This window comes from Polypterus senegalus, chromosome 9, assembly GCF_016835505.1.
Source record: "Polypterus senegalus isolate Bchr_013 chromosome 9, ASM1683550v1, whole genome shotgun sequence".
Lineage (NCBI taxonomy): Eukaryota > Metazoa > Chordata > Cladistia > Polypteriformes > Polypteridae > Polypterus > Polypterus senegalus.
In genome coordinates, this window is record NC_053162.1 from 156196161 (window position 1) to 156484518 (window position 288358).

A 288358-nucleotide genomic window follows, 5' to 3' on the forward strand; every position below is an offset into this window, starting at 1 on the left:
CGGCACTCTCTAAGGTGTGCAGACCGGGGACTGGCCAGATCTCTGTAGGTGGATACACCTTTTATTGGTCTGGTTGGTCTGATGGCTGTCATACTCAGGGAGTAGCTGTTGCTGTTACAAATTGGCTTCTTCCAATGGTGTTTGATGTCACTCCTCTTAACGAGCATATTATGGGACTCAGATTACGGCACTCCCTGGGTGCCTTGTCTGTTGTCTCAGTGTATGCTCTGACCGCGGTGAGTGATGTCTTGGTAAGAGAGACATTTTATTCGCAGCTTCGCTCGGTGGTTGATGGGTGCCCACAAGGTGGCACTCCTCTGGTCATGGGCAACTTTAGTGCTGCCACTGGCATGGCACTGATAGGGCTGTCTATGAGGATTGTCTCAGTCCCCATGGGTCTGGTGACCATGGTGAAAGTGGCTCCATGTTCCTTGACTTTACAAAAGGTCAGGGGCTGCGAATTGCTGGATCCTGGTTCCAGTGCCCTGAACCGCATCGTTGGACTTGGTACTCTAATACTGGTGGTGCAATCACACCCAGACGCTGAGGGCTCTTGCAAAACTGTAGGGTCTACAGAAGTGTCCAGTTTGTGAATTCTGACCATAGACTTGTTGTTGCTACTTTTAGGATCCAGCTTAGGTCCAGAAGGTTACCACCTGCTAGGAAAATGAGCCTGGACTTTGCCAGACTCCAAGACCAGGCTGTTTCTAATCAGTTTGCACGCAGTTTTTGTGAGGAACTTTCAGATTTGGGTACGACTGCCGATCCTAATGTGATGTGAGAGACCTTCCATGACAAGACCCTGAAGATTGCTGAGGGTTGCGTTGGTGTTACCAGTGTTCCCAGAAGGAGGTGTTTCATCTCACAGGGCACCCTGGATATCATCGAGAGGAGTCGCAGCGCACGGCTCAATGGCAACTCTGGTCTGTACTGGAAACTGAGAAGGACAGCTGCAAGGGCTCTGGAGGGCAGATAAAGAGGTATTTTTAGAGGAATCTGTGAGCAAGTGACACACCATCTGAGGTCTAGTGACCCACATCCTGCTTACAGAGGAATCAAAGCATTATGCACATCTGAATCTGTTCCTTGGAGAGTCAAAGTCAGGGCAGCTGATGTCCTTATGGATGACACTGGAGTTGTGACCCACTGGGCTGGCTACTTTGAGCAGTTATTCAAAGCTGATCCTCCGGCTACGACATTGGATATCTCTGGGTCCACGGTTCTTGAGGCTGAACCACCCAATCTCACTGAGATTGCACAGGTGGTGAACCAGCTGAGGGTGGGAAAGGCTGCAGGGATCTGTGGTATCTGGTAACTTCTTCCGGCTGGTGGTAAAGCTGTCCTTCTGGCATTGCAAGCAATCTTTGCTTCCATTTGGGGGACTGGCATCATCCCAACTGACTGGAAAACGGGACTTGTCGTACCTATCTGGAAAGGGAAGGGTAATTGCCTGGATTGCAGCAACTACAGGGGGATAACACTGCTCTTGGTGCCGGGTAAGGTCCTTGCTAGGATCATCCTCATTTGAATCCATGATCACTTGCTCACCTACCAGCGACCTGAACAGTCTGGTTTTATGCCTAAGAAGTCTACCATCAAAAGCATGCTTGCACCGAGGGTTCTCATAGAGCACAAATGCAAATATCAACAGAGTTTCTTTGCAGCCTTTGTCGATTTTTGCAGAGCATTTGATCGAGCTGCCCTGTGGGATATCCTGAGGGTTCACGGGATCCCCTCGAGGTTGCTGGATATCATGGCTGGCCTGTACACTGGTACTGTGAGTGCTGTGCAGAGTGGAGGCAGGACCTCTGCATTTTTCCCAGTTGATTCTGGGGTTCATCAGGGGTGTGTTCTTGCCCCTACTCTGTTCAATGCTTGTATGGACTGGGTGTTGGGCAAGGTCGTGGGGTCCAGCGGCATGCTGTGATCTTCGCGGAGTCAATGGAGGCTCTGATCGGGGAGCTCAAGAGACTGAGCGAGAAGTCTGAATGGCTGGGCTTGCGAGTGTCCTGGATAAAAACCAAAATCCAGGCCTTTAATGACCTCTTGGGCACAGCCATCAGCAGTGTGTCTGTTTGCAGACAGTGTGTTGACCTTGTTGAAAGGTTTACTTATCTTGGTAGTGACATTCATATCTCTGGTGACTCTTCCTGTGAAGTCAGTAGGTGGATTGGGAGAGCATGGGGGGTCATGAGGTCGCTGGAAAGGGGTGTGTGGCGCACCTGATATCTATGCAAAAGGACAAAGTACTAAGTCTTTAGAGTCCTGGTGCTTCCTATCTTACTATTGTTGTGAGACATGGACGCTATCCATTGACCTGAGACGAAGACTGGACTCCTTTGGTACTGTGTCTCTCTGGAAAATCCTTGGGTACCATTGGTTTGACTTTGTGTCGAATGAGTGGTTGCTCATGGAGTCCCAAATGAGTCACATTACCGGCGTTGTGAGGGAGTGTCAGTTACGGTACTATGGCCATGTGGTGCATTTCCCCTAGGGAAATCTGGCTCATAAGATCCTCATTTTTGGGGACTCAAGTGGCTGGACCAGGCCAAGGGGTCGCCCATGTAACACCTGTCTCCAGCAGATAGAGGGTCATTTCCGGAGGGTAGGACTGGACTGTGTGTCTGCCTGGGGGGTTGCCAACCGGGATTCCGAGCTGTTTTGACGTGTAGTGGGTGCGGCAATGCACTGTACCGGTGCTTACTCCCCAACTTGACTTGAATTGACTTTTTCTATAATTTGCTTGAACATTCCGTTGATTTTGCGACTTTCTCATTGCATAGTTCGCTTGCAGTACCAATTTATTAGCGCAATTCCAAGAGAGACTCATCGGGCTGCGGGGCCCTCCTCACTCATGCATCTGCCTCGGGGCATAACCTTAACTCTGCTTAGCTAGAAATCGAGAGAACTAAATAATGGATTTAATTCTTTTTTTTTCTTTAATTTTCTTGAACATTCTGGCTGATTTTGCGACTTCTGTCATTGCGCTAAGAATCATAGATTACTTGCAGGACCAATATATTTGTGCTAATCTGAGAAAGAGGCTGTGGGCCGAAAGGAGGGGGAAGAGTGATGTCAGGAGTAGAGAGCTGGGCGGGGCCATCCTCACTGTCCTGTTTCACTATTATGCGAGCGAAGCCGCGGGGGATGGCTAGTAGATTTATATGGTTAAAGTGTTTTCTCAGCTTTAATATTTAGTTGAAGACTCTCTACATTTACTAATTTTTGAGTCTAGCATGTCCAGATACAGTGGCACAGTTTTAGCTCTGCTGCCTCACAGTATGGAGACCCACATTTGCGTCCTGGGTCCTCCTTGCATGGAGTTTGTATTTTCTCCCTGTGTCTGTGTGGATTTTCTCTGGGTGCTCCTCTTTTCTCCCACTGTCCAAAAATCATGCAGGTTAGGTGAATTGATGACAATGAATTGTCTCTAGTGTGTGTGTTTGATGGATGGATGGGTGTGTGTGTGTGTTTGTTCACCCTGCGATGGTCTGGTGCCTGGTTGAGGGTTTGTTTCCATCCTGAAACCCAGTGCTGGGTGGGACTGTCTCCAGCCCCCTCCTGCGATCCTTGTCTGGATTAAGCATGTCAGAAAATGACATGACATACCTGGATTAGAGCTGCTGATTAGCTATACAATATTGCATCTCTGTTTGGTAGTCATTTGTATAAAATATAAGTAATACAATAACTATGAACCCCTACTAGCCCTCCTCTGTACTGTTACTCTTGTACACTTGGTTCCACCACTCTACTTTCAAGCTGTTTTCCTGTCCATAGAAAAAATACCTGAGGTACTGGAACAATCGAAAGATTAGTGAATGGGAAGATTCTGTCATCAAAGTAGATTTCCCAGTACAGGCTAACACTGTAGAAGGTCCAGAAGTGGTTGGCTAGCTAGTTGTCCAAGGTCTCCAGGTCTGTGACAGCATCTGACTTGTCTGTTATAACTCTAGAATGACTAAGAGGAGCTGAGCAGTTAGTTGGTGCAGGCCTTCAGAACTGTGACCGTGTTTATAACTGACCATGGACACACTCTAAGAACTTAGCTTTGTCCGTTTTAGATGCTGGAGATTTTGCATTCCTTAACCCCATTGTCAACTAGTCATGATTCAGCAAATTATTTAATGGATGAATACTTTTAGATCCCATTTATGTTAATCAGCTTGGAACTGTGTCTTTATGTGCACTTAGTAATTTACAAAATTTGTGTTTGCATTTTACTTTGTCACGGTGCTTTGTATCTGCACTCTGTGAAAAGCACCATACTAAACTAAAAAACGAATTGTACTAAAACAAACTGAATTGACTTATGTGTGGGCATGGTATAAATATTTCATAAATGTTTTATGAAAAGCATACAAAACAATATTATTACAGCACATGCTTACCTCCATCCACATACTGTATATATTTTTACCGTCTGCCTGAGTGACTGAGGCAGGAAGTAAACCTGGATGGGACACCACAGAGACACCCATATTCACTCAAATAACTTAAAAAATGACAGCTAACACAAAGGTAGTATTTTGACTTTTGAAGAAATGAAAAAATAAACCCAAGTGAACATATGAAGAACATGGAGGCTCCACACCAAAGGTAAATAGAAGCACAGGTCACTCTAACATATAGCAGTACATAAAATCAATAAAGCATCCTAATGTTGTGCTGTGCAATGTTTGTCAGTACCAACCCGATGGATTTGGTAGCTTGTTATTCTTAAAAGGACCTGAGTGGTCACATTAGTCACCTTAGTTACACTCAAAGAAATACTTTGACTAAGTCAGGTTTGATGCTTTAATAGGCATCCCTGTGGCGGACATTGAAGGCTGATCAATTGAATGATGGAATGCCAGCTCATACTGATGGTGACTCAACACTGCTGCCATCCCTTGCTGATAAGAGCCTGCAGTGTGATGTGAAAATGGTTGATAAAAGTATTTTTATCACGGTATTCACCTCAAATAGTACTATCAGAGTCTGTAATTAATCTTGGCCTATTTTGACCCTGATTTGCAAAATACTCTAATGACCCAAAGCCCATCAGATTTTGACATTAAATTTTAAAAGCTCTTCATGTTCTGAGCAACTTTTTTTATTTTTTATAAATTTTCATTTGATGATTTGTTTTTCTGCTTTTGTCTGTCACCTCATGATTTTTGGAATGTTCAGTCCGGGTCAAATTAAAGGAGACATCTGATTAAATGAGATATACTGTACAGTAACTTCTGTTGAAAGCATATGTTTCTACACAGAAGTGGTCATTAAATTCATCAAGCAATTAAAATCCTACCCTTCTTTAGGTCATGTATAAAAATGCTGGTAGCCCTTTTTTGCTCATTAAGCTGATTACCATAGCTTAAAGAAAAGATCTCACTAAAACTGACAGAGGCTGATTGTTGAGACTGGAGCTTCAGTGGCAAAGACTGCTCAACTTGCTGATGTTCCATAGAAATAAGTGTGTAAGGTGAAGTTAGCAAAGAAGATGGATTGAATGACATCATGGACCAGAAACACCTGAAGACAAAAGAACCAACTCCTTAACCTTGAATGTCTAGGCATTGCTTCAAGTTGTTTAGGAAAACAGTCAAGCAGCTCTGGACAATGGACTGCCTGTGTCAACAGGAGATGGCTGCTTCTCAGTCCACAGTTCAATGAGAACCTCAATAACACTGGGTTGCATAAACCTTTTTTCACCTATAAATAAACCATTGAGGGTGTGATGGATGTCCTTTTGAAGAGCAGACTGGGGGAGTAGACATATTACCAGCAGAACCTGCCCTGGGACACGAGAAGGCAGCCTTCCTGAATTACATCGGGGTGACGGAACTGGAGCTTAGAAGCTCAACCTGGCAGGGGTCCGTGGCCACCACCAGGGGGTGCCAGGACAGCTCCAGAGCCTGGGCATGCAGCACTTCCGTCACACCAGGAAGTGCTACCAGAAGACGAGCTGAGTTCATATGCAGCACTTCTGGGTGCAGTATAAAGGAGATCGCCTCACTCCACTCAGGGAGCCGGAGTCGGGTGGAAGAAGATGGAGCTTACGGAAAAGAGAAGAGAAGGGGTTGAGAGCATAATTGGTGGAGATGTGTGCACTGTGTTCATTGTATTGTGCAGAGAAGAAATTAAACGTGTGTGTTTTGGGACATTTCGCATCCGTGTCTGTCTGTGTCCAGGGTTCAAGTTCACAAGGGTGAAATGGTGTCATAAATGCAAAGTGGAATCTAGAAAGTAGCGGAATTAAAATGGGTTTGTCATCATTTAGTCGTTGTTAGTGATGAGCCCAACAAGCAAGATATGATTTGCATACAATTTTTGCAGATCTAATACTACAATTCCAATTGTAGTACAATTTACAATTTTGCAGATGATTTCGCAATTTGCAAAAGACGAAACTCACTAAAGAGTTTTTTTGGGGGGTTTTGAAGGTTTTTATTTAGTGGAAAATAAGGAATATTGCTTCCTAAAGCCTCACTCACACTTCTGTGTTTACCTGTGGTTTTTTCACCTAAGTAGACCACGTAATCCTTATCACACCAGTAAATTCAACTCTATTTATGTCTCTGGTTCACATCACTATGTAGGAGTGCAATGCATTTTTTTAAATATGATTTGCTGCATATTTATAACACAAATACATTTGGGCACATTACTGGATTTTCTTTACAGCAAAATTCAGCACACAGAAAGTTGCCACTGATAAACCTGTTACTTTGCTGAGGATATCTGCATTTATGATGTTTTTTTTTTATTTAAATACTAAATAACAAGCAGATGCATGTGGAATTAATACATGAAAACATATTCATTCTAGTGTGAATGCCACAAATTTCACTGGAAGCAAAAACGCAATTCATTTTATTGCAAAGTGTAACACTGAGTTTCAATGCAAATTCAATTTTGTGCAGATCATTTGGCACATCGCTAGTTGTCAATCAGTACATGTGTTATGGTGAGGAGTGCATTCCTCAGATTCAGCTTTCACTAACTGTTTTAGAGGGTAAGTGTCAATATATTCCAAGAAACACTGAGTAAATATAATAAAAATTCATCTTTTTATCATGGGGTCAAGAAAATTAAATTCCTTGATGAAGAATTTCTTTTGTAAAGACAGTGGCATCTTTCAGGGTGATGTTGCTCCCAACTACAGGGCCTGCAAGGTGAATGAAGGAACAACATTATCAGCTATTTATCATAGCTATCCTAGTCATCAGATGGCAACCAAATTGACGTCAATGATTGAATTTCCCTTCATTATATTCCAAATGATTGAATGGAATATCATATGCTACGGTGGCCTGGCACCCTGCCCGGAGTTTGTTTCCTGCCTTGCGCCCTGTGTTGGCTGGGATTGGCACCAGCAGACCCCCGTGACCCTGTAGTTAGGATGTAGCGGGTTGGATAATGGATGGATGGAATATCCATCCATCCATCCATTTTCCAACCCGCTGAATCCGATCCTGGGCAGGGTGCCAACTCACCGCAGGACAAACACACCCACAGCACACACTAGAGTCAATTTAGATTCGCCAGTCCACCTAACCTGCATGTCTTTGGACTACGGGAGGAAACCGGAGCGCCCGGAGGAAACCCGGATGGAATATCATACGGATGAATTGTGCTACATCCTTCGAGTACAGTTAGATGCACTTTCTGCATCTACTCCAATGTTTTGGAGCTGTGGTGGCAGTATGCATTGGCTCATGTCTCTTTATTACTTCTTTAGTACCATTTTTGTAGAACATTATTACAACGTAGACAAGAACAGGCCATTCAGCCCAACAAATATTCTCAGTCTTATCCACTAATCTTATTCTTCCAATATAGCATTGAGTTTTGAAAATCCCTAAAGTTCTACTGTCTACCACACTACTTGGTAGCTTATTCCAAGTGTCTATCATTCTTTGTGTAAAGAAAAACATCCTAATGTTTGAGCGAATTTTACCTTTAACAAGTTTCCAACTGTGTCCTTGTGTTCTTAATGAACACATTTTAAAGTAACAGTCTCAATCCACTGTAATAATTACCTTCAGAATTTTAAACACTTCAATCATGCATTCTCTTGTCTTCTTTTGCTTAAACTGAAAAGGCTCAACTATTTTCTTTCCTCATAATTCGTCTCCTGTAGCCCTGGAATCAGCCTAGTCACTCTTCTCTGGACTTTTTCTAGTGTTGCTGTGTCCTTTGTGTAGTCAGGAGACCAAAACTGAACACAGTACTCCAGATAAACTCTAACCAGTGCGCTATAAAGCTTGACCATAACCTTCTTTACTGTTCAAGTAACTGTTAATGACAGCTTGTGTTACTGATATTCTCTATTTTGCCTTTTATTTTTAAAGGTGTACAATCAATCCATTGAGAAAACTACACATATTCATCTATTTATATTTTTTGGGTTTTTTCTATTCAAGATGTTGCTTCCTCTCAAATTCAGTCTCATGAGTTTGAACATCACACTGTCTCTGAATTTCTGGGTGCATAGTGAGTTAATTGCTGATTCTAAATTGGCCCCATGTCAGAGTGGGTATCTGAGTAAGTGTGCACTGTGATGGACTGGTAACCCATTCCTGCTATGGTATTACGTTAGCCACTCACCTGAACCGTGAATTGAATTAAGCAGTGTAGGAATATTACAATATCTTAAGTTAAGTCAATTCAAGGATGTGGGGAGAGGAAATATCTTGGTAACATCAGGGACAATATACTGTGGGAAGCAATTCTGCACACTTACACAAACTTAAACTTTAAACCACGTAGATTTACAATCTGTAAACAAATGCAGCGGACTCAGAAAGTATACAGACCATTTCAATTTCTGCATACTTTGTGTTGTAGATTTAATTTTAAATGAATAAATGTGTCATTTTTGCTCATCAGTCTAACTCAATTAGCCTCAATGACAAGGTGAAAACACGTTTTCAGAAAGGTTTACAGATTAATAAAAATCAAAAACCGAAATCTGTCATTTAAGTAAGTTTTCAGACCCTAATTCACTACTTTGTAGAAGCACTATTGGTAGCAATTACACCTTTGGATTTTCTTGAGTAAACCTCTATAGGCATTGTACACCTGGATTTGGGCAGTTTATCTTATTTATTGATTAAGATCCTCACCACCTCATTGAGATTGGATGGGTAGTGTCACTGCCATCACTTGAGATTGGATGGGTAGTCTGTACTTATCAATAGCACCTGATGACCCTGATTCTATTGATTCACTAACACAATGTCTGACTAGTATCTCAGAATGGATGAATAGTAATTTTCTCAAGTTAAATAAAGAAAACTGAAATTTTAGTGATCAGCAATAATGGATACAATGAGGCTATTAGAGCATTTTTTCACTTAAGAAACATAAGTAAAGTTAGTCTGGTTACCTGTGTCATTCAGAATTGACTTTAAAATTCTGCTTATGGTTTATAAAGCCTTAAATAATCTCGCCCCATCTTATATATCGGAATGTCTGACACCTTATATTCCAAATCGTAACCTCAGATCCTCAAATGAGTGTCTCCTTAGAATTCCAAGAACAAAACTTAAAAGAAGTGGTGAGGCGGCCTTCTGCTGTTATGCACCTAAAATCTGGAATAGCCTGCCAATAGGAATTGTAAACTGCCATCTTAAGGACTCTGCAAATATTTTATGAAGTTTAAGTCTGAGCTTTGGCTGGGCTGCTCAAGGACAGTCAGAGACTTGTCCTGAAGACTCCAGTGTTTTCTCGGTAGTATATTTTAAGTAAACTGCCTTGTTAAAAGGTGAACTGTTCCCCTATTCTGAGATTGCATGTACTCTAGAGTAGGTTTTCTTCAAAATGCTTATTGTGTTTGGCTGCATTCATCCTTCTCTCAATTTTCAGCAGTCTTCCTAACTCTAGCAATGAGAAGCACTCCATAGCATGATGTTGCCACAAACTGGCTTCACCTTAGGGATGTCATTAGGCAGGTGCTCAGCAATGCCTGGGCTTTGTCAGACATAGTGCTTGGAGTTCTGTGCAAACAGTTCAACTTTTGTCTAATAAAAACAGAGAACGTTTGTCCTCAAAGTCCTTTAAACTGTCACATGCCTTTGACTCAAGAGTGGTCATCTAGCCACTCTACCATAAAACACCTGACTTACGGAGTGCTGATGAGATGGTCATATGCCTGACAGGTTCTACTTTCGCTGACTTCTAAAGCTCTCTTAGAGTGACCATTGGATTTTTGGTCACCTCCCTGAACAAGGCCCTTCTGCTCGATTACTCAGTTTGGCCAGATGGCCAACTCTAGAAAGAGTCCTGGAGTCACCAAACATCTTTCATTTCACAATTTTTGAGAATGCTGTGTGGGAACACAAAAACATTTATAGATGGTTTTACAATCTTGTCCTGATCTATGAATAAACCACAATTTGATCACGGGGATCTACAGACAATTCTGTGGACTTCATGACTTAATTTTTGTCCTGACATGTAGCATGAATGGTGAGACCTCACAATTATATGCCTTTCTAAATGTCCAAATAACTCAGTGTGCCACAGGTGGAATCCAGCCAAGATCTAGACACATCTCAAGGACAACTAAAGCAAACAGGATGCACCTGACCAAAATTTGGAGTGCCACAGCAAAGGATCTGAATACTTTTATAAATAACATGGCAGCATTTATGGACGCTGTTGCCTCTTTGACTCTCACATACATAGCTAATGTTTGTGTTAATGTCCATCCTGGCATTTCCAGGAATGTTTTGTCCTTTTAATTTTTCATTTACATTTATTTGCTTAGCAGACACTTTTATCTAAAGCGACTTACAAAAGAGGTAAACAACTGAATAACATTAGGCTCAGGTAGGTGTGGGCAAAGTAGTTTCTGAAGGGCCTCTGTGGTTGCAGGGCATCTGGGCCTTAATGGATTATAAAATCTCACCACAGGCCAACAGCACTGATACTTATCTCTCTAACATGCTCAATAACTTCTAAGCACATTTCATGGCTCAAATCAACACACGGGAATATAAGTCCACACCCTCCTCTGAGGAACAGGCACTCCTGTGTGGACCCTGCCAATGTAAGGAGGACACTTTCCAGATGAAAATCCACAGAAAGCTGCAGGACCAGACAACATTTCAGAGCACGTACTTAGAGACTGTGCTGACCAATTGGCTGATGTCCTTACAGACATCTTTTACATCTCTCTGAGCCAGGCTATGGTCGACACAAGCTTCAAAAAGACCACTACTATTCCAGTACAGAAGAAGTCAACGGTGATGTGTCTAAATGACTACTGCCCTGTAGCGCTGGATCCTATCGTGATAAGGTGCTTCTAGCAGTTGGTCAAAAGGGTTCATCAAATCCATCCTCCCTACCTCTCTGGACTCACTCCAGTTTTCTTACTGTACAAACCGCTACACTGATGACGCCACCTCCTATACTTTGAACGCTGTACTGTTTCATCTGAACACCAGAGATACGTATGTTGCAGTGCTGTTTGTTGATTTCAGCTCAACATTCAACACGATTATTCTCCAGCAGTTAGTAAGGAAACTCTCTCTGCTGGGCTCTGACACTCCTCTGTGTAATTAGATTCTACAGTTTTTGATAGAGAGGCCACAGTCAGGGTGGCGCAGTGGTAGCGCTGCTGCCTCGCAGTTAGGAGACCCAGGTTCGCTTGGTCCTAGTGTGTGCTTGGTGTGTGGGTGTGTTTGTGTGTGTCCTGTGGTGGGTTGGTACCCTGCCCGGGATTGGTTCCTGCCTTGTGCCCTGTGTTGGCTGGGATTGGCTCCAGCAGACCCCCGTGACCCTGTGTTCAGATTCAGCGGGTTGGAAAATGGATGGATGGATGGATGGCCACAGTCAGTGTGCATTGGCAGAAAAACATTAAATACTGCGTATGGAAGCCTCGTGCTGAGCCCACTGTTGTTCACGCTGCTCACCCATGACTGCACCGCCAAGTCTGAGTCCAATGTCATCGTTAAGTTTGTGGATGATACAACCATAGTGGGTCTCATCATCAACGATGATGACACATCCTACAGCAGGTTGAATGTCTGATGAGGTGGTGTAGTGAAAATAATCTGTCTCAAAATGAGATGTTTGTCAATTTCAGGAGAACATCAGCTGAATATTCCCCACTCCCTCTCCTCGATCTAGGACATATTTCAGACATGCTGTCTGTGTAGAGCCTCTGCCATTGTGAAAGATGTCTCTTACCTGTCACACATACTGTTTGACCTCCTGCCGTCAGGCAGAAGATATCACATCATTAGGACCAGCACAGCCAGATCCTATAACAGCCTCTTTCCCCAAGCTATCAGCTTTCTGAACTCCTACATGCAACTCAGTACCATATACCTATAACATTCCCCCAGTTATGTACTGCTGCTTTACACCCTACACTTTACTATAGATATTGAGCATTGTTCAAACTGTACTGTCCTGTGTGTTTTGTTTTGCTACATAGTATTGTTGCACTAGTTTTGTTAACTAGAGGGGAATGTTATTATTTTAACCAGAGGGGACTGGGAAGTCTAATAGTCTGGAATCCCTACAGATTTTATTTTTTTCTCCAGCCGTCTGGAGTTTTTTTTTGTTTTTTCTGTCCACCCTGGCCATTGGACCTTACTTTTATTCTATGTTAATTAATGTTGACTTATTTTATTTTCTTACTGTGTCTTTTTTTTTCTATTGTTCATTATGTAAAGCACTTTGAGCTACTTTTTGTATGAAAATGTGCTATATAAATAAATGTTGTTGTTGTTGTTGTTAATGTTATAGTGTATGTTAAAAGTATGTTGTTTTGCCTATGTACGGGGGACTGTAAGAAATGAAATCTTGTTCATACATACAGTATACTATGTACCTCTTTGTATTTGCCACGTGTATGTACATTTTTGTTACAGGAGAGGAAATGCAGTGAATGCAAGTTGACGTATCCCAGCCATCACTTATGCTTAGATTCCTAGAAGTGAACGAAACTGTGGCTTAGTGCTACCCCACCGTAAAAGTGACATAAAAAATATGCAGAATCAATTTGAAATATTACCTGGTGTCTTTAATTATGCAATTATCCATAAATAAGATCCTAATAAAGATTAAACAATGTGGACATTCTTCTAATGAGTTACAGGTACTTTATTAACTATGCAATCAACTGCATCCTTATTATTAACTAATGCTTTAGTAATGAATGGTAATGCAGCCCTCGTCAAGAAATGACTCTAGAAAATAAAGCTTGTTCATTCATTGGGGAATAATGGTCTTGAAATGCATGCAGTATAGCAATAAGGACACTCGCTTGGATGGGTGCGAGGGGGGTGAGTAGGATATAAGTAGTGCCTTAGGGGTCTTTACATCTTACAGTTAAAATAAATGAAATTGTGCACTCTCTGACAGACTGAGGCTTGGGTGAGTCTCCTTATTTCTGAGATGTACAGGAAATCATGAGCGTATATAAAGTCTTTGGAGGTTTCTTGTAGATTTAAAGCACCTTTGGAACTCTTGGTTCACTTGATTCATTGCTTTATATGTTAAGTTAAGCACATACACAGAGGCAGTGGGAAAGGCAGAAGAAAAAATCAATACGTAAATCGCTAGGACTATTAACTTAATGAGATGCAGCAGAAGAAGTGCATGGGCTAGGTTAAACACACACATACACAGAAAATGTAGAAATTTGATTACTATTTCCTCTGCTCACCTCCTGCTCTGTAGCAAGAATTGTTCTGTGAAGTGCTTTGTGATAGTGCCCATTACAACTACCAATATATTTAATCCATCTGGGCTTTTAAAAACTTTTAGGGTATTCACTTTCACAACCTGACTCTTTTGGTTCCTGATTCACACAACCATTTGTGTGAAATTGCATATCCTGGTCTTGTTCTTAAATGCACATCCATTTAATTTTCATGGATATGCTTGATTTTGTCTCAGAGGATTCTGATAATTAAATGTATGGATTTTTTGATTCTGTAACACCTAGAATAGGTCTTTCCTTGCCCTTCTCTCATCAAGATGGAAAAGGTTCAGCTCGCTTAGTCTGTCAGATTAGAAAATGCCCTGTACTCTTTGGGTGCACTCAGTTCCTCTTCTCTCTATAGATGCTACATCTTGTGTGCAATACTCCAAATGTGATTTTGCTGACATATTTTTGAGTGTGAGCTGAAAACTTTTTGATTTGTAACATAACATTCTCAGACTCTCTTAATTCAGTTCAAGGAGGCATGAGAAAATAACAGCACAAGCAGGAAACAACCCCAAGCAGACCTCCAGTCAATCACAAGACCTGTTTATGTGCTCACCTCACATTAAGCCAATTTGGAATTTCCAGTTAACCCCAGCATCATATAATTCTTGTCACCAGGAAACCTAGATGGACATCTGGGGCCAGAAAAAAAGGACTGTATACATATAAATAAGTATAACTATTTTTATTTGAACACAGAAAAATAAAAATTCTAGCTATTTGCTGGAATGATACAGACCACAATACTAGGGACCTCATGTGCAGTATCAATGGTGTGTACACACAAAATTGTTGCATACGCCCATTTCCACGATCACTTCGAGATGCCTAAAAACTAAACTTGGTGTAAATCCATGCACATTTTTGCAACCTCACGCAATGCGTATGCACTTTTCTGCTCGGCTTTGCAAACGGGAGGCACCCAACGTTAAAGCAGTGCTAATCGTTCTGTGTGGTTTCAATGACGCAGGATTTATCAAATACACTGAAATGAATTGCATAGCATTTGCAAATTTAATTCACTTGACTGCAATCATTCTGTAACAATATAATGGTGCACAGAATGTCCAAACTATTCCTACTACTTTACCATAGCTACTTTAGTATTGTTAGAAGACATTGCAAATGGAAGAATTAGAAGAAAACGCATATTTATTGATGATGATGATGATGACTGGCTTCAAAGTCGATTTCAATTTCCAAGAGCTATACTCTTGGAGCTGTGTATTGAACTGGCACCAGCTTTAAAAAGGCAGACTTTGAGGAATTGTGCTCTACCTGCTCCTTTGCATGTTCAGCATGTGAACTTGCTGATCAATTGCATATTTCACAAACATTACTGACTTGCGCCATGCCAGATGTATATGATGGTATTATCTGCTTGTCATCCAGATATATAAGATTTTCTTATGTTGTGGCTGAACTGGGAAACATCGAAGCGCAATTTGCAGCATAGTCTAGTTTTCCATATGCAATCAGAGTGGTCAACTGCACGCACATTGCTATTGCAATGGTGCCAGAGAAGTTACATCAGCCAAGGATGAATTACCAAATCAATCAGCTGGCATTGTGTCATCTATAGCAACAGAGTCGATAAAAATGACAAATCCGTATACTGACGGGTTGTTTTTTCAACTAGTGCAGCAAAATGCAAGCAGTCCCATTAAGGATAGCGAGTCACCTCAAAGAGCCATGTAAAAAGCAGTGAATCTATCTGTTGTGGCACTCTGTGCCGACACTACACTATAAAGGTGCCTTCAGAGATTTCATTTACTTATGTAAATAGAAAGCATTTCCACTCTATTAATGTGCTGCTCTATACTCCAATGTGGCATTGAGCAAGCATGTAGTGTGCTGCATAATGTGGCACATAATAGTGGCTTGCGCGTACCTGAAAAGATGCGTTATGATGAACATGACCCTGAGCCTCCAAATGAAGTTTGAATGTAATTAGCAGAATGTAAAAACAGGTAATCAGATGTAGCATTTATTTTTTAACCAATTCATTTGATTTGTGGTCAATAGTCTGTCTGATAGTATAGCCCTTATATTCCTTAGTTCATTGGCCACATTGCATTTTGTGACTCCAGAACAGTCCGTCAGCACACAGTCAGATGGTAACCCAGTGGTTTTCGAAGCAGAGGTGTGTGTGCAGCCAGCTGTCCTGGGTACAGCAGCACCTGAAGTCATGTCCTCGGCACAGGGGTCACTTTTGTAATATTGTCTGAAACAGAATAAACAGACGGTGGGCTGTGACTCACCTTTTTATGGTGACTTTGATATCTGACAACTTCTTTTTTATTTCGGGCACTGTGTGACTTTCTGAACTTGAACTTTCAAGTATTTTTGCCATGCTGTATAATTTTGTTGCTTATACCACTGCTTAAGTTAACAAATAATATGTTTTTTCCTTGCTTCCACTTCGCGTTCACTGAAATTCTTCTTTTATCCATACACTTTTGCCATTGTCTTTTAACAAAGTACTGAAAGGAAAGGGCTATTTATATTGATTTGCATATTCAAATATGAAAAATTCTAGGCGGAGTCAGGGTGGGGCTGTAGGCGTGTACATGTGTGTTAAAATTCACGTTCATCTGGATTTATAAAGGGGAAATGTGTGGAACTTGGTGTACACACAGATTACTGCATCTGGATTTTTTTGTGCATATCCACATTTCCACGATTTGTCTGTATGCCATGTTTTAGTGTGAATTCTACGCACGCCATTATACATGAGGCCCTGGTATGTTGTCAGGCTTGAGAGAAATGTTAAGTGTCTTATGTGGACTGATTTAAAGACACACTGGAGGATGAATGGGACGACTGCATCAATTTTGATTCAATTTCCATTTCTCCCCTGACAGTAGAAGAGGGCAACCAAGAAGAATGTCAGAAAAGTCACTACTGCCCCAACTTTTGTTTCACTCCTTCTAGCCTTCAATAGAGAGCAATGGCATTTTCACTGTCCATTTGTGTCTTGTTACTTAATTTTCTTTTTCTATAAAAGATTTCTTTTCTGTCTAAATTTTTAAATGTAGATTGAATATTCCCTGTTTTAGCATAGCATACCCTGATTATAACATTAGCAGTTCTCATTGCATCTCAGCTTGTCGGTCATTTGTATGAAAATATAAGTATTACAATAATTATGAGCTTTACTGGCATTTCTCTGTTCTGCTTCTCTTCTCAGTACTATGTTGTGGCACTTGGTGCCATTGGTCTATCCCCAAGGTGTTTTCCTACTCATGGGAAAGACACCAGAGAAACTGGAAATGTTTGAAATCCAAGGAGTTAACGGGTTTGTTGTCTTTTTTGACTAATTTATATAATACTCTAAAATGACCTAGAAGACATCATCCATGTTTTTTAACATCCATTCTGCTATATCCTAACTACAGGGTCACGGGGTCTGCTGGAGCCAATCCCAGCTTCCACAGGGCGCAAGGCAGGAAACAAAACCCGGGCAGGGCGCCAGCCCACCGCAGGGCACACACACATACCCACATACCGCACACACACTAGGGACAATTTAGAATCACCAATGGACCTAACTTGCATGTCTTTGGACTGTGGGAGGAAACTGGAGCACCCGGAGGAAACCCACACAGGACCCAGGAAACGAACCCAGGTCTCCTTACTGCGAGGCAGCAGCGCTACCCACTGCACCATATTGCCGCCCAATTTTTAACATTACATGATAAAAAGAACACTAATTACAAATATAAATTAGATTCTTCCTTAGTTTTTTGCCTTCTAATCTACATTAATGGGCCTGAACTGACAATGTGCAGAAACACTTGAAATTGTAAATAAAAGGTTGGGTTATTTTGTAAAAACAGTGAACTGTAAATCAAGGGTTGTTTATCTCAGACAGTGTAACATTCTGTTGAGACAGCATCCAGAGTATTGTGTGCTATTCTGGTCAACATGCTACAAACAGACATAACAGCACTAGAGGTCTTCAAGAGGAGATCAACCAAATGCATTCTGGGACTGAAAAACTAGTCCTATTCTCAGAGGCTAAGGTAATTTAACCTATATGAAGACGTAAACCAGTTGTGTATAAACACATCGACAAAATAGATCCATCTGGAATCTTTCAATGAATTTGAGAATAACATATTCATGGCCACTCGTGTAAAATTAAGCACTATAGAAAAAAAGTGAGCGCGCTTCACCTCACAAATATCAGTGGAAACCAGCAAAAGACTTCAGTCCAAAAGCTGAAGTGGAAACCTTGACATCTTTAAAAATCTGGATGCAATATTGAGACAAATTAACTATTAACTAACTAAATAAGCTTTATGGATTGAATGCTCTCACACTTGTCAAATGTCTTATGTTTTTAATTCTTTAATTATTTTTTTTCCCTCTTTTGTCCCTGATGTTTCTAAAAGGTCTTACAAAATCTTTAAAACACTGCTTCACTCAGATCCAGGTTACTCAGAAAAGCATTTCTGTCTTTTATCTACATTCATATTTTCTCTAAATAACAAAAATCAGTTTTTTGTAAATTTAAATTACTTCCATAACATGAATAAAGAAGATAAACAGTTTAAGCTGAAAAATTTTCTTCATTCTGTAGAGAACACAGAGGTTGAAATGAATTAATAGCTGGACTTGGCCACAGAATATTTTAAATGTGTGTAGATTTGAATACCTTTTATTGGAATTTTTGAATTCATTCATGCTGCTGAAAGAAAAAATCATCCATTTTAAAGCTGCTCTTTTGCAAAAACATAAATAAAGGTCCTAGCTTTTTATATTAAAAAAAGCTATAGTACAGATTTCTTGATTGTCAGTGGCAGAGGAAAATGGTTTTAATTTTGATCCCCTTTCATTTAGCAAAAATAAAAGAAACTATACATACAGTATATGTCGTATATATAAATAATGAAAATTAAGTAAGAAGCCTTGGCAGTTGGCAATTTGAAAAGCGCACATTTCTTTGAATTTCTCTTTGGTGCAGCAATAGCAGCTGTTTCTAAAGAGAAGTGCTTATGGCTTAGAAAGTAGGCTAATTGTGCATGTCTTTGTGTTTTAGCGAGGATTCTGGCTGGCCCCCTCTTAGCCCTATTCAAGTTGACACCACTGATTACAGCTGACATCACCAGAGATGAGCATTCAGACACTTCTTTAGCCTGCCGTCTTTCCTCTTATCTATTTTATCTTTTGAATGTACAAGACCAAGACCATATTAATTAATCACTCTTAATATTACATATCACCATATATAATGTACACTGCTATAAAATTATTTATAAGTACTAACAGACCATTCTTGACTTTTATTGCCAGACAACACTAGGGTCTAATAATTTGGGAGCTGTACTTTAAACGTGTGGCCTACAGATTCAAGTACCTTGTCTTATACCTTAAGGTTATCTCAAGAAATGTATGCAATCTGTCAATTCAAGTTGTAAGAATATGACAATGTATAGTATATTATACTGTAGTAAACATTAACAGTCAAAAGATTTTAAATGAGGTTTACTTTGAAAGAAGCTTAAAGGATTCAACATGCTGGGTCCAAATCCCATTCTAGCTCATTGTCTATGGTGAGCTTTCTTGTCCTTCCTGAGTCGGATTTTGGTGTTCTGTCCAGTGACTGTTGCCATGAACCTCTTATATGGGATACCAAGCATCTTGCAGTCTGCCACACTCACAGTTTTCCTTTATATACTGTAGAAAAATTTCCTGAGAAAAGTATTCACTTTTTTTACACAAGTGAATGTTACATCCTTGGATTTTGATCAGTTTCACTGGGTGATTTTATAATTTTTTTATAAATCAAACACTCTCACAGGGAATGATAAACCATTAAAAATGGAATTCCAAAAACAGAAATGTCAGTAATATGTAAGTACCAACCCCCCAGTTAAATACATGAAGTGCCTCTCACAGTTGTTGCAGCAAGAAGTCCTCTTAGATAAATGTCTCTTGATATTGCATAATGTAATGGATGAAGTTTTGTCCATTCCTTTTTGCAAAATTGCTCAAGCTGTTCCAGGGGAGTTGGGGAGCAGTGATGTACAGCAATATTTACATTTCACTACAGAGTTTTTGAAAGGCTAAAGGTCAGGACTCGTCTGCGCCACCAAAGGATATTATATTTCTTCATTTTAAGTCACTCCATTAGTGTGCTCAGGATCATTACTCTGTTCCAGGGGTCGCCAAGTCCAGTTTTGGAGGACCACCGTGGCTGCAGATTTTCATTCTAACCAATTTTTAATGAGTGCCCTGTTTGTGCTGTTAATTAACCTCTTATGAATTAATTTTAATTGAATTGCTTTTTCTATGATTTGTTCCTCTGAGTTTCTTCATCGTTCCTCTGAATTGCTTCATTTCTTTCCTTAAATGGCACCCAAACAGAAATGAAATGTGAAGTGAGCAAGCCAATAGAATATCAAATAAGTCAGGGCCTTAAACTCCAACCAATTTCACTCCGTGCAGTTGCTTAATCAGGCACTGATTTTTGTCGTTAATTAAACCAATTCTTTAATTTCATGGCTTGTTACTGTTCTCGTGGTGCATTAACAGGCATGTCCGACATTGTGGATTGTCTCTTTCTAAGAGCACTGATCAAATGTTTTGAGAGCCTGAGTAGATCGACATTCCTGAGACCTTCACCTTTCTTTATTTTCAGATACTGTATGATGGACACCAGTTGTTTTGACTCGTTTTGTATCTCATTATTGTTTGACTGGCTAATTATGGAAAAAGAAACAATTAAGGGGTCTGATTGAGCAAGTCAATTAAAATTAGTTCAAAATAAGTTAATTAGGAGAAAAACAGGTCACTCATTAAGAATAGGGATAGAATGAAAACCTGCAGCCATGGTGGTCCTTGAGGACTGGAGTTGGCGACCCCTGCTGTGTTCAACAAAGACAAAGTTTCTCTCCAGTATAAGTTTTTTGGGACAAAGAAGGTTTTCCTCAAGAATTTTTCTGCATTGTGCATAATTCTTCTTCCCATCAGTCCTGACCAGATTGTCAATCCCTGCTTCTGAGAAGTATCCCTAAATGATGCTGTCACCACATTCAATACAGTGGATGGTCTTACCTGGTTGATGTGCAGTGTTAGAGTTATGCCATTTGAACTCTTAGTGTTTAAATCAAAAAGTTCCATTTTAGTCTAATCAAACCAGAAGACTTTCTGTCACATCTTTAATCAGGTAACATCTTGCAATATTCTATATGGGTAAGAACATGATTTGTTTTTGTCAGCCAGGGCTTCTTTCTTGCCCCTTTTCCATAAAGGCCTTTTATAATTGCAATGCCTGGGCAGTTGTTGGGCCGTGAACATTTCATGTAGCTGAGACAACTGCCATTACAAACGCCTCTATGACATGTTCCATTCTTGTTCAGTGATTACTCAGTGTGGCTGTAGTTTCATATTTTTTCCATTTCTGTAAGATAGACTGCAATGTGCTCTGTGGTATGTTCAGTGCCTTTGAGATGCTCTTGTACCTTTTTCAAAGATCAGTGCATCCCCATAATTATATTCCTGACTTGTTCTGAATGCTGTTTCATCTTCATTTTAGTTTTCTTTTTGGAAAATGTCACCATACTGTTGGATCTCAGATAGGGGGGTATTTGCCAGAAATGGCAAAACTGACCTTTAAAGTTCAAGATCTATATATATATAATTCACTAAGGCAAGAAAACCATGGAAAGCATGCCAGAAGGGGCATGGATTCACTAAGCCGCAGACAAGTAAGACACCTATGGCGCACACAGGAAGGAGCCACGCTGGAGGTGAATCGCCATATGCAGCGTGCAAAACGGTTTGCGAGGGGTATTCTTAAAACAATCCTTTACAACTGAGGTTAAAACACAATGAAGTAAGCAGTCTTTAAAACCGAGTTTTCGGTTACGATGCACGACCGCGTACACCTGTAAAACAAACTGTTTTACACGGTACATACAGCAATTCGCATCCACGACAAACGTACATCTTCTTAGATGCTCCTGCAGGAACACAGAAAGTCTTCGTGAGTCACAGGTGAATCTGGACTGTGCAAAGACGACAACAACTCAAGTGACAAGTTAGAGGTGGGCACATGAGCGATGGCGGTCCGCCAGTTTTCAGTCACGGACGATTGTGTGTTGGTTTGTTCCGTGCATTGTTACAATGTTGCTTTTCTTGCTGATTTATTACATTACCGATTTTTCAAATGTTAATTTTCTCCCTGTGCTTAAAAATCATTAAAAGACCGGCCTGATTATGCGGGGTATGGTACGACACGGGTTGGCTAGTATATTTTAAAGTCCCAGAATATCACAAGTGTCTCACAAGAAGGAGACCACAAGAAAAAAAACTGGCTGGTAGAGAAAAAAATGAAGCACAAAAGCAAAAAAAGTCTAAAAAGGCAATCCAATGTAATCAATTCAAAAACACAATCCAATAAGCAGAATCCAAAGACAGGAGCAAATAAATTCAGAAACCAGGATAATCGAAACCAAAAGACAAAACTTACTATAAACTCCAATCCTAACTCAATGCCCCTCTACTGGGTTCTCTTTCTTGCTGACATCTAAAGACAAAGGGAGGACCCAGCAACTGTGATGTCACAGTGGCCCCGCCTCTTGAGGTTCCACCCAGAAAATATCCAGACTATTCCACCCATTTAAAAACAAAGTACATAATTAAAGTACAGTAAACAGAATTAACACTAAAACATAAGAAATAATCAATCAAAACAACAAAAATGAAAATGAAACAAAAATAAATAAACCCAGGCTGTAACATAGCAGAGACCCTCAACAAACTGGGTGAGTTGGAAAGGTAAGAGACAGCATGTGAGAAAAGTTAGCCTGAAATTTATGAAGAGGATGAATACTTTTCCCAAGATTTGTTCAATTTTTTTCCCCTACAAGTGTTTTTTTTTTTGGGGGTCTTTTCTTCTGTAGGAGTCAAGGCTGGGGGGCTGTCAAAATACAAGGTATGTTAAAGCTAACTGAGACATTCCTCATGTGATCTGGGGCTACACAAGAAATAAATTGTTGTTGTAATGCTTTTTAAATCTTACAGTTTTTCTTTATTAGCATTTTCAATTTGTTTCATTTGATTTGACATGAAGTACAATGGTTTGCAGATCAGCTATAAAAATTCTTAATTTAATTAACTTTACGTTTAGAATCTGAGATAATACAATGTGAAGATAGGGCTGAATACTTTTTCAAGAGCCTATATATAGAGACACTGAGACTGAGATCAATATACATTACTTGTAGTATTAAGGTAATAAAAGTATAAAAAACATACTTTCATTTCTCTCACAAAAATTGCAGTGGTGCAGTGGTAGTAGGCCAGGGTTTATGTCCCATTTGCTCCCTGTGTGGAGTTTGCATGCTCTCCTTGTGTCATCAGGGGTTTTCTCTGGGCACTGCAGCTTCCTGCTACAGTCCAAAGATATGCAGGTTAGGGGGATTAGCTATGCTAAACCGGCCCTTGTGTGTGGCTGTTTAGTCACTCTACAATAGAGTGGAACCTTATACCAGGAATTGCTCCTGTTTTATGCCCTATGCTTGCTGAGACAGGCTCCAGCTTCTCCGTGATCACGCTCAGGATAAAGCAGGTTGAGAAAATGAATAGAATATAACTATTTTTAAGGTGGGTACACAGTAACAAATCATGAAATGTATATGCAGTAATTCAAAAGGTAAAGTAACACATAGAGAAGAAATAATTGCAATCCGAAAAATGAGCCAATGTACATGACAAAATTAATGCAGCAATTTATGTAGGATTCTACAGTGTGGCATCTTTGAGAGCTGGTCTTTGTTAGACTTACACTACAAAGAGGTCCAGATGTTTTCCTCATATTTTTCCATGGTATGATTTCTTCTTGTTCGTTTATTTTCAGTTTTGTCTGCAAAGTCTGAAGCTTTTGTTTTTCCATTATCAAACCTGCTTAATGCTGTTTTGTTTTAAGGTCATAAGGTTCAGTGCTTATCCTGGAAGCAGGCATTAGACAGAAACAAAACGTGGATAGGGTGCCAGTCTATCACATGGCACATTTACATATACTTATAAAGACCAGGTCAGTTTAAAATCAGCATTTAGCTCTCAAATGAAATCTTTAGCAGATATTGGAAGAATGTACAAACTTTAAGATTAATAAGCTGGATATAATTTCTTAAAGTTATAGTTCTAAAATATTGACTTCTTCATATATATCAATAACCTGAATAAAGTTAAAAATTAACAAAAATATGTTTATTCATTTGTGGTGAGTGGCTGGGGCTGCTACCCAGCTTGGGACACCCAGGAAGACTGGAGGAGGGCTTGCGCCTCCTCCAGACCACGAGGGGGCGACGGCCTGGTACTTCCGGCACACTGTGGAGTGCCAGTGGAAAATTGCTGGGAGGCACCTGGAGCACATCCGGGTGTGTCTAAAAGGGGCCGCCTCCCTCCATTCGATGGCTGGAGTTGGGAGAGGAGAAGGACAGAGCTCGAGAGGAGAGGCAAAGAGACGCCCTGAAGAAAGAGAGAGGCAGTGTGAGGCCTGGACTTTGGGGGGGTTTGTGGGTTGTGTGGCACTTGTAAATATATAGTGTAAATAAATGTGTAGTGGTGCTTTTCAACATGTCTACCTGTCTGTATCCGGGGCTCGTTCCACACATTATTAGTAATAATAATAATAATAGTAAGCAAAAATTTCAGAAATATATGTGCTGATAAGAAACATCTGAGCACGGTGATCTGTAAATAATATGATCTTGTTAAACACAAAAACACAACAGTATAAGATCAAAGGCTTTTGTCCACTAACAGATATTGGAACAACAGGCAAAGAAAAAGCAACAAAAATAGCAAATTATATATATATATATACTAGCCATCTATACTAGCTTCATCCGCATATTAGTAAAACAGGACAGTGAGGAGGGCCCCACCCAGCTCTCTACTCTTAACGCGTTACTCTTCCCCGTCCCCTTGGCTCACCACCTCTGTCTCAGATTAGCATAAATATATCGCTCCTGCAAGCAAACTATGATTCTTAGTGCAATGAGAGAAGTCGCAAAATCAACCGGAATGTTCAAGCAAATTACAGAAAAAAAAGAGCTAAATCCATTAAGTAGTTCTATTGTTCGCTAACTAAGCGGAGTTAAGATTTCGCCCCGAGGCAGATGCGTGAGTCAGGAGGGCCTCGCCCCCCTCCCCGCAACCCAATGAGTCTCTCTTAGATTCGCATTAATAAATTGGTACTGCAAGTGAACTATGATACTTAGCATGATAAGAAAGTCGCAAAATCAATGGAATGCTCAAGCAAATTATAGAAAAAAACCCGATCTAAATCCGTTAAGTGAAAGGCGGACAGACATACAAATGGGTCTAAAAAACTATAATAAATTTCATGCTTGGACCATGAAATTTTTAAAATCATTTCTTAGCAAGCACCTATGAGCCAAGGGTAACCTACATTCCAAATTTCAAGTCCCAAGTCTTCATGGTTCAAAAGATTTCGTGATAAGTGAGTCAGTGGCATTTGGCTTTTATATATATAGATAAAAGTAAATAAAATTTAAAGTGAGAAGCAATTGTACAAAGCACAAGAATGTAATATAATGTAAATAGTCAATGTGTGACAGTACAGACTCCACAAAGACAGTGACTAGGGCAGGATTTGGACTCTAGTAGTCCTGAGCTAAGACACTGCAACATTTGTCTGAACCAGCCACACAATTTTATTTTTTTTTCGCTATAATGAGGCTTTATGTTTGTATTCTTTATTTCTGAAAATCTAAATGTGGGGTTTTCATAAAGCCCTGTGAAATCTGGTCAGTTTTTTTTTTCTGGCATTTAATAAGGCATAGCCCAAAAATGTTGCAAAAGTCCTTTGTCTGAAAGTCAAGAATCCACTAAGCCAAACACTCCTGCCAGGTTCTTCACTGCGATGCCAAAAGACTCAGCTACATGAAGGAGCCACGCTGGAGGTGAATCGCCATATGCAGCGTGCAAAACGGTTTGCGAGGGGTATTCTTAAAACAATCCTTTACAACTGAGGTTAAAACACAATGAAGTAAGCAGTCTTTAAAACCGAGTTTTGTTACGATGCGACAGCATACACCTGTAAAACAAACTGTTTTACACGGTACATACAGCAATTGCATCCACGACAAACGTACATCTTCTTAGATGCTCCTGCAGGAACACAGAAAGTCTTCGTGAGTCACAGGTGAATCTGGACTGTGCAAAGACGACAACAACTCAAGTGACAAGTTAGAGGTGGGCACATGAGCGATGGCGGTCCGCCAGTTTTCAGTCACGGACGATTGTGTGTTGGTTTGTTCCGTGCATTGTTACAATGTTGCTTTTCTTGCTGATTTATTACATTACCGATTTTTCAAATGTTAATTTTCTCCTGTGCTTAAAAATCATTAAAAGACCGGCCTGATTATGCGGGTATGGTACGACACGGGTTGGCTAGTATATTTTAAAGTCCCAGAATATCACAAGTGTCTCACAAGAAGGAGACCACAAGAAAAAAAACTGGCTGGTAGAGAAAAAAATGAAGCACAAAAGCAAAAAAAGTCTAAAAAGGCAATCCAATGTAATCAATTCAAAAACACAATCCAATAAGCAGAATCCAAAGACAGGAGCAAATAAATTCAGAAACCAGGATAATCGAAACCAAAAGACAAAACTTACTATAAACTCCAATCCTAACTCAATGCCCCTCTACTGGGTTCTCTTTCTTGCTGACATCTAAAGACAAAGGGAGGACCCAGCAACTGTGATGTCACAGTGGCCCCGCCTCTTGAGGTTCCACCCAGAAAATATCCAGACTATTCCACCCATTTAAAAACAAAGTACATAATTAAAGTACAGTAAACAGAATTAACACTAAAACATAAGAAATAATCAATCAAAACAACAAAAATGAAAATGAAACAAAAATAAATAAACCCAGGCTGTAACATAGCAGAGACCCTCAACAAACTGGGTGAGTTGGAAAGGTAAGAGACAGCATGTGAGAAAAGTTAGCCTGAAATTTATGAAGAGGATGAATACTTTTCCCAAGATTTGTTCAATTTTTTTCCCCTACAAGTGTTTTTTTTTTTTTTTGGGGGGGGGGTCTTTTCTTCTGTAGGAGTCAAGGCTGGGGGGCTGTCAAAATACAAGGTATGTTAAAGCTAACTGAGACATTCCTCATGTGATCTGGGGCTACACAAGAAATAAATTGTTGTTGTAATGCTTTTTAAATCTTACAGTTTTTCTTTATTAGCATTTTCAATTTGTTTCATTTGATTTGACATGAAGTACAATGGTTTGCAGATCAGCTATAAAAATTCTTAATTTAATTAACTTTACGTTTAGAATCTGAGATAATACAATGTGAAGATAGGGCTGAATACTTTTTCAAGAGCCTATATATAGAGACACTGAGACTGAGATCAATATACATTACTTGTAGTATTAAGGTAATAAAAGTATAAAAAACATACTTTCATTTCTCTCACAAAAATTGCAGTGGTGCAGTGGTAGTAGGCCAGGGTTTATGTCCCATTTGCTCCCTGTGTGGAGTTTGCATGCTCTCCTTGTGTCATCAGGGGTTTTCTCTGGGCACTGCAGCTTCCTGCTACAGTCCAAAGATATGCAGGTTAGGGGGATTAGCTATGCTAAACCGGCCCTTGTGTGTGGCTGTTTAGTCACTCTACAATAGAGTGGAACCTTATACCAGGAATTGCTCCTGTTTTATGCCCTATGCTTGCTGAGACAGGCTCCAGCTTCTCCGTGATCACGCTCAGGATAAAGCAGGTTGAGAAAATGAATAGAATATAACTATTTTTAAGGTGGGTACACAGTAACAAATCATGAAATGTATATGCAGTAATTCAAAAGGTAAAGTAACACATAGAGAAGAAATAATTGCAATCCGAAAAATGAGCCAATGTACATGACAAAATTAATGCAGCAATTTATGTAGGATTCTACAGTGTGGCATCTTTGAGAGCTGGTCTTTGTTAGACTTACACTACAAAGAGGTCCAGATGTTTTCCTCATATTTTTCCATGGTATGATTTCTTCTTGTTCGTTTATTTTCAGTTTTGTCTGCAAAGTCTGAAGCTTTTGTTTTTCCATTATCAAACCTGCTTAATGCTGTTTTGTTTTAAGGTCATAAGGTTCAGTGCTTATCCTGGAAGCAGGCATTAGACAGAAACAAAACGTGGATAGGGTGCCAGTCTATCACATGGCACATTTACATATACTTATAAAGACCAGGTCAGTTTAAAATCAGCATTTAGCTCTCAAATGAAATCTTTAGCAGATATTGGAAGAATGTACAAACTTTAAGATTAATAAGCTGGATATAATTTCTTAAAGTTATAGTTCTAAAATATTGACTTCTTCATATATATCAATAACCTGAATAAAGTTAAAAATTAACAAAAATATGTTTATTCATTTGTGGTGAGTGGCTGGGGCTGCTACCCAGCCGGGACACCCAGGAAGACTGGAGGAGGGCTTGCGCCTCCTCCAGACCACGAGGGGGCGACCGGCCTGGTACTTCCGGCACACTGTGGAGTGCCAGTGGAAAATTGCTGGGAGGCACCTGGAGCACATCCGGGTGTGTCTAAAAGGGGCCGCCTCCCTCCATTCGATGGCTGGAGTTGGGAGAGGAGAAGGACAGAGCTCGAGAGGAGAGGCAAAGAGACGCCCTGAAGAAAGAGAGAGGCAGTGTGAGGCCTGGACTTTGGGGGGGTTTGTGGGTTGTGTGGCACTTGTAAATATATAGTGTAAATAAATGTGTAGTGGTGCTTTTCAACATGTCTACCTGTCTGTATCCGGGGCTCGTTCCACACATTATTAGTAATAATAATAATAATAGTAAAAAATTTCAGAAATATATGTGCTGATAAGAAACATCTGAGCACGGTGATCTGTAAATAATATGATCTTGTTAAACACAAAAACACAACAGTATAAGATCAAAGGCTTTTGTCCACTAACAGATATTGGAACAACAGGCAAAGAAAAAGCAACAAAAATAGCAAATTATATATATATATATACTAGCCATCTATACTAGCTTCATCCGCATATTAGTAAAACAGGACAGTGAGGAGGGCCCCACCCAGCTCTCTACTCTTAACGTTACTCTTCCCCGTCCCCTTGGCTCACCACCTCTGTCTCAGATTAGCATAAATATATCGCTCCTGCAAGCAAACTATGATTCTTAGTGCAATGAGAGAAGTCGCAAAATCAACCGGAATGTTCAAGCAAATTACAGAAAAAAAAGAGCTAAATCCATTAAGTAGTTCTATTGTTCGCTAACTAAGCGGAGTTAAGATTTCGCCCCGAGGCAGATGCGTGAGTCAGGAGGGCCTCGCCCCCCTCCCCGCAACCCAATGAGTCTCTCTTAGATTCGCATTAATAAATTGGTACTGCAAGTGAACTATGATACTTAGCATGATAAGAAAGTCGCAAAATCAATGGAATGCTCAAGCAAATTATAGAAAAAAACCCGATCTAAATCCGTTAAGTGAAAGGCGGACAGACATACAAATGGGTCTAAAAAACTATAATAAATTTCATGCTTGGACCATGAAATTTTTAAAATCATTTCTTAGCAAGCACCTATGAGCCAAGGGTAACCTACATTCCAAATTTCAAGTCCCAAGTCTTCATGGTTCAAAAGATTTCGTGATAAGTGAGTCAGTGGCATTTGGCTTTTATATATATAGATAAAAGTAAATAAAATTTAAAGTGAGAAGCAATTGTACAAAGCACAAGAATGTAATATAATGTAAATAGTCAATGTGTGACAGTACAGACTCCACAAAGACAGTGACTAGGGCAGGATTTGGACTCTAGTAGTCCTGAGCTAAGACACTGCAACATTTGTCTGAACCAGCCACACAATTTTATTTTTTTTTCGCTATAATGAGGCTTTATGTTTGTATTCTTTATTTCTGAAAATCTAAATGTGGGGTTTTCATAAAGCCCTGTGAAATCTGGTCAGTTTTTTTTTTCTGGCATTTAATAAGGCATAGCCCAAAAATGTTGCAAAAGTCCTTTGTCTGAAAGTCAAGAATCCACTAAGCCAAACACTCCTGCCAGGTTCTTCACTGCGATGCCAAAAGACTCAGCTACATGAAAATCCAGAAAGAACTTTTATTTATTGACAGGCTCCATACAGTAAGTAACCATGAATAGATGGTAACACATTTGTGACATACTAATGGGTCATGATTTTAAAAGAACTCTCCAAGTCCAAGTCCAGTTTTTTTTTATTCTAGAAGGAATTTTCTAGGCAGTCTACCATAGAAGGTTTTAGTTCTTTTCTCCATATTAGGAAATTTTTCAAGGTGTAAAGAACCAACATTATGCTAAGAACCCACCCAGAATGACATGGCACATTGTCAAACAATACTTCTATGTGGAACCACACAACTCAGTAATAACCTTAAAGTGCCATTAAAGAACCAAGATTTTTAAGGCTGTGTGATGAACAATAAGTAGCTCAATAACTGTTAATTCCCCCAATATTACATACTAGCAAAATACTCGCGCTTCGAAGTGGAGAAGTAGTGTGTTAAAGAAGTTATGAAAAAGAAAAAGAAACATTTTAAAAATAATGTATGCATCGAAGGTTCTCAGTTGTGCTTGTGCTATCTCGTGCGATCTTGCGATGTCCACGGCTTTATTTAATGTTAGCTCAGACCCGGCACTTAAAAGTTTATTTCGCACTTTTGCTGAGTTTTTGTCAAACACTATTCTGTCCCTGACCATCTCATCTTCGTTTGCATAAGCACAGTCCTTCATCAGCAATTTTAACTCTGTTACAGCAATTTTAACTCCGTTAGAAAGTAATTAAAAGTTTTGTTTTTACCCTGCGACAGCGTGTCTATGAACTTAATTTTAAACTTAAGCTATACACCGTGCCTTCCTATTGATATGTCCTCAAAGGCTTGTTCAGCTTCAGAGGGTTGTTCCTCTCTTACTGCATCAATAAACAGCTAGTCTTCATCTTTATCTGAGACATCACACACTGCATGCATGGGTTTACCTTTCCCAGTCCTGCAAACTATAGCGAATTGGTTCAATTTACCACATTTTTTACACTGTCTTCCTTTAGCTGGACATTGACTTTTTCCACGGTGTGCTTTGTTTCCCAGTTGCTGCACTTATGAATATGCTTGTATGCTTCTCTCGCTTCATATTCTTTTGCTGCCTTCTCAATTGTGTAATGCGTTATTTGTTCAGTGCTCTTTGGAGCTCTTGCTTGTTCTCTGCGTATTGCATTCACAATCAGTTCACGTGAGCCGCTCGTAGTACATGCATCGAAGGTTCTCAGCTGTGCTTGTGCGTTCTTGCGATGTCCACGGCTTTATTTAATGTTAGCTAAGACCCGGCACTTAAAAGTTTCTCTCGCACTTTCGCGAGTTTGTGCCAAACACTAGTCTATCCCTGACCATCTCATCTTCGTTTGCATAAGCACAGTCCTTCACCCGCGAATATTTAGCAGCAGCATGTCTATTGGATTGCTGCTGATGGACGGCCTTATATGGGCAGGCACTCAATCACGTGGGAGGCGTGATGATGAGGGACGCAACTCCGCCTCACACAGCGACTGAGCTGCAGGCTATTTCAAAGGCCAAATTTCAGCTTTCTACCTACACGGGAAGTTGGAGAATTACTGATGAGTGAGTGAGTGAGTGAGTGAGTGAGTGAGTGAGTGAGTCAGTCAGTCAGTCAGTCAGTCAGTCAGTCAGTCAGTGAGGGCTTTGCCTTTTATTAGTATAGATTCCCTTCATTGTACTTTTGGGATGAGCATAATGTACTGTATATGAATTGCGTTTTTAACATCCTTAGAATAAATAAACCTTTTCCATAATTTTTGCATTTTTTTCTTTATTTGTTGTTTCAACAAAGATTTTATACAGGAAACCTGTGTGGAGAACAAGCTGTAAATTATTCTAGCTCCCTGCTTACTTGATTTCTGAAGTGGTACTCTGATGCCACTGATCATTTTATTGATGGGCTACACTAACCTCAAAAAAGTATCTGCTGTTTCTTTCAGTTATTCATTATGTTTGTTTTATTGTTGAGACTCCAGTCTTCTGCTGCTTTTGTATTCATTTCATTTGTGTGAGCTTTCTACAAACCTTCCAGCAGCAGAGGCCCGAGTTAAATGGAGCATTGTGTTAGACGTTTGTATAGTCTATTGACTGAATGATATAACATGATTCATACCGCATATAAAAAAAAGGGATTTAGTGCTTTTTTGTTACTGCATTTTTAAATTGTTGCTACTTTAATAATGTGGTTATGTGTATTTTTGAAATATAAATTATTAGGTTTTGAGAAAATAGTTGTGGGAAATGTAACAATTATCCCCATTCTTGATGTTGTCAGAGATTCTTATAATCAAACAAAAGAAAAGAACATAAATTTTAATTGAACAGAATAATTGCTGGTTAAGAAAATGTAAAGAACCAAGGAAAATGTACTTATGGAGAGTTAATACTATTTAAGTTTAATTACAAGTAATAGAAAGAATAATGAATCATATAATGTATAAAATTGCATTCCACCTTTTGAGAATTCTTGTAATTTTTTCAGTGGGGACTTGGACAGACAAGCTACTGAATGGATTAAAAGTTGTATCTTCAGTGTGAGAAATCAAGGAGTCCAGTTAGTGCTCCACTGATACTGAATTTTATTTCAGTACTATCAAATCTGCAATTACTTAGCTAGGCGGAATCCAAGAATTTTGGATTTGCATATTGTAAGTAGACAAATTGCAGGATACTTCTAATCAGCAGCACACAAAGCACACATTGTTCTTATAATGCCCAGTCACTGACCAGCACTGTAGTTCTAGTTAGTTAAGAGGTTGGGCGACAAAACTATAGCATTTTGTGGTTAAAATAAAAAAGGAACACCAAATTAACTCTTATTTGAATTTGAGCACATTGTAGCAAGCACTGAGGTGGAAGGACTCAGAAACTAAATGAATAACAGTTCAGCCCAATTACAGGCTTGTTCATTGAACAAAAATAAACTGCAGCACCATTTTCTAAGAACTTGATGAGACAGATTCTTTTACTTTTTGTTTCAGGCCATGATAAGCATCTCAAAAGTACATATATGACCTGGGAACTGTTTCATGACAGTATGGTGTGGTATAGCGGGTCCGTGGCTTCTGAAAAAAGTCAGGTTTTTTAAATCCGTATAGCCGTGTCGTTCTCCGTGGGTGCGATTGCACAACCGCGGGGAGTTAATGGGGTGATTGGAGCGAGTTGCACCTGCACGTGAGGGTGCGGTTGTTTGCCTCATTAGCTTCCTGCGGTGTGTAATTAAGACGCTGTGCCCACGGAGGCAGAGAGGTGTATATGTGTATATATAAGTGAAGGTACACCAGAGGGGGGGTTAAATCGTAGAAAAAGAGAGGATAAATCGGAAAGAAATCATGGAGGAAAAGAATTTTTGATGAAGAGAGAAAAGCTGATGCAGTAAAAAGTCGGAAAACAGCAGTCAGGGGGTGACGATCCGGCCACCTGGTAGGTGGAAACGCCATGAGCTGGGGTCCTGAGAAGGAGCGTTATTCTGTTGCGCTCAAGGGGCTAGTTTGCCCCACTGAATGTACCAGTGAGTGGGGTGAGCAGGAGAGGTGCCCTCCCGAAGGATCGAGGGAGGAGAGTTGACCTCGGCAGTCTGGCAGTGACTTCCTGATGGAGGCCAAGACGGAGGTTAACTGAAGGTGCTCGTGGTTGTTGGTCTCCGCTGGCCGCGAGTAATGGTGAACCGGGGAGAAAGAGACGGAGGTGGGCTGGAGAGTAAACAGAGAGAAAGAGACTGCGTTTTAATTGCTGCTTATATTAACCTTGCATTTTAAAGGATTTATTTATTGTTGGTTTTAACTCCACTGGACACTTGATTTTATGGAATTATTTATTGAACTTTGACATTGCACTTTTTGGTTTTTGATTGTTTTGAATAAAAGCACTTTATGGAATATCCCCTGGCCTTGAGAGATCTGTCCCTATGTGTCAGCTCATCTCGGTAACATTATCGACGGTGTTGGGTTCAAGGGCTCCTGAACAGCGATAGGAGCATGGAGTCGAACCCGCATTGTCACATATGGATGAACAGAAGATGGAAAAGACAAAAATCAAGGCCAAAAACAGCTTGCTGTTATCAAGAAGCTAATCAGAAAACGAAAACTACCACGACCCATACATAAACATATTTTGACGTCAAAATAACACTAAAGAATCTGTTGTCCTGAAATTCTTTTTAATTTTTCTAATTCTTAAAACAACTAAAAATAGATTTATAAAAAAGGAGGTGTGTGTTGCTACCCTAAAATGCATTTTGGGTGATGCATTCACAATATGCATTTGGTAAGGCCAAAATGGTGGCTAATACCAAAATAAAAAAACAAAATGGTGGCAATTGTGACAAGCAAAATGGCACTCAAAATTTAAATCAAAAGTAAAAACACAAAGAAAATAACAGACAATTCAAAACATACAAAATTAGGAAAATTTCAGCAATCTCCTATTTTGCCACAACATTGAAATGGCAGAGAGAGAATTTACTATAAGATGGTGCAGATGATGAAAGACAGCCCAAGGCCAAAGGCAAAATTCAAGATGGAGGTGTCAAAAAACAAAAAAAGGAAATGTTTGTGCCAAATCACAAATGAAAAACCAAAGTTGAAGATCAAGCAAACAGTCATTACTCCTCTAGTAGGTGTTTTACTAGTTAGCCAAAAGATTTTTTACACAATGCAAAAGTTTTATGGTCTCAATAGCATTCTACCAACTTCAATAGCAGCAGCTTAGTAGCTGCATTGCTACAGGATGGAAACTGGCAGGTAAAACTGAGCAAAATCATCAGGAAAACAAGGTATACACAATACCAGGAAGAGTTTGTGATCATATACCAAAGACAAAACGAAAAGTGAAGCCCAAAGTTAAAACTGGCTAGCCTAAAAAATAGAAACTGTGAAATATGTATACAGTAGTGCACTAAAAATATTTTACAACATGGAAAACTCAGTGTTTGGACATAGGACGATGTGTGATGCTAGTTAAAGTAGTGTAACCAACAAATAAAGGGAGTGCATTAACTAGCAACTGGTCACCACTTAATAACAACTGATGTTCAAAATGGTGACTCCTACGAACAAAAACATAAAATGGCAAGTCAATCAAAATTACAGCAGAAACCAAACATCCAGAAAACTGGAAACACACACTTTTTCTCCCAACTTTACATATCATACTTATTCTATAGTTGCTTAAGTAGCATGCTTTTTGCAATCATTTTCTAATTTGTTTAATCAAAAATACAGAGAAAATAAATTTTCCTTGCACAAAACAATTATATATATATATATAATTTATTGCAAAATTAGCTTTCTGCATTTTTCTCTCCTTCAAGATATCATACATTTATTTTTATATTTTGTTGAATCTATTTTGAACACTTACTTAGTTAGAAATGATTTCCCAACACCAATACTCTTCTTTTATAATTGGTAAAACAGTCTATTATATTACTAGACTATTCTTGTCATAGATGTGATTAAATTTGTAATACCTGTAATTAGTCATATAAATGGGATATAAAAAAGTTTAATATGACCGATGATTTTCAAACTTACAAATATTTGATTTTTAAAAAAATAAGTAATAAAAACATGAGGCAGGTATTTATATCTAAATTGGAAGTTTAACTGTAAAGAAAAAAATGGCAACATTAGATGACAGTGTCTAGGAGATAAAGAAAAAAGGAAAACAAAAGATATGGAAGGAATATGTTTGGGAAGGGTTTTCTATTTATCTGGATTGTTTGATGACATTGCTTCATGATCCTTCACAGGCTTGTCAGATTAAACATGTCACTAACGTTAGATTATAAGATCATCTCAATGCTGTAAAAAATCGCTGTTAATTTTACAGTGTAAAACTGTTAAATAGTGAAGGTAAACAACTGTAAAATGTAAAATGGTAAAGCATGTTTTAGTAACACTGAAGCACTGAAATTAAACATATAGACCAATGTAATATTTTTAAAATGATTAACTCATAAATAATATCTCATTCTGTAAAAAAAATAGTAAACAAGTAAATTCCATCAGAAGGGAATTTGATTTATACGTTCAGTTTTATCGCACCAAACTGTTTAAAGAAAAGTTTCTGTTTGTTCCTCTTGTGACGTGCGGGTCCCTGCACCCTAAAACACGAGGCTGAGTCTAAGTAACTTTAGCAAAACCAGCTTTATTCAGCTTGAAACAGGAACAGCAAGGTTATTTATTGTACCACTCTCTTATACACAGACACAACAATCAGCCAGGGTCGTGGCCAGGTAGTCCTGTTCCCTGCATTTCTAATGTTCCTTGCATCACCCATTGACGGCAAGCGCTTATAGCGCAAATGCCAATTAACTCAGATCTGCTTTAGCTGCAAGCCACTTTCTCAATGGGAGCCCACAGTTGCCCTGGCAGCTGATAAACTGTCTTCCACAGACTCAGCGATCGCGCTTCGGGACGCTCTCTGGTGTGTTGTCCCACTGGGGGTAGTCCCAAACGAGTTTAGAAACTTTACATTCTAATACACTGTCACATGGTGTGATTGCCATATCCTTCTATATAAAACCGTTCGGGATTGTCCTTCCGTCCCGTGAGTGCTACGCAGGCGCGGAGTTTCACATACGCCCCGTCCATTTTGCAATGCACGATGGGATTTGTAGTTTCGTTTTTCCAGGTAAAAGATGATTTTCTACTCCAGACTGTGCGATATCTTCTTCTTCTTTCTTACTATATAAAAGCGGTCGGGATTGTCCTTCCGTCCCATGAGTGGAAAGCGTAGTGGTATTCCGCTTATCACAGACTTACTAGTTGCAGCTTGCGGTACGAAGCGACATGATGTGAGCAGAGTTCTGGTGCTCCCATCATTCCCTTGCTTTTGTGCGCGATGCACTGGAAAAATAGACAAAATTATGTCTCGGGAAATAATTAATGTTGATGGAGTACAAATGCCACACCGCGTAGTAAATATCAGGGGGGTTCAAAAGGGCGACGTCAATATAGAAAAAAAGTTAAAATTTCATCACAAAAATAACAGAAACTACGAGTATTATAGTAATACGGCTCAAATGCAATATAACCAAATTAGTGAGTTTGTATAAAATATCAAATTGATCTACATATTGAATTGCCTTAAGAAGTGGTCAACTTAAAAGTCGGTCGCCTTGAAAGGCGGGTCAGCCTAGTAGAGTATAATGCAGTTAGTCAGAACTTTGACTTTTTTTTCTTGGCACCAATTTTTAAATGTGCATACAGTTATAATATTTGCACAAGGAAATACCATATTGCTATATTAAATACCATATTATTCCTGGTGATAAAATACTTAAACTGGTGAAAAATACTTAAACAGAGTTAGTAAACATATTTTTCCACAAGTCTTGAAGGTTTTTTCATTACGGAAGATGATTTATGCAGGGTTCTTTTTGATAAACCTGTAGCACACCTTACACCAGACAACACAGCATAATTGCATTAAACTGTAAATTCTTTTCAACATGTTTGTAGTTGATTGCTGTAATTTTATTGATGCTGTATACTGAAACTGTATAATGGTCTGTGCTTTTGACAGAGATTTTGATGGTTTAACAATTGGCACATTTTTTAACCACATTTCAGCTTACTGGTAAAACCTTCAATTTTATTGTAATGTTCCGTGTACAAACAAATTCTTTACTGTATAATTCTTTATTCATCTTCAAAAAATTATACCATAGACCTCAAAATATTGTCATTGTATTTTTTATGGTCACTTTTTTTTACAGCACTGGTCTGGATAATTCATTCTGCTATTTCACACCATAAAGCACTATTGAAAATATTGGGAATAATCATTTGATTGAAGATTTACCTAATGCAGACATCACAGACTACCTAAACAATTATGATCTGCATTGTGAGGTGAACAAGTTGTTTGTGGAACACATTAGAAGTACTGTACATTAAAGAGTGCATTGAACCTGAACAAGTTTAAGTATTCCTGTAAGTACACATGAATAGAATTATAAAAAGGACAGTATATTATTAGTGGTCCAGTTGGTTAAGTTATAGAACATGATCCATATAGAAGGCCATATTAGAGATATCAGGATGCCATTTACGGAGGTTCCTCCCATATAACAGAAGGACAGGTCACTGGTCACTCTCGTTTGTCAAACTTCTTATTTATGTTCTATGTTATTGTACTTGTACTGTAAAACCTTTCATTGAGTGATTTCGTTTCACTTAAGTGCAATTTACATGGAGGATAATTTATGAAACATTCCATACTATCTTTTTTATTTTTTTTGCCACAGACTCCTGGTACTGTGCTAGGAAATGTTGCTTGCCCTTCAAACCCTGTGATTCTCTGCTACATTTTGTTCTTGTCATTTGTTAAATTCAGCCACGCTGTTTTTAAATATTTTTATATATGTAATTATCTCTTCTGGTGGGCAGTAATTAAGATATAGTGGGTTGGATGATGGATGGATGGATGGATGATTATCTCTTTATGTTACTTTGCCGGTTACTGCTTATTTTTTGCTGTACAGTCCTGTGCCACGCAGGACTCCTGAATGGCTGTTCTTTTGATATCACCTCTGTGATGGTCACTTTTGTGCATCTGTCACTTAACAAGTGCATGGCATGTATGAGTTAACTTTATGTCAAAGTAACTGCATTTTTGATAAAAATCGGTCCAAAAGTGAAGGAAACTGTTGATTTCTCTGGTTTGTATTGAAAAACTTGATACTGACAATTTTGTCTTATTGTAACTATATGCTTTTTTCAGTTTTTGTACATTTTAGATCAAGCACTGATTAACCTTTCATTTTAATAAATATATGTCTCTTATGTTTCTTTTGGCGGAAGTAGAGAAGCCAGAATTGTTAAAACCTATTTTGTAACAAAGAGTTATTTATTTATTTATTTAAATATAAACTTGTTAATATGGGTTCCTCTGGGCACACTGGAATACTTATAGAGATAAAAGATATGACTTCCGGAGCTAGAGATGTTCTCTTATTGTAATTACGTGTATGCAGCATCACATGAAAGGCTGTCTGCTATCTCAGGTTTGCTGCTGAGACTGTGGATTGGAAATTAGCTAGTTTTAAAGTTCGTGGATGGAACAGTAGTTTAGAAATGGTTCAGGAGATGTCAGTAAAAAAAAAAAGTAAATAAAAAGTTAACAATAAATTTATCTCATATTTTAGATATCTTTATTTGAAGAGCTAGTATTTTTTGTGTTTTTTGAGGAGAATGAGGAATGTGAAAGTTGAATAGGAGAAGAGTGGGTGAAACAGCTGAATAACGTCTACAGTGAAAGTCGCTTTACTGAAAGTGACAAGAACGAAATGTTATCTGGTGCATTTCTGACTCCCAATGACAATACATTTGGAGCAATAGACCTATTCTGTTGCAAAGGCCACAGTTGGCTTCAATAAGCTGAAAATCTGTGCCAGAAAACTAAAAAACAGATAAACACTTAAAAAGGGCAAGCAGACTGAAGGAAAAATCATTTAATTCACTTGCTGCTTTTTGATTGGCAGACAAACTCCTAAATGATGCTGGTGATACAGTTCTGTGCTCATCATTAAAAAATGACTCATTCATAAACCTGAAAAAAGAAAAATAAATGCACCCATTTTACTGCATCTACAAATAATAATCTTTGTTGAGCATTATTGGACCAATGTCAAAGTGCTGCCTCTGAAATTAATACAATTAAAGTATTATATTTAAAATGACTTTTAACTCTTAAGTGCAGGAAGCTTTCTCATATTTGCTCTTTAATGAGCTTGTATTGGTAAGTTAGATTTTATTTTTCTTGTATGATTTGTGCATATGGAGCTCGAGTGAATTCTGTGCATTGCTACCTTTCACTCCTTTTCTGAAATGTTGAATGAGAGATCCTTTTCCCACTGTACCCTGGGATCTTTGAAAGGCAGGGACTTTAAAATGTTTTTATATATTACAGAAATGCTATCTGAGTCGTCAAGACTGAGCAATATTTTTTTCTGGCATAGAGGTAGGTGAGAGGTGAGGAAAATTGGGCAGGTTTTGTTTAACAAAGTTTCTAATTTGGAGGTGGTGAAAGAAATGTGTTGCTGGAAAGTTAAATTTGGAATGTAATTGTTCATAGGATGCAAAGATGTTGTCTATGTACAAATTTCTGAGTGATTTAATCCCGAATGTTTTCCAGACATTAAATACTGTGCACGTTTGAGAGGGTGGAAAAAGGTGGTTATTGTGCAGAGGTGCCACAAATAAAAGCTTCTCTATCTTAAAATGCTTCCTATATTGGTTTGTGAATAAAGCACTATTGGGTTGTTAGTATATTGGCGATGAATTGTATTTACTGGGGTACAAAGTAAAAGAGGTACTGCAGGATTTTATTTCTATTGCGGACCAAGCCTGTGTATGTTCATCTATTTGTGTCCATGTCCAGGTATTTATAGCTTGCATATTTGCCACCCAGTAATACAAATGAAAGTTAGGTAGAGACATGCCACCTTCTGTCTTAGGTCTTTTTTTAAGACATCTAAATAGACAAAGAAGTGTCTTGTAAATGAGCTATCACTCAAAGAAACACACATTCATTTCCCAAAACATCTCTTTACATTACAGTTTCAGTGAATAAAACTAAAAAATGAAATAAAGATCAGCACCTTCTGCAACATAAAAGTCTAGCTATTGTCTAGATCTCAATGACAAACCAGGCTGCATTTAATACCACATAAATGAATTAAACTGTGCAGTTTGACCTGTTTGATACCACAAATAAATTGAAATCTCCAGACATTATAGACTTCAGATTTGAGTAGTGTAGTTTGTATTATGCTATTTTCGTAAAATAAAACAGTTAAATATTTTTTATATGAACATCTTCTCACATAATGATGATTCATGGAATGTTTCAATTTCTATTTCTTTTTTCTGTCTTTTCAGAAGAAGTCTTTTTGTTAGATTTAGCTTGCACCTAAAGTAATAGGTTTGTAACTGTTAATGATAAATTCTATAGCATCGTTTGCTGTCAGTGGTAAATTTACAAAAAAAAAATATATATACATACAGTATACTTTATATGCAGTATATACTTTATATCCATGCACATGTATCAAACACACACACACATGCTATGTAATGTTTTGCTTTGTTTTCCAGTTATTTTTGTATTGGCAGTTACTTTACTTGCTGTCACTTGTCATCCATTCTTTTATTCAATTTTTTTATAGAAATGAATATATAAAAAAGAACTAAAAATGTTGTGCAGCACTGTCAAAAACCATATGCAGGCACTGACACTTTCTAAAGACGTACTTCATTTATCTGTCAGAATTGTTTATTCTGAGCTCACCATTTAATTAATTGAAGATGACATAATAGGGACAAGTTTACAAGTTGGAAAAAAATAAGGAGTAGGAAAAATCAAATCAAAATATAGAATGTTTGGTATACATCATAGGAGACTGACGGCTGTTACTACAACATAAAATCAAGCAACAAAATATTCCTGACAAGTCAGCGTATGTCTGATTCAATGTAAAAATCAAAGAGAGTTTGGAAGGCATTGATTATCTATGTGACTGTGGTTTACTCCAACACCTGAGGACATGAGTATTATGTTCAACACTGATTATAAGATGGCACTGAGGAAGAGCATGGTGGTACGGGTGGGTAAATGTGCCATACAATAGATCGGCAATCTCTCCAATGTTGTTTTCAGCATGACACATTGCTATCTGGATAGGTTGCTGGGTTCCTTTACCTCCAAAAATGAAAAAAGCAGGGTCATAAGAAGGAATGGGTTATGAATATGTTGGGTGTTTATTTTAATTTTGACTTTGGTTTTAAAAAATCCCTTGTGTCATCCATATACCTTTTGTCTATATCTCTTCTAGAACAATCACACATTTCATTTCAGTAAACTGCAAAAAATGTTGTAGATGATAGAGAACACTCTTGAGCTGTACCCGAAACAAGGATCACTGACGGGCAGGACAAAAGCATACACTAAAGGGTGACTTAATTATTAAAAAAGAACATAAGAAAACAAAAGAACCAAACCGTTCAAAAAACAAATAAATACATTCAATTTCATTTCTCCCTTTTTTCTTCACGTGAGGGCAATACCCTCTCAATCTAGTGGGGTATCCTCTTAGAAATAAAGGTGCCAAATTGGTTCTTCATGGTGATCCCTTATTTTAGCTCCCAAAAGGGCCATCTGCTTGAAGATTCCAGGAAGAACCTTAATTAGATCCTTAATAGATTCCATAAATAGCTTTGAACAGATGAAAATGTATTTGTGAAATATCAGTGAGTTCATGATTTTAAAAGAACTCTTACTGCATACTATCACACTGGCTAAGTTCAGGTTTTCTTGATCTGTTGTAATCTGCTAGTTAGCCTACTACATGTGAAAGATTTCTGTTTTGTCCACATATTAAGAACCTTTTGAAAACCCTAAGATCCCATTTCATATGTAAGAAACTCATCCCTGAATGAAATGTTTCTTTGCCAAGCAGTAGGTCTGTGGAGAACCACACACCCTATTTTAGAATCAGTATTTTTATGAGTGTAGTTAAACCTTTCTCCATGGTGTTCACCTCTCAACATTAAGTTCACTGGTACATTAATCGGGAGACAAGATCAGGAGCACAAGACAAGGATTACTTCTGGATGAAATCTTGCCCAGCCCTGCCAAGCTTCTTCCTGGATGAGGAATGCTTGCAGGAATTCTCAGGGCTGGTGTAACAGAGTCCCCTCTCCTAGTCCCAGGTGGCCTCGCAATCCTGAATTAATTAAAAGCCCTAGTATGAGACCAGGTATCATTCCACCAATTCTAAGTCATTAAGCCAAGAACCCAAATATCTTTTTGTTATCTCTCTCTACCTCAAACCAAATACATCTGAGACCCTAATTGTAAATATATTATTTACTACCCTTGGTGGAATTTGTTCAGTTTTATTAGCCTGCCTATATGTGTTTCTCTTATGATGATTTATGTTATTTTTGTTGTTGGGCCCTGATAAGGCCATGTTCTAGCCTTGTAGTACCTTGGCAGCAACTGGTTTGACCTGCCACCTCCTTGCAATGTAATAAGAGTAAGTAATATTTAAGAAAAAAATATTAAACATTAGAGCTTTATAAGGACAGAAATAATTAAATAAATAAAAACACTGCAAATGGAATGATATAAAGGTTTTGAATATTTATAACTATGGTGGTACAACTGTTACCTCACAAATCCAGCATCCTGAGGTCCAACCCCGTACTTGGGATCTGTATCCAAATGGGGTTTCCCCCTAAAATCTCAAACATATGTTGGTTAGGTTGATTGGCCCTAAAGTGGACTTGTGCCCAAGGTGTAAGATCCTGCACCCCTATGACTCTGAAATAAATGAAGTGGGATTTGAGAAGGCTATTTAATTTAAAGTTTTCTATGAGTCTTGTTATGCCTTTTTGCTTGAAGCAACTCTTGTGTTCAGGGAGTAATTCATGAGACACCTACATTTGCATTATTTCCACTAGAATTTGTATTTTTTGTTTTGTAAAATTTTAATATGAACTGAAATATTTAAATTGTACAATTGCAAAATCTCTTGCTTACTTCTTCTACCGGTTTATATACCTGAACAGATCAAATGCTAAATCCTATTTATTCATCTCATGAGTTTTGTGTTTAGGTAAAAAAGAAAATCAGAAAGTCAATGAATAATGATAATGATTATATGAGGTTTTTATATTATTTGCTCAATGTATTAACTTTGTTTGTAATAACCTAAGGTCTTATTGAAGTAACTTGTTGCAATATTGTTAAATTGAAGTTCAGAGCTGGAAGTGGTGACATTCAATATCAAGTAGAGAATATTTCATTTTTTATTTGTTTGATTGTTTACTCTGTTGGGTAGTTACGCACTTCCTGCAAAATTCATTTAACTTTGACAGGCATATGCCATAAATAACACGGTCATCTCGGGAGAGGTTTTCAGATTAATAAGAAAGATGACTACACCTAATAAATGCCTTCAAGATCTTTTTATACTTTCATTTAATTTTTCATGATACGAGTTTTGGATTCTTCACATAGCTGCAAATATGGTTTTCTTAGGGAGTGTACAGTGGTTAGCTATGCTGTTTCACAACTCCACAGCATTGGGTTCAAAGCTCAGTCTAAACACTTCCCGTGCGAAATATGCATCTTCTCTGTGTTTCTGCCTAATTGTCTGTCCTCAGAGATGAATGGCTGCTCTAATGCAGTATGAGCATCACTTTCAAGGGTGGCTCCTGTCTAAATTGTGTTTAAATATGCTGAGATGGGATCTAGCACCCCAAAATCCTGCAAAGAAATAGATGGATTAAAAATAATGGTGGATGTAAGGTTTTCATAGCAAAGCTGTGTTTTTTTTTTTTATTATTTAAAGTATCAGGTATAAGTTAGAATAGATGCATTAGGCATGCGGCTGCATACGGTATTCGTAATATTGCAAATAATGTGTAATGTATCATAACTTTTAAGTATATGTAATTCAATTCTTAAAGTTTTAGGTAATGTATGAAAGTTTTCATTTATTTGTACTGTGTTATTTTTTCAGCTTTAGAGGAGACAAGATTTAAACAGAAAGGGTGTATATACTCGCAGATAAGTTCTCTCGCGGATAAATCAGGACTTTAATTTCTGGTATTTTATAATACCGGTTATAGAAGTCGATTGCCTAAAACTCAGGTTATTGGTCCAAAAGATTATGACATGCTAATGCCCACCTGAGAGAGTAGCCACGGACCACACTGCATTTTTTTTCTATGTGGTGCAGCAATGCGCTGTATCAGCGCGTGCTCTTAACCTCTTCCTCTGTCTTTCTCTATTGTGCCTACGTGACCACACAGTAATACCCAAACTATTCCAAAGTAACATTTGCACTGATTTGTGTTTTTTGTATCTCACACCCTCATACACCTTTATCATAAGAGCATCCTTTATCTACGATGCAGCTTTCGATCATAAGAAAATATGAAGCTGGTTTTAAATTAAACGTTTTTGAAGTAGTGAAAGAAATTGGTAACTGTGCTGCTGCAAAAAAATTTGATGGGACTGAGAAACTGGTGTGAAATTGGAGGAAGCAATTAAGTGCCACATTTTTGAATGCACATGGTCTGATTTTATGATTGAATTTTTGGGTGTCAAGACCCGAGTTATACATGAGTATGAACAGTATATATATATATATATATATATATATATATATATATATATATATATACATACATACAGAGAGAGAGAGAGAGCACCATGCAAAAATCTTTGGCACTTTAGATAATTAACACAAATGTTTTTCTTAGACAGCTATGTCTTAGGTCTTATGGATTAGTGAGTCAATTAAAAAGCATAGATGTTACAAACACTCGTTTTGCAAAAAGTGAACCAAAACAGCATTATATATGAATTCTTTAAATGTGCAAACTAAAATAGTAATAGATTGCTTTCCAGTTACAAAATGTGAGATCTCTGTAGGCATACATCCCAATGTTTTTCGTTAAGGTGCTAAAGATCAATGGCAACATGTGCAGGAGGAACAAAGCAATGAACTGAAGGAGTAACAAATGTGGAGAAGGAATACAACTGGGCAGGGGACAACTCGGCTAAAAAGAGGAGGTTATGATACAGTAGATGTAACTGTTTAAGCTGCAAACCTTACATCATAGAAAAAGTGAGCATAGCACCAAGACACAAGGTGGTCATTTTGCATCATCAAGGTCTCTCCCAAGCAGAATTTCATGGCAGAGGGCTGTTTCCAGTTATTCTGTTCAAGCTCTTATTCAGAGGCCCGGAAATGCAATGGTCAGAAACTGTGCAGCGAATGAAAAAATATTACTTAATTTCAAAATCAGAAGATATCCAACAATGCTATGAGTGCAGAACTAACAGAAACCACTGGGTCTCTGGTACACCCATCTGCAGTCCAGAGAAGTCTTGTTAAAAGTGGCCTTAATGGAAGAATTGCAAATTTCACCAACTTATGGAAACACTCTCTCAATCTATACACATATTGAAGACAGAGTTAGACAAATGGTAATTGTTTTGTCTGTGTCACCCTGGGAGGCTAATAATTTAATACCACACACTACCTTTCTGGGCATCCCTGGAGTTCATCTAGAGCATTTGCTGCTAATAAGACTTCTACAAACTTAAGCTGCTGTCACATTACATGATTTCTAGTTGGATCAGTCAGACTTGCCAACCATAGTTGCTGATCTCATGGCTGGACCACGTCAATGTAAACAACTGAAAGTCACTTGGCATGAAACATTCTTTCCCCTTTTTGTGACTTCCAATAATATGTTGCCTTACAGAGCTGGTGTTGTATGAATGGTTAACAGGTACGGAGAGTTCAGCGACCCTTTTTTTTCTTTATACAATTCTGTTGTTGTATGTACAACAAGGGACTACAGACAGATGAGCTTCTTTTCTATTTGTGAGGCTCAGAACACCCACATGCCTTGTTTGTTGTCACTGCATCACATACATTGTACCTCCAGGTGAGTATTCGTTGGTTGTCAGGTGTCATGCCCGCAGAGCCCACCCCCAAGACTAAACACAAAATCAACTTGTTAGATTTTTTGGGAGCGAGTCACAGACAAGATGGAGTGAGTTCACTGAGCACATTGGACTACATGACTGTGCTTTACAGGATTGTGCTGCAAACTGTCTCCAACTAGCTAAAATACTATGACTGAAAATCGCTGGAAACGTCACGTAATGGAATATGGCCTTTAGGTTGGCACTTGCTGTGATCACATGGGAAAGAAGCCAGGAGAAAACTCAGTTAACAGGTAATGTTTGTAAATAAAAGTGGTTAGCACCAGAAATGATGAATCCCTGACTTCTCACAAGAATGCTTTCTTCCCTGTTGTTGTCTTGGAAACTGCTTTATTTTGGAATTTAAACAGTTGTGCAGGAAGCCAACCCCTTGGAGAACCCTGTACCTAACATAAAAGATGGCCTGACTGACTACTAATGAGGGAGCACTTCCTTTCTATAAAGTACCACTTATGAGTTCTGCTGTCCTACTGTGTGACACCTCCTTTGAGATTTCCATTTCCTTTCCTGACTTTCTGTGAAGTCTGAACTATGCTTTAGGGTCCAGTTTAAACCGTCACTATATATATATATATATATATATATATATACATATATATATAAACTGCTCAAAAAATTAAAGGAACACTTTGAAAACACATCAGATCTCAATGGGAAAAGAAATCCTCCTGGATATCTATACTGATATAGACTGGGTAATGTGTTAGGAACGAAAGGATGCCACATCGTTTGATGGAAATGAAAATGATCAACCTACAGAGCCCTGAATTCAAAGATGCCCCAAAAATCAGAGTGAAAAAATTATGTGTCAGGTTAGTCCATTTTGCTAAAATTTAATTGCAGCAACTCAAAATTGTACGCAGCACTTTGTATGGCCCCTGTGTTCTTGTATACATGCCTGACAACATCGGTGCATGCTTCTAATGAGATGACAGATGGTGTTGTGGGGGATCTCCTCCCAGATCTGGACCGGGGCATCACTGAGCTCCTGGACAGTCTGAGGTGCAACCTGGTGGCATTGGATGGACCAAAACATAATGTCCCAGAGGTGTTCTATTGGATTTAGGTCAGGAAAGTGTGGTGGCCAGTCAATGGTATCAATTCCTTCATCCTCCAGGAACTGCCTGCATACTCTCACCACATGAGGCCAGGAATTGTCGTGCACCAGGAGCCACTGTACCAGAATAGGGTCTGACAATGGGTCCAAGGATTTCATCCTGATACCTAATGGCAGCCAAGGTGCCTTTGTCAAGACTGTAGCGGTCTGTGTGACCCTCCATGGATATGCCTCCCCAGACAATCATTAACCCACCACCAAACTGCTCATGCTGAATGATGTTACAGGCAGCATAATGTTCTCCATGGCTTCTCCAGACCCTTTCACTTCTGTCACGTGCTCAGGGTGAACCTGCTCTCATCTGTAAAAAGCAGAGGGCACCAGTGGTGCATCTGCCAATTCTGGTATTCTATGGCGAATGCCTATCGAGCTGCATGCTGCTGGGCAGTGAGCTCAGGGCCCATTAGAGGACATGGGGCCCTTGGGTCACCCTCATGAAGTCTTTCTGGTTGTTTGGTCAGAGACATTCACACCAGTGGCCTGCTGGAGGTCATTTTGTAGGGCTCTGGCAGTGCTCATTCTGTTCCTCCTTGCCCAAAGGAGCAGATACTGGTCCTGCTGATGAGTTATGGACCTTCTATGGCCCTCTCCAGCTCTCCTAGAGTTACTGCTTGTCTCCTAGAATCTCCTCCATGCCCTTGAGACTGTGCAGGGAGACACAGCAAACCTTCTGGCAATGACACATATTGATGTGCCATCCTGGAGAGGTTGGACTACCTGTGCAACCTCTGTAGGGTCCAGGTATCGCCTCATGCTACCAGTAGTGACACTGACTGTAGCCAAATGCAAAACTAGTGAAGAAACAGTCAGAAAAGATGAGGAGGGAAAAATGTCAATGGCCTCCACCTGTTAAACCATTCCTGTTTTGGGGGTCATCTCATCGTTGCCCCTCTAGTGCATCTGTTGTTAATTTCATTAACACCACAGCAGCTGAAACTGATTAACAACCCCCTCTGCTACTTAACTGACCAGATTAATATCCCATAAATTTCATTGACTTTATGCTATACTCTGATTAAAAAGTGTTCCTTTAATTCTTTTGAGCAGTATATATATAGAGTCACACATGTGCAAGTAGGAGGCAGCTAAACGGCTTGAATAATTCTAATTCTACACCAGCCCAGGAGGTGGTGATTTGCGCTGACTGTCTCTCTCAGTTCCTTGCAGACCTTTCTCAGGAAATCCCACTGGGTTCTGGCGCCTCTGAAGATGTCACTTCCGGTCCCAGTGCTTGTGATGATGTCACTTCCTCCACCTGTCTTTAAAGTCACCATCGTACCTCCTCATAGTGAGTTTTGTCTTGGACTCAAACCAGTGAACATCTCTGTTCAATTTACAACTGCAGACGTGGAATAATATACAGGTAGCTGATCTTTATTATGCCTGTGTCTCATCATTATCACTATATATATATACTGTGTATATATATATATATATATATATATATATATATATACATACACACAATGAAGTATATGCATATGTGTATATAAAAATGCAAACACATACATGTACACTCACAAATATATGTTATAAAAAAAATGACAAAACTAAATCTGTTATGTATTTCTTCTCAAATATACAATGTATTTTTATTGATTTATTTTTTATTCCAGTTGCTCAGCAGTAACCCACACTATCATTAAAATATTGCCCATATTCTCAGAGATCCACTGGGAATACATCCCAAAAGGATAAGAAATGTGTTAAAAATGCATGTTTACTGGATTAAATGTATTTTGCTTTTGAATTTAATGACGTGGGTGTCAAATATTTGATGTTTCGGGTAATTGATTTTTGTTCCCCTCCTTTCAGCAGTCTTATCTACATTGCAATTCTCTGACTCATTTCGCATCTAACCCTTGATATTCCAATATGCATTATATTTTTAGTCTGGAGAACAAAATGCTTAACTGTCACAAAGAGGTAAAAGAAACTGTAACATGAAAAAGAAACCATGAGAAAATAATAGTTCTCACACGTACAAACAACATTTTGTTCCATTTTCAAATGTACATTGTGGTATAGTTTTAAAATATGGTGTAGTAACGAGGACTGAGCGCAGCCAAAGAAAGCTATTAAATAGGGAGGATCGGAATGCTACCCTCATACTCGCAGCTCCACCACAAATAATTGATTTTCTTGGGTGAGCTAAAGAAGACTCCTAAAGCCTGCAGGGGATTGCCTTTATTGCAGCAAAACCATCTTGCATGTAGTACACAATTTCAGGATGCAGTCCATAAAGAGAGACGTTTACAAATCAAGCCATGGCGACCTCTACCTCCGTAGACCTCCACTGTTACAGACGGCCAATGATGCTAAAAGATAAACAGACCCTTTTACTGTACCTTATGGTCTAAAGTCACACACAACTCAACATAGATACCTGAACATAAACAGCACTTAGCTTTTACTAGCTTAATTTGAAACACATAAGCAGCTGTAGATGTAAGAAGCATATAATTACAATTATCATCAGAACCGGAGTCTCTGGGCCAACAGAAATGTGGACATGTTTTCTTGTTGATCACTTGAGTTTTTTTGACTTTTCAGTTCGGTTTAGGGAAAAGGCTGGGTGACTCAATAATTTTCTAAGAAGACAACACTTGTGTTAAACCATGAAGACAAATAAACAATAGTAGCAAGGTGTAGTAGGTTCCTCTTTTTATCATCTTATTCAGTTTTTTATAAAATTGCCTAATAAACAATACAACTGTTAACATTTTCTTTCTTTCCACAATTTCCCTCTATAATCACAATTTCTGACAAGTTCTCAGCCTTCAGTCCCATTATTTTCTTGTAGTTTCTTTCTCTAGATGTTTACAGTTCAAAAGGGCCTTGTTTGGCAGCTCATATAGTATCTCTTATTCCTAGTACACGATAAGATGACTATATTTTGGTGAATGTATTCAAACATAAATTGTCTAAATATAGCATTTGATTATAACAAAAACAATCACACATATGTCCACATAATCAATTAAAGGATAGTGACACACAAATTCTTCATTATATTTGCTGCACACTATAGATATCTTAAACCCAATCCAGGTTCATTAACCAAGTTGCTGAAACTGAAAATAAATTTAAACTAAATTCACAATTAAAATGTAGAGATGATCAACAAGATGGCAAATTCAACTCTAAACTTACCAGAGAGAAATATACCAAAATACTGTGGCCTATGGCTCATTCAGACATGTGTAAAGACGGTAGGCTTTGATTATGGGTTTGGACAAACATGTGCACAGTACTATAGATATTTATCTTTCAATAAAATAAAAATATTGTTACTTAGCTGACACCTTTATCTGAGGCAATTAACAACATTTGAGATCCAACTGGTAACATGACTTGATCATGGTCACACAATGTTGATAGCAGGATTTGAACTCACCACCTCAGGGTTTGAAGTCCCAGGTCAAAAGCCTTAATCACTATCTGACACTGCTTGCACATCATAGTACACGGTAGTAGTAGTATTATTGATTATTCTGATGATTTATTACATGGTTCATTAAAATTTAAACTTGCCATCCAACCAACCTCCTCCTACTAATTAGTTTTAGTAAATGCTACAATGAAGTTTGTGATTAAATCAGTGGATATGTTGTATGTCACTAATGAGTAAATGTACAAAAAGTGAAAGCCTATGCAGATATTACTAAAGACATGATTTTAATGGGACACAACCTGAAAAGGGATGTGCCAAGGAAGAATCTGTGCAGGCAGTTAATGAAATAGTAATTAGGGAAATGTAAAAACTCTAGTAATATAGTGTCTTTTTTCCTGATGACACCACCCTCATAAGTCAGATCACCAACCATGATGAGATAGCTTACAGAGAAGAGTTTTGCCCACTGACACAGTTGTGCCAGAACAACAGTCTCACCTTTAATATAAGCAAAACCAAAGGTCTGATCAGAAAGCAAACCACGTTGACATCTGCAATAGACAGGATGATGTTGAGAGGGTGAACAACTTTAAATTTTTTGGAGCATCAATCACAGATGAACTTAGTGGACAAAACACATTTTGGGTATTGTCAATTGAATAACATATCTTTACTTTCTCAGATGCCGGAGGAAATTTTTAATTTCTTATCTGTTCTTACTAGGTCCTAATGGTACACAGTGGAATCCATCATCATTTGATTCATGATATCCTGGTATGGCACCTATTTGCCTCAAGATCAAAAAGTGCTGCAGAGAGTGGTGACAAATGCAAGGAGTATTACTGGCACTCTGCTGACTTCTGTTCTCAGAAAGGGAAACTGTATTATTAAAGACCTTAGCCATCCTGCACGGTTGTTTTTCTCTGGGTAATAGCAAAGGCACATTGGCACTCATATCGGTTGATTCAAGGACACTTTCTAGTTACAGGTGATAAGGTTACTGAACAACCAGTCATAATAACAATTTATTTATGTTTTCTTTTGTGTGTATTTATTTTGCTACTTTTAGTATCATCATTATATATTTTGGCAAAGTCTTTATGCAAAGTACATTTTATTCCAGAATCGAAAAACAGACTTGAAAGTGTAAAAGAAAACAGTCATTTTCCCTCCATGTCTTTCTCATCTTATTCTAAACGATTCAAAGACATCTTCAGAGCTGCTTTCATGCACAGTGGGCGGGGATCGGAAAGGCAGAGGCATCCCAGCCCGGGAAAGACTTTGCATTAGAAAAACAAACACTTATAAATACTTTTATTATCATGAGACTTGCATGTTAAGGCACTTGATATTCAGCTGCTCCAGCATCTTTTCAACTTATGTTTGTAAGAAAGTGTTTCCTTTGTAACTAAATCATCTCTTATATAGATATATAGACACAGTGGAATATATATATATATATATATATATATATATATATATATATATATATATATATATATATATATATATATATATATATAGTGGCTGATGGCTGTGTAAGGGAACCGGCAGGGATGCTTTCATAATGGAAAGAACACAGGAGAGAGGGCATGCACAGGGCATTATCTCCCTCTGATCGCTTCATTGCAGGCCTACTGGGTTGCAGCGGTGCCTCATATTCCCACAGGACATTATGGGACTTGGTGTTTCCTGACTCAGCTCTGTTCATTTTGGTGGGTGCCACCTGGGGGTGCTGTAGGGACTGCACAGCCCTAATTTGATGGACTTCTGGACAATGCTAACGGAAGTACTCCTGGGTGTAACATTAAAGAACCCCGCTGTTTCTGTTCAGGGATCCAAAGTCAGGAAGAAGGAGATGAATCTTGCCAGGAGGAGCAGAGGAGACAGAGAATAAGAGAGAAAGAACAAGACAAGAATATTCCTGTGTGCTGCTTGTACTTTTATGTGTAGCTTGATTGGTGCAGTGGGAAACGCTTATAAAGGAGAGTTTCCCACAATAAAAACTCTTTGTTCAGAGCCTGTTTGTGTTTGGAGCTGTGTGTCTTTTTCCACTATTTTATCACAGTCTGTATTCTGAGCAGAGATACAAATGTGAATTTCATCATACTATGAAAAAATGACAATATCTGGAGTAACAGACATTAAGACGGGAAAAAAAAAAGTATTGTGCTAATGTAAGAAATCAGGAGATGAAGGAACAATTAGAATACAAAATGGCCCACTAGATAAAAAGCCAAGTTGGTTGGTTAATTAATCCCCATAATCAGAAATCACCATGTGATGCTCAGCAGGTAATTTACTTTACCTGTCCTTGCTTTGTAGAAACAACAGTAATGTGCAAGTTTATAACAAACGTGTTGTAACCTAGGCAAAAGAAAAGAATTATATGTGATATACATTTATACCATCTACTGATGACACTTAATCCTGAGCAGGGTCATTGAGAGCTAGAGCCTATCCTAGAAACCATAGGGCACAAGGCTGCGACAATCCCCTGGACAGGGCGCCAGTCCATCTTGGGTTAATTCACCCACCACACACAAGGGCCAACTGAGTGTCACCAATCCAGCTAACCTGCATGTCTTTGGATTGTGTGAGGAAACTGGAGAACAAGGAGGAAATTCACACAGACCCAGGAAAAACAGGCAAGTTGCATAAAGGGAGGAAATGAGACGTGAACCCTGTTCTCCTTACTGTGAGGCAGCATCATGATCATTGTGCCACCGTATTTATGTATAAATATGTATCTGTGTGTTTTGTGCATATATTTATGTATAAACTAGCTGTGTGTGGTCTTCAGGACAAAAACCAACCCAGCACTGGTGATACCATATCTTAGCTTGCACATGAGTCCTGTTAATTTCTGTCTCAAGAAAATACCTCCAGATAGAGAATGTTTACAGTGAAAATTTCAAGCCTTGCCCTCTATTGCTGAGGTTTTTCACTTACACATGGTTGAACTGCAGCGATTGCTTCGTTTCAACGTTGTGTCTCTTCATCTGTGTCACTTACACAATGGCAGCGTTTGCTACATGCAGGTTTTTCATAGTGAGAAATGAGGTGCATGTATGCGCCATCTAGTGGCTGTGGTTGAGTGTGAGCAGAGTAGACTGCACCACATACATACACACATACACTACAGGTATTTCATTTATATATGCCTAATAATCTGACCATTTAGGTTAAAGAAAAAAGTTCAGTGCCCTCCATAATTTTTGAGGCAAACACACATTTTTCCTTGATTTACCCCTATGTTTAAAATTAGAAATCAAACAATTGGATAAAATTAAAGTGCATTTTGCAGAATTGAAGTTAAGGGTAACTGCATATATTTTAGTCACACCATGAAAACATGTAAATATTCCACCACTGTTTCTACATGCCCCCCCGCCTTTCAGGGCACCATGTTTAGGACATAGTAGTGGCAGGTCAGCAGTGTGATGGACGGCCGGCAGCTTATCCCGGCTGACACATCAAAGATGCTAAATGGGTCCTCCCTGCAACCGGATTCCCGCAGGTCACCATGGAGGGATTTCTATTTTCCTGGTTGCCCGGAAGTACTCCTCAGTCATGAGGACAGAGAAACAGAAGTACTTCCAGGCTGAAGAAAAACACGTCTTCGTCTGACCCGGAAGTGCTATGGAATCACATGGACAGAAGAACAGGAACACTTCCTGGTCAAGTACTATTTAAAGGACTGGTTGAAACCCATCAAGGAGCCGGAGTTGGGAGGGAGTGTGACAGAGCTGCTGGGAGGAGAGGAGGATTTAGTATTTGTGATTATTGATTTGTTAATTGTGGTGAGTGTGGTGCTTGGTGCACTGTATTTAAGAAAATAATTAAAAATCAACTTCTGGGTGATTTTACCCTGAGTCCTGCGTACTGTCTGTTGGGGGAAAAAAAAGGTGGGCAATAGCGCCACCAAGCGTCCACGTATTTACAGCTTCATATTTAGTACTTTGTTGCATATCCTTTGCATGTACTGACTACTTGATGTCTGTGATTCATAGACATCACCAAGTGCTGGAGATCTTCTCTAGTGGTATTTTTAAATTTATGGAGCAGAGGGATAAATCAAGGAAAAATGTGTCTTTGGTAAAACATTATGGAGAACACTGTACCTCAGAAATATTTTAAGAGGAAAAGACAGTGGGGGAAGTACCAAGAGCAGAATACAAAGAGGGTAAGCAAAAACAAAAATCATTTGGGAATATAAAATGAAGGGACCTAGCAGAATTGCCACAGGCATCTCTAGAATCTCTTTTTTTACACATTAAATTGCATAATTTTCCAAATCAATACAGAAGATCAGGATCCAGTACAATTGTTTATGTGTCCTTTCTTTTTTTAATTTAGAGTCCAGGAAACCTAACTGAGTCACTTAGGATTACACAGGGAATCAGAGGTGAGAAATGAACCAAACTTCTTATAGTCTGTGGTCCAAAGCCCCAACCACGACACCACTCAGTAACAGAGATGCTTACAGTCCTAGTTAGAGTACCTACTCAGTAAATATTGGGCAAACAGGCAAATTTTTTTAGTCTGCATGCTTGCTTACTTATTCTTTTATTGACCGTCCAACTGTGTAAGATGGAAAAAAAAAATCCTTCATTTGAAATTTCTGTTGACTGGCTCCAGTGTGTTCTAGGTCCTGGGATAACTCTTAAATTAGTTTACCAGGGGAACCATGCACACCAGCAGTTTTCTGATTTTTATTGTATGTCAAAGAAGCAGACCTCATTAGATTCACTGCTACACCACTGTGACAAGAGGAGTCAGCTGTGATTTGCTTACATAAAATCAATCCATCACTGAAAGAAATGGAAAAAACAATGCCTTGGATTTGAAATTGCACAGACAGTTGTACAGTATAGAATCTTTTCCAGTATAGTAGTGTCGGTGCTACAGTGACAAAAAAACCCCACTCCAGTGCATATATTACAGGTGCCACACGTGCTCTCTCTGATGCAAAAATCAATCATTCATTTTCCAAAACCACTTTATCTTGGTGTGTCTATTCCATTACATTTTATTCTATACAGCACAAACCATTTCCCAGAGCAATTTTCCTAATAGTATGAGCTAAAATAATGAAGTGAATATTCTTATTAGCAGACAGATAGCAAAATTAACAAGACAGTATATGAAGATGATAAACATAATGCAGAGAGAGAAAATTAAGTGTCACAACATAATCAGTCAATCTTTATTTGATATAGTGACAACACTGGCATAATTTATTCTCAAAGGAAATTTGTTGGCCAGGTTTGTTGACAGCATGCAAGAGTTTGTTGGGATGAATAATGCATTTCTGAAAATTTTAACTATACTTTTACTTTTATCTACTTTGCTCAAAGATTCATTATTATTAATTAATGGTTCAGCAGTACAGTGGTTAATGATGGTGCCTCACATCTTTAGAGACTTGGGTTTAAACCCCATATAGGTCATTGTTTGTGTGGTATTTCATGTGCTACAGCAGGTCCGCAACTCAGCAATGGCTAATTTTAAATTAATAATCACACCCCAAGATGGTGATGGCGCAGTAACAGGGTGTGGGTGTGCATGAGTGTGTTTTGCTCCATGGTTAATGGAGGTACTGGCTGGCTGCGTCACATACAGGCAGATCAGTCAGATGTCTCGATGCTGCGGAGGGAGCGGCTCCTTGCACCTGCACCCAGTTAATCACACATGATAAAAGAAGCCTGCACGGCACAGAAAAGGAAGAAAACGAACATGACAGAGAAATGGAGAGGAAAGAGAGACAGCCTCTTTTACAAAAGAATTATGTTATTTCAGAATTATCCATCCATCCATTATCCAATCCGCTATATCCTAACTACAGGGTCACAGGGGTCTGCTGGAGTCAATCCCAGCCAACACAAGGCGCAAGGCAGGAAACAAACCCCGGGCACAGCACCAACCCAACGCAGGGCACGCGCACACACACACACACACGCACACACACCAAGCACACACTAGGGACGATTTAGGATCGCCAATGCACCTAACTTGCATGTCTTTGGACTGTGGGAGGAAACCGGAGCACCTGGAGGAAACCCGCACAGACACAGGGAGAACATAAAAACTCCACGCAGAGAGGACCCGGGAAGCGAACCCGGGTCTCCTAACTGCGAGGCAGCAGCGCTACCCACTGTGCCAAGGTGCTGCCCTATTTCAGAATTATGATGGTATTATTTCACAAAAATGATTGCATACGCATGAGCATTTTTGGCTTAATAATTAGTAGAAACAGATTCAGCACATGTATAGCATGCAGTCAGCGAGCAGGAATTGAACTGACGCTACTTTGGTTTTAATCATATTCTTTGTAATCATGTACAAATGTTCTTAAAATGGTGTGGTAGTGCAGGAATGCCTTTCCAATTACAGCTCCAGGGTCTTAGTTTTTTTTTTTTTTCTGTTAGCCTGCCAAGGGCCTTCATGGAGTTTACAAATTTGATTGATTCGTATCATTCAGTCCACAATGATTATGTCCAAGTGTGCCAAGTGATGGACTGGCTTGCCATTTAGAGATGGGCTCTGCTTCACCATACAACCCTACAGTACATTGAAAATGATTAAAACAAGCTGGAGAGAGATTCATAATGCAATATATATATATATTATTTTTCAGTCTGAATAACAATCTGATTATTACATGGTTACCTAACCAGTAACACTTTTGGTTGGTTGGCCAGTCGGCAAACATCCACCACATCCTCTCAGTTGCAAGAAGCAGATCATAGATATGTGATACAGTATGTGCCAAAAAGCTGAAGAAACCTGTTTATCAATTTCAGCCACCATTTATCAAATAAGGGTCACAGACTGCCAGAGCCGGAGTTGAAAGATTATGAATTGATTTTGCAGACTTGCTTACAATAATTACAGGTTTGCAAGGATGTTACACCCAACCCAGCAGTCTGAGCACAAGACTGAAGTCAAGGCACACACCCAAATTGGCTCTCGCTTAAATTTAGACTCAACAATCAAGCTGAGCTCTCTGTCTTTGAAATGTATGTGTGTGGAAACATATAAAAACCCAGCAAAGCATGGGGACAAAGTGCATGTTTAAAGCAATTCATGATCAGGCTAGGAATTCTGAGTCAGCATGACTAACTACTGCACTAATGAAATTGTAATCATTGATCAGTTAATGGTCTTTATATCCTTGTAGCTATATTTGCAGAAATATGACAATAAACCTGAACACTGATAATGTACTGTACTAAACATGTATTTGGGGCATACACTGTGAATTGTGAATTACTGAATTCCACTCCTTGCCTTTGATATTGCTCTGCCGAAGGTGGTCTTATGGTCCGCCCTGTGAAAAAGTGCTTGATAAAGTCTAGATACGACAATATTCTTTTAGTTAAAATATTTTCGAGTCGAATTTGTCTAGCTTCCCTAATCCATTTTAGAAAATTCCTAACTCATAAATAGACAAATAAGTGCATTGAGCTAATTTCATAGTTACATCTGAGCAAGGTGCAAACCTATTATCAATATAATTTTCTGTGAAGATTGTGATTTCCAGTATCTTCCTAGACTTAAATGCTAGTTAAGGGAGAACTTGAATGCTGGGTTATCTGGTAATGGAGCAGCAGACAGCCGAGTCTTTTTCTTAAAGTGTTTTCTACCTTGGTTCTGTGTTTTGAGCAAGGGAAGCATACTAGAACAATTCCGTACAGTGTATTTTCCCATAGAGCCTAAGTTATTACTGCATCTTTTCAAGCATGCTTTCTGAAAATATTTAGAAAATATGTGGTGCTTCTATCTGTAGCATATGTCTTGATCAAGGAATCATTCCTGGAAGTTGCCCTTCTATATTTCACTGGACACATTTACACACACTCACATATAGAAATCAACTCACGCTTTTACTTGTGAGACAGTGACACAGCTAGGAATTCAATCATTAAGCTTTGAGGAGGTAGCCAGTCACTACTCCACCATGTATTCAATATTCAGATAATATTTCTAAATATTAGAATTTATTTTATTCATAAATATCATGTGCAGAATTACACAGAACATCCTTGCTGAATCTCTGTTCTACTTAGCTGTGTGATTGTGCCCTATGATGCTCCTCCATAAAGGGAGCTTTCTGTCTGTGTTGCTGGGATAATCACTGGCTCTTTCTTTGAAGATGGATGTAATTTACTCTTAATCTAATGTAGAAATATGCCTGTTTTGGTAACTTATAGTGACTGATGGCAGTAAATATGAGTTAACCAGTAACGGCGTACTGCACGATAACATGCAGTGAATACACGACTTGAGCATTCCTAGTTTTCATACACTTTCTCTGTACGTTTAGCATTCGTTTGCTCAGAGGTTGATGCGCTTGCTGATTCCTGAGCGGCTCTTCTTTTCTCCACCCTAGCGGCCCGCTGCTTCTCTTCTTTCATCAGCATCTTTTCACGTTAAAACTGATTAAGTTAGCTTTTGTGTTGCAATTACTTAGCACATTTTCTTTAATTTTTCACTTAAGCTGGCACTTAAGGCTTCAATCTGCCTCAAGAATGATTAGCGAAGGTGGTAGGGAATGAGAACAGCGCCCATACGCATTCGCTGCACGGCCACCTGCTGCACGCTGCCAAGAGTTGATTCTACAATAAAATTAAATTAAAATAAAAAGAGTAATAAAAATCATCACCATGAAATCAGATAGTAGACGCCATGTAATATATGTGTACCAAATTTCAAGTGAATAGGTGAAACGGTTTGCAAGCTACAGGTGATCTAAAATCCTGGACAAACGAACAGCCACGGTAGCGTATTATATAAGAACATGAGTTGGACATTCCAAATGAACGCTCCATGAATGTTGAGCTACAAGTCGGACAATTTAAAGAAAACAAAGCTACCTGATGTCTCTAAGTTATGACATAATGCTGACCTTTCATCTTAGTTAACTGTATAAAATAAAAAAAATACAACTTGGTCAGCCAGAAATGCCACTTTTGGGGTTGAATTGCGTTAGGAAAGAAGTATTACACATTTAGTTTGCTCTTTATGTTCATGGAAAATACACAGTTTATCTTTAATCGCTTTTTTGAGGACAAAGTAACAAATCAGCAGCTACTTAGAGTTTCTCTAAACAGTCCAACTGGAAATTCACATGAACGTACTGAAGTGAGAAGGTGAACCATTGGAAATATGCAACTGCTGCGTTAGCTGATGATGGAGAATTGTTGAAGATAAAGTTGAAGAAGGGTAAATCCATTGAGTGAAGCTCAGTAACCAGAAAACTATTACATGGAGGCAAAAATTAAGTTAAAATTTATCAGTGCTACCAAAAGATATTCAACACATCCTCCCATTTTTTTGAATTAAAAAAATTAAAAATGAAGGTAAGCAGCCACCAACCATTTTTCGTCAGTCATTATAAATACACTTTTGTAAAATTTCAGGTGAATGCCTTCAGCTATACAAGTCAACGTACCGTATATTGGAATCCCTTAGATTATAATGATGTTTCAGCTTCTCTTCTGAGTCATATATTTCTCATTATCTTCCCTAACCAAAAATGAAGAAAAGTGTATGTCTGCTGAAACCTTATTATTTTACATACCCCTCACAAAAAAAAAAACATAAAAGTTACTTAAAGTTGGTGTCTGCTTTGCTGTGGCTTACTTTGCAAAACTAGTTAAATAATAATAATAATAATAATAATTAAAGGAAAAATCAAACATACCAATTTCAGTTACTTCCAAGTAGGATTGTATTGATTGAGAATAAAAGAAATAGTTACAGAAAACAGGGAAGATGCTGGCAAGCAACCAAAGTTTGTGGTTATGCATTATTCTTTTGTTCATACATACTGGTTTAGGTTTTAATTCTCTCAAAGTCTGCCCACCCAGAGCTGAAACTTATTCAAACTGACCTTTTTGGAATAGGATTTTGAGAGAGAACTTTAAGTATGTAAGTGTGAAAAAACAATATTAAGAAGGTGCACATCATTAATCTGAAAAGGGGGTCAACTTTCATTTGTAACTGAATAAAAATACTTAAAAGATCTGTCTAACTCTTTTATGTCTTGCCTTTCTTATGCAAGTCTGTGGTTCGCCTTCCAGGCTCAGCTGAGGTATGTAGTGCCATCATGAAGCGAGAGGGGGCACTATCACTAACCTTTTGACCTGTTTCTACCTCCACAGCTATGAGAGGCCACCAAGTGAGGACAACTGACTCCTCCCTCCCGGCCATGTTCTATAAAGCCAAGTATCCTCGGAAGGCAGTGTCTCACTTTGAGTCGAGCTAACTTAGAGGACGGAGCTCCATGAGAAACAAGGACCTGCATTGTTTAAAAGAAGGCTACTGCAATTTCTGTAATGCAGCACCAGGATGTGTTTATTTTGCTTTCTGTTAAAAGAATTAAGGGGAACAACTCGGTTGGTTTGCTCACCATTTTATCTTTGACACTGAGTTTTACTACCGATTGATTTTGAGTAAGAATCCAAATGTGTACATCTCATAAGAGATAGCTTTTCTGGAGTTGCTGGATGTATGATAGAGACAACTTCAGAGCCATGGGTGTAATGGTACTGCTGGCAGTAAAAGCCAGAATGCTGAAATGTAAAATAAACAGGACTAGGTAATGGACTATTTGAAAAGCCTAAACTGTTCTGATGTAGATGTTCCTAAATTTTAATGAGACCTATACATTTTTGTTTCAGTGTATTTTTATCATTTTTTTTTTTACTTCACTGATTCTTCTGGTGTATTTATTCCGTATTTTATGTCTGAATTACTATAATAGTTTATTACTGTTATTTTTTAGGTTACAGTAATTGCAAGTTGTTTTCTTTGTGGATGCACCATTTAATGATCCCATTACTACAACATGAGTCGCAGTTTTTAGGGCCATGGTGATGAAGAGTTGTGCTGCGTGATGTCCCCAGTGTAAGCTGGTGACTCATGTTCTTCAATATCTGATATCATAAAGACAAAAATGGTTTTTTCATTAATTTTGCTAAGATTAACAATTTTTGAAACTTTGGTTCCATTGACACATCTCTTGTCAATTTTGAGCCTCGTTGCATTTTTCTGAAGAAGATTCATGTCCTGGTCCATCAGTTGCTTTAGCTGCTCAGTTAATTCTTACTGAAAGTACACAAACAGGCAAAATGTGGTTAAAGACAAGCAAAAGTTCTAAAGTACCAGAAGGAATACGAATTATCTAAATTTGAAAAAACATTCAAAATCAGTCAAGAAACAAAGCCAGAAGTTCAAATCCAAAACATAACAATCTTTACAAAATCACTAAGCAGTTTTATTTTGGAATCTGAATTACAAAACTAGGACACCAGGATATGCAGGCTGCCAACTTTTATAGAAGCATGCATGATGACGTCACTGGTCATGTATCACATGACTACCATTCATGTTTCAAAATGATGGTGCCGAAAAAAAGAGAAGTTCCAATAAAAGGGTGATAGGCTGACATTACTGTTATAATATTTAAAAATATTAACAACAGGAATCAGCAAACAAGATTTATCATTTTTTAAAATCACAATAATAGTCAAATTATCCATCCACTTTAATTTAGTAAGGTAGTTATTTTAGCTTAAACCTGCCCGATGACCCTTATTTTCTGAAAACATATGGCAAGAAATTTTATTGTACTGGGATTTAATGACAACAGGTTTACGTGTTTATTCCTATGTATAAAAACTGTGTAGGATGTGTTCTTTCACAATACACATTTATTTATTTTTCTTATTGAAATTCTCTGACAGTATGGTACCCAGCCAAAACTGAGACATATCCTTAAATGGCATATGAAATTAGAAATTCTTATAGCTGGGTGAGGAAAATGTATTACTGTTTACTTCAGTTTTTCAGATGGGAGCATTACCACCAGGTCTCTATTTTGCTCCTGAGGAGAAATGTGTCTTATAAAATTGTACTATAATAAATTCAGTAAAAACCAATTAGCCCAAACAATAGGAATATTCATCTTTTTGGGATTTTACTGTATGTGTAATAACATGACACACCATTCAGTTTTGCACAGTTGTCATTTAATCAAGCAGTTCCCCATACAGTATTGTAATTATTGGTTTCAGACATACCTGTCAGATTTTTTTGTATTAAAAAGACTGAGCTTTCTAAAAATGGGTTATTTAAAACAAAGACACACCCAGTTATTGATAAACTTGGAAACCTCACAGAAATATTCACAAGAATACTGAGAATTGTGTTTTTAAAACTTGTCATGCCAATGGAAGACACATGAAATGGCGCAAACGTTTTATAGCTGGGATGCCCACCACATGTTCTTTCTCACACCGTCTGCCTACTGGCACTGTTGTGTTAGACAGCACTGCTCTGATGTTAAAAACAGTTAACCAGGATATATCTTTCAGGATTTAAACAAAACATTTCTTTTTGAAAACTAGTGATGTAATAGTAATATTAAGAAATGGTAAAACTTTTCTAAGCATCAAAATGTGTTTCTCTGAACCTCAACTGTTGTCAGCAAAGAATTTCAGGACGTCATTCACTAAAATATCATTGTAGCCAGAGCCAAAACTGCAACACAAAGGCTGAGCCAAACAAAAGAGTTGGAGTCAATACTAGAACACCAAAAATGAGACTTTCCTTGAGCACTTCCTTACTGGTTGAATCCATACAAAGCAGCTCATGCTGCTGCACGGCAGTTTATCAGCTCAAATCAGGAGGGCAGACCCTAGCAAATAAGTAAGACCCTAAAGCAACTATTATTTACCAAAACAGCTTTTCAAAATGATAATGCAAAATTTATATGCTTACATTTTCCTTTCAATGTTTTTTAGTAGATTGTTTTATTCAATTATTTATGTTATTGTTATTTATTTATATTATTTGTCTAATTATGTATTTTCTGCAAATGTAATTTCCAGGTGTTCCTTGTACTTCGAAGGGTAGATTTCCCAAGAGTTGGTGCCACTCTTCCATCACTGCCAAGCAACTTCCACCAGCCAATAAAAGCAGGCCCTGAAGCATCTTCATGGTTCATTTCAATTTTTGAATTTTGCTGGGTCTAAATTATTTGCAGTGATTTTCAGTTTATTGTGCTCTGTTTATGACTATTCTGGAGGATTTCATTTGGGGGCTTATTTTCTTTAGACTGCCTTTTAGGCAAGTCCTTTTTGCTCTTGTTAACTATTTTTAGTGTTTCTCTCTTCAAGTAAACTTTCCTTTTAGAAAAGTTTTTGTTGCCTTACTCTGTATAAGCCAGGGGTTGATGTAATCCTCTCCCCTAATGGAGTATTTTGACTGCATTTTGAGAAATAGTGGAGTATATTTTTGAACTTTGAGAGTTAAGCATATTTTCACCCCAAGTAAGCCTAGTTCTTAAGCCAAGCTGCCTTTTGGTCATCCTCCTCTGAGCTGGCTATTGGAAGTCATGTCTGTTTTGCTGGCTTCTTTCAAAAGCCTCACGCCACTTATGTTATTATGTGTTAGTAATCATAATAGTAATACAGTTAAAATTTAAACCAAAAAAAAAACTAAAACCTTCTTGAACAAAACAAACATGTATGGGAAATTAAAACTCCAAAATTAATCTTTTAAAATATGAGCTAAAAAATTATTCAATGTACAAAAATGTTCCAAGCAGATAAAACAGGTTTCCCAATTTTCAACAAAACTAGCCCTTTGAATATTGTAAATTGAAGCCTAAATAAAAGCCTGTCTCAAAGAGACCAGTAAGCTTAATCATAATTTGACTACTCCAGTGGCACCTTCCAATATATATTAATCAAGTTTAGTATTACGATTTTCTACAATGGACTGTTCATTTTTCAGAAGATTATTTTGGGTATACATACAATTTATATGCTAGTGTTATGCCTTGCAGAAGGAAAGGCTGATTGAGAAATGGGAATTACCTGGAGAAAAAACATTAACAAAAACCAAAGTACAAACCAGAGAATCTGCCCTATTGATTGTCACTACTAAAATACCAATCAAAGTACTGTTGTAGGAAACAAAAGCAAAGAGCCAGGAACTGGGAATATTAAAGCACTTGGAATGCACACATGTGCAAAAGGTTTGGTTTTTGGAAATATCTATAAAACCTTAGATAATGACATGTCTAATGCACCACTTGTTATTTCATTGAATCAATGACGTTAGTTACACTATTCCGGAAGCTCTGCAGCAACCAGTAACGCATCATAATGATAGCGACTAAAAACTAGACAAAAAATGGCCTTGTTATTTTTATTAATAACAGAAAACAATTATAATGAAACATAAGTGCAAAATTTGATAAAACACTTTCACAAAACAAAAATGGAAGAACTGTGAACAAAAAGATGTTGAAACAAGCACACAAGAATGTTTTAAAGTCCACAGAATCACAACAGCTACTGAATAGTCTGAAGATAGCACAAATGTCTATACTGCTATTTGGTTTTATAAACATGACTACAGGGCTACACCACAGCGCCATACTCTAATAACATCCACTTGAAGACTGATTTGATTATCTAACAATTTATTGTCATATTGTATGTATTTCAGAAATGAAGTAGGACATTAATAGGGTTATACGGTTAGTATTGTCACATGTACAGCGTACAGTAAAATTCTTACCTGCATATGTTAATCAGCATACAACACTTCCTCACTAGTTGCTGCCATAATCAATGAATAGAATTAACATACCTCAAAACCTACCTGAACAATTTCAGAACAATATGTTCTTGCATACCGGATTGAAACATCTCTTCTTGCATTGTAAAATTAGTATTTGCTCTTTATCTGTCCTGATAACATAAGATTTGTTTTCTTCTAGCTGATCAGTGAAATTGTTCAGAATCATTTCCAGTTTCTTTTTTCGCCAGCAACTTTACTATACTTAGCTGCTTATGTCATTCTTTTAGAATATTCCCATTTTTAATTTGTATCAAGATTTTCACTCTTTTTTTGCAGCAAGATGCTGAAAGGGATCCTTCTGTATATTCCCATTAAAAGCATGTTGTGCCATTTGTGAAGGCGTCACTTTTCTCCTTCTTGACTGGCAATTAGTCAGTGTCTTGTCTTGAATTTATCAACTTACTGTCCAATACTGGGCAAGATCGAAGAGTCAGCTTCTAAAAGCTTTTGGTGAATTTGCCTCAGTATTTAACAGAAGTCTGCACACTATTATTAAAAATGACCTTTTTGGTGCAAAAGTTGAAATCCGCATAAAAGGATCTGAGGGCTCTGAATGCCTAACGCCTATTCTGTTCTCTTTTCAGTAGAGTCCAACTGTAATGAATACTGCAAGGCAAGGAGTGAAAACAATTGAATGGTTTAAAAGCTAAAGTAATGACCAGCAAGTACAGGGTGGTCCAGATCTAATTATGCAGATCCAGATCGTCTGGATGACTTTGATTTATGCTGGGACGATTCAAGTTCAGCGCAAAGACGATTCTTCATGTTGTCAGTTCGCACACTTCTCGATGGTCTGGGTTTTTTCAGGTGATTTTCTATGTAATAAACTTAATAAGTTATAGTGTAATGAAAATTGCATAATTAGATCTGGACCACCATATAGAGTTAAACAGACTGGCAAAAAATTGCAGTCAGAAATGCTGTATCTAAAGTTCATTGGCAGAAAAAGGCAAGCAAAAGCCAATCATCTCAGCCAATACACAAAAAATAAAAGTTATTCAATTCAGTTTATTTTTGTACAGCACTCTTCATTGGGTGCAGGCACTGACTGCTGGGACAAATTATCAGGTAAAAGGTAAATATAAATTTTACAAATTACAAAATACAGACTTAGTACACATAAAAACACAGATTTGTTTAAACACACAGGAAAAAAAAAGTTTATCTTCTGTTTTATGGTTATTTTTATTGTTTTTAAATAATTATTTTTAAAAAGTTTTTGTTATTGTATAAACTTTATTAATATTATATTTATTTATTTATTATAAATGTATTATATATTACCTTGTATATTCCTTGTGTTTTGTGGGTGGTACCCCAAGAGGCAGCAGCCATCCTGGTGTCAATTCCTGCTGCGATCATCCTCTGCCTTTATATTCAGACAGAAGAGACAATCCAAGCAGAATTTTATTGATTGTGTAGGAATTTTGACATTTGTACATCACTTGATTTTCTGGTTATAGTGGATTCGGATTACTATATAACAAAATTGGCTGTTTTACTTTCGGTTTCCTTTTCAGGCAAACATTTTTGTTCCCCTTTTATTTATAAAAGTAAATTTATAATTTAAAAGTCTTTTTTTTTTTAGTATTTTAACATTTAAAGCTAGTTCCCCATTTTGGCCTGAAAGCCTTCATATTGAATTTGAGGTCTGGCTATCTGGGGTGAGGCTTATTTTGGAAGGCAAATTTAATGAGGTTTTGCTTTGGCTTTAAAACTCTTTTCACCATCTTTAAGTCAGCTATTCACAATAATAGTCAAGAAGCACAGCAAAAGATCCTTACTCTGACTAGATGTCTTTCCCCTAACTATCTTGAAAGTACTTTGTTTCTTTTAGAATGTATCTAATAAGAACTTTATTTGCACCACAATGTTAAATAGGTGAAGAATAATGATTCTTATTTTACAGCTGGGTTTTGTTACATGGCTTATTTTTATTTTCTTAGTCTTAGATTTTTAACTCATTTAGAATGTAACTAGATTGTGACTATGTGTTTTGTTCCATTTATTATTATTTGTTTGGACTTCTTGTGTTTGAGGACGGTGCTGTGTAATTTTTTTTTTTTTAAATTATATGATTTTGTTATTGTGTAACATTTTTTATATAGGTATATTCTTAATTTAGTATTTCTGTATTGTATACTGTATATAGACTATTTTCTCAAGATCCTTGTGTTTTGTTGGTGAATCTCCAAGAGATGACCCTACCCAAATGTCAATGCTACTGGGACCACACAGTAGTCAGATAAAGGAAAAGGCCCCCCTAGATGTACATTAATATTATTTGGTGTGATCATCTTGAAAGCATTGCCTTGGTTTTGGTGGTTTCTGATTATTTTTAGTTCTTGTTCTACAGATTTTGACTGTTTTGTCTTGCTTTGCAATTTTAGGTATATATTTTTTGCTTAGTTTTTCCCTTTTCTTTAATGTTTTCACACATTCTTGATTATTCTTGACTAAATTATTTATTTATAAAGATTGTTGTTTGCCTTTATGTATCAAGCTACAGGTTTAACATCATCCTCTTCTTTGAAGGGCACTTTATTGTATTTTTGCTTTATTTCCAGACAATTAGGAATATATATATTTGTATTTTTTTTTTATCTTTTGTAAAGCAGTGTTCCATTTTAGGCTTATGTGTACCAAAGCTTGCCTGTGGTGGTTGGGGGCTGGCTGCCTGGGTTAAGGATATATCTGGGCAGACTAGTGAAGGTCCTGGCCTGTTTTTGTAGATCTTTTTAGAGGCCTAAATCCCCTTGTTGCCATGTTTGTGACTTTGTTATACAACACGACATCTGTAGAACAGGGAATGTGAACAACGTGGCCACAACAAGGCTGTAATCACAATTTGAAAAACACTCCAAAACATTTCAAAATGAAACAGATATACTCTTTGGGTGCCAAAGTTATAATCGGTAACACAAACGAGAGAGCTGGAAGCATCCTTTAGGTTCCTTCCCTGTCATGATATTACAAGTAAAGACAATCCAAGGAAAAGGGTAGTTTGCTCTAGGAGTCTCAGAGGGAGATCCATTGGCTTTATCTAGTTATATCCTGTCTAAGAACTTAAATAATCGTGCTTGACTAAAATAAACACATTTTGCCTTTTGTAAAGCTATACTAATGCCATTTATATTACAAACACACAATGAATGCCTAAATTAGAGTGGTTGCTTTACCAAATATTATTATAATGAATGATATAAAGAATGGTGAAAAAAAATCACTGCGTCACTACTCACTGCCCTTGTGGCACTGGCACACTGGATCCATGGCATCAAACATTTTGGAATTCCTATTTATGAAATGCTTCTCAAACAGAAATGAATCACAGGCCTTCCAGTCTGTCTTTGAAAATCAAAAGTAACATCTGGAAACAGTGGCATAAGGGGATTAAATTACAAAACTGATACATTTTACTTAGCATTGCTCTTCCCATCCTCCAGAGGGACATTTCTATTTCTCTTCACAAATCAATCATTCCATTTTGCTTTCCTAACTTAGCTGTAGCAGCTGAATTAGTTACGGAAGTTGAAAAGGCACCAAAATGAGTACAAAGCCATGTTGCATCTATAATCAAGGGTGGGATGTGAGCTTGTGATTATATACTCTGTACCTCACCCTGAAGGGCTAAAGAAGAATATTAAAGTTTTATCCATAGTGTTCATCTATCAAGATTCCTGAAGACAGGTGAGCCAATTTACCTTGAAGCATTTTTCTAGTTTAATCTTGGTTTTAAAAATCAAGTGAAATGCTAGGGAGTACTCAGCTGACTCCATGAAAAGAATCAGAATGAAGGAGAGGTTATTTATTAGAAAGCAATTGAAACACATTTTGAGGTTATCCTTAGGTTCATGGCTTTTCAAATATACTTTTTATCAGCAATAATTCAAACTAGATGGTATACCTGTTACTTGCCAGGCAACCAAACCAATGTTGTGTCCAGTGCAGAATGGATAAAACAGTACAAAGGGCACAACAAGGGGCATTGCTGTTTTTGTCTGCCGGCCACATGGCAGAAACTAATTAAAAAGAGGGACTGGAGAAGTGCAATTATAAACTGTTTCTAATTACTATATATTCACTTTTTACCTGAGGCCACGGGTATGGAATAATTTTTCCAAATAGCTAAGACTGCAAGATACTTTTAATTAGTTAATTAGAAAAAAAATCCTATTTTTAAGTTATAAGACAGCATTTAAGAAATATATTTTACATCTTTTAAATCTGAGTGACACTCCTCTGTTTTTATGCATTATTTTTGCCATCTTTGTACTCTAATGTCATGAAAATGTCATGTGTGCTTGTAAATTATGCATATATTTAATTTTTAATTTCTATGTTTGCATCCAGGATAATTGCACATATGGTGCCCATCGTAAAGAGAGCAATTTGCTCAATGGTAATTTCACCATGTTCATTTTAATGAATAAAATTACTCCTGAGGAGGAATATCAATACCTTCCATTAGCAAAAGTTAATGAAGACAGAAAGAAAAATGAGCAGATATGCCTTGTCAACAGCCATTTTCTCTAAACAGACCCTTAAGAAGAAAATCAAAGTATTTTTTGATAATGCTCACTGTTAATTGTTATCATATATAGTAGGAGGTTGCTTACCTCTTAGAAAGTTTCCAGGAGTTTTGTATGGCATCATGATGGCATGGTGTTGAGGTAGGGGGGCACCAACAAAGGCATGGTGTTGAGGTAGGTGGAGACCAACAGAGGCCAATCTCAAAGAAAGCCATCCTAGAACATCTCTTCATATATCCTAGTGTGTACAGGGAGTGGCAAGGGCAGTAATCCCATCTGCTATAGGGGCATGTCCCAGAAGAGACTCCTCCAAGGTCCTTCCTGAGAAAGGAAGGCTGACTACCATCACCTTTTCTTTATTTTTCATTGTTTAATTTGCTTTCATTGTTTTACTGTTGTGTTCTCTAATAAACTTGGTAGGATAGTAGGCTCTGTAGAAGGTGCTTTACAAATTAGTTGACAGTAAACATGACAGATCTTTATCAAAAACGATTGATATATAGAAAGAAAAGAGTACTAAATTGTGTCTAGAGATGATGTAACATGTTAAAGCAAACCCTTATTATCAATTGTTTGATATTTGGAAGTATTTTCAAAAATAAGTAGAAAAATAATTTTGGAATGAGTCCATTGACAGTAGCAGGGTCGTTGCACTACTGCCTTACACTTCCAAGGTCCATAGTCTGGTTACTGTCTGTGCAGATGTATTTCAAGAGATTTTCCTCCACGTAGTCCCAGAAACAGTAATTTGTGCCTTTAAATTGGCTATATTTGGGTATTTTGTCGTGTTATCAAATCAGTAATCACATGCCTGTAAACCTAAAAGGTTCTCTTTGGTTATTTTCTAAATGTGAGATAGAAAGAAATGTCAAAATCAGCAATACACCTGTTACTTGTCTCACTGTTTTCACTGAAACCAGTGTATTTAATCCAAAGGAACCCTATGGCAAGCTGTCATCATTCCTTTACTTCAACCAAGTTTGGAGACACGCTAGCAGTTAGATAGAGACCCATATTTAAGCTTTTATTTAAAAATTTATTCACATCAAAAACAATAGCAGCAATTATAAAGTGAAGGATTATACAATCTGTCTAGATGTCATGAAGTCCCAAAACATATGACGACCTCCCAAATGGTCCAGTTCCTTAGTTATAAGTTATATATCTGTCCATTGTCTCAACCCGCATATCCAGGGCAGGGATGCTGGCAAGCTAGGAGGCTATTCCAACATGAATTGGGTGCATGGCTGGAACAATCCCTGGACTGGATGCCAGTAAGTCACAGCAAAATATATATATTTAGTAAAACAATAAAAGATTTCCTGTTATTTCTTTGGACAGTACCCAGAAGTTAAGCTGCAGCAGATCCAAAGTTCTGTAAAAGTGCCCGCTTCAGTTTTTATGAAGCACCAGCTAAGAACTGAACTGGCTCCCTCCTCCCTTCTTGTCCAAAAATGAGCAAAGACATGAAACACCTAGCTGACTGTTTTCCATCTCCATTAACGGGGCATGTTGACATTTAGCATTTTTTTAAAAACACACAGATAATGTTTCAGACATCATTATCAAAAGCTCAAGGTGTGATGTAGCACCTTAGCACTGCACCAAACTAAAAGCAGTTAGAGAAAAGCACAACTATTTATAGCCAGCGTTTTCTCACGTAAATAGTTAAGACGGTGCACATACCTTTTGGTTTTCTTCTTCCTTCATTATAACAGGTGAGTGGGTCCACAAGAGACACTAAGAGAATTGCCAGTATCAGTGGGCGGCAGTACAAGCGACACCAAGCACCGGTCCTGGAGAAAAAAAATGTTCCAAGGTGGCTTTAACGTGAGATGCTAGGTAAGCAATTGCCATCTTGACGAAGTAGCCGCCACGAATTCAAGACACTCATAAAAAGAATGGCTTACACACAGGAAAGAGTGGGGGCCTCCTGGAAGAAAAAGTCGCTGTGCTACGAGCGCAGGGATAGTGCTACAGATATCATGGGAGCACACACATAAATATAGCTAAGCTATATAGGAGTTTTTGAGAGGCCAATGATACATAGACATGGCTAGCACCTCCATGTAAACTAGGATAGGGTGATACCCTCGAGTGTCACCCAAGAGAACATTCGGCCATATAAAAGGGTTGGAGTGGACGTTAGAGTCTGTCTCTCTTCAGGCAAAATCTGGGTTGTATAGTCAGTAGGTGGCAAAATAGAGCGAGAACCCTCCAAATGAATACAGAGTGGAAGTTGTCAGCGAAGAAAGAGTGAACAGCTGGGAGTTCATTCTTGCTAAGTTTGCTTGAAATTTTCTAAATATGTTTTTTGCTTTTTGATTTAAACCTGTGGAAGAAGGTTTTCTTATATTGGGAGTAAGGAAGAAATTTTTTCTGTTTTTTTTTCCACCTGCACAAATTAACACTAGAATCCCTGAAGACTACAAAAAACCTGTAATCCCGGGCACCTTAAATTCCTTCACACCTGTCCATTAGCATCTTTTGTTTTGCAAATGTGTCAGTCAGCACAAGCTGCAATCAGCCTGCTATCTCCTCCCCCACCGATGGAGCTGAAGTTAGTCGCAATGTTCTCAGAGCTCAAGTGTGTATATATGGGTGTGAGGTGCCTGGAGTTGTATAGGGTAAATAATATATCGTTATTTGGAACACATACATTTCACATGTGCTCCGTGTCTACAACGATCTGTGCAAGTGTAGGATGACAGGAAATGTGAGGCAAGAAATGCTGAACACATAACTAAAGTAGAAACTTTTTCCATATTATAATAATAATGACGTGAAGTGTACTGTATAATGTGTGAAGACTTTAGTCCAAATATCAAATAAACACTTGTGCTTTTATTCAAGAATATAACCTCAAAAAAAAATTCAATTTACATGTTGCTGTCAATGAGTTAAAAACCCAAACTCAAATGTAAATTGACAGAAAGTTGATGTCTTTTTGGATGGTGCAGAGGTAAGAGTCTGGGCACTCCATGTTTTGAGTAGTGAGCTGCTATTCTTATTATTACTATAATATAATTAAACCATACATTTGATTTGGGTTTGTAACACTTGGTGTAAATTTTGGCTACATGTAAAAGTTAGTGCTTTTTTTATTATTCAGTTTTATTCTGTCAGCAACATTCACGTGGTACAACGAACTTGCCCCTCCGAGTTGATGACATTTATCTCCATTCTTTTCACAAGAGCACCGATGACCACAGTTGGTCCTGTGGTTGATGCCAGCTCAGAACTATTTGTTGTACAGTAATCCCTCCCTATATCGCGCTTCGACGTTCGCGGCTTCACTCCATCGCGGATTTTAAATGTAAGCATATCTAAATATATATCACAGATTTTTCGCTGGTTCGCGGATTTCTGCGGACAGTGGGTTTTTAATTTATGGTACATGCTTCCTCAGTTTGTTTGCCCAGTTTATTTCATACAAGGGGTGCTATTAGCGGATGGCTTAGAAGCTACCCAATCAGAGCATGTATTACATCTTAACTAAAACTCCTCAATGATATGCTTCCCGCGCGGTGCTTGATTGTTTGCTTTTCTCTCTCTCTCTCTCTCACCCTCTCTGACATTCTCTGCACCTGACGGAGGGGGTGTGAGCACAGGGGCTGTTTGCCTAGAGGATACGGACGCTCCTCTACAAAATGCTGCTTTATCGTGGTGCTTTGGCATACTTAAAAGCACGCATTGATTTTTTGATTGTTTGCTTTTCTTAGCGAGCGCTCTCTCTCTGACATTCTCTGCTCCTGACGGCGCTCCTTTGAAGAGAAGATATGTTTGCATTCTTTTAATTGTGAGAAAGAACTGCCATCTCTGTCTTGTCATGGAGCACAGTTTAAACTTTTGACTAAAGGGTGTTATTTCATGTCTAGAGGGCTCTAATAATGTTAACAGTGTGGGAGAGTTTATAAGGGCTTAACATATATAAAAATAACCATACAAACATATGGTTTCTACTTCGCGGATTTTCACCTATCGGGGGTTTGGAACGCAACCCCCGCAATCGAGGAGGGATTACTATACTGGCAATCAAAGATACAATGTCTCATTACTGCTATCAGACTGTCATGTAGCATTTGCACTTTGAAAACAAAGACACCTGTTCAGAACGTGTGAAAAACAACAGATGTGCTGCGATTTCGGACATCTGGCAACGTTTTGTTGAGAACTGTGTTTTGAGTTACAAAGTCAGGGCAAAGTCTTTCCGATTCTGTGGTGATAAAGCTTATGGAGTTGATTCTAGACAAAGGCAGAACCATAACAACAGACAGCTTTTTCACAGCGCTATTAGACTGCTGCACCGCAAAACAACTGTGCTTGGCACCATAAGTAAAATGGGACTTCCATCTCCAGCTATAGTCATTTCAGCATGTGAGTAATTTACCACATTAGTGTTTAGATCTAGCAGTGCCATGCTGATGGTGTATGCACCCATTTGTTAAATTAGGTTCAAAAGTAAATTATTAACAATGCATGAAAAACAAATAAACACAGAAAACACATAAAGCCACCTTAATAAATCCTACTGCTAACTAACTGACTATACAAAGATGAATAGAAATGTGTGTATTGTGAAGCCTTGTGCTTCTTGAACCACTGCATGGACTAAACCCTAGGCATCTAATAGTTCATGAACCAACCATAAACCAGGAGTAAGTGAGACACACAGACGCATTTGAGGTGCTAAAAACAAAAGTTTTCTTTTATGGCAGCAAGTGTTTTAAAAAAAAGTTAGTCAAAATAAGTATCATGCAATTATAGCAACACGGTAATTGCAGCAATGACACACAAAAAGAAATGAAAAGAGGAAAAACAAAGACAAATGTTTACTACACTGCACCTTCAGGAGCTCCGGAGTGATAAAAGAAATCAGAAAAAGTTTCTTCTTTCAAAAAGAATGTCAAAGTCCAGGAAATTCTTCAAAAGTAAAAAAAAAAAAAAGGAATTAAAAAGAATTCGATAAGCTCCCAGCTCACCAGCTTTCCTCCCCAAGGATCACCTCCACTCCTACAAATAAATTGTAGGTCAGTTCGAAGTACCCTTTTTGCTATCTTCTCTGCTACTTGAAAGATCAGCAGATTAGCTTAATCAAACGTTGCCCTCTAGTGCTAGTGTTTTATAACACTGGTAAATTTCACTATCTAATGCCTGTCGCTGCTGTTGGGAGTATACAAATCCCAGTGTATGTCGTGACTCATCCTATGCAGTGTATCCTAAACCTATAGGAAACAGCTATATCTATTTGAATATCCTTGTGAAAGAACTTTGCAAGGCCCTTCTCCTAACTTAACCTTCTCTATGTATCGGCAACCATTCACACTCCTGCTCCATTAAAGCAAACTACCCTAGATGATGGTATTGTGTTGTACAGATGGACGTGTGTGCTTGTAGGCTTTCATGTTTTTGAAGCCAACTTTTGACCCTACCATCGAAAGTCACAGCAGAAATCGAGACTCATTAGACAGGCAATATTTTTCCAATCTTCCATCCATCCATCCATTTTCTAGCCCGCTGAATCCGAATACAGGGTCACGGGGGTCTGCTGGAGCCAATCCCAGCCAACACAGGGCACAAGGCAGGAACCAATCCTGGGCAGGGTGCCAACCCACCGCAGGACACACACAAACACACAATAGGGCCAATTTAGAATCGCCAATCCACCTAACCTGCATGTCTTTGGATTGTGGGAGGAAACCAGAGCACCTGGAGGAAACCCACGCAGACACGGGGAGAACATGCAAACTCCACGCAGGAAGGACCTGGGAAGCGAACCCGGATCTCCTAACTGCGAGGCAGCAGCGCTACCACTGCGCCACCGTGCCGCCCTTTTTCCAATCTTTTATTGTTCAATTTTGGTGAGCCCTTGTGACTTCAAGCCTCTGTTGCCTGTTATTGGCTGACAGGAGTGGCACCTGGTTTTGGCACGGTGTGAGTATTGAGAGGGATATTTTGGTAAATAGTTATTATATATATATTTAAATTATATATATTTTAAATGAATTATTTACCAAAACATCCCTCTCAATAGTTCACAGGACAAATGTAATGAACGAAAAACCAGTCCTGAACAGAGTCATGTGAATAGTCTTCTGAAAGAGATGTAAAGTTTGTCCTACCACAATGTGGAATATCTGATGTTTATCTGCAGTGGAAGGAGTGCACTCACTGAATGAAGACACCAAAACCAGACAAAACCACACAAATGAGCGAGGTGCAAGACACAGGATACAAATCCAGGAATAGCTATAATTTTTCAGGATAATGGTAATTGTAATCCTGTGAACGTGTTTGCTGCAGCTGTGAAAGCAATATCATAACAATACAAAAGACGATCACCTCTCTTTGGCCTCTTATAGCCTCTGTTCAAATCCAGTGCTTCATCTTCCTTCTCCAACCAGTTTCTGTGTGAACAGTATAAGCAGTCTAGTGGCACAGTGATTCTAAGGATGCTGAGAACTGAATTCCTTTCACGTATGCTACAACAGATTCCCCTTCTCTGTGCCCCTGAAATGGTTTCAGCAGATTCGCTAATGGATGGACAGATGGACCAAGCCCTTAAATTTAGGAGTTCTGTTTTTACACTTTTCTTGTGAAGTAAGTTACAATATGCAGTGCTGATGTTTCTTATGAGCACATGAGCCTGAAGAACCTTCAATGGAATTGTGAAGTGAAATAGAACATTAAGGAAATGCTCACAGAAACCTTTCCATTTTTTTTCAGTGTTTGTTAGGGTTGTGTATAAATATCAAACATTCTGATTCAAAGGCAGGTAGTTAATCAAATTAGTAAGGTAAGGTTTGAAGGCCGTTAATAGGGCCTCCAGCAGGTCATCGTACAGAAATCAGACGGGATAGCTCACTTTATAAATGCTTGCAAATGACACAGCAATGGGCATCCACCTAATAGGAAACGTGCTAAAATATTCACAGACTGTACAATTTACATATTGTGTCATGTTACAAATGTCAAAGAAAGGTAGATGAGAAGAGGCCACATAGAAAAAAAGTAATGAATTCAGTTTAAATGCATAGTAAAATAGGCAGTCAAAATTTCAAATTATAAAATATGACGGCCAAACGACTAACTAGCAGTGAACTTCCAACCCCGAGAGAAATTTCCAGCCATGATTGATTAATCTGAAGTAACTGACAATAAATTTACCGTTGGCTTTTTTAGTTGCTCTTTACGAAGCACTTCCCAGGAGGTGCCGGGCTCGATCAATACTGGAGTAGTTAACAAAAAAGAGCCTTTCACACTCTTGATGGAAGGTAAATGTATTAAGCAGCAAAGTGACAGTCTGCAAACAGCCAAGGGACCACCTGAGATAAAAAAGAAGATCCTAACCTAACCTTATTGTAGATAACTATCTTATTATAGACTGCCATCTGAGCACCTGGATAAAGTCTAACACTTTTAGCTCTCCAAAGGCAAATCTGTTCTTTTTGTTTTCCTTATGTTTATATCCTTTGTGTAAGGTGACATTTTTATTAGCTTTTGGCAAATCTAGGTGGATCCAACATCCATTCATTATAAATTATCTTTATCCACTTTATCCAATTAGGAGTTTTTGGGAATCTGAGATCTATCCTGGCAACATCTGTATGAAGGCAGGAACGAACAATGGGCACACATACCATCTTAGAGTCACCATTTGACCTAACATTCAAGGAAAACCTGGAGTAATCTGTAAAAATGCCATATTGGAAGTAGGAATAAAGTACAAACTTCACACAGAGAGTGGCTGTGTCTGGATTGGAGCTAATTCTGTGATGCATAACAAATAAAGGGTGACCAAACTATCTGAGTTTTCTGAGGTGCTGATTTTATAAGTGGCCAAATAGCTGCTAAGTACTAAAATATGTGTTTTTTGTAATGTATCAAAATGAAGGCGAATGAACATTGCTAAATTAAGTCTGTCATACATACAATCAATACATTTCTAACTTTAGAGAACAACACAGCTTAAGACATTCATTCTCATTCAAAATGTACCAGGGAAAGTCTTAATAAGCCACAGTCAAGAGATGGGTTACAGAATTCTGTCACGGCCGGATATCTGTTTTGTCAACAGTGGAAAATATTGCCACCAGGAGCAAATTGTGAAGTCAAATCAAACAGTGACAACACATGAGATAGAAGACACTGTAGGGATTAATTCAATCCATTCTTTATGAAGCAATTAAACATGAACAGTATTCCAAGTGTTGTGATTCTCAGCATAAATTGGCAAAACAGGGTGAACAAGCCTCACAATAGGCAAAAACATTGCAAATACTTCTCTGGTCTTCCTAGAAACAGGCCTCACCCATGGAAGCCCTGCCCTCAAGCTCAAAAGGCAGGCCGTAAGGCATGCACCTACCTAAAATGGAGACCAGGCTTTTAAAGTTCAAAACTATTCAAAATACCTAAAGATATCCTTCAGGGAAGGGTAAACCTCTGGTTTATTGGGACAAAATCAAAACAACACACTTAAATTTTAAAGAATTTAAAAAATAACAAGTAACTTTTGGTATCATTCCGTATTCCTGTCTGGTTTCGCTGCTCTATAATTAATTTTTAAATAAATATAGAAAGTTTGTTTTTTTTTTGTGACCCAGGGGTTTCTACATATATTTTCTCTCAGCCTTTGAAGATATTTTAGATTTTTTAAAGCTTTTGCCACACTATTTGGCCTGTGCAGTCTGTAACTTGCATTTTTTTGGGATGGGCTGATTTGGAGTCGTGAGGCCCACACATTGGATTCAGACCTTTATGGGAGTGAAGGCTTTCATTGTTTGAGGTCTTTGTGTTTTGGAAGAGGCAAAACTAATACCATTAGGAAAGGGGAAAAAACTCTAGACTTGTACTTAGCTTGCTTTTATTTTACAACTGATTGCTTACTGTCTCCATTAAGATCAGCCAAAAAAAGATGTGAAATCAAGGTCTTCAAGTCTCTGTTTTCTTTAGCTGATTTAACTGAGGGGCAGATGGTGTAAGCTTCAATCAGTAATGAGTGGACTTGCTGAAAAAATAGTTCTCACTTTTGTTTTTAGTCGATTAGATTACTGTAACGCACTCCTCTCAAGACTACCCAAAATTACATTAATCGGTTGCAACTAGTGCAGAATACAGCTCCCAGAATCTTAAATAGAAAAAGAAAATCCGAGCACATCTCTCCAGTTTTGATGTCACTACACTGGTTACCTGTGCCATTGACTTTAAAATACTGCTTATGGTTTACATAGCCTTAAATAATCTTGCTCCATTGTATATTTTGGAATGCCTTTCACCTTACACTCCAAATCGTAACCTTAGATCTTCAAATGAGTGTCTGCTTATAATTCCAAGAGCAAAACTTAAAAGAAGTGGTGAGGCAGCCTTCTGTTATTATACACCTAAAATCTGGAATAGCTTACCAATAGAAATTTGCCAGGCTAATGCGGTGGAGCACTGTAAACAACTGCTAAAAACCCATTGTTTTAACATGGCTTTCTAATAGCTACATTTTACTGTAACCCTGATATACTGCATATGCATGGAATTATCATCTTTATTATGGCCAGACTACTTTCCCTTCTGTTCTTTTTCCAGTTTTCTGGGGTGGTGATCTGCGCCACCATGCAGTCCCTACATTGATGGATTGAAGGCCAGATGTCTACATGACCATTATAGTCTAATTCTTCCACATGAAGCCTGAGAACCATGAGGACTAAATTAGATCATTTATGATAGGTAGAATACCCAGTGGGGCTGGGCGGTCTTGTGGCCTCAAAACCCCTGCAGATTTTTTTTTTTTTTCCAGCTTTCTGGAGTTTTTTTTTTGTTTTGTTTTCTCTTTCCTCCTGGCCATTGGAGATTACTTTATTCTTTATTTAGTATGGCCTAATCTTATTTTTATATTTTTAATTTTTTATAAACTTTTCTTTCTTCATCTTGTAAAAGCACTCTAAGCTACATCATTTGTATGAAAACGTGCCATAGAAATAAATGTTGTTGTTGATGACTAAGGTGAAAGTCTCCTTCATGAAAGTTGTAGTTTCCAGCTTGCTGCTTCGTGACCAGCAGCCAGTTTTTCAGTATTTCATTCTCTGTTTTTTTTTTTTATCAAAATCAGCCAATACATTAAATGTACTTGCAAAAAAAGATTAATACTATTCTAGACTAATTACATACAGTGTTGCCATTGGTAAATGTATCCAGTTTTCATTTACTTTTTAATTAAACTGCTCTCACTTAAGCCCACCTTTACATTTACAACCTCAAGCTGTTTTCTACAAACTCCAGCAGTCTCAGTTTCATTTCTTCCCATTCTCAGTGGTGCTACAGTCTATGGGGAGCCTTGGCCGCTTTAAGGATCCCATCCCATTGCTCTCCACCTTTTGCTTTTTTCTCCATCCTCTCACTTGATGTTTCCTCAGATCAGTCTTCACTTCCTCCATCTACAACTTTCGTGGATGTCAAACACTTCTGCTGCCTTGTTAATAGTTAATACTGTTTATTAATATCTTGGGGATTCTACCACCATTTAACCTTTCCATGTGTCACAGCTATTGCTGTGTTCTAAGTTTCGCTTCCATCCCTAGGGTAATATAGCACCATGATTTCAGCATTCTCCATGTGCCATCTTCCTTCATGGGCCCAAGTGTGTTCCTCAAGACCTGATTTTCGCAACATTTTTTTTCACTTTTCATTTATATCCAACCCCATACAAAAATATTGGTTTCATCAAGACTTTATAAATCTACCCCAGCCTCAGTTTGCCTTGTTTAAATACATTGTATTCCAAAAGTTCCAATGGTGCTTACCTATAGCATTTGTGAAAATCAAGCTTTCAGTTATTTATAATTGAATTTATTAATAAACAAAGTCTTTTTGAATAAGTACTTATGCATATACGTCGCAGGGATGTATAAATTATTAGCTATGGCAATCCCTTCCTTACTTTATCTACTTGAAAAATTAAATGACACTTACTGTCATTTCCTGTATCTCTGCTATCCCCCCAGAATAAGAATCCATATGCCAGAGAGGCTCTGCATGCAGACCTAGTAATTATATACTGTTAAAGATGCTGTTGCCAGCTCTGACAGAGGTCTGTGGGGAAAGAGATGGTGCATTATGTGGCAGGAAAAAGACATACAAGTAATCTTTGATGAGTCCTGGGTGGCTGTTTTGCAGTAAGAACCATGGCAAATCCACAATTGAGAGTTGAGATAAAATCAAGTCAAGTTGTGTATTATGCAGATTTTGTGCCACGTCAAATATCAACCACACGTTGAAAGGTCATGCAGTATTCACATTCAAATGTCACACTATATGATTGGAGGACACTATTCAAAGGCAAATGCCTTAATGTACTATATGAGGACCCTGATTGCATGCAAAAGTCTGTCTGCATTACTGTAGAACTCTGCTTCTTGCTAATGTGAAAATCTACTACATAATTAAACACTAAGAACTGTGTGTGTGTGTCCTGTCCCTCCAAGCAGTATAACTGGTCAGTTTGACTTTGGTGTGATTGGAAAGTTTGGCTTTGATGATACAACAGCTAGTGTGAGACACATAGGGAGGAATAAAGGCATAGGAGACTCATGGAGAGTAACCTTGAAAGAAAAGAAATATAAACACGGAGTGTAGATGAGCAAGGCACCTATAAAAAAATGAGCATCTAAGAAGCAGGGTTTATCGGAACACACTCGACAAAGGGAGCGGCGGTACATGCAGATAGTGAGGAAAGGTGCTGAAGGTACATATAGGGCAATAGAGACATAAAATATTTTTACATTTATTATAGTACATACCTGTCTTTGACAGGTAACATTGCTAGAATACATTAAGAGGAAACTGCTCTCGTGAAAATGTTGTTACTTTACACTCATGCAGCTATTGAGCTACCTAATTGGAGGAGCATTTAGGAATTTATTAAAGCAGCACTGTGAAAATTCAGGCAGATTGAAGAAAGAGTTGAGCAGTAAAGCCACATACAGTGCAAGTATTCAGACCCCTTCACTTTTTATACATTTTTTATGTTGCGCATAAATTATTTTTTTCCCTCATCAAACAACACTTAATACCCCAGAAAGATAAAGTAAAATAGGATTTTAGAAATTTAGCAAATGTATTACAAGTTAAAAAGTGCATTATCACATTCACACAAGCATTCAGACCCTTTGCTATGACACTTGAAATATGGCTCAAATGCATCCCATTCTATTGATCATCGTTGAGATGTTTCTACTCTTTGTTTGGAGTACACCAGCGGTCAGTTCAATTGATTGGACATGACTAGAAAAGGCACATGCACATCTATAGAAGGCCCCACAGTTGACAAAGTATATCACAGCAAAAACCAAGCCATGAGTTCAAAGGTAGTTTTGTGTTGAGGCATACATCTGAGGAAGGCTATCATTTTTTTAAGTATTGAATGTTCCCAACAGCACAGCGGCCTCTGTCATTCTTAAATGGAGCAACTATGACTCTTGCTAGAGTTGGCTACCCAACCAAACTATGTAATAGGGGGAGAAAGGCCTTAGTAAGAAAGGTGGCCAAAAAGCCGATTGTTACTTTAACTGAGCCCTAGAGATCCTGTGTGGAGATGGCAGAAACCTCCAGGTGGACAAGTTTGCAAAAAGGCACAAAACAGACTCTCAGAGTATGGGAAATGAAACTTTCTGGTCCAATTAAACTATTTGGTATGAACTTTGGAAAAAACCAGGTATCACTCATTACCTGCGCAATACTGTTTCAACGCTGAAGCATGATGGTGGCAGCATAATGCTGTGCTGTTTTATTTTTTTTGTTGGCAGGGAATGGGAGACTAGATTGGGTTGAGAGAAAACTGAACAGAGCAACATATAGAGTTAACCTTAATGAAATGTTGCTCCACAGTGCTATGGGACTCAGCCTGAGGTGACGTTTCACCATGATAAAGAACAGTGATCCTTAAGGTCAACTCTGTGAATAGTTTTAAAAGGCCCAACTAGATCCTGGCGTTGAACCTAATAGAACAACTGTGGGGATCCCTAAAATTAGTCGTTTCCCCCACAGTGTCCAAAACACCTGATATAGCTGCATAGGAGAATGGCAGAAAATCTCTTTAAGTCCAAGGGTGTGAAGTGTGTTACATCATACTCAAAAAGACTCCTGGATGCAGTCGCTGCCAAAGGTGCTTTGACGAAGTATTGAGTAAAGATTCTGAATACTTGTGTCAATGTGATAATTGGGAAAGGCACTATATACATAAAGTGTATTATATCATAATTATTGTTATAATTCACTATTTACATTTTTATAATACCAAAACATTTGCAGAATTTTTTGCAGGACGCTGACAGACAACCTGACTACAGATCAACATTGTATGGAAAAAGTCATTAGTAACTTCAAAGGACTTTGTTGGACAGTTATCTTATCCAAAGATCTTGACCATACATTGTTCTTCTCTCTTGTTAAATGAACCTTAGCCTCAAGGAGTCTATTAATTTTTTACATTTAATATTTCTCACTTAAAGATTTACCAATTCTGTTTCTTGTCCTAGTGTGTATATAAACACAGGGAACTCCAGTTTCTGTATTACATCTCGCCTGAAGAAGGGGCCCAAGTTGCCTTGAAAGCTTGCATATTGTAATCTTTTTGTTAGCCAATAAAAGGTGTCATTATGCTTGACTTTTCGTTACATTCATAATGGCTAACACGGTACAACACCCTAGTACTATAAACTTGCAATAAAGAGAAGATTTAAAAAATTAACATTCTTGGGTATTAAATGTAGGACTTTATAGTGTACGCAATAATGTGTTAATAGAATATACTCATTAAATTTCTTGGTTTGCAGTACTTTTACAATCTGAATATAATTCTTGGCACAGAAAATGAACAAGAAGGTTACTCTAAATATCAGCTAAAATGGTCAACATTGAACATTATTAATAGCTGCTTCCATTAATAATACTGTAACAAACACTAACCTGAGAGGCACACAAACAAGGTTAATCACTTTAGCCCCAAAGTGAACAGACAAATTTATTACTTCACTGAAAACAGGCATCCTCTGTGCATCTGAATAAACTTCCTAACTCTTAGGGCTATGGGAGATGTCTTTAAAAATAACAAACATACACAAGACAAGTTATGGTTCTTCTCATATTACAGGTTTTCCTTTTTTCACTCCTGTCTGCATTCTGACTCCTACTGTATGTACTCATTATCTCTTTTTATTTTTCAACTCATCTGCCCAGTGTGCCCATTTTTTAATCACGCATGGTAATACTGCAGTGTTGTCCATTCCTAAGTTAAAATCATTCTAGAAAACTGTGTGAAAACCCTAGATTCTTTTGGAAAGATCCATCTAACTTTAAGAAGCTGACTTCTCCCATTTTATAAAGGGCCAGTCTGCAGGACTCTACAGTAATTTAAAAGATCCATCACAGTGCACTGCTTTTATTGCCAACATTGTTTACATGTATTTGTTGAGCATTTATGAACAAAACGAAAACAGTTTTGCATGTGTTGTGTACCAGGAACCAGGATTTATGTGTATTTTCTGTTTTATTGTTTCATTTTGATTTGTTATTTTTCATGTTGTTATGATATTACAGCTAGTTTATTTAATATTTGTTAAAAACACTTTGTCCCTCAACATGTACAGCCATTCCATCCATTTTGGGGGTGGAGCCCATGGAGTGACATCACTCCTGCTGGGCTATCCCTTTACTTGATATGCAACCCAGAGGAAATGATTCATTGCATTTGGTTAGGGTTTGTTTTGTATTTTAATTTCTATTTTGGATGCCTTGGTTTCTGTGATTTACTTTTGAGCATTATTTCTTCTTTTTCTTATTTAGCTAAATAAATCTTCAATTTATAAAAAATCATTCTTTGGTTTGTGTTTACAAGCTGTAGTTTTTCCCAGCTTCTTCTTTTTGTGACGCATTTTTAGTCACTATAGTATTTTTAGAAGTTTAAAAGGCAGTCTCCTCATTTTAGGCTTAGCTTAGACAAAAACCTCAGGTAGTAGCTGGAGAGTGGCTGGGTAGGGGTGAGCCTTTTCGGGACTGGTGAATAAAGTTCCTGATCTGCTTTTTGTTTCACTTTTGGAAGCCTCACACCCGTTGTGCAATGTTTGTAACTTCTGAACACAACAATGTACCTTGAATAACAAACACAAATAATGAAACATTAACAAACATGTGCTTAATAAGTACACCAACTCTGCCACGTCACCATCACTTATTATATAGGTTTTTATGCTTCGAGGTAAATGACTGCTAGGTTATTTAAATCTCTGGATACAAGCTGAGGAGCAGGATGGCACATTGGCTAGTGAAGTGTCATAGATCTTTGTCCTGATTTCAGATCCTATACATAGTTGTTACCTGTGTATTTTCTGTATGGCTTTTCCTCCAGTCTTCCTGTCACATCTACAAAGATGTACATGTTAGGTTAGTTGGTGTTTTCAAATTGGAACTGTGTTAGTGTTTGTTGGAGGAAGGAGAAGAACTTTTTTGTAATGCTTTAAAAGTGTGACTTTTACAAAGTCCTTTTATTCTCTTCCATGTTAAACCAATTTAACAATATCCAATATATTAATAACTAGCAAAATACCCGCGCTTCGCAGTGGAGAAGTAGTGTGTTAAAGAAGTTATGAAAAAGAAAAGGAAACATTTTAAAAATAACGTAACATGATTGTCAATGTAATCAATGTAATTGTTTTGTCACTGTTGTCTATATCTATCTATCTATCTATCTATTTATATATATATATATATATATCTCCTTTTGGGTGCGAGCAGCTGTTGCTGGGGGTGCCAGAATCCATCGAGGAAGAAAAATGAAAAACGTTATTTGTACAAAATCTTAATTTATCAATCCATTCCTAAATAATTAAATGGGCAGGCTATTTTGTATCAGTGCAACATGCTGCTTGTTAAAACGGGTGACTCTTGCTCTTACGTGCACTTAGTGCTGCGTGGGTATCATGAACTATCGTATCTGTTCAAGTTCTATTTAAAATTTTAAATATAAGTAATTTTTATTTAGTTGACAGAAATATGTTTGGTAGGAATGTAAGTTAAATTTATTCATTTATAGTCATCATTGCGTAATTTTTTCTTCACCATAGAAATGTAAAGACTAAATCCAACTTATATTCTTACCAAAGATATTTATGTCGACTAAATAGAACCTACTTATTTCCAAATTCGAGCTATTGAGCTGTCGCCTGCCTGGATAAGTCACCCTCGCTTCGCTCTTACTTTTTTACTGTTCATTTAATCATGGCTAGTCATGAAAAAATTAGAACATGGAAGGAGGATTACACTGAGTATGGCTTTACCAAAACAATTATTGATGGAATAAGTATCCATTATTCATAAAGCTTCAATTGGTGATCTGTTTTTCTGCGTTAACCTCATATTTTTTCATAGTTCTTCTCAAACCAAGCGGGTGCGAGGGTAAAATGAATCGGGAAGCGCTGATATATATATATATTGAATATATTGAAATAGTTTTACTGTCAAATAATGCAAACGGTACGCGGCACGTGTTTCGCCCTAATTCTGGGCTCATCAGGCATACACACGCACTGCACCCCCTCTCGGGAATCGAACCTCGAAAGTCAGCGCTAGAGGCGAAGCCTCTCGTGTTGCGCCACGGTGTGTGGTTTGTTTATTTGACAGTATGTAGATCAGGGTGTGTAAATATATATATATATATATATATATCTATACTAATAAAAGGCAAAGCCCTCACTCACTCACTCACTCACTCACTCATCACTAATTCTCCAACTTCCCGTGGGTGGAAGGCTGAAATTTGGCAGGTTCATTCCTTACAGCTTCCTTACAAAAGTTGGGCAGGTTTTATATCGAAATTCTACGCGTAATGGTCATAACTGGAAGCTGTTTTTCTCCATTTACTGTAATGGAGATGAGCTTGAACGCCGTGGGGGCGGAGTTTCATGTGACATCATCACGCTACCCACGTAATCACGCAGTACATAGAAAACCAGGAAGACCTCCAAAAAGCGCTGAAGAAAACATGCATTATATAATTGAGAAGGCAGCGAAACAATAAGAAGCGAGCAAGTGACATATACAACCATATTCATGAGTTCTGCTACTTCGGAAACAAAGCACGATGTAAACCTACACTTTAAATTAAGTTCATAGACAGGCTGCGCTGGCGTTTGTAATTTAGTGCCTGCCCATATAAGGCCGTCCGTCAGCGGCAATCCAATAGCAAACTCCCACTAAATATTCACGGGTGAAGGACTGTGTTTATGGAGAGGAAGATGAGATGGTCAGGGTGGTGTTTGGCACAAACTCAGCGAAACTGCGAGAGAAAGTTTTAAGTGCCAGGACTAAGGTAACATTAAATACAGCCATGGACATAGCACGAGATGGCACCAGCACAGCTGGGAACCTTCGATGCATGTACACCGAGCGGCTCACGTGAACTGGCGAGTGCACAGATAAAAGCAACAGTTCCAAAGAGCGCTGAACAAAAACCGAATTACACAATTGAAAAGGCAGCAAAAAATATGAAGCGTCTGATAAGCATATTCATAAATCCAGCTACTGCGGAAACAAAGCACACGGTGGAAAAAGTCAATGTCCCGCTAAAGGAAGACAGTGTAAAAAAACCGTGCATGCAGTGTGTCAGGTCTCAGATAAAGAAGAAGACGAGCTGTTTATTGATGCAGTAAGAAACGAATCGATGAAAGAAACCTGTCATCTTTACAACGATTGACAAACACGGAATGTAACTTGAACACAACACATCCTACAAATACGAACCTGATTGAAAGAAATAATGATAATCAAATCCTTGATGACAGCAACACTCAGTAACACTCACAAAACAAATACTGTATATTGACAGTCATGTTACGTTATTTTTAAAATGTTCCCTTTTCTTTTTCTAGCTTTTTTAACACACTACTTCTCGCTGCGATCGCGGGTATATATATATATATATATATATATATATATATATATATATATATATATGTATATATATATCCCGATCTACATACTCGAATAATGGATACTTTATTCGCCATCAATGATTGTTTTGGTAAAGCCATACTCAGTGTATTCATTAGATGAACGGTAAAAAGTAAGAGCGAGGGGAGGATGACTTATTGAGGCATGCAGGCTGTAGTCGCGTCAACTCTATCTGAATTGCGCGATCACATTTAAAAAAGTATATCTTTTCAAGTTCTATTTAGTCCATATTTGTCAAACTCAAGGGCCACGGGCCACATCCGGCCCGCGTAATTATATCCGCCCGAGATCATTTTATATACTGTATTATTGTTATTAATGGCCGGGTATATGAAGCGCTGGTAACACAATAAACTACAGATCCCATAATGCAGCGCTTCAGCTGCCTTGCCGAACACTTACCGTTAATCAAGTCTAGCTTATGATGCTGCAAGTTATTGCGAAGCTAGCTCACATGATGCTGGAGAGAAAAGTTCATTCTGAAAATAGAGCCTTTAAAAACCGATGGGAGGCTGAGTATATGTTTACTGAACCCGTGTGTCTCATTTGTGGAGCTAATGTGGCTGTAATTACAGAATTTAATCTAAGACGGCACTATGACACAAAACATCAGGGTAACCTGAATGCAATGCAGAAGATACAGAAAGCAGAATAATTAAATAAGAATCTGACACTTCAGCGGACGTTTTACCGTGCACAATCACAAAGTGATTTCAAGTGAAGCTGCTTTTATGGGAGACACAAATGCACCAGTACACCTTGCCCCACTTTCCCTGTTGCCAAGTAATGTTAAACCAAGTCGTCACTACGGTGTTCCCAAATACGCACTTTGCTGATAAACTGAGCGCACTGAGTTTGCACGGCGCTTTGGTGACTTTGAAGAACAAAAAGTCCGTCTACATGCGGCTCGAACCTTGTGCATGTTTGGTAGCACATATCTGTGTGAGAAGCTCTTCTCAGTGATAAAGACTAACAAAACAGCACACAGGAGTCGCCTCACTGATGAGCACCTGCAATCCATCCTGAGAATCTCCACAACACAGAACCTCACAGCAAACAGAAACGAACTTGTGGCCAAAAAGATGCCAGGCGTCCAGCTCTAAAATGACATATGAGCAAAGACAACTGAATGATTTGATTTGTTATTGCTGAAAGGAACACATTTTATTTATATTTCCAGGTTTTGTTATGCAGCATGTTCATATTTGAATTTGTATAATTTTGACAGGATATATTTTTATGGAGAGCAAAATCTTTTGGGATATTTAAAATCTAAGTTTATTTTTATATAAAATTACATAAGAGTAAAGAAATTTGAATGTTTGTTCTTTTAATGTTTACTTTATTTCTAACTTGTATAATTTAGACAGGATATATTTTTATGGAGAGCAAAATATTATAAGTTGTTTAAGGTTTGAGTTGATTTATTCAGGAATAATATTCCTGTCTGTTTTTACCATTCCTACCAAAGATATTTCTGTCGACTAAATAAAAATTCCTTCTATTTAAAATTTAAATAGAACTTGAACAAATACGATAGTTCATAATATCCACGCAGACTTGCACGTAAGAAGGGAGTTATCCATTTTAACAAGCAGCGTATTGCACTGATACTGAAATAGCTGTGTGTGTATATATGTAGATATGTATGTATATGTATATATATGTTTATATATGTGTGTGTGTATGTATATATATATGTATTTGTGTGTATATATGTGTGTGTATGTATGTATGTATATGTGTATGTATATGTATGTGTATATATGTAGATATATATATGTATGTATATATGTGTATATGTATAGATATGTATATATATATGGTTATGTGTGTGTGTATATATATATATATATATATATATATATATATAACAACAACACTCATCACTCACAACAGTGACAAAACAATTACATTGACAATCCTGTTACGTTATTTTCAAAATGTTTCCTTTTCTTTTTCATTGCTTCTTTAACACACTACTTCTCGCTGTAAGAAGCTGGTATTTTGCTAGTATATATATATATATACACTCCTGTAGCCACAATAAATGCCTTTATTTTATAGACAAACCAGGGATGGACAAGTTCCTTTCTACCTGCAGCCACAGCCGCGACACACATAAAAAACATCAATAATAACTCATAAACTTGCAATATTATTTAGGAAAATCACAACATTTTACTCACCAAAAATTCGGATTATTTGTAAATTAAATCCATCGTCCTCTCTTTCCTCAAAAACAGTTCAATTACTCTGTCGTACGGATTATTTGTGCGCTTCAGTTCCATCAAAACCTCACTTTCTATCACCATCGAAGCTAATGCTGAAAGGCGAACCCGCCCCATGGTATTTCTGGCATAAGTTTCATTTCGCTTTATGGCTGAAAATGTCCGCTCGACAGAAGCAGTGTACACAGGAATGCTCACCGCCAAATATAGAAAGCCTCTCTGCCTGGCAACAAATGACGGCTGAAATGTGATTTCTTAAATATTTTAATACGAAACTCCGCCTCCCACGGCTATCGAGCTGCATTCTATTACAGTATATATGGACGAAAATATGTTCCAGTTATGACCATCACACGTAGAATTTCGAAATGAAACTTACCCAACGTTTGTAAGTAAGCTGTATTGAATGAGCCTGCCAAATTTCAGCCTACACGGGAAGTTGGAGAATTAGTGATGAGTGAGTCAGTGAGCCCTTTGCCTTTTATTAGTATAGATTAGTTTAAGCAGAAAGTGAAATAAGATCTGTGGTATTGTAAACTTAAAATATTGCTAGGCTAATAATGTTTCTGTTGTGTGACAGGTGTCACTGCTGGTTAGGTGCCTATAATGGTGGCAACCATTGCTCATGTGCAGTTCAGTAGTTCCCCTACTGTTTCTCCTCCTGCATGGCACCTCCAGCTGCACGCTCTTACGCTCTTGACTGTGAGCTGTCTCTCTGTTAAACAGTAAACCTAATGGCAAACGCAGCTGCCGTTCAGAAATTACTCTCTTAAACAGTATTTCAATGAGAAACAAATACACTCTTACCAATCTCCATTGCAGGTTTGTAGGCTTACCGCGTAACATGCTTCTTGAACGAGGTTTAGAACATTTAAAAAACTGAGCCCCAGCCAGCCTAACAGCTCACTCTCCCATCCTCTCTTCCTCAGACTATGTCTGCTCCAGTCTCTGTTTCCGAACCATTGAGCCTGCTTGATAAAGTGGACTTTGTGCTCTTTTAACCTGGAGAGGGGAGCAGGACTGTCATGTTTGACAGCTGCAATCTGTGTGCCCTTCTGCTGTTCACAAACTCCTTCTGTATAAGGTGTTGTGTTTGTATCTGCCAGTTCTGCAATAAAGATTTTGTACCTTGGAAACCTGATCCCTTTTCCTTTCTCCTATGCAACTCTGAGACCCAAGCTTGACAGTTGATAAGAGATAAGAACCTGCTTAGATCATAGGTATAATGTAAAACTGCTACCATAATGCATGTATTGTTTGTCTAACTTAGAAATAGCCAATGAAACATGCTGCAATTTTCCCTTGTAATTGTGATCTAAAACAGCTGATTTTGGTAACATCATTGCAGTTTTATGAACTTCAGATTATGGCAAAGAGCTTTATAAAATAGGAAAAGAGTTAATCAGGGAGAAGAAATAACACTGAAGACTTGATGAAACCAAGAACTTCCTGAGTTACTTCCAACACTTCAACAAAGATGTGACATCTAGCAGTACCAGGCTGTATGGTGTTCATTGCCACACTTTATTTTGCTTTGTTTCTGGCACTGTGTTAATGATGCTTAAATACTCAACTTTACAAATGTCTGTTTTCCTGCTGGCATGTTTGCTTTATTTTATCACCAAAGGTTGAGAACCAAATTCCTTTCTCAGCTTGGTCAATCAGGGGTAAGAAGAGATAGCATTGACGGAAAGATCACTGTGACAGTCATACCAAGATGAAGTCTGAAAGAACTACTGACAGTAAGGTACTGGACTGTAGTCATGGGTGTGTTATGTAATATAATTTATGTTAATATTGATATTTATATTTAGAACTTGTATATTTATGTGGGTTTTGACAGTTTTGATTATTATTTGGTTTCTTTGTTTGAGAGTATGTTCTCTCTTGGTCCTTGTGTCTTGTGGGTTTTTCCTCAAGAGATGAGTCCACCTTTTCATCACTGTTGATGGACCACTCCAGCCCTATAAAGGGTGATAAGAAATGCAGTCCCTTGCAGAACATTGTATGTGTTTGATGTTGGTATCTTCTCCTCTTTATGATTATTGTTTTGTTTGGTTTTCTGGCTATTCCGATTTTTGTGCTTTGTTTTGCTCTTGTGAGCTTTTGTACTTTATTTATTTATTAAGATTCTTTGTTGCCCATTGTGTGACTAAGCCAGACGTTTATAGTGATCCTCCTCCATGTTGGGCTTTTGCATTATGTTTGTGAAATTGAAACTAGCTGGTGGTATTTGGGGCCTGGCTGGACTAAATGAGTCTCTACTGGGTACCCCATTGAAGATCATGGCCTGCTTCTTGGCTTACTTTTGGAGGCTTCACTTATTTTGCTTTGAAGGAAACTCTAATCACAACAGGGTACCAGTGCGTTGTACCTGTGAACTGTATATCCCCAAAGGTTGGTAAGTGTAAGAATAACAAAAGTAATAGCAATGAGAGAGAACTAAGCATTATACCAGGGTTCCATGTTAAAAAGAATCAACTTTTGAAAAGGGGTTTATGTTTTAAGGACAAGTGTACCCAAAAGGCTATGCAGGAATGAACAGTGTTGTAAACGGCAGACCCTGTAATTAACCCTTTCCAGGATTGGTAAGGCTTTAGTCCCACCATAAATATGAATTAGATTACATTTTGGTAATATATTATTTATGTGATGCATTACACATTTACAATACAGTATCAAGGATGATGACTGGAGGTAAACCAGTATGACCAACATCTATTCACTAACTCTATTCTCTTCTGAATACACCTTTACAGCACAGGGCTGTTAAAAGTCAGGTTTAATTCCAGTAACAATGGGCATAAATCAAGATTCCGCCCTGGATGTGATTCCATTCCATTGTGAGGTATATTCATGCACACACTTATACCCTTTCTTACACTGGCAGAGTGCTGATTTGCAATTAAAATTAAATTTATGTTTCTCCACTTGGCAATCCATGAATCCAGAGAACATAAATTAATACAAGTTAACAGCATTAAAGCTATTAGTATTAAACTGATTTTGAGCACAAAATGACTGGCATGGTGAAACTCTGGGATGTTGTCCATGTGGAGTTTGCATGTTCTCCTTCTGTCTGTGTGGGATTTCCTGCTGGTACTCATGTTTTCCCCACACATCCACAAAGACGTGCAGGCTAGGGAAAACTGGCAATTCCAGATTGACCCCACTGTGAGTGTAAGGGTAGGGTGGGTGTTTGCATGAGTGGTACCTGTGATAGACTTGCCAGCTAAATAGGCTCTGGTTATCCATACCATAAGCTTGATTTAAGCAGGCTTGAAAATGCAATGGTATGGTACTGTATGCATACAAACTTGCCTGATACAGCTTCTGGTTTTAACTGAATTCTGGAAATATTCAGGGGATTAAAACAAAGAAAACAAAGTAATTAATTTCTTTAAATGTAAAATTTATAAAAAAGAAGCATACAACAAAAGGATGCCAACACCTTTCTAATTTTTTAACTGACATCCATTATTACAAAGATTCAGTGGTTAGCTGAACAGCACCAGTTTTAAAATGTGTCATTTAAATTTGCATTTTTCACGGCTTGTGACTCATTTCTTTTTTCTTTTTGTTCTCTTTCTTGATGCTGATAGAGAATAATAAAAATTAAGTAAACAAGCAAAACAATAATTGATTAATATCTCAAACTGAAATAAATAGGAAAAAGTAAATCACACTGCCTGAGCTTTCCGCATAATCAGCTTTGCCATATTAATCACAGAAATGCTCAGAATGATAAGGCACTGTTAAAAGAGTATTTCTCATTTCTCATCACAAAAAACAAAGAAACAAAAAACATTGAATTAGTCATTATGCAAACACAATGTGCATCACAGATGCTTCTTTTTTTTGGAGCAAATATCTTCATCTCTTTTGCAATGAGTGAATGCATAAATCAGTAATTTTACAAAATAAAGGAATACTACAGTAGGAGTTTTGCATTATGACAGGATTATTTCTGCAGTCTGTTTGTCACCATTCAGTTAATTATATACAGTAGTTCTAACTACATAGAATCAGTACACTTTTAAATTATGCTGTCATTACCTTTAAAGACATCACTTTTTTTTTTGTTTTTTCTGTCCCCCCTGGTCATTGGACCTTACTCTTATTCTATGTTAATTAATGTTGACTTATTTTATTTTCTTACTGTGTTTCTTATTTTTCTATTCTTCATTATGTAAAGCACTTTGAGCTACATTTTTTTGTATGAATATGTGCTATATAAATAAATGTTGTTGTTGTTATCACAGGTCTGACCAGCAGGGGCAGACTAATGATGGTGTTACCAATCAAGTGATATTTTTCTTTATGTTGTGGATTTTGCAGTAATCACCTTAATGAAGTGTTTTACATTACCGTATATACTTGCGTTTAAGTTCTTCTGCTGATATGTCGGGCCTTGATTTTAAAGTATAATTTCCTGTATTTCATAATGTATATCGTATAAGTCGAATGCGGAAAACCTCACGCTATTGGTCCAAGAGATTCTGATATGCTAACACCCACCTGAGAGAGTAACCACAAAGCACACTGCCTTTATTTTCTATGTGTTGTTCCTACGTGACTACACGGTAATACCCAAACTATTTCGAAACATCCTTTGCACTGTTTTGTGTCTTTTGCATCTCACACCCTCATACACCTTTATCATAAGAGCATCCCTTATCTACGATGGAGCGTTCAATCAGAAGAAAATATGAAGCTGGTTTTAAATTAAAGTAATTAAAGTGGCGAAATAAATTGGTAACTGCGCTGCTGCAACAAAATTCGATGTGTCTGAGAAACTGGTGCGAGATTGGAGGAGGCGAGAAGATGTAAAAAAAAAATAAATAATAATAAGTGTCATATTTTTGAACGGGCATATAAGTCAGGGTCTGATTTTATGATCCATTTTTCGGGTTTCAAGACACGACTTATATGCGAGTATATACGGTATTTAAAATTGTATTGTTGGATAGTGTGTTAACAACCAGTGTGATTTAAAAATAGATGAAGTAAAAAAGTAACAGTGGAAAAACAAGTTTGTTAATTGTCTAAGATAAAAAAAAGTAGTGTATATAAATGTATATCATTTAAGCATAATACATGTCAAATTCCATTAGAACAAACTCCATTTTTCAGTTGAAGTTTGCTGTGAGGTTTACATTTGGACTAAATGATTGATGAGAAAGAGACCAGGATGCTTCAGAAATTCTGTCCTTTTACAGTAGGAACTCTAGATTTTAGATTAGAATTATTATGGTCTCCTAATTAAAATACTTCAATTAATCTTATGCATTGTTGTCATATTAGGTAAGGTTACTGTGTTGTTAATAAACACCACTCACTTGTATCCTGGGATGAGTAATATGATGATCTGGGTACCAATCAATACATAAGAGTGCTATTATAAGATAGTTGGTGCTGTCCTGATACCTTATTTTTATTTTTTTCATTTTCTTTATTGATTTAATTTTTACAAGTGTTTACATTTGGTTTTATACTTGGCTTTGATAATGGTGGAAATTATATTGGTTAATACATGGAAAACCTATTCTTTATGACGACAATGTGCTAGTTCTATCATATGATATATTTTTAATTCTCCAAGTGTGAAGTGATGAGCCCGGGGAGCTGTTTTAACTGTTAGGTTACATTTGCTTTTAAAAAATTTTAGCCTGCTACCATAACAGCGGATGAGTGAGTTGCACTTGATCATGGACGAATGTCAGTATGTAGCTAATTACTAAGGTGTGGTGAGTATCTGACAAGTGTCAGCTGGAGTTTGCAATGGGATAAAACAAAAAGGATTGGGTCAGTGCTAGTAGAACGAAGAGGTTTTATGATAAGAGAAGTACAGCGTTGTGTTTTGACTGAAGTGATCACTTGTCAAATAGGTGTGAGAGAAAGAGAGAGACAGCATGTGATGCACAAGATCAGACTTGTTGGTTAATTTAAAGAGAGCAGGGCCGAGGGCTGTTGTGGATGTTGCCTGAGTGGCTGGAATCAATTCTGCTGAGCAGTGAAGCAGACGAGATGAGGAGAGACCATAGCAGCTTGCTGGAGGCAGGATGACCAAGGTGTGGTGACATCCGAGTGAAGGGCAAGGTGCTCTGAGGATCTGTGAAAACCAACCAGGGTGGAAGCTCCAGGAACTGCTGGTAGCAACTAAGGTGGCAATTTGGGCCTGCAAATCTGAGATTTCAGATGTTTCGATGTGGAATGAAAGAGAGAAATGGCAAAGAGTTTACCTCTTGAGTTTGGTGATTTTTAAATGTAAAATTTAATTTGCACCCAAATACACCATTTGATTTTAATTTAATGTTTATTTATTGAATTATGTATTGAATACATGTATGGGCTGTTTAATTCTCTGATCATCTTGTTCTTGACTGTCAATGTACCTGAAGTAAAGGTTGTGCCCATGGAACATCACACCAAACTGTACTGTGAAATGTGCAGCTTTATAGAGTACAGCTGGTTTTATTATACTGTATATAGGTCAGGTGATTGAACTTTAGGGTCATTTCAGTTGTAAGTTCATTCAGACACAAGAAGAACATGCTAACTCTATAAGGACAACATTAAAGAATGGAATTTGAAAATCAAGCTGCTGAAAACCTCACTGCTCTGCATTTATGATCCGTACTTCCAGATACGGACAGCTCAGTTTTCAAATTTGGAATATTTTTTCAAATGCATGCACAGCTAGTTGTATTTATAGTTGTAGTGGTACTTTTCTCACATGAACAGCGTACAGTGAAATTCCAATTTGCATGTCCAACCATCATGCTACACCGTTGTGCCTTGAATGTTATTTAACAGCCAGGGTTTGTTCCCTGTATTTTCCTTTTTATTGTTGTTTTTGAATTTTTTTTTCATGTGTTTGTTAGTTTTCTTTAATATTGCTTTATTTAAATAATACTTACTAATTTTGTATTGTGTACATTTGTCTCTTGGCTATGTTCCTTGTGTTTTTTCAGTGACAACTCAAGAGTCGGGTCCACCATTACATCACTTATGAGGGGCCACCCTCAGCCTTTATATTCTGGTGGAGGAAATGAATTCCCTTTGGAGCATCGTTAAGTATTGTTGAATGCAGATTTAAATTGTTTCTTATGGATTTGTTTTTTTTTTTTTTGGATTCTGATTTCTGGATTATGGATTGTATTAGTTTGCCTTGCCTTTTAAGGTATACCCTTTTTGCATAACTTTACCCCTTTTCACCAATTTTGTGTCTTCATTATAAAAATTCTTCTTTAAACTTCTCTCCCAAGCCAGAGGTTTTATGTTTTGCTCTCCCTTGACGGGACTTCTTTGGATATTTTTGTGTTTCAGAAACATTTAAAGGTTATTTTTTAACTAATTTGGAGTCATGTAGACTGAAGCCTACCTGTTAAGTTTGTGGTCTGCCTCAGGTGCCTTGGGTGAGGCCTATCTCTAAGGTTGGCCAGGGAAGACCCTGGCCTGGTTTGTGTGCCTTTTTGGAGACTTTTCACTCCCTCTCCCCATGTTTGTGTCTACATATTATAACAATGATTAGAGTGTATTAAAATAGATACCTCTGAAGACTATGCCTCAGTATTAGGTATCAGTATTTACACTCTATAATACTGTGGCTAGCATTTCAGCATTTAATATTTTTTGTGCTGATTAGAAGTGTTTCACCTTGTTCTTTTATTTTCTGTTGAAGTTATTATACTACAAGGATACCTTTAGGAATTAAGATGTATTTTTTCTGATCTGGCAGATTAACTTAAAAGAAGCTGATATAAGACATACACGGCTGGGTGTGACAGCCTCAGTAGCTGAGCCTTTTTGGAATAAAGTGCACTTTTATGTTGTGTTATTTTATGTTTTTGAGTGAATGGATACAAACCTATTAGAGCCTGAAGTAAATATTTAGTCTCCAACCTGCAATCAAATTCATGGCCATAATCTAGTTTTGTGTTTTAAATTCCTGCCATGCCATAATGCCATCTTCATACCAAACCACAAGATTTTTAACACTGCAAGTCTGCTAAACATACAGTTGGCTAATCAAGCAACAAGTGTATATTTTAAGTATAATTAAAATGTTGTTAATCAGATATGGTTAATAGAATTGAAAGCATTTTTAGCACTTAGAATTTGTGCTGAAAGTGCTAAAACTCATGTGCCATCTTACACAAATGGTAGTAGCTCTTTTTGTAAGTAACTCATTGCCTAACATTGTGGAGGATTTTCTTTCAGCTTTAAATACACAATAAACTAAAGCAATAACTGTTGCCATTTAATGTTTAAAGTTCAGACAAAGCTAAATATTTGTGCATCGTGACAGGCTTTTGGTAGACTTTTGGTTTGTTCTGTAGAAGCATAGAGTTACCACTGACGGTCATATTATTACCTTTTTGTGGAGTCTCATAGCTCTGTAAAGAATGTGCCATACGAAGATACAAGACAAACATTTCTGAAATGTTACAGGTCACTTTTTACTTGGCAAATGACACCAGACAACAGTACAAGTTTAACTTGTTGGTACCCCTTTTTTCTCTCTTATCACAAGCAGTGCTCTGTTTCTTGTTAGAAATGTAAGCTGAGCCTATACTAAAAGATATAGCTGTAAAATGTATGTAAAGTATTGAGCTTTTAAGTTAAGCAAGTCTACAGTTTTTTCATTATGAACATTACCCGGTGTTAGACACCCGCTTCACTGAATACAATGTATTCACAGAAGTATAAAAGTCTTAATGTATATCTGCTATTTTACATGCCAGTTGTACTGGATTGGTAAGTACAGTATGTGTGAAATCACAAATATCATTTATGGTCCCTAGGAGGTGCTAATGAGCCAAGCTTAGATTTTGCCTGTTATTTAAAAATATAAAAAGAATCTATTTCTTTATGTGAGAGTTTTACTGGATTGGTGAGTAAGTATATCCAGTACCCACATATTAACCAGATACTACTACTGTATATTCTACATGCTAACTTACTACTGCTTAGTGTGCGTTATTCATTCTGAATCTTGCATCATGCATCAACATATGTGTTCACGCAGAGCAAACTCTGTATGAGTGAATGCTTTATATGAGAGTGGGCACTGATGTGAATGTCAGCACGGAAACAATTAATTTTCATTAAATCAAGTTGGCTGCTGCTGGCAATGCGCACCACTCACAATAATCAGTCAGTAGTCACAAGTAATCAGATCACAACAATAAAATCTGGAAGAAGCAATAGTTTTTCCAAAATAGCACACCCACTACTTTGGGTCCTCATCCTCTGCCATTGGTAATTCTTTGGAATTAGGTGACACCACTGCAGTACACGATTCTTGAATTAGTACACTGACGCTGAGATCAGCAGATTCTATTGAACTGTTTAAGTGTTAACTTAAGATGCATTTTTTAGACAGCCATTTGGATAGCACTGCCATCTGTTGGTTTCTTTTATACTAGCCTTGTTTTGTATGTTGCTTTGATATTTCAGTTTATTCTGTTTTATTGTTCAGAGCTTTGTGACTTTTGTCTGTGAAAGGTGCTTTATAAATAAAATTTTACTTAATTAATTACTTATGTGTACTAGGGGAATAATGTATACTGTTTTATTTCAGAGTTGTAGTACTAAATTATGAGCTTCATCTTTAGGGGAAAAGGGTGAAATTTGGATCATGTTCAGGCCAAACAGAAAAGCAGAAATGCAATAGCAGCCCATGGGCATTTGGATGTCAGTCATCAGTTATGCTCAGTGGGTGAAATGCCTCCAAGTTGTTCTACGACTTGATGAGCAAGTTTCTTAGGATATTTCTGTCATCCTCCATCCACAGCATGTTAACAGAGGTGTCAAATACTGGTGCACTAGCCAGTTTAGTGATAAGAAAGATGCTCAGGTATTGTACTACCACAGTCAAGACTGAATTTGACAGACTGTTTATTGATGTGTACCAGGAGAGAAATGAACCGTAAACCTCAATCAGAATGCCAGAAAAACAAAATGTACAAAAGCATCTCTGCCTAATACACCAATAAGACACAAAACAGTTATCAAAGTTAAAAAAAAATATGAGACCTTTGGCAGACAATTTTGAAAACTAGCTACTGCCAGCAATTTGATACTCTGTCCCTAAACATTGGTACAAACTGTTGGGCAACAGTTCAAAGGTTGGTGTACCACCCAGGTGAAATGAAATTTAATACATTGACTGCAGGACTATTTATTATCAGCTCACTGCAGTGTAGGCCTATGCATAAATGATAAATAATGAACTCCATTAAGACTTGTAAAAATGTAAAGAAATCTGTTATAAAGTAACAGTTTTATTATCAGCAGTAACTCTGAAAATGCAGATAAAGCTAATAAAAATGTAAAGAAACTATTTTTATCAGCAACATGACTAAAAGGTCTGCATTAAAATAAGAAAAGTTGAAGCATGGCTCCTTGTCGAGTGCAAGCTTAGATGTACATGTGCCTCAAATCATGCATGTGCTTCTTTGCTCTGTCCATACTTGTTAAACACAACATATTTGGCATTTGGTGGCTTGCTTAGTGGGGGGAAGAATGTTCATCTAGTGCTGACAGTTGTGACAAGTTGGATGCCTTGTGATGAAGAAATGCCGTTGGGGCAGCTATCCACATCAGTACCAGAGCCTACAGGTTCCACTTTGTCCAGTTAATTTGTCGCTATCTTGATCACTGTCATTATTATCAAAATATTCATCTTCCGACAAATCTAGTTGTTTCAAAACATCAACAGCTTTATACCTTTTTTGCAATTAGTTAACTACAGACTGTATATTTATAACACTACTAGCTGTCCCCATGGCTCTGCCTACGTAGTAGGGAAACAGAACAAACTTTAAAAATCATTTAAAAAAATTTTTAATTCTGGCCATGCGGAAGGTAGGTACACTCCAACGTCAAACGTTGGCACTGCATCTGATTGTGTTCAGGTCTGACGGGAGAGTGTCCCCCACATGGGGAGAAAAGCATTTGGCTGTGATATCTCTTGGCAATCAGCAACTAACCTCTAAAACACACATAGCTCTGATCTCTCTCTCAAAAACATCAAACATTACTCCTTAATAATCTGTAGATATTCATTTCTGTTGAACAAACAGGCATCATTGTCTAAGCAGAGGCAAGGTACGCTCCAACATGTGGCGAGACATAGACTGGCTTGAACAGAGGCTGGCACGTGAAGTGAGGAGGGCCCCGTCCCCCTCCCCTTAGCCTGCAGCCTGTCTCTCGATTTGCACAAATAAATTGGTACCACAAGTGAACTATGATACTTAGCTCAATGAGAGAAGTCACAAAATCAACCGGAATGTTCAATCAAATTATGGGAAAAAAGCTGATCTAAATCCATTAAGTAATTCTATCATGAAAAGTGGACAGACAGACAGACGTTGGACTTTATCATATACAAATGTCTATGCATGGAAGTGTGTGTGTCTGTCTGTCTTTCTGGCCTGGAGGTGTGAGGCCACAGCAGTTAAGCTCAAAGAGCCGGCAAGGCGATCCCGAAGTTAACGAATTGGAGATAAACTCGCTTACCTGCTGATACACAAGGGGAGTGAGTACATCCGCAAAACGAAACCGCTGACTCTGCATTTCAATTTTTTATATGCTTTTTATAGCATGGGCTTACACAGCTAATATACTGTATATATATCTATGGTTCTACACTGCAGGTAACTGAAATGCGGAAGCACAGTTCATGAGCATGCTGGCCTTGTCTATAGTGGCTATATACTGAGGTACGTGTTATATCATACGTCGAGTCTTGGCAGGCTAAATGAGATACAAGTTATCTCGTATGTAAAGTTCAAACTGTTGCAAAAAATAATTCAACAAAAATACTGTCCACTTCCATGTTCTGAATAAAATTCTTTCTCACATGTGTGTCCATAAGATAAATAGTTCTGGTGAGAAGACCAAACATGTACTGCTCACTCCAGAAGGTGCGTGGCTTCTGGATCCCTTCGAGGGGTGTAGTCAGGCATCCTCTGCGGCCTGCTTTTTGGAGCTGCGGATGGAAAAAAAGAAATAATTGGAGATCAGCACATGTGTGTGATAACAGCTACTGCACCAACATCTTAAAATAGGAGAGTTGTGATGATATGATATATTGAGTGTTTAGCGGTCATGTGTTATCAACAAGACATCATTGCCAGGTACAACATACCTGTGGTAACATAAGAAAGCACAAAATGCAGCAGATATAAATGAAAAGAAAATACAAAATAGCACTATGACAATGTCACAAATATAGAGATAATAACAGTATAGATATATATGAAGTTAATATATTTTAAACATTCAATAATTTAGAAAAATATGAATAAAGGACAAAAAATACATTTAGCACGGATTAACTTGTTAAAAGCATGACAGATGTAGAGTTTGTAGCCTGCCTTAATATATATTACAATTGTGTAAGCTGCCAAACAGCTTTCAAGAAGTACTCTTACATAAACTCAAAAGAATTTAGTCAAACCTCGGACACTAGGGGTCTTAAGTCAGCCATCAACCTAAGTTCTGGAATCTTGGTATTCAGAAAGAGGGAACATTGCTGGCTGTGCTCAAGGTTTTGGAGAGAGAGTTGAAAAATGAAAATTAAGAACTGAAGGACAGACTTGAAAAGCTGCTCCTTTCTGCAGTAGAGGGGGATGTCAAGCTGATATAAGACATACAAGTATCAACGTTTTTGGACATTTTTAGTTTCAACAAATGTTCCCTTCTTATGAGTAAGTTTTACAGCATGTTCTCCTTATTTCATTGTGTGACAGATTTCTCAAATTTTTTTGTGGTTTGTGTTTTGATGTCAGCCATTGAGTTGTGCAGTGTGTGGTTTCGAGTTATTACATTCTGCACTTCCCATGAAACAGCAAAATATTTATTGCAAGAAAAATTAATTATCTGCATTCATTCATGCAAAATGCAAGGTATGCAAACACAGCAAGAGGTCAGGGGAATGAGCCATAAAATAAATAAACAGAATGGTCCAGGGATTGCAGGCTTGCTGTGTGGCACTCTTATTAAAGATCAATGTTACTCTTTTTCGGTCACTGCTGCTTGAGTCAAGGGCTCAGGTTCTGTGTGGAAGTGCTCTAATGTTTAGCCTCTGGCTGCTTTCAGCTTTACACAAATTTCAATAAGGATATCCTCTGCGCTAAACAAAGCAGACCCCAATTTCAAAAACATTGGGACAGTATGGACAATGGCAATAAAAAACAAAATGGAGCAATTTGCAAATTGTATTCATGCTGTACTATAAATCCACAGTGTGGCTCATGTCCAATCTGATGACAGCAACATATTCCAAAAACGTTGTGACAGTTGAGTGTTTAACCACTGTGTAACACCACCATTTATTTTAATAACACTTTTTACTTGTTTGGGCACTGAAGACAAAAACTTTTCCAAAAAATATTTGAAATTTTGATTCGTTGGACCATAAAACATGATTCTACTGTAATTTTTTCCATCTCACATGTGACTGAGCGCAGCAAAGTCAGTGCAGCTTCTGGACAGTGTTGATGTAAGCTTAGATGTTCAAATGGCGGTCTGCTTATAATTCCAAGAGCTAAATGTAAAAGAAGTGGTGAGGCAGCCTTCTGCAGTTATGCATCTAAAATCTTGAATAGCTTACCGGTAGAAATTTAGTAGAAGGCTCAGTGGGGGCTGGGTGGTCTCTTGGAGCCTTGGAACCCCCTGCAATTTTTTTTTCTTTTCTCCAGTCCTTCTGGAATTTTTTTTTATGTTTTTTTCTGTCCTCCCGGACAATTGGCTCTAGTTAATTCTTTGTTATTTAGTATTGCCTAATCTTATTTTTGTTTTTTATAAACTTTTCTTTCTTCATCTTGTAAAGCACTTTGAGCTACATCATTTGTATAAAAATGTGCTACATAAATAAATAAATGTTGTTGTTGTTGTATGGCTTCTGCTTTGCATAGTCTTAACTTTCATCTATGGATGCAGCTGCAAATGGCGTTTACTGAGCAAAGGTTTATTAAAGTTTTTATGAGCTCATAGCATGAGATCCATCACATAGTTTTTAATTCAGTGACATCTGAGGAATCGGAGATTCACATGCATTCAGAAGTGGCCTTGTCCTTTATGCACTGAGATTTGACCTAATTCCTTGAATTCCTTGTAATCTTTTGCACTGTAGAGGGTGAAATGTTCAACATTCTACTAATTTGTCTTTGGAAAACGTTGTTGTCAAGGTGCTGGATTGTTCAGTAACGCATCAGTTGGTAAACTGGCGAATCCCAAAGAATCCTTGCTCTTGAAGGACTAGGCCTTTTTTGGTGGTCCCTAATGTATAAGAACATGTTTGCCTCAACTGTTTAACCTCACATCACATTGTTATTTCACTTTTGTTGCATCATTATTAGTCCTACACTACCCAATGCCAACTTTTAAGGAATTTTTATGTGAACAGATAGATAGAACTGTATTTATTTCCAGGGGGAAATATGGCAAGTGTTGCAAGCATCAATTTCATAATAAATCTATCTTCTAAACGTGAAACACCTTGGGCCTCATGTATAAACGGTGCGTACGCACAGAAATGTTGCGTAAGAACTTTTCCAGGTTCAAATCGCGATGTATAAAACCTACACTTGGCGTAAAGCCACGCACTTTTCCACGGTACCTCATGTCTTGTCGTACGCAAGTTCTCCGCTCGGTTTTGCAAACTGGCGGCACCCAGCGTCAAAGCAGTGCTACTGTTCTTGTGTGATTACTCATTATTTTCATGACGCGGCTTTATAAATACACAGAAACTAACCGCATATTGTTTATTAGTGTAATGCATCTGATTGTAATTAACTCGTAACAATATAATGGTCCAGGGAACAGCCATAGTATTCCAAATACCATAACTGCTTTAGCGTTGTTACTCTCACTTCTTCTTCTTCTTCTTCTTTCAGCTCCTCCCGTTAGGAGTTGCCAGCGGATCATCTTTTTCCATATTTCTCTCACTGCACCACTCGGAGTATTTATATCACTGTATCTGAGTGTGAATCACAGCAGCAGCTGATCGGAAAGAGAATTTTCGGTATACGGCATTAAGCACACGCTGTCTCTGCCACGGCAAAACGTTTCAAAGCCTTTCCTGTACGGACCTCGCGGTTCAAAACAGTTTAATCCCAAGAACTCTAAATGCAGCCAATCAAGTGCTCCTTGTAGAACTGTTTGTACTTATAAGTACAATCACCCCACTGTAAACTTGCACTATAGTTATAATATCGCACAACCTGAGCCACTTTATAAAGCGTATTTACATATGATGACAATATCATTTTTAAGGTGAAATGCAGCAAAATATGTTTGTTAAATTATACAGATAAAACTTTAACTTCATTTAAATAATCTATATTCTTCACTGGGAGTGTCTTTAAGGATAGAATAATTAAACATGTACTACGAAGATATTTCAATGTTCTTTAAGCGTTTTGAAGAATCGGCGCTAAGCTTACAGATGGCTTAACGTCTATTACAGAGCTGATTGTATGGCGATCGGTTACTTGGGGAAAGAAAAGCACTGACTGCAGTGACGGCTACGCCAACATATATTGAATATAAAACAGAAAGATAAAATAACAACACAAATTTCGGCAAAAGTTAAATGCTTGTGTCATGAGCACGAGGCGGCTAGTGTCTGCAACATACGTGGCCATCCACCGTGCATAAGCTACCTTACTGACATTGGCCGATGAAGGAGCCACCGATTCTTCCTCTGCCCAGTGCCACCACAAGCTTAGAGCCGCCCCTGAGTACTGCTGCAATAAATTATTTCATCGAAGTGAAACATGTTTAATAACGTGCTTTAACTCCTATCATCATGAAAATGACATCACGTATACATCTCAGTATTTTAGTTATTCAGAGAGCTGTAATATCACGAATGTAATGGATTCTGTGCCCAGTTGGAGGAAGAGAGCCGGTTTAAGAAACAAGTAGTGATTCACACACATAGAGCACATACGAGTAGAAGATCAAATACAAAACAAAGCATTTAACGTGCTACTTTAATTACGATGTGATTTTAGAAACTGGTTAATTAAACAATTTTAAGATGAATTTTATGATGTTCTACTTTAATGACAAAATAAACTACGTGATTAAAGTGGAAATGTCGAGATTGAAGTGGACATTTCGTGCTTTTTCCCCACCGTGTGGCTTTTTTCTCTGTACCCTAATAAGCTTTCATATGACACTCAGACAGTGGGCTTACAACTCGGCTTTCCACAGCGACTTTGATATGTGACTTCTTTTTTATTTCCGGCACTGTGCGATTTTGTGGATGTGAGCTTTCATGTTTCTCCAACACGCTATATCACTCAATCAACTTCCTTTTGTTGATTATACCACGGTTTATTTGAACAAATAGTATGTTTTTCCTTTGCCTCCACTTGGTATTCGCTGAGATTCTTATGTTTTCCACCGTGCTTTTCCCATTGTCTTTTCACAGAAGGCTGCGCTTAAGGGCGATTTATATTGATTTGCATATTCAAATAGGCGTAATTCTGGGAGGATTTGGGCGTTACATAATCGCTGGCGTGCACGGCGTTAGTTTTCACGCTGATCTGGATTTATGTAGCGGAAGAACGTGGAAGTTGGAGTACGCACAGATTCCTGCATCTGGATTTTTCTGTGCGTAAGCACATTTCGGCTTTTGTGCTTACGCCATATTATAGTGCGAGTTCTACGCACGGCGTTATACATGAGGCCCCTTGTCTTTATACTGTTTTTGTCTAAACAAAGTAAAGTTTGTTTTTATTAGCATTTTACATACAGTCCCAATTGTTTTGAAATTGACGTTATAAAAATGGTTAATGGACTTTCAAGTTTTAATCAGCATTACTTCACTGTTCATACCTGAACATGGCCGTGTTGCCTGACGTTTGTCTGTTCAATGAAAGACAACAAATGCCTTTGCTTTGAATTGAACATTTTCGCCTCCTATGTGAGAGTTCTTGTTACATAACCTGTCAGCCTTATATTAAAGTCTTTAGTTTTGTTTCCTAATTATACTATACCCTGTATATATATATATATATATATATATATATATATATATATATATATATATATATATATATATATATATATACATCCAGCAATAGATAAAGGAAGAAATGCATTGGCTTCTGAGACGAACTGTTTGTTACCATAGATACAGATATTATATTACTTTGTATACACTGAAAAGAAAGCCAAATTCAATTACAGCGTTTGTCACAATACAAAAATCATATTAACTGTGCTTATACAAATTTGAAGTACCGAGGCAATCACAAGAAAGGATAGAAAAGTCATTTAAAGCATTTAAAAATAACAGATATAAATGCTTTTAAAGCTGCATATAAGTTCAGCGACCAAGAAGCTCACACACATTTGTGCTTTCAGTCTTTAGGATTACACACCATGAAGACACTTCTATTCAGCACACCAGGCTTGACGATTTCACAACTGATAATGCATCAAAGACAGACATGCGTTAAAAATGATATATTAATCAAAAGCTACTTCCTTAGTTTCTCTGAAGACAGTCATTCATTCTGTGGAGCAAATCTTCTTTTTTTTTCTGTACTTAAGTATTGTTTTCCGTTCATTTTTAAATATTCAAATCTTGACATTGTCCTGGCAATTATATTTATACAGCTATTTTCCCTAATTTACTTGCCATGAATAGAGCTAACTTTCTGGAACATATATCATGATATGTAAATATTCCTTCTACAACAACAAAGACTTCCATACATCTAATTTTGATTCTACTTAACCCAAATAAGGGTCATGAAGGGATGGATCTGATTTCAGAAGGGTGCAAAACAGAAACCAATCCCACACAGGACCATCACAGGGTACACTTCCTATGTGTCAGTTGTGAAAGATAGGGGGCACCACTGAGATCCAAACCCTGCATGCAGCTGAGAAACAGAGAGTTATGGGTTCAAAATGGAGGCTTTTATTATAAAAATACCTCACATGGGTTTCTCTATAGTGTTATAAGCATGAGTAGAAACCGTATTACTTCTGGTGCCAGAGCATAGCCCGAAGAAAGCACTTCCAGGTCAGGTGGAAGTCCTAAAATGTAGGAATTGTGAATCACTGCAGCACCCCCTGGCAGCACCCATGGGACCCAGCAGGGTTGACTCTCGGCACTACAATTCCCATCATGCCCCTCAGGGTTCCACATTGTTACCTTTGTTCTGGGATGCTACCATTTAATAGATGGGGAATAAAAATATCCACAATTAGGAGCCTTCACCCACTGCTCCCTTATCTTGCCCTTGCTCCCCATACACATCCTGGCTAGCATGCCAAATAATCCTGCTTGGCACAGTGATTAAAGTAATAAATCAATATTGCTAAAAACAAGAAAAGGCTTGAGAGAAAACATTTTTTGTTTTATTTATAATATTTTGTTTTTTTTATCTACTGTTATTCATGACTTTAAGTCAAATTTACATCATTTATGCTGTCCACATCTGAATTCTCTTTTGTAGCATCTAAAGACGAATTTTCTGCCACTAGACTAATTAATTTTGTCCACTTAGACTTAATGAATGGTAAACACTAGAATTACCACCTTAACATGCTTCTCACCTCTCCGTCAGCGTCTTTTGTCCTTTAAATGTGTTGATAAGCAGCAAACAGCAAGCAGTTTGCTATCACATTCCCCACCCCGCACAGTTTTCTCAACTCAAGTCTGTTTACCTGCGTGTCAGTTGCTTAGAGTTGTATAGAGTGAGAAGTCAAGTAAAATGACAGTTATTATAAATACTATATCATTATTGACAAAATGTAGACAACACGCAACACTAACCTGATTTCTTTTTCTTCGGTTATAGTCTTGGAAAAAAGTGCATTTGTTCTGTTATACTTGTATCTTTTGTGAAAGTGTTTCTTTGATATTTGAAATTCAGGCTTCACACATTACACACTTCATGTCTACATTTTGTCAATTATTACTAAAACATGAAAAACGTTTCTGTTTTAATGATGTGTTTACTGTGCATAGATCGTTGTAGACACGGAACACACATGAAATGCAAGTGTTCCAAATAATGATATAGTATTTATAAAAGGTGTTATTTTTCTTTATTTCTCACTCTATACAACTCTAAGCAACTGACACGCAGGTAAACAGACTTGAGCTGAGAAAACTATGGTGTGAGGGATGTGATAGCAGACTGCTTGCTGTTTGTTGCTTATCAACATATTTAAAGGACAAAAGACACTCACAGAGAAGTGAGGGAGCGTTTTTAAGGTGGGACGGATCTACAAGTTTTTTTGTAGGCTCTGGTGATTCTAGTGTTAACTTGACTAAAAAAAGAAAGATACTTGAACATTGCTGCATGTACAGTATATTAGCATTTATGACGATTATGTTGAAAGAAAAAACCTTTCTGGTCCTACTGAATTTTCTTTTAACTGCTTAGGCTCACACCCCAATAATATATTTCTTTTGCCACACATGCAGTAACAGTGAGTTTTTTGCTCAGACTTTCCTAACAAAAACACAAGGGTAGGTTGTCAAGAGGGTGGAATCTTTATACATATGGTTTCCATTTCTCTCTCTAGAATAGAGGAATACCAAATGTAAAAAGACTGGCATGTTTTCCACTCCTCCTTCAGCTCAGCCTCTTACACCCAGCCAGAATAACAAGGACAGGAAGACCACAAGCTGTCGTTATTTGATCAGAAGAGCTTGAGGCAGTGAGATGTCTTTGGCTATTCTTCATTTCACCACAAGCGGCTGACAATTTTCTTTTTTTTATGGAATCAACGTAATATTCTTCATTTTCTATCTTTTTATTTTGTGATTTACAGCATTAATTGAGTATCCCAAACCTTTCTTTTTGTGTTATACTCTTAATGTTATATTGTGTATAGAAATAGCTACTCTCTATATACAACCCCAATTCCAATGAAGTTGGGGCGTTGAGTAAAATGTAAATAAAAACAGAATACAATGATTTGCAAATCCTTTTCAACTTATGTTCAATTGAATACACTACAAAGACAAGATATTGAATGTTCAAACTGATAAATTTTACTGTTGTTTTGCAAATCTTCACTCATTTTGAATTTGATGCCTGAAACACGTTCCAAAAAAGCTGGGACAGGGGCATGTTTACCACTGTGTTATATCACTTTTCCTTTTAACAACACTCAATAAGCATTTGAGAACTGAGGACACTCATTTTTGAAGCTGTGTAGGTGGAATTCTTTCCCATTCTTGCTCGATGTACAACTTCAGTTGCTCAACAGTCCGGGGTCTCTGTTGTTGTATTTTGTGCTTCATAATGCGCCATACGTTTTCAATGGGAGACAGGTCTGGACTGCAGGCAGGCCAGTCTAGTACCCACACTCTTTTACTACAAAGCCACGCTGTTGTAACACATGCAGAATGTTTCTTCGCATTGTCCTGCTGAAATAAGCAGGGACATCCCTGAAAAAGACGTCGATTGGATGGCAGAATATGTTGCTCCAAAACCTGTATGTACCTTTCAACATTAAATGGTGCCTTCACAGATGTGCAAGTTAACCATGCCATCGGCACTAACACACCCCCATACCATCACAGATGCTGGCTTTTGAACTTTGCGCTGATAACAATCCGGATGGTCCTTTTCCTCTTTGGCCCGGAGGCCACAACATCCATGATTTCCAAAAACAATTTGAAATGTGGAATCGTCAGACCACAGCACACTTTTCCACTTTGTGTCAGTCCATCTCAGATGAGCTCAGGCCCAGAGCAGCCGGAGGCGTTGCTGGGTGTTGTTGCTATATGGCTTTTGCTTTGCATGGTAGAGTTTTAACTTGCACTTGTAGATGTAGCGATGAACTGTGTTAACTGACAATGGTTTTCTGAAGTATTCCTGAGCCCGCGTGGTAATATCCTTTTATCCTTTACAGAATGATGTCGGTTTTTAATGCAGTGTCGCCTGAGGGATCGAAGGTCACGGGCATCCAGTGTTGGTATTCGGCCTTGCCGCTTACGTGCAGAGATTTCTCCAGATTCTCTGAATCTTTTAATGATATTATGGACAGTAGATGATGAAATCCCTAGATTCTTTGCAATTGTACGTTGAGAAACGTTGTTCTTAAACTGCTGGAATATTTGCCCACGCAGTTGTTCATAAAGTGGTGAACCTCGCCCCATCCTTGCTTGTGAACGACTGAGCCTTTTGGGGATGCTCCTTTTATACCCAATCATGACAAACACCTGTTTCCAATTAACCTGTTCACCTGTGGAATGTTCAAAACAGGTGTTTTTTTGAACATTCCTCAACTTTCCCAGTCTTTTGCTGCCCCTGTCCCAGCTTTTTTGGAACATTTTGCAGGCATCAAATTCAAAATGAGTGAAGATTTGCAAAACAACAATAAAGTTTATCAGTTTGAACATTAGATATCTTGTCTTTGTTGTGTATTCCATTGAATATAGGTTGAAAAGGATTTGCAAATCATTGTATTCTGTTTTTATTTACGTTTTACACAACGTCCCAACTTCATTGGAATTGGGGTTGTATATATAATCCTAAGCCTAAAAGTGCAACGATATTATGTGATTTTTTTGTCACTTTTTTGGCACACTTTAAATCAGGCTTATTTTAAAACCTACATATATATGTTTGATATCATTCTTTTCAGAATTTATCGAACTTTAATATGATGTTGTTAGATTTTCAGATTCTTATTCTTTTTTTAAATTCTAAAGTAAAAAATATCAAGAACTCACGTCCCGTGAGACGATACTTTGCACCAAATGATTTAACCACACCCGGGGCCGGAAATAAAAGACAAAGAGTAGAGCAGCTGCTGTACAGGCTTTTTAATTGTTCAAAGTGCTGTGCGACACGCCGATCATGCGGCATGGCAGCATGGTGGCAGCAGCAGCAAGCCAGCAACTGATCGAGCAAAAAGGAGGTACAAAAAGCTGTATTTGTTTCCCATTGTATCACCGTTTAAAAGGGGGCTTCAGAGGAGCGACCCCATCTCCTTGGGGTGGATTCAGCCCCCCTCTTCACAACATGAATGGCAGAGACGCAAAGTAGCGCAGGCCGGGGGGGTTGGCGAGTGAAGCGAGCAGGAAGAACCCCCTAGTTTAACCAATATACAGAGGATATTTGCCTTCAGCCTACACTCAATAACCCACAATGACAATGTGCTGGGCATATTCTCAGATAGGTTTATTAGATTTATTAAATTTATTAAAAATCAAAAATGGAAATCAGTTACTGTATAAATATACAGATCCTTAATTTAGTACTTTCTGGAAGCCCCATTGGCAGCAATGACAGCTTTAGTCTTCATGAGTAAGTCTTTTAAAGCGTTGCACACGTGGATTTGTGCAGTTTATATCCCAGTCTTCCTGTCAAGCTCTGGAGCAGGTTTTCTTGAAGGACCTTTCTATATTTTGCTGCATTCATCCTTGCCTCAGTTCTGACCAGTCTTCATGTCCCTGCCACTGAGATCCACCTCATTGCATAATGCTGCTACCACCATTCTTTATCGTAGTAATAAGTAGGTGATGAGCATTGCCTGGTCTTTGACAGACATAGTTTTTAGCGTTATGCCTAAAGAGTTCAGCTTTTGCCTGATTAGACCAGGGAATCATTTTCTGTAAGCTCTCAGAGTCCTTCAAAGGATTTTTACTCAAGAATGGCTTCCATCTAGCTACTCTACAATAAACTCCTTGTTTGTGTAGTGCTGCTGAGATGGTCATCATTCCAACAGGTTTTCCATTCTCCACAGAAAACCTGTGATGCTTGGATATAGTGACAACTGGGTTTTTCGTCACCCCCTTGACCCAGGCAATTTTTGCTTGGTTACTCATTTTGGCTGGACAGCCAACTCTGGAAAGAGTCCTGGCGATTTCAAACTTCTTCCATTTCACAATTACTGAGGTCACTAAGCTCCTGTGAATGCTAAAAGCTTCAGACGTGGTTTTTCACCCTTGCCCTGTTGCATGCCTCGCCACAATTTGATCACAGAGGTCTATAAAGAGTTCCTTGGACTTGATGGCTTGGTTCTTGTCCTGACATGTAGTGTGAATTGTGGGACCTTCTATGCACAGGTGTGTGGCTTTATTAATGACTAGCAAAATACCCACGCTTCGCAGCGGAGAAGTAGTGTGTTAAAGAACTAATGAAAAATTAAAGGAAACATTTTGAAAATAACGTAACATGATTGTCAATGTAATTGTTTTGTCACTGTTATGAGTGTTGCTGTCATATATATATATATATACATATATACACATACATACATACACACACTATATATACAGTATATATATCAATATATATATCTAATATCTATATCTATCTATATCTCTCTATATATATATATATACACATGCATACTGTACATACATACACACACACACACATTATATCTATTTCTATATATATATATATATATATATATAGCAAAATACCAACCAGCAGCTTGAAGTACTGCCTTAAAAGTTTTATTAAGAAGAAAATTAAACCTTTTTAAACTGAGGGAAAATATACCAATAATTATTTGTTAAGGATCTCTTTGTATACCACATTATATATACAGTATATATATATCTATATATATATATCTAATATCTATATCTATCTATATCTCTCTCTATATATATACACATGCATACTGTACATACATACACACACACACACACACACATTATATCTATTTCTATATATATATAGCAAAATACCCACGCTTCGCAGCGGCGAAGTACTGGCTTAAAAGTTTTATTAAGAAGAAAATTAAACCTTTTTAAACTGAGGGAAAATATACCAATAATTATTTGCTAAGGATCTCTTTGTATACCACATTGTGAGTTCGGCCCTCTGGTTGTAATATGACCAAGCTGTGCGCTGAACTTACTCTTGAGCATGCAACGTACAGTTGGCCATGTGAACAGTAATCTTGTTTTAAATCTCACATCTTGGATTGCTGCTGTTATAATGGGTTTGAGTTTCATGGTTTGTTTCAATTACGACAGTATTTGCAGGACTTGTGTTGATGTGACATTCGGCATCTGTCAAGCGTTGTAAATATACAACCAGTTTCATCGATAACTTCACATCCAGCTTTTGAGAGTTTAAACATTTATAAACATCAAAGTGTCCACTACTGAAATCATCACCTGTGAATCTAAGATGTTTAAGAGGCATTGGCGGTTGTCCAAAGGTGTACAATATTTGGCCATTTCGGTACACTTGAAAGCGACAACCGAACAATTCAGCAGCAGCCATCAACTCACATGCAGAACCATAGGTGAAGGGCTTAAGCATTTCACTCTTCTAGTGCTCCTGTGTAGTATAATTATCTCCTGTACCGTCATCAGTCCACACCGTGAACCTGTCCCAGTCATTCAATACATAAGACACAATGTTTCTCAAGATATCAAGAGTGAGCCTGATATAGCCTTGCAATATGTAACACAGAGAATGCAAAAGATAGGTGCCATCTCCGGGCATGGAAACCACTCAGTAAGTGACAGTTCTTTGGTCGATGGTGATCACCTCGATAGACATGTTAATGCGGTTATGGTTGGAATGATAAAGGAAATGTGTACCTGAACAATGTAAAGTAAGTCTAAAATACCTACACAATTACTATAATCGTAATAAATGAACAATAAAACAGCGGAGAAGCCGTGGATTAAATACAAAGGCTGTAGTTATCAGCAGGGAGATGTGAATCCTGTGGCGAAGCAAGGAAGGGAATGAAGAGACTGGAGCGACGGACGGCCTTATATAGGCAGGCAGCCAACAACGTGGGAGGTGTTGGGATGGGGGACCCAAGCCCGCCTCACACAGTGACTGAGCTGCAGGCTATGGACAGATATATGTACAAAAGTAGGATTCAGTTAGTGTTGGGAACCCCCGTACCAAATTTCTTGAAGATGGGCCCATAAGTAACAAAGACTGTTGAAAAGTTGAATATGGCGGCCGACAGTGGCATCATACCACCGAAATAAGTACCAAATTTCAGCCTTCTACCTACACGGGAATTTGGAGAATTAGTGACGTTGGAAAGTTCAATATGGCGGCTGACAGTGGCATCATACCACCGAAATAAGTATGTACATTGGTTTCGGTTAGCGCAGGGAAGCCGCCTACCAAATTTCGTGAATATGGGGCCATGAATGAGAAAGTTCAACATGGCGGACGTTGTTGACCGTTATGACCGTTATGCGTAGAATTTCGAAATGAAACCTGCTTAACTTTTGTAAGTAAGCCGTAAGAAATGAGCCTTTCAAATTTCAGCCTTCTACCTACACGGGAAGTTGGAGAATTAGTGACGTTTGGAAAATTCAATATGGCGGCCGACAGTGGCGTCATACCACCGAAATAAGTACGTACATTGGTTTTGGTTAAGCGCGGAAGAAGCCTACCAAATTCGTGAAGATGGGGCCATAAATAAGAAAGTTCAACATGGCGGACGTTGTCGACCATTATCAACCGTTATGACCGTTACGCGTAGAATTTCAAAATAAAACGTACTTAACTTTTGTAAGTAAGCTGTAAGGAATAAGCCTGTCTAATTTCAGCCTTCTACCTACAAGGGAAGTTGGAGAATTAGTGATGAGTCAGTGAGTCAGTCAGTGAGGGCTTTGCCTTTTATTAGTATAGACTAGCAGAATACCCGTGCTTCGCAGCGGAGAAGTAGTGTGTTAAAGAAGGTATGAAAAAGAAAAGGAAAAATTTTAAAAATAACGTAACATGATTGTTAATGTAATTGTTTTGTCATTGATATGAGTGGTGTTTGCCTGCCTATGGTAAAATCATCCCTGATGGAGGATCACAGGAATCATGGGAAAGAGGGGTCCTTTCATCAACAGCGTTTCAGCCGTGGCATGGCCAAATGGGAGGCAGCTAGATGGATGAGGTCTCAGGACTCTAAAATATCAAACCTAATTATGTCATATCATCTACTGTTAAACCGTACTTCTAAAATTTTTATTATTATGCTGTATTAAGGAATTGTTCTGTTCTGTGTATTGTATTGTATTGACCCCCTACTTTTGACACCCACTGCACGCCCAACCTACCTGGAAAGGGGACTCTCTTTGAACTGCCTTTCCCGAGGTTTCTTTCATTTTCCTACAAGGTTTTATTGGGAGTTTTTCCTTGTCTTCTCAGAGAGTCAAGGCTGGGGGGCTATCAAAAGGCAGGGCCTGTTAAAGCCCATTGCGGCACTTCCTGTGTGATTTTCAGCTATACAAAAATAAACTGTATTGTATTCTATTGTATTGTTGATCTCATATCTATATATATATATATATATATCTATATATATATATATATATATACAGTATATATCTATCTATATCTATATATATATATATATATATATATATATATATATAGCAAAATACCGCAGCTTGGCAGCGGAGAAGTGTGTTAAAGAAGGAAAGAGAAACAAAAGGAAACATTTTGAAAATAACGTAACATGATTGTCAATGTAATTGTTTTGTCACTGTTATGAGTGTAAGCTGTGATATATATATATATAGCAAAATACCGCGCATGGCGATGTCGGGTGTTAAAGAAGTTATGAAAAACAAAGGAAACATTTTAAAAATAATGTAACATGATTGTCAAAGTAATTGTTTTGTGTATTTGGCGGCAGCGTCACAAAGTTGTTTTCGTCTAGCTGCATCAGAAAATGTACCACGACGTCTGACACGCCTCCTTTTTACTGTTTCCTCACAGCTTGGATTGCTGCTGTCATAATGGGTTTGAGTCTATATATATATATATATATATATATATATATATATATATATATATATATATATATATATATATATATATACACATACATATATATACATACTGTAGCAACCCGGAAGTCCGCGCTGGTGGAGTGACGCCATTGTGGGTAAATTATGTAAAATAGTTGTGGGGAATTTATGGGAAATTTATGTGAAAGTTATTGTGTGTAAAGATTAACTAAGTTCGTAATTGTCTTTCCTGTTGTAAATGTTATATGTGTTTGTGCGAGCCGGTGGGGTGGGTTGGGATATCGCCGTCGGGGTTGTAAAATGTAAATAGATACCGCCGTTAAGAAATGTCGTTTGTTGTTGACCTTGACAGTGGTTAAGCGGATGAATTTGAGCTTTGCTTTCTGGCTATCTGTGAATAAAGAGATACAACAGGACAGAGCTGTTATTCATTGCTAAGATTTCATCTAAGCAATTAATGCGAGACACTCGAGTCGTGCGGTGTATGGGACACGAGTGCTCGTTACTTGAGAAGCTGGGTACAGCTGCGTGCTGCCGAGGCGCTTCGTGAGTCGATGCGGTGTATGGGACGGCGCTCGTACTTAAAGAGCTGGGTACAGCTGCGTGCCTAATGCTGGCAATCCGCTAGCCGACAGCTTGGAAGAGGTGCACGGCGAAATCGGCGAAAATCTTCAAGACTCGACCACGGTCGCTACATTGGTGTCAGAAGTGGGAGACCAGGCTGTTTAGAAGACGCCGTCATGGAACAGAGTCTTGAAGAAGTAGAGCGTGCCATCTTAGAGAACAGCGTTACGTTAAAGCGCCTGATCAGCGGAGCTGTGCGGAGAAAAGAGGCAGACCGACCTGATGGTGCCAGTGTTCCCCGGACAGTGTTGCGATCATCCAAGCACGGCCAGAGTGGGTGCGTCGGCAGCCACCGCGATACCCCAGGTTACCAGTCGGCGGTCCTCTTCTCGGTCACCTGCTAAGCTGCCGCGATACAACGGATTGGCGCCCTTAGAGCCCTACCTTGCACAAGTGGACCTGGCCGCGATACACAATGAGTGGAACCGCGAAGAAGCTGCGACACACTTGGCCCTTGCCTTGGAGGGTCCCGCACTACAGGTACTCATTGATCTGACATCAGAAGAGTGTCGTGATCTTCAGGCTCTCACAGCTGCTCTCACCAGTCGCTTTGGACAAAGAACTTCAGCAGAATGCAACAGAGACAAGCTGACTAGCCGGCGTCGGCATGAGGGTGAGAGTATAGGAGCCTTTGCCGCTGACGTCAGGGTATTGACACGAAAAGGTTATCCTACCTTCTCGACAACAGTGAGGGAAGAACTCGGACTTCATGCTTTCCTGCGGGGCCTCACACCAGAACGTCTTCGCCAGCATGTCTGTCTATCATCACCCCGAGATTTGAGCGAGGCAATGAGAGAGGCTGAGCGGGTCGAAGACATACTACAGGCGGAGTCACCGGCAAAACGAACACCACGACCGAGTCGATTAACCAGAGCCGTTGAGCGAAGGGTGGAAGGGGACCTGTCTGAGGTAGTGGAGGTCAGCGCGCCCAATCAACATCCACCCCGACAGAGACAACGAGTGGACTGCTGTTTTCGATGTGGAGAGCCAGGACACTTTGCCAGGGATTGCCCCGCCCCAAGTCCGTTACCTCGTACAGCATCACCGCGGGAAGCGACATCGGGTGAGGCCGTGAGGGGCCCTCGCTCCGTTTTCTAGCACCCCTCAACAAAGACTGCTTCAAAGTTGGGCTGTGGATTTTCCACTGGACTATACCTGGACTGCACTATTGATGGATGGCCATGCAGTGCCTTAGTGGACACGGGGTCCACTATTTGTTTGCTGAGAAAGGAGTGTTGCCCGAAACAGCTAGTCTTCTTCCCGAGGGCTGGACCCCACACATAGCGAACTACGCACGGTTACGGGTGAGCGGACAGTAATGCCGGAAAGAAACTGTTATCTGTGATGGTAGGGACGAGCCAGACCAACCACGAATTCTGGCTTGCAGATATAAAAGATCCGTGCATTATCGGGTTGGACTTGTTGGCCCGCTGGGGAGCATGTGTTGATGTCTCTAGGGCCGTCCTTTGCTTAAGTAATGAGACTGTGCGCTCCAAAGCGGGCGGAACCGTCCTGGAAGGGCTGCTGGCTTGGATTTGCCTGAATCCGCGGCTCACGGCTCCCGATCGTTGCTCAGGAGATGCAGAGGCTCAAGGGGATCCTCAGGAGAATGCTGCAGCTCAGACCAGTGCTTCCCAGCGGTCTTCCTCACGCGACCACCCATCAGCTGAGACCGTCGCGCTGTAGAGGAATTGGGCGTCGAAGTGGGGAACATCTGAGCGACACAGCAGGAGCAACTTCAGCAACTTTTGAGAGACTATGTGGACGTTTTGCGGCTCGAGAGGAGGACTGTACTAGACGAATTTAGTGAAACATCACATAGACACTGGCCATGCCACTCCCATTCGTTTGCGCCCCCACCGATTGCCTCTTGCGAAGCGTCAAGCTGCCGAGGAAATGATTTGTGAGATGGCAGCCAACGACGTCATTGAGCCTTCGGACAGCCCCTGGGCTGCACCAATGGTCATGGTATGCGGAAGAAAGCGGGGGTTGCGCCCTGTGTGGACTTTCGAAGGTTAAGCGAAGTCACTCGAAAAGACTCGTACCCACTGCCACGCATCGATGATGCACTGGATTATGTGACTGGATCCTGCTGGTTCAGCACCTTGGACTTGCGCAGTGGGTATTGGCAAGTGGAACTAGCACCAGAGGACCGACACAAAACCGCATTCACCATAGGGCAAGGGTTGTGGCAATTCAAAGTGATGCCGTTTGGGCTGTGTAACGCACCGGCCACTTTTGAAAGACTGATGGAGAGGGTGCTGAAAGACATTCCCCGAACCCGGTGTGTGGTCTATCTGGACGATTTGTTAATCCATGCCAGAGACTTTGATCAGGCTATCCACAACTTACGGGAAGTCTTGACGGCCATTCGTAGCGCCGGGTTGCGGTTGAACCCCGCAAAATGTAACCTCCTCTCCCAACAGACTCAGTTTCTGGGACATGTGGTTAGCGAGTGGAGTGGCTACCGACCCAACAAAGGTGACTGCCGTGAGCAACTGGCCCCACCAGCCAACGTCACCGAGCTGCGGAGCTTTCTGGGCTTAGCCTCATACTACGAAGATTCGTGAAAAACTTTGCAACTATTGCTAACCCCTTGCACCAGCTAACGAGTAAGGGCCAACAGTTGAGTGGGACGGAGGACTGCGCCGATGCCTTCCAACAACTCAAAGCTGCTCTTACCAGTGCACCTGTCCTGGCATACCCTGACCCCAACCAACCCTTTATTTTGGACACGGACGCCAGTAATGTGGGGTCGGCGCAGTACTCTCCCAAAGGGGGAGACCGGAGAAAGAGTGGTGGCCTACTATAGTTGCAGCCTCAGTCGGCCGGAGAAAAACTACTGTGTTACCCGGCGGGAACTATTGGCAGTGATCTTGGCAGTGCGACACTTCAAGCCTTACCTTTTGGGCACTAAGTTCACGATTCGAACTGACCATGCTAGCCTTACATGGCTGTTAAACTTCCGGCAACCTGAGGGCCAGGTGGCAAGGTGGATAGAAATACTTCAGGAGTATGATTTCGAGGTGCAACATCGACCAGGGCGGCAGCATGCAAATGCTGATGCCCTCTCCAGGCGACCATGCGTCCTCGATGACTGCCGATATTGCAGCCGGCAAGAGGAAAGGGGTATGGGACCATCATCATCAGCAGCGGGACTAGAAGAAACGGATGGAGAAGAGGAACCATTCACCATCGACCAGTTAAGGCAACTACAAGCAGGCGACCAAGTGCTGAAGGAGGTAAGGGGCTGGCTGGAGACCCAGGAATGCCCGATTGGCAAACCGTATCTTCCCAAGGGCGGAACTCAAGTTGTTACATTCGCAGTGGGGCAGCCTGGAGTTGCACGATGGTGTGATCTACGAAGATGGCAGGCACCAAGAGGGGTACTGACCATTTGCAACTTCTGGTTCCCATGGCTTTACGCAACGGTCCTCCGTTGGGTTCATGGAGCAGCTGGATCTGGGCACTTTGGAAATGCAAAGACAGTGCGTCGGCTGCGGCAGCGATTCTATTGGCCGGATGTCGACAAGATGCGGAGATGCACGTCCACTGCTGTGGCGTTTGCACGGCGCAGAAAGGACCTGGTCAACGCTCACGCGCCACTACAACAGTATCTCGTCGGGCTCCCATGGAGAGGATTGGGGTAGATGTGCTGGGTCCTTTCCCTACCACAGAGGCCGGAAATCGTTTTGTTTTAGTGGCGATGGACTATTTTACCAAATGGCGGAGGCATACGCCATTCAGATCAAAGTGCCTCCACAGCCGCTCAAAAACTGCTGGACGAAATGTTCACTCGATTGGGTGCGAATGAACTGCACAGCGACCAGGGCGGAACTTTGAGAGCCGGTTGTTTAAAGAGGTGTGTCAGCGGATGGGGTGAAGAAGACCGGACCACCCCTTCACCCGCAAGCGATGGACTGGTAGAACGGTTTAACCGCACCTTGGGCGCCAACTTGCGATCCTCACTAGTCAACACCAGAGAGACTGGGATCAACATTTGCCTCTGGTCTTGTGGGCGTATAGGACGGCTGTTCAGGAATCGAGTCAGTGCACACCGGCGGGGCTGATGTTGGAAGGGAGATGCGCACGCCGGTGGACTTGGTGTTTGGCTCACCCCCTGAGCCTGAGCTTGCTGGCGGTCACGAAACGGACTATCTCCGACGATTGAAAGAGCGACTGGACACTGTACACCAACTGGCCAGAGAGGCCCTAGAGGGAGCTGGAGCCCGCCAGAAGCGGGCATATGACACTCGGGCATGGTCCAACCCTGAAGCAAGGGGACAAAGTGTGGGTGTTTTGCCCCAGAGGAAGCGGGGTTGTCCCCAAAACTGACGCACCATTGGCAGGGACCTGGAGAAATTTTGGATGCAATTTCGGACGTGGTTTTCCGAGTCCGAATGCCTGGACGGGCAGGCGGGTGGTGCTGCATAAAGACCGTTTGGCACCATACCACCCATTGGCCCCAGCACCAGAAAGACTTGAGAACCAAAGCAACTCTCCAACATCCACCCTCGGTGCGAGACAGAACTTGACAGTCTCAGGACTGAGCCTGGCACGGGTGATGAAGAGTCAGGCAGGCCCAAGCGTGTCCCGCCGGCCAGGACATTTATCAGACTTTGTTTGTGAAAATTAGGGTTGTGGGGACACTAACCCTCTTGGGGGCTGTGTAGCAACCCGGCAGTCAGCTGGCTGGAGTGGACGCCTTGTGGGTAAATTATGTAAAATAGTTGTGGGGAATTTATGGGAAATTTATGTGAAAGTTATTGTGTGTAAAGATTAACTAAGTTCGTAATTGTCTTTCCTGTTGTAAATGTTATATGTGTTTGTGCGCAGCCCGGTGGGGTGGGTTGGGATATCGCCGTCCGGGGTTGTAAAAATGTAAATAGATACCGCCGTTAAGAAATGTCGTTTTGTTGTTGACCTTGACAGTGGTTAAGCGGATGAATTTGAGCTTTGCTTTCTGGCTATCTGTGAATAAAGAGATACAACAGGACAGAGCTGTTATTCATTGCTAAGATTTCATCTAAGCAATTAATGCCGAGACACTCGGAGTCGTGCGGTGTATGGGACACGAGTGCTCGTTACTTAAGAAGCTGGGTACAGCTGCGTGCTGCCGAGGCGCTCGTGAGTCGATGCGGTGTATGGGACACAGCCGACTTAAAGAGCTGGGTACAGCTGCGTGCCTAATGCTGGCAATCCGCTAGCCGACAGCTTGGAAGAGGTGCACGGCGAAATAGGCTTGAAAATCTTCAAGACTCGACCACGGGTCGCTACAATAAATATATACATATATATACACATACATATCTTCATATCTATATACATATATACACATACATATCTTCATATCTATATACATATCTACATATAGACATATATATATATATACATACCTATCTACATCATATATACACACACATACATACATACACACACACAAATTATATATATGTATGTGTGTGTGTGTATATATATATATAATGTAGATAGGTGTGTGCGTGTATGTATATATATATATATACACATACATACAAACATACACACAGGTATATATATGTGTATAATATATATGTGTGTATAGCTTTGGTCACTGAGTGCAAGGGAAAAATAATAAAATATAGTCTATAAGTTATTAAACAGTAAAACATTAACGTTTTAAGAAGTACAGGTACATTGAGCACTACTGGAGTGGTTAGGGTAAACTACATTTTAAAGACGGTGTAACACAACAGGTAAGTAGTACTAACAGCAGCTAAAATGTATATGGATCATCTCTCGGTAGTAGATCCCTTTTGAAAGGCGGTACACGACGGCTGTGGTATAGAAATGACATTTTCTATGTGAACGTTCAAATTTCTGCCTCTGGTAATGTGCCTTACCGGCATTTAAAGAAAATTAGTTTTGTGTCATCTGCAGTGTTAAGAGAGAAAGGCTTTGGTTTGGGATAAAAGGAAAAAAGGTGTAAAGAAAGGAAAATTGCCTTTTTCTTTTATATAGTACTAGCAAAATACCCGCGCTTCGCAGCGGAGAAGTAGTGTGTTAAAGAAGCAATGAAAAAGAAAAGGAAACATTTTGAAAATAACGTAACATGATTGTCAATGTAATTGTTTTGTCACTGTTGTGAGTGATGAGTGTTGTTGTCATATATATATATATATTTACACACACATACATAAACATATATATATATATACATATCTATACATATATATATACATATATATATCTACATATATACACATACATATACACACACACATAAATACATACACACATACATACATACACACACAAATACATATATATATATACATACACACACACATATATAAACATATATATACATATACATACATATCTACATATATACACACACAGCTATTTCGTATCAGTGCAATACGCTGCTTGTTAAAACGGATAACTCCTCTCTTACGTGCAAGTCTGCGTGGATATTATGAACTATCGTATTTGTTCAAGTTCTATTTAAATTTTAAATAGAAGGAATTTTTATTTAGTCGACAGAAATATCTTTGGTAGGAATGGTAAAAACAGACAGGAATATTATTCGTGAATAAATCAACTCAAACCTTAAACAACTTATAATATTTTGCTCTCCATAAAAATTTATCCTGTCTAAATTATACAAGTTAGAAATAAAGTAAACGTTAAAAGAACAAACATTCACATTTCTTTACTCTTATGTAATTTTATATAAAAAATAAACTTAGATTTTAAATATCCCAAAAGATTTTGCTCTCCATAAAAATATATCCTGTCAAAATGATACAAATTCAAATATGAACATGCTGCATAACAAAACCTAGAAATATAAATGAAATGTGTTCTTTTCAGCAATAACAAATCAAATCATTCAGTTTTCTTTGCTCATATGTCATTTTAGAGCTGGACGCCTGGCATCTTTTTTTGGCCACAGGTTCGTTTATGTTTGGTGTGAGGTTCTGTGTTGTGGAGATTCTCAGGATGGATTGCAGGTGCTCATCAGTGAGGCGACTCCTGTGTGCTGTTTTGTTAGTCTTTATCACTGAGAAGAGCTTCTCACACAGATATGTGCTACCAAACATGCATAAGGTTCGAGCCGCATGTAGACGGACTTTTTTTGTTCTTCGAAGTCACCAAAGCGCCGTGCAAACTCAGTGCGCTCAGTTTATCAGCAAAGTGCGTATTTGGGAACACCGTAGTGACGACTTGGTTTAACATTACTTGGTAATAGGGAAAGTGAGGCAAGGTGCACTGGTGCATTTGTGTCTCCCATAAAAGCAGCTTCACTTGAAATCACTTTGTGATTGTGCACGGGTTAAAACGTCCGCTGAAGTGTCAGATTCTTATTTAATTATGCTGCTTTCTGTATCTTCTGCATTGCATTCAGGTTAACCTGATGTTTTGTCTCATAGTGCCGTCTTAGATTAAATTCTGTAATTACAGCCACATTAGCTCCACAAATGAGACACACAGGTTTAGTAAACATATACTCAGCCTCCCATCGGTTTTTAAAGGCTCTATTTTCAGAATCAACTTTTCTCTTCAGCATCGTGTGAGCTAGCTTCACAATAACTTGATTAACTCGGTAAGTGTTCGGCAAGGCAGCTGAAGCGCTGCATTATGGGATCTGTAGTTTATTGTGTATACCCGGGCTTTAATAACAATAATACAGTATATAAAATGATCTCGGGCGGATATAATTACGCCGGGCGGATGTGGCCCTGCGCCCTTGAGTTTGACACATATGGACTAAATAGAACTTGAAAAGATATATTTTTTCAAATGTGATCGCAATTCAGATAGAGTTGACGCGCACTACAGCCTGCATGCCTCAATAAGTCATCCTTCCTCGCTCTTACTTTTTTACCGTTCATCTAATGAATACACTGAGTATGGCTTTACCAAAACAATCATTGATGGCGAATAAAGTATCCATTATTCGAGTATGTAGATCGGGTTATATATATATACATATATATATATATATATATATATACCCGCGTATCGCAGCTGGAGAAGTAGTGTGTTAAAAAAGCTATGAAAAAGAAAAGGGAACATTTTAAAAATAACGTAACATGACTGTCAATATACAGTATTTGTTTTGTGAGTGTTACTGAGTGTTGCTGTCATCAAGGATTTGATTATCATTATTTCTTTCAATCAGGTTCGTATTTGTAGGATGTGTTGTGTTCAAGTTACATTCCGTGTTTGTCAATCGTTGTAAAGATGACAGGTTTCATTCATCGATTCGTTTCTTACTGCATCAATAAACAGCTCGTCTTCTTCTTTATCTGAGACCTGACACACTGCATGCACTGCGTCAGTTCACGTGAGCCGCTTCGGTGTACATGCATCGAAGTTTCCCAGCTGTGCTGGTGCCATCTCGTGCTATGTCCATGGCTGTATTTAATGTTACCTTAGTCCTGGCACTTAAAACTTTCTCTCGCAGTTTCGCTGAGTTTGTACCAAACACCACCCTGACCATCTCATCTTCCTCTGCATAAGCACAGTCCTTAACCCATGAATATTTAGTGGCAGTTTGCTATTGGATTGCCGCTGATGGACGGCCTTATATGGGCAGGCACTAAATTACAAACGCCAGCGGCAGCCTGTCTATGAACTTAATTTAAAGTGTAGGTTTACATCGTGCTTTGTTTCCGAAGTAGCAGAAGTCATGAATATGGTTGTATATGTCACTCGCCGCTTCTTATTGTTTAGCTGCCTTCTCAATTATATAATGCATGTTTTCTTCAGCGCTTTTTTTAGGTCTTCCTGGTTTTCTATGTACTGCGTGATTATGTGGGAGGCGTGATGATGTCACACGAAACTCCCGGCGTTGAAGCTCATCTCCATTACAGTAAATGGAGAAAAACTGCTTCCAGTTATGACCATTACGCGTAGAATTTCGATATAAAACCTGCCCAACTTTTGTAAGGAAGCTGTAAGGAATGAACCTGCCAAATTTCAGCCTTCCACCCACACGGGAAGTTGGAGAATTAGTGATGAGTCAGTGAGTGAGTGAGTGAGTGAGTGAGTGAGTGAGTGAGTGAGGGCTTTGCCTTTTATTAGTATAGATAGAGAGATGTGTTCGCTGACGATATGAGCGCTTTTTGGGGACAGTCGCGTTGGGTCTTGTGTAGACTGGTGAGACGTCCCTGCCATTAATTGGCTGTGATGGCACTGTCAGTCCTCCACTCATGTGCGTGTCTTCATAATCCGAGCTGACGACCTCATAATCGTATACGTTGAAAAGAAAGTGCGAATCGCCTTAATATTAGTTCGCCGCGGTGTAGAAAAGGGGTCCCGTGTTTGCACTTGTCTGGGCTATAGCTCAGGGGGAGGGTGAAAAAAATTAAAAGTGCTCACTTTGACTTAAGGCAGAAGCGCAGTCAGCGTCTCAAAGGCCGGCACAGCTATTTGTGCGCGCCGGCTGCTCGACTTTCGCTGGGCAGGAGACCCCAGTTTTTGCAGACACGTTCACGATATCAAAAGTCTCAGCGCTCTTTGGAGGTCATTCATATATATATATATATATATATAGCAAAATAACCGCGCCTCGCAGCGGAGGAGTAGTGTGTTAAAGAAGTAATGAAAAAGAAAAGGAAACATTTTAATAATAACGTAACATGATTGACATTGTCATGAGTGTTGCTGTCATATATATGCCTGCCTAAATAAGTCACCCTTGCTTCGCTTTTACTTTTTTACCGTTCATTTAATCATGGCTAGTGGCAGAAAAATTATAAAATGGAAGGAGGATTACACTGAGTATGGCTTTACCAAAACAATTATTGATGGCGAATCGATTATTCATAAAGCTTGAATTGGTGATCTGTTTTTTCTGTGTTAACCTTAGATTTTTTCATACTTCTTCTCAAACCAAGGTGGTGCGAGGGTAAAATGAATCGGGATGCGCTGATCAATGTAATCGGTGTACCAGGAAATCATGCATTGACAAAAGTTCCCCTTTGCTTGTAATGCAAAGTGTGATTAAATGCATTTTTTAACGCGTTATGGAGCACATGCATCGAAGCTTCTCAGCTGTGCTTGTGCTAAAAAAAGGAAACATTTTAAAAATAACGTAACACGATTGTCAATGTAACCTTTTGTAAGTAGTGCCTGGAGGATTCAGTGTGGAGAAACTCTAGAGACAGCGTGTGTATTAACTTGTGGATTTTTCTGTGAGTATTTGGTGGCAGTGTGAAGTTGCTTGAAGACGGCGTTAGCGGAGCTCAGCTCAGAGCGAAATGAGGTAAATGGCAGGGGAGATGATGACGTGACTCCCCCACCGCCTTAACTGTCAATCCCCCACAAACACAGTCTCTCGGAATTTGCATAAGCACACCCCTTCACCTGCAATTTTAACTTAGTTACAAAGTGATCAAAACTCTCGTTTATATCCTGCGTCCTCTCATTAAACTTGTATCCCGCATTACCCGTGGGCATGTGAAACGCCAGTGGCAGCCTGTCTATGAACTTAATTTAAAGTTTAGGTTTACACCTTGCTTTCTTTCCGAAGTAGCAGCACTCATGAATATGGTAGTATATGTCACTTGCTCGCTTCTTATTGTTTCGCTGCCTTCTCAATTATATAATGCATGTTTTCTTCAGCGCTTTTTGGAGGTCTTCCTGGTTTTTTACGCACTGCGTTGACAGTCAGTTCACGTGATTACATGGGAGGCGTGATGATGTCACACGAAACTCCGCCCCCCACGGCTTTCGAGCTCAACTCTATTACAGTAAATGGAGAAAAATACCTTCCAGTTATGACCATTACACGTAGAATTTTGAAAATGAAACCTGACCAACTTTTGTAAGTAAGCTGTAAGGAATGATCCTGCCAAATTTCAGCCTTCTACCCTCACGGGAACTTGGAGAATTAGTGATGAGTCAGTCAGTCAGTGAGGGCTTTGCCTTTTATTAGTATAGATTTCCAGTTATTTTAGTTTGCCACAGGTGGACTCTAAACACATTTCAAGGATAATTAAAGCAGACACTGCCCTCCTGATCAAAATGTGGAGTGCCATAGCCAAGGGTCGGAATTAGACATAAATAGATGAAAGACCTGTGTGTGTGTGTGCGCTCAACTCTAGCCACTAGATGGCACATGAATGCACTTTTAAATTTTTTTGGCGCTTGCATGCACCTCACTTCTCACTACAAAAGACTTGTGTGCAGCAAACACACCTGTGCAATAACAATGTTGTGCTAATTACACATATGAAGAGACACAACCTTGAAATCAAGCAAACACTGTGGCTCAACAACATCTATGTTAAACATCTCAACAGAGAACAAGATTTGAAGTTTGAAAACATTGCCTATTTGGAGGTATTTTCTTGAGACAAAGATTAACAGGACTCATTTGCCAGTGATACGGCTAAGATGGTATCGTCAGTGTCTTGTTCTGAAAGCCGGGGGCGGCAAGCACAGGAGGGTCCACATCCTGTGCCCTGGATAATTCTTAAGTGTTAGCTTGTGCCTCTCCAAGTTCACCAGTGTAGTAAAATTTCTAGGGAGTCTTTGGGTTGTTTTTTTTTTTTTTAAACAATGATTTATTGATTTTTTGGAACAACACAAACAGCAACAAATCAGCACAGCCAAATACAAATAAGAAAAAGAGAAGAAAAAAAAAAAAAAACCAACAAATACAGGTATATGAGTTACAGATATACATGTCTGGGTCAAAATATGTACAGCGTTTCACATTTGAAGTCAAGGGAAATAAAAAAGAAAAAAAAAGGGGGAATACAGACATTAATTATTGTGTTTAAATACAAAATGTGATCCCCCTTTATGTAATAGCACAGCAAGATCACGAGGTAGGTGATCAAGCAAAGGCTGCCATATCCTACAGAATGCATTACAATTGCCCTTTATGATGGCACTGAGGCGCTCCATTGGCAGCACCTTGAACATTTCTCTGTACCATTGTGTAACAGTGGGGGGCTGTCTCTGAATCCATTGAAACAGTACACATCGCCTTGCTAAATGTAAAAGTTTACCTAACAAAAGCATCTGTACAGAAGACAGAGAGAGCCCTTCTATAGATAGACCCAGAACGAACAGCACAGGGTTCAGTGGGATCGTTTGGTGAAAGATGGAGCGAAGCTCTATAGCAATATTTTTCCAAAATCTAGTAATTAAAGGACATTGCCATATGCAATGGTAGTAGGTCCCCACATCCGTATTGCACTTTACACAAAGAGAAGAAATCTGAGGATGAATTTTATTTAGAAACTCTGGCGTACGCTGAAGTCTATGTAAAATTCTGTAATGGCTTTCCTGGAGTCTGTTACAGGAAAACAATTTCTTGGCAGATCTAAAAGTTTTGGACCATACTTCTGCACTAAGCTGAACTTGAGGTCGGTTTCCCACGAACCCTGGCCTTATCAGTGGTTACAAAATTCAAAGACAATAATTTCCCATAACAAAGAGATAAATTTCCTTTTTGTGATTATTTCCTCATTAAATTTAAGAAGAAAGCTTTCAATAGGATTCAAAACTAAGGGAATTTACAAAATGTCTTACTTGTAGGAACCCAAAGAAGTGTTTCTGTGGTAAATTATATTTAATTTGAACTTGATTAAAGGCCATAAAACTACCCCTTTCAAACAGATTGCAAATAAATCTTATATTTTTAGAATGCCAATCATCAAATATACTAATGCCAATACCTGGGGGGAAAGCCTTATTCCTAATTAGAGGCTGCAGTGCACTAGAAAAACCTCTTCTTCCAGCGTGGGCAACAATATTATGCCAAACCTTAAGTGTAGGCATCAAAATGAAATTATTTCTGACACCAAGAGGAAGGTCAGCCAGATCAATAGATAATAGACTAAGAGGCGAAAGAGGGGCACAGCACCAAGTATCTACAGGTGGCTCGTCTTGGTATAGAAAGGAATGTAACCACCCTGAGATTATTTGTGCATGGCAAGCCCAGTAATAGTATAAAAGGTTAGGAAGTGCCTGCCCCCCCTCATCTGTAGGCAGTTGTAAAATCTGTATCTTTAGTCTAGATTTCTTCCCATGCCATATAAATTTAGAAAGATATCCCTCAATCTCTGAGAATGTTTTTCTGTTGATCCTGAGAGGCAACATTTGTATGGGATATAATATTCTGGGTAAAACATTCATTTTGATTAAACTTATTCTACCCATCCAAGACAGGGGGAGGTCAAGCCACCTATTGAGGTCATTCCTGATTGAGGCCACAATTGGTTTAAAGTTCAACTTGTACAACTCTGTTGTGTCTGCGGACACCCTAATACCTAAATATGTAAAACCAGTGGTCGACCACCTGAAAGGAAAATTAGGAGGAATGTCCCACCTCCCCCCATCACCCAGTGGCAAAGCTTCAGATTTATCATAATTTATTTTATACCCTGAAAAAAGGCCAAATTGATTAATGATATGTGTCAGTGCAGGAATAGATGTTTCTGGCTTAGTGAGAAAGAGCAACACGTCATCCGCGTAAAGGGAAATTCTGTATTCAGTATTCAACAAGGTTACCCCACAGATCTCAGGGTCAGTTCTTACAGCCTCTGCCAGTGGCTCCAATGCAAGTGCAAACAGTAGGGGAGAGAGGGGGCATCCCTGACGCGTTCCTCTACCCAGTGGGAAAACATCTGAGACCGAGCCGTTAACCAATACCCTTGCAGCTGGGGCCCCATACAACAGTTTGACCCACTTGACAAATTCAGATCCCAAACCAAATCTTTCCAAAACATCAAATAGATACTCCCACTCCACCCGATCAAATGCTTTCTCAGCATCCAATGAAATTGCAAGAGCCCTATAATTGGTGTTCTGAGAGAACTGCACAACATTTATGAGTCGTACATTGGGCGGGAGCATCTATTCTTGACAAAACCCGTTTGGTCAGGCTTTATCAGAACTGGCAGAACCTCCTCCAATCGTCTAGATAAAATTTTGGACAGAATCTTGCAATCTACACCGAGTAAACTTATAGGTCTGTAAGATGTACACAGATCTGCAGGTTTATCCTTCTTTAAGATCAGGGATATATGGGCAAGGTTTAAGGTGGGTGGAAGTGTGCCCCTCTCAAGAGATTCTATATACATTTTTAATAAAGGACCCACCATGTGTTTGGCCATTTTTTTTATAAAACTCTGGCCCAAACCCATCAGGGCCTGGAGCTTTTCCACTCTGTAAGGATTTGATTGCATCTAAGACCTCCTGTGCCCTAATAGGACTGCAAAGATCTAATCGACTTTCCTCTGATAGTATAGGGAGATTAACATTATCAAGAAACAATTTCCTAGCGTCTACAGTATTTTGACACTCAGGAGAATATAAGTCCTGATAGAACTCTTTCATTATTTTGCTGATAAGTTTAGCCTCAAATTGTACAATACCTTTCTTATCTTTTAGAGAGGGTATTGCATAAGAGCCCTTTTCCCCTGGGCAAGTCGGGCAAGTAAGCGTCCAGGTTTGTTGCCCGATTCAAATAATCTATGCCTTGCATAGAATATTGCAGTTTCCGCTTTCTGAGTTAGTAGTTGGTCCAGGGCTGATCTGGCTGCATCCAGTTTCTTAAGCACAGAAACAGACGAGGATTTCTTAAACTCCCTCTCCAAGTTAGTAATGTCGCGTTCAAGTACTAATTGTTTGGCTAAGTTGCTCTTCTTTTCGCTGAGGTGAAAGAGATAATAGAGCCCCTGAGAAATGCCTTACCCGCCTCCCATAGAGTAGAAGCACTAACCCCCGGTAAGTCATTTGTAGAAAGAAAAAGTTCCCACTGATCTTCTAAATATTTTACAAATTCAGGGTCACTAAGGAGAGCTGGGTTTAGCCGCCAGTGTCTAGACAAGGGGTCATAATAAGGTGGTAATAACTCCATTGAGACTGATGAGTGGTCTGAGAGAGCGCATGTGTTAATCAAACAACCCCGAGTTCTGTCAAGGACAGATCTAGAAACAAACATGTAATCAATTCTGGAAAAAGAAAAATGGGGGCGTGAGAAAAATGTAAAGTCTTTCACATGTGGATTACAAACTCTCCAGGCATCAAATAGACCAAGATCTGAACAGAAGTCCATTGTAGCCTTTGCCATTTTTGAAGGTGGTTGAGATTTTGGTGGATTATGATCAGTTTCAGGACTCAAACCACAGTTAAAATCCCCACCAATTATTACGTGATTCGGACACACAGAAGAGGTTTTTGCCAGAAGGTTTGAATAAAACAATCTATCAAAAGTATTTGGTGCATAAACACTTCCCAATAGAATTTGTTCCCCATATAAAAGCCCAGTAATCAGAATAAATCGTCCGTCCGTATCCCTTACAATAGTATTTAGAGTGAATGGTAGATTTTTATGGATCAATATTGCAACGCCTCTACTTTTAGAGTTAAAAGAGGAATAGTAAATTTGTCCCACCCAATCACGCTTGAGTTTTAAGTGTTCAGAATCTGTGAGGTGAGTCTCTTGCAGTAATGCAATCTGCACTCTATCTTTTTTGAGTGAGGAAACTATTTTACGTCTCTTAATAACGTGATTAATTCCCTTGACATTGAGAGTTATAATTTTAATGTTACTCATTGTAAAAGTTGTCAGTCATTGAACAAAAATCGTCAACCCGAAGCAAACAAAAAGAGCCATCATAATAAACACACTGTAAAAGATTTAACCCATGGCCTGGATTGGCCGTGATATGAACAAAACCATTGTAAATGAATGGCAAAGGAACCCTTACACACACAACAAACTGCATAAGAATATAAGAATTAGGATAAATGTCAAAATATCACAAACTAGAAACAAACACAACAAAACAAAAAGGAAAACAAAAACGAAAAAGCCACCCACTGGGTGGTATTACAAGACCAGTGTAACCAAAAGAAGTTTCACTCCACGGGAGAAAAGAAAAAAAAAACAAAAACCCACCCCCGCTTCCCAAACCTGAATAAAATCGGGTTAGTGTCAGTTGTGAAACAAAATTAAAGACTGAGTAAACAATTAGTACTGTATACTAGATATTGGCCCTAAAGCCACTTTAGGTACAAAAAATGAACAAATCTCTATTTTCCCTTTAAACTGTCTCTTTTCCCTCAAGCTGCATTAAACACAGTGGACCTACGCATCCTATGGCGTGCTGAACCCATGTCATGTTCTAAGTTAAATCCAACAGTGCCACAATTTGTACGGGACAAGTATCAGTTGTCTTTTAATCCAGCGCATTGATGAAACTTTGTGCGTCTTTAGGCAAATTAAACTTGTGCTCAGTGCCATTGTGATTCAACACGAGCGTCGCTGGGTAGCGCATTCTGAAGCGGATGCCCTTGTCAATTAAGGCGCGACAAGAAGCATTAAATCCCCGTCGTTTCTCACGGATCGCGTAGGAAAAATCCTGGTGTATAAAAATCCGCTGTCCGTCGTAGTGAAGTTCGGGGCCCTCTCACTGCTGCCATGATCCGCTGTTTGTCTCTGGAGTTGTGGAGCTTAATAATCACCGGCCTGGGGTGAGCACCCCGCGGGCCGAGGCCCCGGTGTGCACGGTCAATTTTAATGCGGGCTTTACCCGTGGAGCTGTTTCCCAGCCCGAGCGTAGCAGGCAGCCAGGCTTCAAAAAACTGAATAGGACTCTCACCCTCCGCGCCTTCTTTCAGATTAATAATGCGGATGTTGTCGCGCCTGCTGCGGTTCTCTAAATCATCCAAGCTTTTTGCCATGATCTTAATCTTCCCCTCAGCTTCAGCCAGTCTTCCCGCGAGGTCAGTCACCCCATCTTCCACATCTGAGATTCTCTGTTCTGCCTCCGTGACGCGTTTGGAGACGTTTTCCAGCGAGGACGAAATTTTCTCCAGTGTCCCAGACAGTGTAGACAGTTTTTGGTCAATTACCTCACTGATGCTATTAGTCACCTCACGGATGAGATTTGCGGTGTCCACCGGGTGAGGTTGGTGCCCACTGCTACTAGCATGTCAGTTTGGCTAGCACTGTTCGTCATGGCGGCTGTCGTCTTTCGAGTCTGTATCTTCGTCTGTTTCGACATTACTTGTCATCCAAAAAGCGTATTTAGGGCTGTTGCGTATTCCCAAAACTCTCAGTCAATAGTTTATATAAAAATATAGACAGTAGCGCGCATTACACTGTAATAAATACAGGTGGGAGCGGGAGCACAGTGAAAGCACGTCTTCTAGCCAACCATCTTCACCGGAAGTCACTGGGTTGTTTTTTTAAGAGATTTAAATTTTTATTTTTTAGTAAACTTTCAAACTTTTCTGAAAATATGTCTTCACTTTGTCATTATGGGTTGTTCAGTGTAGATTGATGAGCAAAAATGGCAGATTTATCCATATGAAATAAATCCACAACACAATTAACTGCAGAAAGTAAATGAATATGAATGTATTTGGAATCCACTGTCAGTCAGCCATTGTCCAACCCGCTATATCCTAACACAGGGTCACTGGGGTCTGCTGGAGCCAATCCCTGCCAGTTCAGGGCACAAGGCAGGAACAAACCTCGGGCAGGGTGCCAGCTGACCGCAGGGAATACACTGTATATATATTTTTTAAACAACAACATTTATTTATATAGCACATTTTCATACAAACAATGCAGCTCAAAGTGCATTACATAATGAAGAAAGAGAAAAAAGACAAAATAAATAAGAATTAAAATAAGGGAACACTAAACATAAAAGTAAAAGTAGGGTCTGATGGCCAGGGAGGACAGAAAAAAAAAAAAAAAACTCCAGACGGCTGGAGAAAAAAGAAAACAAGACCACCCAGCCCCCTCTAGGCATTCTACTTAACATAAATGACCTCAATCAGTCCTCATTGTATTCAGGGTTCTCATGGAAGAACTTGATGATGACGGTCATGTGGACTTCTGGCCTTTAATCCATCAATGGGGGGACATCACGGTGCTTTGATCAGATGGTGGTGGTGCAAGCTGCCACCCCAGAAAACCGGAAAAAGAACAGAAGAGAAGGTAGGAGTTAGTACGGATTTTGAATTTGAATACCATAAATAATAATGATAATTAATTGAATATACAGAGCTGTGTTTTCAGCAGTTTTTCAAAGTACTCAACTGTATTAGCCTGGCGAATTCTTATTGGCAAGCTATTCCAGATTTTAGGAGCATAACAGCAGAAAGCCGCCCCACCACTTCTTTTAAGTTTTGCTCTTGGAATTCTAAGTAGACTCTCATTTGAAGATCTAAGGTTACAATTTGGAGTGTAAAGTGTAAAACATTCCGAAATATAAGATATAATATAAACCATAAGCAGTATTTTAAAGTCAATTCTAAATGACACAGGTAACCAATGTAGTGACATCAAAACTGGGGTGATGTGCTTGGATTTTCTTTTCCTAGTTAAGATTCTAGCAGCTGCATTCTGCACTAGTTGCAATCGATTTATGTATTTTTTGCGTCATCCTGAGAGGAGTGTGTTACAATAATCTAGTCGACTGAAAGCAAAAGCGTGAATTAATTTCTCAGCATCTTGCAATGTTATAAAAGGTCTAACTTTTGCAATATTTCTTAAGTGGAAAAATGCTGTCCTAGTAATCTGATTAATATGTGATTTAAAATTCAGGTCAGAGTCAATAGTTACCCCTAAATTCTTTATCTCCGTCTTGACTTTTAATCCTAATGCATCAAGTTTATTTCTAATAACCTCATTATATCCATTATTACTAATCATTAAAATTTCTGTTTTCTCTTTATTTAGTTTGAGAAAATTACTACTCATCCATTCAGAAACACAAGTAAGACATTGTGTCAGTGAATTAAGAGAGTCGGGGTCGTCAGGCACTATTGATAAGTACAGTTGTGTGTCATCAGCAAAACTATGGTAGCTCACGTTATGCCCCGAGATAATCTGACCTAACGGAAGCATGTAAATCGAAAACAGCAGCGGACCCAGGATAGAGCCTTGTGGAACACCATATAGAATATCATGGGTCTTTGAAGTATAATTACCACAACTTACAAAGAATTTTCTACCTGCCAGGTAGGATTCAAACCAATTTAAGACACTGCCAGAGAGACCCACCCATCGACTAGGCGATTTCTAAGAATATTGTGATCAATGGTATCAAATGCAGCACTCAAATCTAAGAGGATGAGAACAGATAAACAGCATCTGTCTGCATTTACCCGCAAATCATTTACTACTTTAACGAGTGCAGTTTCTGTACTGTGAATTGTTTCTGAAACCCAACTGAAACTTATCAAGAATAGCATGTTTATTGAGGTGGTCATTAAGCTGCATAATGACTGCCTTCTCTGGACTTTTACTTAAGAAAGGCAGGTTAGGTCTAAAATTTTCAAAAGCAGAGGAGTCAAGATTATTTTTCTTGAGCAGGGGTTTAACTAGAGCATTCTAAATACAGGCTGGGACGACCCCTGTATCTAATGATAAGTTTACTATGTCAAGAATACTATCAATTAGTACGCCCGATACTTCTTTGAAAAAACTTATTGGTATTGGATCAAGGACGCAGGTGGAGGGTCTCAGTTGAGAAATTATTTTATATAAATCAGGTAAATCTCTGCTGGGGAAAGAATTTAATTTGTTTAAAATGGAGTACTGGGGTTTAAGTGGTTCAGTATTGAGGAGATGTACTATATTACTTATAATATCATTAATTTTTTTATTTAAAAATACAGCAAACGCCTCACAAGTTTCACTGGAAGTTTTTGGAGGCATTCCATTGAGTGACCTGGATTTAGCAGACAATCAATCGTAGAGAATAACACTCTGAGATTACTAGCATTATTATTTATAATTCTAGAGAAATAACAGTGTCTCTCAAGATGGACTATGTTGTTGTATTCTGTTATTGTAGCCTTCAGTTTAGTTTTTCTTCATTTACACTCAGCTCTCCGGCATGTTCTCTTAAGATCAGACACTCTTTGGGTCTTCCACGGTACAACAGCACTAGAAGATTTTTTAACTATCTTTTCAGGTGCGACTATGTCAGCAGCAGCTCTCACCTTAATATTAAAATTTTCCCCCTTACTATTTACATTAGTCTCACTATTGTAATAAGCACTACAAACGGACTGGTTGCTTAGAATGTTTGTAAATTTTGAAGCTGCTGATGAATCAAAGAAGCATTTTTAACAATATGCTTCTCGTGAATATTTTCTATCATTATTTCTATATTAAATAGTAACAGAAAATGGTCTGATAGACCAATATCAATGATCTGCTTCACATCACATCACAAAACACACAAAAAATGAAATTCAGCTGTATAATTTTAGGATTTGCCTAAAACATGCCTTTTTCTACCGAATGATTGCCCATTTTGCTCTATTTAAGAGATGTCCTGCTGACTTGGATTCCTCACATTCAGTTTGCTACACCTGGAGTACTTCCAACAACAAGTCTCAGTAATTTGTTGTGAAAGCTAAATTTAAAGAAACAATTTTACTTTGCTGTTTTTTCCTCACTAATTACTATAAACTGTCTGCCTTGGCTGAGTTCATTGATTATTCATGCATACGGATATGCTCCTTAACACTTTACATCTCTCTCTCTCTCTCTGTTGCTATATATATATATATATATATATATATATATATATATATATATATATATATATATATATATATATATATATGTAAGTATTGTGAATTTTAACAGCTTTTTATAATTTGTGAGCAGTTTCTCAGGTTTGTCTCTTATCTGACAAGGCTCATTTATTCTGCCCTGTAAATGGCACTTCCTATTGAGCAAAACTCTCTACAGCAGGTAAATGTTGAGATGTGATCTATTATTTATTTGGCAATCTTCTTGGAACTTTGCAGATGCTTAATCCCTCTATTACCTTACTTGGCTCTCTTCAAAGTTTATTCTAATGATACATTTAACTATTTCCTGTTTGCCTTTCTTAGGGAACTGCTGCCAGTGATAAGCAGGCATTTTTATTCTTGAGGATTTACAACTTTTAGAGAGTGGGCGAAGTCATAGAAACATGAAGGGATCTCATTTGTTTAATTCATCTAAAGATTCAATGCATTTTTGTAATCTTCTGTTGAATTTCTACTGCTTGTCAATGATATATTTCATGCTGTTTTATTTTTCATATATAGTGTAATTTACATGCTCACCCTTGCCACAAAAAGGCGTCTACCTTTGTTGTATTTATGGTGTCTCTTAATAGTCAGCACATCATGCAGGCCTCTCAAATATAGGGTGTGACTCAATAAATACAGTACCTGCAACATGACACAAATCAAGATATATTTATATATTGTAAATGTATATATTATAAATGAGTGGCTGCTTGGTGGCACAGTTGCTCAACTTTTTCCAACCAACAGACGCAGGACACACCAAGGTAAAACACCAAGAAGTTGTTTAATTTTCTTCTAAAGTGCCCCAAAGCACCTCCGCCACAATAAATACAATTAAATCACAACCAAAACACAATTCTTTTCCTCCGTCACACTCCCTCCCAACTCCAGCCCCCTGCTGACCATCTACCACAATATCATTATCATTACCACCAGTTAAACTGCCATTTTACATGGTTTACGCAAGACAGTCAGTTGCCCACCAAAACTTTTTCATCCACTCTCTATGGTCCTCTGCATCCTTTGGGGTGAGTCCCGTTCTTTTCATGTCTTCTGACACCACCCCCAACCACATTCTCTTTGGCTGCTCTCCTGGCCTCATCTTCACCTCCATCATGCTACATGGCTTCACCTAGACATCCATAAGTCCAAACCATCTTGCTGTTTTTCTCTTCAGCAAGTCCTTCTCTAAACTCAATATATTTCTTCCTCTCACTCCATGTGTATGGGGGATGCTTTAACCTTTGTGGCAAACAGATTTCAGGTAAGATGCCAAAGCTTGAATGTCTTCTCATGCTGAACAGAAGGGAAGTGTAATCTGGGAAATTTGAAAGGCAAATTAGAATTCAGAGTGTTTCGCTTAGTTAGAATGTGCAGCTTTCTGATTCCCATGGCATTTGACTTTGACTTGGTGAAAATGAAGCGGTTAAGTATCTGCTCAGCTAGTGGAAAGAAAGCCAGGTGTGTGCACTTATTTGGTTGAGAACTATGAAGAGAAAGAATGGCGACCTTTTATTAGACTTTTTAAAAAAAAAAAGGTTCTGTTGGGTTTCGGTTCAGTTGGTGCTTTGCTGTAATAATGGTGCTTTCAGTTTTCAGTTCAGTTGCCTTCCGGACACATGTAAAGAGCTCTGTTCAGTTATATATATTGGCACGTTAATGGAGCTTGCTGTCTACTTACCTGTAGGACACTTTCCAGAGAGCTTTGTCACCAGCAAGAAATCTTGCTTTATTTTTTTGGATAAACCATATATAAATGGGACTCCAAAAAGTTCTGGAATCGGTCAATAGCGCAAGAGTCGGGTGTAGTTATTGAATATGCCACTAGGAATCACATGCCTACAATTTGGGTCATCATTTCACTGAGTGGCATTGTGATGTGGTGGTCAAGTTCATATTTCTGGTGTTTAGCCTACAATTGTGCATTTTATTTTTTCACCAAGCCACCATGGCACAGAAACAATGATGACTGTGTTTTTCAAAGGACTGGATCATGAAGAGTTTGCTCCTTGTGAATAGACAATCAGTGACATTACATTGAACCACTGAGGGTCTATAAAAATGCATCAGGATAAAATGTCCAGAGAAATGGTGCAACAAAAACTGGATGTTGCACCATGGCAGTGCACCTACACATACCAAACTGTCAGTCAAACATTTTTTGACCAAAAACAATATGGTTGTTGCTTAACACCCACTATGTTCCTCAGATCTCATTCCCTCTGACTTCATTTTGTTCTTAAAATTTAAATTGAGGCTGAAGGCAAGAAAATTACTACTGTGAAAGAAATACAAGAAGAAAGTAAGAGATTGTTGATATGGTAGCAAAAGATGAGTTCATGGAGTGCTTAGGGAAAGGGTGTTGCATCTCAATAAGATTATTTGGAAGGTGTTTAAAAGAGAACTGCTGCAAGTTTTACAATAAAAAAATTGTTTTAAGAATTCTGGGAACTTTTTGGCCCCCCTTGTAAAATCTATTACTAAGGAACTGGAACATCCAGGTAATGTCATGCAATACTGAATAAAGACTGCATGAACCCACCCAGGTTGTTTGATCCTTATATTGCTTATACAGGGGTGGCCAAAAGAAGGTTTACAGTTGTGAGAATTTGAAACACAGAGTTTATTCTTGTATTTTTTATTTATTAATTACTGTATTATTTGTTTGTAAAATGTGTCTTTTTTCTTCTTCTGATTCTTATTACTCTTATTATTGAGACATTCATTTGAGTTAATAAAGCTATTGTAATAATCAAAACCTGCATGCCTTTTTCCATATGAACAACTGTAAATCTACTTTTGCCCACCCCTGTATTTCCTGCTATTGCATTTGATACAAATAGATACAGTTTTTAAGTAAAAGTCAGTATCCCTGTCTGGATTGCTATTAGCAAGCCAAGCTTAATGATTTATCATTCCTTGTCAAACTGTGGTCCCTGAAGGGCTCAGAAGGACACTTTTGGGAAAGTCCTTTATTGGTGGTGAACTGGGATGAAGTAATGAAGTGAAAGTAAAAGTCAGTACCAGTCATTGGGCAGCCAGCCATTAGAAGTCCCTAGGGTTGAGTATAGACATATAAGAGTTGACAGGTAACAGTTGTATAGCTAGTTTTAACATTCCTTCTTATTCTCTGTTAAGAAAAGAACATAAGTGATTAGGTTGTAACTTGTGTGTTAAGTGCATGTCACAGAAAATCAAATAACACAGTGATACACAATGACAATCCACACATCTATCTGATCATTGTCATCTCTGTTCTTTTTGACTCTGCTTCATATTCTACTTTCCCCAGCCATGTCTCACCTCCATTTGGAATGCTACTTCTTTCACATCTTTCATAAAGTTTTACCCTTAAGGGCAGAGAAGCAACTTTACAAGTTAGAGTGAAGGACAACTCCTGAAATTACTTCCTTCCTTACACCTCTCACCCTGGATTTTACTGCTGTGCCTGGTCCTCCATCTTCACTCAACATACCACCTAATTAGTAGAAGTTTCCTACTTTTACCAAAACAAGTCCATTTGTGATATCTAAATTTACAACAATTACACCAGCATTCTGCACCCCACATACACATCTTTTACAAACAAAGGTCGCACTTGGTGTTCGTAGATTACACTTCACGTGACTACATCTTTAATACACCCACTTTCAACAATCTGAGTTTCTCTCAACACTTCTACTGCACACATATTGCACCACTATGCACCTATGTGCCTCCTGCACCTTCATTCCAACTATCACTACATTTGCTTCCAAACTAGCTTACCATTTTAGTATCTTGGCCTGTAATTATCCTTTCTGCAACAGCCACTACTATCATGAAAAGCAATAGACTCAGAATGAGTTCTTGGGACAGCACCATATGCCCTTCAAACTTTCACTTATTCCCATTTGTTGTCCTGACCTCTGTTTATGCTTCCTCAAACATCACTGCAGACACTAACCATTCATCCACACCTAACCTTTTCAGTGTCCTCTTCACCAGCTGTTGTAGGGCCTTGACAGATTCCTTCTCCAAAACAAAGCAGGTGCGTAATACCAGAAATGTGATCTATAATATTGTTTCTTGGCTTGTGTGTGTGAAATGTGACATTTGGGATATTTATAGAATAAGATGTTGCTATAGCCAGAACCTCTAATAGAAAATTCACAAAAAAATTCAAGCCACTCATTATCATCTACTGCACCATGACTGCTCTCTTTAAGAATGAGAACAAAACTGTGGAGCACAGATTCTTAAAATATGGGCTGTAACCAATTTTGGGTCACATGTTGTTTGAATTTGGCTTGCACAGAGTCGGGATTCACAATTTAACTCAATGGGAAAGGATTACATACAGTTTGCAGAGTGGTTCAGGTCACCACAGGTATTTTAAGCAAACAAAATTGTTCCTCTATGACCTGCGGCCATGATTTTCCAAGGTGTAAATGATGACTGTCAGAGCAAATCTCTACAGGGGGAAAAAGGGATGACAGTTGGTGGCGACTCTCCAAATAGGAATGTATGAGTATTGGCATTGATACTGGGTCTTGAAGTCACAAAGAAGTTGCAAGAAAAAACAGATAGATAGATAGATAGATAGATAGATAGATAGATAGATAGATAGATAGATAGATAGATAGATAGATAGATACTTTATTAATCCAAAGGGGAAATTAACATAATCCAGCAGCAGTATACTGATACAAAAAACAATATTAAATTAAATAGTAATAAAAATGAATGTAAAAGCAGACAATAACTATGAGTAATGTTAGCATGTACTCCCCCGGATGGAATTGAAGAGTCGCAATGTGTGGGGGAGGAACAATCTCCTCATTCTGTCAGTGGAGCAGGACAGTGACAAAAGTCTGTCACTGAAGCTACTCCTCTGCCTGGAGATGACACTGTTCAGTGGATGCAGTGGATTATTCATGATTGACAGGAGTTTGCTTAGTGCCCGTCGCTCTGCCACAGATGTTCAACTGTCCAGCTTTACTCCTACAATAGAGCCTGCCTTCTTAACAAGTTTGTACAGGCGTGAGGCATCTTTCATCTTTATGCTGCTTCCCCAGCACACCACCGCGTAGAAGAGGGCACTTGCAACAACCGTCTGGTAGAACATCTGCAGCATCTTATCGCAGATGTTGAAGGACGCCAACCTTCTAAGAAAGTATAGTCTGCTCTGACCTTTCTTACATAGAGCATCAGTATTGGCAGTCCAGTCCAATTTGTCATCTAGCTGCACTCCCAGATATTTATAGGTCTGCACCCTCTGCACACGGTCACCTCTGATGATCACAGGGTCCATGAGGGGCCTGGGCCTCCTAAAATCCACCACAATCTCCTTGGTTTTGCTGGTGTTAAGATGTAAGTGGTTTGAGTCGCACCATTTAACAAAGTCTTTGATTAGCTTCCTGTACTCCTCCTCCTACCCACTCCTGATGCAGCCCACAATAGCAGTGTCATCAGCGAACTTTTGCACGTGGCAGGACTCCGAGTCATATTGGAAGTCTGATGTATATAGATTGAACAGGACGGAGAAAGTACAGTCCCCTGCAGCGCCCCTGTATTGCTGAACACAATGTCAGACCTGCAGTTCCCAAGACGCATATTGAGGTCTGTCTGTAAGATAGTCCACAATCCATGCCACCAGGTGTGAGTCTACTCCCATCTCAGTCAGCTTGTCTCTAAGGAGCAGAGGTTGGATGGTGTATAAGCATATTAAGGAATATTTCTGACAGAATTAATTAAATAAATAAATGTCTTATGAAAGGAGATGGTAAATAAATAAAAACACAATGATATGTGGGCATGAATAATTAAATGTGTCATAAAATTTTTGTTTTTTGCTAATTTCTTTACGCATTTATTTACCTATTTCTTCATTTGTTTATTTCAGTGAAACCACATTCAACATGCACTATACCTTGAAATGAAAGCTGCCATTTTCACTGATCAAAGTTGAGAGGGTGGGCTTTAGCAAGTACTCTTTTTTTATTGGTGAATCCTCAGTAGAGTGCATTTAAAGAGACGAACAGCACATTTCAGATACTGACTCATGAGAGAATGATGAATTCAGGGATCCTTGAATTGAAGGAGTTCCTGTGCTCAGTAATTCTAGCCAACTTTTTCTTGCACTCATGTGCGCCACACACACACACACATAGTCACAACTATGAGCATGCGGTGAATTCTGTGGCTTATAGGTATGCGCAAAATTACAACTGTGAACATCCCCTCTACCTACAATTTACCAATCAAAACATAATAGTACTCTCTCTCAACTTAGATGGATGAAAATGACCATTTTCATTTCAAGGCATAGTTCTCTTTCGATTTCAGTTTATTTACTTAGCAGGTACTTTTATCTGAAGCAATTAACAAAAGAGTTCAGTATAACTGAGAAAACATCACTATGGAGGACTGTTTGAAAACAAGTGTTACAGGATAAGGTTACAAATTGATCTTACAAGCGAAGAGCTCAGAATAAAACAAAATCTATTTATACTTCCATGGTTACAAAAACCTAATAGACAATATCGGTTAGACATAAAAACTGAAAACAAGAGTCTTCAAACATTTCTTAAACATGCTGAAGGAGCTATCTGTTCAGATGGTTGTTGGAAGCTTGTTCCACCAGCTAGGAGATACACATGAAAACAGTCTAAATAAAAATTTAATGCCAAAAGAGGAATTTGCCATCAGCAGATCTGAGCAGCTGAGAAGCAGCATAGGAATTCACAAGTGTCTACATATATACAGTATAGGCACACACCTTTTTGACTACTCTGTAGGCAAGCATGAAAGCATAAATAAATAAATGTGTCACGAAATATGTTTTTCGGATTAAATGGATTCTGCCGAAGATATTACGTATTTCAGAGAGAGAATTGAAGATTTATCAGAAGAAATTACAATGTTGGCCCTTTTAGAACTGAGTATTTGACCCTTGTTTTACGAGTAGAAAGTCAGTTGCATATTAGCAGCTACTTTTCAAACAACTGTACAGCTCTGATCAGTGGTAAAGTTGTTCAGTTCAAAATATTAGGTGGAGCTGCTTTGGGCATTCCATGTCAAAGTACCTAAACTAATACAGCCGTTGCAGCTTACCGTATATCAAACTGGCTCATTAGTCTTGTGATCGTCTTCTCTGATACATCATACAGATCTGCAATCTGTTGTACTTTTAAACCGCATAACAGAAGGTGTTCTATTGACTCAGCTGGAATGTCAAAGGATGGACATCCAGAGCAGGGAACTGCATCACCTGAACTGCAGTGTAGTAGAGTCTGTTCCACCTGTTCTTGATAATTTCAAAACAGTTTCATCTATATTGGAGTCTAAAAGGGCCGCCAACATTGTAATTTCTTCCGATAAATCTTCAGTTCTCTCTCTGAAATACGTAATATCTTGGCAGAATCCATTTAATCGGCAGTAGTAAGCATCGAAATATTCCTCCATAGAAAACAGTCTAAATAAAAATTTAATGCCAAAAAGAGGAATTTGCCATCAGCAGATCTGAGCAGCTGAGAAGCAGCATAGGAATTCACAAGTGTCTACATATATATAGGCACACACCCTTTTGACTACTCTGTAGGCAAGCATTAAAGATTTGGACTTGATAAGTGCTGTTCACAGGGAGCTGGTGTAGTGACCTTAAAAGAGGTGTGACATGGGCCAGCTGTGGCTGGTTTACAACACCAGATGTGATGCTGCATTTGGAATCAGCTACAGCAGCTTGGTAACACATGTCAGTATTCCTGCCAACAGAGAATTGTAGTAGTCCAGATGTGACAAGACCAAAGCCTGGACCAGGAGTTGTGCTGCATACTCCACCAAATATTGTCTGATGGTACCAAGAGACCACTACAGCATGATCAGTGAAAGTCAGTTGGTTGTTTATCACCATCCCGAGGTTGTGTGCAGACTTGGCGAGTGTTAACGATAAGCTGGTGCAGTGCTGAATAGACAAATGAGCTGGGATAACTTGAAAAGTCCATCTTTGCCAGGTTGAGCTGAAGTTGGCTCTCCTTCATCAAGGTTGCAATGCCAGTGAGACATGCAGAGATTCTAGCTGATGCCATGTGGTCCTCTGAAGGGACACACAGGTATAACTGAGTATCATTGGCACAAAACTGATTTAAGAAACCATTGGACACAACGATGCAGCATACTAAGGAGGTGTAAAGATAGATCCTTGGGAAGTGATTCTTAGGGCACCAGGACACACAGTAGGATCTGCCCAAGAGGTATTACTCAAACCATTTGAAGTGAGACCCAGTGATGCCAAGGTCTGACAGGGTGACAATGAGGATCTAATGATTGACCATTTTAATGGCAAAGACGACATCTAGTAGACATGAAAACTGGTGACATGATGGTAGCTCTGGCAAGCTGACAAATGTAAGTTGAGATGACTTAGTGGAACTGCCCCCCTTGAAGCCTGACTGATTAGGTTTAAGCAATCTGTTCTGTAGAAGGTAGGAAGGAAGAAACTTAGAACGGCACATTCAGGTGTTTTGTATAGAAAGCAGAGGAGAAAGACTGACCAGTAATTACCTACTTAAGATGGGCCAAGTGCAGGCTTCTTGTGAAGACTAGTTATTAGGGCCTGCTTGAGCACAGTGGTGTGTGTAATACGAGAAATGGGTGAGGATGAGATGGGCCTGGTCGGGACATGAATTGACAAGGGTCAAGTGGGTTGGCAGTGGAGTCACTAGAGAGGAGGTTGGAAGTATCTGCTGTGAAGAAAGTGACTAAAGTGAGGAATGTTGAGGTCTGTACAGGAGGGAGGCAGATAAGCAGCTGTGATGAAAATTGACTGCTGATGACAGGCACCTTTTCCTGAAGAAAGGCTGCAAACTTATCAAAAGTAAATGGGTCTGTAAGTAGAGGAGGTGGAGGGTTGAGGAGAGAGGTGAATGCAGAGAACAAACTACAAGTATGACCTGTTTTGAAAGAAACTTCCCTTAATATTGGTAGTAGTAGTAGAAGAGAAGGAAGATAGAAGAGACCAAAACTAATCAAGGTTAGCCTGGGTCTTTGACTTCCTCCATGTCCTTTCACCTGTTCTAAGCTGTGTCCAAAGGCTGCATAGAGCTTTTGAAAGCCATGTGCCAGACGTAGGGTGTTTCACATGCAAGTCTAGAGGAGAGATGACAGACAGCATCATGGGAAGAGGATAGAGCTGAGTACACAGGGTGTTGGTGGCAGTAATGGTATCAGAGGAGAATAAGAAGAGAAGCAGGTGGCAGAGAGGGAGCAGAGGTGACAGTGGGAGGACACAGTAGGAGGAGAGGAAAGGAGTAGAGAGAACTGAATGAAAAACCAGTGTGATGTGTACAGTCTACTGACATTTCATGTTGTGTGCATCTCACTGAAATAAATACATAAAGAAATACGCAACAAAAAGTATACAGTGGTGTGAAAAACTATTTGCCCCCTTCCTGATTTCTTATTCTTTTGCATGTTTGTCACACAAAATGTTTCTGATCATCAAACACATTTAACCATTAGTCAAATATAACACAAGTAAAAACAAAATGCAGTTTTTAAATGATGGTTTTTATTATTTAGGGAGAAAAAAAAATCCAAACCTACATGGCCCTGTGTGAAAAAGTAATTGCCCCCTGAACCTAATAACTGGTTGGGCCACCCTTAGCAGCAATAACTGCAAGCCTTCCAGATCCTGAAGCAGCAAAACAACCCCAGACCATCACAGTACCACCACCATATTTTACTGTTGGTATGATGTTCTTTTTCTGAAATGCTGTGTTCCTTTTACGCCAGATGTAACGGGACATTTGCCTTCCAAAAAGTTCAACTTTTGTCTCATCAGTCCATAAGGTATTTTCCCAAAAGTCTTGGCAATCATTGAGATGTTTCTTAGCAAAATTGAGACGAGCCCTAATGTTCTTTTTGCTTAACAGTGGTTTGCGTCTTGGAAATCTGCCATGCAGGCCGTTTTGCCCAGTCTCTTTCTTATGGTGGAGTCGTGAACACTGACCTTAATTGAGGCAAGTGAGGCCTGCAGTTCTTTAGACGTTGTCCTGGGGTCTTTTGTGACCTCTCAGATGAGTCGTCTCTGCACTCTTGGGGTAATTTTGGTCGGCCGGCCACTCCTGGGAAGGTTCACCACTGTTCCATGTTTTTGCCATTTGTGGATAATGGCTCTCACTGTGGTTCGCTGGAGTCCCAAAGCTTTAGAAATGGCTTTATAACCTTTACCAGACTGATAGATCTCAATTACTTCTGTTCTCATTTGTTCCTGAATTTCTTTGGATCTTGGCATGATGTCTAGCTTTTGAGGTGCTTTTGGTCTACTTCTCTGTGTCAGGCAGCTCCTATTTAAGTGATTTCTTGATTGAAACAGGTGTGGCAGTAATCAGGCCTGGGGTGGCTACGGAAATTGAACTCAGGTGTGATACACCACAGTTAGGTTATTTTTGAACAAGGGGGCAATTACTTTTTCACACAGGGCCATGTAGGTTTGGATTTTTTCTCCCTAAATAATAAAAACCATCATTTAAAAACTGCATTTTGTGTTTACTTGTGTTATATTTGACTAATGGTTAAATGTGTTTGATGAGCAGAAACATTTTGTGTGACAAACATGCAAAAGAATAAGAAATCAGGAAGGGGGCAAATAGTTTCTCACACCACTGTATTTTGTGACGCATCTAATTATGTATGTCCACATTTCATCATGCTTTTATTTATTGGCAAATTGCACTTATTGTATGTATTTAGTTATTCATATATTTATCTGTTTAATATTGTCAAAAATATTCCTCCATAAAAGGCATGCAGGTTGAAAAAATTTAAATACACAATAAAAAAATTGAACATGCAATGAAATGAAAGATATGGTTCCTTTAAAAACTAATATATTATGGTCTTATTTTCTTTTTAATACAGTGGGTATTGAATAAATGTTTGTAGGGCTAGCTTTGTGGTTGGAGTGTAGCAGAGTTTCATGTACTGGTGTGGAACCTGTCAAGAGGTGATATATTTTAGTCAGTTCTTAAAAATGATGTGTTAGAATCAGGAAAAATGGGCAAGTGTAACGATCTGAGCAACTTTGACAAGGGCCAAATTGTGATGGCTAGATGACTGGGTCAGAGTATCTCCAAGATGACAGGTTGTGTGGTTTTTTCCTTTTATGCTGTGGTTATTAACCTACCAAAAGTGATCCAAGGAAGAACAACTGGTGAACCAGTGACAGGGCATCATAGGTGACCAAAGCTCATTGATGAGTGTGGGGTGGTGTGTGCAAAGGCTAGCCTATCTGATTTGATCCACCAGAAGAGCTACTGTACTGAAAAACATAATGCAAGTCATGAGAGAAAGGTGATACAACACACAATACATTGCAGCTTGCAATGGAAAAAGATAGCTTGGTCTGACAAAAGACTTCTTTCAGATCATGGGGATGGACAGGTGCATGAACATCATTTACTTGGGAATAGATGGCAGAAGGATACACTGTGGGATGAAGGCAAACTGGCGGAGGCAGCAGGATGATCTGGGTAATGTTCTGTTGGGAAGCCTTGGGTCCTGGGATTCATGTGGATTTTAGTTTAACACATACCACCTATCCAAAGATTGTTGCAGACCATGTAACATCCATTCCTGGCAACAGTATTCCCTAATGGCATTGGTGTTGTTTAGCAGAATAATGCACCCTGCTACACTGTGAAAATTGTCGAGGAGTGGAATGAGGAACATGACAAATTGTTCAAACTGTTGACTTGGCCTCCTAGTTCCCCAAATCTCAATCTGATTGAGCATCTGTGGGATGTGCTGGAAAAGCAAGTCCAATCCATGGAGGCAACTTATAGGGACTGAAAGGATCTGCTGCTAATGTCTCAATGCCAAATACCACAGGACACCTTCAGAGGTCTTGTGGAGTCCATGCTTCAGTGACTCGGAGCTGTTTTGGCAACACAAGGGGTTTTCCTTCCACATCCTAAAGACATGTTATTTAGGTTAACTGGCAACTCCAAATTTCCCTCGTCAATGGGCTGTTGGAAGCTTCTGCAGTGTATGGCCACAGATGTGGTGGGGTTGAGGGCTAAATATTATTGGAAAGCAATGGTGTAAAATAATATTATAAAGGTAATTGAAAGTTAATTTAAAATTGCTACAGATCACAAACTCTATATCGAAGCTTAAAATGATTAGTGTGTCATCATAAAATAAACCTGAATAAATGTCTACCTACAGGAAATGTTAGTAATACCGTCTTTCTCTATTTAACATATTCTGAACAACATAATTCATTAACCAAATTGTGCTACATTAGTTTTATCGCGGCTTAGCTTGATTGCCCTTAGTAACAATATACAGAAGTATATATTGGCTTTTTCATAAATGGAAGGCATTGCACTAATAAAAAAAATTAATGTCACCAGTTTATTTTGAGTTACTGTCACGTCTAAACAGCACAATTAAATTGATATGTGCACATTCGAACAACACACACCAGGCTGCTGCTGTGCTTGTGCAACAGTCCAAATCTCCCTGTAGATTATGCAAAATATGATAATCACAATAATAGGCAGAGATGCGCAAAACAGCCGATTTCCCTTTCACATACGGTTTTGTGAAACTGAAACTAAAGTTCCTTGCATATGCAATCTCAGAGTTATTTGTAATTTTTAAAGTTTTTTTTTTTTGTTGGGGGGTTGAAAGGTACATACTCCTCCTTAATGGTTTAGTAACACCACAAATTCTTTTTAGACTCTTAAATAGGGTCCAAATGAAAATAAAAGAGGGAAAACTGTGTTTTGGAAGTTAAACTAAGCTAAACACAATCTACGATGATACAAAAAGGCAAAATGTGATGAGAAGAAGACATGGTAGCAGTTGTCTTTGATGAGATCCTGTATTTGCAAGTGCTTTTTAAACTAAGTACAAGACAATAAACTGTCTACCCATCAGCTTCTGTGAACTCCAACTACATGATGGAAATTGTAGTCCCTGCCATCTGCCATGCAGATGAGTTGTGTCACACATGCACATCAGAAGGTCATCTTCCAGGTTCCACCCAGGTATGTAATACCACCACGGGCTGATCCAGTGAGGGTATCTGACTCCACCCCTTCCTGCCCCTGGACAATGAAAGCCCAGCCACCTTATAGGAGAACTGGAGAGATAGAGATCCTAATAAGAAGCCTTGATAGGCAGCACTTTTATGATAGAATACCAGAGGGCAACATTTCTGCCTGTAATCTCAGCACTGAGCGCATTTTTCTTTTTATTTTTGGTAGGAAACAGGGACAGATGAGTTGGCCCCCCAAAATTTATTGTTATTATCAACTGTTTATTATCTCAGATAACCACAGTTGAAAATATATGACAAGACTCTTTGTTATATATACTGAAGTAAATACCTTCCTTCCTGGGTCAATGGCATGAATTTTACTGGGCATGAAACAGCATTGTTTCATTATTGTTATTATTATTTTTTTTTTACAAGTTAAACTTGTAAGTTTTGCTTGAATCACTAACTTGTCACTGTTACACTAAAAGTAGGCCAGGCCAGTGCCCGGGTGGTTTCCTCTGTGGTCTGTGCCCAGGTGTGAATGAGAGAGGATGAGTATGAGTGGATCTTGTACTCACATGCAGGACAATGGACAGGTGCTTCCTGCCTTGAACTTAATGCTGCTACAATTAGCCTTGGCTTCTGTCACACATTAACTGTTTTTTAAAATGGATAGACATACTGTATATATTTCCTCACTGGCATGCATCATTGGTATTAAAACAATTTTTTGAAGTCATAAAAGGATAAGATCAAATGCCAGACTGCTACAGTGAAAGAAGCCTTAGGATCACTGCAGTGAACATAAATCTTAGCTTTGGTGTGAAATTCTCAATGTAAAGGTCAAGCTGTTCCATGTCTTTATGCTCAACAATACCCTGAGTAAAGACAAAATAATCAGCTTGGGATTGTTAGGCTTACAGTGTGAAGATTGCGGCTATTGTTGAAAACCTCAGAGTGAAGCTTCTTATCCACCAAATCAACTGTAAGTTACACAGCTTCTAGGTGTGCCCTTAAGTAGGTTCCTATTGAACAAACTAAAATGAACCCCTACAGTGTTAGCCCACCAGTTTACATGTTCCAAAAGGCTTATTTCTGAGCCATTCTGGGAATATTGTGCAGTCTTTCTGGGGAGCAGGTAAGCAGTTGAGAACCGTTCATTTTAGCACTGTTGGCACTCTCATTACAAATAATTAGTCAATGAAAATGAAAGGACAAATTGCTGGTGTTATTAGAAATTAGTTCTGTACTAATAGTGCATATTATTCTGACACAAATCAAAACAGCCTGCTCAGCCCACACCAATCCCAGAGTTTTCAAGTCATAGCATTCCTTTCTCAATAAAACTTTAAAAGCAAATGACATGAATAGAGAATTTTCCCAAGCGAGGAACAACTGCATTGCTGATGAAAATGTGTCTTTTATGTGAAGGAGGATCGAGTCCCACAGGTTTTTCCCTGTGTTCATGTAGGCTGCAGGTTTTCTTTTTTCCTTTGCTCCCCTGTGTGACAGAACATTCCCCATAGCACAACTAAGATTTCTATTCAAGCAAAAGGAATTCACACCTATTGACAGCATACAGCATCTTCAGGATTGCTTCAATTCTGCTGCTACCATTTCATCTAGCAGTACAGCTTTGTGGATTCATTTCCAATTTCAGATATTCTTGTTATTCAGCCTGAAAGGCTTTCCACAAAATTAAATCAACTCATTAGTAGAAACAAATCAAACTGGGTTGCTTGATTGAGGCAGAGTGGTATGAAATAAGGGTCACCTATTCTGGATTTGGAAACAGAATTAAACTGTGGGTGTTGTTATCAATTTGATTATTTTCAAGAATTTCCTTTCTGCTTGAGTGCCAGACAGTTCCGCCCTCTTCACACATCCACACACGCACAGTATGGTACAAGGATTATTATAAATCAGGCCATCTTTTACACTGAGTTTCCTTCTTAGCTACTTTTCAGATCTTGCCAATCATTACATTGTAGACCCTATTCTTTAAAAAGCTACATACTGCTTACAGTGCCTATAAAAAGTATTCACTACCTTGGAAGATGTCACATTTTATTGTTAATACAATAATGGATCACAGTGAATTTAATATGACTTTTTTAACATTCATCAAAAGAAAAAAACTCTTAATACAGTGCATCCCAAAAGTATTCACAGCGCATCACTTTTTCCACATTTTGTTATGTTACAGCCTTATTCCAAAATGAATTAAATTCATTTTTTTTCTCAGAATTCTACATACAACACCCCATAATGACAACGTGAAAAAAGTTTACTTGAGGTTTTTGCAAATTTATTAAAAATAAAACAAATGAGAAATCACATGTACATAAGTATTCACAGCCTTTGCCATGAAGCTCAAAATTGAACTCAGGTGCAACCTGTTTCCCCTGATCATCCTTGAGATGTTTCTGCAGCTTAATTGGAGTCCACCTGTGGTAAATTCAGTTGATTGGACATGATTTGGAAAGGCACAAACTTGTCTATAGAAGGTCCCACAGTTGACAGTTCATGTCAGAGCACAAACCAAGCATGAAGTCAAAGGAATTGTCTGTAGACCTCCGAGACAGGATTGTCTCGATGCACAAATCTGGTGAAGGTTACAGAAAAATTTCTGCTGCTTTGAAGGACCCAATGAGCACAGTGGCCTCCATCATCCGTAAGTGGACTCTTCCTAGAGCTGGCCTGCCATCTAAACTGAGCGATCGGGGGAGAAGGGCCTTAGTCAGGGAGGTGACCAAGAACCTGATGGTCACTTTGTCAGAGCTGAAGAGGTCCTCTGTGGAGAGAAGAGAACCTTCCAGAAGGACAACCATCTTTGCAGCAATCCACCAATCAGGCCTGTATGGTAGAGTGGCCAGACGGAAGCCACTCCTTAGTAAAAGGCACATGGCAGCCCGCCTGGAGTTTGCCAAAAGGCACCTGAAGGACTCTCATATCATGAGAAACAAAATTCTCTGGTCTGATGAGACAAAGATTGAACACTTTGGTGTGAATGCCAGGTGTCACGTTTAGAGGAAACCAGGCACCGCTCATCACCAGGCCAATACCATCCCTACAGTGAAGCATAGTAGTGGCAGCATCATGCTGTGGGGATGGTTTTCAGTGGCAGGAATTGGGAGACTAGTCAGGATGAAGGGAAAGATGACTGCAACAATGTACAGAGACATCCTGAATGAAAACCTGCTCCAGAGCGCTCTTGACCTCAGACTGGGGCGACGGTTCATCTTTCAGCAGGACAACGACCCTAAGCACACAGCCAAGATATCAAAGGAGTGGCTTCAGGACAACTCTGTGAATGTCCTTGAGTGGCCCAGCCAGAGCCCAGACTTGAATCTGATTGAACATCTCAGTAGAGATCTTAAAATGGCTGTGCACCGACGCTTCCCATCCAACCTGATGGAGCTTGAGAGGTACTGCAAAGAGGAATGAGCGAAACTGGCCAAGGATAGGTGTGCCAAGCTTGTGGCATCATATTCAAAAAGACTTGAGGCTGTAATTGCTGCCAAAGGTGCATCGACAAAGTATTGAGCAAACGCTGTGAATACTTATGTACATGTGATTTCTCAGTTTTTTTATTTTTAATAAATTTGCAAAAACCCCAAGTAAACTTTTTCACGTTGTCATTATGGGGTGTTGTGTGTAGAATTCTGAGGAAAAAAATGAATTTAATCCATTTTGGAATAAGGCTGTAACATAACAAAATCTGGAAAAAGTGATGCGCTGTGAATACTTTCCGGATGCACTGTAGACTGTATGAGTGAAAACAGATCTTTGCATAGTGCTCTACATTAATAAAAATTTAAAACACAAAATAACTGATCTTAAAAGTATTCACACCCTTTAATATGACACATGTAAATCATCACTGGTGTTTTCAATTGGTTTTAAAAGCCCCATAATCAGCTGATTGTAGTCCAAATGCATCTGATCTGGAAGGTATAACTCGTGGTGAGTCACTATGGTCATCTAACCTACACAACCAAGACAAAGGAACACTACCAGCAACTCTGTGAAAAAGTGATTGGAAAGAACAAGTCAGGGGATGGAGATGAGAAAATATCCAAATCACTGAATATCCCTTGGAGTCCAGTGAAATCAGTCATTGAGAAACAGAATCAGTATGGCAAAGCTATAAATCTGCCTAGAGCAGGACATCCAACAAAAACTGATTAATCATGCAAGAAGAAGACTAGTGAAGGAGGCCATCATGAGATCTATGAGAATTCTGATGGAGTTACAAGCTACAGTTGGTTAGATTGAAAAGGTTGTGCATATAAGAACCATTGCCCAGGAGCTTCATCAGTTGTAGCTTTATGGAATATTGGCAAAGAGAAAGTTAGTGTTAAAAAATGCACATAACATCCCAGTTGGAGTTTTCTAGAAGGCACATGAGAAACTCTGAAGTCAGCTGAAAGAATGTTCCATCAACAAGATGGACTGATGAGACCAAAATTGAGCTTTTTGGTCATTAGACTAAATGCCCTGTTTGACACTGCACATTATCAAAAACACACCATCTCCAGTGTGATGCATTACATTACACCATGCTGTGGATGTGCTTCTCGGCAGCAGGCCCTAGGAGGCTTGTGAGGGTAGAAGGCTAAATGAAAGTAGCAAAATATGGGGAAATCCTCATGTATTCTGCAGGAAGCTTACACCTTGAGAGAAGATATGTTGCCCAGCATGACAACGACTCCAAGCTATAGCCAAAGCTACCTAGGAATGATTTTAAAAACAACAATGTTAATGACCTACAGTGGTTGAAACAGAGTCCAGGGGCCTCATGTATAAATGGTGCGTACTCACACAAATGTTGCGTAAGAACTTTTCCACGTTCAAATCGCGATGTATAAAACCTACACTTGGCGTAAAGCCACGCACTTTTCCATGGTACCTCATGCCTTGTCGTACGCAAGTTCTCCGCTCAGTTTTGCAGACTGGCGGCACCCAGCGTCAAAGCAATGGTACTGTTCTTGTGTGATTACTCATTATTTTCATGACGCAGCTTTATAAATACACAGAAACTAACCGCATATTGTTTATTAGTGTAATGCATCTGATTGTAATTAACTCGTAACAATATAATGGTCCAGGGAACAACCATAGTATTCCAAATACCATAACTGCTTTAGCGTTGTTACTCTCACTTCTCCTTCTTCTTCTTCTTCTTCTTCTTTCAGCTCCTCCCGTTAGGAGTTGCCACAGCGGATCATCTTTTTCCATATTACTCTCACTGCAGCACTCAGAACATTTATATCACTGTATCTGAGTGTGAATCACAGCAGCAGCTGATCGGAAAGAGAATTATTGGTATACAGTTTCATGGACACGCTGTCTCAGCAACTGCAAAACGTTTTAAAGCATTTCCTGTACGGACCTCGCGGTTCAGAAACAGTTTAATCCCAAGAACTTTAAATGCACTTAATCTACAATCATCCCACTGTAAACTTGCACTATAGTTATAATATCGCACAACCTGAGCCACTTTATAAAGCGCGCATTTACATATGATGACGATATCATTTTTAAGGTGAAACGCAGCAAAATATGTTTGTTAAATTATACAGATAAAACTTTAACTTCATTTAAATAATCTATATTCTTCACTGGGAGTGTCGTGAAGGATAGAATAGTTAAACATGTACTACGAAGATATTTCAATGTTCTTTAAACGTTTTGAAGAATCGGCGCTAAGCTTACAGATGGCTTAATGTCTATTACAGAGCTGATTGTATGGCGATTGGTTACTTGGGGAAAGAAAAGCACTGACTGCAGTGACGGCTACGCCAATATATATTGAATATAAAACAGAAAGAGAAAATAACAACACAGCTAAAAACGCAGCGACAAATTTCGGCAAAAGTTAAATTCTTGTGTCATTAGCACGAGGCTGCTATGCAATGTCCGCAACGGACGTGGCCATCCACCGTGCATAAGCTACCTTACTGACATTGGCCGACGAAGGAGCCACCGATTCTTCCTCTGCCCAGTGCCACCACAAGCCCAGAGCCGCCCCTGAGTACTCCTGCAACAAATTGTTTCATCGAAGTGAAACACATGTTTAATAATGTGTTTTAACTCCTATGATCATGAAAATGATATCACGTATACATCTCAGTATTTTAGTTATTCAGAGAGCTGTAATATCACGAATGTAATGGATTCTGTGTCCAGTTGGAGGAAGAGAGCCGGTTTAAGAAGCAAGTAGTGATTCACACACATAGAGCACATACGAGTAGAAGATCAAATACAAAACAAAGCATTTAACGTGCTACTTTAATAACGATGCGATTTTAGAAACTGGTTAATTAAACAATTTTAAGATGAATTTTATGATGTTCTACTTTAATGACAAAATAAACTACATGATGAAAGTGGAAATGTCGAGATTGAAGTTGACATTTCGTGCTTTTTCCCCACCGTGTGCCTTTTTTCTCTGTACCCTAATAAGCTTTCATATGACACTCAGACAGTGGGCTTACAACTCTTCTTTTCACACCGACTTCTTTTTTATTTCCGACACTGTGCGATTTTGTTAATGTGAGCTTTCAAGTTTCTCCAACACGCTATGTCACTCGATCAACTTCATTTTGTTGATTATGCCACGGTTTATTTGAACAAATAGTATGTTTTTCCTTTGCCTCCACTTGGTATTCGCTGAAATTCTTATATTTTCCCCGTGCTTTTCCCATTGTCTTTTCACAGAAGGCTGCGCTTAAGGGCGATTTATATTGATTTGCATGTTCAAATAGGCGTAATTCTGGGAGGACTTGGGGCGTTACATAATGTGCGTGCACGAGCATTAGTTTTCACACTGATCGGGATTTATGTAGCGGAAGAACGTGGAAGTTGGAGTACGCACAGATTCCTGCATCTGGACTTTTCTGTGCGTAAGCACATTTCGGCTTTTGTGCTTACGCCATGTTATAGTGCGAGTTCTACGCACGGCGTTATACATGAGGCCCCAGATCTTAATTCAAATGAGAACTCGAAAAAGGCTGTTCACTCATGATTCCCGTAGAACCTGAGAGAGACTCAATGGTTTTGCAAAGACGAAGGGCAAAAAATTGCATAGTGAAGATACGTAAAGCTGGTCAAGAGACCTGTGCACAGAGACTCAAGGCTGTCATGGCTGGCAAAGGTGCATTGACGGAGAGGTGAATATTTACGATTTCAATTATTTATAGTTTTATATTTGAAATTAATTTAGATCATTCTTCAGGGATCGTTTTATTCACTTTGACAATAATGTCTGCATCTGTTGATGAATGTTAAAAATGTCAGATTAAACGCACTTTGATTCAATGTTGCATAACAATAAAATCTGAAAACTCCCACGGGATTTGAATACTTTTCATAGGAAATATATCTGTTCTTTACCCAAGGGTAAAATATGTGCTGTACTTATACAGCCAGTGCTCTGCAATTCTAAATAAAAAATATACTTGCAGACAAAACGTCTATATACTGTATATATATATATATATATATATATATATATATATATATATATATATATAAATTCCAACATTTATCTGTATGTCTGTCCAAGAGAACTACATAATGGATTTAAATCGAGTTTTTTTCTATAATTTGCTTGAACATTCCGGTTGATTTTGTGACTTCTCTCAGTGCGCTATGTATCATTGTTCACTTGTGGTACTGATTTATTTGTGCAAATCCGAGACAGAGGTTGCGGGGGAAGGGGAGGGGGGTGAGGCCCTCCTCACTCATGCTCCAGCCTGCGTTTCAGTCGGTCAATGCCTCACCACGTGTTGGAGCATACCTTGCCTCCGCTTAGCTAGCAATGCCTGTTTGTTCAACAGACAATTTCATCTACAGATTGTTCAGGAGTAACGTTTGACGTTTTTGAGAGAGAGATCAGAGCTATGTGTGTTTTAGTGGGTAGCTCCTTATTTCCAGAGATATCACAGCCACATGCTTTTCTCCCTACGGAGGGCACACTCTCCCGTCAGAGCTGAACACGATCAGATACAGTGCCAATATTTGAAATTGGACCGTACCTACCTTCCGCTTGGACAGAATTACATTTTTTTAATTGATTTTTACACTTTGTCCTGTTTCACTTCTACGTGGGTGGAGCCGTGGTTGATAGGTAGTATAAAATAAATTAAATTTAGACAACATCCATCCATCCACCCAATATCAGAGTTGAACCAGGTCAAAGTAATATAAGCTTCAGATTCAATGCAAGACACATTTTTTTACAGTATACCATTTTCAAATCATAACTGTCAGTTTACATCAATGTTCAATGACCATACAGTGGGATCTCCAAATACTTTATTCCAGGGTGTTATTTATAAAAGAGGCACTACAGACATAGACAAATATGTTGGAACCACTCCACTATTAATGAAGAACTGACAGTTGTCTCTGAAATAACTTGAAACTGACAAAAGTAACTGATACCCATCATTGTTTATTCTGTATTTTACAAAAAACAAATCAGAGTTTACATTAGAGTTTTGATTTAACAGAATATTTCAAGTAATACCTTAAATGAAAATGCCATTTACAAAAATGATGGGATCTTTATCCTTATGTTTTGTTGTACAACCTTACAGGCAATCACTGCAAACAAGTGAGTCCTGGAGCTCTTAATGAGATTTCTGCACAGGTCAGTTGGCCCACTCTTCCTAAGCAAACTACTCTAGGAGTGGCAGGTTTGATTTCATGTTTCAGTTCTTTCCATAGATGTTTGATATGATTCAATTCAGGAGTCATAGAAGGCCACAACAGAATAGTGTAATGTTTTGTTCCTGTCCATTCTTGGGAGCTTTTAGCTGTGTGTTTTCAGTTATCATCCTGTTGGTAGATCCATGATCTGCAACTGAGATGGAGCTTTTCTAACACTGGGCAGCGCATTTCATTTCAGAATGTCTTGATAGCCTTGAGATTTCACTGTTCTCTGCACAGACTGAAGGCATCCCATGCCAGACACAGCAAAGCAGCCCCAAAACATAGCCAAGCCTCCTCCATATTTCACAGTAGGTACTGTGTTCCTTTCTGTGAAAGTTTGACTATTTACTAACAGACTGAGTCTGATCTAATTGGAAAACAGGAATATAATTTACAGCAACTAATAGTATTATTCAGAAGCAAGAACTAAAGTTTCGGTATCATATTAAAGGGTTTTATTACCACAAAGAACTGTACATACATTTCATATATATATATATATATATATATATATATATATATATATATATATATATATATATATATATATATATATATATAGTGGGATGCAAAAGTTTGGGCAACCTTGTTAATAGTCATTATTTTCCTGTATAAATCGTTGGTTGTTACGATAAAAAATGTCAGTTGAATATATCATATAGGAGACACACACAGTGATATTTGAGAAGTGAAATGAAGTTTATTGGATTTACAGAAAGTGTGCAATAATTGTTCAAACAAAATCAGGCAGGTGCATAAATTTGGGCACCGTTGTCATTTTATTGATTCCAAAACTTTTAGAACTAATTATTGGAACTCAAATTGGCTTGGTAAGCTCAGTCACCCCTGACCTACATACACAGGTGAATCCTATAATGAGAAAGAGTATTTAAGGGGGTCAATTGTAAGTGTCCCTCCTCCTTTAATTTTCTCTGAAGAGTAGCAACATGGGGGTCACAAAACAACTCTCAAATGACCTGAAGACAAAGATTGTTCACCATCATGTTTTAGGGGAAGGATACAGAAAGCTGTCCCAGAGATTTAAGCTGTCTGTTTCCACAGTTAGGAACATATTGAGGAAATGGAAGACCACAGGCTCAGTTCAAGTTAAGGCTCGAAGTGGCAAACCAAGAAAGATTTCGGATAGACAGAAGCGACGAATAGTGAGAACAGTCAGAGTCAACCCACAGACCAGCACCAAAGACCTAAAACATCATCTTGCAGCAGATGGAGTCACTGTGCATCGTTCAACCATTCGGCGCACTTGACACAAGGAGATGCTGTATGCGAGAGTGATGCCAGAGGAAGCCTTTTCTCCGTCCACAGCACAAACAGAGCCGCTTGAGGTATGCTCAAGCACATTTGGACAAGCCAGCTTCATTTTGGAATAAGGTGCTGTGGACTGATGAAACTAAAATTGAGTTATTTGGGCATAAGGGGTGTTATGCATGGAGGAAAAAGAACACAGCATTCCAAGAAAAACACCTGCTACCTACAGTTCATTCATTCAGTTCATTACTTCTTTAACACCCTACTTCTCCGGTGCAAAGCGCAGGTATTTTGCTAGTATATATATATATATATACTCTACTAGACATAGAGTTAATGTGACATTCTCCCAGAAGCATTGTGACATTTTAACAAATTCCTGTCTGTTTTTTTTTGTTTGTTTTTTTCTTTCAAAGGTATGGTCTTTTTCCTGATGAATGGTGCAGACACTGATGGCCCTTGAGCTTGGAGTTCAGCTTGTATCTCTTTGGAAGCTTCCTTTGACTTTTTGTCTGCCATGCTCACAATCTTTCTGTCCATACTGGGGTCAATTTTTCTCTTGTGGTCATATCCAGGGAGGTTGCCTACAGTCCCATGGACCTTAAACTACTTAACATTTACAACTTGTTGTCAATGGAACATGAAGCTGCTTGGAGATGGTCTTATATCCTTTGCCTTTAAAAGGCCTGTCTCTAATGTTCTTTCTGATGTCCTGAGACAGCTCTCTCCTTTACTTTCTGTAGTTCATGTTCAGTGTGGAACACACACGATGATACCAAACAGCAGAGTGATGAGTTTTCTCCATTTAAATAGGCTAAATGACTGATTGCATGATTTGAGATGTGTGATACTAATTAAAGGAAACAGCTAGTTTGAAAAATCACTCTAATCCAATTATTTATGATCTATTCTAGGGGTATCAATAAATGTGTCCAGGGCATTTTCGAATATCTTTGTAGAATAAGCAATACTTGACCTCTTTTCACACTTGTTTTGCTTTACTCAATAACACATCAAAGGCATGCAGGTAAACATGGGACAATCACTTATCGTTTAATCACTTTTCAGGAGGCATATAGCACTTTCTAATGAGCTGTAAGGGTACCAACAAATGTGTCCACATCTGTAAGCTAGCTAGACTGAAAGTCATGCGTAAATCAATGAAACCACCACCAATAAGCTGTATTTGAGCTTATAAGGACTTGGATTTTTTATACTTTCTTTTTAAACACTCTTACCAAGCCAATGATTTGTGAAATGCATTTGGCTGTTAGGCCTGCAATTTATTTATTTATACAAATGTTATAGCTGTGAAGTCAAAGTTCTCCCAATGTAATATGTCTCCGTAGTTTAATTGTGTATCTTTCTAATTTGCTTTGCTGTGTCTTGGCTGTGTCTCCTACTAATTACAATATAACACGTTCTTAGAGTGCACATTCAAGTGGCCCATACTCTGAATCTAATGTCACATTTCCATGTCCTAATGTCAGGCCTTCCTTCTAATATCAATCTACGGCCCCAATTAAACATGACTATATACATTTAAAGAAAAACATTACTATGCATCAATTGGTTTCTGCATTGATTTCTTGCAGCGTTGAAGTACGTGCCAAGAAATTATATTGTGCCAATCTGAATTTTCTTTCTGCTTTTTAAAAGCTTTGATGGTAGAACTTTGTGATGTCTTTCTTTGTTTTTAGCATTAAGCCTTCACTTGACCTTCGGGGTTAAGACCATTAAAATAGTAAAAAGCAGTGTTTTCGAAATTAGAACAGATACCTGGACAGTATACAGCCAAGTACCTTAACTTTGTTCTTATTTACTTCATCATTCGAAGTGAACCCCCATATAAATAAAAGTAGCTATTGATCTCTATTCACATATTCTCTTTTGAAGTATAAAGCCCAACACTTTTCCTCCGTATTTATTGTATCAGTGCTCTGTTTAATGTTTCTCTTCTTATTGAAGACAAAGGACTATTTTTCACATTAAATGAGTATAAACAGAATGTTATAGATTTTTATCCTTTTGAAAATTCATTGACTGTTTCAGTCTCTTTAGAAGTTACAAGCAAAACCAGAACACCTGAAGGTGCAAAACCAGAACACCTGAAGGTAAAAACCCCAAATGGAAATAAACCACAATCCACAGAGACATTGCCCAGTCAGGGTTTCAATGTTGGGACTGCGAAGCTGTAAGTGTCACCACTGTGACACCCAGCTGCCTCACATTAAAGTTTCAGACGCATAAACAGGCATGTGAAAATTTAAGTGCCCCCTTTGTCACTTTTATGGTTTCACATACTCTATTAGAAGAAAACAATCATTTAGTCTTTACCCTTGTTCTAGATTAGATTGATCTAACAACAGTTGAGAAAACATAACATGTGGACAGTGACAATGCAAGGCTTTAAAAATGGTGGGGCAGGCTTCTTTAATGTACACTCCCTACACACGCAAATTAAAGAGATGTCCCATAGGAAAATGTTACTGCTCAAAGGCTAATCTTTGATGGCTCATGAGACTTTAAAGAGATTATCATTTAAGTTTCATCTAAGAATTAACTTTGTCACAGATATTTCTAATACAAATTCCTCAGAAAACATAGTTTTAGACAAAAATGAGACATGAGATACCACTTAGGTAAAAGGAGTCAAAATTGAAAATGTGGTTTGAAAAGCATGTTAGGTTTTGTGAGACCTCATTCTAGTCTTGTTTGAATCTCTTTCAGGACTTCACATATTTACTAATTATTGGACCATCTATCCATCCATTATCCAACCTGCTATATCCTAACTACAGGGTTAGGGGGATCTGCTGAAGCCAATCCCAGCCAACACAGAGTGCAAGGCAGGAAACAAAACCCAGGGAGGGTGCCAACCCACCGCAGACTTATTATTGGACTGATGCATTAATCAAAGGTGACTTACAGCATATGAGATACAATCAGTTACATTTCTTTTTTTTTCTCCAATTGAAGAACAGACAGATGTGACTTTCTCGTAGTCACATGGTGTCAGCAGTGGGATTTAAACCCACAACCCCAGGGTTTGAAGACCAAAGTCTGACAGTTCTAACAGAATGAGTCTGATATAATTGGAAAACAGAAATATAATTTACAGCAACTAATAGTATTATTCAGAAGCAAGAACAAAAGTTTCAGTATCATAATAAAGGGTTTTATTACCACAAAGAACTTTACATACATTTCACTATATATATATATATATATATATATATATATATATATATATATATATATATATATATTACTTTTATTTATTTCTTATCTCATTGTTGTCTAGTAGAACAACAACATTTATTTATATAGCACATTTTCATACAAACAGTAGCTCAAAGTGTTTTAAATAATAAAGAATACAAAAATAAAAGACACAATAAGAAAACAAAATAAATCAACATTAATTAACATCGAATAAAAGTAAGGTTCAATGGCCAGGGGGGACAGAAAAAACAAAAAAACTCCAGACGGCTGGAGAAAAAAAATAAAATCTGTAGGGATTCCAGACCATTAGACTGCCCAGTCCCCTCTGGGCATTCTACCTAACATAAATGAAACAGTCCTCTTTGGATTTAGGGTTCTCATGGAAGGACTTGATGATGATGGTCACGTAGACTTTTTTGCTTTTAATCCATCCATCATTGTTGGAGCATCACGATGCTTTGAGTAGGTGGAGGTGGCGCAGGCCATCACCACAAAGAAACCAGAAAAAGAAACAGAAGAAGAGAGTAGGGGTCAGTACGGATTTTAGAGCCACCATGAGTAGTTATTATGAGGAAATTGAACATATAGAGTATCAGGATTAAGTTAAATTGAAGTTATGAGAAGGCCATGTTAAAGTAATATGTTTTCAGCAGTTTTTTAAAGTGCTCCACTGTATTAGCCTGGCGAATTCCCATTGGAAGGCTATTCCAGATTTTAGGTGCATAGCAGCAGAATGCCGCCTCACCACTTCTTTTAAATTTTGTTCTTGGAATTCTAAGGAGACACTCATTTGAGGATCTGCGGTTACGATTTTGTATATAAGGTGTCAGACATTCCGATATATACGATGGGGCAAGATTATTTAAGGCTTTATAAACCATAAGCAGAATTTTAAAGTCAATCCTGAATGACACAGGTAACCAGTGTAGTGACATCAAAACTGGAGAAATGTGTTTGGATTTTCTTTTCCTAGTTAGGATTCTAGCAGCTGCATTCTGCACTCGTTGCAAGTGATTTATGTCTTTTTTGGGTAGTCCTGAGAGGAGTGCGTTACAGTAATCTAGTCGACTGAAAACAAAAGCGTGAACTCATTTCTCAGCATCTTTCAGTGATATAAGAGGTCTAACTTTACTTATGTTTCTTATGTGAAAAAATGCTGTCCTAGTAATCTGATTAATATGTGATTTAAAATTCAGATTACAGTCAACAATTACCCCTAAGATTTTTACCTCCGTCTTGACTTTTAATCCTAATGTATCCAGTTTATTTCTAATAGCCTCATTTTACCCATTATTGCTAATCACTAAGATTTCAGTTTTCTCTTTATTTAACTTGAGAAAGTTACTATTCATCCATTCAGAAATACCGGTCAGACATTGTGTTAGTGAATCAATAGAATCGGGGTCATCAGGTGCTATTGATAAGTACAGCTGTGTGTCATCAGCATAGCTGTGGTAGCTCACGTTGTGCCCTGAGATAATCTGACCTAACGGAAGCATGTAGATTGAGAAAAGCAGCGGACCCAGGATAGAGCCTTGTGGCACACCATATTGGATATCATGTGTCTTCGAGTTGTTATTCCCACAACTAACAAAAAATTTTCTCCCTGTCAGGTAGGATTCAAACCAATTTAAAATAGAAACCAAAAAGATATTAAGGAGATGTCTTTTTTGATTTTTGTTTCCTATGGGGTACAATATGACTGATAAAATTATTTGATTTTAGAACCTGCGTGGATTAGTGGAGTTGCTTTCCCTTACTGTCATGGCTGAAAGAGGATGCTATGTTAGTATTGCCAGAACTGGTAAATTGTGATAGGTTATTATAGTTTTCAGTGGCATCTTTCATGCTGTTTTCTGTGCTATTTGAGCACTTGCTTTCTTCGTCGGATGAGCCATCTCTCTTTGCCCTTCTTTGTGAATTGTCTCATTGCAGCTTTGAACAGTTGGCTTGAAGCAAATAGCTTTGTGAACAGAATCAAAGATGAACCAAAGACAGCTTTCTCTCGCTGTTTTGTGCACTCCAACACAACTGCCGTATGCTAATCAATTCTATTCTTGGCATTTCCGGCTTTGATCCCCACCTGCTAGGATTTAAAGGTATTGTTTTAAGTTTTTACTATTCTTGGCTGAGTTTTCTACTTCTGTTACTTTTCCTTTTTGTGTTCTTTTTAAATTTGTTAACAAATGCTTAAACTTATTAATAAGCTTCATTTTTGTAGTCTTTCAGTACCAGTGGTTTCGAAAATTTTAAGACTTTTTGATATTTATGAGCGTTAGTTATATTTAGGAATGCAGGAAGCTGTTTTTTTAGTTAGGTTTAGGCTGCCTGGAATGAGGCCAATCCAGAGGTCCCAGAGACTTTTCCCAGGTTAGGATTCAATCCTAGGACTGTGAGGCTTTAAGGCATGACTGTGCATCACCACTTTGCCATCCTACTGTCAAATTTAAAATTACAGACACATTAACAGCTGTGTGAAAATTTAAGCACAACTTAATTACTTTGACAGTTTTTCTTACTGTATTAGAACAAAACAGTCTATTTAGTCTTCATCCATGTTCTAACTTAGACTAATCTAACCTCAGCCTCAGGTGACAAAATATAGCAAAAGAACAGTGGTGGACCAAGGCTTTTAAGCAGAGAGGCAGGCTTCTTAATGCATGCTAACTATGCACACAAATTGCAGGGATGTAGCATATGACTGATAAGAACTGTTATAACATTGGAGAGAGTGTCTGATTGTAGAACCTGCGCAGATCAGTGGAGTTGCTTTACTGAACTGTCAAGCCTGAATGAGGGTGCTAACAAGTAGTATCAGCACTACTAAATTGTGATGGGTCACTGGGCACTGTTGTATTCATCATTTGCTGCATGTTTATCTCTCTCATTAGTGTAGTTTTCATTTACATCAGTTGTGCTGTTTTCTGTGTTATTTCTGCACTTGCTTTCTTCATCAGACAATCCATTTCCATTTGCTGTTTTTGGTGGGTTTTCTCATTGCAGCTTTGACCAGGTGTAGTTGTGATTTGGCTTGAAGGAAATAACTTTGTAAGCAGAATCAAAGTTGAACCAAAGACAAAGGCCTTCTCTCTATTTTATGTGCTCCAACACTCCTGCTGTATGGTAACCCATTCTCTTCTTGGATGTTCTGGCTTTGATCCACCCGCTAAGATTTGAAAATATTGTTCTTAGTTTTTGCTGTTCTTGAGTTTGTTTTTTCTTTGTTTTACCTTGCTTTTTGTGTTCTTTTTAAATTCTTTAATAAACTGTAAACAATTAAAAGCCTTTATTTTTGAAGCGTCTTATGATCTATGGTCTCAAAAAGATTGTCATTTTTTTAGGCCTTTACAGGCAAGACACGTGCCTTTTTTTTGGGGTAAGGCTGCCTAGAGTGAGGTCAATTCAGAGGTCCCATACCTGAAAATAGAGCAGGTCTGTCTTTGTGTGTTTTTTGACAGCAGGTACCAATGTTTAGAGATTTTTTTTCTTCTCAAGACCATAAAACACACTTGCTGGTTACAACAACATTTATTTAGATAGCACATTTTCATACAAACAATGTAGCTCAAAGTGCTTTACATGATGAAGAAAGAGAAAAAAGACAAAATAAATAATTAAAATTAGGGAACACTAATTAATATAGAATAAATGTAAGGTCCAATGGCCAGGGAGGACAGAAAAAAAAAACTCCAGATGGCTGGAGAAAAAAAATAAAATCTGCAAGGGTTCAGAAGTCACAAGACCGCCCAGGCCCCTCTAGGCATTCTACCTAACATAAATGACCTCAATCAGTCCTGATTGTATTCAGGGTTCTCATGAAAGAATTTGATGATGATGGTCATCTGGACTTCTGGCCTTTAATCTATCAATGTAAGGGCATCACGGTGCTTTGATTAGGTGGTGGTAGTGCAGATCGCCACCTCAGAAAACCGGAAAAAGAACAGAAGAGAAAGTAGGGGTTAGTACGGATTTTGGAGCCACCATGATTAATAATGATAATTAATTGAATATACAGATCATCAGGATTTAACTAAGATGAAGCTATGAGAAAGTCATGTTAAAGTACCTGTTACCTGAGATTGTAGATAAAACATTAACTTAATCAATATGGATCCTTATTCATTTGGAGGATCCATGATTTATGACTGAGACAGAGCTTTCTGACACTGGAAAGTACTTTGAATACTATTTTTGACCTTACATACAGTACCTATAAAAATATGCACCCTTCCAACCTTCTGAGGAGAGTTTTCACATTTATTGTTATACAACATTGAAAAAGGTGTATATAATTTGACTGTTTTGACACTGATAAACAGGAAAAATACTTTATGTAAAATGAATCTATATCTCTGCAAAGTTGTCTAAATTAATTACAAATATAAAACATGACATTTTTTATAAGCACTGCTGCTTAACTTCGTTTTTTGCGACTTCAATATTTTTTATAACATTAGGATTTTGGTGAAAAGTAGGACTGAGTTGGGGCTTCAGCTGTAGCTTGAGCATTCCCTGGTCCCTTCATTCTTGCCTATTTCATCTGGCCTAACAAGAGCAATGTAAGCACTATACTATAGGCTACATCTCCTCAGTGTAAACCTGATAATGTAATAAATGCAATTTTATTATACTTTTATTTTTGTTTTACTGTACATTGATGTGGTACTTCACTTTAGTACAATTGATTACTGAAGACAGTTACCGTTACTGCCAGCACAAAAAATCAATAGAGAATTAATTGCTCTAAAGTGTCCAATTTATGGTCAACATCAGATACAGTGGATTCAGAAAACATTCAGACCCCTTCACTTTCTGCATACTGTGTAATATTGTAGATTTAATTTTAAATGGATACGTTTGCAATTTTTGTCCATCAATCTGCACTCAATAAGATAAAGAGAAAAATGCTTCCAGAATGGTTTGAAAATGTATTAAGAATCAAAATCTGAAATTTAGGATATAGACCCTTAGCTCTGTCCCTGCAAATTGTGGTCAGATGCGTCTTGTTTGCTGTAATTATCCTTGAGACCTGTCTGGAACTTAATTGGAGTACATCTGTGGTAAACTGAATTGATTAGACATCATTTAGAAAGACACATGCCTTGATGTCAGAACAAAAACCAAGACATGAAGTCCAAGAGACTCTCTGTAGACTTCAGCAATCAAATTGTGGTGAGGCATAGATCAGGGCAAGGGGATAAAACCCTTTTTAAAGTTTTTAATGTGCCCAGGAGCATAGTGACCTCAATAATTGTGAAACAGAAGAGATGTTTAGAACCATCAGGACTCCTTCTAGAGTTGGTCATTTAGTCAAACAGAGTAACCAAGCAAGAAAGGCCCTTGTCAGGCGGTTAACCAAGAATCCAATGGTCACTCTAACAGAGCTTCAGAAGTTCTCTCCTGGGGGTATTTTACGTACGTCGCTTAAATCATCCGAGATCAGATGCCTCATCTTGGATGAGTTAATGCCTGTGATAAGTCGGTTTTTCAAACGCAGCCATGTAGTAGATTAGTCTAGCTGGATCTAATCATCTGAGATGAATGTGTGCGCCCACGCTGATTGAAAAGCCTATATATATTGAGTCTAGAAAATATGATCAGCAAGTCTTTGATAGGCTGCAACAAAATGTCGAAAGAACGAGTGCATTTTTTTCACACAAGCGGAGCAGGACCTTTTACTTGAAGGATATGAAGAATTTCAAGATTTAATATGCACAAGGGGTAACACTGCAAAAGCAGCCCAAACCAGAAAAGATGGCTGGCAAAAAGTGGCCGACAAATTAAACGTGTAAGTAGTGTGCATTGTACTTACTGAATGCAGCGTTTCATTTCGTATGTGTCAGATTAATTATTATTATATGTCATAATTCCAGATCAAACATGTGCACAAGGAGAACATGGGAGCAGGTTAAAGTGAAGTACAAGAATATACTTCAAACTGGTTAATATTGGTATATAACTATTTAAAGAATTGTTGACATAAACAATCATATATAGTATAAAAATCATATATTTTAAAGCTAATATGGCAGACAAGCAAAAAACAGGTGGAGGTCCAAACGGTCCAGACCTAACTCCTGCAGAAGAGTTGGCTCTCCAGCAAAATGCCCATCGTCTGGTTTCTGAGGGCATTCCAGGGGGAAGCTCCTCCTCAGAACCAGTGGCAGGATGCAGTGGTCACTTCATTTCAGGTAAGGGATGGCCATTGCTTATATTTGTCCACAATGTGTGCCATAGGTATGTTCCATATAGCACTCTTTTTTTTGTTGGGTCAGCTGTAGGGAATGTCATATCCCTAGATATTGTGACTGACCAATGAGATATTGACTAAGGTCAAATATTTGATGAAGACACTTGTCTGATTATTCATCAGGAGGAGAGGTACATTTTCCAAATAATGTTTTATCAAACTCCACTCTAATCAGTCCCATGTGCCCCAATCACATTTGGAAATCCTGGGTAATGAGAATGTTGGGCTGATTGTGAGATTCTTTATGGAACTGTGGGTGTTTTTGCCTGTGTATTACCTACCTGCAATGGCATGAAATGCCTCTTTTATTGTCTGCATATGCAGGTTTTCAGGAAACACTATGAAAACCGAAGGAAATATTTCAGAGCCAAAGAGACTTTACGAATTGCCTGGCAAACTGCACTTGTAGATAGATTTTCTGCATCGCCTACAGTATATAAAAAAGTGCTGCTTGCAAAAAACCTCAAAGCAGTGCATACTGTCTGTGTGGCTGTGACAGCCCGACTTCGCCTAGTTTCACTTCGAATATAAGTTGCTAATAAATCTTTGAGGTACAATATTCCCACTCGGCTAAAGCGGTGTCTTTTGAAAAGAGTTTCCTCCAGGAGCAATAAAGGATCTTGCCGATCGTGTAAAACCCTCTCTATATGAAATTCTCTTCTTATAATTCGCGCACCGATATCAATTGGTTGCTCATTCATAAACAGTGAAGCCATGACTGAATGAATTCCATGCACGGAAACTGATTAAGTGTGTGAGCTAATCATTGTTTACATAAAATAAACGTGCTCTGAGCAGGTTTGAGGATTTGGATGTGCTGTTATGACAACACATCCAGCAAGAGTTTCCAAAAACGAACAGATCCGGCATCATGCCAAATTGTCAACAATTACATCCGGCTAAACGAGTAATCCATGTACGAAAAATACTCCCCTGAAATTGGAGAATCTGTTGGAAGGACCATCATCTCAGCATCACTTCATTAATCAGGCATTTATGCTAGAGTGTCTAGACAAAAAATATTCATGAATTAAAGGCATACAACAGTTTAAAAGACTTTGACATCATGACAAAAAAAGATTCTCTGGTCTGATGAGACAAAAATTGAAAATTTTAGGCAGAACCTCAAGCACTATGTCTGATGAAAAACCAGGGGCCTCATGTATAACTCCCTGAATAGAATTCACACTAAAACATGGCGTAATGAAAAAAAGATGTGTGCATGCACAAAAAATCCAGATGCATAAAACTGTGCGTACCCCAAGTTCCATGCACTTCCCCTTTACAAATCCCAATGAGCGTGAATTTTAACGCATGTGCATGTGCCTACAGCCCCATCCTGACTCCTCCCAGAATTTTGCATATTTTAATATGTAAATCAATAGAAATATCACCTTCTGTTCTGTGTTTTTTTAAAAGGCAATGGCAAAATCACATGGAAAAAAGAAAAATTTCATAAAATGTGAAGTGGTGCAAGGAAAAATGTACTATTCGTTGGCTTAAGCATTGGTGTAAGCAAGAAAAGGATGTTATAGAGTGATACAGCATGGCAGAGACACTTGAACGTTCAAGTTCAGACGGTTGCACAGTTCCTGAAATAAAGAAGTAGTCAGATATCAGAGTTGACATGAAAAAGCGCCCACTGCCTGTTTATTCTGTTTCAGAAAATATTACAAATGCTGACCTGCATGCCAATAACACAAATCCATGTGGTGATGGTGCTATTGTGCCCAGCACATCGTCAGACGCTGGTTGCACTCACACTTCTGCCTTGGAAATTGGTGGGCGACCATCTGGCGTTGGGCTGATGGATGCTGTTCTGGAGTCACAAAATGCAATGGTGGATGGTGTAAGAGATGTGGCCAATCAGCTAAGGAATATATGGGCTGTACTATGTGATGCTGACCACAATTTAAATGAACTGGTTCAAAAATAAATGCTGCATCTGATTACCTGTTTTTACATTCTGCTAATTACACTCAAACAAAGCTGAAACACTGTCTGATTTGGCTGATCATTTAGTGGGTCAGGGTTAGGATCATCATTCTGTATGTGCAAGCCACAATACCCTTTCCGTGGACGGTAGAGCAGCAGACTCTCTTACCTTTAAACGAACGGCTTGTCTTTTGCCGCACTAGTTAGAAAAAGCATCCGTGACAGTATGAAGCTGCTGTTTTTATAGGTTCTCCAGCTATATATGATGTAATGCCAGCTCATTCTTTTGGTGATTCATCCCTCACTAATTTAACTTGTCCAGCATCGTTGCAATAGCAATGTGCCTGCAGCTGACCACTCTGATTACATTTGGAAAACCGGACATTGCTACAAATTGTGGTTTGATGTTTTGCAGTTCAACCATGGTGTAAAGAAATCTTATACTGTATATCTGGATGACAAGCAGATAATACCATCCTATACAGCTGGAATGGCCGACTCAATGATGTTTGTGAAATACAATACAATACAATTTATTTTTGTATAGCCCAAAATCACACAAGAAGTGACACAATGGGCTTTAACAGGCCCTGCCTCTTGGCAGCCCCCCAGCCTTGAGTCTCTAAGAAAATAAGGAAAAATTTACAAAAAAAAACCCTAGTAGTTCAAATAGAGACCCCTTTCCAGGTAGGTTGGGTGTGCAGTGGGTGTCAATTCCTGAACAGTCAGCAAGTTCACATTGAAAAGCTCCTGTGGCTAAAAACCCAAGAGTGGACAGAACTTGCAAAGGTGCAGGTAGAGCACAATTCCTCAAAGTGTGCCTTTGTAAAGCCGGCGCCCATTCAGCACATGCCTCCAAGTGGATAGCTCTTGGAAATTGAAATTGACTTAAAAGCCACTCATCATCATCTATAAATATGCATTCTCTTCTAATTCTTCCATTCGCAATGTCTTCTAACAACACTAAAGCAGCCATAGTAGTTGGAATAGTTTGGCCATTCTATGCAACATCATATTGTTACAGAATGATTACAATCAAGTGAATTAAAATTGTAAACTATATGCAGTTAACTTCGGTGTATTTGATAAATCCTGTGTCATTAATGTGAATATGAAAAAGAAAGGTAAATGACACAGAAACAGTAGCACTGCTTTGACACTGGGTGCCGCCAGTTTGCAAAACTGAGCAGAAACGTGCATACAGAATGTAAGGGGGTACAGTGAAAATGTGCACGGCTTTACAGCAAGTTTAGTTTTTACACATCTCAAAGTGTGCGAAGAAACAAACGTACACAACATTTTTGTGCGTATGCACCATTTATACATGAGACCCCAGGTGCTGTTTATCAATGAAGCACAGTGGTGGCAGCATCATGCTGTGTCATTGCATCCCAGCAGCAGGGACTGGGAGACTGGTCCGAAATGAGGGAAGGATGAATGCAGCAGAGAGGGCCTTGAAGAAAACCTGCTCCAGAGTGCATGCGATCTCAGACTGGGGTGTCATTTCACCTTACAACACAGCAAAGACTGAAAATATACAGCCAAACAATGCTGGAGTAGCTTCAACACAAGTCTCCGACTGTCCTTTGGTGTCCAGCCAAAGCCCAGACTTAAATCCCATGGGATATCAATGGAAACACCTGATGTGGGCAGTTTACAGACACCTCCCCTTTAGTCTAATGGAGTTTGACAGACTCTGCCAGGAATAATGAGATAAACTGCCCAAATCCAGGTATACAAAGCTTATGAAGAGTTACTAATGAAGAGTCAAAGCTGTCAATGTTGTCAAAGGGGTATTTGCAAAACACTGAATTAAAAGCTTAAATACTTATACAAATGAGTGATTTCAGTTTTTGATTAACAAATTTACAAGACCAGTTTTCACTTTGTCTTAATGGACAGAAGTGAATGCACTTAAAATTAAATCTACAACACAATTGTATGGGTATGAAACTCCGGGCCAGGAGGGCCGCAGTGGCTGCAGGTTTTCATTCTAACAATTGACCAATTTTCATTGCTAACTAACTTATTTTGCCTTTATTTTGTTTTTAAGGATTAAGTTCTCTCAATTGATTCTTTTCTTCATTAAATAGCAGCCAAACAGAATTGAGACGTGAAAAGAGCCCACAAATGACCAGCTAAACTGGGGCTTCAAACTCCAACCAATTTTACTCCAACCACTTCCTTAATGAGAAGCCATTGCGGCCCACCAGGACCAGAGTTGGACATCCCTGCAATACAGCATACTGAAAGTGAAGTGGTAGTTTTAATAGTTAAACTTTTGATGTTTTTCAGCATCAACAGACTTTTATGATTTGTTTATTTTTGCTGTAAACTTTACAGTCACCACATCTTATATTTGTACCAAACTCAAATATAAAATATGAAAAAGGTATTGCATTTAATAATCTAATTACAGGTTCAATGAGGTACCACCAGAGGCCTATTACTATTAAATAGGATCTTCACCTAATGCAGTCCTTCTCAACCACAAATAGAATATTTGCCCATTTCCTGCTGCCTGAGGATGAGGATCCTTGACATGAATGGATGTGATATAATAAAAAAGGCCTACAGTGGCTTTCAGTCCTGGCTTTTTTTTAATATTAGATGTGGCATTTTTAATGTAAAGAAGGAACTGATCAAGTCACAAACACATGCTTTTCTTTGCCAAAGTTGAACAGAAAGATATAGTTACGGCAAGGAGCATGGGCTGCACGGCAGCATTGTCATTGATAATCATTTTACTTATTTCATGTTTGCATACTTTTATTTCAGTTAAGAACTTCAGTACTGATAAAACCCCCATTTGTCTTTCCTTTAAAAATAAAGTGTAATGAAATAGAAATCTACCTTTGTTTTAAAATTGAGATAAATGGCCTGCTTGTATCGTCAAGACCATATTAGGCATATTAGGCACTTAGAGCATATTAGGCACTTAGGCATTTTATAAATAATAATTTATTAAATTATTTTTTAAAAGAGAATTCATTGGTTTAAAGCACTTAAGTATTGCTGAGATCAAAGCAGCAATGAAATTAATTCAGTCAGATACAGTAGTGTTGAGTATAAAGTTGTGGCATACAGCATGACACATAACTGAAGGAGGATAAAGCAAACTGGAACAAAGCATTACTGCAAAGAATTGAAAATGCCGACTTTGAACAAAATCTTGTAATATTTTACCTGAGGTTACCTAAGGATGGAATTCATGCTGTGCTAGAACTTACTATAACGTAGATGGGTTTGAGCCGTTTGAGTAATTTACAAATGGTACATGAAGGTCAGCTCAACTGTGTTTCAACAAGTTCCCACATGCTGAGAGTGAGAATGATCTTGTTCTAACCAAACTGAAAGATGGATGAAAATACTAAAGTGTTTGAAGATGGTTGAGAGTTGTCAGAAACTATATACGGTGAGGAAAGAGACACCAAACATTAAAGCTAAAAATGACAACTAATATAGCACTATTTAACTTTGGTTTTATTGTGTGAAAACAACTTACCTCCGAGTCATTTTTTCCATTGTATGATATGAAGAGATTGTTAATAAAATACAAGTGTAAGAGGGATTTATTTTTAAAATGACTTATGTTTAGCATTTAGCTAATGAGATCTAAAACAAACATAACAGGACATATTCAGAATTCAAGCAATATTTAACTTTTGTAGGGGGACCAGGCCAGCTTAGTCCGATTTAGAGTCATGGATGCTGAAGCTTTTTCTAGCATTACGAAGTGCGAGGCAAGAAATAGCCCCTACAAGGTTGCAAGCTGATTATTGGGATTCCTTCCACTCTTGCACAGAGACCGTTTGTAAACACTGATTAACTCAAGATGCAAATTCTCTTAGGAATGTGGGAGGAAAATATGGAGAAATACATGCACGCACACACACGTTGAGGCCATTTGTAAACGTGAGCAATGTTCTGTCTCATTTTTTTTTTCTTCTTTTAATCATGTCACCAAAACCAAACTTACCAATCAGACCAAATCAAATTGCTCAGAGGGAATGGACACACATGCGTACAACAACCAGCACTCGATTTAAACTCGTCATATTGGATCCATGAAGCAGGATCACTAGCCACTGTGCCACCTCTTAGGGGCCATATACAATCATGCTCCAATTTACATCTGACTGATTTGAGCCCAAATGTACTTGTGGCAATGCTCCCTCTAACTTTTACTTTTTACTGATGAGCAGGAGTGAAAAATAGATGAGCTGGGACTTTTAAGACCAATTTCCTCAGTTCCACAAGTCTACAGAAGCATCCCCCTGTGAAGTATTGATCTATTACTGCGAAACACCAAGGATTGACCAACAAGTTTTCCCTGTGATGTAATGAACTCCACGAAGCACCAACATATGAATGATGAGCATTGGGGGTGGGGGGGGGGTTTCCTTATGAAGTACCAATTGATTTCCATGAGTACCGACACATAAACAATGAGCGGTTACCCCATTGGAGTTGCAGGAGCACAGCTTGGCAGAATTCCAAACTGCTTCATGGTGACTAGCATGGCAACAGCTGTGCTGCAGTTCAGAAGTGCTGTTCACTACCCTGAAAAAAAGGCTTTTGAGACTCAAATATCTGTTTGCACTGCTTCTTTGTGGTGCATGCACTCAAGGAAAAGCCAAAGAAGGACTAAGAGAAAGGTTTGAGTCAAAACAAATTTGGTGTGAAAACCGCAGTGTCAAGAAAGAAAGAGATATTAGCAACTATAGCCATCAGTCAAACAGGTGGTGGCCAATGTCTTTATTAAATATCCACCTTAATTAAAAATAGTTTCATGTCATTAAATGAATCCTTCAGTTTTTAAGCATTAAACTATGGCAGTGAAAAGGAGTTTGACCAAAGTACAAAACATAATTAACCCTTTGGAGCTTCACCATAAGCTTCAAAGTCAAAACCGAGAAAGGTCTTGAAAGTATATTACAAACATGTTCTTGCCTATGTTAGGGTAATCTTAGTTGAAAAATCAAAGCAAAAGTTTTGCTTTTATTCGCAAACTCAGATACACAGTAAATTTATGGTGCTGACATTCTTGCTATGAGTAGGCAACTCAAATATAGTGAAAAAGAATTAAAGGTTTTGAAAGGACACACAAACCAGACCAGGGCCTTAAATGCCTTATCTAGCTATAAATCGCACCCAAGGCAGCCTGATCCCAACTCCATATCTTTGGAATGCAAAGACTCAAAATGGGGAACTGGCTTATCAAGTTCAAAAATAAGTTCATAAAATGCCATTCAAGAGACAGGATAAATTGTTAAACCTCTGGCTTGAAAGAAAAATCCAATTATTTTTTTTCATAAAATAAAGAATTTATGTAAATAACAAAAAGAAGCATACAAATAAATCAAAACTGGAAAAAGGGGAAAAAGAATAGGCAAAAGGCAACTGAAGGCTAACAATTCCAAATTTAAATATTAAAACATTGGGAGGTTTAAACCACTGTCAGGGTTTCAGGAAGAGAACCAATTAAACTGAACAAAAGATGTGATACTGAGAGAAAATAAAAAGATTGCATTTTGGTTATCAGTTCAGGAGCTCAGTAGCACAAGGTAACTCAAGCTTAATAATTAATTTGTACATTGTAAAGACTGCTGTCACAGAGGTGACAGACACACACACAGATCACTGCAGTTACTTGGCTGCACGTTTGTGAAGCGCTTCTGTCTAAAATGATGTTTATCTGTCATTCTGATTATTGCAGTAAATCACTATATGGCATAACACCAGCAAACAGTGTTTCGATAATCATTGTGGGGTATGGACATACTACATGTTAAAATGCCACAGCTATTTTCTAGCATAGGATGTTTGCATCTCCAATGTTAACCTATTTTAATTACTAATTTAGGCATGATGTTAGAAGGTGGATGCTGTGCAGCCTTCTCCATGCTTTACTGGTGCCAATAGATGAATTTGTTGAATTGGATGTTTTGAGTACTGAAATCTGCCTCTCCTGTGGCTCTTCATTATTGGCTCTCTTAACATCAGTCCTTTTGACAGGGTGTGACAGATTGTTTACTTCAAATACATATTTTGTTGTTCATATTTTCATGAATGTAGCATATATCAACTTCAACACTATCGTAGTTACTGAACAACAGAGAGCCCACACAGTTCCTGCAATGATGTATAGTTAACGTGGGCTTCTCATCAAGTGATGTCAATGTATATTCTAATGTTACAGAAAGGATTCTTCCGTGCAACAGGTTAGGTTTATTTATGTTTAATAGGGTTCTTTTAGGAGACTTTTCAACCATAGATGGCTTATCATAATCAGATCCCTGCTGCCTATCAGACCAAGGTAATGAAATCACCTCCACTCTTTGCAGGTTAAAAATCGCCACCCCTACTTTGAGTGCTGTTTTCATGAGCCATTGGATTAGACACTCAGTGACCTAATTGTTTCTATCCAGTTTTAAGCAAAATTCGCTTATGGTTGTCTCCAGACGTATATACAGTATATATTATATGCCTGGTTTCAGAGAGACTAGGCAACCCAATATAGTTCTTCAAATTCTTCAAATTTAAAATGAAAGATTTTGTTTTGATAATGAAGATCTAGTGTAAATTGCATTCCAGCTCCTGCTGACATTCAGTCCTCTCACTGCTCCCAACCTGATGGCAATTACTGCAATACGAGTAAACCATCAGTTGCGCAGGTATTATAAACAGCACTTGAAAAGCTGTCATCCAAGCACCTTACTTCAAAAACCATACTCAGTAGGTACTTCCTTAATCTGGAAGACTTTCTCAGCTCTCTGATCTTCCAGTGTTTCACTCAAGTTAAAATACAGTACATATTTAGTTGGAATACTTGTTCATGTATTAGTTTAACCCCCACCCTCCTTTTTAATTATGCATGGAAGGCATAAATGAATCTTGGCTTTTTTCATAATATTGCATCATTAAAAAGCCCTTTTGCTTGGCTCGGGGCCTTAAAATTAATGTATTCTGATTTCAATTAATTTTTAAAAAATTTCTTAATTAACTTTCCTTGTAATTACTCCTTCCTCATTACTCGATTAGTGTTCTCTTCAAAAGGGGAGACATAAATAGCTCAGTATTATTTTTTTTTATTTGTTTTCAATACCACTGACTAATGGATGTTCTGGTCGGATTCATTTTTCTAATATTCAGACTGAAAAGATAAATTGCTACAATTTCACCATAGATCATTTTTATTTTTTCTATTTTCTTTCCCCTTGTTTTTTTTTTTATTATCTTTTTTTTTTACAATATACATGAATGACTTCTGTGGAGCTGAAATTGCCACAGCATGGTAAATTCTTTCAAAATTCATTCATCACAAGGAGGGGTTTCCAGCTGAAATGCAGCATTTCTGTCAGTGTCAGGTGGTTGATTGTTCTTTTTCTAGTATTTAGCTGTCAAGTCTTTTTTTAAAATAATGTTTCCTCTTCATTCCTTTTCAGTGCAACAACTTATTTTAATATGAAATAGAATGGTCAAATGTATTTTTCTCAATTTATCATCTAAATTTGTTTGTACTCTTCTTGAAGTTTACTATATAACAAGTCTTGCAAAGGGAGGTGTCTCCGCTGCCTGATTTTAACTGAAACTGAACCATCCACCATTATTAACCCTCAGGCACACTGTAAAACAAAGTCAGGGAAAGCAAGAACACACCCTTTGCTTTTATGAATTTATTACAAAAAAAAAAATGAATGCATAATCTTACATCAGAAGCTTGCCTTTAGGTAGGAGTTAAGCTGTGCAGACAAGAAAATTTCAGAAGCCAAATCAGATAGTCCTTGAAGTATCCATGAAGGCACTTTCACAACAAAGCAAGAGATCTCAGCATCACATATCCGTTGCCCTCTGCGCTTATACTGTGTCCTATCAGACTCGTCTGCATGAAAACCTATTGCATCCCAGCTGCACAGCAACTAATAAAAAATAAAAACAGCCAAAGCGCCTGAGACTGTATTGAGTGTAGATTCTAGCTGAGCCAAATACCAGCAGGTCAGAGGTTAATGCAAAAGTATAAACTGCTTCGGTGTATCCTAAATTACTTCATTTGATCCCGTGACCCAATGTGTATTATCTGTATGCAGGCAATAAAGTGACAGCAGGTGGGAAAATGAAATTTTCTTCAGTAAAGAAGAAAAGGAAAAAAAAAAGTGTGAGGCGAAGTGTGAAAAAAAATTACAGTATCGACTCCTCAAATAGCAGGATGACTTTGCGGCTCTTGGCATGCAACCTGAAAAGAAAGAGGAGAGTAGAATATGGAAGCTGTGTGCATTAATAGAAGTGTTACCCCCTGTCCAAAGTGGCAAAGCAGTTATTTAGATACTGTAACCAAGGCTGGGCTTCAGGACTCCAAATCTGAAGCACTGGGCAGAACTACTAAAGGAAAGACGTGTAATAATCCTTTAGCATACATATTATGCATTGGTAATTTTTGCCTTTTTAAACTTTAAAATTCAGTTTACATTTCTCATTAGAATTATACAGTGGATTCAGAACGTTTTCAGACCCCTTCACTTTCTCCACACCTTATTGTGTTGTAGATTTAATTTTAAAGGCACACATTTGCCATTTTTGCCCATTAATAGCTCATAATGTCAACATGAGAACACATATTTACAAAGGTTTGTGTAACAGGGGTCTAAAATACTAATTTCAGTTATTTGGAACTTCACCAAATCCTGATAATATTCAATATGTTGACCATTTTCCTTTTGTATATCTTATGTCATCAGTGGGAGCCTCTCCCAGTGTTCATTGTGTTAACTGTGAAAGGAGGTAAGCATGTTGTACTCTCTACAGAGTACAATTAATTATAATATTTTAAATGGCTTAAGTTCCATTTTTTGTATGTGACGGTAGTTGTAATATGATCTTCTCAAGAATGCACAGCTGTTGTTTTTAAGTGTCTTAAGTGATTTTATATTGATTTTGGTTAAGTATTAATATGGTGGCACAGTGGTAGTGCTGCTGCCTTGCATTTAGGAGACCTGGGTTCACTTCTCGGGTTCTCCCTGTGTAAGGTTTGCATGTTTGTGACGATGTGGGTTCAGGCTCCACACTCCCTTTGATATTGGAAGCACATGAACCCAACACCGTCGATAATGTTGCCGAGTGAGCTAGTCAATGGAGGCAATAATTGAGCATCTTAGCAAGGGGAAGGTAAAAAGTGCAGAAGTGCTTTTATTAAAAACAGTCAACAAAAACAGTGTTCATAAATAGTGCAGTTCTTCAAATTCATTAAATAAATAATCCATAAAAAGAACGTGGATTAAAACCAATAAATAGAAAAAACAATCCTTAAAAACGAGAGGTTAAAATCTTTTTAGGAAGCTGTCTTTAAAACAAAAAAACAAATCCGGTGCTTTTCTGTATGCGTCTCACCTGCTTATCCCGTATGGGCCAAGCAGCAGGCAAGACGCTCTCTACAGCTGCCCTCCTCAAACACACGCAAGACTGGAGACCTCCCGATCCCTGGCTTCGGTTTGGCTCTCATCCCAGCCTCGAGACTTGGACTCCTTGGTCTCCAGGACGCTCACACCAAGGACTGCCACTCCAAGCCTCCCGACTTCCGCTGCCTTTCTGCGGCCTTCTGCGGCTCGTCGCTTTCACCTTGGTCACTCCCGCTACCTGCTCGCTCAGCGGGAGCGACATCAACACAAACACGTGGGTGTCGGCCTAACACCCAGCTTCCATGCAGCTGTCCACGCGCCATTCGCCGCACGTCCTCGCTCTCAGCGGCTCTCTCCCTCTCACCGACCTGCTTCCTCTCCTGCTCCCGGTAACCTCCGTCCTCTCCTTTCCTTTCTCCGATCGTTCTTACACTACCCCACAACCGACTCGCGCTTCTTTTTAAAACGTGAGGGGCCATCACAGCTGCAGCATTAGCCACGGGAGCAATCACGAATGTGGGCAGTTCCTCACCTGTGCACACGGTGAGAAACGCCACATCGCACAGCTGTTGCTCGCTACAACTTAACGCCTCATTGAAGCCGCCTCGGTGCGGTGATTATTTATTTAAAATCAAGGGCCTTTTCTCCACGAGCTGTGGACCCATAACACCACAATGTTCTCCGCGTGTCTCTGTGGGTTTCCTCCTGGTGCTCCAACTTCCTCCAACAGTCCAAAGACATGCAGGTTAGGTGCATTGGCGATTCTAAATTGTCCCTAGTGTGTGCTTGGTGTGCTTGGTGGGTGTGCCCTGCAGTGGGCTGGCATCCTGCCCGAGGTTTGTTTCCTGCCTTGTGCCCTGTGTTGGCTGGGATTGGCTCCAGCAGTTACGATATAGCGGGTTGAATAATGGATGGATATTAATGTGAGCGTCCAACAGCTTTTACATGTTTTTTTATTTTTTTTGGTTAATAGGAATTTTATGAGCAGAGCTTGAGCACTAATATTATATGTTTTCTGTCTTAATATTTCAACTATAATACTTTTTTTTGTATTTGTATACTAAGCAGTGCTGAAAAATGTACAGTGTTGTAAATTAACATCGCATTTGATGCGAGGAGGAATTGTATCGGCAGAGCTTGAGAACTCATATTATATGTTATCTGTCTTAATATTTCATCCTGTTAATAATAAACATTAACAAATAAAGGAGTTCAGTGTGGTAGCATTACTCTTCTGTGGTGGTTTGTTTGATGTGGCACATTGCAACTCACAACACAGTAGCTTTGGAGGTTATCTGGATTCAAAGCCAGAGAGCAGGAGTACGGTACGTGTGGTTTAACACCGGTTATATTTGCACATTTATTAAAAATCAAAAACTGAAATCTCTCATTTATGAAATAACAAAAAGAAACTAAGAAATCTAAGCTTACGATAATAATTTCTGGCTGTTCTGAACTGCGTAGAACAGGCTTGTGGTGAATTGCAGCACATTCCATTGTGCCATTCTGGACGGAACACAATGGTGCCCCTTTGAATTTGCAGCATCACAGACAATACTCAATAATATATAAAAGACGTATGCAATCCAGTATCTGGCCCTACACAACTTTTGTAGTGCTACATCCCTTCCACTTTTAACACTCATTAAGTTAGTTGTATGACACAAGTGGTGGCCAGTTTGAGCCGTGCAAGACTTCTGAGACTTTTATGACAGCTGGATACACCCATCTTATACAAATGCACTCTGTCTCTCTTTCTCACTTGCTCTTCAACATACACAAACTGGACATCAATAGGGAAAGGAAAGTCTGTACAAATCAATCCAGCAGCATACTCATTGAAAATGTATCATTACATCAAAGACTATTAGTATATTTATTAAGCTTAGCTTTCAGACGTCTGCACATAGGCTCTTTATGACTGAATAAGACTTAAAGTACAACTTGTATTTTAATGTTCATCACCAGTTCCCATTCAAAGGAAGCTGCAGCCAGTCCATTAACACTGCCTTGTCTCATTATACTCACATGATCATTCCAAACTCCCTCATCTTTTAACATTAGCTGCTGATCAGTCTGTGTTTTGAATGAGATGATGCTGCTGCTGCTACTAATACTATACTTGGAAGCAGAACCTCCAGTGCATGCTGTTGCTTGCCGTGAAACGATGTTTCTAGGGAATCAGTGACTTGATAACTTGACAATAGCGAATTAACATCCTCAGCATCTAAGTCTGAGATGATGTATTTTAAAAATAAGCCTTTGTGTTCGTAGAGTGCCTGATCTTTAAAATTTCTTGGTAACACTTTAGTTACCCTACTGCAAAAATGCCTCCTTTACTCATTTAAAATTATGTAGCAAGACTTTAACAAAGGCTTCTTTTGCTCTTCATAACACTCACACATCAGTAGATTGGATATTCATCTCCATGCTGTGTGGCATATTGACATGATGGTAAAAATACCTGTTAACATGAATGATTCACAAGTCTTATTCTAAATATGTAATATACCGCAAAATATGTCCCAATTAAGCCACCTCAGAGCACTCCAAGGTGAAGGTTTATAAGTAGGTCACATTGAATAGGTGAAGAAACACTTTTCTGATGCTTTGTTCGTGTTATGAATACCCAAAGACCTGTATGTTAAGGTCTTGTTACATAACAGTAAACAAGTAATACATGCATTTTTGCAGTACCTAAACTAAAGCGTTACCAGAATCTTTTCTTTTTGTATTCACAGCCAGAACGTTTAGTCATTTTAATATGCTTCACTTTTCTGTCACTAATTTGTACACTGCGCCACTCTTGCTCAAGTGCCAATCTAGGCAGCTGCCTTGTTTGTCTATATGGATGAGGCCAAGTTTGTGAAACCTTCCAATCATCTGACATTGCAGATCCTGACAGATGGTTTTTAGCATATTCTTGTACAAGTGACAGCATGGGTGACAGCAATAAGACAAGGACAGGCCCTTGGCCCTTATAATTTTATATAATTAATATATTTTTCCACAAATGAATATTACCTACTCTGCTCAGCTGCTCATAATTTTACAGCCTAGCAATTTGTAGTGCTATTATGCTGCCATGTCTCTTGCCATGTTTTTGACCACATCTTCCTTGCATCCTTTGATTTAGTGCATCATTCTACTATTGTGTCCTAATTTCTATTTTACTTATGCAGACCCATGAACAGCACTCGTTGCTTACCCACTGTGTTTTTCATCCTTCCTTCTTCTTATCTCATGCTTGTTGTTTGCTTAATGGTTGACTACATTTTTTCAAGCATCTTTGTTTATTCTCACTTGAATTTCAACCATTCTTCCTTTTCTAACTACTATATCAGTTGTATATTTTTACTGGTTACTTGCCTTTTATTTCTTTGACAGACTATATTGTCTACCAGCTTGTATTAATTCATCCATTAATGTAACCATTGGCAGAAGTCAGAAATATATGACCAAACCCACAAACAGATTCTGAAACAATGGGGAATCAAGATCCATTGAAGAAAAGAAGGTACACCTTAGAGGTGGGTGGGAACCTATTAAATATTTAAAACATCTGCTTTTGGGTGTGCTTGACTAATTATTTACCTTTCATGTGATGTTATGTAATGTAGTAAAAAAAGGTCTATTTTTTTATCTTACCAATTTTCAAATGAAAATTAAACAATCCATTAGATCTTTAACTCAACTTAATTGTTCCCACGATGCCTGTAACAAATATTTGAATGTAACTTGGGTTGCATTCTCATTTCACTTTACAGTACAGTAGGTGGTCTAAACAACATTTTCAGATTCAGCTAACAGCATTTAAATGAAAAACTTTGAAAAATTTTCACTTCTTACTCACTGGACTCTTTGTTTGCAGGGCAAAATCACGTTAAAATTCAGAATGGCAAAATATAACATGTTCATTCTTTGTTTTTTTAAAAGTAGTGATTAAATGATGATGATTTCTAGAAAAATGAAATAATTAAAATTTATTTTGAATGTATAAAAAAATGTAAACATCAAGATATGCAACACTAGTGTTGTTAAGACATTTTTCGGACAAAGTTGACAGTTTAAGGCCACTATTTAAAACCATGACACTCATTAGGATTATAAGACCAAGCTGACTGAAACTGATCTAAGGTAACTTGTTTTACAGGTATGGATTAAATAAGATTGTCAAATAAAGCTTTGGGGCTGCTCTATCAAGTCAAAGAGCAGAATGTTGGTGTCCTCTTGTGGGGAAAAGAGTTACAAGAACAAGTTGTCTGTCCACTCTTTTCTGTTAAAATAATGCCCTGCATAGTGGCATCATGCCTTTTATTTTGTCCTAGAGGATGAGATGGAATTTCAGAAGGATCTGACATTTGATGTCTTCCGCTGGTATTCTTCCAACCACCTGACAGATTCCTGCATTACCTTAATAAAAGACAATATAGGAGGCTCCCAATGCCTGTGTGCATGACACCAGCTGGTGTACTGAGTAGTGGCTGCAGGCTGTTCTTATAGCCAATCCGGAAGTGCTTCAGGTGGTAATTAACCTCAATTAGCCTGCACTTCCGGGTGTGGCTGCTGATTTTGGCGTATTATGGTGATTTATATCTGTAATGGAGCAATGTAAGAACACAGCTGACCAGGCACACATTGTGATAAAAAAGTAATGTCAGCTCATTGTCTGATGCATAGGATCCAATATGCAGTGGTCATTTTTCACAATTAATGCAATAAAGGTGACATAGACTTAAATGACTTAAGTTAGACATCTTTTAAGTTTTGCCATTACAGTCTTATATTCGCTTCACTGGAAATATTTTTCTCTATCCATTCATCCACCCATCCATGCATCCAAGCTTCAAGTACATTCAATGTCCTACTTAAGTTCCGTGATTTCCTATAATTCCATTTTTTTTCTTCTGGGTACTCCAGTTTTCTTCTTCATTCCCAAGATAATTAATTATTATCCCAAGATATTCCCAAGATAATTAACAATTTATCCTTTGTGAGTGTGTGTGTTCACCCCGTAATCAACTGATTATTCCTGCTTTGAACTTATGATTGCTAGGACAGGCACCAGCTGTCTAACAACCCTGCCCTGGATAAGTGGATTAGGGAGATGGATGGATGGTGAATAGTTATAATGTCTGCTTAGTTGTTGTCACTTGATTGCATGAAATGTGCATGTGCAATGTTTTCTCTGTCATGCATACCTTATCAATCCAGTGGCAGCAGGCAATATCTTCGTGAAATAATAAAATAACTGTCATATAGTGAAAGAACTGAAGCGATTGTGAGTGTGGCTTTATCAGTTATTATTTTCTACAGAATAGAGACAGCAATTCACATCAGGGCATCAACATTCATTGTCAAATAACAGCAGTCGGTGATGACTTTCTGAGGTGCATCCATGCCCCTGGTCCTGAAGGATGAAGAATAGTGAAGTGAAGTGCACAGCTGGTCTTCTTTAAAAATGAACAAATCTCACAACTATATATATTTTTTTGTTTTACCTTTTTTAAAAATGGCATTGATTCACTATTTTGCAATATGTGTGTAATCTCAAGACATGGATTAATACTCAATAACATTTTCAGCTTGAAAAATGGACACACTTGGTTAGTTTTAAGACTTTTTGACAATGAATTCCCAGTACCCTTAATTGCTTAATTTATAAAATATGCTTTATTCTTGAAATATATATTCTTGCGGTTTCATGTGGGAAGTTAATATATACAGTACCATAGTTGTGAAGAAATAACCTTGACTTGGAAAATACAGGTCGTGTCCTTTAATGTGGACAATGTGTCAGAAGTCTTGCAGCTTCAATCACTAAACTCCTGAGCAACTGGACAACTTAAAAATAAGTTTATCAAAGTGTCTGTGCTTGATTTCTACTCAGCATTTATTTCCAAGGCTTTGCAAGTATACTCTGCACATGGCATCATTATGTGGCATTCAGTTATGAGCGAGTCTTTTAGCAAATGAAAATTACTAAACAGACAGATGATGGTATAGAAGCATACTAACAAATCCAAAACTTTGCAATGAATTGTTGCGACGTCCAGCACCTAATTTGCTAGTAAGCATTTGTGCAGAAGCAAGCAGATTCATGATCAGAACATTAGAATAACTAGAATGACTCCACGATTGGTGTTTGAGTATTGATTCTAATAGCTTTTAATAAAATGTTTTTTAATTAAACTCAGTACTAGTATTTTTAAAGTTAATGTTTGTCATTTACACATATGCTAGTTTGTCTTTGTTCATAGGCATACCTAGATTTTATATGGCACCCTGCACCAGTCCTTACTGACAATTTGATCCACCACCAGAAGGATTTGCCCACCCCTGATTGAGGCCTGGAAATATTGAAAATGAAAAGAAATGGGAGTGATGAGGGCCCCTTTCCTAACTTTGCCTGAGGCCCACAAATCATTTAATTCACCCCGGGTATGGACATGCAGTTATCAATATGATGTTGTTAATAAGCAGCAGTCGAGCAGCTTAATGACTTGAGGATAAAAACTTGTGCTGAATCTGATGGTGCAAGTGGCAATGGCCCTGTACCCAGTGAGGTAGCGTGGGTGTCAGCTGCCCGGGGCAGAGGAAAATTTCGCCGCCCCCTTATTTAGGTATTTCAATTTAAAAGACTAAAATGTACAGTAATTCTTTGCCGCCCCCTAAAAGTGCCGCCCAGGGCAGGCCGCCCCTGCCACCCCCACTACTCTACGCCACTGCCTGTACCATTTGCTAGAAAGGAGGGTGCAGAAGGGTAACTATACACAGAATGGCTGAGGTCTTTATTGTTTTATATTTTTGGTCTTTCTAAAGCAGGGGTGATATATTCAGCATGTCATGAACATAGGAGGGCAGCGTTCCAATAATATTCTGAAGCGATTTTATCATACTCTGTAATGTTTTGCAGTCTACGCTTTGTTAGTTCTGACCATGTCTCCTGATTCCTGCTGATAGACTAAAGAGCACAATCACAAAGAATAAAAACTGTACTGAATATATGTGGAGGAGGAAAACTAGTGAAATGTTTTAAAATAACTAAATAAAGTATGTTAAAACAGTTCAGTGATATTAATGAAGCACAAACTCAGGCACTCTCCATTTTACACATTGTGTGAACAAGTGTACGTATGTCTATTAGGTACATCCAATTTTGTTCAATTCAAAAGCCTGGATTGATAATAATGTTTGCACCAAAGTTAATTATTTAATTTTACTCCAGTGGTAGTAAGTCATGGAAAAAGTACAGATATGACCTTAAGAAAGCTCTTATCAGGACAAAAAGGAATAAATGGAAAAGCTGAAAAAATATTTGGAGGGCACAAATTAGTGTGACTGGGCCTTCAAAGATCTTAGCAGCTATAAAGGGAATTCCAGTTAATACATCAACGCAGTCCTCTTGCTTTCAGATGAACTAAATACATCTTACACTTGTTTTAAAGCTCAAAATACCAATAACATCATCTAAGAAGTGATTTATGTTACAATTCAGTGAATGTGACATGTATACTGTAGAAGATAAAGATCCTCCGATCAGTATGTGGAGATGGTGTTTATCCCAGCACTCCACAATCCTCTCAGATCAGCAGCAAAGTGTACTTAAAGCCACTTTCAAACCGTCATTGTCTATGTGGTGTTTACATACATACTTTAAGATGTCTGCCTAATGGCCACTGTCATCAGAATAAACAAAGAAAATGCAGTGTTGTATGCAAAACGTTTCCATATTATCTGGTCCATCTACAACTTGATACTTTATTATTTAATGAACTAACCACAAAGTATCCGTGCAGATTTTAGACACTGTAATGCTTCAAGTCTGACCCCTTAGTCCCAGAACACACTGTATTTACTCTTTACCTATGAATGCCTTCTCATTCACTAAAAAACTGACACCATGATGATTGCGCTGATTAGCAATAGCGACAAATCTACAGAAAGGAAAGATATGGCTAATGGAAGAACAACATTGCTCTGAACATAAGCAAGACAAGACAAATCATTGAAACACTGCAGGAGTCACACACCACTAAACAGATTTAGGTAGCACTGGATTTACCCAGCTGCTTTAGGTTTCTTGAATTTAGATGTCAATCAGTCAGGATCAGAAACACAAAACAGATGTCATATTGAAAAAGACGCAAGAGAATGCTCTGGAACTGCTACTGATACATCACAGAAAATTGACTCATTTCTGTCATCACCATGTTAGTATAGCAGAGCTGTTTCTTGGCACAAGTGTGGCAAAAGATTACTTGGTGCTTTGCAGCTAGTGGTTGTGCTCTAACTGGATTATTTTGGAGCATGGTAGGAGTACATAGATGTATAAATTAAGGATCCCAAATATCTACAAATGATCCTGTAGTATGGTAAAGCGAACACGCAAGACCATAAAGAAGGGCCACCAGTACAGCTGCAAATTGTTCTCATTACTACAGAACGGAAGACATGACCAATGAACCAACAAAGGCATTCAAAAATATTTTTATAAATGCCCAGAAAAATGTTTTCTGACTGGTAATCCTTGGCTGTCAAATTTAATTTCTGTGATTCATGTTGCATATTTATATACAATGTTGCATGGTGAGTTGCTTATTTATAATCATTGTATTGTTAACAGGAGGCCATGTAGTGATCGGTGGATTGGGATTTGTTTAACCATTCTTTGCATACTCTTTTCATTGGTGCTCTCTTGTCTCAGTCAATTTTTCTGAAAAAGAAATTTCAACATTCACGTCTTCATTCTTAGAATTTTCCTTTTGTTTATTTTATCTGCTGGATTTTCACACCTCCTTGTTTTATTTCAATGCTCCAGTTCAACATGGGGACTGTTAAAGGCACAAGACCTCATTAGATCTCAACATCTCAATGAAAGGTTAGTGGAATAAAAATACTAAGAATTTAACTGTCTCTGAATACACTAAAGGGCATTGATGGGTTTCAATGTGTTATTTTTATGGAACCCTGGCTTTAGGAGAAGGTAGCCTATCTAGGGATGGTCTGCAATCTTTTGAAATTTGGAGATCAAAAGTGCAGAAGCACACAGCATGAATTTAAGGCCTTCCATTCAATTTCATCTGCCTCAATTCTGCTCAAGTTTTATGTTGAGGATCCCTAGGTAACAGTTTGGCTGATTCAACATTATCTACCCTAGCACCTAGCTTGGCATCATCTGCAAACGTAATAAGCTTATTGATTATATTCCTGTCCAGATAGTTTATGAAGATTAAAAAAGCAGCCATCCCAACACTGATCCCTGAAGGACACCACATCTAACATCACCTTTTTCTGACAAAGTTCCCCTCACCATAACCCTTTGCTTCCTGTTTCTGAGCCAATTTTTTATTCATCTACACCAGGGTCTCCAACCTGTTTTCTCTTGAGGGCTACTTTTACAAAATGAAAATGGCCGAGAGCTACTTATGTTTTCTAACGTTTATTCTCATAGCTTATTTAAAGCCAAACAAACTTGATAAGCTTGTTTTGTCAGAACATTTACAAAATGTTGGTGACCACAACTCACATTTTGCTTTAAAACATCACAAAAAATATTTAGTTCACCTGCAAGTGCATTTTGTATGTCTGTATGCATTTTCTATTGTATCTCATACTATTGAATTAAAACATGAATGCTGTCAAAACAATTCAATTTCAAATACACAGATATGACTTATTCATTTCCCATTTTGTTCCATTTCACTATTTCACTTCACAAGAGTATTTACAGGTCCAGTTGCATGTGTGATGTGTTTTTTAGTTAGTCAGATGATTGGCACTACATGGAGTCAACAAGAGAGGTGGGTGTATGGTGGAGTGGAGCCACTTGGGTTCACTGTTATGGAGTCATTTAAATGTTCATCTGTCAGTCTTATTCTGAACTTTCATTTCAGGAAATTCACGTTAGACTCACAGAGGTATGTAGACCCAAACAAAGCAGACATTTTCAGAGCTGCTTGGTGAAGATTCTTATAGTTATCTGGCTCTACTAAGCTCCAGAAATGCTGAGAATGCTGTTGAGACTTTAACTGCATATTATTTTGAAGGTTTACTAATATATAATATGTAAAATCCAATGTCTTTCTGTCTGCCTGTATGTCCACTTTTCACGAGAGAACTACTTAATGGATTTAGATCTGTTTTTTATGTATGTTTACTTTTCTTTAAAGAAAAGGAGTGGTCAAAGCACACAGGCAAACTAAGAGTTAATCCATCCATCCATTTTCCAACCCGCTGAATCCGAACACAGGGTCACGGGGGTCTACTGGAGCCAATCCCAGGCAACACAAGAACCAATCCCGGGCAGGGTGCCAACCCACCGCAGGACACACACAAACACCAAGCACACACTAGGGCCAATTTAGAATCGCCAATCCACCTAACCTGCATGTCTTCGGACTGTGGGAGGAAACTGGACCGCCCGGAGGAAACCCACGCAGACACGGGGAGAACATACAAACTCCACGCAGGGAGGACCCGGGAAGTGAACCAGGGTCTCCAAACTGCGAGGCAGCAGTGCTACCACTGCGCCACTGTGCCGCCCGCTAAGAGTTAATGGACCAATAAATTCTCTTAGCTTTAGACAAATTTATACCAAATCAGCAAAAACACCTGGAATCACATTGCCATTTTCAGTGTTCTAGTAAAAAGTGTTTGTTCAGGTATGTGCACTTTGATGACTTTTATATTTAATCTAAGGATGTAAACCATTTGCAAGAGCTATAGATATTACAATATGTCTGAGGAATAAGTAATTCTTGCAAAACACATTTTTTTATCTCTTTCTTCTTAAAGTCACTTAATTTATTTCTACTTTATACGTTCAGATTTTTAATAGTTTTCAAAATATTTAATTGTGAAGACAATCTATAGTAAAAATAAAACTTTCCATTACCCATATGGCTAATGCAAAAATGACATTCTATTCATATTGTATCTAAACACCTATTTTAATGTGTACCTATTAGGACTTGCTTTCCATACATAGAGGTTATTTTGTTTCACATATTAAAAATACAAACATTTCTCCCTGACATAAAGGAAGGATGGAAATCAATGAATACATACAGTATATATCTCAATTGTCAATTATAATAGTGTCCTTGCCTTTGTTACTATGTTTATTTCTGTCACTACTACCTTAACCTCTTTCTCTGATATGTCCCATTCATCCAGAGTACAGTCGACGGTGTTTGCCAAAGCTTCTCCTGTGAGCTGATAACATCTCCAACGTGAACTTATCAAAACTTGGTGTGCTTGGATTGTTGTAGTGAATGGTAAGATCATGCAGAGATTTCCAAAAACCAATTCAAAAGACCCTTTTTACTCTATCCATATATAGAGAGAGTTACTTTCTGTTTGACAATTTATTTGATATGCTGTGTTGCTGTATCAGTTTTATGATAAGTATTGATGTAATATCTCTCTTGGGGTGCCCAAATTTATGCACCTGTCTAATTTTGTTATAATGCATATTGCATATTTTCTGTTAATCCAATAAACTTAATGTCACTGCTGAACTACTACTGTTTCCATAAGGTATATCATATATTAAAAGGAAGTTGCTACTTTGAAAGCTCAGCCAATGATAAACAAAAATCCAAAGAATTAAGAGGGGTTCCCAAACTTTTTCATATGATTGTAAATTTAAATAGAATTGAAGTCTTTCAATGACTTTTACCTCTCTTAATACTGTTCACATTCTCCTTGGCCATTCTTTTTCTACTAAGAAACTGAAAAAAAAAAATTCCATGGTCAGTGATGGAGGAATTAGTCTAATATACCTGTGGGAAGCTGCCCAGACACAGACAGACGGACATCATTTCAAAGTCCACCACACGTTTATTTACAGTTATACAAGTGCACCAACCCAGTGCTGCAGCACCAATCACCCCAGTCTAGGCCAAAACCACAGTATGCCTTTCCTGTCTTCAGGCCACCTCTTTCCTCTCCCAGACCTCGTCCTCTTCCACTCAACTCCAGCCCTGAATGAAGGGAGGCTGCCCCTATTATGTTTCCCCGGATGTGCTCCAGCTGTGCTCCGGCAATCTTCCACCGACACGCCCCAGTGTGGCGGAAGTGCCGACTGTATCCTCGGAAGCACTCTGGGTGTCCCTGCTCCTCTTCCCCCCAACACTTCCTGGTGTGGCAGAAGTGCTGAGGTCCAGGGCTCTCCAGGCATTGGGGCGCCCCCTGGCGGTGACCATGGGCCCCTACAGGGTTGAGCTTCAAAGCTCTGCACCCGTGGCCTCCAAAGCAACCAGGGCAGTCACCCCCTCATGGTCTGGAGAAGGTGCAAGCCCTCCTCTGGTCCTTCTAGGCATCCAGGCTGAGTACCACCCCCAGCCACTTGCCACAATACCCTATACAGGTGTTTTCCTGTATAACGTTTTTTTTTAGCTCTTTGTTTATTCATCACAGAGTTCTCTTTAACTTCATACTGGTTCTTAATTTTCGAATAAACTTGTCCTGCATTTTAGTTTGAAAACTTTTAAGCCTGCCCCACATCTCCTCATCAGTCTTCACACACAACTGTTTCACAAGCAGAATCATGAACCCACTGCTTGATACCACTTTCCTCTCAGTTCACAAGAATTTTGTTATGATTGGTATTATATTTTTTCCTTTATTGTGAGACCATTTGAGTCCTTACTTTCTTTTTTATGTAAATACTAGACATTAAGCCCATTACAATAACGGGTGCTAGAACAGTAGTGCATAAACATTAGTAGGAACAGTCTATATTAAATGGCAAGGGACCTTGTATGTGGCTGTAATATGCGTCACTGTATTGTGTGCCTTTAATTTTCTCTCTCAGTAATACTGGTTTGTATTTCCGTAAAATGCCTGTAATTTTGTCGGACATTAATACAGTGGAACCTCAGTTCACGACCATAATTCGTTCTAAAACTCTGCTTGTAACCCGATTTGGTCATGAACCGAAGTAATTTCCCCCATAGGATTGTATATAAATACAATTACTCCATTCCAGACCGTATGAACTGTATGTAAATTAGGCTTGGGCGGTAAAACGGTAATATGGTATCCCGCAGGATCTAAAAATAGCAACGGTGTCAGTTTCAATACCATTATACCATCATGAAAACAATGCACTTATATAGGAGACAAGGAATAAATATTACATATAATTTATTTAATGCCTAAAAATGCTTATGCGATGCGTGGTTGTCATCACGTGACAGCGTGGAGGAGAAAGAGAGAGGTGGGGAAAGATGGCGAGTCGCGCACCAAGTGACGTGGTCTCGAAAAAGAACACAGCTTCTGCAGTTTGGCAGTATTTCAGGTTTTGGCCGAACGATAAGGGAGAGGCGGTAAATACGGACGAGGCAATTTGCAAATTGTGCAACAAAAAGCTGACCGCGAGAGATGGAAATACCTCGAACCCAAGGTCGCATATACGAAACCACCATCCACTCACTGCTGCGAGGATGGACCCGAGTTCACTCAGTGCAACAGTTTCAACATCTTCCAATGCAGGACCAACAACATTTAGGTCCACCGCCAGTACGCAGCCGACGATAATGGGGGCCTGGATAATGGGAAAGCAACAAAGTAGAAAAGGGACTGTGTCCGTTGGAAAACCTGTACTGATGCAGTGACAAAATACTTGGCAAAGGAAATGGTCTCTTTCCACACAGTGGAAAAAAAGTCCTTTACGGACATGGTAAAGGTCCTAGATGCCCAGTACGAGCTGCCTGGACGGAAATATTTTTCACAAACAGCCGTCCCACATTTATATAGTAAAGTTAGAGACAATGTTCAAGTGCTGCTGTCAGCGGCAGACAGTTATTCCTTAACAACTGACATGTGGTCGTCAGTTAACATGACACCATATATGTCTCTGACTGTCCATACTACTACACCTGACTGGAAACTTGAATCCAAATACCTCCAAACTACGTATTTTCATGAGAGTTATACAGCAGACAATCTTGCTGCTGCGCTCAGAGCTGCACTTCAGGAATGGCAACTTGATGAGAAAAAACTTTCAGCCATAACCACTGACAACGCTGCCAACATTCATGCTGCAATCAGGTCCCTGCATTGGCTGTGGCTATGCTGCTTCGGTCACAATCTAAACTTGGCTGTCACAAATGGATTGCATGACCAGAGGCAAAAAACCGAGCGCACCCTCGGACTATGCTGTAATATTGTCGGGGCCTTTTCACACAGCTGGCAACGTAAGCATGAACTCCACAAGAAGCAAGTGGATTTGGGACTCCCAAAACATAGTCTCATAACGGTAAGCATAAAACGTGCAGAGAGTTCCTCAGGGGCAGGGGCTCAAATATAAAAAGGGGCATATATATATATATATATATATATATATATATATATATATATATATATTATATCACGCTTGGGTCACAGATTTGCACAGAGACACAGAAGGTCGTAGAAAAAGAAGGATTTTTATTCAGACACCGCAAACACATGAGCTTAAACGTGCTCCATGACAAGTCAGATATAACAGTTCCGCTAGGAGCAGAGAGAGATAAAAGCAAACAATCAATTCCCAAACTGACAGGCGCTGCAAGGCTTATAAGTCGGCGGAGTACGCGCGAGGCTTGTATTACGCGTTATAGTGCAAGGATAAGGAGCAATGTGTAGTCAGTGTTTCAGGGTTTGTGGTTTTCCCAGGGCGTCTGTCTCTATTTGGGGTGCGATCAGCCCTCCAGCTCACACCCTCCCCCTCAGCTTTATTCACATTCCTGTGAATCAAGCGACTCTCTGTACTAGGTTCATTTAGTCGTGATAACACGTCTGCGTTGACGTGTTCAGAACCTGGTCGGTGCTTTACTGTGAAACTGTAAGGTTGTAAACCCAGAAACCATCTCATTAGACGAGAGTTTGTATCTTTCTGTCGGTACAACCACTGGAGTGGAGCATGATCAGTTACCAAAGTGAAGTTTCGTCCCCACAAGTAATAGCAAGCGCTTCCACAGCCCACTTAATTGCCAAGCATTCTTTCTCAATTGTAGAATAATTGCGTTCCCTAGGAAGTAATTTCCTACTCAAATACGTGATTGGATGTTCTTCTCCATCAAAATTTGTGACAGGACTGCCCACACCAAATGCACTTGCGTCTGTTTGCAAGATAAAATCTTTTGTGAAATCCGGGTTCCTTAGAACCGGGTAAGAAGACAATGCTTTTTTTAAATCGTTGAAAGAACGTTGCAATTTTCTGTCCACAGGACAGGTCGGTTTTTCTGCCTCTAGTAAGTTCTGTAAGAGGAGCAGCTCTATGTGCAAAATTTGGAATGAATTTTCTGTAGTAACCAGCGAGTCCCAGAAAGGCGTACTTGTTTCTGTGTCTCAGGTCTCGGGTAAACAAGCATTTCTTCTATTTTCCTTAATTGTGGCCTAAGTAAACCCTTGCCCATAGAATAGCCTAAGTAATGAGTCTCGGACATGCCTAGTTTACATTTCTTAGGGTTAGCAGTAAGGCCAGCCTGTCTCAAGCTTTCAAGAACGGCTTGAAGCGCTCTAAGTGTGTTTTCCAATCATTGCTAAAAAACACGACATCGTCAAGGTATGCCCCAGCATATTCAGAGTGAGGACGTAGGATCTGATCCATCATACGCTGAAAAGTTAGAGGTGCCCGTGAAGACCAAACGGAGTCTTGTAAATTCATAGAGTCCGTCAGGAGTCGCAAATGCCGTTTTCTCACAACTGCTAGCCTCTAAAGGCACCTGCCAATAGCCTTCGTGAGATCTAGCGTGGAGATATAGCTCGCCTGACCCAGTTTTTCCAACAGTTCATCGACACGGGGCATGGGATAAGCATCGAATTTAGAGACCTTATTCAAGCGTCTGAAATCGATACAGAACCGAACCGAACCGTCTTGCTTTGGGACTAATACGACTGGGCTGCACCAGTCACTTTTACTTTCACGAATTACACCCAGTGTCAGCATCTTTTTTACCTCTTCGCGCAATATTTCGCGCTCCGGTATCCGAACGGCCGCATCTGTCTGAACATCAGGTGCAGTGGTAATTTTATGTTTTGTAATGTTAGTCTTGCCTGGTAAATCTGAAAAGACATCAGTGTTCCGTTCTATCAAAGATAACAGTTCTGTCTTTTGCGTGTCAGTAAGATCGTTACCAATGGTAACATCGGACTGAGAAACAGCAGCCAAGGAAGTGTTAACCTCTTGTCGGTCGTGCCATTCCTTCAAGAGGTTAATGTGTAAAATCTGGAATGGTTTGCGCCGCCGGTATTCTAACCTTGTAATTTACGGACTCATACGCTCCTCAATAATGGCGGGCCCTGCCATTTAGCTAAGAATTTGTGTGGATCCGAGGGAACCAGTACCAAAACACGATCGCCAGGTTTGAACTCACGGAGCTTGCTGCGCCTATCGTAAAGACGCTTCTGAGTTTCCTGTTCTCGTTGTTGGTGTTCCACAGCAATAGAGGAAAGCATAGAAATTCTGTCTTGCAACGAAATTAGTCGATCTGCAAAGCTTGGACCCTTAGCTGCTCTCTCGTTTCCTATCCATTCCTCACGCACCACATCCAGGATGCCTGCGCCGCCTGCCGAATAACAACTCAAGGGACTCAAGCCAGTGGACGCCTGTGGTGATTCTCGCACGTACAAAACAAACGGTAGGACAGTGTTCCATGTTGTGGGATCATTATGAGCAACTCGCCTGATCATCTGTTTCAATGTTTTGTTAAATCGCCGGTTAAACCATTCGTTTGAGGATGGTAAACAGTAGTACTCAATTTCTTAATAGCAAAGCTGTCACACAATTGTTTCATCACGCGAGAAGTGAAAGGTGTGCCTGATCAGTTAAGATTTCTCTAGGGATACCAATACGAGTAAAAGTTTCACATAGTGCTTTGGCTACAGCCGAAGAGTTGGCCTTTTCAGCGATCATTTCTGGATATCGTGTCGCATAATCAACCAACACCAGCAAATATTGGTACCCATCCTTAGTCTTAGGTAATGGTCCCACAATATCTAATCCCACACGCTGAAAGGGAACTTCCAATATGGGCATAGGACAAAGGGGAGCCCGAGGAGGCTTATAAGCAGAGACGATCTGGCAGTCTGGACATGAAGTACAAAATCGTTCAACATCTTTTCCCATATTAAGCCAATAAAATCGTTTTGATAACCGGTCTCTAGTTTTGTCGGCACCGAGGTGCCCCCCCAAGATGTGTGAATGTGCCAGATGCAAAACAGTTTCCCTATGTGCTTCAGGTACCACCAGTTGTTCAATAAATTCCCCCTCCAAATGATCTGAGATCACTCTGAAAAGGCAACCGTCCTTTTCTATAAAGTGTGGGGTTTTCACACCCCGAATTACGCTCTTGGTAATAAGAGTCATTAGCAGGGCGAGCCTGTTTAAATGCATATTCTAATGAGCTATCAGTATGCTGCAAACGCACAAAATCTGATTGTTCGTTAACACTCGGTTTGTGTTCGCAGGCGTTTGCAATCTGGGAAGATGTAGAAGGAGCAGCCCATTCTGGAAGATTGTCGGGGGTGACCTCCTCCGTCTCGCTGGAGAGATCGGGTTCAATATCTAAGTTGGGCTCTAGATTTTCCCCGCCGCTACCAGTTCTTCGTCTTGGATTTCTTCTTCTTCTCCCCCCCCACCAAGTTCATTAGTGGACTGGACTACTGGTCCCTTACATTTATTAATCAGTTTCGAAAAAGGGCATTTCTCCGTCCTATGAGTAATGGCCAAGGGCACGAGTCAAACGGCAGACCAAACCTTAAAGTGGCCCCTATAAGTTAAAGGAAGAAGTAAAGTCTGATAATCTTTAACATCACCATGTACACAGCGTATTTTTACAGTCTCACAGTCTCTAAGGCATTGTTCATTAAGACAGTCTCGTCTCACAATACAAAAGTCACTTCCGAATCTAACAATGCTGAGATTTCTCTGTCCCCCAATTTCACCAGGATCAACAAGCCATCTTTTCCATCCGGATATGTAATAGTTGAGCAACAAATCTCGCCAGTCCAATCCCATTGAATGAGCTGGAGACAAGCGACAATCTCTTGCCAAATGGCCGAGCTGATCACATCGGAAACATCTACGGTCGGCTCCGTTTCGAAATATCCTCTGACGCCCACGTCGACGTGCTCTGTAGCCTCCACGGTCTGTCGACCGCTGTTGCCGCTGTCGCCCCAGAAACAGGCGTCCCATCTACGACTGGATTTCCCGGGGTCCTACCTGACCCCATTAGATTTTCAGGTCCTGCAGCTTGTCGATCGAGCGGCGAGAATGTCCTGGACGTTCGTTCACAGGTTGCGAAGCAGCACGAAATCCACCGCTCTTTCTCCAAGTGGACTGTGAACCCTCTAATCGTCTGGACATAATCGTTAATGATTTAATATCATGGCGTAGAAATTCATCTCGAAGAACTTCAGGTATGCCGGCCAGTAATATATTCACGACAACTGTTTCCATCACGTCTCCTTCAAACCAACAGTGCACTTTATGTATCAAATCTTGAATTTGCGCACGGATTGGGTCATCCATGTTTAGTTTCCAGTCTTTAAGTGCAAATGTTTTAGACTTCTGAAATAAGTCTTCTGCGGCATCCATCTGTGCAACCACTTCTGGTACCACTTGTCACGCTTGGGTCACAGATTTGCACAGACACAGAAGGTCGTAGAAAAAAAGAAGGATTTTTATTCAGACACCTCAAACACATGAGCTTAAACGTGCTCCATGACAAGTCAGATATAACAGTTCCGCTAGGAGCAGAGAGAGATAAAAGCAAACAATCAATTCCCAAACTGACAGGCTGCAAGGCTTATAAGTCGGCGGAGTACCACGCGAGGCTTGTATTACGCGTTATAGTGCAAGGATAAGGAGCAATGTGTAGTCAGTGTTTCAGGGTTTGTGGTTTTCCCAGGGGCGTCTGTCTCTATTTGGGGTGCGATCAGCCCTCCAGCTCACAATATATATATATATGCTTTGCATCACATAAATTATATTGAAAAGTAGGATATATTAAAATAGAAAACCATTTTTTAAATTGTAATTTTTTCCCTGTATTTTTTATCAAGTAAATGCAGGCTTGATGCGCATAAGGGACTTATTTAGCCTAAAATAAATGTGCATGCAGATTTGACCAAATGGAATAATATACGTTAATGGACTTATTTATTTATGCATTTATTCGTTTATTTAGGCCTATTTATTCATTCATTCGTTTATTTATGCTTATTTATTCATTCATTCATTTATTAACGAATGAATTGGCCTAAATAAAACAAATTTCGTTTATTTAGGCCTATTTATTCATTCATTCATTTTTTTATGCCTGTTTATTCATTCATTCGTTTATTTATGCCTATTCATTCATTTAATCGTTTATTCATCATTCATTAATTAATTCATCCATCCGTCGGCAGGACTGCGCAACTCACTGGGGCTCCAAACTGGCAATGGTGGAGCGAATCCTCGAGCAGGCCCAAGCGATCAGACATGTCCTGTCTGATGACAGAAGGAGCAGCCTGTCCCTGACCTGGCAGGACATGGACGTCTTGAAAGCTGTTCACGAAGCACTGAAACCAGTTGGTGACTTCACTGATATTTTGTCAGGAGAAAATTATGTGACCAGTTCCTGTATCCTCCCCATACTACAGCTCTGCAGGGACAATGTGTTGGCTGCGTCAGAAAATGACCTCCAGCTAACAAAGTCAATCAAAACTGGAATTCTAACAAAGCTGGAGGCCAAGTATGAATCCAATTCAGTGCGCAAAATATTGTGAAAATGCACTTTCCTCGACCCTTGTTACCGTGGAGGATATGAGACGGATGACAACGCATTGGCTGAGATCAAGGCTGAATTACAGGCTGAGATTGTGAGCTTAGAGGCAGCAGGTCCAGTGGCCATCAGAGTGGAAGAGGGAGAGGAGCAACCTGCACCCTCACGAAAAAAGATGACTCTGGGGAGTATGCTGCAAAAAAAATCTGAAGCAATGGCAGGTCCCGTCGGCATCGGCACCATAGAGGAGCCTACTGTTTGGAGCTAGTTACTCAAGGAGACGAGGACCCACTTCTCTGGTGGAAAAATGCTGCTGGGTGTTTTCCCCAGATGTCGCGAGTGGCACGAAAGTACCTGTGCATCTGTGCCACAAGCACACCATTGGAGCGGGTTTTCAGCACCGCAGGTAAAGTTGTCGGTCCACAACGTGCCCTGTTAAAGCCGGACAAAGTAAACATGCTGGTTTTTCTAGTGAGAAATCTTGAATAGATTGATGCCACTTGCCATTCGTTCCTATTCGCACTGTGTTTATTTTTATTTAATTGATACAGGTATTTTTAATTGGTTTACGTTAAAACGATATTGGAAAGAAGTTATTTTTGTTTAGGACTATGGCACCCTGCCCAGGATTGGTTCCTGCCTTGTGCCCTGTGTTGGCTGGGATTGGCTCCAGCAGACCCCCGTGACCCTGTATTCGGATTCAGCGGGTTAGAAAATGGATGGATGGATGGATGGATGGACTATTGCTTTGCAATACTTTTTATAATATGGATGATGTTTATGTTAATTCAGTTAATTCAATTTAAGTGGGTCTATTTGCACTTTTTTATAAGCTGCTCATCTTTGTTATTAAAAGTTGTTCAGGCGGTGTGATTTAATTTAATTGATTTGTGTGCGTGTCTCCACGCAAAAACTGTGTTGCTGGATGTTTATGTTAATTTAATTCTGTTTGACTGTTGTATTTGCACTTTTTTATAAACTGCTATTTGTTGCTAATAAAAGTTGTTAATATTGTTCTGCATGTTATTTTGTTATTGTTTCAGTATTAGTGTTTGATATTCAGTTTCTGAACGGTTTAGGCACAAGCCAACAGTTTGGTGACGCTGTCTGAGCCTTACGTCACAATTTTTTTATTATTCACGGTAATACCGTATACCGAGGTAAAATAGGGAGGAGGTTTGACGGTATCAAAATTTGGATACCGCCCAACCCTAATGTAAATATATATATTTTTAAGTTTTTAATCACAAATATAGTTAAATATGCCATAGAATGCACAGTGTAATAGTAAACTAAATGTAAAAACTTAGAATAACACTGAGAAAACCTTGAGCAACAGAGAAAACTAACACTGCAAGAGTTCACGCTATAGCGCTATGAACCGCTTGCTAAAAACACTTTTTTTAATGAGTTTTAAGCACAGGGAAACAATGAACATTTGAAAAATCCATAACTTAATAAACAACCAAGAAAAGTAATGCACGCGGGTGCCTGTGTGTATGTGTGTCTCTCTCTCGTGTGCCTTTGTGTGTGTGTGTCTTTCGCGCGCCTGTGTGTGTCTCTCACGCGTGTGTGTGTGTGTGTGTGTGTGGGTCTCTCTCGTGCACGTGCCTGTGTGTGTGTCTCTCTCTCTCTCTGCATAGGGAATGCACAGGGAGAGACTGAACACGTGCGGCCCCGCACATGCGCACTTTACCAGGACGCACACAGGTGTTTTATTAAAGAGGATAGGTTTTAAATGTTGCAGAACTTAATTAAAGTTACTACCATTCTAGAATATTTCTAACTATTTTGAGCTGTTTTTTGGATGTCATTTTCAATTTTATTCCACTGCTACTTTGTAGTTTTTTTTTTAAATAATAATAATAATGTTACATTTCTGTGGTGGGCTGGCGCCCTGCCCGGGTTTTGTTTCCTGCCTTGTGCCCTGTGTTGGCTGGGATTGGCTCCAGCAGACCCCCATGACCCTGTAGTTAGGATATAACAGGTTAGATAATGGATGGATGGATGGATATTACATTTTATTTACTTGTATACACCTTTCTAAGCACTCAAGGACACTGGACAATAGATGAAAACACACATCATAAACAAAATTAAAATACAAAATTGAAAATCAGACAGAGCAACTGTAGTCAATGAGAAAAAGCAGCTTTAAACAAACGAGTTTTAAGTTTAGATTTTAAAAGAGATAATGATTAAATATTTCTAAGCTCAGATGGTAGTGAATTCAACTCAATCGATTGCTCTGCTCCCCATGGTGGTAAGATGGACGAAATGGAAATTTTTAATGGCTTCACTAGATAAGTGACACAGAAGTGTTTCAGTTTCACTTCCAGTGTCAAAAGTATAAAGGTCTTTCCAAATGCATCCTTCCTATTTGAGTTGTCAGACATAAGAAAATAATAGTCAGTTAGTCATTTTTTAACCTGTATAGTCCTGAACAGGGTTGTGGGGGTCTGCTGGAGCCTATTCCAGCTAGCATATGGCGCAAGGCAGGAACAAACCCTGGACAGGGTGACAGTACATCACAGGGCAAACCTAATAGTGTGTGTCTATTTAGTTAGAGATCCTGGTAAAGAAAAACGTCTGATCCATGTATTCTTGGCTATGAGTTTAGGTTTTTGGTTTGGCTTGACAATAGTGTTTAAATGACTTCCTGGTTATGAATCTTAACTTGTTCTTCTGGCTCATATATCTTTCTCTGGTCCTTTATTTTAAACATTTCACCTTAAAGGTGTTATGCAAGTTGCATCCTTTATATCTCTGCTGCTTTATAGCCTATTACGTTTTTTCAGCATTTTAGCACAGTCTGTTTAATTTATATTTTTATTGTCTTTCTCGATACTTCTTTAACCCCACTGGAGGTCTTCTCAGCATTCTTACCTTCATAATGACATGTTTACTTCCTAAAGGCTGAATGGACTATCATATGAAACCAACACAAGAAAACAGCATAATGCCAGTGAGGTTCATAAATTGTTTGAGACGAAAAGCTTCCTTGAAATCAGTCTTTTGGCAAATCCTCATCTGGTCATTTTTATTTTTGTTCTCAGCCTGGGACTGAATGGGTGAGCAGTGAGAACAGTTTCAGATCCAATCATCAGAGTGTTCTGTTGTAAAGACTTGAAATTCTTAAGTAATTTGATAAAGACTCTTAAAGGTCAATGACCTAATGTCAACAATACATGATAGAATAACCTTTTTGTTCCGAAAATTCTGAAATGGCACCAATAAAATACAAGAAAGAAAAGAGCAAGTTTAAAACAATAATTGTCATATGGATATTTTTAATATAGGAAAAGGTGGTGTATTATTTAAAAGAGAATTTACACTTGGTCTTATAGTTACTGCGGGATGAATGTAAGACTGCCTCCTAAATTGTTAAGAAAGCAGATTAGTTAGACTTAATAGGTTCCATTAGTTATATAACCCTTGAATTTAAAATAGGACAGAGGAACCTAAAATGAAAATATCTTCATAATAATGATATAAACTAAAATGAATAACTGACAATCCAAATGCAATGCATGCCAAATCTAGTGGTGGTTTTGGCCACCTCCTTGTTTTAATGGGACATGATGATGTTTAATGATCCCTGTATACTACGTAATCTCTAATGGTATTTTCATAATTTGGCTCTCATTAACAGTTCACAATTAGTTAACTCTCTAGTTTCTAACCATTGTAGTATTCTCAAATGTTCTTGTCTACAGTGTTTCTGATCTTTTAATATGCCACCTCTGTATACGTCTTGCCTTTTGGGCCATCTCTGTTTGTTCCCAGCAGCTTCACATTTCAAATCCATTTTTATAATATTAATTTAGTTAGAGCAGGCACTTCCAAAATGTATTGGAAGCTCACCGGTAAATGAAATATGGAGTCACTGCTGAAGATATCTTTAACTAGTCTCAAGATGGCATATAGTGAAATCTCGACATAACAAGTTTAAACCTTATCAAAGGAAACCTCTTTAAAGGTCAGCCTTATACTTGTGGACTAAGAAGCAGAAGGGCTGTTCAAAAAGTAGTAAGAGCTATATGAAAAATATAAAAAAAATGAAGAAATAAATTGAAAAATCTTACTCGGGCACAAGCATCTCAGTTCACTTGTCAATTTTAGGTTAAGAATGAACAATTTCAAGGGCTATCATTATACTTTGAAACACTTTACAGAATCTGAAAGTCACAGAAGACCCAGAAGTCTATACCACACATAATGTGTGCTGATTCTAGAGTCATGTATTGCAAAGGTGTCAGCTAATTGTAAAGAATTACCCAGGGCAGGGGACATGGACCTCCCTCTGCATGCTGTTCCACAAGCGTCCTATTTTCGTGGTACTGGTGGTATGTTTCCCTAAGCCACACCTAGCTTTTAGTTTTGGAATTAATCAAATACTTCCTGACTTACTTTGACCTTTCTAAAAATGTCCCTTAGCAATTGTGCCTGACTGAATGAAAACTGCCTAATTTTAAATGCAACAGCACCAAAAAAAAATCACTGTCTGTACTACCACCTAAATACAGTAAACAAAAATTGCGAAAATAATAATAATGAAATAAAAGGTTATTGGTGTACAAAGTAAGCAACTGAATGCACCATATTGAATTGCAGAAGATTAATCGATTATTCACAATGACATACTTATTTAAGGCTAAGAAACAATGAAAGTGTTATTTTCAAAAAACTATCACTTCTTCCTGAATTTATTGCTGACTCACTGTTTTGTGCTGTGCTCATTTCCAGCAGCTAATCTGACTTAATGCAAATGGATTTTTCCAAACTGACGTTCACTTCAGTGCACTCAAAAGCATAATGCATTCGCTTGTGCACTCGCTTATGCTACATGAATAGATATTTTAAGGCATGATGCGAGACAGAATGTGAATAGTTCATACTACAAAGTAGTAAGCTAGCACCTAGAAACATATACGGTTATTGATTTACCGTACCAGACATACCTGCATACCCAGTAAAACTTTTCTGTTGATTAATGCTTACTTACCTACCCCTAATAGAGTAAAAACTCTTCCATATGGATGACAGTTCAATATAATATAATTTTTTTATTAATAGCAGTATTGTCACATTTATGGAGTACAGTAACATTCTAATGTCATGAGTTTTGCTTGCATATATATATATATATATATATATATATATATATATATATATACATATATACACACACACATATACTATGGGGTGCCAAACAGGCAAATACATTGATTTTGTGAATTTATAAATTCGGCGTCAGAATATATAAAGTCAAAACTTGAATATATAAAGTCACTGTCGGAATATATAAAGTCAAAACTTGAATATATAAAGTCAGCGCTGGAATATATAAAGTCAAAACTTGAATATATAAAGTCAGCGTCGATATACAGTATATACCGACGCTGACTTTATATGTTCAAGTTTTGACTTTATTTATTCCGACAGTGACTTTATATAATCAAGTTTTGACTTTATATATTCGGGAATGACTTTATATATACAAGTTTTGACTTTAAATAGTTCAATTTAGTCATCATTGCATAACTTTTTCTTTACCATAGAAATTTAGAGACTAAATTCAACTTCCATTTCTAACAAAGATATTTCTCGCGACTAAATAGAACCTACTCATATCCAAATTCGAGCTATTGAGCTGTCGCCTGCCTGCCTGAATAAGTCACCCTCGCTCTTACTTTTTACCGTTCATTTAATCATGGCTAGTGGCGGAAAAATTATAAAATGGAAGGAGGATTACACTGAGTATAGCTTTACCAAAACAATTATTGATGGTGAATCGATTATTCATAAAGCTTCAATTGGTGATTTGTTTTTCTGTGTTAACCTCATATTTTTTCATACTTCTTCTCAAACCAAGGGGGTGCGAGGGTAAAATGAATCGGGAAGCGCTGATCAATGTAATCGGTGTACTAGAAAATCATGCATTGACAGAAGTTCTCCTTTGTTTGTAATGCAAAGTGTGATGAAATGCGTGATTTTTTAACGCATTATGGAGCACATGCATCGAAGCTTCTCAGCTGTGCTTGTGCTAAGAAACTGAAACATTTTAAAAATAACGTAACATGATTGTCAATGTAACCTTTTGTAAGTAGTGCCTGGAGGATTCAGTGTGGAGAAACTGTAGAGACAGCGTGTGTATTAACTTGTGGATTTTTCTGTGAGTATTTGGTGGCAGCGTCACAAAGTCGCTTCCGTAACACTGTGTTAGCTGTGGAGCTCAGCTCAGAGCGAAATGAGGTGAATGGGAGGGGAGATGATGACGTGACGCCCACACCCGCCTTAACTGTCAATCCCCCACATTCAATCCCCCACAAACACAGTCTCTCGGAATTTTCATAAGCACAGCCCTTCACCTGCAATTTTAACTTAGTTACAAAGTGATTAAAACTCTCGTTTATATCCTGCGTCCTCTCATTAAACTTGTATCCCGCATTAATCGTGGGCATGACAAATGCCAGCGGCAGCCTGTCTATGAACTTAATTTAAACTTTAGGCTTACACCGTGCTTTGTTTCCGAAGTAGCAGCACTCATGAATATGGTAGTATGTGTCACTCGCTCGCTTCTTATTGTTTTGCTGCCTTCTCAATTATATAATGCATGTTTTCTTCAGCGCTTTTTGGAGCTCTTCCCGGTTTTCTACGTACTGCGTTGACAGTCAGTTCACATGATTACGTGGGAGGCGTGATGATGTCACACGAAACTCAGCCCCCCCACGGCTTTCGAGCTCAACTCCATTACAGTATATGGAGAAAAATAGCTTCCAGTTATGACCATTACGCGTAGAATTTGAAATGAAACCTGCCCAACTTTTGTAAGGAAGCTGTAAGGAATGAGCCTGCCAAATTTCAGCCTTCTACCTACATGGGAATTAGTGATGAGTCAGTGAGTCAGTGAGTGAGTGAGTCAGTCAGTGAGTCAGTGAGGGCTTTGCCTTTGATTAGTATAGATAATCCTGAGGTAACCTGTATTTACCCAACTCAAGGAGGTTCTAATACAGTATATGCAAGCATATATAAACATGAGCGGTAAGAAAGGAGCTCAGAAAAAAATGGAAAAGAAATCCAAAGCTTCACCCAAGCCTAGGCAGGCATCAAGTCCAAACTCAAGGTACGGCCTTACAGAGACTGATCTGGAACAGACAGGCGAAAACAAAGATTTCCCGGGATCCCAGTCGTCTTTAATCAAGAGTGAAAGTGGGAGTGAATGTGCAAATTATGCAGGTCACGATAGCTCATCGATTCCAGAAGATCCATTGAAACTGGAAATGGCCTTGCCTTGCGTGTTTTCATCTTCACCTCGCGAGCCGGGAGCATTGGCTGTAACAGGGCTTGCCACGTCACCTGTGGAGCATGAAGGCCGAAATGATCTGTCTGAAATGAAGGTAATGATCTCTGCAATGGCCATCGCTCAAGACAAAAAGGAGCTCAAGAAAGATATAAAGAAAGAAACAAATGATATGCTCAAGACAAATGAGGAGCTGCGGCAGGATAATAAAGACCAGGAGAAACATGTCAATAATTGCTTTGAGGCAGCCTTTAAAGATATGCTAGAAAAAATTGAGAAATAAATTCAGGCAAATGCAAGTTTGAGAATAAACTGAGAGCACTTGGTGCTCATTTTGAAAAACGTTAAGCAAACATTCATAACTCGATCTGAAACAGCCAAACATCTGGCATTTACCGCTGATGGAAAAACAATGTCTGCAAATTCCGAATGCAAAAAACTCGGAGACAGACTTGCTGCACTGGAAGATGGATGCAGAAGGAATAATATTAGAATCGAAGGTCTCCCAGAAAATCGTGAAAGTCCAAATCCAGTGAAATTTATAGCTGAACTATTTTCCAAAATAATTGGAGAGGACTGTAAATCAGACATCAAGATAGCAGCAGCTTACCGCATACGGGGATCAAATATCTCTAAACCTAGGAGTCTTATTGTGCGTTTTGAAATATTCTAATGTTTATGTCTACCATTTCAACACTTTGCCACTCTCCAGTGCCATGATAACAAAAATGTATAAATAGTATTTAAAACATTTGTCCAATAAGAAATGCCGGCCCTTATGTAACCTTCCTCTTACTTCTTCTTGCAGTGCACAGAATATTCTGGCAGAGTCTAAGATTTTAATCAGCGGGGTGAGGTAGGGGTTTTCAGAGTTCTGAATTCTTTAACAGAAGGCAGTGCAGAATGACCACTGGTATATTCGGAGACACACAACTTATTAGGGTGCAGCAAGGGGGGTCTTTATATAAAGTGAGTGCTCCTCTGAGTCACCGTAACGCACAGCCTGTCTGGGCTTCACTTTGTCCATCTAAATGGGGTTTAATGCATGGATGTCTAGAACATCTTGGACCTGGCTCCATAGCCATATATACACATACAGTATATACAGCATTCTATATAGCCAAAGGGCTTCTATACTACATCTGAGACATTGGAATTGATTACTGGGAAAATTATCACTAGCTGGGGCTTAAAAGCCATGGAGTAGATGATCTTTGAGTTGGGAGAAGAGACTCATGTTCAACCTGTGGGTAAAAGACAGTTAAGGGTGTCAAGAGGGAATGTTTTTTAAAGTAGGATATCAGGAGATATTTTTTGTAGTGGTGGGTAGTAGTAGAAGGGTGTTGTACTGTGTTAGGCATTATGGATGCAATGAGAAGTCAAGAAAAATGACACATTTCATTAGCTAACTAAAACAATTAGAGTATACAAGCTTTCAAGGCAACTCAGGCCCCTTCTTCAAACTGTCTGAAGGGGCCTGAGTTGTCTCTAAAGCTTGCATATTGTAATCATTTTAGTTAGCCAATAAAAGGTGTCATTTTGCTTGACTTCTCTTGTAGTTGTGGTTATAAGGACATGCCATCTCCCATGGTAGATAAGGATATCCACAGCATAAAGCATTAGCTGTTTATCGCTTTTCCCTTCCTTTTGTACTTAAATGTTCTCCCTATAACATTACATTTTCGTAGTAATACTTTCTATTTTCAGCGGTGGGTTGGCACCCTGCCCAGGATTGGTTCCTGCCTTGTGCCCTGTGTTGGCTGGGATTGGCTCCAGCAGACCCCCGTGACCCTGTATTCGGATTCAGCGGGTTGGCAAATGGATGGATGGATGGATGGATACTTTCTATTTTTGGTCATTTCTTGGGTTCCAAGTAGTCTTAAGGATGCCACTACTGTTCACAGCACAAACTATTGTATAAACAACAGTAAATCTAAAGGGTTAATAGACCAAATGGCATGGTGGATGCAAAAATGAGGTATGAAACCAAGTGGAGTTTTTTTTTTTTTGTTCCGCTTTCCTCTGAGTAAGTTTTAAAGTTTATATTTTCTAACTATGAACTTGTTACAGCTGTCTACACCTGCAATCAGTGAAGAGTGCTATATGATAATAAACTGAATTGAACTAAAATTAAATAAACTTCTTGGACCTGTTGAACCTGATGCATCATCAGTTTTGGAAGGTCATCTATGGTTTGCATTAATGGTGATCAAAAATATCGTAATGACTATGCCATATTGTAAAGTGCAACTGGTCTAATATATCACAATAATATTTATTTACTTATTTAAAGAGCTTCCGTAAAAAAAACAAATTTTCCCATTGGGACAAATAAAGTTCTATCTATCTATCTATCTATCTATCTATCTATCTATCTATCTATCTATCTATCTATCTATCTATCTATCTAAAAATGTTTATGTGCCAGTTAAGTCCGATTTGTGCATAAATGATGCAAAAGTCAGTATTGACAGAAACAAACTGTCAGAAATCAGCTGACAAGAAAAAATAAAATTGCGCTGCTGTACCTTATTGTTTTTAGTAATAGTGAGAGCCAAACAGTAAAACCATGACAATAAACTTCATTAACTGAGGCAGCCTAAAAATTACATTCTTCATCTATTCATTCATTTCTATGAAATCAGAGTCAGTCCTCACAACGTCAAGAACCATTAGTCAAAAATCAGGATGGATGCTGAATGCTAAGTTCAATTTGGATTAATATTGAAGCACATTCGTTCACTTGAGTTGTGTTCTGTTGAAATGTTTTGTTTTAAATAAAAATAGAAATTTTAAAAAATGGACAAAAAATGCAAGGAGGAACAAAAAAAACATGGTATACAAGGTCGCAGCAGGAGGAACAAACAAGGAAACAGATGCTTTCTGGAAACTCCAATGAAAAAATTTTTCACTGACAATTTGTACTTGTTTTGCAAAAAGATAATTAAAAAGCTGACAACTCACCTGTCACAAATCTGCCCCTTTAAACCATTAATTTCTTTAATGAAATATGTCAGCAAGAACACATCAAGAACAGTGGGGCTCACAAAGCACCCACTCAAGCTTCACAGCAGGTGCAATACAGGAGGCAGGAGTCAAGCACCGGCACTGTACCATGAGTAACAAAATTAAATCAAGCCCTAGTTGTGAAACCTCCATTATTACTTGTCATCTATCTATCTATCACCAATACTGTCTCTCTTTTCTTCCTAATTTATCACATTGTGTGTGCTGACTTTGATGCAGATTTTTAAAGGTTGGAAATTCCAATATGTGTTTAGAAGCACTAGATATTGATATTTTTCCAACCAAGCTTGGGTATCAATGTACCTAAAAAAAAAATTAATTTGTGCTCAGGATATATTCCACGCTTTTCAGTATCCATTTACCCTTTAGAATATGCTTACAGGGCTCTAGAGTGCGACCAATTTGGTCGCACGTGCGACCTAATTTCTCAATGGTGCAACTAAAAAAAATCAAAGGTTGCACCGGTGCGGCCAGCCGTTCGAGGGGGAAAAAAAACGAAACTCCATGACTCGTAAAGTCTCCCTGTTGTTCAACAACAGACACACATTAGGCCCATATCGTTGTCTAAACCAATCAGAGATAGTGAAGGGCGGATCCCGCCACACCCTCCCACTCCCCGATTAGCCGTGGTCCAGATATTCCTGTACGTGTGTGTACATTTGAAAATGCATGTGATGCAGTCAGACAGAGAGAGGTGAGTAGCCCATCAGGTAAACAGTGGATGTAGCCGCGGATTATGAGAGAAGATGAAAAGAACGATTGACAGCTTTTTCGTTAAGAATGTTAAGTTAGGGCCTGATCCGTCCGAAAATCATAACCAATGCTCTGACACGGAGCCATCAACCTCCCAAGTTATAGCAAGCCCTGGTGCGGAGACGGCATTAGATAATGAGCCACATACGATCGAGTCCGAGCCCACTGAAATTAAAAGGGGTAAAGTGTATACATTTCGAAAAGAGTGGCTTGACCAGTTTCCCTGGCTAAGATACAGTAAAGCCGATAATATAATGCACTGTATTTACTGTAAAGAGTGTGGGAAGACCATGGCCGGCAGTAGTGCATTTGTGACTGGTTCTAATACGTTTAGAATTGAAACGCTGAAAAAGCACAATGCATCTATAAAACACATTACATGCCGCGATAAATACACTGCTCAAGTGTCCCCTCTCCCCGCTGCCTTTCAGCGGCAGGCAGCAGCAAACAGATCATCAAACGAGACCGAGATGATAATTAAGTTTAACGTTGCCTACAATATTGCAAAGAAGAACTTCCCTTCACTAAATTCAAGTCCGAAATAATTCTTATGAAGAAAAATGGCTTGAACGTAAACCCGACGTACAGCAATGATGTCGCGTGCGCCCAATTTATAGGAGTCATCGCAGATACATTGAAAAAAAAGACGTCTGTGCAAATTGCGAACAGCGCGTACATGGCATTCCTGATCGACGGAGACACAGATATCGCCACAAAGGAATGCGTCATTGTGTACGGTCGTATCTTGCGGAGAGGAAGACCGGTGAATATACTTATTGGACACATTGAGGTCGAGCATGTTCATGCCAAAGTCTGGAAGATTTTGTTGCTAAAGAGAGTGTGGCCAGCTGGTTTAGTCAAGGCCAAAGATCAAGAAGGCCAAACTACAGGAGTTGGCCATCCGAGGGGCATGTGACTGCAATGGAGGATAGTCCATAAGACATTGAGCCATGAGATGTTCAGTTTGAAGTCCTTAAAACACCTAATTTAGATTTTCTTTTTAGTTAATTTATCTTGAGATTTTTTAAGTTTAATTTTCAGCTCAGTAAAGCACTTTAAGCACCAACACTTTTTCAGTAAGTTACCTTTCTTGTAGAATTGTGCTTGCCTTCAAATAAAGAACTTTATATTGACCAGATTGTTAGTTAATCATTTACAAGTCAATATTGCCTATGGACAGCGATTAAAAAAAAAACCAAATAAATAAAGTGAACTTGTAAAACTGTGGTGTTTTTAAATGTGATGTGGTTGAAAATTTGGTTGCACCTAACTTTTGTGCTGGTGCACCTAAGAAAAAAAGTTAGGCGCACCAGTGCAACCAGTGCAAAAAGTTAGTCTAGAGCCCTGGCTTATATTTAATTGTCTTAACAGATAATCAATTCAAAATGCTTTTTCCAGTAGCTATATACAAATTAAGCTACATTCATTAAATAGAATTGAATTAAATAAATTGAGGTGCATTGGTGTAGTCTGCCAAAGCTCCACGTCTCTGGAGTGCCCATCCTTTAACACCAGACTACAAAAACAGAAAAGGCAAACAAATGCAGTACTCGTCTGCAAATGTATAACTATTAAGGGCATTTTATTGATAAGTCTTCTTCTTCATGCCACTATTGGCTAAGTAAGCGGATAAAGACAAAGAAAAGTAAAGGCTAAAACAGGTTCAGTATAACTGCTGTAAGTGGAGAGGATTAAACTAACACAACAGAAGTGGATAGAAAAACAAACATGCGCATAAAAAAAAAAACTGCCAAAACAACAGATGTTTCAGTAAAACAGTCTTTACAGCTTTCCTGTAATGGGAAATCCTCTGAGGCCGAGCAGCAGCCGGGCTCTGCCCACTGCCGTCACAGACAGGACTGCTGGAAATGGCATCACAGATGGTTTTCTGAGAACAAATGTGATAAATACTTCCTAAAAAAGATACAGAAGATCAGAAAAGACATAATTAATAAAATAACTTTGTAATGATTACTTGGTCCAACTGGAATATGGTGCAAATTGAGTGAAAATTTAAGCATGGGCATTAGGTGGTAAACTCTTTCTCTGTTATCTGCTAATGCCTGATGATTCTGCTTAGTTTTACTATTTTAAGTAACTTTTTAGACAGTTCCTCCTTGATTTTTCTCAATACTGTCACATGAGATTATTCAGTGCATTCAGAAAGTATTGAATTCTGCATACTTCTTTGTGTGGTAGATTTAATTTTAAATGGATAAATTTGCCATTTTTGCTTATCTCTCTTTACTCAATTACCCTTAATGACAAGGTGAAAAAGAAGTTTTCATTAACATTTACAAAATTCAGTAGCCCTTTTGGCAGCATTGCACTTTTGAGTCTTCTTGGGTGTTTCTACAAGCTTTGTACACCTGGGTTTGAGCTGTTAATTCCATTCTACCTGGTAAATGTTCTGCCAGTCCATCGTGTTTTATGCTGCCATCTCCTGGGGGAGCAACCTGAGCTCAAAAGCAGCATAGCACCCGAACACACTTATCAGGAATGCCAGCTTCATCACAGGGCAAACCCTGGGCACACTGGAAGCTGTTGTGGAACAGAGGAGGGTGGCAAAACTGGATGACATCATGAAAAATCTCCTCCAGAAGGCGCTGTCTTGGAACATGTTTAGCCACCAGGTTTATTTCACCATGGTGTGATAAGTAGCACCTATGCTATAAGACAATTCAATGCTTTCTCTTGACATACTCTTTAAATTCATTTTTATTTATTGATTTACTTATGATTGATTAATTGATTTGCTGTATTATCTGTCTGGTGAGTCTGTATCCTTGTTTTTTTATGTTTCTGCTGCAGTATGCTTGGGATTAATAAAGTTTATCTAAGGATCTATCCTAATCTAATTTAAGATAGATCCTCTAAAGCTCCATTAGACTGGACTTGAAGTGTCGGTAAACTGCCATCTGCAGGTCTCTCTACAGATGTCCCATGGGATTGAAATCTGGAGGTTGACTAGCTACTCCAGGGTTGTCTTAACAGTACTTTGGGTCTTTGTTATACTAAAAAGTGAATTGTCCCCACAGTCTGGCTTCTCCTCTCTGTATTTGGCCGCTTTCATCCTTTTCTCAATTCTGAACAGTTTCCCTTTTTCTAGCACTTCAGAACCATCCCTGTACCATGATACTGCCACCACCATGCTTCACCGTATACATGATATTAGGCAGATGATGAGCAGTGCCTGGAGTTAAGTCATATCTCACTAAGGCTGTCAAAACAGGACATATGAGAGAACTTGTATGTCATATCGTTTTGGTTTTTTTTTTTTTGGTGGCAGCAGGTTATAGAAAATCATTTTATAAATAGTCAGTGTGTTGAGAGAAGCATAGAACTTTATTTCTCCCTGGGGGAAATTTGGTGTTTTACAGAAGCTCTTTAAATGAATAAACACATAAATAGGTAGAAAAGTAAATAAATAAATATACACACATAGTTTGGTCTGAACACACACCAGAATGAAAATGAAAAAAAAAGAAAAGTTCAGAAATAGTTGTGACAGTCACAATGAGGCATATTGCAGGTGTATTGCCATTTTGTATAAAAGAACCCCCGGTAGCGTTTCTTGACACATCTCTGCTGAATAATATACTGACTGAAAGTCCTCAGTGTTAGTGTGTAAGAGAGAGGACGTGCAGCATTGTTCATAATGGCACTCAGTTGTGTTTTCATTCTTTCCTTCTCTATTACCTGCAGGGGGTCCAGCATCCATCCTATAACTGAGCCTGCCCTTTTAGTTAGCTTGTTGATTCAGTGGGCCTCTCTTGAAGTGATGATGAGTAGAAAAGCATACTGGCAATCACAGAGTTGTAGAAATAATGAAGAAGATCACTTTCCTCTTTAAACCCTCCTAATGAAGACAATCCTGCTCTACCTTTTCTTATATTGTCCCTCTGTGTTCTGAGACCAGTCCAACCTGCCAATGATGTGGACCCCCAAGTACTTGTAGGAGTGCACCACCTCTGCATTCACTCTTTGAATAGTGACCGGACACGGAGGCTTTTTGTTGTGGCGAAAGTCAATAATCAGTTCCTTGGTTTTGCTGATGGTAAGAGCAGTAAATTCTCTTTGCACCAACGTTCTCCACCTGGCCTCTATACTTTGCTTCATCCCCCTTTATCAATATATCTCATAAGTGCAGAATCGTCTGCAAGTGACATGACCTGCTGTTATATTTATAGTCTGAGGTGTACAGAGTAAAGAGAAAAGAAGACAAGATTGTTCTTTAAGGTGCTCCAGTGTTGCTCACATCCATATTAGAAAGATAATCCTTGAGTCTGACAAACTGTGGTCGGCTGGACAGATAGTCCAATATCTAGGACACCACAGGCTCATTCACCTGCATATCTCTGAGTTTACCTCTTAACAGGGATGGCTGGATGGTACTGAAGGTGGTGGAAAAACCAAAACACATAATCCTCAAAATGCTTGTCCGGGTGAGAATAAAGATGAGAATAATACCATCATTAAAATGGTATAAAGCTGCTGATATTTTAAAACAACTAGATTTATTGCAAGATGAATATTTTATTCAGTAATTAAGATAGTAAATCACAGCACATGCTCTTCTAAGCCTGCAGTCTGCGAGGTGCTGTGCTTCTAGGACTCTCATTCAAATGGAGACTTTTAGTCATGTTACTGGATGAAAATAAAGTAACAGTTTCTTTACATTTTCGACAAAGTTACTGTTGAAAGTATACCATTGCTTTCTAATACTTTTTTTTACATTTTCAATGAGTTTTAATTGAATTCATTATTTATCATATCTGCCTAGACTTATACTACAGTACCATTTTAATAAATGATCCAGCAGTCATGGTGTTAATAGATTTTTCTTTTCTGTGCTGTTAGAAGAAGGTTGACTTCCCATAGATGTGATGTTGCACTCATCAATTTGGTTGTTACAGCCATTGCCTGCACTAATGAGCAAAAAGTAAGGTGAAGCTCACCTGATATAAAGTTTTGAAGATTTTTGTTCTACTTCAATGCCAGTACCTGATTTATTATGGATATACATGCAGTTCATAATGTGAAAGTATACGCATGTGCCTGGAGGGAGTAGTGTGGTGAAGGATGTTTTGAGCTTTAACACCCTGAACCCGTGGAAGTCTTAATCTGGCCTTAGGCTTTTTTGTTTGTCAGTTGAGAACTGTTCAAATTAGAGAATCTCATTGGAGTCAACAGCTTAGTATAGACCATGTTTAACAGTGTGAATCACAAATTAAGTAATATGGACTGGCGACCTGTCCAGGAGTTGTTCTTGCCTTGTGCCCAATGACTGCTGGGATAGGCTCCTGCAGCCCTGCAACCCTGCCCTAGACAAGCAAGTTAAGAAAATGGATTGATGGATGGATGACAATTTCATAAAGTAGAACAAGGCAAAAAGAACATTTAGTGAAACAGAATGTTTAGTGACGATCTAAATATTGGTTGCATTAAAGCTATAAATATTTAAAATAAAAATAATAGAATTGAGACTGGATATTGCTGCTCGTAAATAAGGTGTTTTAGCAATAACAGAAATCTTCCAGACTTCAAGGGATGAAGATGAAGACTATTGTATAAATGGGTACACTTCATTTTGGAAAGATCACAAAGGTGGAGGGATGGCCACATGCATCAAAGAAAATGTAAATACAAAGCTGCTTAAAATGGTAAATAAGGCACAACTTTAAAATTGAGGTCAGAATAAGATGGGGCCTTAAGACCAGTGGTATATTGTATTAGCCAATGAAGATGAAGTGGCAATGAACACATTTATAATATGAAAAATATTCTGAGCTTGGATGGGAATGTCATAGTTAATGAAGATATTAACTAAGCAAATATAGGAGGGGATAGCTCAATAAATAGTCAAGTCAAGTCAAGTTGGGGAGCATGTACTGGTACAGTGTGTTGCCGCACCCACCACACGACGAAGCAACTCAGATTCCCAGTTTGCAACCCTCCAGGCAGACACGCGGTCCAGTCCCACCCTACGGAAATGACCCTCTATCTACCGCAGCCAGGTGTTACATGGGTGACCCTTTGGCCTGGTCCAGCCACTTGGGTCCACAACAATGAGGACCTTATGATCACCCTCAGAGAAACGCGCCACATGGCCGTAGTGCCGTAACTGATGCTGCCTCACAATGCAGGTAATTTGCCTTATTTGGGTCTCCATGAGCAACAGCTCATTCGACACAAAATTCAAACCAACGGTACCCAAGGATTTTCCGGAGAGACAAAATACCAAAGGAGTCCAGTCTTCATCTCAGGTCACTGGATAGCGTCCATATCTTGCAACTATATAGCAAGACAGGAAGCACCAGGACCTTCGTCCTTTTGCATAGATATCGGGAGCACCACACACCCCTTTCCAGCAACCTCATGACCCCCTATGCTGACCCAATCCGACTAATGACTTCATAGGAAGAGTCACAAGAGACATGAATGTCACTGCCAAGGTAAGTAAACCTCTCAACAAGGTCAACACTCTCTCCGCAAACAGACACACTGCTAATGGCTGTGCCCAAGAGGTCATTAAAGGCCTGGATCTTGGTTTTTATCCAGGACACTCACAAGCCCAGACACTCAGACTCCTCGCTCAGTCTCTCGAGGACCCCAATTAGAGCCTCCATTGACTAATAAATTAATATATAATAAATAGTGTACCACAAGAATTCACAAAAGAAATCAATCATTGCTTTTAACTACTGTAAGCATTTCAAATTAGAAACAAGAAGGAAAGCTCATTGTGAACTATAGCTTTCTCAGCGCCAGGTTTACACAGTGTTAGGTGGCACCTGGAAGTGAGGCCAACTGTAACCAGTTCTAACAAGGATGCCAAGCTAAGCTTGGTTAAAAAAAAGGCCTCAGGAGTAATTAATGCAAGGATACATTAACAATAGAAGGACAGTGGGGGACACGTTGAATGGAACTACAGGCATACAGGAATGCCAAGGGGCCATTAGAGACATGAAGATGCCAGGTGTTTAGCAGAACTAAAATCAGCCCAGGAAGTGAGACTCAAGTTCAACCTGAAGTGCTTCTGGGCTTTAATTTGAAAATACCATCTGGGCATAGTTCAGGTTCAGAGCTTGAAGTGGGGTATGGAATAGTTAGCAAGTCTATCTGGTGGGGGGAAAGAGTGACCAGTGTAGTCTTGGAAGGAGGTAGTAAAGCAGTTCTGGGGAGTGTTTTTAGTTGAAGGTGCACCAGCCACCCTGTGGAGCTAGAGAGAGATACTACTGTGTTAGGTAAACTGAAAGAGACTAAATTTGTAAATTATGTTGTACTATCCACACTATCTATTAAAGATGGGTAAAAGAATACATTTTAAAATATTTGATATATTTTGCCCTCCATGTGCCTTTAGTGTTCCACATATGCCTTTACTTGGTATCCTCTTATGCCTGAACCACTTTTGTCTGCCCCTTCCTCTCTTGAGTGCTGTAAAGAAGTCCTGTAAAGCCTTAGTCTCAGACTCTTTCATGTCAAGATCCCTTGCTCACCTCATGTCCACTTTTTGACTACCACTAATGACCTACATGACCATCATTATCAAGTCCTTCCATGAGAACCCTAAATCCAAAGAGGACTGTTTCATTTATGTTAGGTAGAATGCTCAGAGGGGACTGGGCAGTCTAATGGTCAGGAATCCCTAAAGATTTTATTTTTTTTCTCCAGCCGTCTGGAGTTTTTTTTTTGTTTTTTCTGTCCCCCCTGGCCATTGGACCTTACTCTTATTCTATGTTAATGAATGTTGACTTATTTTGTTTTCTTATTGTGTCTTTTATTTTTCTATTCTTTATTATGTAAAGCACTTTGAGCTACTGTTTGTATGAAAATGTGCTATATAAATAAATGTTGTTGTAATGTTATGCTGGCCCCCAATACCTGCTGCGAAGCACCACTTGTACTCTTGACAATATTTCTCATCTTTGAAGGTGACTCTCAGTGTGTCACATATGCTTTTACTCCTCCTTCTGTGTCTAAACCAATCTTACCTGGGATTTCTCTGCCAATCATGTCACCAAAGCCAAAGTAACCAATGAGACCAAAGCTAAACTGACTAATCAGGTTGCTAGGAGGGACCAGACACACACTCACACATAGGCAGTAGTGTTTTATTGTATAGAAGATTGTTACTCCATGTTTGCCACTACCACTGTGTATTATTTTGTATTAATAGCCCAACCTTCTTCAGTTATGAGCCTTCATGATTGACTGTTGCATTTGGGATCTACTCAACAGAACTCTCTACAGACCACACATAATATTCTGTAACTATCAAGACAAAAGTCAGGACACAAAAATGACCGAATTAATAGAATACTGTGATCATAAGAAAGAGAAAATCAACTAAAGTAATATTTTAAAAAGACACATTTTAAATTGATGCAGCAAAGGCTACTAAGTAAAGTATGATAAGCCTCCTTATGTATGGGATCATTAAGAAACAATGGGACAAATATTATATACAACTTTATATAGTGCAGAACATCTTATAACAAAAAGTAAAATGAAACCTATAGGATAACTAATGTTATTGAGCGCCATGGTGTAATGAATGTCCACTTTTTTATATACAACTATCCTTTCCAATTAACAGACTGAACCAAATATGAGGACAATGCCATTTTAAGCCAGTATCACATTACGCAACGTCTGGTCTCGGGTTATGTCAGATTTTCTGAAGACAGTTGATGATCTTGTCATCAGACAATGTCATTTTACATGACTGAAAATTGCTGAGCATGTCAAACTTACTGCCTGCATGACTACTTTCCATTACAGCTGTGGTTGCCCTTTTTATTGACAACCAATAGCCTGCTGCCTGATGGAGGCAGTTGGTGAAGCCAATCGCCTAATGTGACTTACCCAACAACTGAGACCAGCTAGTTTGTGATAGGCTCCAATAAAATCAAAGCTGTTTGTTTTTCTCGTGTGTCAGAGGAGGAGGCTGTATACACAGGAGAGCTGGCAACTAAAGTATGCTTATCTGGATGTACAAGACATAGAATATAATGACAAGGAATAAGAACGACTTGTGATTTGAACCACACAAATAGAAGAGAAGGTTGTCTGTCTGATGTCTTGTATTTTACATACCATAATAGAATGGTGTGCTCCCGTGAAGCTGTTTGCCTAATGTGACATAACTTATGACCAAGACCACCTAGACTGTGGCTGGCTATGATAAAATAAACCTGTTTTTTTTCTTTCTTCTTACTCAGAGGGCTCATCTGTCTGATGTTTCATATTTTACATACCATAACAAAATGGAAAAAAAATTATAAAGGGCAGAGATTGCTGGTGAATTCACTGCAGCTGTTAAGCCTTCCCGGCTCCATCAGAGAATTTTCTGTCAGAGGAAAGGATGAGCACAACATGAGCTATGATTTTCAGTTTTGTCATTTGACAAGGTATAGTGACATGATCAAAGACTGCAATCAGCAAATCTGAATTACCACACGACAAAAAGTCCCATAATGTGACCTCGGATTAAGGAATCTTTCAAATTTCAGAAGGGGATTGTGCAATCCAACAGTAGGCTACATATAAAGAACAGTAAACTCCTCTAGTTGTTTACACACGTAAGAATTTATGTTTGATTGTGAATTCTGAACATGTACTGTATTTGAGGATCTTGTCCATTGTCAGCGTGTATTTCTCCATCTTTGCTGTTCTTGCATTTTGTATCCCATACTTGACACTTGGAGGCTGTTGCCGATCCTCTTCTTTTTCTTTCTCCTATGGTATTGTTTGTCACTTTGGCTACTGCGATTTGCTTGATACTGAGCAGATGCCACTTCCCTTCTTTTTGTTTCTGCCATCTTACTTGCTTTTGCAATCACTTTGCTGTAATAAGTACACAAGCACAGATCACGTTGTTGAAATCAACACTACTTAAAACAGTTCACGTCAATAGCTTTTGATTAAGACCAAGACAAAGATCACGGTTTTAACCAAATTAGTTTGCAATTAATCGCATGACAAACAGGCAGACCTTAGCATTTTATATGCATAAATTGTACTTTTTCATAGTCAGTACTTTAGGTCATATTTAAAAATTACAAGCATTACAGATACTAAAAAATGTTCAACTCAGCTTCAAAAAGTAACAAATAAACATCCTGGATGGTGCACTACTTATTATAGCGTTTTCAGTGTAGGTGGTGAGTATTCACACAAACAATTAATGTGCCTTTTTTTAAAGATCATTACAAAGTTAGAAATTGGATGTTGGCAAGTGAATAGTTATTTAAAAAGATTATTATAGCCATCTGTTGTAATTAGAGTTCAGCACCTTAATTTTCATTGCGAGTAAATAAACGCAAGCAACTGTGATAAGTATGACAGACAGCTGTTCAACGGATGGTTAGCACATTTTCGTCCAATACATTAGGCTGAAGATTAATGAAAAAATCAGGGAAACCTGAATTAGAGTGTAATATTAATATCTTGGTTGTCCTGAGCATTTTTAAGGCACACCATAAGACACTTATCAGACTGCAACAGGCAAAGATTTCGGTTGACATGTGCAGATGGTGCACAGTTGGTAAAAATATGAAAAACAAGGAGTAATAATGCAAAGCTATTTTTATGAATTCATGGATGTCCAATGTGGGGTTCGACAGTGATTAGTTCTAGAGCCTGCGTCCTTTTTAAATGATTTAAATTTAAAAAATTCGGACGTGAGCATCAGTAGGCTTTGCACCCTAGGAACCAAGTTACTAGAACTATGCTATAATACAGGGGTCCCCAAATCCAGTCCCGGAGGGCCGCAGTGTCTGCAGGTTTTCATTCTTACCCTTTTCTTAATTAGTGACCTGTTTTTGCTCCTGATTAACTTCTTTTGAATTATTTTTATTTGACTTGCTCAGAATCAGACCTCTTAATTGTTTCTTTTTCCTTAATTAGTAGCCAAACAATAATCAGATGCAAAATGAGCCAAAACATGACCAGCAAACCGTCTCGATCATACATTATCTGAAAAGAAAGAAAGGTGAAGGTCTCAGGAATGTTGATCTGCTCAGGTCCCCAAAATATTTTAACAGTGGTCTTAGAAAAGAGAAAATCAGCAATTCTGCAAATGTATGCTATTGCACAATGTGGTAAGAGAGGACATGCAGGTGGTGGGTGTAACATAGCAAGATATAGAAGACAGGACGATATGGAACAAGATGATCCGCTGTAGCAACCCCTAACAGGAGCAGCCAAAAGAAGAAGAAGAAGATGCAATTGCACAATGAGTGCAGCAACAAGCCATGGAATTAAAGATCGAGTTTAATTAACAACAATAATAAGAGCCTAATTAAACAACTGGTTGGAGTTTGAGGCCATGACTTATTTGGTCTTCTGTTGGCTCACTCACTTCACATTTCATTTCTGTTTGGGTGCCATTTAAGGAAAGAAATAAAGTAATGCAGAGGAACGATGAAGAAACTGAGGGAAAAAAATGTTAAAAAAATGTCAATTAAAATGATTTCAAAAGAAGTTAATTAGCAGCAAAAATAGGTAACCAATTAAGAAAAGGGCTAGAATGAAAACCTGCAGCCACTGCGGCACTCCAGGACTGGAGTTGGGGACCCCTGCTATAACATTTCAGTAGTTATTTACCGCTCTGATGCTGATCTTTCTGATCATAAAACAGGTCATTACAATAGCAATTGCCAAGAAGTCTTCATAACTAATAACAGAATTACAGTATTTGAGGGTTCCTCTAGAGTTTCAAGTTTGGTGTTTTTCCATTAAGCCGTTGTAGCTCTAGACCGTCCTCAAGAAACTGTGACACACAAACATGCACACACAGAGACAGACACACACCCATCATCGAGATATCAATGTTTTCGGTATCAGGGGATCCTAGAATGTCAAGATCCATCGAAAACCAGAGATTGAAATTTTTGACGAACCTAAAGATTTTGCTACTCCCCAATAGACAATAGGTTATGGGGGGAGTGTGCACAGCAATAAAACAAATAACTTGGTTTATCACACAGCATTCGGAAGGCTTTCAAATAGAGACAGCCAAGTCATCCTCAAAAAAAAAATATTTTGAACTGGGAAAAAAAAAACCAGTAAGGCTAATTTAACTCCTGCGCTAATCAATATTATTATACATTATAAACAAATTAAATGCTTTCACCAGGATAGATTTACCTGAATTACATAGTATAATCTCTCAACTGAAACCCTCCACCTGCGTCCTTGACCCATTAATTCCCCTTGGGATTAATAAAGTATCTATCTATCTATCTATCTATCTATCTATCATTACCAACAAGGTTTTTCAAAGAAATATCAGGCGTGCTAATTGACAATATTCTGGACATAGTTAATTCGTCATTAGATACGGGGGTCTTTCCAGACTGTCTTAAGACTGCTGTAGTTAAACCCCTACTCAAGAAAAATAATCTTGACCCCTCTGCTTTTGAAAATTTTAGACCCATCTCTAACTTGCCCTTCTTAAGTAAAATTCAAGAGAAGGCGGTCATTATGCAGCTAAATGATCACCCCAATAAACATGCTATTCTTGATAAATTTCAGTTGGGTTTTAGAACAAATCACAGCACAGAAACTGCACTTGTTAAAGTAGTAAATGACTTGCGAGTGAATGCAGACAGAGGCCATTTATCTGTTCTCATCCTCTTAGATCTGAGTGCTGCATTTGACACCATTGATCACAACATTCTTAGAAATCGCCTTAGTCAATGGGTGGGCCTCTCGGGCAGTGTCTTAAATTGGTTTGAATCCTACCTGGCAGGGAGAAAATTCTTTGTGAGTTGTGGTAATCACATCTCAAAGTCACGTGATATCCAATATGGTGTTCCACAAGGCTCTATCCTGGGTCCGCTGCTCTTCTCAATCTACATGCTTCCGTTAGGTCAGATTATCTCAGGTTACAACGTGAGTTACCACAGCTATGCTGATGACACACAGCTGTACTTATCAATAGCACCTGATGACTCAGACTCTTTCGATTCACTAACACAATGTCTTACTGGTATTTCTGAATGGATGAATAGTAATTTTCTCAAACTAAATAAAGAGAAAACTGAAATTTTAGTAATTAGCAATAATGGATTCAATGAGGTTATCAGAAATAAACTTGATGCATTAGGATTAAAAGTTAAGACGGAAGTAAAAAACTTAGGGGTAACTGTTGACTGTAATCTGAATTTTAAATCGCATATTCATCAGACCACTAGGACAGCATTTTTTCACTTAAGAAACATAGCAAAAGTTAGACCTCTTATATCATTGAAAGATGCTGAGAAATTAATTCACGCTTTTGTTTTCAGTCGACTAGATTACTGTAACGCACTCCTCTCAGGACTACCCAAAAAAGACATAAATCATTTGCAACGAGTGCAGAATGCAGCTGCTAGAATCCTAACTAGGAAAAGAAAATCCGAACACATTTCTCCAGTTTTGATGTCACTACACTGGTTGCCTGTGTCATTCAGGATTGACTTTAAAATACTGCTTATGGTTTATAAAGCCTTAAATAATCTCGCTCCATCTTATATATCGGAATGCCTGACACATTATATTCCAAATCGTAACCTTAGATCCTCAAATGAGTGTCTCCTTATAATTCCAAAAGCTAAACTTAAAAGAAGTGGTGAGGCGGCCTTCTGCTGTTATGCACCTAAAATCTGGAATAGTCTGCCAATAGGAATTCGCCAGGCTGATACAGTAGAGCACTTTAAAACACTGCTGAAAACACATTACTTTAACATGGCCTTTTTATAACTTCACTTTAACTTAATCCTGATACTCTGTATGTTCAATTCATCACAATAACTATTCATAGTGGCTCTAAAATCTGTATTGACCCCTACTCTCTCTTCTGTTTCTTTTTCCGGTTTCTTTGTGGTGGCACCTACTCAAAGCATCATGATGCTCCAACATTGATGGACTGAAAGCCAGAAGTCTACGTGACCATCATCATCAAGTCCTTCGATGAAAACCCTAAATACAAAGAGGACTGTTTCACTTATGTTAGGTAGATTGCCCAGAGGGGACTGGGCGGTCTCTTGGTCTGGAACCCCTACAGATTTTATTTTTTTCTGTCCACCCTGGCCATCGGACCTTACTTATTCTATGTTAATTAATGTTGACTTATGTTTATTTTTATTGTGTCTTCTATTTTTCTATTCATTTTGTAAAGCACTTTGAGCTACATTTTTTTGTATGAAAATGTGCTATATAAATAAATGTTGATTGATTTATTGAATAAAATCAAGAAAAAAACTTCTTACATGGGGGAAGGACAATACAGAAAAGTAAAGAATTCTTACTAACTATACAGCATTTATATAAACTTGGATCCAAACTCATATCCTTTATATTTGTTGCACAATGTCCATGAACATAACTTTGGGGTATTAGATTACAGGAATAGCTCAGTTTGATGAATCCTTGGAGAATGAAGCCTTTTTTTTTAAAATGGACTTGTCATAAAACAAGCTATGATGCATGTGCAAGTTCAAGGACCTGTTTGCTAGACAGCCATGGAAGTCATTGTTCAGCCTTAGTCATTGTCTGCCATTGATATAATTTGTACTGTAATGCAATATTATTATATGTGAGTGCTTAGGTATTTCACATATGCTGTATTTTTTAACACATTTTATAAAGCAATAAACATAATTTGCCAAGTATTTCATGACATCATAAAGTACCATCATGAGAAACTAAGACACAGAATATTAAAATGATAGAAGCTGAAGAATAGAAATGCCACATAGCAGAATCATCGAGGTTAGTATGGGGCCATAAAAGGAGCTAGTGCAGTGTGTGGAAGAGGTGGTATGGACCACTTACCTGCAAGCAGGAGACGCTTCTCCTTTGCTGCAATTCATTGGCAGGGGGACATGGAAGCCAGACAGTCACCTTAAGCTTCTTTGCAATGGTTCAGATCATATAACAGGGGTAGGTGAGGTAGATGGTGTTGCTTCTGAGCCCTCTGGTGAGAGGTGGCCTAAACAGGCAACCAGGGGGATAAGGCAGATGATAGCGCATGGAATGATCCTTGGAATATCAAGGCAGAGAAGGTGAAAGAAACACCATCATTACAATAGGTGTCCATATTCCTACTGTTCCCATATCACTCCAATAAGTTGTTTTCTAACAAACTAAAGTGCTTGAATGCAGTCTCTACTTTGTTATCTGAGGTATAACTGCATTTATTTAGATTTCATTGGTACTTGAATACTGGTGCATTGTGAATTCTAAAATTATATTTTATTTATGCTTTCATGTTCTCCTTTGGAAAGTGAGCTTCATACAGAAGAAGTATCTTCATTAATATGTGATAGCTTATTAAATCATGTCTTGCTATATGCATCAGTTCTTTCTTTGACTGTATGATAAGTACAATAATGAGCAACACATGCCATTAAAATAATTTCTGGGCATTGACCACCTGCAGATGCTTTCTTCTCAGAAAAGACAGTAAATGAAATATTAGTGAAAGGAGTCCAATCTGTTACCACAGTCTGCCAACCGCCTAAATGAAAAGAATTCTTACCTGTGGACTTAAAACCCACAGCGTTGCTCCCAGATATCCTGCTGCTGGCTTCTTCATCTTTTGAAGGATGTCTACACACCACAGTGTTCTGTTTGTTTAGATTTCCGCAAAGAAGGTGTCAACACTGTCAATTACATCACATTGACACATCAGAACCAGAACCTACGATTTTGGCAATTACATGAGCAGAAGAAAATTATTGTCACTTGGAATGCAACTTTATCTCTCAGGGATTTTAAGAGATAAAAATGACTGTGATTTTTTATCCACTAGAAGACATTGGGCTTAGTAGTACATGCAGGACAAGAAATAGCAAATATTTTGAAATTATTCTATTACCTGTCTTTAACAGGTACCATGTCTAGTACACCTTAATGAAAAGATAAGTGTCTGTATGTCCACCCAGTTGCTATGTCTCTGTTTTTCCAACAGATGGCACATAACAAACATTTGTAGTAATATCATGCATTGAATGTTTCATTCCAACAGATGGCATGTCACAAATGTTGGTATTAGTGCATTTTACTACTGAAAATGTTTGCAATAAACCATTTGTGTTCATGACAGAGACATAGCGACCAGACGGACACACAGACAGACACACATTATTCTCATATTAAGGTGGATAATTATGCAATTTGGGTTTCAGAGCTTTGAAAGTGATTTAGAAGTCATTTTAGCTCACTTTGGTCATTAGCAAATTGTGTGAAGAAGTAATAAAAAAAGCAAACTGGACTATGAATTATGTAGCATACGAGTCGATTCCGTGTCAAAAGTGGAAATGCTTAAGCTTTATATTGCGTCTTGGAGGCCACTTATGGGTTAGAGTATGAAGCTGTAGTTCTCCATATTACAGGATGGCTATAACAGCCCTTGGGAAATTACAGGAAAAAGCTGCTACATTTATTTCACTGCAGATCATTATCATCATCAGTAGGTTACATATAATTTATTTTATGAATAAAATAGTAAAATGGATGCTGTTATTTCTTGAAGGAGGGAGGAAATGCACAAATGCTGCCTATTTTAAAGAAGTAATAATATATTTCTTTACACATGAAAGTTGCAGATAATGGAGCACAGGAAATAGAAGTATAATTAGTGGTAGCCCCCGTAGATCTTTAAATGTCAACTGCACATTATTTTAAGTGAGACTAGGACTCATCTGTGGTTGGATAGTAAGAATGATTATAAAAAGATGACTGGTGACAAGAAAAGGGAAGTAAATGGCAAGCTACTTCTTTAGGTAAATGAAGTGTTAAGCATCTTTTTGAATGAGCTAGAATACAGCTACTGGTGAGGTAGCACAGCTGTTAGCACTGCGCCTCATGGATTTAACGTCCTGGATATAAATGCAATTCTTAACTTACTGTCTTTGTAGAGTTGATGTATTCAACCCGTGTCTGCATTGTTTTTTTTTTGGTACTCCAGTTTTCCTCCAAACTCTAAAAAAGCCAATTAGGATCAATGAGTGATCGACATTGGCCTACCACATGACAAACCAACTCAATATCCCAGATTAGGACCCAAGTGCAGCTATGCAACGGGTGACACCTCTGCACCACACTAGTTCAGATGGAATGGGTTTTTTTTTATGGTGGCTGGAGTGCCTCCTGCAGGTTGAAGGGCCTACATGCAGGGCTGGATGCAGATTAATGTCATACCAAAGACAGAGCAATTGCAGGTTAACGGCCTTGTTCAAGGGCCCAAAAAAGTAGAGTCACTTTGGGCGTTTGAGGGATTAAAACTGGCAACCTTATGATTGCCAGTGCTGATCCATAGCCTCAGAGCCACCACTCCACCCCAGTGTTAGTGTTAGTGTTAGTGTCAGCTCTGCAATGGACTGTCAACCTATTCATGGTTGGATTGCGGTGTTCACCCAGTAGTTCTAAGGTAGGCTCTAAACTCCACCACCATATCCTTGAATTAGTTCAAGAAGGTTGGAGAATGCTATACCCTGTTAAGTTGCAGCTACTGGATGAATAAAGCTTTTCTAATTCTTTTTTTATTCAAATTGTAGCTACCTTACTTTTAGACCTGTTTGAGGACCATTCAAGTAAACCTGTACCCAAAAACATTCAGCTAAGGCTGACCTAGTTAATATATATCAGTGTCTGGAGTGCCTGCAAATAATCAGAAGTCATATTTTTTTCTGATAATTTCAATTTGTGTTGCCTGTGTCACTTAAAATGAATATATGTTGTGTTGGGTAATGTGGTTTCTTTGCAGAATTCTGATTTGACAGATCAAATATAGCATTAGATGTCATGTGACACAGGCAAATTAATCCCCAAAGAGCCTGTTTACATCATATGATATGTCAAAGCTGTCCTCGCAAATGCTCTTATGAAGTGTTTGGAATTGTTATGTGCATGTCATTTGTACTAGAAGACTTATAAATGTCATTCTGTCATGCTATTAACTCTGTGCGAGAGATTTGTGTAGAGTGAAAAAATACAATAGTGGAAAACAAAAGGATTTTTTGTTCATTTTCCTTCACTCTCCGAAGTTCAAAGTTTAAGGAATCCTATTAAAAGCTTAGATGTGACATTATGAAAGACGATTTAGATAGCCCTATCTCTTGAACTCCTCACCCTGGATAAGTCTTTTCAGTATATTCCAAAGGTATTAAGTGACCATTTTTCTTATTGCAAATTTTAATTTGGAAAATGCTATTATGAAATTGGATGGCATGCAATATACACTTGCTGTTAACATGAATTAGATTAAATAGGCTAAGTAGTTTGTGTATTAAAATGCTACATAAAATATATTGTGACAGGGAAGTGAGATTCCAAGCTAAACATTTAAACCAGCAGTGACTGGTGGACTGATCTCAATATAGACAATAAAAACCAGGGATGATTTATTTAAGATGTGTGATCATCTGCCCAACCTATGCACCATGAGGCAATACTTATTTCTTTGTATTTTTTGTTCATTAATATATTTTCTGAACCTGTTTACTATATTTAATAATAGAATTTTGTGACCTGGAACGCTATCTCAGCAACACTGGGCCCAAAACAGAATTCAAAGCAAAATGCAAGAATAAATTAGACTACTCACAAAATACAGAAGCATGACATGTGAGGTGAGGATACAGGTTTACATCAAAAACAGAGTAGAAACCCTAACCCTGTTAAACATAAATGAAAAACAACAATCTGTGTCCATCAGTTAATTGTTGAACCACTACCAGATTGTAGAAAAGGAATTGGACAAACCAAACACAGTCAGAGTCCTGGCTGGCCAATCAGATTAAAGGGTTCCTCTACCCCATGATTCCAGTGCTACTTTATCTGAGATGACTATTCCATAGACAGGCAAACAACTTGGCAGTAGTGCAGTGGCACCAAGTGCCACATGAGGATTCCAAGAAGAGAAACAGTACAGAGGAGGATTAGTAACAGTTTAGAAAAATTGTATTATTTATAATTTAGTACTAAAGACTAACAACAGAGGTGCAGTATGCACAGCTAATCAGCAGCTCTTGTCAGGCTATGCTAAACTTAATTAATAAATCCAAATTTAAGAGCTGAGACTAAGTTTTGAGATTTCAGAAAATAACTAGTCCATGTCATGCATGTGTACCAGGGGATCACTTTCCTGGCTCTTGTGAGGTAAGCAGTTCCACTGTGGCATGACGGGGGGAGCTGATGTTAATAGTATCTTCCTCTTTCTCTCATGGCATCAAAAGACTACCCAAAGATGACACCCAGCTCTACCCTTCAGTCTCAGAGGAGACTCCGCCCCTTCCTGCCCCAACGATATATAAAGGGCTGGTCAAGGAACGTGGTGTCAGTGTTTGACTCACTTGTGTAGAGGACAGACCTCCAACTCTGTTGCCAGCACTAATTTAAAAGCAGTGCTGATATTAGCCATATTTATGTTCAGTTTTGCTACTGATTGGCTATATTTTTTAATTATTTAAATGAAGTCTAGTCTGCTTTCCCACCCACTTCACACCCAGTATTTTACGACAATTTTTTTTAAACCTGCTTCAAAACTACTCTAGGCATAGAAACATCATCCGCACAGTCAAGTTTACCGATACATTTTAAAACAAGCTACACATTTTTGCTTACTAACATATTTAGAGGGAAATATTTTCAGATAGACAGAGTTCTTTGCTAATATTATTAACTAATATTTTTGCCACTTAATTTTGTATTTTGGACCAGTTTAGACTTTGGTCTGCATTGAAGTTTAAATTTTTGGATCTCCTCTCGTTTCTTGAAAATATTTCCTGGTTTTTCCTATTTCAGATGGTCCTTGACATAATTCAGTAGATGCCCATTAAAATTCAACAAATATGTTTAAGACATCTTATATACTATAACTGAAATTAATAATATAATAAATTGTAATCTATGACACAGCGTTAAACAATATGTCTTTGGAAATGCACTAATATGATTGTAAATTGATAATTTTTTCTAAGCTTAATCGTTTTTTTTTTTTTTGGGGGGGGGGTTTCTTCCATTCTGGTCATCAGAGATTAAAATTTGTTAAATTATTTTCTCAACAGGAGGTTGTTTCCAAATGTTTTTACAGTCTTGATTTTGTTAGATTCCATGTTAATAAGATGCAGGATTGGGTTTTTAGGGGCTTATCCCTGAAAGTCGCATTAAATTGACACAATGATGTACAATATGAACCTACATACATTCTCATTGTCCAAGTTTGTGGATAGTTTGTGATTTTTTGTTTATGAAAAACAAATGTACCTCTTCTCTTTGAATCTCACTTTTGTGATTCTCCTTTTGATTTCATTAACAGTAGTGTGATTTCTTAGTTTAGACTGTCTTCTGCCAAAAACTAACCATTCTTCTGCCTTTCTGGCTGCCTCTACTTTAGTGGTGGCTGAACTACTGAGACCACATACTGTAGCAGTAGATTGGAAACAGGAGATGATAAACATACAGTTAAGCTAGAAACAATTCTAACTAAAAAGAAAAACAACCAAAAACAAATGTCCAAATCAAAAATGAACAACAAGAAAGGAGGATTTCAGACATGATTTGGGCACTGATAGAGTTTCACAGGCCAAACATGGCCAAGAATCATAGTAAGCTGAAAGTGCCAACATTAAATACATGTTAATTTAATTTGATTAAAGAAATGAAGCTTTGAAGTAGGGCCTAAAGAACTGACAACTGTAGAAGACGAAATGGAAGTTATTTAAGTAGGTATTAATTTGATAGTGTATGCTTGGGTGCTTGAGAAATAAGGACGAGTTTAATATTAATTTACCATTTAATGGTAGCAACAAGTCCTTGGAGAACTCCCTTAAAGAGACCTTTTCATTTAGTCTTTGATCCCCTTATATTTCTATACAGTACATTACTGAACCAGTAGTCTCCCAGATTCAGGACAGTATATGTATGGTAATTTTTAAACCTTCTCATTGTATGTCTCTCAAATACAAAAGATTATGCTATACATAAAATTAATGTTTCATGAAGCCTGGGGGTGCTGTGGATTTGAGGTTCTCTGAAAGAAACACAAAACATACAAAACCATGCAGCTAGGAAAGAAAAAATGTTTTCAAAGAAGTTATAAAAAGGTCTACATATGTCACATTTTCAGAGCAAGCCTGCTAGTTAAGGGCGAAATGTTATTCCGGTACCCTCAAGATGTTATGGAGCAAAAATGGGTCTGATTTCTAAAAGAATCACGGAAATATTCATTGATTGGGTGTCGTGATATGCCTATTCATGAATTCCCAGGAAGGCTTGTAAAGTCTAGGCCCAGTTTTACAATGAAACCTAGGATTAAAAAAATTATTAATAATAAAGTAAAAATGAGCCTATTCCCTAAACTCAAAAAGCAGCCTTTCGGCATATGCAGGCCCAACAAAATCCTTTAAAAAACTCTGAAAAGGCAGTGAGGAACCATGAAAACATTTGGCCTACAAAAACAGAAGTAGTGCTTCTTAATATTTAAATACCAGTAACGCTGCACTGCACTATAACATGCAGTGAATACACTAGTCTTGAGCATTCCTGGTTTTCATACTCTTTCTCTGCACATTTAGCATTCATTTGCTCAGAGGTTAATGCACTTGCTGCTTCTTGAGCAGCTCCTCTTTTCTCCACCCTAGCGGCCCGCTTCTTCTCTTCTTTTGTCGGCATCTTTTTGTGTTAAATCTGATTAAGTCAGTGTTTGTACTGCAATTACTTAGTACGCTTTCCTTAATTTTTGATTTAAGCTATCCCTAAGGTCTTTAATCTGCCTGAAGAATGATTTAAGATCTGAAGAGGTAGGGGAAGTGATGACGAAGGTGGTAGGGATGAGAACAGTGCCCGTACGCATGCACCACACGGCGGCCCTGCTGGCCACTGCAGAGACTTGATTCTACAAAAAAATAAAATAAAAATAAAAAAAGGAATAACCTTGGAGGTCAATCATCACCCCAAAAGTGGATAGTATACGTCACGTAGTACATGCGTACAAAATTTCAGGTCAATAGGTCAAACGGTTTCTGAGCTCCTGGTGATTTAAAATCTCGAACAGACAAATGGACAGCCATGGTAGCGTATTATATATAAAGATTTATTACAAGAATTCAACATTTTAAAACGGAAACAAAGGTAAAAGTAAAACAAAAATGGTAAACTTAATATAGCTCCATAGATGTAATGGTTGTTGTTACACCAAAAAATGTAAAATTCATGCTAATAAGTGACAAATAAATTAAAATCCTTTTTATGTCAGTATTGCTGATAATCAACACCCCTCAATTAATCATGAACTTCTGCACAGCTGTAATCATACTCTGCTGTAGTAGTCGTAAACCAACAGCGCCTGGGTTCCATGCAAAAGCAATTCATGTAGCCATAACATGCAGTGAGAAAAAAAATAAAAAGCCCTCTTCCAGGCCTCTCATACTGTATAAATTTTCCCCTATAGCTTTTATAAGGCTGACTTAAAATGAATACAGAAATTAAAGTCACTCTTAAGCTTCGATCGAATATTGCTGCAAGGCCTATGATTTTTTTTTATTTATTGGTGTCAACTGGAGCTGAAAGCAGAATCAGTTAAAAACAAATGTTTTAATAAGTAGCTAACGATTGCTAGAGCCAAACTCTTAAAACATCCGCCTTCACACTGCTTCATATCTCTGCAGCATTTACTGGGGAAATATTATTTATTTTTCTCTCATGGCTGGGTGGTAGCCTGATAAGGAGGGGTTATGGTTAGCTGAGGTGCAAAACAGAAGTGCACTGGGCCACAGACCATGGACAGCTCATATTTCAGCAGACACTGGGCTACTGATCCAGCCTCCGTTTGGTAGATCGGGTCCAGCATCCAGACAAACAGGCCAAGTGTAGCAGTTAGGACTTGCCTTTTATTGTTTTAATTTGCTACCGTAAATGGAATTATTCCTCTACAATTTTTAATTTGTTTAAAACAAATGCTTTGTTTTGATGAATATATATATATTTTAAGCAGTCTGTTGCACCTGGAATGTTGGCATACAGACGAGACCCATCACACTCTGGGTCACTCAATCTGGGTAGTTTAAAACTTTTTTCCTGGATTTAATAAATTTTTCTCATTGTTTTCTTGCAGGAAAAATCCATTTTTGTCATGACACAGAATCACTGAGTAATCTTATTTTGACTGTTGAAGCCTTAATTTAAAGATATATATTTCTATTTTCTTTCTATTTTTTTCTTCCAACACTACTACTTAGTTTTTCAGTTGCTAGCGGCGAGTCCCCAGAATTCATACTGAATTGCGTCATCAATGCGTTATAAACCAGCCCCATGGACACTTTCATGGTCCTAATTATATTTCTATAGTTTGTTTCTTTGGTTTATGGCTCTTCATTTTGCTTCTGACTACATGCTTGCATTCCCCCATGTTTTGAAGACACATATGAAATACTGACATTTCTGGTTTATGCCAATTGTGCACTGCAATGTCCACAAGTGTGATGATTGCTGCAGTGACACCGTAACATGATTTTTTAGAGCCTTGAGAGATACAGGAGTGCATATTTGAAAACCAGATCAATTAATACAATATTTTACAACACTGAGGAAGAAAAACTTAATTGACTGCTGAACCTGACAACTGCTGACAAGAGTGCAATTCATTAGGGCTGATGTTTGCTATGGTCCATTCTTGAGGATGTTTGGCGGACTGTGCAAACCTATAGACTTCTTTTGTCACTGCTGTTACTTGATTGACCATAGTGCATCAGTTTTATGCTCAAGTCATATCGGCCTCCATCATCTTCTTTTCATCAGCTGTCAAGGACATTTTGTGGATGGTAGACCAGCTAGACAGACCTGTGATTCTTCATGAAGAAAATCCTAACAGAGTTGCAAAACCCCTTTTTCTTGCATAAGGTGTGTCTGTTGCCCATAACCATAAAAGGCAACATAAATGTGAAGATTATTTTCCTTCTAAATAGCACACACGCATGACTTCTTTGTACCTACTCTAAATAGTACTGTCTGCACATCTGATGATATTGCTAACTGAGCAGTTAATTACATTGAAAGGGCAGGAGGACCAAATAAAGTCACCATTCTATGCATGGTCTCCTGTAAAACGCATGTGCCTGCAGGCATGACTGCAGAGCTTCATACAGAAGACACCTGAACCAGTGGCAAAAATGTGGTAAAGCAGCTAAATGTTTAGACCAAGCCATTATCTAAATCTCAGGCGTCTTAGAATGGCTCAGAGATCCGTGGAGCTGGAGGTGATAAATGTCAGCATTAATCATTAGCTTGAGATCACAAGCAGGCAGTGAACAATAGATTATAACAAGAAACGTAAATTAGGCATGCTGAGAAGAAGAGTGGAAAGGAAAATGGAAAAACAGTAAGTATGCAATTTATAAAAGCTCTGATACCCATTCAGATAAGACAGCCTTTAAAAAAAAAAAGTGGCTGCTCAGTGTGGTGAGTGTGTGAGGAGTGAAAATGATAAAACTGGTGAGAATTGTCCTTAAGAAATAACAGACAAAAATTGCCTGCTAGTGCTTTAACAAAAGATATTGCACTTACTCCTTATGCTTTTGAGACCTGCTGCACAGTGCAGTGCTCGAGAGGACAATAGCACGGTGAATTTCTCATCTTCAGGGCTGAGATGATTCTAACACAATATCACCACGGCACTATTAAATTATAGAAACACACAAAAACTCATAACCTTCAAAAGCAGCTATGAATGTTCCACTAAAATCAATAAGAAGCAACTTCTTTTGACCTGTGCTGAATACTAAATAAAGTGTCTTTCCTACTCGCTCCCTTTTGCCCTGCCATTGGGTCTTCTCTTTCTTTGGCATCCATACAGCTTCTCAGGTCTCCTCAACCCCTGTTGGACTTTCAGTAGCTTTTTGGCATCAAATTTTCTTATTTACAAACCTGAAATTTTTTTGGCTTTGTTTTTAAATGTAAATGCATTGTGACCTCTGCCCCCTTATTTGGAGAAATAATAAAAGAGGAATAGAATGTGTAAGATAATGAGGAGAAATTGGTGAGTTTAAAGCGCTTGAAGAAAGAAAGTTTGGTAAGATTTTACAGTTACCACTGGGGAAATGCAAACAAATATAGTATGAAGTTTTGCTGAGGGCATTGTCTTCCATCCATTAGTTTATCCCTTTTTAAATTGATTTAATCCAGAGCCCATGCTGACATCAGCAGCCAACCTGGGACCTCATGCATAACGCTGTGCGTAGAATTCGCACTATAACATGACGTAAGCACAAAAGCCAAAATGTGCTTACGCACAGAAAAATCTAGATGCAGGAATCTGTGCGTACTCCAGCTTTTCTTCAGCTCCATAAATCCCGGTCAGCGTGAAAAGTAACGCTCGTGCACGTGCCTTCTATCCCGCCCAACTCCTCCCAGAATTACGCCACTTTGAATATGCAAATCAATATAAATCACCTATAAGCTCAGCCTTCTGTGAGAAGACAATGGGAAAAGCACGGGGGAAAATATAAGAATTTCAGCGAATATCAAGTGGAAGCAAAGGGAAAGCATACAATTTATTGATTTAAACAGTGGTATAATCAACAAAAGGAAGTTAATCGAGTGACATAGCATGTCGGCGAAACTCGAAAGCTCAAGTTCACAAAGTTACACAGTGCCAACATAAAAAAGAAGTCACATAACAAAGTCGCCATGAAAAGGCGAGTCGTAGTCCACCGTCTGAGCTTATTAGGGTACAGACAAAAAAAATAGGCACACAGTGGGAAAAAAGCACAAAATGTCAACTTTAATCTCGAAAATTCCACTTTAATCACGTAGTTTATTTTGTCATTAAAGTAGAACATCATAAACTTCATCTTAAAATCATTTAATTTACTAGTTTCTCAAATCCCATCGTAACTAAAGTAGCAGGTTAAATGCTTAGTTTTGTATTTGATCTTCAATGTGCTCTATGTGTGTGAATCACTACGTGCTTCCGTTCTTTCTTTTTCTTCTGACAGGACACAGAATCCATTACATTTGTGATATTACAGCTCTCTGAATAATTAAAATACTGAGATGTATATGTGGCATCATATTCATGATGATTGGAATGAAAACATGTTATTAAGAATATGATGGTGCAGTGATTGTTCATATCTCACAGAAGATGCTGCTGCACCATGAACGACCTTCGATGAAATAATTTATTGTAGCAGTACTGTCTCTTTCAAACATACTAACCTCCAATTCCTGTCCTTACTTTTCTTTCCCTAAATACCAAATCGCCACACAATCAGCTCTGTAATAGACATTAAGCCATCTGTAAGCTTACAATGACGATTCTTTAAAACTTTTAAGGAACATTGAAAAATCTTCATAATACGTGTTCAATTATTCTATTCATCTATCCTTCCAGTGTCGCGCCAGCCGCAGCAAATATACAGCACGAGGCAGGAACAATACGTGAACTTGCAAGCACTGCGGCACCGTGTCCTCACATGTTTAATTATTAACAACTAGCAGAATACCCGCGCTTCGCAGCGGAGAAGTAGTGTGTTAAAGAAGGTATGAAAAAGAAAAGGAAAAATTTTTAAAATAACGTAACATGATTGTTAATGTAATTGTTTTGTCATTGATATGAGTGTTGTTCTCATATCTATATATCTATATATATTGTCACAAAATTGAGACATACTCCAAGAAAGGTTTGGGGCAGCCACCCGTATAATGTGGTATCCTGGCTGCAAAAGTCGTTTTTACAAATAATCAGCACTGAAGTGCATACAACTGAGTCCAAAACAAGACTGAGGGAAAAGGGAAAAAGGGCAGGCTTTTAAAGGGGAAGACAGGAAGTGAGGTCTTGGGAATCGGGCATGTGTTCGTCACTCATTGGATCAGGCCCGGGCGTGACATCAGGGGAGCCGGCGCCGTTAGTTCTGTCTCCATTGGTTCGGTCCCAGAAGTGATGTCACGAGAGCCAGGTGGAGTCTCCCAGGGATGGTCTACAGGGAAGTGAGAAAAAGAGTCAGTGCACTCTGCCACACCCCGGCATGCCTCAGAACTGCCTTCACTCAAGCCCTTTAGCTGCCTCCCATTTGCACGTGTGTGACAATATCTATATCTATATATCTATATCTATATCTATATATATATATATATCTATATCTATATATATATATATATATATATATATATATAGCAAAATTGCCAGCGGAGAAGTAGTGTGTTAAAGAAGGAAAGAGAAACAAAAGGAAACATTTTGAAAATAACGTAACATGATTGTCAATGTAATTGTTTTGTCACTGTTATGAGTGTCGCTGTGATATATATATATATATATATACAGTGGTGTGAAAAACTATTTGCCCCCTTCCTGATTTCTTATTCTTTTGCATGTTTGTCACACAAAATGTTTCTGATCATCAAACACATTTAACCATTAGTCAAATATAACACAAATAAACACAAAATGCAGTTTTTAAATGATGGTTTTTATTATTTAGGGAGAAAAAAAATCCAAACCTACATGGCCCTGTGTGAAAAAGTAGTTGCCCCCTTGTTAAAAAATAACCTAACTGTGGTGTATCACACCTGAGTTCAATTTCCGTAGCCACCCCAGGCCTGATTACTGCCACACCTGTTTCAATCAAGAAATCACTTAAATAGGAGCTGCCTGACACAGAGAAGTAGACCAAAAGCACCTCAAAAGCTAGACATCATGCCAAGATCCAAAGAAATTCAGGAACAAATGAGAACAGAAGTAATTGAGATCTATCAGTCTGGTAAAGGTTATAAAGCCATTTCTAAAGCTTTGGGACTCCAGCGAACCACAGTGAGAGCCATTATCCACAAATGGCAAAAACATGGAACAGTGGTGAACCTTCCCAGGAGTGGCCAGCCGACCAAAATTACCCCAAGAGCGCAGAGACGACTCATTCAAGAGGTCACAAAAGACCCCAGGACAATGTCTAATGAACTACAGGCCTCACTTGCCTCGATTAAGGTCAGTGTTCATGACTCCACCATAAGAAAGAGACTGGGCAAAAACGGCCTGCATGGCAGATTTCCAAGACGCAAACCACTGTTAAGCAAAAAGAACATTAGGGCTCGTCTCAATTTTGCTAAGAAACATTTCAATGATTGCCAAGACTTTTGGGAAAATACCTTGTGGACTGATGAGACAAAAGCTGAACTTTTTGGAAACCAAATGTCCCGTTACATCTGGCGTAAAAGGAACACAGCATTTCAGAAAAAGAATATCATACCAACAGTAAAATATGGTGTTGGTAGTGTGATGGTCTGGGGTTGTTTTGCTGCTTCAGGACCTGGAAGGCTTGCTGTGATAGATGGAACCATGAATTCTACTGTCTACCAAAAAATCCTGAAGGAGAATGTCCGGCCATCTGTTCGTCAACTCAAGCTGAAGCGATCTTGGGTACTGCAACAGGACAATGACCCAAAACACACCAGCAAATCCACCTTTGAATGGCTGAAGAAAAACAAAATGAAGACTTTGGAGTGGCCTAGTCAAAGTCCTGACCTGAATCCAATTGAGATGCTATGGCATGACCTTAAAAAGGCGGTTCATGCTAGAGAACTCTCAAATAAAGCTGAATTACAACAATTCTGCAAAGATGAGTGGGCCAAAATTCCTCCAGAGCGCTGTAAAAGGCTCATTGCAAGTTATCGCAAACGCTTGATTGCAGTTATTGCTGCTAAGGGTGGCCCAACCAGTTAATAGGTTCAGGGGGCAATTACTTTTTCACACAGGGCCATGTAGGTTTGGATTTTTTATTCTCCCTAAATAATAAAAACCATCATTTATAAACTGCATTTTGTGTTTACTTGTGTTATATTTGACTAATGGTTAAATGTGTTTGATGATCAGAAACATTTTGTGTGACAAACATTCAAAAGAATAAGAAATCAGGAAGGGGGCAAATAGTTTTTCACACCACTGTATATAGCAAAATATCCGCGCTTCCCAGCGATGTCGTGTGCTAAAGAAGTTATGAAAAAGAAAAGGAAACATTTTACAAATAATGTAACATGATTGTCAAAGTAATTGTTTTATGTATTTGGCGGCAGCGTCACAAAGTTTTTTTCGTCTAGCTGCATCAGAAAATGTACCACGACGTCTGACATGCCTCCTTTTTACTGTTTTCTCACAGCTTGGATTGCTGCTGTCATAATGGGTTTGAGTCTACATATATACAGTATATATATATATATATATATATTGTACATATATATATATATATACATACATATATACATATATATACACATACATATCTTCATATCTATATACATATCTACATATAGACATATATATATATATATATACATACCTATCTACATCATATATACACACACATACATACATACACACACACAAATTATATATATGTGTGTGTGTGTATATATATATATATATATAATGTAGATAGGTGTGTGTGTGTGTATATATATATATATATATATATACACATACATACAAACATACACACAGGTATATATATGTGTATATATATGTATGTGTCTATATGTGTGTGTATAGCTTTGGTCTGCACTGAGTGCAAGGGAAAAATAATAAAATATAGTCTATAAGTTATTAAACAGTAAAACATTCACGTTTTAAGAAGTACAGGTACATTGAGCACTACTGGAGTGGTTGCGGATAAACTAGATTTTAAAGACTGTGTAACACAACAGGTAAGTAATACTAACAGCAGCTGAAATGTATATGGATCATCTTTCGGTAGTAGATCCCTTTTGAAAGGCGGTACACGACGGCTGTGGTATAGAAATTACATTTTCTTTGTGAACATTCAAATTTCTGCCTCTGGTAATGTGCCTTACCGGCATTACCAGCAATTAAAGAAAATTAGTTTTGTGTCCTCTGCAGTGTTAAGAGAGAAAGGCTTTGGTTTGGGATAAAAGGAAAAAAGGTGTAAAGAAAGGAAAGTTGCCTTTTTCTTTTATATAGTATAGATAGATGTGTTCGCTGACGATATGAGCGCCTTTTGGGGACAGTCGCGGTGGGTCTTGTGTAGACTGGTGAGGCGTCCCTGGCATTAATCGGCTGTGATGGCACTGTCAGTCCTCCACTCGTGTGCGATTCTTCATAATCCGACCTGACGACCTCATAATCGTATACGTTGAAAAGAAAGTGCAAATCGCCTTAATATTAGTTCGCCGCGGTGTAGAAAAGGGGTCCCGTGTTTGCACTTGTCTGGGCTATAGCTCAGGGGGAGGATGAAAAAAATTAAAAGTGCTCACTTTGACTTAAGGCAGAAACGCAGTTAGCGTCTCAAAGGCCGGCACAGCTATGCTCGCGTGCCGGCTGCTCAACTTTTGCTGGGCAGGAGACCCCAGTTTTTGCAGACACGTTCACAATATCAAAAGTCTCAACGCTCTTTGGAGGTCATTCATATATATATTGTGACAGCCTAGGGTTTTCTCGCACCCTTGTACCCTCGGACCCCACGTTAGACACAAGATAAAAGTCCAAATAATTATTTATTATAATAATTATGTGCACAAAGCACGCTCCTCTCCACAATACTCAATAACAATAATCAATAAACCATTTCTCCACTCCCAGACACTTAGCCACCCTGCCTCCGAACTTAGCTCGTTGTCTGGGAGTTCCCGGAGTCCTTTTATTCCTCCTGACCTGGAAGTCTTTCTGCCCAACAGTTCCACAAGTCCTTATTCCTTCCGGGTCAGGGTAAACAGTACTTTTCTTCACCCCGGAAGCCCGTCGCTCTTCCTGTGACGAACTTCCGGGTCATGGTGCCCAAATGAGTCCATTGGTAGAGCTCAGCTCAGAGCGAAATGAGGTGAATGGGAGGGGAGAAGATGACGTGACTCCCCCACCCGCCTTAAGTGTCAATCCCCCACAAACACAGTCTCTTGGAATTTGCATAAGCACACCCCTTCACCTGCAATTTTAACTTAGTTACAAAGTGATCAAAACTCTTGTTTATATCCTGCGTCCTCTCATTAAACTTGTATCCCGCATTACCCGTGGGCATGAGAAACGCCAGCGGCAGCCTGTCTATGAACTTAATTTAAAGTTTAGGTTTACACCTTGCTTTCTTTCCGAAGTAGCAGCACTCATGAATATGGTAGTATATGTCACTCGCTCGCTTCTTATTGTTTCGCTGCCTTCTCAATTATATAATGCATGTTTTATTCAGCGCTTTTTGGAGGTCTTCCTGGTTTTCTACGCACTGCGATGACAGTCAGTTCACGTGATTATGTGGGAGGCGTGATGATGTCACAAGAAACTTCGCCCCCCACGGCTTTCGAGCTCAACTCCATTACAGTAAATGGAGAAAAATACCTTACAGTTATGACCATTATGCATAGAATTTCGAAATGAAACCTGCTCATCTTTTGTAAGTAAGCTGTAAGGAATGAGCCTGCCAAATTTCAGCCTTCTACCCACACGAGAACTTGGAGAATTAGTGATGAGTCAGTGAGTGAGTGAGTGAGTCAGTCAGTGAGTCAGTCAGTCAGTCAGTCAGTGAGGGCTTTGCCTTTTATTAGTATAGATACAGATTATTTAAATAAAGTTCAAGTTTTATCTGTATAATATAATCAACATATTTTGCTGCATTTCATCTTAAAATGATACCATCATCATATATAAATACGCGCTTTATAAAGTGGCGCAAGTTGGGCAATATTATAACTGTAGTGCAAGTTTACAGTGGGGTAATTGTACTTAAAAGTACAAACAGTTCTACAAGGAACAATTGATTGAGTGTGTTTATAGTTGTTTGAGTTATAGTTGTTTATAGTATAGGGATGAAACTGTTTCTGAACCGTGAGGCCTGTACAGGAAAGGCTTTGAAACATTTTGCCGTGGCTGAGGCAGCGTGGACTTGATGCTGTATACTGATAATTCTCTTTCCGATCAGCTGCTGCTGTGATTCCCAACTCGGATACAGTCATATAAATACTCCGAGGTGTGCAGTGAGAATAATATGGAAAATTGATGATCTGCTGTGGTATCCCTTAAAGTGAGCAGCTAAAAGAAGAAGAAGAAGAAGATGGTGCAAGTGAGAGTAACAATGCTAAAGCAGTTATGGTATTTGGAATACTATGGCTGTTCCCTGGACCATTATATTTTTACGAGTTAATTACAATCAGATGCATTACACTAATATACAGTATGCGGTTAGTTTCAGTGTATTTATAAAGCTGCGTCAGGAAAATAAAGAGTAACCACACAGGAACAGTAGCACTGCTTTGACGCTGGGTGCCGTCAGTCTGCAAAACCGAGCGGAGAACTTGCGTACGACAAGGTATGAGGTACCGTGGAAAAGTGCGTGGCTTTACGGCAAGTGTAGGTTTTATACATCGCGATTTGAACGTGGAAAAGTTCTTACGCAACATTTCTCTGCGTACGCACCGTTTATGCATGAGGCCCCTGGTCTTTTGCTTGGTGCACTTAAACACCCGCTCACACTTATTTATACTGCACAATTACAGTTTACATCACAGTAGAAACTTGTCTAGGAGTCCCTCTTCTTGGAATAAAAGCTCCATATTTGTTGACAGTTTAAAAAAAACACAGATCGTCTCCTTTTCATTCCTCGTCTCCTAACATCACACAATATACTCACCCTCAAATTCTGGTAGCTCTGTGTTACGTGGCAGATAACTTTATTTATTTATTATCAACTTAATAGATTTTTTCTAGGCAAACCATGTGTGGATTTTGCCTACGTGTTTTAATGATTTCGTATCACAGCAAAGTATATTTTAAATATCTATTGCAGTGTTTATTGTTACCACAACACTAAGGTTAGGGTTAGGCGTTAGGGTTATCCCCATGACTCTGAAATGGCTTAAATGTGTTTGAGAATATTATGTTGCTTAGCACTTATGATTTTTTTTTATTTCGTTACTTTAGAATCCAATAAAAGACAGAGCTTTATTGATGGAAAAGACAGTAGTTGATCAAATATACAATATTGTACCTAGAGTGATTTGGCTTATGTCTACATGTGTAGAGCAGCATTATAGCACAGTGGTTGGTACTGTTGACTCCCTACTTCAGGGATAACGTAATTAAGAAAGTATAAACTGACATTGACAGAAAACCTCTGGAACTTACTGTAATGAATCTGCTTTTCTGGCACTCTTAGACTTTTGTTTATCTATTTTTTTTTTTGGAAATTTTACAATTTAGAACTTTTACATTACATTTTTTACATTTACTTTATCCAAAGTGACTTACAACATTTTTGATACAATTGGTGACATTTCTTTTGGTTTTCCAATTGGAGCACACGCAGGTCAAGTGACTTGCTCAGGGTCACACAGTTTGAAATCCGAAGCCTTAACCACTATATCAAGCTTTCTTATCATTATTCTAGTGATGCCTGTTGTACATTAAAATGTGTATATGTGTTTTATTGCTGCTTTGTGGCCTTTATATTATTATGTCCATCATATATTATGTTATTTCTGTCAGTTTTGTTTATTTGTAATTACTTGGGCTAGTCTCCTTAAGTTTACTTGTGTTCTATGTGAGTGGAGTGCCAGGAGGCGGGGCAACCCTGCTGCTACCAGTCCTGAGGCCTCCCTCTGGCTATTTAAGTCAGCACAGTACCAGGAGATCATCCTGTTCACCATGGAGTTCTGTGCATATTGCTATTCTGTTTGGAGTTTCTGTTTTTGGTAAAATTCTTCCCTGTTTTATTGGATTCTGCCTCATATTGTTTATTGGGACTTGTTTGCTGTGGAATACCTTTTGTTTTTTCTTCTCTGTTAAGCATTTTTTCCTAATTTTCTTTTTTGCTAATAAATCTTCAATTTATAAAGAGCCTTTATTGCCCTTTTTGTTCACAACCCAAGGGTTGTTGGTCATCCTCCCACTTCTGGGATTTCTTGATAGATGTGCTGGCATTTCATGTTTTGTCATCTCTCCATTTTTGGGACCTACTGCTTAAGGCAACAGATAGTATTTGGGGCCTGGTTGAGTTATGATAAACCTCTCCTGGGCAAGTTAATTGAGGTCCTGACCTGCTTCTTGGCTCATGTTTGGAGGCCCCACACCCATTCTGCCTTTTTAGAAGACTCCATTTTATGACATACTTGTTTTAATATGGTTGCCAGCAATTGGTGTTAGTTTTTTTACATGGCCTCAGCCATGTTGTTTACTGTTGCTATTTCCATTGCTTTTCACACATGACACACATTGTGTCATCACTAGGCCAGAGATTGCCATGTTGGCCCACATGTTTTCTAAACCACTAGACTCTGGAATAGCCTTTAAAGGGTTAAGTCTCCAAGAAAACCTTTCTCTCTTTCTCTGTGTTCTGCTAAGGATGTTTTATTGATATCAGGATGAGAGGTGAGAGGCACAAATTATACTCAAGGATAAAGACCACAGAATACCGTAAGATCCAAATACCAAAAGAGTGCTTCTTTTTGTCTTTTTTGTAATTGGTTCATTACTGTTCATTGCTTTCTGTTATTTTTTTCTATAATATTGTTCTGTTCATTAATTACTTGTCTAATTATGTAATATCTGTTAATTGTTTTCTATTTAGTTTTTGTCAGTTTCTTTGTGTTGAGAATATGTTCTCCAATTTTCTTTGTATTTTGTGGATGGTTTCCAAAGAGGTGGAGCAACTTGCCCATTACCATTGATAGACTGCTGTCAGTCCTATAAAGCCTTATGAAAAATGCAGTCCCCTGGTATTCATTGTGAATGTGCTTTGTGGTTTGGCAAGTTCCCATTTTGATTTTTTGTGTCTTTGTATTCATTGTTTTTTTGTGACTTTTACTATTTTTTTAAGTATTCCGGTTTTTATGTTGGAACTTTTTTGATGATGATTGGCAATACCCCTATGCCTCCTTCTTGATTTTTGTTTGTTTTTTTTTTTTGAGTATTTTGTTATTTTTGCATTTTCTAAAAATAAATCCTCTTTTATAAAGATTCCAGTGGGATGTTTCTCTATTCAAATCAGAGTTATACAGTACTCTGTCTTGCAACTGTCTTAAATTTTGAACTTTAAATGGTTATTCATCATTTTAGGCCTAAACACCTCTGAAGCTTGCCAATTTCCTAGGGTCAGACTCCCCAACTGTTTTGGGGCAGTCCAGTTAGGATTCTGGCTTGTATTTGTGGGTCTTTTTGAAGATCTCACCTTTTTATTATATATGTACTGCAGCAATGATTACAGACATTTTCTGTCCTGAATAAATGTCTTTTACAGTCAGGATATATGCAATGTTGATCTTTATACTTTTAACATTATGTGTTAAAAACTTTCATTTGTCCTGCATTGGAAACTACAGTCGTACAGGAAACAAAAGCCTTCACAAAATGGTGATGACCTATAGAAAACAAAATGGTGGTGCAGTGAAGGGAAATGAGTATTTACATTTTTCAAAATAAACTGAAAGTAAAAACATTGAATTCAAATGCCTAAAACTGCAAATTTTTTACTTAAAAGTGAAATGGTGAAAAATAAAATTGAATTCAGGATCAAAACTGATCAAAACATTCTCTCTTTCGCTCTATCTCTTTTCTATGGAAAAACATGCTGCCCGTGACTGTTAGCTATGAAAATATTGGCCTCCTGACAGACCTCTCTGATTTAAGTCTTAAATGAGTAATATTGGCACAGTTTTCCCCAGTTTTTGGAGGTCACTATCATATGCTGGAATACATGCCCTCTAATGTCCTTAGGAATCTATTGCATGGATGCCCTTTTCCCCCTTCTTGTTTGCACTGGTTCTCTTCACTGTTTCACTTGTACTGCACCATACATCTCCTGGTCTATTACCTTCTGGAAGCCCCTGTGTTGCCACACCAACATTTAAAGGATCACTCCTATTTTCCTAGTTTTCTTTCTATTTTGGAGTTGTCTTGATAGACATTCCTCAGCCTATTGCCACCTTGCCCCTAGTTACTTTTGTCATCCACTATTCTTTCTTTCACATGGGCTACTCCAGTTTTCTCTCTCATCTTCAACATAACATTGTCAAATTCTCTAAATCCAGCTCCAGACATGTATGTCAGTTAAATTGATTCCTTAAACAAATGTAGATTTAATCTTAAATGTGATTGTAAAAACCTGGCATCACATCTAGCGTTGCTTCCTGTCTTGCTCCAAGTGAAGCTTGGAAAGGTGCAGGCTTCCCATGACCTTGCAATGGAAAGATTAGGATCAGTAAATAGGTGGATGAATGAATAATCTCTGCGGTGGGCTGGTGCTCTGCCCAGGGTTTGTTTCCTGCCTTGTGCCCTGTGTTGGCTGGGATTGGCTCCAGCAGACCCCCGTGACCCTGTAGTTAGGATAATGGATGGATGGATGGATGGATGAATAACCTGGGTAAGTAATGCTAGACTGTATTACTATGCACCTGCTTAAGGAAAAGGGAAAAACAGGTGATGCCACAAAGACATGCATCCTTTTTGAAACCCACCATGCAATTTTCTGTTTCTTCTCTTGAAACCTTGTGGTAGCATTCAATGCCACTGCTCTGCTGCCAAGCTGTTCCACCTGCCCATGGAAAAGCCATTTGAGATACTTTGGAGCCTTGGAATCATTGAATAGAAAGGTTCTACCATCAGCTTGGATGGCCCAGCACAGATTCTGCTCTAGAATGCCCAATAAGGGGTCAGTGGCTGGTTGGCCAACGTGTGTAGGATTGTGACTGTGTCTGTTATAACTGGCTATGAACCCCGCAGAGGTTTACTTTCTCCAGCGATACTGCTGAGTCAAGTTTTTATTTTCCTCTTCTCTGTTGTCAACTGGACAGAGTTCAACAATGAATTAATTGAGATAGATGGTTTGTTTCAATTCTTGTTAATCACTTTTAAACTACCTTACTTAAACACAGAGGAAAACAAGTCTGTATGCTTAAGAGTACTATTTCTATATTTTTAAATGGTGAAATTATACTTGCATTTTACCTGAGAACTTATCACAACATTCTGCACCTGCACTCAGTAAGAGCACTATAAAAATAGATTGAATTAAACTATTATGTAATCAGAATAAGATCTGACTTTGACAATTTAGCCTGAAAAAGAATGAAACTCTTTAGAGTGTAATCATACTTTAAGTTAATGCATTAATAGTCTTAGACAGAGGTTTACATCTTTGGATTATCTTATGCTGTACTTTGTCTAAGTGTGAATTCACACAATTGCGCAGGTGAACTAGCTTGAATTTTACCAGGACGTGAGATGTCCCTGTAGTACGACTTGCATCAAGGTGGCAGCTCAAAGTTTCTTAGACGTTGAGGTAAAAGTGCAAAGTAAGGCAGGGAAAAATAAAGCAAGAATTTCACACCATCCACTTGCACTGTATCCTATTACCATGTTTAATTTAAAAATAATGCTTTTACAACTTTTACTGTTAATTTTTTGTCTTCCATTATGAAAGCAATTAATTAAATAGAGTATTTTGATAACAATTTCAAAAGTTACTTATTAGAGAAGTTAGAGAGGAATTTAAATCCAGATTTCAACATTGTTTCTTTTGGAGAATCAGAATTTCACTTCAACCCTTTTTCATGCAGTAAATGTTACAATGCTTTGTAGAAACGCACCCCTGATATTCAATTTCTGTTCATTTTTTCTCAGGCAGGTTAGCACTGCTGCCTCACAGCTCAGGTCACATTTATGTCCACAATAATCACCCCAGCACAGTTGGCAACCATTTCTTTAGCTGTCAGGGATACTTAAAAGATCTTTGCACCTTTATAATCCACTCAAAACATTTTCAGTTTCTCATTCCCCGTTGACGTTAATTCATTTTGCGGTGTTCGACGAAGTTCCAGAACATTAGTGCGGTTTTTCTAAACTCATGCCGAAGCTCAACACTAGGCTCAATCCTTAAGCAACTGTTTTTCATCCCAATAAGTAGATGCCAGTTGATTTTGCAGGTGTGTAAAAATTAACATAGTCATATATTGAATAAATTAAACAGCAACAGAACATTAATATGCTGCGCTCATGAGATATTATTTATTTAGGGAAGCAGAAAGTTGTGATGATTGCTCACTTTGCAGGTACACCAACCTAATTGCGGTTTGGTCAATGATTAGCTTGAAATTTTCTAGATGTGGACACAAACAAGGTACTGAATATTTAGCACATGAATAAGGGTAGACTTAATGTTTGAAAGAGCTTGATATATCTTATACCATAGAAAATTAACAAAGGAGGCTAGGAAAGGGTGTCAGTCTATCCCAGGACATTATAGTTACAAGTTAACCTTAACAGAGATATCTTTGTGAATGTGAGAGAAAAGACTGAGTAATTCAGGGAGAAAATAATATGCATACACAAGAATAACAAGTAAATAAAATGTATTATTATTATTAACACCATGTCATAACACACCAACCGTGAGCAGATTGAGAGTTAAGCCCTGTCTGCAGTCTTTATGAGATATGAGGCAGCAGTGACCACAGCGGTGGACTTCACTACTACCTCTCAGTAAGCAGAGTTCACCAAAATCAATGCAATTAATTTCTAATAGTGCAACAATGATCATCAATCAGTAAAAACTTATACTGTCAAGCTTGTGCATCAGAGGGCCGCCTTTCGGGCTCATCAAAGCTGAGCACTTTGGGACACCAGGGGGCACAATCACTAACCACCTTGTTCCCTTTTCCATCCATAGCTCTAAGAGGATTCCCAATGAGGGCAAGTGACCTCGCCCTCTTCTGGTCAATGAGCTACAAAATCAGGGAGCTCCCTGAAGAAGACATCTCATTTGGGATTTAAGCAGTCTGCTTGACAAAGCTCCAATCCTAAAGCCTGACTGCATTTCGTGACCACCTGGCCTTAAACCAGTAGTTCTTTAATGTTCTTTTCTTGCAGCTCAATTTTGCATTCTTTGTTCTTCGCAAACCGCAATCACTGTGAAATTGGGATTCTGTAGGGATCCTCTTCCTTTTGTGGAACTGATGACAGGAGAATCGATGCCAATCATCGCCTGGGGTTGGTTGTCCTTCTTTGAGAATTGCCAACATTGTCATCTGGGGTGAGGGGGTTCCTTTCCTCTTGCAAGCTGTGCCCCCACACAGGGCATTTTGCAAACTGATCACAACTGCTTCTCATTCAGTACTATTGTAATTTGTGACTCTGCACGACCCAAGTTCAGACAAGTTAAAAAAAACACTGCCTTAAACTAACAGCACATTGTACCTTTTTATTAATTTTAGCACCTATGAGCACCTTTTATTTTGGTTTGTGCTCTACCAAGTAAATGGGATGGCTTGGTTGTTACCACAACATTTCGATTTGGGCTCCTGTGCTTCTACAACATATACACTTCCAAAACTGCATATACAAAAACTAGGCAAGAAACCTTTAAATGGGAGTTGTGTAGAGCTTTTATTTAGCAAAAATATCTGCCAATAGGGTGTGGACCACCAGGAAGCACACCGCCACCCAAACCTGACACAGACAGACGTGGGACAAGTTCAGGGCACACATTTTTCTTTTTTCCTGTGGGAAACACTTTCCCCCATTTCCCACATGTACAGCTATGTTCCAGCACTCCTGGCAACCTTCGACTTCTCCCACCTGACTCTGACTCTCAGAGTAGTGGCTACTGGCTTCTTTTATAAGACAACCAGAGATGCTCCAGGTGCTCATTGACCTAGTTCTGCCAGCACTTCCAGGTGTGGTAAAAGTGCTGAAATTAAGGGCTCATTAGAAACTACAGCACCCCCTGGTGGCACCCGCAGATCCTCACTGCACCAAACTCCACCTCCCATGAAGCCCTGCAGGAGTCTGAGGCACCACTGCCTCCTAGTGTTGCTGGGCAGGTAATGCTCTGGATACGCTCCCTCCCCTGGTCCTTGCAGTGTAGAGGTGTCCCAGCTGGTCAAGGGCCCCAGCCATACGCCACAAGGGTAAGCAAAATTTACTTGGCAAAATTTCTTAAAGTAAGCTAAAATCACAAATACAAATTTTGAAATAAGTCAATAATTCTTACAATAAGGAAAAAAAAATTATTGTCATGATATAAATGCTTTTTACTTGCTTAGATGTCATTTTTAGAGTTATATATAGTATATATATATATATATATATATATATATATATATATATATATATATATATATATATATATTCTCCAGTATACTAGACAACTCCAGGTGCTGAAACAGTCTAATATATCTAGAATTGATTTATTTATTTGTTAGTTTATTTATTTTTGTGATCCACTTCCTTCTAATCTTGGACTTGGTATTGTGGTATGAATCATCCAGAGTTCATGCTTGCAAGCTATGCAGTGATAATTTTGAATATCACCTATCAGTATTCACAAGAAACACTCCTTCCATCTGTATTACAGTACTGTGGCCCTATTCAATTAGGACTCTGCACAGGGCAGTGTGAGTGTTGATTGAATATGGATTGGACCTTTGAGGGCAGCACTGCCACTTGTGTGTCACCCCTGTGCTCCTAAGCAACTGCATGAAATAAGAGCATTTTAAACATATTCAGCATGAATATTTATAGTTTATTTGGGGAAAAAAAAGTTCTAAATGATGCAGGGGACACCTGACTGCCCCCAGCTCAAAGAGACATACTGGACTTTCTCCATTGTGAACGCTGCCTTTAGAAATATAGGGATATGCGAGTTGTGTCAGAAAATCAATTCTTCACAGCAAAGGAGTAATAAATTGCAGCACCCTTCAGCTTCACACTAAAACCTCTTTTCATTCCACCAGCATTTCAATACTTCCCTGTCAAACTGAGATTTTTTTTTTAATTTCTTGATGTGAAGAAAAAATAAACACACCTATACAGAATCTCAAGCTGGGGGCGTGAAGGTGTGGGTTACGAGGGAAAATGTATTTAGTTGTGGATGAAAAACAGTTTTCACAAGCAATTATTAAGCTAATACTCATCAAAAGTTAAAAATGAGACCTTATAAATCCTGGGATTTGCCTGCCTCAATATCGCGTTTGATAAGAATATTAAGTGCACCCACCCACTCAATCACATATGCAGATTAATGACATTAAACCAACATATTTATTGATTTATTACATCTGTGACCATGAGCCCTCCACCTACTCTGCTAGTGACAGAATATAACAACATGTTCTCAACTTTGAGAAGTTTGCAAATGGTGCAAAAAAGTATGACATTTAAGTAAATATAAGAGTAAGTTGCCCATTAGTTAAATAATTGCATTTGCTGGTTGACACGGTGGACATGAAAACACAGATCCACAGTCCTAGTTTCGCCTGGTCCCTGCCCTCCACTTTCCGTGTTATTTCAGTATTAAGGTGGGTACTCTGCTTTCCTCAAGACATGCATATTAGGTTGATTAGTGAGTTTAAGTTAACCCCATGTGGTTTTGTATCCAGCAAGGGATTAATTTTATGACTGGGTATGTTTCCTGCCTTGTACCTGATACTGCTGGGATAGGCGTTATCTATCTGTGTCCTTGACCTGCTACTCCCCAGTGGAATTGTGTTATTTTATTGTATTACTACTGGTTCCTTTGTTATTTTATCTCATTTCTTTTCAACTATAGTTTTACATATAATACAGCGTGAGCCAAATTGAAGTACCACATTTTTCAAGGTCATTGCATGAGGTAGAGGCAACCGAGTGGGTTGGGGGGGTCCTTTGATAGGCGATCCCTTGTACTTTTAAGTCGGCAACATGCCTTGGTCCGGTGATCACCATGCAATTGCTGTCAAAGCGTTCATCAAAAACAACAAATCTATCATTACTATGCAATGCACCTTCCGAACGCACTTCAGCATTCCTCCTAATAGTGACGTCCCAAATTGGAATGCAGCGATGTGGCACATTTCCATTTGAATGGCTGCGTAAATATACAAAACTTTCGCTATTGGGCTGAAACCAACCCTTGTGAACTTCATCAGAGACCCCTGCACAGTGAGCATGTTATAGTTTGGTGCACTGTTGCAGAATTTGTCATTGTAGGAGCAACAGTCACATCAAAACATTACATTGAAATGCTAGAGAACTTTTTGTTGCCCTAACTGGAAGAAATGGATGTGGTGAATGCCTGCTTATACAGTTTGGAGATCCATGCCAGTTTTGCAGATGTTTCTAGGTTTCTAGGGAAGCTGATGTCCTTGTGCAGCGAAGTCAGGTAGCCTTCAAGTTTGCCTGATCTTGCTCTGTGTGATTTTCTTCTTGTGGGGCCATCCCAAATCAAAGGTATACACACAACAACCTCAAAACCTTGAAGGCCTCAAGAAGGTTATTCGCCATGAAATTGCCGCTATTCCCCTTGAAATAGGCAAACAAGTCATGTGAGCATTCAGGAATCGTCTCGAATTGTGTATCGCTAATGGCCACCACCTTGAAGACATCATTTTTAAAACAGCAAAAAAAATCTGTTTTTCGTAAACTCTTTCTTGTGTCGTAATGAAATTTATTTTATCTTGTAGGGTTTTTGTAGAATTTACATTTAAAATGGGGTACCTCTTTTTGGCTCACCCTGTGTTTTTATAATATTTATATTTTTATAAACTAAGTGTTTCAGCACTCACCAGCCCCACTCTGTGAGTTTTTGTAATCTAACACTTTGTGACTGAACAGTCGTTTTTCCTCAATGCATTCACATCACAATAATAGCACTTCCAGTTGACTATGGCAAATCTAACACAGAAAAAATTTCATGTGCTGGCTTGTGGCAAAGGTGACATCCTATTACAGTGCCACATTTAAAGTGACTGAGCTCTTCAGCACAACCCATTCTACTGCTGATGATCATCAACAGATTGAATGGCTGTGTGTTTGATTTTTATGCACCTGTTAACACTAGAATCTCTGAAGCCTACGAAAAAAAGTGTATTCTCTGGCAACCTTAAATCTCTTTGCACCTCTCCATTAGTGTCATTTGTTTTGTAAATGTGTCAATCAGCACAATCAGTGTCCTATCCCTGACCGACAGAGCTCAAGTCGCAAAGATTCTCAGAGTTCAAGTCTGTTTATCTGGGTATGAGGTGCCTGGAGTTGTATAGGGTAAATAATATATCATTCTTTGGAATACATACATTTCATGTGTGTTCCGTGTCTACAACGATCTATGTAAATGTAGGATGATGGGAAATGCGAGGCAGGAATTGTTGAACACATAACTAAAACAGAAACGTTTTTCAGGGTTTAGTAATAATTGACAAAATAAAGACATAAAGTGTATAATGTGTTAAGACTGAAGTCCAAATATCAAATAAACACTTTCACAAAAGGTACAAGTATAACAAATCAAGTGTGCTTTTATTCTTTTTTATTATTTTTATTAAGAAGAAAATTAAACCTTTTTAAACTGAGGTAAAATATACCAATAATTATTTGTTAAGGATCTCTTTGTATACCACATTGTGAGTTCGGCCCTCCCGTTGTAATATGACCAAACTGTACGCTGAGCTTACTCTTGAGCATGCAACGTACAGTTGGCCATGTGAACAGTAATCTTGTTTCAAATCTCACAGCTTGGATTGCTGCTGTCATAATCGGTTTGAGTTTCATGGTTTGTTTCAATTACGACAGTATTTGTAGGACTTGTGTTGAAGAGACATTCGGCATCTGTCAAGCATCGTAAGCATACAACCGGTTTCATCGATAACTTCACATCCAGCTTTTAAGAGTTTAAACATTCATAAACATTGTCACAGGTGGCTAGGTGCGGTCAGCAATCAGCCGCCTATTTAAGGAGCCGCCGCCCTGCAATCAAGGCTGGAGTCGGGTGAGGAGGAGGACAAGGTCGTGGCAGAGGAGGAGAGGAGAGGCCCAAGTGTTTGTGTGTGGAAAGTGACTTTTTGACTTTGGGGAGACTGGGGGTTTGGTGGCGGTGCACTTGACTTTTGTACATATATTGTAAATAAATGTGGGGTGATGGATAAAACGGTGTCCGCCTGTGTGTGTCCGAGCCGTCATATTTCACAACATCAAAGTGTCCACTACTGAAATCGTCACCTGTGAATCTAAGATGTTTAAAAGGCATTGGTGGTTGTCGAAAGGTGTAAAATATTTGGTCATTTCGGTACATTTGAAAGCGACAACCGAACAATTCAGCAGCAGCCATCAACTCACATGCAGATCCATAGGTGAAGGGCTTAAGCATTTCACTCTTCTAGTGCTCCTGTGTAGTATAATTATCTCCTGTACCGTCATCGGTCCATACCTTGAACCTGTCCCAGTCATTCAATACATAAGACACAATGTTCCTCTGGATATCAAGAGTGAGCCTGATATGGCTGTGCAATATGTAACAAAGAGAATGGAAAAGGTAGGTGCCATGTCCGGGCATGGAAACCACTCGGTAAGTGACAGTTCTTTGATCGATGGTGATCACCTCGCTAGACATGTTAATGGGGGTACGGTTGGAATGATAAAGGAAATGGGTACCTGAACAATGTAAAGTAAGTCTAAAATACCTACACAATAACTATAATTGTAATAAATGAACAATAAAACAGCAGAGAAGCCGTGGATTAAACAAAAAGGCTGTAGTTATCAGCAGGGAGATGTGAATCCCGTGGCGAAGCAAGAAAGGGAATGTAGAGACAGGAGCGATGGACGGCCTTAAATAGGCAGGCAGCCAACAACATGGGAGGCGTTGGGATGAGGGACCCAATGCCGCTTCACACGGTGACTGAGCTGCAGGCTATGGAAGTATATATGTACGTAAGTACGATTCAGTTAGCGTTGGGAACCCGTGTACCAAATTTCATAAAATGGGCCCATAAGTAACAAAGACTGTTGAAAAGTTCAATATGGCGGCTGACAGTGGCATCATACCATTGAAATAAGTACGTACATTGGTTTCGTGAATCTCGTAGAATTTCGAAATGAAACCTGCTTAACTTTTGTAAGTAAGCTGTAAGGAATGAGCCTGCCAAATTTCAGCCTTCTACCTACACGGGAAGTTGGAGAATTAGTGAAGTTGGAAAGTTCAATATGGCGGCCGTCAGTGGCGTCATACCATCAAAATAAGTACGTACATCGGTTTCAGTTAGCGCAGGGAAGCCACCTACCAAATTTCGTTAAGATGGGACCATAAATAAGAAAGTTCAACATGGCGGACATTGTCGACCACTATCGACCATTACGTGTAGAATTTCGAAATGAAACCTGCTTAACTTTTGTAAGTAAGCTGTAAGGAATAAGCCTGCCAAATTTTAGCGCTCTACCTACATGGGAAGTTGGAGAATTAGTGATGAGTGAGTGAGTGAGTCAGTGAGGGCTTTACCTTTTATTAGTATAGATATACTGTATATACACACAGACACATATATATATATACATATATATGTAGATCTGTATGTATATGTATATACATATCTACATATATCTACATATACAGTATACACACATATATATACATATCTACATGTACAAAGTATATATACTGTATATAGCAAAATCCCTGCACTTCGCAGTGACAAAACACTGCTTTTAAATTTTTATTAAGAAGAAAAGAAAACCTTTTTAAACTGAGGGAAAATATACCAATAACTATCTGTTAAGGATCTCTTTGTATACCATGTTGTCAGTTCAGCTCCGGTTGTAATATGACCAAGATGTGCACTGAGATTACTCTTGAGCATACAACGTATAGTTGTCCAGGAGAAAAGCAATCTTGCCTCAAATCAATGGCAACCTTTTGTAGGGTCTGTCCCTGAGACTTATTAATTGTCATCGCCAAGCAGAGCCTTACTGGAAATTTGAGGCATTTGAATTGAAATGGGAGATCAGAGGGTATAACGGTGATGCGAGGAATTCATTCAGAGTGTGGCGCTCTGCTGTTTTTTTGTGTAGCTGCCTTCACACAGCTTCTCCACTGCTTTATAAATGAATGCCATATAAGCCCGTTGTTTCTCCTTGCTTCACGGTTCTGTACTGTTTTATTGTTCGTTTATTACGATTGTTATAGTTATTGTGTAGCTATTTGAGACTTACTTTACTGTTCAGGTACTCATTTCCTTTATGTAATCCGCAGCTTGTACGCTATTTCTTGTTTGTTTATTACAATTATAGATATTTATTGATTCCCTTCTTTAGCTGACTGCCTGCTCATATAAGGTGCTCCGCTGGTTTTTTGTGAAGCAGCCTTTATACAGCTTCTCCGCTGTTTTATAAATGAACGACATATAAGGCCATCCTTTTTCTTTGCTTCGCCAAGGAAGCTGCCTTTTTATTTAATCCACGGGTTCTCCACGGTTTTATTGTTCGTTTATTACAATTGTTATAGTTCTCTTTATATAGCACGTTGTCAGTTCAGCACTCAGGTTGTAATATGACGAAGTTGTGCGAGCTCACTCTTAAGAATGCAACGTATAGTTGTCCAGGAGAAAAGCAATCTTGCCTGAAATCAATGGCAACCTTTTGTAGGGTCTGTCCCTGAGACTTATTACTTGTCATCGCGAAGCAGAACCATACTAGAAATTTGAGGCATTTGAATTGAAATGGGAGATCAGAGGGTATAACGAGGATGCGAGGAATACATTGAGTGTGGAGAAACTCTAGAGACAGCGTGTGTATTAACTTGTGGATTTTTCTGTGAGTATTTGGTGGCAGCGTGACGAAGTTGCTTCTGCAAGACCGCGTTAGCTGTGGAGCTCAGCTCGGAGCATATTCTTTTCCTGCCTTGTCAATTGTGTAATGCGTTTTTTGAACAGGTTTGATGCATGGAAGTGATCACTCGTACTGCGTTCAGTCAGTTCATTATTTAATGTTAGCAAAGACCCGGCACTTAAAAGTTTCTCGCTACAGCAATTTTAACTCCGTTACAAAGTGATCCAAAGTCTTGTTTATACCTCGTGTCTTCTCATTAAACTTGTATCTCGCGAATAAAGTATTCAACAAAGGCATGACAAACAGCAGCGGTAGCGTATCTATAAACTTAATTTAAACTTACGGTTTACACTGTGCTTTGTTTCCTCAGTTGCTGCAATTCTGAATAAACTTGTATGCATTTTTCTTCAGCGCTCTTTGGGAGCTCTTCCTTGTTTTCTGCGTACTGCGGTCACAGTCAGTTCACGTGATTACGTGGGAGGCGTGATGATGTGACACCCATCTCCGCCCCCCACGGCCATCGAGCTGAAGTCCATTACAGTATATGGAGAAAAATAGGTTCCAGCTATGACTATTACGCGTAGAATTTCGAAATGAAACCTGCCCAACTTTTGTAAGTAAGCTGTAAGGAATAAGCCTGCCAAATTTCAGCCTTCTACCTACATGGGAAGTTGGAGAATTAGTGATGAGTGATGAGTCAGTGAGGGCTTTGCCTTTTATTAGTATAGATATAACCTTTCCATCGCCTTTTTTTTGTAAGAAGCGATGACGAAGTTCCTCTGCATGGTGAGCCAAGAACACTGTTCTTTTATCAGTGGGATGGGGTGTCTACGTTTTTTTGGACATGTTGTGCAGTTGAGTATATAAGGACTTCTGGTGGTTAATTTTCCAATAGAGATCTTTATTTAAGCACAAAATGACAAGCACCTGAAATTAGAGTGAGAAAACACTTTTGGAAAGAAGCAAAATGCCTTTCTTTCTGTGTGAATTGCATGAATTTCACTGGAAGTGAGACACAATTCATTTCATCATTTCTTTGCAAAATGAAAAACTGTCACTGCGTATTCAATGTTGTTTGAATCATTTCACTCATCACTATTTCATATTACTATCACTCCCTTTACATTTTTTTGGCAATGTCTCATCCCTTACATATTTTGAAAATTTCCATTGTAATGGGTTGAAGGATTGGCAGGTGTGCTGTAGTCATTAAAGCTTGTAGTTATCAAAACACCATCTAAAACTTTAGCAATGTATGAACTGTACTGAAAATGATTTTAAAGTGTTATGCACACTGTCAATGGCTTCAGTGCCTTTAATAAGTTGGGTCAGGTCTGACTGGATTTTTTTTTTTTTACATAGCCCTTTTTCAAACCTTAATGATCAATGCGACTTAAAAATGTTATAAGTAGTGAAAGGATTTTAAGAATAACCACTTCCCATGGTGCATCAGTCCCACTCATCCTACCCAAGCTATCCTGTCAAAAGGTCCTCAGAGGATCAAATGGCATTGATTCCTGTACAGACAGGGGTGAGAGGCATGACAGACACGGCAAGCCTGAAAGCAGACAAGAAATCCATCAAAAGGCACAAATTAGAAATTAAGCAACTCAGAAAGCAACACTGACCTCTGGCCAACCAGCTCCTAACCAAATCCACAGAGGACAACCACCTTTCTTTATTGGAGCCAGATGATCCATTGATCTGTGCTGTTGTAAGTTCAAGTAAGACTAAGTTAAAGGTAGACAGTTTCCAGAAATTTACAGAGACAGAGATTTGGGATTTCCAGCAAGTGGCTAGGACTAATTTAGCAGCAATCGAACTCAGAAAAAAGCATCTGCTGGATAAAAGTGAGAGTAAGTGCAGCGAGGCCCAAAGGGAATGTTAGCAGTGAGAGAATGGAAGACAGACAGTCAGAGACCCCATATCAGACGAGAACTGCTATAATTTAGCACCCATGCCAGGGTAGTTTTCTGCCTTACACTTAATGCTTCCAGGAAAGAATTCAGCCCATTGGGACCCTGAAAATGTATTTCACAGTTTCCTCCATCTCATCATGCAAAACCTGTTGGGAATATACAGGAGTCCACCAAAAAGCAACTGAAAACTCTGGTTGTCTCAGAGCATGATTTGCCAATTTTTAATGAAGGGGCAAAAAGTGCATCTGGGATAGAACAATTCAGAAGAAACCATCGTGTCATTTTCTTACCCACTTTAATCCAGACCAGGGTTGCAGGTAGTGCTAGAGCCTATCCCAGGTAGCATAGTGCACGAGGCAGGAACAACCCTGGACAGGGCGCAACTCCATCGCAGGGCAAACAATCACACATCCCCACATCAAACACACACTAGGGCCATTTTAGTGTCACCAATTCACCTAACCTTCATGTCTTTGGCCAGTGGGAGGAAACCCACACAGACTCTGGGAGAACATGCAAACTGTACACAGGGAGGACCCAGGTCTCCTTATTTCAAGGCAGCAGCTCTACCACAGTGCCCATGTACTGCCTAGAAGAGACTTGAAAAATGAAAAAGACAAATGTACCCAGTATAACTGTTGAAAACTAACCTGTCTTCCACTCAAACCATCACAATTGTAGAATAGGGTTAGAAATGAATTTTAGGATCTGTGAAGTAAATTAGTTCTGTCCATCCAGAGAACCATAGTCTACAAACTAGAATCTTGACCTTTCTCATTTACTGTATATCTCAACTTGCATGAAGGCACACCATCTCCAGTTCAACCTGGGAAAGACAGAGCTGCTCAATATCCTGGCAAGTCCATCTATTCAACATCCAATCTCTGTAAAAAATGGCTCATTATCACTAACACCTAGCAAGTCAGTACGCAGCCTTGGGGTGATGATTGATGGCCAGTTATCCTTCCCTGACCACATTGGAACTGTCACTCATTCATGTCATGTTGTGCGTAGCATTCACAAGATCAAGGTGTGTCTGATGGATTAGTCCACATAACTTTTGGCCCAGGCATTGGTCCTGTCATGTCTGCTACTGCAACGTTTTACTGGCAAGGGAATCAAGTATGTGATACCAAGCCACTGCAGATGATTTAAAATACAATAGCACTTCTTGTTCTCAACCAGCCAAGACGGGCACATTTCACTCTTGTTTTCAGTCAATAAACTGGCTCCCAGCTGTAGCAAGTGTTAAGTTCTAATACTGATACTTGCCTACAAAGCTCCAATCTCTAAATGGCATCAAATGTCAATCTAGAATGATTATCATGTGTTCTCTAACTCATATCAAACCTTGTGCTGCGACTCCTCTCGATATCCAGAGTGTCCTGTGAGATGAAACACCTCCTTCTGGAAACGCTAGTAATACCAACACAACTCTCAGCAACCTTCAGGTTTTTGTCAAGGATGGTCGCCCACATCACATTAGGATCAGCAGTCGCACCCAAATGTGTATATCTTACTCCTACTCTGTTCGATGCTTGCATGGACTGGGAGTTGGTCAAGGTCGTGGGGTCCAGATACTGTGGGAAATCTGTTGATTTACGGATCTTGACTTTGCTGATGATGCTGTGATCTTCGCACAGTCAATAGAGGCTCTCTAGAGACTGAGCGAGGAGTCTGAGTGTCCTGGATAAAAACCAAGATCCAGGCCTTTAATGACCTCTTAGGCATGGCCATCAGCAATGTGTCTGTCTGTGGAGAGAGTGTTGACCTTGTTGAGAGGTTTACTTACCTTGGCAGTGACATTCATGTCTCTAGTGACTCTTCCCATGAAGTCAGTAGATGGATTGGGAGAGCATTGTGTGTCGGGGGTCAATCATGAGGTTGCTGGAAAGGGGTGTGTGGTGCTCCCAATATCTATGCAAAAGGACGACGGTCCAAGTCTTTAGAGGCATGGTGCTTCCTGTATTGCTATATGGTTGCGAGACGTGGACGCTATCCAGTGACCTGAAACAAAGACTGGACTCCTTTGGCACTGTGTCTCTTCAGAGAATCAATGGGTACTGCTGGTTTGACTTTGTGTCGAATGAGTGGTTGCTCATGGAGTCCCGAATTAGGCACATTACCTGCATTGTGAGGGAGCGTCAGGTGCGGCACAACAGCCATGTGGCGTGATTCCCCAAGGGTGATCTGGCTTGAGTGGCTGGACCAGGCCAAGGGGACACCCACGTAACACCTGAATGCAGGAGATAGAGGGTAATTTCCGGAAGATGGGAATGGACCGCATGTCTGCCTGGGGGGTTGCCAATTAGGATCCCGAGCTCTTTCGTCATGTGGTGGGTGCTGACAACGTGTTCCACTAATGCACATTCCCTGACCTGACCTGACCTCTAACTCATGTTTCAAAACAGACTCCCACAATCATATTTTCTTGATTATGTTTGACCTCTTTGTCTAAAAGTGTCTACTAAGTGAACAAATGAAAATATGGATGTGTTGTAGGAAAGTCCCTTCCTAAGAGTCTGTTGGCACTCACTGCAATTCATTTCTTGTCTTTATGTGTACTACCCTGTTTTCAGGGCAGACGAGTAGCACAGAGGTTTATTTTGGTGCTTCATACTTCCAGGAAACTGAATTCTAATCCTGATCTACTCATTGTTTACGTGCAGTTTGTCCTGTGCATACTTGGGATTTCTCATGATAAAATGTGAAAAGTCAAGCAAAATGACACCTTTTATTGGCTAACTAAAAAGATTACAGTATGCAAGCTTTCGAGGCAACTCAGGCCCCTTCTTCAGGCAAGATGTAATCAAGATGTAAGATGATAAAAGGTTAAATGACTTCAAACAGTTTTTATGGGTAAGTAAGAGAGATTGTGCCCTGCAGTACTGAGACTGCCATATCTAAGGCTGCTTTCTGTCTTACTTCCAGTATTTCTAGCTAGACTTCAGCTCTTTGAGACCTTAAAATTTAATTAAGTGGCTTAAAAAAGGGATGGTTTGCCACTGGCTTTTGTCTATTATGATCACTGTATAGCATGAATTTGTCACAAAGAAGATTTCTTTAAAATTATTATTAATTTTAATTGATTGATGTAGTTATTAAGCTTTATTTGCTAAACAAATTAAACAAATTTCACTTCCAGCAAGTGTGATGGTCAATGGTGTAATTAAAAATTAACTCTGTAATTAAAAGATCTTGTAGGTAGAAAGAAAGAAAGAATGTTAATTCCAGGTACACTTTTGTGTCATATCATTCATCTGTTAATTTTTTCCAGATTTCAAAGATGCAGTGAGTTGTACAATTTCTACCAGACCTCCCCTAGAAAAAAAAAAAACGTTTGTGTTTCTAAAAGTAAACCATTTCTAAGTGTTCTAGCTTATAAATTTGTGTGTTGCGACATAGGAGTTTGGTATAATGTAAGAAAAAGCTGGCCACTATATTGCCTGTCTAAAGCAGTGCCTTAAAAGCCATAAAGAGAGAAAGGAGGGCTTACTTTACTGTCATTTAAGCCCTGGGAATCCAGCTTAGGTGCTGATATTGAACTTTAAGAGTCTAATGGATTGAAAAACATCTGTATCTATCCTTTGCAGTATTTCATCACTCCCTTGAGAGGAGGCCATGCACCTTATACACAATACTAGAAAAGATTTCACTGATCAAGTTTGATATAATAAAGAAAGCAATACTATATGTTATTTAACTGTATAGCATACAATATTTAATTGTACATCATTTTTTCTTATACTTAGTGTAAAAACTGGAATGTGCCAACATTCCTCTCAAGAAATGAATAAAATAAATCAATATGCAGAGGGCCTCAGTTAGACCTGACATAAGTCATCTTCTGTGAAATATAATCTACAATATTCTTTATAGAACAGAAGCTGAGTGACAAATCTTCAGGTAGAGGGGCAGGATCATACTAAGCTCCAAAATACTGTATAAAAGTATACCATGCAAATATATCAAAAATATCTCTCCTCACCTTAGATAGTCATATGAATGTTCAATATTGCTCTGTTATGAAGAAATATTTAGTGAGGACTCAAAGTAAGACAGAGCCTGCAATGCCTAATTAGAAGTCTCACTGGTTTTTTTTTCTCCAGTGTAGGAACAACTTTGAAGAAGTGACAGTTGTACACATTGTAACACCTCTGGGTCTGGACCTTAGAGAGACACACTCTTTGGGTGGCGGCAGACTGGCGGTTGGTGGTCAGGAATACCTGAGCAGAATAAGGCAGTGCCAGCATTTTGTGCATCAGTGGACTAAGGGAGCATGAAAGGCCATTGAAAACATGGATGGTGATGGTGGAGGCATACTGAAGAAATGAAGGAACTATAAATGTCCTTTTCAGGGGTTCTCTCCAGTGATCTATGTAAAGAGGCTATTTCCACTCCTCCATCTCTCACATCATCCTGGTCTTTCAAATATTTTTTGGTGGTATGGTAGTGCAGTAGTTACCACCTCACCGCATCAGAAGACTGAATTTAAATCTCAGCATGTCCATTGCCTGTGTTAAGTAACTGAGTGGCGAGTGAGTGAATAATGGGCTTGCCCTCCATTCATGGCTAGCCCTCTCTGCTCCTAGACCTCCAAATGCACTCCTGTTACCTCATCATCTACAGTACATAAATTGTTTTTCATTTCTATAATGTTTCAATAAACAAAGCTTATTACACAGATTTTATGTAAAGTCTTGCCTTAAGGGTTGCCTTGAAAGCTTGAATATTGTAATCTTCTAGTTAGCCAATAAAAGGTGTCATTTTGCTTAAGTTCTCCACACATCCATAATGGCTAACACGGTACAACACCCTAGTACTACAAAAGTAGCCTAGCTAATATTACGCATATCTGTTTTTTGAATGATTGATGTGAAAAAAAGTGCAGCAAGAACACTTTCCATAGAAAGTTTATATTCCTTAGTGATATTGCTCCATGCAGATTTAAAGCACTACACATACCTGCTGAAAATGTTTTGCTCATGCATTTATGCTGCAGCCTTCCATTTCACCTCAAGCAAAAGCATCAATATAACTGAGATCTGTGTACTGTGCAGGACATTAGTGCAAACTGAGGTCACTATCTTGTTCATTGAAGAAACTTGAGATAATACTGTATATGCTTTGTGAGATGGACTATTGTCTTGCTGAAGAAACCAATAATTAAAAGGGCAAACTGTTGAGATATGAATGCATGTGGTCAGCAGGAGTGCTTTGGTACACTGTGGCCTTCAGGTACTTCTCAGATGATATTAAGAGGCCTAGTGTGTGCCAAGAAAGCATTCTTCACACCATTCTCCTACTATCTTCACCAGCCTGTACCACTGACACAAGGTAGGATGGATCCAAGGTTTCATGCTGTTTATAAAACATTCTTGTTAAGCTAGTGTAAAAAAAAAACTAGCAGCAGGAAAATAAGGGATCAGAAGAAAAGATGCAGTAAGGAGGCAGACAAAAATCATAACTGGGTTATCAGGCAATCACAGCATAAACGTGAGCCAATAATCAAAGTCAAAAGAATGAACAGAAATCTTAAACTGTGATATCAAAATGAGAAAATAGTTTTAACAAGCAAAGTGAGGTTTTGTATATCCGGAGTCTCAGATAACAAAAGGTCATTGTTAAGACCCTGTCTCTGATTGCTCCGATGATGTCATGTACTGTGAACTTTCCAAAGACACTGAATAAACAAAGGATGGTTTATAACAAACCCTACCATCTACTATACATGTTATAGAACAAATTTGGAACCATCAGACCAAACTATTTTCCAAAAACTTTTTAACTATTCTGTTTTGGCCTTATTTTCCTATACCTACAAGAGAAGATGCTGTGTAATTAGAGATAGCCAGGCCTTTAATGACCTCTTAGGTGCAGCCATCAGCATTGTGTCTGCCTGTGGAGAGGTTTACTTACCTTGGCAGTGACATTCATGTCTCTGGTGACTCTTCCTATGAAGTTAGTAGACGGATTGGGAGAGCATGGGGCAGGGGTCATGAAGTCGCTGGAAAGGGGTGTGTGGCTCTCCCGTCTTGCTAAATGGTTGTGAGATATTAATGCTATCTGGTGAACTGAAAGAAAGACTGGACTCCTTTGATACTGAGTCTCTTTGGAGCACCACTGGTTTGACTTTGTGTTGAATGAGCAGTTGTTCATGGAGTCCAGAATGAAGCACATTGTCTGCATTGTGCGGGAGTATCAGTTGCAGCATTTAGCCCATGTGGCTTGCAGGATCCTCATTTTAGAGGACCCGAGTGGCTGGACCAGGCCAAGGGGATGCTCACGTAACACAAGGCTGCGGCAGATAGAGGGTCATTTCTGGAGGGTGGGAGTGGACCATGTGTCTGCCTTGGGGGATTGCCAACCAGGATCCCAAGCTGTTTTGTCAGGTGGTGGGTGTGGCAACGCACTGTACCAGTGCATGCCCCCCAACCTGACCTGACCTGTTGTAAACTGATTCTTTTTCAGTATTTGAGTATTGAACCATTCAGAGAGTTTAGATCTACCGGTCAGTTGTCTCTTGTGGTCACTCGTACCAAATGCAAAACTAAGGGATACAGGGCTTTTGCAGCTGCTTCACCTTGTCTGTGGAATTCTTTACCTTATTAAATTGAGGAATCTCTTTCAATTGAACTGTTTAAATCTAGATGGAAGACACATTTCTATTCTCTAGCTTTCCATGACCTTTAGTGATACCAATGGTTCCCTCCTGTTAGTTCATTTGTTTGTCTCAATTTACTACTGGTTGTATTGTGTTTTATTATATTTTATTTATTGTATATTTATTGTATGCTTTAATGTAAAGCACTTTGGGTACAGCATTACTGATGTTGTTTAAAATGTGCTCTATAAATAAATTAACATTGACCTTTCTGGTCTATCTGTTCACTTTGCCAAGTCTTGTCATTCTACTCTGTCATCAACGAGATGTTTCATTCCCAGAGCTGTTTTTCATTAATGTGTTTTGTTTATGAAGACGTTTTAAACTGTGTGAAAATCTAAGTATGACAGCTGCTTCTGAGCTCATCATTTCAATGTAAAATTAGATAGATAGATAGTTAGATTGTGTATATTGTCCATTGCAACGTTTGGTAAATCAATAACTAAACCCCTTGACCGTGTCTACATGCTATACATTGCTGTAGCCAAATGAGTGGCCGTTTGAAGAAGCTATGAGAGATGGACCTAATAAAGTGGACATGCTTATTCAGCATGCCAAAATATTGAAGAAGTACTCAAAAATGCAGAAGGAGTCTGTCCCTTATCAGTATCCTGTATTTACACAACGTAGAGCACATTTGTGCAAAATTCATTCCTTAGAGATGAATAAAGTTCTCTTCCAAATCTTTATAAACACATTAAAATATCATTTACTGTATGCGAGCTGCTCAATTAAAGAGAAAAAAACAGCAAAACAAATAATTGCCTGTAGCTCTAATATAATCTGTTATCCATGTGTAACATATATCATTGTTTGTGTGAAAGCAAAAATAAACCAAATATTGAAAATGCAGTCTCTAGGGTTTAGGTAAGCACATTGCACCAACAGATGGTCACACTTTACTCCATTTGGAAACTTCACACAGTAGATGCAACGCTCTGCCTATGGATGCAGGCACCTTGGAGGCTTTTTCAAATTTCACAAATCATATGCTGCGATTGCTGGGGGAGATTAGAGAGCAATGGCCAGATCTCCTGACCAGCTGGATGTTCCTTTTCTTCTATGCATGAGAATCAACAGTCTGTAGAAAACACTATTTTCAAATATTTTAACCTTTTGGTTATAGGGTGCCTGACATTGGTGTGTAGGCAGTGTGATCCAGTAGCTAAAAGCAGAAATGGAGTTTAAATTCTGCAGATATCACATCTCAAAATCCTGAGATAATCATGCACTGTAACTAAACTGCGATTTTGTCAAATACTTGCAATAGTACACTGTTTTCCACCTCTAAAAACTGGCTGTTAAAACAAGATGCTTAAGAGTTTTAAACTGAAAGACACTATACAACAAAAAGATTGGGAAGAAAAAGAGAAGTAGATCCCAGCTTTCAAAAAAATACCTACTGTAATATTTCTTTCTTGTTAGCAATTGAATGAATGCTTTTGTCCAAAATGAAATTCTTGTCAACAGCAACTAATGATGCATGAAGAACCTATTTGTACACATGACCCTTCGTCTGCTTGTGATAACACTGACTGTCCTTTTCCACCTCTCGACAGGCACGCTTAATTGCCATATAATTAATAGTTGTGAATTTTTAATGCCAAGCTGCAAACGTTGCTATTTTCAGAGATGGGGGATCATTTACTAGGTCAAAGGACAAAGAGTTGTATGTGTATGCCTAAATATGTGTTTTAAAATATAAAAGTGTAACAGAAGATGCCTGTTCATAGCCAAGCCACATGTCATTTAGGGGAAAATGACCGCACCAGTGAGGACAATATATATATATATATATATATATATATATATATATATATATATATATATATATATATATATATATATATATATATGTCTGTATACATACATGATATAATGAAAAATGTAAACTCACAAAATGGATGTATGGAGAAATAGATGAATGTGCACATTGTGAAGGGAAGAACCACTTAGTGGCTAATTTGACTTGGAACAAAGCACCAAATTATCAAAAAAAGTAAGAGACAAGCATAAGGAAAATATCAAAGCATCTCTCCTTTATCTTCACTTATTATTCTCTTTCTCTCTCTTCCTCCCTGCTAATAATTGCTTATCTCTAACCATTCCCTGACTCCAAGCTCAATTTCATCCTGCACCAGCCTTCCAAGCACTTGGGCATTGTTTGTGGTCAGGAACTCCATAGCCTCAAAAATACAGGAGTGACATTCATTTGTTTTTCATTACTTATTGGAACAGACCTCTATGGTAACTTCTGATTCACATGCAGAAAGCTTCCTCTTGTTCCTTATGGCGTATGTCTCCTGCTATTTAGTTTTTGAGTAATATAGGAGCTATAGTTCTTTTGGGAATTTTGGTCTTTTTAGAATTTCTTGTGCCTTCATAAGTTCTATTTTTCACATCATGACATTTGTCCTAGGGTTTTTCTGATCCAAGGAATCTATTTTTTATACCAGGTTCTTCAATACATGTACAGTATACTATTCAATGTAATCATTTATTATGGTTATTTTTACCATCATATTGTTTATTACCTAGTGGCAATCTCTTATCTCCTGTGGTTAGGACCGCTATCCATGTTCATAGGGGACGTGTTCTCAGAGATTGTAACACTTTGCCAATTATGCAGCAGGATAAAAGGTTGTCATCTTGACTCATGGGCGGCACGGTGGCGCAGTGGTAGCACTGCTGCCTCGCAGTTAGGAGACCTGGGTTCGCTTCCCGGGTCCTCCCTGCGTGAAGTTTGCATGTGTCTGCGTGGGTTTCCTCTGGGTGCTCCGGTTTCCTCCCACAGTCCTAAGATATGCATGCTAGGTGGATTGGCAATCTTAAATTGGCCCTAGTGTGTGGATGTGTTTGTTTGTGTCCTGCCGTGGGGTGGCACCCTGCCCGGGATTGTGTCCTGTGCTGGCTGGGATTGGCTCCAGCAGACCCCCGTGACACTGTGTTCGAATTCAGCGGGTTGGAAAATGGATGGATCTTGACTCATTTCCCTATCTGAGTTCAGATTCCAAAAAACTGCAAAAAGCCTTTTTGTGCTTACATGATCTGTATGTCTTGGTTTTGATCTTTTGCTTTTGATTCTTCGACACGCATTTGGTTTTGGTTGCTGTGCTTTTTGATCTCCTGATTTTTCGACTACTATTCTGTCTTTTGACTACATCTTTTCTTCCGGTCACTTAATAAAAACATACATGCTTTTGCAAACACATCAGGATCTTTTAGTGTCTCTCACTCATGTTAGCTCTGGAGAATTGTCTGGCACTGCACCTTTTACATAGATAGGGACCTTGCTACCCTAGTGGCTTTTGTCTACAAGAAAGTACAGTTCATAATGACAAGAATTTCAGCAGTTCCAGATGTCAGTGTGGGCAGACAGATGCCACTATGATGCTAATGAATATTATGTAAACATTTATTTTTCTTCACAAAGTGTTTTTGTGAGTAATTGAAAATGATTTTTCTATGATGGCATTTTGTCTTCAGAGAGTTGCCACCATTTTCCATCAATAGCATCGCCTGTTGCTAAATCACTCTCAAAATTCCATCCAATTGTGTATCCTGTAAGATACTACAGGTGGCTACTTTACACCTGAGAGGAATAGCAAGCAAGGATAATGCATGGAATGCTTAGGCCAATAGGAGGAAGGTAAATGAGCACTATAATCCTTGAAACCACCACAGAGCACTCTGAACTTGTGGATTCAAGATTTATAAAACACTACCCTACCCTGAGAGGTAGGTTTTAAATGCTATTTCTGCCGAGTGTTCCAATTTGTCGAGAGTTAGGAGTTGAACTGAGGGAAAAGCTTGTTCAGGTGGAGGAAGAAAAGCCACTGATATTAAGAAATCTAAAGTGAATTGTGTAAGTATGTAAGAAGTAAGGAAAAGCAATTTTGTTTTTGTTTTGTAATGAGATGAGGGATAGCCATCCCACCAGCCACACTGGTAAAGATTTTCTAATATAGAGAATTGGTTAGGTAGCTTTTTAGTTTTTCCTAAGTATGTTTGATTTCTCCCTATCTGGAATCATTTGTTTAAATAATTTCTTTTCATATGTGTAGACACCTTTTCCATTATTCCATCATTAGAAGTGGAGAAATACTGGTAGGGTTCGCTCCTGTATGACATAGGTCTGGTCACGGTCTTTGTATAGTTTGCAAGTTTTTTACAAAGATGAGTGTTTTATGCTAATTGGCAACTTTAACATGGACCAGTTTGAGGTTATGAGCATTTGTGCTACTTATGATGAGCATACACCTTCTCCAGAGCTGGGGCCTCATGCATAACGCCGTGCGTAGAATTCGCACTATAACATGATGTAAGCACAAAAGCCGAAATGTGCTTACGCACAGAAAAATCTAGATGCAGGAATCTGTCCATACTCCAACTTCCACGTTCTTCCGCTCCATAAATCCCGGTTAGCGTGAAATGTAACGCTCATGCACGCGCCTTCTGTCCCACCCCAACTCCTCCCAGAATTACGCCTCTTTGAATATGCAAATCAATATAAATAGCCCTTAAGCTCAGCCTTCTGTGAAAAGACAATGGGAAAAGCACGGGGAAAAATATAAGAATTTCAGTGAATATCAAGTGGAAGCAAAGGAAAAGCATACTATATGTTGATTTAAACAGGGGTATAATCAACAAAAGGAAGTCGATCGAGTGACATAGCATGTCGGAGAAACTCGAAATCTCAAGTTCACAAAGTCACACAGTGCCAACATAAAAAAGAAGTCACATATCAAAGTCGCCGTGAAAAGGCGAGTCGTAGCCCACCGTCTGAGCTTATTAGGGTACAGACAAAAAAAAATAGACACACAGTGGGGAAAAAGCACAAAATGTCAACTTTAATCTTGAAATTTCCACTTTAATCATGTAGTTTATTTTGTCATTAAAGTAGAACATCATAAACTTCATCTTAAAATCATTTAGTTTACTAGTTTCTCAAATCCCATCGTAACTAAAGTAGCACATTAAATGCTTTGTTTTGTATTAGATCTTCAATGTGCTCTATATGTGTGAATCACTACCTGCTTCCGTTCTTTCTTTTTCTCCGACAGGACACAGAATCCATTATGTTCGTGATATTACAGCTCTCTGAATAATTAAAATACTGAGATGTATAAGTGGTATCATTTTCATGATGATTAGAATGAAAGCATGTTATTAAACATGGGAACACGTTGGCGCACTGATTGTTCATGTCTCACACAAGATGCTGCTGCGCCATGCACGACCTTCAATGAAATAATTTATTGTAGCAGTACTGTCTCTTTCAAATATACTAACTAACCTTCAATTCCTGTCCTTACTTTTCTTTCCCCAAATACCAAATCGCCACACAATCAGCTCTGTAATAGACGTTCAGCCATCTATCTGTAAGCTTACAACGACAATTCTTCAAAACTTTTAAGGAACATTGAAATATCTTCATAGTACGTGTTTAATTATTCTATTCATCTGTCCTTCCAGTGTCGCGCCAGCCTCAGCAAATATACAGCGCGAGGCAGGAACAATACGCGATCTTGCTAGCGCTGTGACACCGTGTCCTCACATGTTTAATTATTAACAATACAGATTATTTAAATGAAGTTAAAGTTTTATCTTTATAATATAATCAACATATTTTGCTGCATTTCATCTTATAAATGATACCATCATCATATGTAAATACGCGATTTATAAAGTGCCGCAGGTTGTGCAATATTATAACTGTAGTGCAAGTTTACAGTGGGGTAATTGTACTTATAAGTACAAACAGTTCTACAAAGAGCACTTGATGGACTGATTGGGTGCGTTTATAGTTCTTGGGATGAAACTGTTTCTGAACTGCAAGGTCTGTACAGGAAAGGCTTTGAAATGTTTTGCCGTGGCTGAGGCAGCGTGGGCTTGATGCTATATATCGATAATTCTCTTTCTGATCAGCTGCTGCTGTGATTCCCCACTCAGATACAGTGATATAAATACTCCGAGTGGTGCAGTGAGAGTAATATGGAAAAGATGATCCGCTGTGGCAACCATTAAAGGGAGCAGCTGAAAGAAGAAAAAGAAGAAGAAGAAGATGGTGCAGTGAGAGTAACAACGTTAAAGAAGTTATGGTATTTGGAATACTATGGCTATTCCCTGGACCATTATATAGTTACAGGTTAATTACAATCAGATGCATTACACTAATCAACAATATGCGGATATTTTCAGTGTATTTATAAAGCCGCGTCAGGAAAATAAAGAGTAACCACATAGGAACAGTAGCACTGCTTTGGAGCTGGGTGACGCCAGTCTACAAAACCGAGCGGAGAACTTGCGTACAACAGGGTATGAGGTACCGTGGTAAAGTGCATGGCTTTACGCCAAGTGTAGGTTTTATACATCGCGATTTGAACGTGGAAACATTCTTACGCAACATTTCTGTGCGTACGCACATTTTATGCATGAGTCCCCTGGTCCTTGCCTTACACCTAAAACTGTAACGGTAGTTGCTGGCTCCAAATGACCCTAAAATTTGATTAACTGGAATTAGAAACTAGAACTGTGGAAAAATATATTTTATTGAATTTTGACCTCACAGGCAATCAGACTTCCTCCTGAACCTGAAACTATAAGAGAGTCCTTGTAAGCCAGGAAGCAATAATTTAAGCTTCCTTATTGTGGGGTTCAGATGTCAGCGTGTCACTTAATAAACTAGGTTCACCTGTCATCTGTGATGGAGAGATTTTTATCCTGTAGATTTTCACCATAATATAAGTATGGCACTCATCTACATTTACTGAATAAGCAGAATGATACTGTATTGGGAATGCATCTTTTCTGCTGATTTCTTTCCTCCCTCTTAGGTCAAAGCTCTCAGACTCTCATTGATAGAATGCCAGTGTTTATGGCATATCTGATTTTAGGCATGCACATGGAAATGGGAAGGGTCAGCGTTGTCAGATAATGATTTGTAATCAGCCAGTCAAGCACTGCACTCTTCAGAGTAAAAGCATTGCAATATATAAAAGCCAATAAAGTATAGCCAACAGTCCAAGGAGACAAGTTATGATTAAGACTGGGTGCACCATATTCCTAGATGGCTGACATTCCCGAGGGTGCATTTATGCAAACATAAACTAAAAAAACTCACAATTGAAAAGCTGAATTGAGCATTTTGTGTAACTGAAAGAAAAGCAGAATAAATGGTGGGAGCTGTTTAATGTGATGCTGATGATGATGTGTGTACAGTGCCATCAAAAACTACTCACCCCCTTGGATGCTTTCACATTTTATTCTTATAAAACCTCAGTTAGTTTCAGTCAATCTCACTGCTGAGTGTTGAAGGGGAAGTGTTTTTCAGCATTGTCTCCAAAACACTGACAGAGTTTCTCCTGGTAAATAGTTACATTAACCCCTCAAGGTTGGATTCCTGGAGTTCCTTGGTGTTTGGAACACATTGGGGTAGTCACACAGCTCATCAGAGAAGCTCATGAAAATAGGGGAGACTTAATCGTGCTGTGTTTGGACCTGGATGATGCCTATGACTATGGGTCTGTTCCACACCGACTGGTTGAGCTTGCACTAACCTTGCACCGTGTTCCCAGCAAGATCAAGAATTTAATCCTGAATTACTACGATATGTTCAGGCTGAGGGTCACTTCTGGGTAACAAACATCAGATCGGCACCGGCTTGAAAAAGAAATAATAATAAGCTGTACCATCTCTATTTTTCTTTTTGCCCAAGCCATGAACAATATAGTAAAGTCAGACAAGGTGGAATGCAGAAGCCCCCTATCCAAGTTGGGTGTATTCCGGTACACCAAAAGAGCATTTATGGATGACTTAACAATCACAACAGTATCTGTCCCAGGGAGTAGGTGGATCCTATAAGGACTTGAAAAACTCCTCATCTGGGCTAAGATGAGTTTTATGCCCTCAAAGTCAAGGTCCATGGTGCTGAAGAAGGACAAGATGGCTGAAAAATCTGCTTCTCATTATTTGGAACTTCCATCCACTGCATCATAGAATAACCAGTCAAGAGCTTCTGGAAGCTCTTTGACTGAACTTTAAAAGTCAATGTTGCTATTCAGAAGGCCATCAGAAAAACCTTCCTCATCATGGTCATCAAGTCAGGCCTGTCTCGCAGATTTAAGGCATGGATTAATCAACATTCCGTCCTTCCTTGAGTCCTGTGGCCTCTGCTGTTTTATGTGGTTTCCCTGACAACAGTTGAGTCTCTCAAAAGTAAGATTAGTGGTTTTCTTCACATGTGGCTGGGCCTCCTCTGCAGCCTCAGCAGCACAGCTATGTATGGGACCAGTAACATCTTGCTTCTGTTCAGTGGCCTCAAAGAAGAGGTTATGGTTGTGTGCACAAGAGAAGCCCTACAGTACAGGGACTCCAGTGACCAGAAGGTGTCATCAACTGGCATTGAAGTAAGGACAGGACAAAAATGGAGGACAGAGAAAGCAGAGTAGGTGGCAGAATTAAGGCAAAAAGTGCTGATGGGCAGCACAGCAGTTGTCAGAGTGATTGTTGGATACTTCCCAAAGACGCAGGTTGGAAAAGCCCAGGGCAAGGAGAGACACCATCTTATCCAGGAAGAGGTTCAAGCAGACATGAAGGAACAGCGGATGAGCTGGACAGTGGGGCTCAGACAACAGTGTGCGAGGATAAGGTGGGAGACTGTACTGCAGTGCAGGATTAACTGGTCTAACATTATGCAGGAACACTTCCATTGTGTTCAGTTCCTTGTGCAAGCAAGCTGTCTACAATGCCCTACCCAGCTCATCAAACTTACACATCTGGGGCAAAAGGGAGACAATGTCCTGTCCTCTGTGCAATGGAAGAGGATCTTTCGAACACCTCCACAGCAGTTGCCCAAAGGCATTTGGAAAAGGCTGCTAACGCTGGCACTCAGAGCAGTTGACCGAAAGTACAGCCACTACTGTTTGGTCCAGCAAGTACCATCTCACCATACAGAAGATCTCCTTTGTGAAAGCTGGAGATAAACCCTGCCCACAATTAAAAACCACGACGGACCTCTTTCCTACGGCTCCTGACTGGCAGTTCCATGTCAACCTGGATAAACAGCTGAAGCTTATGCAACATACTGTCATGACATCACTCCTGCTAGACATGATCATCATCTCTGAGGTGACAAAACACCTGATCATGCTGGAATTCACAGTGCCCTGGGAAGAGCGTGTGGAAGAAGAAAATGAAGAGAAACCCACAAAGTATTACGAACCGATGGAGAAGTGCGAGGACAGAGGCTGGAAAACACTCTGTGAGCCCATAGAGGTTGGCTGTAGAGGATTTGCAGAATGTTCACTCTGCACAGTCCTCAATCAACTGGGCATTACAGAAGAGTCACGGAGGAGGGCCATTAAATCCATGAATATAGTCTAAGAGAAAACCACCAGGGGGCTTTGTACTAAGAGGACTGATCCATAGGTGGCTGCTACTTGGATGCAATTTGGGGCTGATCAGCCCTGGCTGGGTCACCTGGGTGAGAGTGTCTGATGTTGATGACCCGAAACACCCCGTGACCCAAATAACATCACTGAAGATTATATATTACATACCACTGAAGTAGTAAATTTGCTTTTTTGACACTGATCAAAAGAAAAAAGACTCTTAAACACAAAATAATTGATCACATAAGTATTATTCTCCTCTGTTATGACATATCTAAAACATCACAGGTTCCACAAATTCGTTTTAATAATCACACAATTAGGTCAATAAAGATCACTTGTCTGTAGGCAAGGGGTTTCATTTAGTCTAAATGCACCTTTATGTGGAAAATCTGACTTGTGTTTGAGTCAGTATGGTGGCCTAACCTAATAATGATTAGAGCAACTCAGGGGAAATATGATTAAAAAGCAAAAATCAGGGAATATAGACAAGGAAATATCCAAGTCACCGAATCTAAGTATGACACAACTATAAATCTGCCAAGAAAAGACCATCTACAAAAACTGAGGGATAGTGCAAGAAGAAGACTACTGTGGGAGGCCACCAAGAGATCTATGATAACTGTGAAGGAGTAACAAGCTACAGTGATTACAGCAGCAATTGCCCTGGTGCTTCACTAGTAGTAGCTTTATGAGAGAACAACAAAGGGACAGGCACGGTTAAACAAAAGATACACAGAGAGTTTGCCAGAAGGCACACAAACTCTGTCAGCTGGAAAATGGACTTGTGGTATGATGAGACAACACTTGAACAGTTTGGCATTCAGACTAAACGCCATGTCTGGTGTAAGTCCAACAATGCGCATCATCAAAAACACAACCCACACCTTGAATTAGGGTGGTGGCAACGTCATACTGTGGAGATGCTTCTCTGCAGCACTCCGTGGAAGATTTTTGAGTGTGGGTGGGAATATGAATGCAGTAAAATGGAGGGAAATCCTGGAGGAAAACCTGATGCAGTCTGCAAGAAACCTGCACCTTGGGAGACAACAACCCCAAGCACAAAGCCAAAGTTACATAAGAATGCCGTAAAACCAAAAATGTTAATGTCCTGGAGAGGCTGAGTCACTGTCCAGATCTCAAAGTAATTGAGAAACTGCTGCTGGACCATTTAAAAGGCTATTCATTCACAATTTCCATGGAAAGTGACAGAGCTTGAGCAGTTATCCCAAGAAGAATGGTGAGAAACGGCAGTGCCCAGATGTGCAAAGCTGATAAAAAGAAACCTGTCCATACAGACTCAAAGCTATCATGGCTGCCAAATGTGCTTCTACTGACTGACTTGAATACTTATGCAGTCAATGCTTTTGTGTTTTGTATTTGTAATTCATTTAGACAACTTTACAGAGATTAAAGAGTTTTTTTTTGTTGATTAGTGCCATTTATTTTTGAATAACAATAAAATGTGAAAAAGTCCAAGGAGTGTGAATACTTATTATAGGTACTGTAGATGGAATATCAAAGCAAACTCCAGCATAGAATCTACTAGAACTCAAGCACAGTAACTACCTTGATCAGCTCGAAAGACATTATGAATGTGATCAAATAGGTAGTAGGTGTGTAGGTGAATGTCTGAAAACATACACGCAAGGACAACAGAGCATTTATGTGCGTTTTTTAAATAGTATAGACGAAGTTAGTACTTTTGTGGCAGCTGAAAAATAGTTCACTGGTTAGTCTAATTTAGAATCACTGATTACACTAAAGTGAAAATTATTAGATTGTAGGTAGAAATTAGACACTCTAAATGAAGCTCATTGAAATGCAGGCAAATGTGGTAATAATGGATATAATGAGGTTATTAGAAATAAACTTGATGCATTAGGATTAAAAGTCAGGACGGAGGTAAAAACTTAGGGATAACTTTTGACTGTAAGCTGAATTTTAAATCGCATATTCATCAGACCACTAGGACAGCATTTTTTCACTTAAGAAATATACCAAAAGTTAGACCTCTTATATCATTGGAAGATGCTGAAAAGTTAGTTCACGCTTTTGTTTTCAGTCAACTAGATTATTGTAACGCACTCCTCTCAGGACTACCCAAAAATGACATAAATTGTTTGCAACAAGTGCAGAATGCAGCTGCTAGAATCCTAACTAGGAAAAGAAAATCCGAGCACATCTCTCCAGTTTTGATGTCATTCAGAATTGACTTTAAAATACTGCTTATGGTTTACAAAGCCTTAAATAATCTTGCTCCGTCTTATATATCGGAATGTCTGACACCCTATATTCCAAATTGTAACCTTAGATCCTCAATTGTGAATTTCCCCTTGGGATTAATAAAGTATCTATCTATCTATCTATCTATCTATCTATCTATCTATCTATCTATCTATCTATCTATCTATCTATCTATCTATCTATCTAATGAGTGTCTGCTTAGAATTCTAAGAGCGAAACTTAAAAGAAGTGGTGAGGCGGCCTTCTACTGTTATGCACCTAAAATCTTGAATAGTATGCCAATAGGAATTCGACAGGCTGAAACGGTGAAAACACATTACTTTAACATGGCCTTCTCATAACTTCACTTTAATTTAATCCTGATACTCTGTATATTCAATTTATTATCATAATTACTATTCTTGGTGGCTCTAAAGTCCGTACTAACTCCTACCCTCTCTTCTGTTTCTTTTCCCGGTTTTCTGTGGTGGCGACCTGTGCCACCACCACCACCTACTCAAAGCACCGTGATGTTCCTACATTGATGGATTAAAAGCCAGAAGTCTACATGACCATCATCATCAAGTCCTTCCATGAGAACCCTAAATACAAAGAGGACTGTCATTTATGTTAGGTAGAATGCCCAGAGGGGACTGGAGCCCCTGCAGATTTTATTTTTTCTCTCCAGCCGTCTGGAGTTTTTTTTTATTTATTTTTTTTGTCCTCCCTGGCCATCGGACCTTACTCTTATTCTATGTTAATTAGAGTTGTCTTATTCTAATTCTTACTTTGTCTTTTATTTCTCTTTTTTCATCATGTAAAGCACTTTGAGCTACATTATTTGTATGAAAATGTGCTATATAAATAAATGTTGTTGTTGTTGTTGCCTCAGAAACAATGACAGAGCTGTTTATTGAACATATGTTCTTAAACATAGAGGTTTAGGACAGCATCACATACCATTTCTCACTCCCTTGTCCCTTAAATATTCAATGCTCTCTTTTTACTGGGATCGCTTGAAGTTGAACACAATTCCAAAGGCAAAATGCTCAAAGTAGAAACCTCCTTTGAATGGACACTACAGTCTCACATCCGAACAATTTTAAATCATAAATTTAAATATATGTCATTGGACGATGCCAGGGATCCAAAGTGCTTGGAGCATTACTTCTCTGTACACCGCAGACAGAAACATGGAAGCATACCTTATGAGAAGGATTTAGGAGTTGCAGATCTTTTATGAAGTAGACAGAGTCATTGTCGGAGAGTAGGCTATGGTCAAAATAATAGCAATTCATTAGAAAAAACAATGATCAAAACACAAGAAACTTTAGGCATGGTCATAGTTAAAAGAAACATAGCAAAAAAATCTGTTCTTGATTATTGCAATTATTGCAAAATACAAAGCAAGCAGAAGAATTGTTTGTTTCTGAGAGTTTTTATCCAGAGGTTGGACATCTTGATTATTGTGCCAACATTGTAAATGAAGTTGTGTTGGCCCCACGATTGACAACTGATGTCTTAATTATAGACAATACCTGGAAATAAAGACTCAGAATGATGTAGCTTTTCAGAAAACAACAACAAATTGGCACTGTGATGACAATACCAATGTAATGTTATTATTTTATTAAGATATATTCAGCCATACAAAGAAAACTAGTCTATGTGTATTCATACAAAAATGTATGACAGTCAGCAAATTCATTTCTTCTCATATTTGTTTTACAATATCTTGTGAGACCCTTATTCCCCATGTTAGTTCCATGTTAGTTTCTAGTTAGTTAGACTACTCCACACGAAAATTATATTTTTATATGTCACTTACTCAATGTAGTCCAGAGTTGGTCCCAATGGGGTCCTATTCTATTAGAAACTGCAGTATGTCATCTTTCTATGAAAACATTATGTTAAAAATATTTTTTGCCATCACTGCAAACTACATGAGGTAAGAGAGATTTTAAAAAATATATCATTTTGGGCATAGTATTCATTTAAGAAAAATCATGTCCATTGCACCCCCATTAAGGGTTTCCATTTGTGTCTCTGAATCGTCTGTTAATATTCTAGCCAGGTGAGTCACCTTCAACACTCTCACAACTCTACAATTTTTAGGAGCAATACTGCTGAGCTATGGTCAAGTTCGATGGCAGACGTAGTCAATTATTTAGAGGAGCATTTGTTTTCTCAGAGGTTGGGGCTCCAATATTCACACTATTGGTGGTTAACTGTGCGGTAAATACATTTTTCTCCAAGTGTCTCATTTAAGGCTTGCCTGCTGCTAACATCATGTCACACATTCTCTAAATGCCAACAGTCATGAGAAGTATGGCGAGTAGTCCTTTAGCTACTGACCTCCCGAGGTCAATACAGAATATAATAACCATAAGCATGTCTGACAGGAGGGAGCCCATTCAGAAATGAATTGATCGCACGGCATGACAGAAAACACAACACCAATATTGATTCTGGATGCTTTTAGCCAAGTCTTTCAAACTTTAAATCTTAAATGCTTCATTTACAGTTCTGTTAGAAAAAAAAAAAATCATAATTATACTTTCAGGGCAAATAAGGTTAGGCAGACAACATATCAGATCTTTTTTTCCATTGTTTTCATTTTTAGATACTCGGGTGTACATCTTCCATGAATACATTACTGAAGCTTTCTTTCCTATACCAAATTTTGTACAGAAATCAAGTATCTCCCAGAAGCATGTTGTACAAGGCAGTTGCACAGGATAGCACACAATTAAAACACGGACATGAACACACACATCAGGACTGATCGACAAATTCATAGACCTTTGATTAGTGCCACTCTGTACAGTTGGAATTTCAGGTTTCTAACTGGCTGATCCCAGCATGTGCGAGGTGTGATAAAAAATACAGTGAATGTTTAAATAAAAAAAAGTAATTACAGTAAAAGACACGTTGCCATTTATCCCCCTCAAAATACTACCCATCGCTTCGAACAATAATATCCCATCGTTCTTGCCATTTTCTGAAGCAGTTCTAGAAGTGAGCATCTTTAGTTGCACTGTCATGGCTGCCTCAACGTCCTGAATTGATTCAAAATGTTTACTTTTCCTGGTCATTTTGACTTTGGGGAAGAGCAGATCCAGTGAAGTAAAGTGGATGAGGACGCACTGTAATATTTTTATCTGACAGAAACGTCCACACCAGAAGCGATGTGTGACATGGAACAACAGAACATTGTCATGATGGAGGATTATTGTGATGTGAGATTTTGCATACAAGTTGATAAATATTTTGTATGACTTTATTTGTAACTTAGGCAAAGCAATGTAATATTAGTGTTACATTATTGAGAAGAATCCATGTTTACAACTCCCCTCCTCCCCCAGGACTAAGTCAGGAAAGTGAATTTTACGATAGGGTTGGGGGGAAGTGCCTGAAACAAGTTTGGTAATTGTTTCTCTGAAGTCTCTCAACCCCCATCGGAAAGCCAGGCTGCCTAACTGCAAAGCTTTACCTTAACATATGGTTTTGGGGGCAAGTATGGAGGTGTTCTATTCTCCCATTGGTCTGAAGTATGGCTGTTTAGAATTGGCTTGTATCAAAAGCTTTGGCTATAGGGGTTGGACAGAGAATCTATAAATTTACTTGCTTAACCTCTCTCTCTCTCTTACCAAACTGATGAATGACCATCTCACATCATGAACTGAAAAGAACAACACAATGAAGAGCACAGCTCGGCAGCTATATTGAAATAGGCAGGAGGCCGGTTCTGAAGAAAGCTGACCACAAATGATGCCTTAACTTGAGACATTTTTAAATAACTAACAAGTCTGTGTGCCGCTTGAAACTACACATCACCATTTAATCAGGTTGTATGGTTGCCAATATTCAAATGTACTTTGCATATTGTTATTATTTATGAATATTATCAATAATAAATTGTTTAAATTGTAACTTAACTCCTGCTTGTCTTTTACTACACCTAATTGCCTGAGGTTATAGATATAGAAGGAAAGGTGGGGAGAAGTTATATACTATAATACTTTATAAACAGTGGTAAGTCTGTGAAATTTGAGGCATTCTCAGAAATGTTACATATTAATAATACAAAAGGGGAAAGTAGAGTAATATATTACTCTACCAAGACAAAACAAGGATGAAATTGTTTTCCCATTTCTCAGGTCATTTTCTATTCATATTGTTTATTAAATGCCCTAATAAGCCCTTATAATATTCAGAGTTCACCATAGTGTTCCTGGGTTTATTTATGTGAGGTAGAATGCCCAGAGGGGACTGGGCGGTCTCATGGTCTGGAATCCAAGCAGATTTTATTTTTTTCTCCAGCTGTCTGGAGTTTTTTTTTTTTTCTGTCCTCCCTGGCCATCGGACCTTACTCTTATTCTATGTTAATTAATGTCGACTTATTTTATTTTCTTACTGTGTCTTTTATTTTTCTATTCTTCATTATGTAAAGCACTTTGAGCTACATTTTTTGTATGAAAAAGTGATATATAAATAAATGTTGTTGTTGTTGGGTACAAACTCAGCTTGCGCAGTTATATCAAAGTCAAAAAGCACAATGATCATCACCTTGATGTTGGATCTTGATTGACTCGCAGCCACAACAGCGCAACTAAAGACACTCGCGAAAGAGGACTTCCACAACTGCTTCAGAAAGTGGCAAGAACAATGGGATAAGTGTGTTTGAAGCGAGGAGGAGTATTCTGATGGGGATTAATGACAATGTGTCTTTTACTGTCATAATTGTTTTTTGTATTTAAATATTCACCATATTTTTTTGATCACAACTTGTATGGGGTGGTAGAATTGCTTTCTCCATACTGAGGCTCAAAACAAGAGCCCCACAGGGTAGTGTGCTGAACTCCCTACTCTACTCCTTGTTCATCTATGACCAGGGGACAAGACAAAGTCCCAAATCCATCATTAAATTAGCTGATGACACATAAGAATGTAAGAGGTTTGAAAAATGAGTAGAAATCACTTGATACATGAACATTGTTTGGCTAGGCAACAGCTAAGTTGTTTAATTTCTTTCATACAAATACTTTTTAAAAATACAATATCGAGATTATAGGCCTGATCACTGCCAATGATGAGACAGCCCAGACAGATGAGATTTTTCTCATGACTCAACAGAGCCAGGGAAACCATGTAAAGTCTCAAAAACCCAAGGAGCTGGACAAAGTTTTCAGGAGAAGGAGGCAAACCACACTCTTATCTTCTATGAGGGGTGTTGCTGTGTAAATAACAGCTTTAAGACTACATTAAGTGACCAGCACTGATGAAGAGTTTTGAGTGAAAAAAGAAAGTTTTGATTTGCTTACAGTTTTCCGAGACTTACACTATCATCCTTATTGTAGACGATTTTGTAATTGTGAAGTTTTTTTTTTTTAGGTAGATTTTTTTTTAGCAATACTACTCCCTAAAGCCTCATATACTCAATCATGTTTTCCTGCGTTCTTTTTCACCACAATTTAATTCATAACACACTGTTAATATCAATTATTATTATGCAGCTCATCTGAATCACTGTGGTTGAGTGTAGTACATATTTTAAAAAGGAAACATGCATATTTTCCCATGAAGACACACCAGAACACACCATCGTGGATATCACTGTATTATCTTCTTATTTATTTTTTTTTATTTTTTTTTTTTTATTTTTTTCTCAAGCCATCTGGAGTTTTTTTGTTTTTTCTGTCCCCCCTGGCCATTGAACCTTACTCTTATTCGATGTTAATTAATGTTGATTTATTTTGTTTTATAATTGTGTCTTTCATTTTTCTATTCTTTAATATGTAAAGCACTTTGAGCTACTGTTTGTATGAAAATGTGCTATATAAATAAATGTTGTTGTTGTTGTTGTTATCTCCTCAGGGAAACTCTTTAAACAGAAAATTGTCGCTACCAAACCCACCTCCTACCTTGCTACTGCCTCATCCTAGTTGAGAATAGGTATACAGTACTTCCTTTGTTTTTCTTTTTCCTACTTGAAATATTTATTTAAATACTAAATAGCAGGCAGACACAGAGAGAATTTTTGCATGAAAACACTTCCAAACAGTAAATAAGCATCTATTTTCTGTGTGTGTTTGTGAATGGCACAGATTTTGATGGAAATGAAACACAATTTATTTTTTACTCTGCTTTGCCCTTTAACTGTTTCAGGGCAGATGTTGACTTTTGTCGAAATTCAGGGGTAGAGAACGGTAATCATTTGTAAACTGCAACATTTTAGTTTTACTGTCTTTGCTAGAAGGAAAGTTAGCTTTGTTGATTTGACCTTGATTTCTTTCGCATGCATAAATAGCGAAGAGCAAACAACCTCTAAAATGGCATCAACATCTGGTGAGGGAATACTCCATGGATGATGTTTTGCATATTTTCGCTGAATCAGACTCAGACTTGTTATCTGGGGATGGAGATTGAAAGCATAAGTGAGGTACCAGTTTTAGCTGACCAGCCCACAGCTGATCGCAGTACTGAACACATTTGTACAGCTGATGTTTCTACAGCAATATTCACCTGGTGGGACCGCCACTTACGATGACAAGAGATACAAAACAAATCACGTTGCACTGCAACTGCCACACGAAGACAACCAAGCAGCCAGCCAACCATGTATTCCTGCTGGCCATTGAGTCACCCCGATTAGTAGCTGCTCCAGAGACGCTGAACAGGCTCCGACAGCAGCTACAGCATACAACAACAGACATTTATGTTGATTATTTGTGAAACCATTCCTTTGTGTGCTTTTCAGAAATGTACGTTTTTTGGAAAAAATATTCATCCCCGAAAGATTTAAATTCAGTTTCAGGCATATCATTTTGCTTATCTCTAGAGATCATGTAACATGGGCACAAACATATTTAGACTGTCATCGGGAAAGCCCACCAAACTATTTGCATGCTTAGAAGGAATTCTTCTGCCTGTGCTCACTAACGTCATTAGGTACACAGCGGCCATTTAGTGTTCTGCACAGCTGAATGGTGAAAAACATTACAGAGGCAAAGCTCTCTTCTATCCAGGCATTGCTAATCTCATGCTATCTTAAAGAAGCAATCAACATTATTAAAAACCTCAGTCATCCTGCACAGTCACTTTTCTCTCTCTATCCGTCTTTCAGCATCATTATCACTTGCAGCACTAAATTCACAAACATTTTTACATAAATGTCATAAGGCTACTCAATGTTTTTTTGTACTGATATTGTATGGTGATGTATTTGTTGTCTGTTGTTGGTATTTTACTACTGTCCTTAGTCTATAAAAGACATGAAAGTAAGAATCTCATTGAACTTTGTAGATATGAAGATTAATTTGAACCACAGCTTCTGGCCAATTAAGACCTACATATTAACCTAACAAACATATCTTTGGAATGTGATATGAATACTCAGAAAAAGCAGACAAAAATACATAGAAAACTCCATATACCTGTTCAATCTTAGTAAAAGATTTTAATGAAAGGACTGAGAGAAGGTTTAGGTTTTGACGTGGTTAAAAAATTTGTGCCAAGGTTGTTACCAAAAAGACTAAACCTATCATCAAAACCTAATAGAAAATCCATAAACTGAAGTTTTAAATAGTGTAAGAACAAGAAGACACAGTAAGGAGTGTTGGGACACCTGTTGACAAACCCCATATAATTGATTTAAAAAAGAAAACAAAACACGATTAGTGGCGTTGAATACGGATGTCTTTTCAGATGGGAGTCTGGTTCTGAATGATCAGAAAATAGCAGAGCTTCTGATTTTGAGTTCTGGTAGGAAAGGTCTAGGCGGATGGACACTGGAAGTGATATTGGTGGTTGAATAGCTGTTAGTAGAGGGAGGTAAAGAGAAGGTGTTATCACACAGTAACAACCTCTGGAGTGGAGGAGAATTACCATCACCAGAGCCCTTAAACTGTGCCCTGTGCGTGTGACAATAACAAACCTTAAGTTCACTAAGCCAGAAGGTGAAAACATATTAAATTGCAGGTAAAGGTTTTATGTCCAAATCTTGGATGATTCAGGATTGTATGTGAAGCAGAGAATCATGGAGAAATGTTAACTCTAAAGTGGTAGTGCTCATAAAAAAAATGAAATTGTGTTATAACTTGCATAAATTCAATTTTTTTTAAATAGAAAATAAATGACAACAGAAATTGATTCACTGAGTTGATAAGTCTGGAAAGGATGCAAACAGCAACCTAAAGGGCCCCAAAAAATGAAATAAAAATCAAAAGAAGGTGCCACCATTAACAAATATTCTACCGACCTAAACGTTGTTTTGCAGTGTCATTTTTTTTCAAACACCCACTAGCTTAACAAGTCTTCTTTCAATGGATGGCTATAGAAAAGGCCTCTTGTGCCTGGGTGTTAATTACTTTTCCTGTATTGCTGCATGTGATAATTTAGAACTTCAAATTTATGCACTAAATTGTCATTTTCAGGATCTCATTAAAAGTATCCAAAGCTGAAAATGACCAGACATTTACTTTTTGATATTAATTTAAAGTTTACCAGATTAGTTTTTTATTTTCACTGCCTCAAATTTCTCATTCATACAGTGTTCCTCATTACAAATGACACCGTTCAGGGTGTATTTACCACTCTCTGCAGGCGCATACCAATCCAGAAGCACTTTCCACCACTAAGTATTTTCTATTTTGTTTTTAGTTTTCATAAGATGAGAATGATGTATTTGCATGACAATTATCATATATTAATGTGCTAAAAGTTATTTTTTTTTAGGCGAT